This window comes from Mesocricetus auratus, unplaced genomic scaffold (genome assembly GCF_017639785.1).
Source record: "Mesocricetus auratus isolate SY011 unplaced genomic scaffold, BCM_Maur_2.0 Super-Scaffold_100018, whole genome shotgun sequence".
Taxonomy (NCBI): domain Eukaryota; kingdom Metazoa; phylum Chordata; class Mammalia; order Rodentia; family Cricetidae; genus Mesocricetus; species Mesocricetus auratus.
The window spans coordinates 17,197,088-17,485,445 of record NW_024429199.1 but is presented as its reverse complement, the minus strand read 5'-3'; the positions used below and the strand labels follow the sequence as shown (position 1 = coordinate 17,485,445).

The 288,358-nt window shown below is 40.9% G+C and overlaps 4 protein-coding genes, 1 long non-coding RNA gene and 1 other non-coding gene across 11 annotated transcripts; 2 read left to right on the top strand and 4 right to left on the bottom strand.

The window, feature by feature from the left end:
• Positions 1-35,243: 35,243 nt before the first annotated feature.
• On the bottom strand, positions 35,244-76,887 carry Trmt11 (tRNA methyltransferase 11 homolog). Of its 3 annotated transcripts, none has more exons than XM_005065774.4 (13): positions 76,773-76,887; positions 73,358-73,423; positions 72,344-72,417; positions 71,010-71,091; positions 70,828-70,920; positions 70,212-70,346; positions 69,266-69,422; positions 61,558-61,638; positions 59,470-59,634; positions 57,292-57,364; positions 57,044-57,175; positions 49,206-49,326; positions 35,244-35,784 (listed from the first exon to the last, which is right to left on the bottom strand). In XM_005065774.4, the coding sequence occupies exons 1-13, from the start codon at positions 76,842-76,844 to the stop codon at positions 35,653-35,655; spliced, it is 1,383 nt and encodes a 460-aa protein (XP_005065831.1). In that variant the 5' UTR covers positions 76,845-76,887; the 3' UTR covers positions 35,244-35,652. The 3 variants fall into 3 exon arrangements, with proteins under 3 accessions (XP_005065831.1, XP_021079641.1, XP_040584104.1); XM_021223982.2 differs by lacking the exon at positions 76,773-76,887 and adding an exon at positions 72,135-72,249 and having other exon boundaries at positions 73,358-73,424; XM_040728170.1 differs by lacking the exons at positions 71,010-71,091; positions 76,773-76,887 and having other exon boundaries at positions 73,358-73,377.
• Positions 76,888-83,473: 6,586 nt separating this feature from the next.
• Hint3 (histidine triad nucleotide binding protein 3) lies at positions 83,474-96,232 on the bottom strand. Its single transcript, XM_005065773.4, has 5 exons — positions 95,885-96,232; positions 92,888-93,005; positions 90,129-90,198; positions 88,500-88,626; positions 83,474-86,579 (listed from the first exon to the last, which is right to left on the bottom strand). Exons 1-5 carry the CDS (start codon positions 96,062-96,064, stop codon positions 86,547-86,549), a joined length of 528 nt encoding a protein of 175 aa, XP_005065830.1. The 5' UTR covers positions 96,065-96,232; the 3' UTR covers positions 83,474-86,546.
• Positions 96,233-96,292: 60 nt separating this feature from the next.
• On the top strand, positions 96,293-100,895 carry LOC121132931. Its single transcript, XR_005869654.1, has 3 exons — positions 96,293-96,383; positions 100,101-100,172; positions 100,653-100,895. It is a non-coding gene; the product is annotated as an uncharacterized LOC121132931 (long non-coding RNA).
• Positions 100,896-115,346: 14,451 nt separating this feature from the next.
• On the bottom strand, positions 115,347-252,501 carry Ncoa7 (nuclear receptor coactivator 7). 4 transcript variants are annotated; one of them, XM_005065771.4, is made up of 16 exons: positions 252,373-252,501; positions 230,065-230,190; positions 187,215-187,435; positions 167,935-168,014; positions 166,078-166,185; positions 161,862-161,975; positions 161,039-161,164; positions 159,276-159,460; positions 155,572-156,611; positions 153,982-154,150; positions 133,477-133,624; positions 126,850-126,981; positions 125,293-125,445; positions 118,155-118,250; positions 117,682-117,755; positions 115,347-117,378 (listed from the first exon to the last, which is right to left on the bottom strand). In XM_005065771.4, the coding sequence occupies exons 2-16, from the start codon at positions 230,121-230,123 to the stop codon at positions 117,243-117,245; spliced, it is 2,841 nt and encodes a 946-aa protein (XP_005065828.1). In that variant the 5' UTR covers positions 230,124-230,190; positions 252,373-252,501; the 3' UTR covers positions 115,347-117,242. The 4 variants fall into 4 exon arrangements, with proteins under 4 accessions (XP_005065828.1, XP_012965662.1, XP_005065829.1 ...); XM_013110208.3 differs by having other exon boundaries at positions 155,572-156,578; XM_040728440.1 differs by having other exon boundaries at positions 117,237-117,378; positions 118,096-118,250.
• An 8,640-nt stretch (positions 252,502-261,141) lies between these two features.
• Positions 261,142-261,213, top strand: Trnae-cuc. Its single transcript has one exon. It is a non-coding gene; the product is annotated as a tRNA-Glu (tRNA).
• A 16,522-nt stretch (positions 261,214-277,735) lies between these two features.
• Positions 277,736-288,112, bottom strand: Hey2 (hes related family bHLH transcription factor with YRPW motif 2). The gene is made up of 5 exons (XM_005065770.4): positions 287,847-288,112; positions 285,795-285,873; positions 285,595-285,678; positions 283,075-283,156; positions 277,736-279,849 (listed from the first exon to the last, which is right to left on the bottom strand). Exons 1-5 carry the CDS (start codon positions 287,927-287,929, stop codon positions 279,164-279,166), a joined length of 1,014 nt encoding a protein of 337 aa, XP_005065827.1. The 5' UTR covers positions 287,930-288,112; the 3' UTR covers positions 277,736-279,163.
• Between the last annotated feature and the right edge of the window lie 246 nt (positions 288,113-288,358).

Sequence of the window (288,358 nt, the reverse complement as noted above, 5' to 3'; positions counted from 1 at the left end):
TGAAATTTTGTCAGTGTGCTGTATACAACAATCCTGTGACTAACACTCTACTAAATGGAAAAAACAAAAATAGAAAAAAAAATGAGCACATTTCTTTCCTATGAAATCTAAAATAAAACAAGGGTGCCCTCTCTCTCCACTTTTTCATTCAATGTAATACAAACACCTTCAGTAAAGTAGTTAAATACAAAATCAGCATGCAAAAAAGCAGCTTTTCTATATAAAGGTAGCAAATTCACCAAGATAGAATTTAGGGGTTAATCCTGTTTATGATGCCGTAACAATAGAAACAGGAATAAAACTGACCCAATGAGGTAAAACACACCAACAGTGAAAACCTTAAGACACTGAAGAAAAAAAAAAAAGAAGATATAAGACTTCCCATGCTCACATATTGGCAACTAATATTGTGAAAATGGCTATATTATTAAAGCAGTTCACAGATTCTTTGAATTCCCCAGCAAAACCTCAATGAATAAGCATCACAGATGCCTTAAAAAATCATATGGAAACACAAAAGGCCTTGAGTACATAAAGTAATTCCATGTGGAAAGAGAAATGCTAGATATCACAATATTTGACTTCACATTGTACTGCAGAGCTGTAGTAACAAAAGAAAGTCGGTGCTGATGCAAGTCCTTGCAGAGAGACAGAAGAATAGACGAGAGAATCCAGAGGTGAACTTACATAGAAAGAACCATCTGTTTTTGGCAATGCTGACCAAAATCCACATGGGAGGAAAGCTAGCTTGAACAAACAGTGCTTGGAAAACTGGATATTTCCGGGTAGACGAAGGCAACTAGATCTCTCACTTGCCCCTAAAAAACTAATTCAAAGTGGATAAAAGACAACTAATGTCTGAACTGCTAAAGGAAAACGGATAAAATGTTTCAGGATCTAAGAATAACCAAGGAGTTTCTATGAAAAACTCCAGTAGCAAAGGAAATGATCTAAGAATTGACAAACAGGATTGTGTGAAATTAAGAAAATTATATACAACAAAGGAAACAATCATCAGAGAAACGTCAAAGAAGCAATCATCTCTATGAAGGGACAATCTACAGGGTGTCAGGAATTCTTCACTAACTACAAATCAGTCAGGGCACTGATACCCAGTACTATAAATAGCTAAATAAATTAAAACAACAAACCCAAACCATTCAATCAATAAATTAAATAATGTTACCTGGAGTCATCCAAATAATAAATATTTGTTTAACACCTTTAATCACCTGAGAACTACAGAGTAAAAATGCTTTGAGATTCCATCTTACCTTGAATGGCCATAACCAAGAAAACAAATGACAATACAGTGTAAAAATATTCCAAAAACCTTAGTCACTGCTGGTGAGAATACAAAACTTCATGCTATCTATGGACATCAAAACATAGATGTCCACAGAGAGTTGGGGGAGGGGAAAGAGAGAAAGACAGAGAGGAAACCCAGAAACCTGCTTTTGAACCCAGAACCTAAGGGAAAGGAAAGAACTGACTCCAAAATGTTGACCTTTGACTTCCACATGCTTATACTACCCCCAACCAGAGTGTTACATATTTCACACACCATACACATGCATCACACATATAATAATAAGCTAAAAATAATTCTCAATGAAAGTAAACACGTGACCTACATACTCTTTGATATATACCCAAAGGACTCTAAGTAAGCATGCCATAGAAATACTTGTACATGTTTATAGCTGTGCTGCTCTCAACAACCAAGAAATGGAGCCAGACTAGAGGTTCATCAACAAATTAACTGATTCATAAAACATGGCACATACACAATGGAATTATATTTAGTCATGAATAAAATGAAATTTTCACCAAAATAAATACAACTGAAAATCTTTGATGGTAAATGAAATAATACTAAGAAAGACCAATACCACATATTTACTTTCTTATATGGAACCTCAGTTAAAAATTATACATACATGTGTTTCTCCATATATATGTGCGTGTAAGTCATCAGGCTGGAAGGGGTATTTTGAGAGAGGAGAAAGACATCTTTCTTTTTTTTTTTTTTTTGGTTTTACGAGACAGGGTTTCTCTGTATTGTTTTGGAGGCTGTCGGTCCAGGCCGGCCTCGAACTCACAGAGATCCGCCTGCCTCTGCCTTCCGAGTGCTGGGATTAAAGGCAGGCGCCACCATCGCCCGGCGAGAAAGACATCTTAAGAAAAATGATAAATAGAAAGGGCGATGGAATACATATCCTAGGAAAGTAGAAAAGGAGAATGGCTGGGAGAAGAAAGGAAGCATGATGGTGGTGGAGAGAGAATATAAGTATAGGCTGTAGGGAAAGAGAAAAATGTACAATCACAGAGAGGGGGCATGATGAGACCCATCAGTTTGCATGCTAGCCTGAAACTAATAAAATAAATAAGGATTAAGAAACTCATCTTTGATACATCATCTCTATAATGTGCATAGATATTCACCCGAAAGACCAAAAGAAGAATAAAAATCCTTAGGTCTGGATACCATTTGGTGGTAGGAGGTTTTACTAACATGTACAAGGATTTCTATTCAATCCTAGCAACAGCAAAACAATGACAATGCTTAAGAAAAGAATCAAAGAGAACAATTTATAGTAAAATTGTAGAAAACTGGACATCACCCCAGGACTTAACTAACGAAATAATGATGACAACAATAATAAAGCTACAACTCAGAAGCCCTAGTGTTCTTTCTCTCCATCTTAATCTTCTGACCATCTTTCTTTCATTTAGAGTTTCTCACCCATACCCCCAAGGAGGCCTTAATGATGAGAAAAATCTAGACCTGTCTGCTTATGCACAGGTAAAGTCAGTGATTGGGAGTTAAAGCAGTTGGAGTATGGTAGAGTGTGTGACACCTTCAGGTACAGTCACTAAGTATGAAATGCTAGGGAAGCCATAAGCACACAGTGTGTGCGAAGAAGTCAAAGATGCTCCTGTGGGAAAATGATGTCACTTGTAGCTTAGCTTCCAAGGAGACCCAGCCTTCTACAAATGTGACCAAACGCCATTCCAGCCACAGTCCTCCAGCACAGACGGGAGGAGGCCAGGACTCAACTGGGTGGTATACTTTCCCACATAGTCCAGATATTTAAGAATCTACTTGGATTAGCAGGTAGCTTATAAAAATTATTTTAAGAAGACATGATTTATATCCAAGAAAGTTATGCCCTCTCTCTCAGAAAGACAACTCCTGGGTATCAAAGGAATCTTTGGCTTGAGACTTCTAGTGGGCCACAAGTTCATCCCAGCAAGTGAGACACATGTTGTCCACATTATTACCCCTGCAAGAATGGTCAGAAATTCCAAGCAAGCTTGACTCAGTTCTCTAACATGAGACTGAACTGCGTCAAGACCCAGGTGTAGCTAAGGAGGGGCACACCTGCCATCTTTATTAAAAGAACACAGTTGCTTAAGAGTTGGTCCATAGCACATTTTATATGAAGATCAGCATATCCTCTTCAAGGGGCACATACTTAATTTAACTATTTAAGAACAACCCTTAAGAAAATAATAGGAAAATCCGTTGTATTCTTCACCTTTTATTTGGTCTTTCTCATTACATAACAATCCACTTCAAGTCACCAGATGCAGGCTTCCAATTTTTTGTTTGTTTGTTTTGTTTTTAATTATGCGTACGTGTTTTCCTGTGTGTGTTTGAGGTGGATGATTTATGCATGTGAGTACAGGTACCCTCTGGTACCAGAAGAGGGCATTGGATATCCTGGGGCTGAGGATTCAGACAGAGGCAGCTAGAAACTTGGGTCGTCAGACCAAGACAAGTCTAACCACTGATCCACCTGTCCGGGCCGTGACACAGGTTCAAAAAAAATATACTTGGGCTGGAGAGATGGCTCAGAGGTTAAGAGCACTGACTGCTCTTCCAGAGATCCTGAGTTCAATTCCCAGCAACCACATGGTGGCTCACAACCATCTACAATTCAATCTGGTGCCCTCTTCTGGCTTGTAGGCAGAACACTGTATATGTAATAAATCTTTTTTAAAAACTTGATTATTCATACCATGTATTATTCCTTGTTTTAATGGGTTTCTGGGAAGCTAGTAGAGACACATGACAAAGAAAGGGATAGCAGCTAAAAAGGGACACATTGTTTTTAAAGGAAAATCATTACATGATTACATTATGGATACAAACTTGCTTATGTATTCAAATAAAAGTGTATAAAGATGTATATATGCATGGTAAAAAATAATTATCCAGTGTTAGTTGGTTTTGTGTTCACCTCTCCATATTTTCCATACATTCTAAGACAAATGCAAGCTATTTTACAATTACGAACTCTGTTTTGCAAAACAGATGAGAAAAAATAGAAATACACATATGCAATGGCACAAAGTTCAAAATCATATTATTACTGTGTACACTTTTTTGTTGTGCTTTGGTTTTTTTTTTTGCTTGTTTCTTAAAACAGCATTTAGCTACATATTCCCAAGCTGTTCTCAAACTCATTATTCTCCAATTCTCCATCCTCCTGTTCACAGTGGTTGTTGTCTGGATCATATTTACAGATTTTTGGCATCTTGGTCAAAGAACTGAAGAAGCACACAAATGGCAAAGCCACAAAGGATTTATTCAAAGGCAAAGTAAGAGAGGAGATAAACTACAAGGGAGCCAAGGCCCCCCTTGCAAGATTGCTCAAGGGCCCAGGTTACCTCTCCCAACTTCTGTTTGTGGGTCCAGAGAGAGGAAGAGCTGGTTTCCAGGGATGAGGCATGGGTGGTTTAATGTTTCGATTGACATGCTTGAGTTTTATAAGCCTTTTATGCATATTTTCCCATGCTGCATCTGATTTTAAATGTACATAGCAGTAAGATAGCAAGTAGGGGACTTTCTCTGAAAGCTTGTCAAAGGACAATTGTCCTTACTAAGGGCTGCTAAGGTAGTTCTAAATGTTATTTAGGGCAGACTGGTTAGTTGCTTTGTTGGGGGAGGCATAGCTAAACATAGATGGGAGCCCTGGATTGCTAAACGTGTGTGTGTGTGTGTGTGTGTGTGTGTGTGTGTGTGTGTGTGTGTGTGTGTGTGTGTAGCTCAAGCCATGAGGAGTCCCAAGTTGCTAAATCTCTCTGTTTATCTCCCTCCCTCCTGCCTCAACCTCCCAAGTGCTAGGATTACTAACATCAAGCGTACAACACCACAGCAAACGACTTTATTTACTTGGGTTTGTTTGTTTGTTTGTTTACTTGATATGAATGTAAGTCATGGGCTCTTCCACTCACCTGTACCTCAGCCCTAGTTAACCATACTTCAGATAAATGAATCACAAATATTGCCCAGCCTATCTTACAGCTACATAAAAGAGAAACTTCACTGATTACAAATTAATATTAAGATTAAAAGAAAATATCTGGGGCTGGAGTTGTGGCTCATCTGGGAAAGTGCTTGCCTAGTGTGCACAAAACAACTTCAGGTTCACTCCTAGCACCCCAAAAAACAAAATTCCGTGATCCACATACTCTGGAGAAGGAGGTGGGAGGATCTGAAGTTCAATGTTGTCATTGGCTACATTGCAAGTTTGAAGTCAACCTGGGCTATATGAGACACTCTAATACCAAAAGAAAGAAAAGTTTAGGAAAAATTCTCATTTTCTTGATGCTAATAATTTCTTGAAATTCCTTTCAAAATCCTCCTTGAGACACAACAAAATAATGTTGTAACATACTCAGAGGCATTTGAAAGTTGCCTTGACACATTCATCAATCATCCTTTTGATGCACGGTGGCTTTAAATCGAAGAATAAAATAGGAGCTACATGTGGCCCTTTGTGTCCTTGAATTCCACATCTATGGACTTCAACAGATCAAAACTATTATGTAAAGGACAGATTGAGACACCAACCCAGTCACATAATCTTTGACCTATAATTTGTCCTACCTACAAAATATGCTGTGGCAAAGATGGTGTAGAAATTGTGGGAGTGGTCAACCAATGACTGATCCAGCTTGAGACCCATACCATTAGGGTGAGCTCACCCTGACCTGCCTGGAAGGTCAGGACCCAGAGGTGGGATAGCCCAGAGACCTAGGCTAGAACCTAAAAGCACTTGCAAAAAAAAGGTCAATGAAATTATTCCAAATGATATTTTAATGTACTCACAGACTGATGCCTAGTCCAATTGTCATCAGACAGGCTTCACCTAGCAACTGATGGAAACAGATGCAGAGACCCACAGCCAAACATTAGGCAGAGCTTAATGAATCCTGTGGAAGAGGGGGGAAGGATTGTAGGAGCCAGAAGGGTCAAGGGTACCACGAGAAAACCCACAGAATCAACTAACCTGGACTCATGGGTGCTCACAGAGACTGACCTGAAATCCACAGAGTCTGCAAGGAACTGACCTAGACCCTCTGAATACATGTGACAATTGTGTATCTTGGTCCTCTTATGGGACCTAACAGTGGGAGCAGGGGCTGTCTCGGACTCTTTTCCTGACTTTTGGGACCCTATTCCTCAACTGGGTCACCTTGCCCAGCCTTAATACTAGGGAAGGTGCTTAGTCTTACTGCAACTTGATATGCCATGTTTTGTTGATATCCATGGGAGACCTGCCCTTTTCTGAACAGAAACTGATAAGGAATGGATTGGGGTAGAGGGCAAAGGGAAGGTGTGGGAAGGACTTAGAGAAGAGAAGGGAGGAGAAACTATGATCAGAATGTGAAATAAATAAATAAATATTAAAAATATTCTATAAAACAAGTAGCTATGATTTTGCAGAATATATATTGCTTCTCTGTACGTGGTGTTGTCCCTAAATAACACAGTACAGCAACTGTTCACAGCACTATATTATATTAGGTATCTTAGGTAACCTAAGAATTATTTAATGTATCCACAAAGATGTGTGCAGATACTGTGAAAACGCTATGCCACTTTATATGAGACTTGAGCATACATAGGATATGGGTGCTGGAACCAGTCCTCTCCACCCCCCAAGCACCAAGGGGGAACTCCATTTTCTAGTCATGTCACATGAAATGTTCAGTTACTGGGAAAGTAGGTGAGTAATTATTTCCAAAATCATCTTATGTTGTGACTTTGTGATTCATGTTCCCATTTGAGAATGAGTAAACAAGGGCAAGTCACAATTTCCCACTAAAAGGATTTCATTTGTTAACTAGAATCTCAGAAAGCAATTTCTCTAGCAGTTAAAAATTGTATTATTGTTAAGGATAGTGGTGGGTGTATATAATCCCAGTACTAGAGAAATGGAATAATTGAGTACCAGACCTGCTTGAGCTACATAGCAAGACCCTATATCAAAATCAAAGAACAAAGGAGAGAAATATCAAGATAAAGTTAGTCTGCAGAGTTCAGCAACTCGAACTGTAAATAATAAAGAATGCATGCCCAATGATCTTTCTTCATGAGGCAAGAGAGAGGGGAAGAACCATATTGTCCTGGTCTCAGAGCAGTTAAAGTCCCTTTAGAGGACCCGGGTCTCACAGCATGCCTCTACTTAGTGATCTCTGGGACAAAGCCATACAGGATTGCCAGGAAAACGCCTCCCTCAGACACAGAGCTAGAAAGTGGCTCCCAGAAATCGTATGTGGGCTATTCCCCAAGATTTGTGCCCAAATGACTCTATCATTATACCCAATTTCCATGAAGATGGAAGGAGACAGTATTGTTTGTTTTCCAACTATGTTGAAATTCTTAGTCCCATTTCTGTGGACTGAATGTCTGTGTTCTCTTTAAACTGATCCTCATAAAAAGAGATGCAAACTGGAAGTTGAGGTAGTGTGGGCCATAACCCCAAGGCTCAGGAGACAAAGGCAAGGAGATTGTGAGTTCAAGGTGAGCCTGGCCTACATATCCAGAACTTGAGAGAGGTAGAGGAGAGGAAGAAGAAAGAGCTGCATCGTGCAGGTCTGCTTTCTGTGATGAGAGGGCACATTGAGAAGACAGTCTTCTGAAAACCAGGGAGCTGGTCTTTCCCAGATACCAGGTCTGCCAGCGCCTTGATCTTGAACTTCTCAGATTCTAGAACTGTGAGGAATAAATTTATGTTGGTTTAGTCTCTCCAGCTATGAAATTTTGCTCTAGGAACCTGGGCAGAATTAAGATGCATATGTGAAGGGTAATTGTTATTATTTTAATCTTCTTGAAAGATACTAGTTTACGTGTAAACTTTTGGCAACATATTATAATTTAAAATTTAGTGTTTCAACTCAGTAAGAACTTACCTTTTGAATAATTTGAATTTGAAGATTATTGAAATCTATTTTTACAATCCACAGAACTATCTGTTATGTGCCATGGGGTAGAAGAAGACAAGAAAACACATATAAAGAGGCTGAGGACACAGCTCTAGAGTGCTGTACACCTTGTATACACAAGACCCGTTTCTCAACTCCACAAAACACGTGTGTGTATATGAACAGACATATATTACACAGAGGTAAGGAACAGGGCTTTTTTCTTAAACTCCAAAAGCAACAGAGGAAACTATCAGGCCACAGTTCACCATAAGAACTTCTAAATGTATGTAAGTGTCATGCTCAGAACAGTGTTAGCTCATGTCCTGAGGACTTCAGGACAAAACTCCACACCACCGTTTCAACTAAGCAGATCTGACTCAAAATGTAAAGGAAATGAATTAAGTATTTCTATCAGCTAGCTCTCAGTCCATGCTTTTATCAAGTGGTTGTCAAAGCACAAGCGAGTGGGCAGGAGGAAGATCTGCTCAGATCATGTGGGTAGTTAGTACTGAGCTTGAACAGAAGACAAGACTCTCACATTTGGGTGGCACCAGTACCAGCATCATGTAAGAAGTTGTCTAACATGAAAATTCCAGGCTCTGTTCAAGACTGTCCAAGTCAGAGGTTGAAGGAGGGGGGGTCCCAGAAATCTGTGCTGACTAAGGGTTCTGGAAATTCTGAGGTGTGTTGAAAGTAGAGACACCAGACAACACAACTTGGATAACACTGTAGTTGAGATATGACTTCCTGATCCTGTGCCAATCCTCCATCTGCAAACTAAATCCAGTAACTTCTCTTTACTGCGATTGCCACACATTTTACATTTTTCATCTATTTTATTTTAATATTTATATTAATTTCTTTGAGAATCTCATGCAGGTATACAGTATATTTTGTTCATGCTCACCTCCAATTCCTCCCAGATCTATCCCCACATCTCACAACTTTGTGTTCTCTTTTTTGTTTTTTTTTTTAATAGCCCACTGGTTCCAATTTGTGATGCCCATATATTCATTGGTGTGGGGCCATCCAGGGGAATGTGGTGAACCAACCAGGGGCCATTCCCTTAAAGCAAACCAAGGCTCCCTCCCACAAAAGCCATTAACTGTCAACAGCGCCTCAACTAGGAGTAAGGACACATGAGCTCTTTCTCCCTCGGTATTGGGTGTTGACTAGCTTGGTCTGTGCGGGTCATGTGCAGGCAAACACGGTTGCTGTGAGTTCATCAGCAGAGTTCTTGTCATATGCAGAAGGCAGTTTTCTCTTTTCCTCCCTGGCCTCTAGCTCTTACCGTTTTGCTTCTCTCTTTCTGTGTGGGTCCTGAGCCTTAGAGGGATGATGGGGGGAGGTGATACAGGTGTGCCACTTGTGGCAGAGGCCTCCACTATCACTTATTCTCTATACTAGAACTCGCTGTGTCTCCATCAATTGCCGTTCTGCAGTGGGACTTCTCATCCTGATTGTTCTCTGCAAACTTTTGTGAGAGTTCACTGGAACTCCAGAGAACAAAACAGAAAGTAAGCCCATTTTCTCCCTCATTGTTCAGGATGCTGGCTTTTATTCTTAGAACTGGGCCTGCATTGAATTATCTGAGAAGATCTCAGAGATCTTTTACTATTCCACCAACACATGGAAAAATCAACCACTCACAATGTGTCTATGCACCCCCCCTTCTTTCTGCATTTCTGTGATTTCATTACTGAAAAGAATCCATAGCCTTTGTAATCCCAAGCTCTGTGGGCTTACAAGAAAAGGACTAAAAATGTTATAAACTCACCAATTTGGTAAACAAAAATAAGAACTCAAGTAGGACACAAAAATGCCAATGGCAGAAGTATCTTATGATTAAAAAACGACATCTCGTTTTCATGAGTTTTACAGCTAATTAGAAAGATTTATCAGCTTCCAAAAGGAGCCCCCTGGAGGAACCAGGGCTGCACGCAGAGATTAATGATAACCAGTTTCCACACAGTGTGGAAAACTACCACTCTCTAACTGTTCATATACGAAGAAGGACCAGTGTCTTGAAAGAGGATTATCAGGCTGAGGACACAATAAGACCACACATGATATTCATCTCCCTATGTCTTCCACACAGCCTTCAAACACAAGTTCAGTTCTGATCAGTTTCCTAAGCCTTCCTGGCTATGGGTTAAAGCAGTCACTGTGGCCTGCAAAGATATGCATTGTGAATGGGGGGTCACCATGCTTGTGGCCAAACACATCTGAACCTTTTGTGGGGTGCTGGACAGATTCATCTCTCTGAGTCTTGGTTTTCTCGTTTGTAAGAATGTGAAGAATACTCTAAATATATAATCTTTGTTTTAAGAATTATATGAAATAGCATATATATAAATACTTAATTCCATTTTAAAATAAATGCCTAGAAAATGATGCTGTTATATAATTGTATCACTAGTGTTCAAATTCGGTTTCTGTGTGATCATGTCATAATGCAATTTCCTATAGAATAAGGAATGCTTTATTTAATATACTGGAAAGAGAATAAAAAGGTAAGATAAGAGAGAAGAAAACATTCAAAACTTACCCTTAACTGATTTCTGTGAAACTTCATTCTTTATTTCAGGTTTCTGTTCTTATGAGACAATTTGATTTTTCAAAACGTCTACCTTGGGAATAGTGTAAGATCCCAAAGTCATTTTTACTCAGATTTGGAGAAAGACAATGTGTGAGTGTTTTAGGCACATGAGAGTGGGCAGAGAGAAATGAGGCAGAGGGAAGCGAGTCTGTGCAGCAGACAGTGTGGCAGCCCTCCAGCATCCTGTGAGCCCTGGCCACTCACAGCAAGCTGGAAACCAATTTGAACTTTGATCCTGCTGTGGAAATCCTGGAGTGAAAGCAGAAAAGGGGTGGACCCCTGGCTCTCTAAGGGGTAGCACATCTGGATCACTGTCCCCAGACATTAATCTCTCTTTTCCTGCATTTATTCTTCATCCAGAGAAGTCAGAAAAGTCAAAGTAGCCCATGGCCATTGTGTCATGTGTATTATGTGTGTTTAGTTTGGCTTTTATTCATGTGATTCTGTTTTGGTGGTTCCATTTAACTGGCCCAACTCCTTGCCAAAGGATCAACTGAAAATAGCCATACATTGCCTCCTCTATTTGAGTCTTCAAATACAGAGGTCACATTAGCTTGACATCTAGTGTTCATTGAATTAATTTAATTGATACCTAGTGTTAATGCCCTCAGTGAGCTGAGGACCCAGTTAAGGGTCTCCTTCTGCTAGTTAGAACAAACCAAGAGAAAGGAAGGAGGGAAGGAGGGAAGGAGGGAGGGAGGGAGGGGATGAAACCCTTATTTAACAAGTTCTTTGACCCCAATTACGTTTCACTGACATACTACTGCAATCATTCCTCACTTCCAGGGTAGCAGACTCATTTATTGGGGTCACCTTCTCATGTGTGAAATCCCAAGTACTGAGTCATTTGCCAAGCTAGTCCTTGCCCTCTCACAGGTCATGAAATCAAATGGGCCTTGGTCCTATTACTTCACAACTGCTGCCCCAGAGATGGTTCTTTTTTATTTTTATTTTTATTTTTAAACTAGAAACAAGATTGCTTTACACGTCAATCCCAGGTCCCTCTCCCTTTCCCTCCCCCTCCTCCTGCGCCCTCCCATCAACCCCCCCCAAAACCCCCTCATTTCCCCAGGGAGGGTGAGGCCCTCAATGGGGGTGCCCATAGTCTGTCATTTCATTCAGGGCAGGGCCTCCAGGGTTAAAGTGTATCCCCAGAGATGGTTCTTATGGAAAAAAATGGCACACCTTGTCATGTCTTCCTTCCTACCCTCCTCTCAATAATCCTGCTGTCAGAAGGTTCACTCTTGATTTTTATAATGGCTAGAGAAGCCAGAATTCTGAATGTTTCCATAGATGGCTCTCAGTCAAGCTTATTCTTGCCTTGCCCACTGCCTGCCTTCAAATTGGGTCAATTCCCCTATAATTACCAGAATATCTAGGCAAACGTCTACAATACCCTGACTGTATTCATAACTCAGCTCATATTACCAACTCGGTGTTTGTGTTCCCAATACCTCCTCCCAAATGTGATGCAGGAACCCTACCTCCCATTGAAACCGTACACGGAGCAGTGATTGGTAGGAGGGGACCTGCTGTGGAGTTTCTCACCCTGTGTGACAACAGGCTGGAAACTCAAACCCCAATGGCAAGAGAACCACAAAGGAGCCAAAATCCCAGTTGCAGGAGGGGCCTGACAGTAATCAAGGAAGGCAAGCGGTGGGCTGCAGCTGGCATTGAGCACCACAGCTACCAAGTCAGGCCAGTTCATTTCTGGCCTTATTTGCATGACCACACCCAGCCAGTCGAGGACCAGCTGACATGCTATAAATTTGGACATTCTGGTGATGCAAGAACAGATGATGCTGTGGAAAAGGAATAGAAAGAACACTGACAAAGACAAACTCCCCAGTTCCCATACTGGTACTTCTGTCCCACAGAGATCCCTTGAGCCAGCCTCCGGGACTCAGACAGCTGCTGCAGGGAAAGGGACTTGCTCCCACCTCAGCCACCAGAGACCTGCAACTGCACTTCAGGACCTGTTGAGACAGATCTGCTCCTGCTGCATTGTCACCTACCAGCATACTTGTCCTGTGACAGGCTGATCTCAGCTGAAGCCAGAAAACTTTCTGGGAGTTCTTCAGCTGTAGCACAATTTTCAGTCAGCACCCCAAACTTTGAGGAGAGCGTGAGGCTGAAATACCTGCAACACCTCAGCTAGGCTTCATCTTGCTGCCAGCACGGGGCTCAGAGTTCTTACCTTCCCATTCAAGGTGGTATTCCTCTCCAACAAATAAAGTCACCCTTGTTTTCTCCTTGCTTCCTTTCTTCCTCCGTTCTTGGAGGGAGGGTGGACAAGAACCTGGCTAGAGGAAGGAGGTGGTCTCTAGTGGTCACTTCAGCTGGACTTTCGAGAAGTAGTTATTTTAAAATGAGCTCAGAAAGGTGAGAGTAGAGCCCCATAATAAGTATCCTTTCTCTCCCTCTCCTCCCACCCCTCCACTTGCCCTGCCCTCTGCTTGCCCGCCCCTCCCTGCCCTTGTTTTCCTCTTGTCTTCCCCTTGCATTTCCTATCTATGTACCCAAAGAAGTCCATGTGTGGACACAAAGCAGAAGACTCAACCATGCTAAACGCCCCAAACCTAACACCCTGACCTCTAGAGCTACAAGAATTAGGATTTGTTACTTAAGCCCATTTGACCCCTGGTATTTTGATACCATCTCCCAAATTGACAGAGTTCATGATCTCAGCCGTGATTCCCTCACAGTTAAGTATGGTCTGGAACTCAAATCCAGAATGTCCCATGACATCTGGCCCGAAGGCAGAGATGAGCCACAGTCCTAGCCCGCAGCAGGACGTTCTTTGCTTTCACAGCGTAGCCTGAACCACTGACCACTCCAGATGCCAATCAAGAGAATAGTTCTGGATTCTAGTTCACGTGTCTAAGAAGCCCGTTTCTGGTTAAATCCTTCCAGCCACCAATTAAAATAAAAGTTTTAATTTGCCTTCTACTGCCATGATAAAATCATGACCAATGGCATCTTGGGGAAGAAAGGGCTTATTTCAGTTTATTCCCATCAATAAAGGGAAGTCAGGACTAGAAGCCCAGACAGAAACCTGGAGGCAGAAGCTGAAGCAGAGGTCGTGAAGGAAGACTGCTTACTGGCTTGCTCCCCGTGGTTTGAGACACTTTCTCAACTGAGATTCCTCATTCCAGAGTATTCCAGTTTGCATCTGCGAGGCACAGAATCCTAGCCTGGCGCACTAAGAAGTCTGTTTCCAGGTAAACAGATGTCAGGGAGCCAGGGTCTTCCCAGCTTTGTCAGCATCCAAGCTCTGTATGGTCTGATCATCTTTAGCATCTGTCCTCTTACATGACAAAGCAGGTGCTATTATCCCAGTTTCCCAAATAACGAGAACTGCAGAGAACCACAGCAACTTTTCCAAAACTGAACGGCTGAGGGATAATAGCAATGTAATTCCCATTACATATAATCTACTGAGTACTTACCATGTACTAAGGGCTGCTCCAAACACTTTATGCAAGTGCATGCATTTTCTAAAGTTTCCAATAACCTAGGTTGTGGACCTATGTATCAGTCTCATTTCAACGTTGAGAAATCCAAATCGCTAAGAAGCCAGTACCTTGCTCAAGGTGGCCTAGTGAACTGAGAAGTCAGGATCAGAAGAAAGCTTTCTGAAACACAAACTTTGGTCAAGAATAAACGGGTGAGGGCTATTTGGGGTGTAAATTTAGAATCTCCAGATGTCTTAGGAGCATGTCACTCTCCGCAGATAAAACATAAAGTAGTGTCTTGCCTGAGAGCTGCGTTCCACATGGGGCCTCTCAGGCTGAGGACCTGGCTCCTGTTCCCGCCCTCCTCTATTACCACAGGAGCTTTGCAGGTTCTTCAGGTACCCAAGTCCAGCATGAGTGAGGATAAAACTTCGGGCAGCCAGCATGCTAGACAAATGCTCTAGTACTGTGCTTCTCCCAAGCCCTGAGTAATGAATCTCAATGCTCCTTGACTCACACCAGGGCAGGGGAATCACATAGGCAGATTTTACTTCTAAAGTAAAAGCAGCTTGTAGTATCGGGTAAATACAGGTAATTATCTTCTTAAAACTAACCCTGCTCTACACCATTAGGTAAATGAGTTGTTTTGTGTTTTTTTTAAAGCCCATCTAAATGAAAGATTAAGAGTTGAAATTGAAGGTTAAACTTACAGGAGAAACGCCTGGCCATTGCAGATTCTTTTAAAGAAATATCGACTTTCAGGCAGACATTCAACCATTTATCGGAAGGGGGTCACAGTGCACAAGTCCAGCATCCCTTCCAGCATGGATGGGGTATATCTTACTGTCTTTGTTTTTTCCTTACAAAAGCCATGTTTGGGGTCTGACATTTGCTCTCAAAGTATAATCTGCAATATAGGGTTTATTGAAAGCTGTTATCTTGTCAGCAACTGCCACAATTTACTGTATATACACTGTCAAAAGACAGTTTCTAATCTTTCATTGTGACTTTTATTGTATCATGTGGGCATATTAATGACTTTCCTGTGGGCCTGCCTCTCCACCTTCAGAATGCAAATCAATGAGGAAGTGTGATGTACTAGCCCCTGCCTTATTCTCTATGCAATCAAACTCCATTCCTCTACGGCTCTGGGCTGTCTTGAGAGTTTTGAAGCAAGATCCTAATTAGTCTTATCAATAAAAACCTGGAATCAGATATTGGGGTAAAAGCTGAAAGACGAGAGAAGCAGAGCACCAGTCACTGGAAACTTCTCACCTCTCTTAATTCTCCTACCAAAAGGGGTCAATATTCTCTCTGCCCCCACCTTATCACGACCTGTCTACAGTCCCCCAGACTTCTGTGGTTAACTGGTGGCTATCTCCGCCCTCTGACTCTAAGCAGTCTTTATTTGTCAGAACACAAGCACATTACCACACAATGCAATTCTGCAGTAAACTTTATGTTGCAGATAGAGGGCCAGGGAGGTGGCTCGGTGGGGAATGCTGCATGCAGTGCCAGCCTGCAGACCTGAGTTCAGTCTCTGAACCTCATGTGCAGGTGAAAAGAGAGGGCTGGCTCCATAAAAGCTGCCCTCTGACCTCCAAGCATGTGTACCATGGCATGCATCCCCCCCCACTACAATAACAGTTAAATTTTAAAACACTGAAGAATAGAAAGTGTACTAATTCTTTCAAGAACTCTTTTACAAGTTCTCAAAAGGGGTCCATGAGACTCTGGTGTTGTTGGCGGTTTCTTTATAGCCTGTTCCCACTGCCGCTTTCAGCCCCACATAAGCACACAGATGCTATAGTAATTATTAAACTGTTGGCCAATGGTTAGGGCTTCTTATTGATTAGCTCTGTCTTAATTAATAACCCATTTCTATTAATATATGTATTTCCACTTGGTCTTGGCTTTACTGGAGAATGCCCAGACCTGTTACTCCTTTGGCATCTACATGGCGTCTCTTCGTGGTCTCTCTCTGCCTCTCTCCAGCATCCTCCCCATCTCCTAGCCCCGCATATCTTCCTGCCTCTATTGGCCAGACAGTGTTTTATTCATCAACCAATATGAGATACATATATACAGAAATACATCCCCCATCACTCTGGTTTAGTTGAGGTAGCAACAGAGAACTTCTCAGAGCCCTCTAGGCTACTGTCAGAGGCACCATGAGTCCAGAGTCTCAGGATGATAATGCTCATGTCCTTTCTCCCTCCTACCCGTGTCCACCTTTGCTCTGAATCAGGTGCCACACCTCTTTTTTCATTGCTTTCCACAGGCTCGCTCCCAACTTCCCCTCTGTAATGGCTGCCTGTTTCTAGCTCTTCCTAATCCCCTGAGTGATAGAGACCTACAATTGTACCTTTAGGAACATAACATCAAACTTTGTCAATAGATATAACCATGGCAGTGTCTTGGTCTTCCTATCCAGAGGTCCCTCACTGACTAACCTCCACAGCTTAATCCAACATTCCATCCCTCATTACTACTCCTAGATCTCTGACATCAGTTCCACTGTGATGAAACATTTAAGTCTCATGTCCAGGAGGCTCTCATCGCCCCAGATTTCTGCCCAGAGCTATAAAAGGTTTTGCTCAAAAATTGTTTATTTTTTAGTTCAGAGTGATTGCCAACATCATTAAGGCTGTCATGGCCTATCCACAGACTATTGCCACTCAGAGGCACAGCATCTGGCTCCATCTCATAGACAGAGGACCTCAGCCTCTGCACAGATCCATCTGTACATTCAGAAGAGTCCCTGGGGCATTCCTCTGCACATTAAAATTTTAGAAGAGAGAATCTAGTCTACAAATGTCTGCTATAACACAACATCAAATTTCTTCTTTTCAAATTCCAACTGTAAGTTATCTTCACAAAATCATAAAGAACTGTCACAGAAATATTTCTTAATATGTTCTCCTGAATTCGGTTAATTGAAAATAAAAACAAAGACTTCTCCCATGCACTCAGGGAAGCTTAGAGTTTTTACCTTCTCTGTTTGGTAAGGGTTTAGTCTGGGTATCTTGTCTTTAGCATGCCTTATCTATTAATTAATATATAGATCTGAATAACCTTTCAACTAATACTTCTCTATTTTATGTCATAAAGTTTGGGGGTTTTTTTGTTTGTTTGTTTTGTTTTGTTTTTGCTAGGTTGTTACTCTGTAACACAATCTAGCCTGGAACTCACTGGCTAGTCCAAAGCATGTGTGGGGAACTTGTATGCAGATAAATGAATGAAGTAGTACTTGTCAGTTAAGTAATCTTTGGTCATTATTAAGTGGATTGGCCTATGCAAATATCACCTCTTTTGTGTGATATTTGCTAATATGCTGTAGTTGTTCTTTCTGGTCCTGGAGCTCACCTTTAACTCTCTTAGAATGTACAATAACAAGTTCAAAACTTAAATTTAAACACAAACTTGATAAGGTTAAGTGTAAATTGTCTCAGGACTATGGATTGGAAGCTGAAGCAATTTTCACATTGATAATAACCAAATGTGGAGAATAGTCCAAGGTGAGGCAGCATGTAAACCTGTTCTCCCTCTCTGATAACATGATGGGAGTCTTCCAAACAGGAACCATGTTTTCTTACATATCATAATCCTTTGCTCAGCTGAGGTTCTTTGCTGGTTTGGGTTTGTTTGTTTGAGACAGTGTCTTCACTATGATTGACCTGATTGATCTTGAACTCGAGATTCTCCTGCCTCAGCTTCACAAGGCCTGGGGTTACATTACAAATATGTGTCTCCAGAGATCTGACCTCTGAGGTTCTGGCTTCGGTAGGCCAATAGAAATAAACTAAAGAGTATGAATATAGGACAGGATAGGAGAGGATAATAGAAGCCCCTGGCAAGTAGTGGCTATAAATGAGGGTTTGTTCATATGCACTGCCTTTCGGAGTTTGGGACCTAACAGTGACAAACCAGAAGGTCTGGATCTATGTAGTCCCTGGTCGTTTCAGCTATTTTGCTAGAGCAAGTGAATTTCATCTCAGTGGGAAAACAACACACTTCACTGATATGGCCACTCCATCCCCTGGAAGGAGACAGACCCTGGCTGACAGCCCTATGGCCTCCAGGCTTCTGAAGAAGACACTGTTATTTCCAAATGGAAGACAAATCCAACAGCTGAAAAGATAGACAGACCACTGCTTCATTTGTTCTGAGAACTGTCAAGAAAGTGAGAAATAGGGATTGCATGAATTAAAAGCAAGGATTTACTGGGAAGCACAGTAAATGACTCTAGAGGAAATAGGGCCATGTTAGCTAAGATAAACAAATGATTAACCTTGATATCAGGCTTTAAGCACTTTGCCGATGACCTCAGTCATCTATTCCCTCTGCTAGCAGATAAGTAACACATGGTTAACTTGAGTTTAGAGCCTCCATTCTCGGATTTTAATGTCCACATAAATCTGATCTGGGAATCTAGTTGAAGCGCAGGTTCTGATTTGGCAGGCCTGGCATGGGGCCCAAGATTCCCCACTACTACACATTACGGGTGACACTTATGATGCTTGTTTACAGAGGACCCTTTGAACAGGAAAGTGCCAGGAGACTGGACCCTCCCCCCACCACACACACACTCACACACACACTGTGCAGACGAAGAAATCTGTGACTCTTCACTTATATTAAGCCATCCTTCATTACAACTACACTACTCATCAGTGGTTCTGGTAACAAGAGGTCACAAGCCTCCTTGGCCAGTTTTAGAAACACTTGATGGGCTAGGAAGTTGAAACCACCCACTCCAACATAGTGTGCATTTCATTTCCCTGAGTGATCTTGTTGCTCTGAGTACAGATACTTCATAGACAATGTTTTTGTCTTATGATCCTAAAGCAAGCAGGAGGTCAATGTTTCCTGCTCAAACTGCCACTAGACTGAGGATTCAAATAAACCAACTATCCCCCTGGCCTCCAGAGGGGGGCACTGTTTATCATGGGAGCTGAGGGAGGACAGTCATTTCTCCTCCCCCCTTTTTTTGTTTAAATTAGAAACAAGCTTGTTTTACATGTCAATCCCAGTTCCCTCTCCCTCCCCTCTTCCCCTGCCTCCCACCAACCCCCTATCCCATCCCCTTTCTGCTCCCTAGGGAGGGTGAGGCCTTCCATGGGGTATCATCAAAGTCTGTCATATCATTTGGAACAGGGCCTAGATCCTTCCCCATGTGTCTAGGCTGAAAGAGTATCCCTCTATGTGGAGTGGGCTCCCAAAGTCCATTCGTGTACTAGGGATAAATACTGATCCACTACCAGAGGTCCCATAGATTAATCAGACCTCCAAACTGACATCCTCGTTCAGGGGGTCTTAGTCAGTCCTATGCTGGTTTCCCAGCTATCAGTCTGGGGTCCATGAGCAACCCCTTGTTCAGGTCAGCTGTTTCTGTGGCTTCTCCAGCCTGGGCTTGACCCCTTTGTTCATCACTCCTCTGTCTCAGCAACTGGATTTCTCTGCAACTGAATTCCAGGAGTTCAGCTCAGTGTTTAGCTGTGAGTGTCTGCTTCTGTTTCCATCAGCTACTGGATGAAGGCTCTATGATGGCATATAAGGTAGTCATCAATCTCATTATCAGAGAAGGGCATTTAAGGTAGCCTCTCGACTATTGCTTGGATTGTTAGTTGAGGTCATCTTTGTAGATTTCTAGATGTTTCCTAGTGTCAGATTTCTCTTTAAGCCTATAATGGCTCCCTCTATAATGGTATCTCTTTTCTTGCTCTCCTCTATTCTTCCCCTGACTCAATCTTCCTGCTCCCTCATGTCCTCCTCTGCCCTCCTCCTCTTCTCTTTCTCCTAACTCCCTCTCCCCTTCCGCCATGCTCCCAATTAGCTCAGGAGATCTTGTCCCTTTCCCCTTCTCCTGGGGACCATGCACATTTCTCTTAGGGTCCTCCTTGTTTCTTAGCTTCTCTGGTGGTGTGGATTGTAGGTTGGTAATCCTTTGCTATGTATCTAAAATCCACATATGAGTGAGTACATACCATGTTTGTCTTTTTGTGACTGGGTTACCGCACTCAGGATGGTTTCTTCTAGTTCCCCTGACTCTATCTTCCTGCTCTCTCATCGAGGACAGTCTTTTCTCAATTAAAAGAAAAAGACAAAGCTCTAAGATTCATTGATTGCATGCCTTCCAGGTAGAGCCCTGAGATGACTCTCACCTGTAGTGATGACTAGCCACATTCAGTGAGCAGGGCTACCCAACTCTGTGAATCATGACATTGTTTGGTCTGTCCTCTATTGGGTGCAGTGAACCCTGGGGAAACATTGTGAATGACTTTTTCTTTTAGGAGAGAATTTGTCTAGGGAGCTAAACTTAAGTCCCATGCTCATGCAGCTGGCATTTGACTGGCTGAGCCATCTTTCCAGCCCCCTGGGGGCTAGTCTTCTGGAGCATGAATTGGAGGGTGAAGGGCTCCTTGCATCCTTGCTCTCTGTCAGCAGCACATCTTGTCTCCCTGTTGAGGACTCAAAGATGAGACAGACAGCAGTGCTCCTACCAGTGAAGCACCCAACAAGATTGCTTGATTCTTTTGGTCAGTGTGGTTACTTTCAGAATTACAGTGTTCAAAAGAATTCTGACTTAAGTCCACACTTGCCAACAAACCTGGATCTCTTTCAATCAATGGTGCACTCTGAACATCTCCTGAGATTTCTAGACAGTGCAGCTAACAGAATCGGTGCCCCATGCAGATCTGTAGCTCACCTCCATGCATCCTCCACGCCGTCTGATTCTTTCTCTAACACTGAAGACAAGTGAGTTCAAGGATGATTGTCCAGAGACTCAGTTCCCATCATTAGAAAGTCAAGGCAACCATAGAAACCACTGGACAGTTACCTGTGAAGTGCTGTCTTCTGGCCTTGTGACTCAGGAAAAGAGGAGAGAAAAGAGCTACTAAGGCTGGTGAACTTGGGGACCATTCCTGAGCTGTGCTTAGACTGATTTGTAAAGGGAAAACCATGCACAAAGTAAGTCTGTTTATTAATTCTCAGCAGTAATAGTAAGAACAACAACAAAAACTGTCACTTTGAAAAGGATTAACGCTGTAAATGCCATAAGCTCAAGGTTCCATTGATAGAATTGCATGAGAACTCATTGATTAAAAGAGCATCGGTCCATCCCATAATTACTATATCATGCAAGATAAATGTGACAATGCATGATATAGTAATTACTTATATTTACATATTACTTTTATGTTAACAACCAGATAGACCCCAAGCTTCTATCTCTCTGGCAGATTCTCTGAGACCAGGTACAGGCCTGCAGACGTGAGAGCGTGTTATCTACATCCCTTGTGTCCTATCTCATGTGGATAAAGAGGGCTCCAGCCCCTGACTATCAGGCCAGTGCCCTTCACACGTGCACATTTAACAGAGTCTGCATTCCTTCCCCAAGTGCAACATCCTCTGAAGTAAATGACCAGCTCTGCCCAAGGACACTGGGACGTCAAGCCTGGAGCCCCTGATGGTCTGTATTTTCTCCCAACTCACACGCCTTGACCCTATCTTTTGTAGATGGGAAACCACTCTACAAGCCACAAGGGCACCAAGCAGCCAGGGAGGAAACCTCTGCTGACCCCAAAGGTGACAGATCAGGCAGACACGGAAGATGTCCCAGTCTTTGCTTAGATGTGCGCCTTCCTCCACTTCAAGGTAGGTGGTGGAAGAACAAAAAAAGATCTGAAAACGAACAGAAAACAAACCAGCCTTTTCTCCTTCCCTATTCAAACCAGAAGCCTCTTCCAGAACTGGAAATATCGAAATCAAATGCTTCCCAGGCAACGTCTTGAGCAGTTCACCTTCTCAGTACAATTCTTTGCCTGGTAGGTTAATGTCAGGGTTTGGGTGTTCTCCTCCCTCGTATTTATAACCCTATTGCAATGACTTTCTGAAACACATTTGTCCATATCGCCTCTGCAGATTCCTATTCCAAAGAAGGTAACAAAGGAGTCTTCTGTTAACAACCAGAAATAAGACCTTAGACGAATGAGCATGTCCTGCTGGCATTGGGATGTGTTAGTTCATTCTCTGTCACATTGGGATGTGTCGGTTCAGTCTCTGTCACATTGGGATGTGTTGGGTCAGTCTCTGTCACATTGGGATGTGTTGGTTCAGTCTCTGTCACATTGGGATGTGTTGGGTCAGTCTCTGTCACATTGGGATGTGTTGGGTCAGTCTCTGTCACATTGGGATGTGTTGGTTCAGTCTCTGTCACATTGGGATGTGTTGGGTCAGTCTCTGTCACATTGGGATGTGTTGGGTCAGTCTCTGTCACATTGGGATGTGTTGGTTCAGTCTCTGTCACATTGGGATGTGTTGGGTCAGTCTCTGTCACATTGGGATGTGTTGGGTCAGTCTCTGTCACATTGGGATGTGTTGGTTCAGTCTCTGTCACATTGGGATGTGTTGGTTCAGTCTCTGTCACATTGGGATGTGTTGGTTCAGTCTCTGTCACATTGGGATGTGTCAGATCAGTCCATCTTACTCTCGCCATTGCTCTATGTAAGAGTTGCAATTTAGCTTCACACTTGTGCTGGATATTATATGGCAATGAGCTAAGCCATGTAGGACAGTTTAAGTCTCCAGACAGAGAAACTGGGTGGCCAATTCCTAGGTCTGGAAGAAGTGGAAAAAGGTGTTTTTTTTCTTTTCTATTCAAGGCCCACTTTTAAACTGTTTTTGAGTTTTAAACCATGTAAATTTTTTGCCTATTCCAAATTTTTAAGCTAAAATTTCCAAAGAAACCGTAGGGCTTTATGGAGCAGCAAGGGAATGTGAAAAGACAGTGGCGGAATTTTACAGGCAGTAAATGAACATTAAAGGAAAATAATTTATGCATGAGGAGACGTAACATGCACAAAAGCAGAAAATTTTTATACTAAACTTCCTTTACCATCCCACACTCACCCAGAGCACCCTTCAGAGAACAATATGTGGGAAGTCTTTTTTAAATTGTGCATTATTATGTACTTTCTATGTGTGCCTTACTGAGGTTGTGTGCCCCACATGCTGCAGGTTCCTTCATAGAGCAGAGTGTGGGATCATCTCCATGTTACCGAAAGTTGTGCTTATCTGATGCAGATGCTGAGACACGAACCCAGGTCCTCTGCATGAACAGAACGTGCTTGGAACCACTGATCCATCTCTCCAAGCCCCTTGTTTGTTTCTAAAAGTTCCACTAATGGGATGCAGAATAATTATATTTTTTTAAAACAGAAAATAGTTTAGACAGGGATTATGTGCCCCTTTTCAGTCTAAGAAACACATGTTTCATTCACTGTCAGGTCCAAGGACTTGACATGTGGTGGCAATTCAGTAGTGGTGAGGACAGCCAGGCAGGGAAAACAGAGAGGATGCTGAAGGAGCCTTACCAGGATAAACTCTCCTTCAGTAAAGGTGTTCAGACTGTTACCAAATATGGTGACTGGAAGCAGACTAATGGTCCTCTAAAGGCTCCTTGAAGGACAGGGGGAAAGGAAGACAGGGAATGATGGTGACTTTTTTTCTATCAGGAAATACTCCCATGCCTCCGAAACCAGCACAATGGGCCCCACAGCCAAGTTCTAAACCGGGCAACACAAACTATTTTTCACTTATGACAGATCACTTGAGGTTGACCAGTAAAATACCCTTTATGCAGATCATCAGGGTTTCAGAACCATCACACTTCAACAGCTCGTTTGTCTCGGAGGGGAAGAGCAGCTCCCCGAGACAGTGCTTGTGTTCCTCCTTGACGATAAAGACGAGTGTGAGCTGGCAAGCCACCGTCTTTGTTTTCATCAGCTTGCTCTTCTGTAGGCCTACACCGTCGGTTCTGTGTGAAGAGCGAAATCAATAAAAAGCCATCTTCTTGCTCACAGGAGGCCAACTCCAGACTGTTTCTTGGCTCTGGAGCAAGTATCTGTCAGTCAGGGTCAGGGAGGTTTCTGTTGCAATTCCTAGAGAAATCTCTTACACATTCTGACTGGGAATTGAGAACTTTCCAGATGGGGACACAGAAGCATCAAGGTACCAATGCTTTTCTTCAAGAAGCATTGTGCGATGTAGAGGAGGCCACCCAAAATGGAAGGTGAAATGGACTTCAGTGTAGTGGCTAAGCTACCAATGGCTTGGCAGTAGGCCTTTAGTATGGAAGTCAAGCACTTCAGGCAAGAATACCATTTTTAAAGATGTTAAAGTTTCCTTAAGAGCTGTGGCATCACCACAGGGCAGGAATGCCACAGCAAGTGAACCTTCCTGATTATGAAGAGAATTTTGTAGCATGACCTCTCAGTTATTTTTCTGTTGCCATGATAAAAAATATCCTGACAGAAACAACTTAGGAGAGAAAGCTCTTATTTTAGCTTACAGTTCAAGGATACACTCTGTCCTGGTTGGGAAGTCAAGGCGGCAGCATCTTGAAGTAGCTGGTGATATTGCACTCACAGCCAAGAGGCAGACTTAAATAAATGCTGCTATTCAACTCTGTTCTTCCCTTACACAGCCTGAGATCCAGGAACAGCCAAAGAATGTCATCACCCATAGTAGATGGGTGGTGTCACCTCAACCTCTCCCGGATGATTCTACCACTACACATTATACAACACATTTTAAAATCCTTTAGGATCCAACCAGCAGGTTTCTCCTGCTTCATTTCTTCTCATCATCAACATTTAATTTCAAACATACAACTACTTAACCATAATAAAATGTGCTTTTCTAGACACTGTCTGTCCCTTCTGCCTAGAACCCCTTCCTTCCTGGCCTCACTGTTTCATGTCATCCGGCAATGTCACTTTCTCTTCAGTTTAGATGGTCCCTTTGATTAAGTCAGGGAAGTAGTGGCCCAGAATGTTAGAGGAGGTGGAATGTCATAGAGTACCTATGAACAATATAACAAGCAAGAAATGTAAATCTTCTAATCTCTGGGGATGGGCTAGTCTCAGGGGGAGTCATACCTCTAAGGTTAGCAAAGGTCTTCATGTCAAAAATGTCAGAATAGCATGACTTCTGCATTCTAGCACAGTTGACAACGTAGTTAGCTTTGGCTTCAGATCACCAGGGATTTGGCCTAGGAGAGGAATCAGCACACTTTCGTTTTCTTTCCCACTTCTAACTTTCAGGCCACAACCTCACTAAGGACAGGGACTGCCTTATTCATTGCTGAGAGGTCAACTTGATAGGCTTCCAGGTCTACCATTAGCATCCACCCAGTTAGGTGACATTCCTTGCTGTATGATGGAGCCTCCTAGGCCACATGAGCCCAGTGGAAAGGGATCATGTCTTCTCCCTAACATTACACAGCACTAATCTCTCTCCCTCCTTCTTCCCCTAGGGACCTGTTTATCGCCGTGAAGGGTCTTTTGTCTTAGTTCTAAAAGCCAGATTTCAGGCAAACACAAGCTTGAGCTGTTTTCAAGTTCTTGATCTGTTTCTCAAAAGCTAGGCAAGAAAACAAACTAACATATTCGAGATCAAAAAGATTTTTATTCATTTATCTTTCTCCCACAGATAAGACTGCAGAATTAAATGTCAAGGGACCTTGTGACATTTCTGGCAGTAGTTCTGTGTGCAGCTTTTAACTAGTCAGTTTTAATCCAACTTAGTAGGGAGTTCAGGAAAGGCTTTGGGTTAGTCCATGGCTGGAAAGACGTTGCCATGAACTCTGCCAAACGCACATGGATACATAAATAAGGGAAGAAGAATTAAGACTGGCTTTGGCCCAACATTTTTCATAAATTAAAAAGAAAAAACCTAAGATTTAGTTTAAAATGTCCCTATATTATGACTGACTCTATGTTTACGTTGCTGCCCAGAACCTATTATGCAGTGCTTTCAATAGAAGGAGAGGTTCTATAATTTTAAATGTAAGGAATAAGAGAGAAATTTTTTTCTTATATCCTGAGCTCAAACAGTTGTGGCCTGTGTATTTCAATAGCACAATTTTCTAAAACATGACAACTTTATAATTTTAGTCTGATTCCTTGATATAACACACTTACTTATATAATGAATGGAGTATTCCACTATCCAGCTAAGGCAAAAAAGCGTTGCCCCAAAGCTAATGTTGTCAGCAACTTCAAGTGCTACAGTGATGTTTCACCCCATTAGTAATTTGAGCATAAATTTCTTGTAATAAACTTGGAATCGTCTGATCTGGTCTCATGAGTATTGAGTCATGTCAAGTCCCTTTGCCAAGCACACATATCATGGAGGGAGAAAAATGCCACAGAATGAATCCTAAGAGTTACAGAGAAACATCCATACAAGATGTTTCCACTCCTCACATTAGGAATCATCTGACTCTGGTCTTTGCTTTGATATAGAATGTTCCTCAAAGGAAATGTGTGACAGATTTTACCAATGTGTGACACTCGGGGGAGGTGGCTGAATATTTAAGCTACAGGGCCTAACCAGAGGAAATTAGGTGACTAGGCATACCCTTGAAGGAGATAGTAGAACACTGCCCCTTTCTCTCTCTGATTCTGGACTGCCGTGAAGCGAACAGGTTCCCTTGGCCATGCACCTCCTGCCATGTTGCACCCACATGCCCTAGCCCTAGAGTAGCCTGATCCATTCTAAACATTTCTTCAACCAAGTCCTTCTAATGATTTCTTGCTCAGGTGGCCCCATAACCCAGAGGACCTCATCAACCTTCAGACTAGCACTCTTTCCTTCCTGTCCCTACCTCTTCCTCCTCTACCTCATCCTTGTCCTGCTCTCTTCTTCATGTGTAGTGATGGGGATGGAATCCCCAGGATCTACGACAATAGAGCTATACTCCTAACCTCGGGCATCTCACCTCTATTCTTATCTCCTGTCTCCCTACACCACTACATGTAGAGTAGTCATCAGTAGAGCCTTCACTGGCACTTTATTTTGTTTTTTATAAATTTTGTTTCGCCAAGGAGACTGCATATTTCATCTGGGACGATTTAAACCCACATGGGGAACTCAGTAGGCACTGACCAATCACCAACAGGCCAGCTGTAGACGTGGTATAAAAGAAAAGCTGAGCCAGGCACATTTTTAATCACAGCACTCAGGATGCAGAGGCAGGCAGATTTCTGAGTTTGAAGCCAGGCTGGTCTCCAGGTCCAGTTCCAGAACAGCCAGGGCTGCACAGAGAAACCCTGTCCCAAAAGAAGAGGAGGAGGAGGAGGAAGACAACAACGAAGAAGAAGAAGAAGAAGAAGAAGAAGAAGAAGAAGAAGAAGAAGAAGAAGAAGAAGAAGAAGAAGAAGAAGAAGAAGAAGAAGAAGAAGAAGAGAAAAGCTGAGGCCAGCTATGGTGGCACACAGTGGTAGGTCTGTCACTTGGGAAGGTGGGGCAGAAGATTCCTAAGTCCAAGGGCAACCTGGGCTACACAGTTGAATCAAGGTCACACTGAGGTACAAAGTGAGACCCTGTCTCTAAAAGAAGAAAAGAAAGACAGCAAACAAGACCACTAGAGTAATGGATACAGCTGATTACAGGGAAAGACTAACCCCACTGAAGATAGAGTAACTGAATACTGATTTTCTTGCTTCAACAGGAATGAGAACAGAGAAAGAAACAGACATACTTGTTACTAATTCCTTTTTGGAAGCTTCCGAGATTGAGACTCGAGCTATAAACCACACATCAGTTGAAGGACAAGTGTCTGACACTAGACAAAACATGACATTATTCAGAACTAACTTTGAAGCAACAGGCTGAGTCTTGATGGGAAGGTGTGGGAAAGGGCTGTGCCAGGGAAAACAGAACAGACAGAGCAAACTCACAAAGCTCAGAAATTCCAGATGCCTGTGGACGGCAGGGAACATGAGATGTCAATCAAATGCCTTGACTATCTGCCCATGGTTGAGTGGCTTTTGCAATAAAACATATAGCACTGTCATACCAAATGGTCCAGAAGGCCAAACACATGAAATTAATTAATTTCAAGAGCCAAGGTGGGTATGGCTGATCTGACTGGAACAACACCACTGTAATCAGAGAAGGCGTCAGTAGCAATGACACAGACCAATAGCTCTAAGGAGGAAACACAGTGTAAAAACAATCAATCTACCAGGAACAGGAGGGAAACACTCCCCTTGAAGCATGGTGTCGCTCGCCACAAGGTAACCAGGACTCCCAAGCCTGGTACCAAATGTTAAGTGCTGCATCAGAAGCCCAAAATCTACTTTGTGTCCTGTCTGTAACTGTGGGTGTGTTGCCATGTCTTGTCCAGGGATGAGTCCTAGTAATAGGGATGACACATCTGGGTAGTGATGGTCAAATCTACAGATTGATTCTGGTAAGTCTGTTCAGGGAACCGATCTTTATAGAATGACCCAGACAAATGTTTGCACCCACATTTGTTCCTCCTGTCGGAAGGCGTGTGTCATCTGCCAGGGTAGCTTTCTGAACAGCAGATCAAGTCATACTGCACAGCAACATCTAAAGACTAAGTCAGAGCACAGCTAAGATTATTGAGGAGGGCACTGATCAGGGCTGTGAGGACAATCTTGAGATCCACCTACTGAAGACACTTCTCTTTCCTCTCCAGGGTTCCCCTGTTGTGTGCATGTGGTCTTTGATACACATAATACACACACACACACACACACACACACACACACTTTTTCCCACAAGGAAATGTTAGTCCCACCCCGAATACCTTCCTTAAACAAACTCAGGTCAGGTTAAAGTATGAGAAATGAGGAGACACAGAGTATAGGCTTCCATGCCAGTATGTAAGGCTTTATCCCTGCTCTCTTTTAAATAATGATAGCTGTTTCCAGCTCAAAAAGGAAAAAAGAAAAGGAGGGAGGGAGAAGAAAGGTGGAAAGGAAAGAGAGGAAATTTCAATCAATTTGCTCTGCCAAAGGCAAACGCATATATGATATCCATTCCATCACTGTGAACCGTTTTGTTTGTAGGGGTTTGTTTTAATCAGAAGTTTTTACTCCTTTACAAAGGGGAAAGTCGACTAAACTCTCCCCTGGTTATAACAGAAAGAGCAGAGTTTTTTTGTGGGGGAGTTGGGAGAACTTAGTCTTCATGCTAGTTTCCCATTCTGTACTTGTTTTTACCTTCATTGGCACTGTAAACTCAGTGAAGAACAGTAGTGGACTGTTAGGTCTCAAACCCGGGACAAACAGCTCACTGAGCTGCCTAGTAATAGGATGAATGCCTCACCTATTTCTTCTCCCAGGAGTTTGTTTCAAGGGTATCTCCCTGAGAGCCCAAAGCTCCATGGTGGCAAGAATCCATTGGGAAGAAAAACAACTTTTATTTACATCTCTGGCCTATTTGGGGGGGGGGATGGGGTAGCAGGAAAGACAGCCAGAAGAAGTTGAGCCATACAGAGTCCAGTTGTTGCCATGTTCCCTTAAAAAGCTATGTGCGCCCTGCTGCCTTAGTTCCTAAGAAAGATGGCTAGAGTCCTAACAATTCACCTCGTTTCTGCCTGCTAGATCATAACCTTTTCCTTTTCCGGGTTCATTATGCGTAAGTGTGACTGATTTACAGGGGGACCTTCAGTCCACTCACACTGTATCTTAGTCTTTACTCAGTGGAATGGACCTGGAGCTAGCCAGACCACTGAGGAAACTGCAAAGTCCACATTCCACCAGCCCTAATCACTGAAAATAAGCTTTAAAAAAAATGGGGACCACTTGGGTTTTGTGGCTTTGAGTCTACTTCTGGCTATCTGACATGCAATTACTACCTCACTCATCTTAGGGTTTCTGTTGCTATGAAGAGACATGATGGCCCTGGTAACTCTTATAAAGGGGCTGGCCTACAGGTTTAGTGCATTATCATCATGGTGGTAAACATGGAGGTACTCAGGCAGACATGATGCTGGAGGAGTGAGAATTGTACATCTGGATTGGCAGGCAGCCAGAAGAAAGACACTGGGCCTGGCTTGAGCATTAAAAACCCCAAAGCCCACTCCTAGTGGCACACTTCCTCCAAAAAGGCCACATTTCCTACTAGTGGCACTCCTCGGTGACCAAGTCTTCAAACCTATGAGCCTATGGGAGCCATTGCTATTAAAACCACAACACTCATTAACAGGCAATAAAGAAGACTGCTCTGTGACCTGGTTGGGCCTGGGGAGCTTGTTAGTAATTCCTGAGAACTTCTTTCAAATCCTGTTATTTGGCCAAAAAGCTCATTCTTTCTTAGCAAGCAATATCTGTCGGCATCCTACCCGCATCACCCAACTGTCAGAACTGTACGGGGTCCAAGACTTGGCCTTTTATAATCCAGTAAGTTAACAGCCAGTTGCATAGATGCTGGCAGAAGATATGGACTTCCTGAATCATGTACAAAGAACTTTATAATGCATGTCCAGCAAGCAGCATGATAGTCAGTATAAGATTAAGGTGGTGGGGTCAGCAGGTCCAAAGAGGTACTTTTACACACAGTGGGTTTTATCATAAAGGAAAATACATGAACTTAGAATGGTCATTTTTTTTTTAAATCAAGGGTAGCAACCATGCTTTTATTGTGGGGAGAAGACACTATTTTCTAAGACTGTGTGCATGCTTGAGCTCTGTTCTGTGACTTGTAGGAGGAGCTTGAAGAAAACCTTTTCCAGGTTCCCAGCTCATTATGGATAAGGTACATGCCTCACTTAGATAGGCATAGAGAATGCAGGAATTCTAGGGACAATTGCTCCTCAATAAGTATATGTTACAGAAAAGTGCAAATAACAAAACCAACACTGGCCCACCTAACCAACTTGCTGTTTGTGCTGAATGCACTCCAATTTGTGGTGAAATAGTCATTCCATGATTGACTGAATAACTTTCATGTGTGACACCAGATTTCACTATGAGCCCAAGCTGGACTCAAACCCATGATGCTCATGTCTCAGTCTCAAGAATACTAGTACTACAGGTATGTGTGGTTATGTGAGTTCCAGTTCATGAGTTATACACAAACATTTAGAGGTTCACAGACTTTAGCTTTCACTCAGTCCAACTCTGACCATCTGGACCCATTTCAACAATTTACAGCTTGAATGGCCATCAAAGCACAACTTCAATATCATTAGTATCACTGACATTTCCAGTTTTCTTTTCTACTCTGAATTTGCTTAACTTCACATATAAACCCAGCTAACAGTTCTCTTGATAAACCCATAGGAAGGTTGAGGCGATTGATTAAAGTGGAGATTCTAAATTTAGAGGTTAAAAGGTCAAAGTAGATCCCTTTCAAGCTATTCAGTTCAGCGTGACTACAACATGATTAACTTGGTAAGAATGTACAAAGTCCACAACAAAAATATACTAAGCACATCCCAATATGCCAAGAAACTGGGGAATGAGTGAGTTACTTAAAGGAGGCTGGCGTACAACATTCAAACATTAAGCTCCACTTTGTTCCACGACTCAGGCTTCTTAAGAGACTGCCATAACAACTAAACTCCATCCTCCTAAGAGCCTGTCTACAATAGCTTATGAAGGAAGGGATAAGAGCCAAATTCCAGGTTGGCCTCAATTATGTGTAAATGTCAATGTGCTTTTCCCACACAAGGAAACATATGCAGGTCCTGAGGCAGGCCTCTTTTAAGGGAACAGTCAGGTTCTTTCTAAGTTTTTTCACCCCAAAGGACAGACAGGAATGTGCTGTTGCTCTGATTCTTTGGCTAGATAGAATCACAGATATGTTTATCATTCCGTTATAATTCTTTACACTCTAGACTTTACATGTGCAAACCGCTCCATTTTAGAGATCTCGGTGTTTTAGCAAAGTCCAAACAGCATCAGTCTAGTGTTATCATGCCATGTGTATGTTCTGGATTAAGGCCCTTTTTGTTGGTTTGGATTATAAACCACATTGCTTGATAAGTATCTGAGAAAAATGGGAGTGGGTGAGCTGGAAACGAATGTGAACTTCACTTATTCTATGAATACAATCCTAAGGGGGAAAATACTTCTTGCAAATGTTTAGTTTTCTAAGTATCTTTGTAATGGAGCAAAACCATATTCTTGTAAAAAAAAAAAAAAAGTGCCGAGGTTTTCATTTTGGTGTAATTTATTCTCTTTTGGTCAGAGAGGTCAACAACGAGGTCAACAGTTTCCTTGGTAACATCCACCTCCAGTCCACCCTTACACTGCACTGAACTTTATTATGCTCGGCTTTAACGACAAAGGTTTTTGGTTTGGCTTGGTTTGGTTTTTAACTGTGAGAACTGCCAGAAGTTTGGAGAGATGGCTCAATGGGTAAGGAGTGCCAATACAGAACACACAAAAAGCTTGCTTAGCAGTACTTTGTAATCCCAGGTCTCTGGGATGGGAGCAAACAGGTCACTCCTGGCGAGCTCCAAGGCAAGCCAGCTTGACATGTATGTGCAGGGACAATTGAGGAGATTCTGTCTCAAGCAAAGTGGAAGATAAAGACCAATACCCAAGGCTGTCTTCTGAACTGTATACATACCCACACACAACACCCATGTGCACACATCACATACACACACACATCATACACACATTCATAAGAATGACTAATGTTGGGTTTATGTGCTTTTTCAAGAGAAATATAATAAAATGGCATAGAAAGGTAATTTCTCAGTTATCTCTAATTTTAAATAAATAAACATTATGATTTATTCCATATCTCTTTGGTTAAGTACTTGGTATTTCCAGCATAACATATTAGAAATTCACCTAGCATCAAAGACATGTTATTTAAAAGATAGAGTTGCTTATATTGGCATCTGGGTAACATAGTGTTAACATTTAATTTCCTGATGCTTAAAGCAAGCCTACCCTTTGCTTTTAATGTATATTGAGTATAGAATGCAGTACCATAAAAGATATTTCTGTCTCAAAACTCAAATATTCAATCCAATCAAATAACACACCCCGTACAACAGTCAGTGCATTAACACAATCTATTTTTCTCCATCAAATTCCACACAGCTTTTTGTTGTAATGCTCATTTTGTTTCACGAGTAGGGAATCAAGATTTGAGGCAGTTTTCTCAAAAGAGCAGTAGTGACAACCTTGAGTTACCTCCCAGAGCTTAGCGTCCCATACTGCCTTATTGCTCACTCCATGTATTTAAAGTTAGTCATAAGGAGACTGGTTGGAAATTGGCTCAAAACAGGCTCATGCTGGGCAGGAAGAGGTTGAGAAAATTTTACCAGATTTTAAACTAAAAAAAAAAAAATCTTCTAGCCACTTTGGCTAAACAAACCCAAGACCACCTACTCCACTATTTCCCTGCAGCTATCACAAGGGAGAAAAATTACTCAACAAAATGGACAGGAAGGAGGTGCTTCTGATGAGGCACCACTGAGGTAACCATCTGGATTTTATGGCTATTTAATATATGCCAGAAACAAAATTACATACTTTGTCATATTATAAACATTAAGTAGGCCAGTCCACAGACCACCTACAGTTCCCTTCCAGAATATACTGCAAATTCAAACTATAGATCTTTGTGAACATGGGCATCTTGTTAGGAGATATTCCTACTGGTAAATGCATGAGGGAAAGGTCGCCTATCAAACAAAACAATCTGTAACTTATACAGAAAATGAAGGCTTTACTTTTAGAGTAAGAAAGCTTGAGGGCCAACAAGATGGCTCAGAGGGTAAGAGTATGTTGTGCCCAAATCTGACAACCTAAGTTCAATCCCCAGAATCCAGTTCCTACAGCATCCTCTTTCCTCTACACACACACACACACACACACACACACACACACACACACAATAAGTTAATAAAATAAAATTTGACAGGAGAGGACATTAAGACCTGCATCCTAAAGTCAAAATTGATTAGAACTTGTCAATCTTCTAATCACCTTATGAGTTTCTCCATCACTTACAAGTTTCAACTTTGAAGCAACTAATATATGTTTAAACTTTGAGTGACACTTCAGGAATAAGAAACCGAACTTACTAATAATTGTGAAAATAAACCTCAAAGTTGGAAGAATTGATATCCAGAAAACTTCAATGAACAGTAATGAAAACGTTTTGATTTATTTACTATGAATTAACTTTTACGGACAAAGAAACTAAAATTAATGTTGTGAATATAGAGACCCTATTGGATTAAGTTTTGAGACAATCCACAAAAAAGGGTTTTAACTAAAAATCATTTAACTAAAGACACTCATATTCCAATTGAGTCAGCTACGAAGTTTCGTACACATCCCAACACAACCTCAAAAACTTAAAAATAAGACGGTGTTTAACAGAAGTACTACAAAGAACTCATCCCTGAGTACTGTTAGATTTTCCCCAGAGTACCACAAATAACATCCAGAAAGCCAAACAAGACAACCTGGAAATGTTTCAGACGTGCCAAATCCAAGACAAGTAGAAGGTGTGGAAGGCCTGACCTCCACTCAGTAGCATTGGTCTTTTGCAACTCCTAAGCCATGTAAGTTAATATTGTGAGTTCATAAAACTCGGCAGTCACAGTAAAAGAATAATAATAATAATAATAACACAAATAAAAATAGGCTCTGGTTAGAGAGAAAGTATCCATTTACTGCCACCCCACTGAGGTCCATTTGACCACCAAAAGCAGAAAGCTATCAGCATCTAGAATTAATGGGTACAGTGGTTTTCAAAGAAGATATTTCCAGGATGGACACAATGTAGACTCAGCAAAGTTTCCCCTTCAAGAAAAATACAGCTTCTGTTTCAAAAAGTACTGATTAGGCTTAATACCATTAAAGGGGCCATCAGGGATGTGAGCTGTTGTCCCTGCTTGTAACTATCAGTTGCTTTCTAAACCAAAAATTGGTGGTAGTTAGTTAACTTGACCAATAGTCAAGTTTTAGGAATGCAAGAGCAAATCCAAGGTGCAGACGCAGTGCCCATGCACAGGCCCTTGGAGGTGATGGGGTTGGAATCTCTGCGGTTCTCAGACCTTAGCGTCCTCCCAGCATAGACACTATAGTTATGACCTGCATGGACTGCTGGTTAAACATTCATTTTCCTCAAAGCTCTCCATGAGATAAGAAATACCGAGTACCACACAATTTTTAGAAATTCTCAGGAAAGTTTATTGGTGGCAATGAAAAGCAGATACAACTAAAAACCAAACCAAGCAAATTTACAAAATGAAAATATTCTAAAGCACTATTAATTAATTGCCTACTATATATCTGGAAGATGTGGCTAAAAAGTTTACAATACTTTCTTTGTAAAAAATATAAACACCGAAGTTCATCTATATGTATCAGTCCCTGAAATTTAACAAGGTTCAAAAGACACATCAAAATAGTCTCTAAAACAAAGACCGTTTTGAAATTATTCAATTCTGATTTATAGCGATTATTTATATAAAAATTTTAAAATAGCACAGGTTTCCTAGATCAAACAGACAAATTCACATCCAAAAGTCCTTTTCATAAAATGCTTATTCTTTCTTGATTGTCAACATAATTTTCATTCTTGGCTGGATTTTTCTTCTTTGGCAATTCTTTTTGTTACACCACTAAAATATTTCTCACGGAAGGAATTATGACCTTGGTATGGCAGAAAATGATCACTCAGCAGGTGTGAATACTGGTCCCGGTTCTGGTAGGTAGATAGAAAATATAAAATAACATGTCAGTTAGCCTGCAACCACGGCAGTCATGTTCTCTAAGTGAAGTCACACTCCAAGGGATGTTTGCTTGGCTTCACTGTGTGAACACACATTCTACCACACTTAGGAATTCAAAGCAGCTTCACTTCACCTCACTAGATACTCAGAACTCTTCATGAAGGAGACACTTGCATTACTCAGGGCAAAGAAAATTCTGGAGAACGTGGTCAGACTACAACTACTTTGTCATTCCTGGTTTAACACACACTGAAATCACAGGGCAATGGATAATACCAAAGGAAAAAAGGTATGTACCAAGGAACTATGGCAGTTCTGTGAAGTCATAAAAACACACAAAGCTGTACACTATATCCACATCCATTAGAGTAACAAAGGATCCCAACACAGGAAATGCAGACGGGGTAAAGAAGGAGCTCCGTATGTGTAGACTTTACAATCAACAAGGATTGGTACTCAGACTGATAAGTTAATCTGGGTCAGAATGACTGGCATTCCAGTTTAGATGAGAGAAGACTGCTGGAAACCATGAAACAGTAGCTGCTCACTCAACTTCACAAACGATTTCAAGTTGTGAAGCAAACCTAAGTAAAAACAAAGTCCCTTGTCCTATGTATTTCATAGGCACTGACACATGGAGTTTGGAGATTAAATTTACATACCACTTTGCTGAATGACACCTTGCTGTGTTCTCTGGCACAAAGGAAACATAACACCGGCAGCAAGTCCCTCCCAGCTCTGCCTCTCTGTCCAGTACTCTGCCTATGGCTCCTATAGTAATATAACCTCTGAAAGCATACTATGTAACTTCATGGAATACCCTTCCCCAGTGAGGAGGACTGGGGAACAGAAATGCAGAATGCCCCAGCGCTGGGCAGCATGCCTCTCTGACCCAGGCTTCGGGTATGACTTTGTCAAGGAGGGAGAGCAAAAGCCAAGTACTGTGGAAAACAGGCTTCCTTTACAGACCAAAGAGAGAGTTTGGCAAGTAAATTATCATTGAACTAAAGGAGACGAATAAGACAAACTGGTGATACAGAATGGAGAAAGCGACCAAGGTGCAGTGTAGACACTGATGAAAATGTCACACCAGTATTTTGAACAATCAATGTAGACTCATAAGGAAAAAAAATGGAACTCTAAGCAGTAAGGGCAAACTAAGCCTTAAAAGACTGTATTTTCCTCAGTGCCCTAGAGACAAGGCAGCAAAGACAGAAAGTTGGTCCAGGACTGTTAACCATCGAAATGCAACTGCTCAGGGAACAGCCTTATCCTCTTCATATCCCAGGAAGCAGAGAGGGGTCTGTGTCAGGTATTGTATGAGTCCTGCGCTCAAATATTCACTTTTAAGATCACCTATCTCCCAACTATGAAACAGAGCATTACAGAAACTCCTGGAGCCCCAAAGCTCCACAAGTCCTGCATAGCCAAGGATCTGGCAGAAGTTAAGTCTTGCTCTGAGATAAGCCAGACAGCTCAGGGACTGTAGCTAAAGTTTCCACCTATGTGGAAACACCCTAACTGAAAAATGTTCCTCTTGGAACATCCATCATCACATACATAGAAATGCCCACATAAGATGACATCACCACAGTTGGGAACAAATCACAAATTCAATTTCCTCTTTTCTCTCCTCGTCCATCTATCTTTGGATCCCTTTACCAGCCTCACACTTGAGACAATGATAATCAACTCTGCACACTTTCCATCACCTTCACTGCTCTTCTCTATTCACATTCGCTGCCTAGAAATATCTGAGGTTTTGTTTCATTGTCCTGTTTTGTTTTGTTTTAAACTCACTATCTTGAAGGCGAACGTGTCTCTTTGAAAGGGGACGAGTATCTGCAAGCAACCGTCTTTGATCTTCCTCATTCCCCCAAGTATGCCTGGTGTTTGACTTTTGCTTTTTCTAACAGTTCCAACCCTGTCTACAGCTATCAATCATGGTGTCATTTATATATCACAGAACCTCAATTCTGTTTTAATAAACATGAAATACTGCATGCATACGAAATAATAATAATTTAAAAAAACCTGCACAGGAAACACCCAAAGTGAAAACTGTGGTGATGAAAATTAAAGGACAGCTTTGCCCAATTCAGGAACAGTAGCGCCATTAGCAGAGTAGCAATCAGATAAAAATGAACAAAATATTACATCTCATTACACTATTGCCTGCTGTCATTTTCTAACCAGTAACTAAGTGTCAGCAAGAAAACACAGAAGCCAACAGCTCTAAGACCTGTCTCCAGGTCTCAAAGTGAGCACTGTAAATGTTACAAGAAATAGACAAGTTCATTCAAAAAAGAAGTCCTACGGATTTGTTATGAACTGGGTCTTGTCTAAGGTAATTACTTAATTTTCTGCATTCTTCTAGTCTACATTTTGGAGATGGAGAAACAGAGATCGAGGGAGCTTTACCAATCTGCCACAAGCCATGCAGCTGGAACACAGACCTGCCAGACTGTGGCCAGAGTCAGACATCAAAAGCTCATGCTTTCTTCACTATACTTCTGTCCGTCTTAAAAGCTACAAGTTATGTGAACACATAGAAGACTGAGTCAATCTCCCACATGGTACATTAGTGGATCCTTTAAAATGGAGTCTGGCGTTTAGAGGGCACTCCTCCTGAAACAGCACACACTTCAGATCTCAGCTTTAGACGGAACCCTTTAACCACTGTCCTATCAGCACCGCTAATTCTAAACAGAAGCGCCTGGGAATTCTACCACACCGGCCAAAGGAGCCTCACAAGCCAGTGGTTCACTTCTATGTGCATACTGCCCTCTGCTGGCTGACGCAGACAGTCCTTCTTCATGGGATTTCCTGATGTGGACTGAAACTGTTTCCATATGAGAAGACTGTACACCTGACAATCAGGAACACTCCGTTTCATTTGCTGTTTGTAAGACTTGACTGTTCAGAAGGCCAAAAATCATACAAGCCAGTATGACCTTGTTACAGACAGCATTGTCATCTGTGCACATCATTTCATTCATAAAGAATGATGCAGAAATATGCGCTTCATAGACTCTAAAGTGGCACCATCTATCCGTGTACAAACTAGAACTGTAAGTCACTCTGCAGAAGAAGAAAGGAAACACTCAAAGTCACCTATATTCAAGTGGCTCGTGTGTGTTATGTATTGTTTTCAGTTTTGAGGCAGTGTCACTATTTTACAGCCCACATTGTCCTTGAAATCTCCATCTTCCTGTCTTTGACCCCAGAATAACCTCCAGATTATAGTCATGCATCATCACACCTAGATAATTCTGTTTAAAAGTTTGTACAACTTAACTCTACATAAAAAAGGCAGCATGAATGGAATCTAAAGGACATTAAAAGCAAAGTCCTGTAGAAGCACTTGGAATTGCCATTTTAAGTAGAACTAATGACTCTGGATTACAATAAGAATATTTTTTAATAGCGCACCTCAAAAACTAGAGGACACTGCTTAGACTGAACAGGAAGTAAAGGTTCCTCTCTGAGAAGCCCTTTCAGGTAAAATTATTTTCCTAACCGTTGCCTTCCCTCAGGAGTTTGCCATTCTCTTGTATCATCTCCTCCTCAAATAAGGAGAGGGGTTAAGTTTTCCAGTTCGGCTGCTTTTTAGTTTGTTTTGCATGGGAAGTAAGCCTACAAGACACTACAGGATTAAAATGGTGTGTCCTGGTGACTTTTAAAGAGTTCAGTAATGTAAAGTTTGTTTTATTATTATTTAAACAGGGAACTTCTAGCTAGCTCTCTAATTGCCTGTTCCTAGCCCCCCTTAAAATGGTTTAAACATTATTCAGTATGATTGTTTCACTTTAGATGAGGGGGCCCAAATAATCACTAAACAGTCACTATTTGTTCCTACACGCTCACGCATGGTGAGGTGAAGAATGGCATTCTGTGAGTTCACAGATCCTGGTGGGAGACAGACATAGAATGTCACACTGGTATTCAATGGTGGGATGAAACAGCAACCATGGGAATATAAAGAGGTCAAAGGGAAGGACGGGGTTGGCTTCTCTAAGGAAAGCACCCTTATCTGAGAGCTGCAGAATGAAGGTAAATCTTATCACACAGAGTGGAGGAGACACTCAACAGATGGGAGTCAACGTGAAAACACTGAAAACAGAAAGGTGAGTCCATTTTGGACCCTGAAAGGAGACTAAGGGTTAAGGTTTACTGTACAAAAGATGACATAATACCAATTGCACCTAGAAACATTCCCAGGAACAAATTAGAGTGATCTAGATGTTATATAAGAATCTGTAATTTTATTCTAAACTTCTCAGAGTCATCAATATAGTTTAAAAACTAGACTTTCACTATCTATTCCCTTTCTGAAAACTATTGTGGCCACTGTCCAGGAAATAGTGGAGGGAGAATGGGCAGAAGCAGAGAAGGCAGCTGGGAGACTTAAAATAAATGAGGGGAGTGGCACCTACCATGTATGGTTCTTAGGAGAAGGAAGACGGGATATAAATATACACAGGAATATCAGCTACTCAATCATCCCAATCCAGATTTCTCAGAAGTCTTCCTTAACTCCATCACCTCCACACCAATTATCCAATCACCAATCACACCATGTCTGCCTACTCTTAATTCACTTACATCCTCTACAGTTTCACATCCTATCGCTTCTGGATCACAGCTCATCTTTGCAAAGTTATTTCTGAAGCCTCCTCAGAGCATCCCACAACTCAAACCTACTACGTACTGAAGCCAGGGTACCCTTCATGAAACATACACTTCCGCCACTCTACCAATGAATATCCTTCACAGGCTGGCCACCACTGATAAGGTAACCTGAACCTGGTGTATAAGGCCTTTCACGTGGGTAGCTCTGGTTCTTCAGGTGTTTCTCTCCCAGATGCCCAGCATTCTACTGAAGCTGAAGTATCAGGATTCCCTGATTATCCCACAGCTCTTCTCATCCCTCTCTACCTTACTAACATGACAGCTGCCTACTAAGCGGCCCCACCGTTTGCCTCAAGCAGCATCTCCTCAGATGAATGTTTTGTATTTATGCAGCACTTCTCACACATCTCTACAAACTCCAACAGCTTTAAGTTGGAACTATTTTTATGACTGTCTCCTAACGAACAGGCTCTCAATGGATAAGGACTAAGTCTGGTCTGCTTAAGCACAATACTTGACAAATAAGGTCCGAAGAATGCAGGTTGATTGATGTGAAATGCAATAACGTCCTCTGTGAGAGCATATATTCAAGGCAAGGAAAGAAAATATACAAAAATAGGAAAGGTTAATGAATGTACAATATTCTGAGTGATGCAACTTCCTGTTCTCACAGCACCTCCTCCAGAATTTGACCTGTGCTCAAATATTATTATGTTAGTCTCTCAGCAAAAACTCAGTTCCCAGGTACAAATGTCTTCAACTTCCTCCCCATACTGGACACCTATCTTCCATGGCTCCTGCTGACTTAACTCTGAAGCCTCTTCTCTCTCACCACTGAGTAAAGACAATATTCTACTTCACAGTGCTTCTCACTGCTGAGCTGATATAACAGGATCTCCATCAGTAACTGATAACCACCAGTTAGATACCTAAGGACAACAATTAACTTACACACTGCCTGTTCTATAGGCTCAGGGAGCTACCCACCCAGGAGATAAGCGTATGGGATTCTATAGCCATTGAACGGAAAACCAAAGGACTTTATTGTAATTGTAGGTCAGGTTTAGTTGTTCTTCAGTAAGTGACAGCTTCTGATAGTGAGGCCATGATTTCTTCTACCTCCCTAGTATTAAGTCACTGGCAGAACCAAAGTGACAGGAGTTTACACAAAACAGCAGCTTCATGGCAAATACTTGAATACAAACGACTTACAAAACCTATTCCATGATAAACGAAAACCAGTGGTGCCATCACCATAATAAACACCACGAAACTAGGAGAGTTCATCTCATATTGTCAGCAAAGACTACAGGGCTGGTGAAACAGTTAAGCGTTGAACAGATTCTTAATCAAGTGTGAGGAAGAAGGTAAGGAGATGGGAGAGAAAAGCAGCAGGTTGCCTTTCTTTCTCGTAATCAACAAAGAGTGGAATGAAATGTGAACGATAGTACTGAATATAATGGACCTCAGTTCAGCTTCAGGGTAATTACCCATGTCCGGCTTTTGTTTAAAAATCCTGCTCTCCTTATCAAAGCTTTCCACTGTTCTACATCTGGTACTGGACAGTAGCCATAGAAACCACTTGTGCTAAAGTTATACAACTATAAACAGCACTAGGCCATTTCCAAACCAAGGACAAGAAGGTCAAAAGTCTGGTATCTAATACCATTAAATCTGTAGTGTTGTTCTTAATGGGAACATAGCAAAGATGAAATCTTTATCCCTAAGTTATACATTCACATTTATTCAGTTCCTTATAAAATTAATTTCAAGATATTAAGTTGTCTAAAGTCTATGATATTACATTAAAATTTTATCTAGAGTCTCAACATGACTGATCATTAATAAATGAACTTTGGGCATTTAACACTCAGCACAGAATTTCTTCCTAAATGTAAAATGAACTATGTGGACACATTCATGCTTAGCATGACAATACAGAAGTATGACTGCTTTCCACACGTATATATTAAAGTTTACATCTTTATAAATGCAAAACTCAATGTCAAATATTAAAATAGCCAACCGACATGATAAAGTTTAACATCAATTAACAAAGTACTGCATTTTACATTTAATTAGAACTAACAAGAACCTTTATCTTCTTAAAGAGCAAAGGATGAATAACATACAAAAGCATGTGCCTGTATACAAATTAACACTTCCAACTTTAGTTCTTGAGTGATGTTTTAATAGTTCCACAATCAATTAAAAGAAAAACTAGTACAGATATATGTGTGTGTAAAGGAAAAATTGTTTTGCTTAGGGGCAAATTCAAAAGCAAGAGAGACTGGCTCATGCATAGGTCAGAACAGGGCTTTACCTGCAGGAAGGACATGTTTGCAACAACACACTTTTCTAAATGGCCACAAACAGGGGTGCCTTTGGATGCACTCCACGGCACTGTGATCTTGACCTCACAGTGATGATAGGAACATGCACTCCCTAAGTATTTATTCACTGACCTGTACATTTATTTACTGAGGAAAATGCACATAAAATCTCAATACTAGATTCTAAGAGTCAAAGAGGAAAGAGGATGCAAATTCACATTTGAATTGGAAAACATCTAGAAAGGCAATTTTAAGTTGAATATCCATAAGCATAAAGAAAAACAGCTACAAAGTAGAAATTCTGTCACTCATACACGAGTTACAAAGGAAGCTCCTGAGACTGTACACCAAGTCCCTTTTCCTTCAACAACACATGTACTGGAATACCTGAATCATGCTCACATTGTTTGTAAGCAAGTCACGCCTATGACTCTATTACACTATTTTTTAAATCAATATTACTATTGCTGTTCTACAACTTGAAGAATCCATATCCACTCTGACTTTAGTAAGCTGCCTGCCTTTACACAGTAAGACTTATATCTACTAACATGTGTGGCAAGATTCATACATCTGAACTGATCCCCCTTGCTGGGACTGATGAAGAACCGACTGACTCATGGCTTGTCAGTTTGCTTAGAAAAATCATTTAACTAAAGAGGAAGAAAAGAAAAAAAAATAGTGACCCTCTAAGATTTAAGCCTGAGAAAAAATAAGATTAATAACTACAAAACATTGTCTTGGAACTGAATTCAAACAGCATGACACATAGCATCACCACATCCCTGTCACGTTCTTAAAACTTCTTCAAATATGTCATGCCAAAACAAAATGTATAGAATATTCTGACTTCCCATACAAAACACTGAAAAGGTTATTTTCCTCCCATATGTCATATTATGACAGTAATGAATGTCGGACAATTAAGCCTAGGCTGAGTTTATGTTCAATTATTATGCTCTTATATAATGTGATTCTACTCAAATTTTATTATTAAACAATGGATGAATTATCATCTACAAGTAAGTCACAAAACAAATAAGGTGCATATGGTCTACTATATGATGATGATGTATTTCTATTTAATCAAGTATCTATTGTAGAGGAGACTAGAAAGGTTGCATGGGGGGGTGTTTTGTTTCATTTTTTTTTTTTAATCTCAAGGCTCTGGAAAGATGTGGCTCCATGATTAAAAGAGCATATTATTCTTGCTGAGGACAAGAGTTCGGTTCCCAGCACCCACAATGGGTGGCTGACAACTGCCTACAACTCCAGCTCCAAAGAATTTGATGTCCTCTTCTGGTTCTAGTAGGTTCTATCATCTGGTTTTAGTAGGTTCTGGCAAAAGCCATTGAGAACATACTACTTTTAGGTAGCTTGCACTGAATGCATAACCATCATATACAATCTATTCTAATCTAGAGATGTAAGGAGATTAGAATTCTTTTATTTTTGGAGATCAATATTTTTATTCATGAATTTTATATAAGAAAAATGTTTCACAGAGTTATCACAACTATACATAGCACCATTAACTGTGTGTCAATAAGAGGAAAATTAACCCTAGCAAAATGTATTACATCCTCTTGTGGCATCCTGAGCACACTGGCTAAAAGCAACAGGAAAATTAAGAGTGTGTTTAAAAGAGCTAGGAAGTCAGTGCTTAAGAACACTTGCTGCTTATTTATTTTTGTGGTAGTAGGAGTTAACCCTCAGGTCTTATACCTGATAGGCAAGCATCCTGTTACTAAACAGCATATCCAGACCTTTTATCTCAACATACTTAAAGGTAGAAATACACTCAGGTAGAAGACAATGTGATGCAGGAAAGAAGTCAGACTTCAAGAGTAAAGGTAAGTTTTGTTTTCAACTCTGCTGTTCACCTCTAAGTCATCAGTAGACTAGAGGAAGGCTCTTCATCTGTGAAATGGTGGCATTAACTCAAATGGATAAGTTTTATAAACAAGCACCAAGAAAACATGGTACTTAATTCATTTAGTTTCTAGAATATATCAATGAAGGATAATAACAAGAGAAAAACAAGTCTTATCAGGCATCTTCATAATATTGACATGGTTATCAAGAGCTTCTTCACTGCTCACACAAAATAAAGAAATCTAAACTACAGCCAATGATGTAAAGATACAAATATTCATATTCATTAGACAATTTTTATGACTTATTTATATATTTTAAACAGTGGGAGAATACTTTAACAATGTATGAAGTAAGCCTAACTTTAAACTGAAGTTAGACCTGACAACTGACAAGTCAAAAGCAAAGGTCTTAGTACATGAAGTGCAAGCAAAAATCTAAAATTAATATTTGCCTGATGGAGGAAGTCCTGTGTATGTGCTTATCTTATTGGTTGTTGAATAAAGCACTGTTAGCCAATAGGGAAGCAAGATAGGTGGGACTAGGAGTTGAGAAGGAAAGATAGGCACAGGCAGACAATGTAGGGCGCCAGAGAAGTAAGAGGTCTGGAACCTTTCTCTGGTAAGAGACATGGAAATACTCAGATTAGCAATTATGGGTCAAATATTAAGTCAGAGCTGGCCAAGAAGAAATCATAGCAAACAGCCAGCAGCTTATAATTGATATAGTGTCCTACGTGTTATTTGGGGGTTCAAACAGCTCAGCAGGGCCCAGGCAGCTGGCAGGAAGACTACACATTACATTTGTCCACTGCCAAAATCAACAGCACTCAACAAGTCTGAGAACAATTTGTCAGACGTGTGAGAACTGTTTGAAAATTCTGTCTCCTCCTGTGTTATAAAAGGGCTGTGATCCTGATGTAACTGCAGACATTCCTTAGCAGGAAACAGAAGGCAGAAGTGAAGCAATGAATTAAAAACAAACAGGACAGAGGATCACATTAACATGACACCAACTGTTAATCCCACACTGCTTAAAGACTTACTAATGAGAGCCTATACTAATGTGACCATTAGGAGGAGCCTTTTCCTTATAAAAGGCACCAGTTTCAACCAAATGTGGTGGGACAGTAATGGGTCACAGGCAGGCACACCTCTGATTTGGAGGTCGGACTCATCTACATATGAGTTCCAGTACAGTCAGGACTATACAGTGAGTCACTGTCTCCACTCACGCACATACGCGCCTGTTTCAAACAAGAACAAAAGCAAAATGAAAACAGGAAGCCATGTCAGGCAGCCCTGTTTTTATAGATTGAAATACCAAAGGACAGTGAGCTTAGGTATCATTTTAATACACAGTAAGAACTCTCAAAAGCCCATTTTCCTTTGACTTTGAAATAAATTTGCTTACAGAAGTATAAATTTGTGAGAAAAATAGTAGACTTTCTTAAACTAAGCCCAAGAGAAAGAATATATGAAATCAGTTCACACACAATCCTAGTTTGTTTGTTTCAATTTCCATAAAAATAGAAATGGATAAGAATCTCTATATCTGGGTAATTCTTTGGAACACAATTTATGTAGAACTGCTATTTATGTAGAAAACATCATGAGGGAAGCTAATGTCATATAATCTGCTTTTTGTTAACAAGAATTAAAACTATAACATCTACATACAATTAATATTTCTGTTTTGTTAACTATCTCTTTTGTTCTGGCACATAACACATTAGCTACTAATATCATTACTAACCCAAATGATTATGTTAAAAGTTACAATTTATAGAAGTTGTAAAACTACTATTAAATGATCCACTGCCTCACTTCCCTTGACACACCAGAAGAAAAACATACATATATACGAGATGGCTGACTGGAAAAGGAGAGCAGCTCTAACAAAAACCAACCTAGGGTATCCTATAAGTTGATAATGGTTAGCACTAAAAACTAGCCCTACTTCAACCTAACTATATTTAAAGACAGGGCCTTTGAGGTAGTAATTAAGGGTAAAAGACTGAAATCTTTGGGAAAAGAGGAAGAGACAACACAGGCAGGCTGAATAACAAAGGCTGTATGAGACACAGCTTAAAGGGAGACACCAAAACCCCAGGAGGGCAGTCAGTCTCACCTTCTAGAAACCAACCTTTACACTTTCCAGTTCCACAAATGTGAGAAATTCCTGTAATTTAAAATACTCCTATTTGCTTATAAACACTAATTAATATAGTGATTTACCAGCCTTTTTGGAATGAAACCTATAGAGACCCAGTTCTGTCTTGCACCAAGTAAACCAAGAACTTAGTGTTTTACAAAGCAAACTGAATCCAGGAACACATGTGTGTGTGGTGTGTAGATATATATATTTCACATTTATTTACTTATTTCATTTGGAAGTGGGTGCATGCATCACAAACCAGAGGAAATCTTATGAAAGTTGGTTCTCTCCTTCCATATGGGTTCTAGAAATCCAACTCAGGTCAATTAGACTGGGCAGTGCCCTAGTGCCCTTACTCACTGAGCTAGCTTGTAAGCTCTCAAATCTTTCTTAGCAGCAGACTCTATCTTGTCTTCTAAAGCATGTGTGTTATTCGTTACAGAAATATTAACTCTATTCTTACACTCACATTTCACTTATCTAACAAGTATTTAGTAGACTACATAATCACCATAAGATCATAAGATTTCTACCTGGAATAAACAACCCTAAGAACAGTACAAGTAACTCTAGGTTAACAGAAAGTTTAGCTGGTACACGGGGGCAAGTCTACAACTGAAAGAATTCAACACGTTACCATCATCAGACAGTGGGTTTGGAGTCAGAGTGGACAGCACTGATTAATCAACTCCAATGGACAATAACATAATAGGACTTCTATCGAATTCGAAATTGACATTTTTAAAGATTGTCACTTTGCCAATAAGTATGGAAGCTACTCTCATAAATTTCTGAATCTGCAAGGTTCTAAACAACTAGTGGTAAATCATTATATTTGGAACAGGATTTGATTTCCACAAAGAATTCTAATTAGGCAAATTATCTAATATAAAATGTGTAGTAGCATTTGAAGAAAGACAAGCTGTTACTATAAAAAATGGTTTAGTATTGATAACCCTTTTTTAAATATAAGTAAAGGATAAACTTCAGGAGCACACTGGAAAACTGTGTCCATCCCATAGATATCTATTGTCTGAATATGAACTGTGGAGATGAGACAGGAATATGAACAGGTGATTGTTGGTTTTTTAACTACTACCATGCATCCTCATCACACCAATATAATCTATACACACAAGCATAGAAATACCCACACTTCTAGTAGATAACCATCAACTACTTATCTAGATGAATAGTTTTGGTTCCTGAAAAGTCTTGATGTTGGAGTCTAATTATTAAGGATAATATACATCATGCTGAAAACTTTATAAACATTATCTAGTAACAAAAATAATTAGCTAAAACATTTTGCATAAAGTAACATAAATATAACATTTTAGGAAAATCTATTTAATATATATGAACAACATAGGAGAAAGATTTGGATATGTCAGCGTAAACCAATTATGTGGTACTAAGGATCTGAATTAAAGATAGGTAACGAATGGGAAAGGGATGAAAGATACAAAAGGCAGTGTACAAGTTACTACTGTGAAGACCTATAAGGTATAACTTAGATGAAAAGCAATCAAATGGAGAGTAGAAATCGGCATTGGAAAACATTCAGCTACACCTACCCTGTTCTGCTTGCCCTATCAAACCATGGCTTGTCCAAACAGTCAGTGCATTTTGGAGAGCCTGTCAGTCCAGAGAAGGACAGCACAAAGGGCATTCTGTTACGGTACTAAAATTTCATTCAATAAGGTATTATTTAAATTACTTCTAATCTAGATAGAAAACTAACAAATGTTATTAACACTTTTTTCTCAAACTTTAAATACAGTGTGTGTGTGTGTGTGTGTGTGTGTGTGTTTTCACACACATGCATGAGAATGAGAGAATATAAGAATGAATGAGGATGATTGCTGACACTGTCCTCTAACAAAAGAGGAAATTGTACTTGCTTCCTTACATAAAGAATCATTGTCTCAATTAAAATTTGCAGTTTGTTTAGTGAGGTGGTTCATCTAGTAAAGGTGCTTGCGACCACACCTGATGACCTGAGTTCAATCCCTAGACCTGGCAGAAGGAGAGAATCAACTCCCTTAGGTGTCCTGTGACTTCTACACACATGCCATGGCACATGTGTGCATGCACACACATGCTTAATAGATAAATACAAACATTCAAGTGTGCAGTCATGAAGTCTTGCTTTTGCAACAGGACACCTAATAAAAGCCACAGCCTCAGTGAGTCTCTTTCACTCTTCTAGTGAAGCCTTCTACCCCATCACAACCAAATACTACAAATATCTCTGACTTCTAATTCTTCCCAAACTCATCTATACTATGAAAATCAAGACTAACATTCCTAAATCCTACTCCAGGAAAGCTATCTAGAAAGATCAAGTTTTGATTCTTCCAGAATTTACACCAAAAAAAAATGTAGGAACATACCTCAAATTCTTTCACCTTTTCCATGGTGATCAGGCGCCTTGCTGTGTGACTGGAAAGCTTCTGCTCACAATTGCTAATAAGCTTCAGGCAAGGGTGCCAGGGCACCATCTCCTCAGTGTACCTGAAGACAGAAAGCTGACTTTAGGAACAGTCTCACAGGCACCGTAGAAGTCAAGTGTGGTGCCCAAACAATCCAAAAATAATCTACTTGTACTTTACAAATGTTTTATAAGTGCCAGTACCAAAAAAAAAAAAAAAACAGTTCAAACTTTAACCCCTTGCAGAGAAGGACAGAAGGAGAGACAGAGGAAGGGAAACAGATGGAGGGAGAAGAATACCAAACAAACCAAAGAACTCCAAGATGATATTTACACCCTAAACGGTCCACAAAAGCATATTGGACAGATGTATACTCCACAACAACCTCTTGACAGTCACCTAAAGATTTTTATCAAGTTTACAATAGCATGCATATACTTTACATTGCAAATGAAGCATCCCTAATGAATGTGAATGACATCTTGAGACCTCTGTTAAATATGAAGTCTGAAGTTACTTATAAAGTAATTCAAACTAACTAATGACTGTGTTAGCACCCGACCCAGGTCACACTCATTAGGAAGTAACACTGAGGCCATGACACCACGTAGTGCAGAGGGTTACAGTGGAGCAATGTGCTACATGAACAGAGATGACCGACACCTAGAAAGCAGGCCAGTGAACACACTGGTCAAGAGTCTGGCAGAAGAAACTAGTGATGGAGGGAACATTGCTGGACAGAGTGAGGAAGAGTAGCAGGAAGGGGCCCTCCCCCCGCTATGTGTGGGTACCTGCAGAACACTGGCTGTAGGCTTTATTTCTCCTTTGAAACCTTGATGTTTTCTGTAGTCTCTGCACACATTTGTTACATGGATAACCTTAAACCTCCAATGCAAAATGGGAGAAGTACTAAGAACCTTGAGCTCGGCTAGCTGTCCTCATGTGTCAACATCACCCTGACCACAGACAGCTCTCGGGAACTCTTCTGTGTCTCTGACCTTCAACTATCTCCCACTCACTGCCTCAATCACATACTCAAACCCTTCACCACTCATGCACCAAGCAACATTCACGCTGCACTTGAGACTGAATTTTAAAAAGGAAACAGAAATATAACTTTGAAATTAAGCTTATATACTGCAAAATCCATGCATGTCTAAAATGGTGTCTGTCATATTTGAGAACGTACACTTTCTGTTTAGTAAGGGAGGATCCTACTTCTCACTATGTAGCTCAAGTTGGTCTCACATTCCAGCCCTTCTGTGTAAGAATGTTAATTTTTAAAAGAAATTTAAAAAACTTCTATTGATAGTGATTCATGTTTTTAAAATGTCAATTAGATACACATAGATACATATTCCTTATACCTATGCCCCTTATGTAATTATAAAACCAAAAAAATTGTAAATCAAATCCAAATATAAAAAGTCATTTTAAGTAACATTTATGACATGAATAATGCTAATATTGATCAAATAAAGTTGCCAGTAGCTAGCTTTCTTTTTTGAGTGGGACCTGGCAGGCACAAAGCACAGTATTTGTTTTAAAGCATATAAACATATAGTTTCTTTTTAACCATAAAGAAACATTCGTTGGACTACCAACATTACTGATCACTAGCCTCTTACAGGCTCCCTCATTACCTTAGACTGGTAGTAGAACACCTCCTCCTCATACTATAATTCAAGGGTTCATTCAAACTAGGAGATATATGTAGTAACTATAATAATCTCCTATATTCTTTAAATCATTTCTAGGTTACTCAGAATACCCAATACAATAGAAATGCAACTTGCTATACTGCACTGCTTTGGGAATGGCAAGAATAAAGTCTATTTAGTACATGTAAAACTATTATAACCCAAACTCCATTTTGCATCTAAGATTGGCTGAATCCAGATGTAGAAACCACAGATATGGAAAACCAAATGTATATTAATGACCAAATTAATGGAACAACATACTTTCAAACTAACATATTGAAAAAAGTTAAAATAGCAGCTTAAAAACATCTTTGGTGCATATAGTGTATTTCATATCAATAGACTGTTTGAAAACTGTTAAATCTGTATTCTGCCTACACAACTATAACAATACCTGATTCTGTTTTTATTACAGTTATCCTATAATTTATTATCTATTTAAAAGTGAAAACAGCCCAAATAGGCAAACCCACACAGAGTTAGATCAGTGGTTGCCAAAGGCAGGAGGGTTGGTTCCTTCCACAATGGGTTTCTTCAGGAACAATGAGAACGCTTACAGTGGGGGCAGTTGTTATAGTGGAAACGGTTGCACAACTTTGTGGAAATACTATAAACCACAGGAGAGAAAAGTTTAGAGTGGGAACTGCATGCATACAAATGACATTCCAATTTTTAAAAGCAAAAATAGCTATATGCATAAGCCCCTAGCTTATTCATGAGTCAATTTTCGTAGACACTCATTTCCTTGTAAAATTTCATGTTTTAATTTCTTTCTAAATGCTATCAATCTCACCTGCCACTTGAAAAACAAACTGAATTTACTGAATATTCTGAACTGTTTAAGGAATCATTCTTTCCTGTTTCCTAGATAAAAAGATGAAAAATATGTTCTGTTCATTGATATCAAGAGAATTACAGACCACCATAAACTTCCTGATATTAGTTTTATTGGCCATCATTCATTTCTTATGTGTCTGCGAGAGTACACATATGTGTCTGTGCGTGTGTGTAAGCCACCTACATGTGGCTTTCCTAAGATGCCGCAAAGCCCAGAGCTGGAGTTACAAGCCAGTAATGAGCACAGCCCAATGAGGCTGTGGGAACTGACCTTGGATCCTCTGGAAGAACAGCAAGCACTTTTAACTGCTAAGCCCATGTCCCCAGCTCCCATACTTTATTTTAATTGACAATTATGACACATAGCTATGGACATAATATAAGGTTTTGATATATGTATGTCATATTACTTTATTTATTTAGTGAGTGTGTGCATGCAAGTACCACAACAAAGCTGTGGAGCAGAGAGAACTTCCAGGAGTTTTCTCCTACCTCATGGGTTTGAGGCATCAAACTTCGAGTCACCGGGACTGTACAATGAGCACCCTAATCCACCGAATCATCATCTTGCTGGCCCTGCCATCACTCTCATCACTAACAGTAGCAGACAGATTTTTGTCCTTCACAATGGAAGTGTCTAGCCAGCTTAAGAGTTAGCTGTCAAAATGAAAGTAGCTAGCAAGGCTCTATGATGTGTTGAACCTGAGCAAACAAACACACTCTCTCAGGAGCTGTGCAGCTCTGAGGACACCAAACACACGTGAGCCACATCTGTGCTCCACTGCGGATGACAGAGCGAACATGTTCGGCGTCACTGCAGGCAGTGGAAGGGATAAGTACATATCTGAATGTAGTGAAGAGACAACAGAGATTGAATAGCGAGCGTCAGAGGCTCTGAGGATAACTCAGGTACAAATCAATAGGGAGAGTAAAGGCAAGAGTACTCTTCCCACTTGTGCTAGCCACACGGCTGGAAGACATCCACCCCTCAGTGAAATGTCTAAAAGCAAACAACTAGATGGATCCCAGTCCTGCCACATGAGGTTTCACTTGGTGACAAAAGGCATCTAGTTGGGATATAGTCTCCCTGTTATTTGGTGACTCTATTTAGATTTCTTTTATGTATGTAAACAATGAGCTACTTCAGTAGCAGTTTTCCATATGTCCCCTCAGATGGCCCTCAGTGTTAGCTATCCCCCCACACCCCCTCCCTTACCTCCTTTCTTCTGTACCCCTCCCCTTTACTCCGCCTGCTCCAATCCCAGCCCCTGTCTCTCTATAACTGTATATTCTATTTCCCCCTCCTTAAGAGATACCCTGCAACACATGCCTCCCTCTAGTTCAACGGTTCTCAACCTTCTAGTGCTGCAAACCTTTAATACAGTTCTTCATGTTGTGGTGACCCTAACCATAAACTCATTTTCAATGCTATTTCATAACTATAATTTTGTTATTGTTATGAATAATTAAATATTTGTATTTTCCAATGTTCTAAGGTGAACCCTGTGAAAGCATCATTTGATTCCCCTAGGGTCATGACCCATAGGTTGAGAACCACTGTCCTGGTCTCCTACTCTATACTTAATTTCTGTGGTTATACAGTTTGTAGCGTTCCTATTGAATACTTAAAAGCTAACATAGACATGTAAGAGAAAGCATACATTATGTTTGTCTTTTGGGGTCTGGGTCACGTTTTCTAGCTCCATCAATTTACTTTCAAGTTTCATAATTTTGCTTAACAACGGAATAATATTCTATTGTATAAATATACCACTTTTTCAGCTTTGTTTGGTCACTTTTTTCTTACTGGCCTTTTATATATATACTATGGTTTCTAATTTTGTGTTTTATGGATTTTGCATTTACGGTCGTCCTTCCTTCCTTCTTTCTCTGAAAGGAGTTGGGAAAGGGAAAACAGTAATCAGAATATACTGATTTTTTTTTCAATTAAAAAACCAGAATGAAAGAAAAGAGAAGAAATTGATACAGTTTTGACCCAGGTAGCCCAGACTGACCTTGACCTTGAGATCCTCCTGTACTGAGACCACAACCATGGGTCTTCATACCCAGCTCTTTGCCTACATCCTGCAGTTGTAAGGATTTGGACATTTTTCCTTGGATAAACTATTAGAATAGAAAAGTCACTGAAGAAATATGCAGTGGCTGCTACCTTTTAAGGTCTTCAGAAATAGTGTTTGCTTAAATCCTCCAATTTCACTTTAGGTGAGGTGCTGTAAAAGCTGTCCTAGGCATGAAACATGTTTATTGTCCTATAGAAATCACAGAAGCTGTGACTCTCATGTATCAAAACAGTGTCCTGTGGGCACAATGTGCCAATGCCTCTTCAACTGTCAGCAGCTGTGCACAAGACTGGGCCAATTAACCTCACAGGCAATGGTTACTAGAGGAGAGGGCTCAGGAGGTCCCACCCCCAAAGATAGACACACAATTAACAGCTGCTGTGAGGGACTTCTTACTTCAGTGGTGTAGCGGTACGTAAGTTGCCTAAGTCTCTGTGAATAAGCCTAATCAAAATCATTGTTTTTAACCAAGCTACACTGTGATGGAACATTTCTATGCTCTGTTGTTGGGACCATATTTAGGACATTTGCTCATGTCCTCAGGAAGAAAAGCTCACACAACAATCCGCCAGAGACCCCAGATCAGGTCTGTTAACACTCCGTCACAAAGATCACTTCTCTGTCCTGAGGGTGTCATATCACGACTTTAGGAAAGGAAACGTAATACTTGGCACCTAAGAGGAGCATAAAAGACCCAAGGCTCGGTATGGGAGAAGTGGCCTTGTCCCTGCTGCAGCTATAAGATATCTAACCACGGCTCGGCTGTCTTCCAGGAAAGGGGGAATTACAAAGAGAAATGGGCAGGTGGCTGGCATCTTTCATGTTTGCCCCCCATTTAGTTGGTAAACTGAATAAAGAAGATGAAATGGAGGTAGGCACTGCTTCACTATTTCTTACCGCCGAGTGGGAAGGGTCAGACTGTAAGGAGTACATGTCATACAAATACTAAAAACTGTCCCCTGGTGTGCAAACACTTGGAACCTGTGGGAAGAATCAGACAGTGACAGAGGTAAGAGAGTGAGAGTAGGAAAAGTACTGCAGGCTCAGGTCACCAAACAAGACAGGACTGTATGCTGGAAATTAAGAAGTTGGTGAACCCAGCACAGAGAGTGAGACTTTGTTTAGCTTTGCTCAGAGCCACAGTGTATCTGATCTCGATGATGAAGGGGACTCTGAGGGGCCTAGTGACTTAGGCTGTCACAAGTGCTCGATCAAGACAGATTAGGAAAAACAGAGCAAATGATGGGTTCTGTCCAGGTCTCAAAAGCAAATGCGGTAGTATTTGTGTCAAGCTGGAGTTCCCAGGGGAAAAACTAACAGAAAGCCAAAGAATCCCAGGACCAGCAATAGGAAGCTTCCCTGTGACTGTTGGCCCTAAGACCCCCACACGACAGGCTTTTGCCACTGATGCTGATTGCATACGAGAAATGGATTGTAAGAGTCTAGTATGATGCCTAGATGTAAGAGTATGTAAGAGTAAAGATATAAGGATGTAAGAGTGTAGTAAGATGAACATACTAATCCATGTTTCCATACCACTAAATATAAGTGAGTGAATGAAGGGAAGACTCTTGTAGAATGCAAACCTGCAAATGCATAAAGACTTTTTTTCACCACAACAGTACAGTAGTGGTATTGGTGTTGTGGTTTGAAAAAATAATGACTCAGAGCAGAGATACTTGACAAAATGAAATGGCCAGATGATCAAAATTAAGATGACTTGTAAAGGTTAAAGATACTAAGATCAGTTTTATGATGCTCCCACAAAGAAAACATTTTTGCCTCAGAGGAAACGTCACATGAGCCCTGGTGAGGGCTGGGATGGTCTGAATGAGAATGGCCCCATAGGTTCATACATTGGAATGCTTGGTTCACAGTTGATAGAACTATTGGGAAAGGGTTTATAGTGTGGCCTGGATCTCTCCGCAGACGTTAAGCTCTCAGCTACTGCTCTAACACCATGCTGGCCTGCTTTTTGCCTTGCTCCCCACCTTAATAACCATGGACTCTAACCCTCAGCAACTGTGAGCCCCCAAATCAAACGCTTTCTTTTATAAATTGCTTTGGTCATAGTGTTTCTTCACAGCAATAGAAAAACAACAAAAGCAAGGGTCTAAACCTAGAAAATCTGAAAGGCTCCCATGAACAGATAGCACTGCCATTACCAATGTTGACTTCCAGTTACTGCAGAGCTGGTGGCAGACAGGAAGGCAAAATGGTACCTACAGGAAGAGAGCATTTGCTCGTAACTTTTCACATGGGTTCAGAAGAGATTAATGTAGCCATATGCAGGGGTGCACACCTATAATCCCAGCACTCAGGTGGCAGAGATAAGCGGCTAGGAGTTCAAGGCCATTCTGGGCTACAGGAGACCCCATCTCAACAACAGAGCAAAACAAACACACAAAGAGAAGTTAATAATAATGTTGTGTATACAGAACAGAGGAAAGACCACCTATGTTAATATCTGGCGCATGTACATAGAGCAGAGATCAGTACATTCTGTACTATATTGCAACCTTTTCTATAAGTTTGAAATGTTCTTCAGATTTTTTAAAATTATAGGTTGACAACTTGAATTAAAGTGAAAAGTAGTTCCTTTCTGTCACAGGTAGACAATAAAGAGTTAAGAGACAGCAAGTCAATACAAGATTTTTCAGGTAGCATTTAGCAAGAGAAAGGAAAAGGAAAAGGTGGCTGGAAGGCCCCAACAGACTGCTATGAAAGACCTTGCTTTCAAAAAGGAGAAAGGTAAGATTTTTCTGGGTACATGTATTTCTTTCAACAATTTTTTTTAAAACATTGTATAGCCCAGATTAACTTCAAACTCAGGATGTAACTGAGGTTAACCCTGAATGCCCAGATTTTCTGTTACATAGTCTTTTGTGAGTTTTCTAACAATTATTTTTAAAAAATACAAGAGATTGCTTAGCTCAACCCCCTTATAAAAGCATATGAAAGGCAGACCTGGTCCAAAGGCTGTGGTTTGCCAATATATTATTTTAAAAGATCAAAATAAAAATCCAAATAATAAGAGGAAGGGATTATTTTTTACTAGTACATCAGTTACTCATAAATAGTAAATATAAAAATATGAGCAATGTTAGACATGAGGAAACAAGTATGCTTAAAGCATGCAAGTACTGTAGAAAATGACATTAAAACAAAGACTACATACTCTGGTGTGTACACTGGTAACCAATAGACTAGTCTTCCACCCGGTACAAGAGTCTCAGCTGCAAAGTTTAATAGGTCAAAAAACATATCACTCAGATGATAACTCAAGGAGACAGGAACGTGGCTTTCTGGACTAACAAAGAACAAATATTACAAAAATCAGTAAATTTTAGGATTGCACACAATAATTATTAAAAAAATCAACAAGCTTTTCAAAGTAATAACTTGTTACATTTAAATTTCACTTACCATTTTTCTATCCCCTTTGGTATTTCCTTCTGTGAACCTGATCTTCTTGTAGATTCTCTGATACCATATGGAGCTAGGCAGGAAGAAAAGAAAACAGCAGGACAATGAAGTCAACCAGTTGCCAATGAGGGACAGATACACATTGTATGCAATCAAATGTGATGTCCATGAAGAGAAAAAAATATCACCCATGCATTATTCCACCTGAAAATATTTAACACAAAATGCTCAGGGAATGGTAACTATGTCTTCAAAATGTCCATGGTCTAAAGTTCCAGTAAAACTGTGGGCATACTGTAAGTAATGGAGGACCAAAATTACTAAATGCAATGCCTGACTCTGAAGTGAACCTGTATTCAAGGAAAAAAAAAAGTTCATAATATTAGTGATTCAACTGACAAAACTGGCTAATAAACTGTAGAATCAATTATTATATGCATATATTAAAATTGATTGCTACACTGTGGCTAAGATACTATCTATTCTCAGAAAATCCACACTAAAGTATAGGAGGAAAAATGCCATACTGGGAGAACAAATAGTAAATAATAAAGGTCCCAAACTGTCACGATGCACATTCACAAAGATATCTTAATGCGTAAGAACTTTCTTGTTGAGCTGGAGAAATGGTTCATTGGTTAAGAGCACTGCCTGCTCTTCCAGATGGCCCAGGTTCAATTCCCAGCACCCACATGACAGTTCATAACTGTCTGTAACTCCAGCAGGGTATCTGACACCTTTACACTAATACACATAAAATAAATAAGCTAAATAAAAAATTTTCTTTGAAAAAAGAGAACTTTCTTGTTAGATTTGAAATCCTCTAAGTCAAAGAAAAACAACAACAACAAAAATGGCTGAGATGACCTGAACATGGAGTTTATGGAACACAAACTGATAGCTAGGAAACCAGCATAGAACTATTCCAGACCTCCTGAATGTGGTTATCAGTTTGGAGGTCTGGTTAATCTATGGGGCCTCTGGTAGTGGATCATTATTTATCCCTAGTACATGAATGGACTTTGGTAGCCCACTCCACATTGAGGGATATTCTCGCAGCCTAGACACACGGGGGAGGGTTTAGGCCCTGCTCCAAATAATATGACAGACTTTGAAGATCCCCCATGGAAGGCCTCACCTTCCCTGGGGAGCAGAAAGGGGATGGGATAGGGGTTGGTAGGGGATAGGGGAGGAGGGTCAGAAGAGGGGAACTGGGATTGACATGTAAAACAAGCTTTTCTCTAATTTAAATTTTTTATGGAAATAAATAAATAAATAAAAATAAAAGCTATACTGAAAGCCGGGTGTTAGTGGTACATGGCCTTTAATCGCAGCCCTCGGGAGGCAGAGGCAGGCCAATCTCTTGTGAGTTCGAGGCCAGCCTAGTCTACAGAGCGAGTTCCAGACAGCCTCCAAGCAATACAGAGAAACCCTGTCTTGAAAAACAAAACAACAACAAAAACCTACACTGAATTTGAATTAGGAAAAAAATAAAAACTATACTGAATTAGGAAAAAAAAATGGCTGAGATAAAAGGTCTTAACTTCGCACTATTTACCAATTATTGCCAAGATTTTTAATTACAAGAATTACTACAAAGATCATTAGCAACCTTAAGGAAAAGGCACACCTGTTTTGACAGGTCCTTTCAAATGCTCAAGGGTCAATAAGTTCTCGTGTAGTGTTGGGGAGCCAGTCAGTGCACGAGCCCAGTGGTCCATACGACCCCAAGTCTCTCTACATTCAGAAAGAAGATGCCAGTGAAAACAAGGGTTAGAGAGACCCAACTATGGAGCAATGCGACATCGCTGAAACACCCCAAAATTGACACAGAAACCATAAATATCACTAGCCCTAGTTGCTATATTAATGACCAGTCACAGTCAATATAAAAAAAAATGCCTCAAAAAATAAATGGAAGGGGAAAATGGATGGCAAATTACACCCACCTATAAATGCAGACAGGAAAATATTTCCTAAAGTGAAACCACAAACCCTTAAATACTTAAATTAACAACCTGTCTTCTAGTCATAATTTTTGTAATGTTTCTATCTGAAGAGTGAGAGGAACCCCAAAACAAGTGGGTATTTCTTCTGTGTGTTGATATATTTTGTACTTAAAATGTTCCAGTTTCAGAAAACGAATCCCCTTACTACTTTATATAAAAATAAACTCACGATCTGTGATGATTGCATCAAAATATGTTCCCTTCCTCCAGGAAGGCTTAGAGGCATCAGAAACCAAGACATCGAGGTAAAACTTCTCTAGGCCATACTGACGAAGATTTGCCCTGATGTTTTCATCTGGTCCTCGCCACTTCTGGTTTTTCCTACTAGCCTTTCCTAAAGAGAAAGAAAAGGAAGGTAGAAAGTTACCCCATTAACAGAGCATTATTCTTTTCTTTAGTTCATTTGCCATTTTAATTGTATGCATACAATTAAGCAAGTATTATTTCACATTATTACTTTGAACAGTAAAATGCACCTTAGCAAAATGGTCAATACTTTCCAAGTATGAAATATTCATAAGTAAGGTACATAATGAGTAGAACATGGACCTTTCCCACAGCAGTTAAGAGCTCTGTGCTGAATGAGTAATCAGATAAATGAACAAGAAATGAAGAATGTTAACTTGTAAAACACAGCAGCTTTTAACCATGAAGAAGGCAGACAAATGGAAACTTTGCTGATGAGAAGTCAGCAGTGCATAGAGAGAGAAAGGGAAGAAGTTCAAAAGCTTAGCACTCAGGAGATCTCAGTGCATGATGACGTCAATTGTAAGAACAGAGAAACCTGAAGAAATAGACAGTTTAATATGTACATTTTGAGATATTTAACCACCTGACACACACACTACAAATACACACAATACACATAATATACATACACACACATACATATGCATACACACACATACATATGTATACACACACACTATGTGCATGCACACACAAACACACACAATACACACAGCCAGAAAATGGAACTAGCTCAAAGAGATAATGTGGACCTCTGGAACAAACACGCTTAGAGGCATCAGCATTTAAACAAGTGGAACTGGTGAGAATGAATAAAATTTTAACCTAGGTGCCAACTACCCAAGAGCTTGCTCTAGTGTTGTTCTTATTCTTGAGGCAGGGACTGGAACTCATAGAAACTTTCCCGCCTCTGCCTCCCTTTGCCATGCACCACCCTGCCCAGCAATTATTCTAATTACACACTTTTGTATTGCAATCAATTTTACTGTGATAGGTTATTAATCATATACACAGCAACTTTAGCAACAGAAATTATAAAAAAACCTCACCTTTAATAACCTATACTGAGTGAAGTAAATTGTTTTAAAAACTCATTCAAGTTACAATAGAGGAATACCAGCAGAGGCAATTTCAAAAACATGAATGTACCTTGGTATTTTTAATACCATTTCATTATGAGAAATATACTTTTTGACGCTGATTTAATTCCATCCAATCACATACCATTAGTGAAGCTTTTGAATTTTTAGGCATTTTCCATAACTGCCACAAAATCAAAGTTACTCTCATTTAAAGGCAGAATCTTGAAATTTGTAGATGCCTCAAGTGTTTCAAGTATGTTCTGGTCACAAAAATCTAGATTTTTAAATGTTACTCAAAGACCAAATATTAATCCAACCTATACTCACAGCATAATTGCTGAGTAAGTCGATGACGGTAATCTTTAATAGAGACTATATACATTTTCTTTCATTGTTTTAAAATGTATCTTCATGCTATCTTTGCATGCATGCATGCATGTCTATGTGAGGGAGTCAGAAGTAACAGACGGGTGTGAGCTGCCATGTGCGTGCCAGGAATTGAACCTGGATGCTCTGGAAGTACAGTCAGTGCTCTTAACAGATGAGCCATCTTTCTAGTCCCGTGTATATATTTCCTTCACATGTACTTGTTGACTAAAAATGGCCACTCCCCTCTTTCACCTTCTCCTTCCCAGCACTGAGGCTCACAGCCTCAGCTTGCCTTTTTAAAAATCCTCTTATTAAGATGATAAGTGCCTAGCTGGGGATGGAGATTTTTTTTTCTATTCATCTCAATATTCTTCTAGTTCACATTGCATACCCTCAGTGACAACATCATAAAATATAGATTCTCAAAGAAATTCTGGGGTAAAATTACACTGAAATGTTGTGCTTTAAACACTAAAATGTCACATAAAACGACTTTATTATTTTAAAGGCCCATCTGGCTTAACAACAAAGACTTTAACACTGTAAGTTCTACTCACCCACGCCATGAACCGTGTTGTAGTCTATGTCTGTCCCACACACATATGCACCAAAGTGAGCAGATGCTATCAGGAGGCCACCTGGAAAACCACACAATTGTGACTATTAACCAGAGTCCCAGACTAGTGTTCCTTTCCTGATTTAATTTGATCCCGAGTCTTATGAACTAGCTGCAGGCAGAGTACCCTGGAACGACACCAAGCTAGTTAAATTTAGAAAGGCTCAGAACTGAACAAATAAACCCAAAACTGAACTCACTAAACTGGCCACAAAGCAGGGAATCAACACATATCATGGCACTGTTATTTCACACCACCTAAGCAACACTATTTCTTTGTTCAAAATAATGTAATATGTAGACATTTTCAGGTTATCTTAAGATTACAAAAAACATTTGAAAGTGAACACACAAGTCTGAAAAGACAAAGATCTAAAATAAACTAATAAGTGGGCTTGAGTTTCAAAGAACTAAAGTGAGCATATTTCACATGTATAATACTAACTTTAGCGAGTTAAAACACGCCTGTTATAAAATACTGTCATGTATTTATCTCTTGGTATAAACTCTAAATATGAATCTCTAGTAACTTATCTAGCTAATAGTATCATTTTCCTCTTAAAGAGTGCTACGGCTAATGTAAGAATAATGTCCCAATACAAACTGCCCAGACTAAGGAATATGACAGATGTGACTGGTTCAAAAATGAAGGAAAGTTCTAACTTAAAAGTGAAATACCTTAAACGAAACACAAGTATTTTTAAATTTTTAAGAAAAATCACAAAGTTAAATAAAATATTAATAACTATTTTTCATTAAACACCATTTTTATGCAATTTGCGCTTAATCAATCCCCAATTACAATATAGAAAGATGACAAACAAGCAGAAATGAGAAATTCATTCTTAGACTACAAAGTAAGCACAGATTTGGACAAAGGGAAAAATTTAGGGTTTTTCTTTCCACCCTTTTAAAATGCAACCCCTAAAATTAATACGTGCAATGTCTTCACGAGGTCAAGATCTTCGAATCACAGATCTACAGTCATTTAAAAAATAGTCAGGGAAGATTACTTTCAAAAGGACTAACTAGTTTCCTGCTGTATCCCTTGAAGAAGAACGCTGGCCTCAAAGCACAAGGGAATCCAAACCCTGGGTCTTCTCATGCTAACCTTTGAAGCATTTGTATGAGATGCGGCGTAAAAGAGACCTCAGAACTCTTGGTCTAGAGATGGGAGTGTCTGCAGGAGGAAAGGTACTGTATGTGATGACTTAGGAGTCTCAGAAGGTCACTTCACCCACATCACAAGGAATTACTACAATTCTGCCAATCAAGGCAGATACTCACCTAGAAGAACTAGTTGTCAAGGGTACAGAAAAGCTTTCCTGTGCTTCCTTAACCATTGCTTAGTGACTTTTGAGAAGACTCAATTTACAGAACACTGCTGAAAGGAGACGAATAAGCTGTTAGACTCACCTGTTACCTTCTGTCTTTCGATCGTTTAAGCTTTTTAAATAAAATCATAATAAATTGCTCTGAATTGATCACTGGATAATCACTGCTCATCATCTATTTCTCTTACAATTCTCTTCAATTACAGCAATTTTTATTTTCTGTTATACCTTATATGGAATTTGGAATTCCATATACATTATATGGAATTTTCTTGGGCGAATGGGTAAAAACAGAGTGAACTGTTGAGAAGGCAGGAAAGGAACTCGCCCATTTTTGTTATACAAAGTAAACTGTTAATACCACATCTGTGAGTTAGACTAGCACCTGGTGCTTCAATTTCTTGTTACTTAAACAGTAACCTCTTTAGGGTTAGTATAATACCTTATGGGCAAAAGAATACAATGAGTGGAATTTATTCCACACTTACAAAACTTAGTTTATGAGTTTGATCTATGGAGAGCTAAAGGGAAAGCTTGAGACTGCGAGGAACTGTGAGAATAGGCTCTGGTTTTGCTAAAGGAAAAGAAGCTGGTAATCCTGTTGCCACTATTTTTCACTCTATCTGTTTCATCCCTCTGAAAAAGGAACTCTAACTGAGCCAGCAGCCTGAGCACAAGAATACTGCCAAAGGTAGCAATACAATACACAAACTGAGGCTGTAGGGAAAGGAAACCACAAAGAACTATGAAAACGGTAAAGCAGAAAACACTGTAATGGTCTACTGAGAGCTACTTCCCCGTCCTCTTTTCCATCCTGCAGTTTCCTCTCAGGACCAAGGCAATGTCCTCACCTGGACCTTAGGTCAATCATTCTGAGATGACAAAATTCAAAAGGAGTTGTAGTGTTTTCCTTGCACCTATATGTCTCCTTGGTGGACTCTTACTCCCAGAACTCACTCACTTGAGAGAATGTTTGAGAAGGAATCAAAGCTATGGCTTCAGAACTCTATGCTACATAAAACACTGGACAAACACTCATCTCAGTCATTTTAATTAAACACAAAAAAATAGACATTTACAAATTTAACCTTCAATTCTTTTGCTGCTGTAATAGCAACAGTTTATGAATATTTTGGAAATTAGCCCAAGAGGGGACTAGAAAATAAGTTCATAGTCAAACTTTTCATCATTGTTTTGTATTAGCTGTATCTAACACATTCACTAGAAATTATCTAAGTTCAAAAGAAAGTAACAACTAAGTAATAATAGTACTATAACAGTCTATAGAAGGTCTCCCAGTTTCAGGGAACTGGAGGGGCACATAAAAGCTTGGGCTACATTTGGGAAACTGTCCATATTTCAATCTGGACCATTAAAAGGGACACACGTGAATCAAATCAAAACAAAACAAAACACTAATATATGGAAGCCAAAGGTAAAACCATCAAACAGGATGGAAAAACACACAGCAAGGAAGAAGGCACAGAACTACTTCTCTAGTCCTTTCCAAGGTACAAGCTCTCTGTGAAGCAGTAGTCCCATGAGGAAACCAATGACCCATAAGGACTTTAAAATTAGGGGTTATAACCAGTTTCAAAATAGAAGTGTCAAAAACAGACTTACATTCTAAAGCCAAATATCAATCATAAACACAGGTTATATTTAGTGGCAGATCTTGCAAAGATTCACCGATCAATTGACCTTACTCTTCTATGTGAATAGTGAGATGATCAAAATAGGCCATCTACTGTAGGCAGCCATCCACAGCAAACAGTCAAGTATGCTAACCCCTCACCATACATAAGGCAGCCAGGACCTTGACTACTGTGAAGGTGGAATTTCACTATACTCCTATACTCAACTGCATCAAGAGACGCATACTCCCCTTCTTCCCCTATTATGACAATACTATTTTTAAACTCTAAGGTCTAACCTAAGTGTATACACATGTCATTTTATAGACAAATTTTACATAATTCCGGAGAGTTGTTTTTCTTCATAAAAAGGGCTGGTTTGTTGGTGTGTTTGTTTTAAAACTTAAGAATGAACCAACAAGGTGGCTTAGTGGGAAAAGCGTCAGTGGCAGAACCTGATTACCTCGAGGGAATTCCTAGAACCCACAGAAAGGTGGAAGGAGAACCAACTCCACAAAATTGTCCTCAGACTTTCACATACCTACAGTGGCATGCCTGTACCCAGAAACATACATCGCATGCACAGGCATGCACCCTTACATGTGCACATGCGTGTGTACACACAGAGAAAACCACAATAAGAAACACAATTTTTAAAGCCAGTATAGGGGAAGCTGTTATATGGCAAGAAAGTAAATACTGGCAATCTGAAAGGAAATATTTATGATTTATTACAGAAATACTGGAGTAAGATGTGTTAATATCTCTATGAAAGAGGCCGAGGCAGAAGACATGGAAGTCTATTCAAAAATACCTGTATAACATCCCTTTAAAAATCCAAGATGACTTATATTCAGATGTAAAATAACATTGTATTTCAATGCCATTTTCACCCAACAAATGAGGAAAACTTCAAAAGCTTGACCATATAATCTTAGTAGTAAAACTGCAGGAAAACAAGAACTCTCTTATATGTCTGCAGAAACCCAAAGCTGAATAACAGAAGATAATTTATTTAGTAGCAACTAGCAAAACCACATATTCCCTTTAACCTAGCAATCCTACTTCCAGAAATTTACTCCAGTGCTCTAGCCTCAAAATTACAAAGGTATATTTTCATATGATTACTCATTGTAAACATTATTTTCAAGTATAAAATACTGGAAACTACCAGTAGCCAGGTATGTATTGGAGATTATTTGAACAAATTATAGAATATATTTATGGATTAAAAGTCGAGAAGAAAACGAAAATGGGCTAGAATGTAGCTCTATCATAGACTGCTTGTGTTATCTCCAGTACCACAACAAAAGAATGACGACAATCTCTGAACAGGAAGAGGTTTTCCATTTAACTGGGAAACAACAACGACAAACAAACTAAAAGCCAAGAAATACATAGAGCATCAAATGCTTTATATTAAAGAGTATGAGTAAGAAATTGTATCTATATACGTATTGTCACTAGGAAGAGAAAATAGTAGAATCCACTAGAAAACAAGGTCAGTCACTAATGGAAGGAACGAAAAGGAGAGCACACTATTGTATAGATGCAAGTTACATAATAAAGATAACTAATCGCAGGAGCAGAGGACAGAGATCTAAGACTGAGAGCAGGCTATAGCGACTGAAACCAAGTGACTTTCAAAAGGAGAAAAAGCAAGCACAGTATTTGACTTTATTGCTCCTTAAGCAAAATATGAATTGAAACTACCTCTTAAATCGCTTGTGGCAGGAGTGGTGGTTTGGATGAATATCCCCCACAAGCTCAGATATTTGAATACTTCCTCCCCTGTTGGTGCTGCTGTTTGGGGATGTTTAGGAGGTGCAGTTTGCTTGAGGGTTTGCGTCACTGGGCATGAGCTTTGGAAGTAAAAGGTCTTGTCTACTTCCAGTGTGTTCCTTCTGCTTGCTGCTTACGGTCAAAGATGAGAACTCTCAGTATTCTTGTTCCTGCCTCTGGATGCCATGCTTTTCCATCCTGATGGATTCCTATCCCTCTGGAACCATTAAGTCCAAACGAACTCTTCCATCAAGACTTGCCTTGGTCATGGTGTTTTATCACAGCAACAGAAAGCAAATACAATAGGATTCTTCCCCTGCAGTGACATGGTCAAAGCAATCTTGACTGTTTAGATAATTATAGAAATGAGCAAGAGCAAACAGGCTGAACATAAGGACCAGGGTCCTCAGTGAAGAGAAAGGTACACATCGACAAGCACTGGAATAGGGAGGAAATAAATCTGTGATAATCAACAGAAATAACCAGTACATGTATAAACCCATGATTTCTAATAAGTCTATGTGTAGATTTATATGTGTGTACACACAGGAATATATGTGTGTATATTTCCATGCTCACTCACATGTATATTAAATATATACACATGTGTATTTCTTTGCTTACCCTCTGAGAAGCTTTAGAACACAATCTTGGTTTCTGATACCATCTCCTCACTAAGAGAAATAAGGGTTACTGGGAGAAATGACTGATACCAGGGCTTTGGCATGAAAAAGATAAGCCAGAAATCTTAAAAGTTCTCTAAGGAAAAAGAAAGAGTGATAGATCACCAAGACAGACTCAGTGTGAAAGGGCGAGGCAGAACTAGGCTAATTTAAAAATGGAAATAATGAAGGGATATCAGGACTATAAATAACCTGAGAAAAGGAGAGAGACTTAGTAGTTCATGTTAATAAGTGAAGTTAGCAACAGGAAGTGAAGAAAGATTTCTTGCTTATAAAATAATGAATGTAGATCACTAACACAGAAATGCTAGATTGCAAAAATCATCAAAGGATAGACTAGTTCAAATAAGAATCTTATCACTGGATGCTAAATCTGACTTGTCAAGATGAGGAGATATCTGGATAAGGATGTACTTCACCACAAATGTACTAACTACAAGAAGATAAAGTAAAACAGTAACCATCACACATGGAGAATCAAATACAATCAGTACCATGCTGATAAAAACCAGTACTACCACTGAGAGGCACAGAAGGGTATGTTAGCTTTAAGAAGGACATAACATCTCTAGTGGGAATGTATAACCCATTCCAATGAGAGATATTCAAGCAACTCAAATGAAAACTATTTTAAACTTAAAAGTGTTAGTAATGTTTCAAACCAAAATAACATTTACAGTAAAATACAATACCCAACTACAGAATATAAACATATAAATTCAAATATATATAAAACTGTTACTCTTAACAATGTATACCGATGCACTGAGAGGAATGTAATAAATGCAACCTTCAGGAGCTGGAGAGATAGCTCAGTGGTTAAGAGCACTAGCTAATCCTCCAGAGGGCCCAGGTTCAGCTGCCAACACTCACACGACATGTAAGGCCAAACATAAGTAAACAAATACATTTTTAAGAGAAAAAATAAAATACATATAACCTTTAAATGATTCAGGCAAAAGTAAAAATAAAATAAAATGATAAGGTAAAGGAAGCCAAATGTAAACAAAAGCTTAAGCTGGGATTGGATATATGTATATTCTTTGTTCTTGTAACTTGTAAATGCACTTGATAATTAGTTTCACTAACAAGCCCAAAACGTGAGAGAATGTGTTTAGGTAAATGAACACAGAGAAGAACAAACAGCATGCTGAGAGTGGGGGTCCATGGAGACACACCAGAGTACAACAGAAGTGCACTGGTGAATTAGTCCAAAACAAATTACAAAAGATCTCCTCCATCCTCTAGGAATTCTAGACCACATACTATTTCTTCCTAATCACATTTGGTCACAGTCCTGAAGTTAATGCAAGTGGTGGCCAGAGAGAGACAGACAGCTCTGCAGAAGCAATGAATACATGAACTGCTGCAGTCTGAATCTGCAAATACGACACATTGCATAATCCTGATCAAATCACGTAACCAATCCTCAGGAAGACTTTCAAAGTGTCTCCATGCTAGCTGTCATCAGAATTAGAGTACAGCATAGTATCTGACACATTTACTCAGCAGGGACTAGCCTTGCACCCCCATTGCTCCTGAGACAGACAGCTGCAGTGACACTAACTGAACAAGAATAAAGGGTTAGTCAGACAAAGGTTAAATAAGAGTGCTGCTTGAGTAAGGGCTACATCAAGCAAGAAAGCAATCTGAGAAAAAGAAAATTCCAGAATCAGATGAAGTCAACTTGGAATTTCAGGCTTTCCACTGGCCTAATTAGGACAGCATCCCAGGGAAGTTAGAAAGGACGTGGGTTATGGTGTCAGCAGGCAGGCTCAAGACTGTGGCTACTTAGTCACCTTTAGTTTCACACTTACTTAAAAACTCCCACAAACAGAATCAAAGACATATTTTCCCTCTAGCCAAATACATGGCTGTTTATTTAAAAGCATGACTATTTTTTCTTTTTGGTTTTTTCATTCTTCCCATAAGAGCTTTCCTAATTAAATAATGATTCTCACACATTTCTATAATGTACGGTATACTGCAAGACATCTGTGAAAAAATAAGCCTGATGCTCCCCCCAGTGGCTTACTTGGAATAAAACCCATAATACTCTAGTCATATCCATCAAGTGGTAAAGTGTTAAATATTAGCTATTATATAGGAAAAGATAAGTTTGTCAATTCAATCTCTCACCCAAAACATACTATAACCTTCACTGCTATAAATAAGCAAAATCTATGCATTAAGTGTAACAAGTAGATTTACAATACCTGTTCCAACAAATGGATCAAAGACAACATCATTTTCTTTCACTTTTGCATGATTGGCCATGATGAATGATAAACCAGCATCCATACTCGTATTTCCAATAAAATGTCTCTTTTTGACACTGTATGACTCAATTAGCTCTCTCTGCCCATCTGCAATCTAGATCAGAGATATTTTTTAAGTTAGTCTAGCTATACAGACCAGACTCAAGAAAATTATTGACAATAAAATATTACAGCACCATTCTAATGAGAACTTTTTTCCACTTATTACTGTTCTAAACTTAATCTTTTAAAATTCACAGGATTGAGAATGTTAGAGTCAATCCTTTTACTTCTCTAACGTCTTTCCACCTACTTTGTGCTTTCAAACCAAGGGATCAAATTCAAATATAATTATTCTAAGGAGTGGTCTTGAGTTTTCTCATCTCCCTTTGCTCTGTCTCTGAAACGACAAGAGTCCATAGCATGGCTCTCAGCTTTCATCCTCCTATTCCAGCCTCAAGGACGTGAGCTGAACACTTCTATCATTTCCTTTTCCCCCAGAATGGAAGACTCAGATTTGAGATTTTCACAAGATCGCTGAACCAGCTCAGCATTCTGCCCTCTCTGCTTCACTAAAGCAGCAGTCCTGACAGTCTGGGAAACCTTGTTTTCCATTATAGATATAAATCCTTTTCCTAGATCTAACAGCTCTATGTACATTTCACAGGGATCTCTGAAAAACAGAAATTAAAATCACATATTTTGGCAATTTAAATACATACAGAGTTCCGACTCTTCAGTTGCTTCAAATTTTTCCATATTAAAAATCACATACAAAGGCATGGCATCTTCTTTTGCTCTGGACCTCATGAGTGCTTGGCTGTGCTCTACCATTGACCTACAACCCCACCCTGCATTTAGTTTTTAAAGAAAGAGGTGAGCTAGGTAGAAAGAACTCACTTACCCATCTACCAAAATAAATATGATGTGGACTCTCAGGGATGTGGTTTGGATCTAAACCATAGTCTTCCAAAACAGAGAATACATGCTGTGGTTTCTTTAAGTTCACTTTTCCTTCAAATGGCAGAAATTCAAGGGCCTAAAAACAAAAGTAATTCTAATGTACTACAAAAATTTATGAAAGTATCATAGAAAACAGTGCTTATCTAGTATTATGCACTGTGTGGGTCTGGAGTCAGAACAACATGGAAAGCACTTAACAGACATTATATGCCATGGATTATGCTTACTGTTAATAAGACACTGACTGACTGATAGCAAGGTGAGAAGAAACTGGGAAAGACAGTCTGACGCAGAGAGGGATCCTGGGAGGAAGACGGATGGAGTCAGAGGAGTTGCCAGCAAATGGAGAGGGAGCAGGAGATGAACATGCCATGCTAATAAAGGCACCGCCATGTGGCAGAGCCTAAATAAGGAATATGGGTTAACTTTTAAAAAAATGTAAGAGCTAGTTAGTAATAAGCCTGAGCTATTGACTGAGCATTTGTAAGTATTAAGTCTCAGTGTGTTTATTTGAGAGCAGTTGCAGGACAGGCTTTGGTTTAGTTAATTTCACTTACATCTATTCGTTTGACTTTTTCTTCTTGAGTCAATGTTTTATTAAATGTGTGAATCTTTATTTTATATGTAGACTCTGAATGTAGAAATGGAACCTAAAATAGAAGCAGATAAGTTTTGTAAGCTTATGAATTCTACAGAATATGCACATGTGCCTATGTAAAAATCACATTTCACTACGCACCATCTTCTCCACAGGGTAATTTTTAAGAGAAGTATACAGCTCCTCAGGAGATTTTCCATGACCCCATAGTTCAAATATAGACCTAGGAAATAAATGGTTGGTACTAACCTCAGTAATGAACTTAGTTCAGACAGCAATACGTAATAGTTATTTTCCTAGTTCTTTATGCTTGCTACAATAAAGCAATCATTGGCCATGCTTTCTAATATGTCCTTGAAAGTCTATTTTAATCATCTGTAGGTTGCAAAATACTGTCCTTGAAAGTGAATTCCTCTTCTATTGAGTTTAGAGCCAGTAAGTAATGCTACTCTTATTTAGCAGTATCTTAAGGCATATCTCAGCCACAGAAATGAAGAACAACCAAAAGTAAAGTGTTATATATTTTACAATATTATATAATTATTCATTTCACTACTCATATGCATCAAAAGAAGCAAGCTTTCAACATATATGTTCTGAGTTTGCAAGTGAATATTTTAAACCTAATATCTCTTACTTCTAGAATCCAAATACTTAAAACAGTCATATATTTTAACATGAAAAGTAAATTAGTATTTATACAAATAGTGGTTTTCATTTTTTTATTGCTTCTATATTCTAATCATGTATATTTAGTAACAAGATTATTAAGAAGCTACAGTTTAAGAAACTATATTTAGAATTAAGCATACATCTTAATAGGATAAAGTTAGATGAATATGGAGCTAACAGTCATACCATATTAAAAAAACATTGCTAATCATGGTGTGTGTGTTAGAATTCATTTCTCAGCTGGGCAGTGGTGGTGCATACCTTTAATCCCAGCACTCGGGAGGCAGAGGCAAATGGATCTCTGTGAATTCGAGGCCAGCCTGGTTTACAAAGTGAGTTCTAAGATAGCCAAGGTTACACAGAGAAACCCTGTCCTGAAAAAAACAAGGAAAAAAATAATCCATTTCTTTAACATTTCTCATGACAGTTCCCACATTTTGCTATCTTAAATTTACTAATCTCATCATTCAACTAAAAATCAAGAATAAGAAAAGCAGTTTTATATTTTGTAAAACTTGGTTACACTTAATGTAGTATTCATTCTCTAAGAATATGTCATCCCACACTATCCTCCTACATGGAAGCATTTGTTACCTCAGCTCCAGAAGGTAATTCTCTGTTCCCTCATCGCCACCCAATGGTAAATCTATGTAACTTCAAGCTAAGATGATGCTTCCTTAACTATCCTTTTAGCCTCTACCGTAACCTTCTGCAGGAGAAAAAACAAAAAACAAAAAAAAACAGAACATAGGGTTGTGAGACCATGTATATGAACACCACCCAACATGAGGAGTTTCTCTTACTTGGCACACACTGTCCGTTTCATTAAGTTCCTTGCAATATCTTCAGAGGGAATGCTAAGAATCCAAAATGGAGACTAAAAGAAAAAAAGGCATGCAAATTACTACTACAAGGTTACAAGGTCTAATACACTTTGATTTAAAAAGTCAACAGGAAAAGTTCATAGTTGCCATGTAAAAATGCCTGACCTGACCCTAACCAAAATAAAAATTATTCTGATAATAAAAAGTTAAATTATTTTAGTAGCTAATTTGCTAAGATAACATATTGCAATATAAGAACACTTTTGTAAATGACTCCATAAATGAAAATATCAGTACACTTTTAAAATTACTTTAAAAAAAAGAGTAAAAGAAAAGAAAATACTTCAGATTCAGATCATGATGATTAATAGTCCAGGAGTGTCTTTCTTAATGGTCTTTACCAGCTATTCCTCTCCCCTGAAGACTGCTGTCCTCATCTGCAACAGATACTAGGAATGAGCCTTTCTAACTACAGATGACCTTATGAATAACAGACAGCCCCACAAGAGCAGAGTGGGAGGCTTGGGCAACAGGGGCAACTGTGAGGAGCTCCTGGAAGGCAGCTGTGCCTGCAGAAACCGACTTCTAATGGAACTACAGCACCTTATTTTAGGCTAGCTCTAGCTGCCTTGTTCACCTCTGTGTCAAAACTAACATCTTGTGACTAACAAATAAAAACCCTTTGAAATTATTAATTTAGCAGACTACTAGCTTCCACCAATCCAAAAGCTAAGAGTGTCATCAGATAGCATTTTCGACCTATAGAGAAGCTTTCTCCATCTTGCTGTAACCACCTCTCTGATGTACCAACCAACTTTTTAACCTTAACCTTCATTTGTGGCTTCCTTTGTTCGGTAAAACCATGAAGTCTCCACACCAGAACATGGAATTTGGGGTAACCTAAATCTGTGTTCCCAGACCTGGGTCACTCAAAATGGCTCCAAAATAAACTATCTATTCCCTTAAATTAAAAAAAAAAAAAAGTCACCTTACCTTTCCGTAGGTTTCATGATTGTTAGTGAACTGGCCTCCAAACAGTGATAGTAAAGACTTTATTTCCTGTATTGAAAATACAGAGAAAAAAATATGTATTGTTATTGTCTGATTAAGAAAAGTCCCCCAAGGGCTGATGTCTTAGCCGGCACCGTTAGCTTGTGGAGCCACTTTGAATGCTGTGACACACGGGATGGCTAAGTCCATCTCTAAGAGGCAGGATCTGAGGATGACTCCCACGTGACTCCAACCTGCTCTGCTTCTTGGTATGTATCAAGGGAACAAGCTGCTCCCTCGTAACCCTGCCACAGACTAGGCCACTCTACTATGCCTCTAACTATACTCTCCAAAGCCAAGAGGCAAAATAAAGCTCTGTTCCATTTGGTTACTTCCGTTGGCTATTTTGTTACACCATCAAGAAGAGTGACAATGTGCATCTTAAACACTTTAAACTCAGTCTGCTAAGAAAAAAGAGGTCTAATTTTAGAAATCAGAGAGTGGGCTGATATCTACTTGAGGGATTTAGGTTTCAACATCAGACAATTGCTATGTGGAGTTCTGAGGAGATTTGTGTGGTCCTCCCCATGATTGGGCGATTTCATCAGGAACTGTCCTGTCCGGGCTGTGGAGGTAACAAAGCTTACAGATGCTGCAGATTAGTAAACAAGACAATCAACTAATTAAAATAAAATTAACTATTAAACATGATTTGAAGATGCTGGGAAAAGAAACAATTAGCTAGGGAGCATAACTGTGAATTCAGTATGTATAAGTACATGGTTAACCTCCTTTTCCAACAGTAATAAAACTAGAAAGGACTATACAGTGAGTATAGTATTTTTGTTTATCTTTTTGCAACAGACTCTCCTCTAGCCAAGGCTGCTATGACCTGATTCACCTGCCTCCATTTCCCAAGTGCTGAGATTACAGGAGTGTGCCACTATACCTGTCCACAGTAGATATTTTAGATGTAACATTCGTGCAAAGAGGAAATCTGGTCAAACAGTACATACATTCTTCAAAGGATTACACAAATAGTCTGCCTTGTAACACTGACAAATGAATTCTATTCCTCCACACTGGTCCTATGGCGGAAGTAACTAAGGCGAAGTAAATGTCCCCAATGCTGGTTGTCAACACTCTCCGTTCCTTCCTGCCAGAAGGTCATACCACCCAGCCCATAGCCATCAGGAGAGAAAGAGAGCCGCATCATCACGTTTCCCATTACAAACCAAAAAGAGTGGGAGATTTGAGTAACAAATGCTACTTCTTGATTTCATTTGACTTTGCATCAAATTGTTTCCTGTATTAGAAAGTTATGAGTTTTAGGAGGAACTGAAGGTGAATACAATCAAAACAAATTGAATGAAAATTTCAAAGAATAAAAATATTCCTAAGAGGGAGGGGGAGGGAGGTCTGTGTGTGTGTGTGTGTGTGTGTGTGTGTGTGTGTGTGTGTGTGTGTGTGTGTGTGTATGTGTGTGTGTGTGTTCAATCCAGTACAGGTGATCTGTAAATCAGTGAAGACAGCCCAAATGGCTCCTTTACCACATGAATAACACAACTCTGAATAGGAGACATGAGGAAACACCGAGTAAGACTACAATGGATGCTCTGGTCTCCTAGATACTAGCACATCCTTTGACTCTCCATGCTTTACATATCAGTTATCATGGCTACCTGGTGGGGTAGCATAGCCACATGTAGAGATCAACCCCGAAACGGGGGCATTATGGCAATCAAGATGGTAGTGACTGAAGCTCTGTCTCTCCTTAGGTCTACTCCCCAGGCCCCTTAAACTGTAACTAACCTTGTACTTTCCCTTCTTATATTCTGATATACCAGTAGTAGTAGTGTGCCTTTTTTCCCTTTTTTTTTTTTTTTTTTTTTTGGTTTTGTTGGTTTTTTTTTTTTCCAGACAGGACTTCTCTGTATTGTCTTGGAGTGAAAGCCTGTCCTGGCACTCACTCTATAGAGCAGGCTGGTCTCCCGTGTGCTGTGATTAAAGGCGTGTGCCACCAATACCAGGGTCCCTTTCCTCATTTTTAGCTTCTCAGAGTAACCTTTCTTTCTAACCATAAAGCACATGCATTCAATACTCTCTCTCTGCTCTCTAAGCCGTGGCTCTCTCCTTATGTTTGAAATGCTGCATGGTCTCTTCCAGTTTTCCTTTAATGCCAATGCTTCCAAGCATTTGTGCTTGGCCTACCACTTTTTTTTAAACCTGTGTGTACACTTACAAAAGTAAGGCAGGCCTGATGGTCTATGGAGTCTAGAAGTGTGGGGTCCCCCCAGAGCTGGGGGTTACAGATGGTTGTAAGCCAGTTTCCTGATGGGGTGCTGGGAACCACATCCAGGTCCTCTGGAAGAGCAGTGAGTGCTCTAACCAGTGAGCCATCTCTGAATCCTACTGGTTCACCACTTAAATTTAGAACTTACACTTGAAGAAGCCTCATCCTTTCCTAGTTTTCTTATGCAACACAATCAGAAATATGTATCACAAGTCTAGATTTGTTCTCATCTCCTACACTGTCATTCTGTCCTATCCTTATTGCTCGCACCAGGTTAATTTCTTAATCATTTAACATTCCAACAGATCCTTAAATAGTCTCAACTTCAGTCCTGCTCTTCTCAAGTCCATTCTTCATTTAGCTTTCTATTAAAAACAATCTAATTCTACCCCTTTACTTTTAACTCTTTAATACCTCTTCAAGTTAAAGTAGTCAAGTCTGCTTTTCCTGGCCCATCAACCTATTGTCCTCTCTCCTTACCATTCCCTGCCACATAACTGGAGAGTCATGGACAACAGTCTCTACTTCCAATGTACTTGTTTCATCCCCTCACAGAAGCCACCATGAAAGCCCCAAGCCTCAGTGGATAAGACTCCTTTTTTAAAAGCGCCATCCGTACTGGGCACCCAATTACTGCACTTCATTGCGCTACAATTATGCTTAGGTGTCCGCTGGCCCTTAACCTAAAACAGTACGCTCTGTAGAGAGCAGAGCTGTCAGTCAGCCCAGCGCACGCAATTACAGGCACTCTGGAAAATGTTTCTTGAAGAAAAAAGCTGTTTCCCAAGTTCATCAAGTACCGCCCTCGAGCCTTCCACTATGGCTGAACCTCGTATTCTGACACTTCTCACACTCCGCTGGTGCCCTCATGGGATGTCTTCCGTCCGGGGTTGGACGAAGAGTCCGGGAGGGTCTGGTGAGAGTCTCGTGCTTCACTGCAGCGCCAGGCGCACGTGCAGAAGAATGAATGACACCGATTGGTCCTGGAGAAAGGCTGCCTGAGATACCTCAGTCGCACCAGCGGCCTCACCCCCGCCCGATCCAGACGCTGCCCGGAGACCCCCCACCCAACCCGGCGCGCGAGGGAGTGCGGGCCTCTGGGTCAGGTACCCCAGGACGGCTCACCGGCAGGCGGAACTCCAGGTGCTCCTGTGCCAAGAGCAGCAGATACCTATTCAAGGAGCCCGGCAGCGCCATTGCAGCTGCTACCGTGCGCCTGCGCGGCCTCCGCAGGCCCGCCCCCTTCTCGTCCCAGAAGCCGAGTTTCCGCTGAGGCAGAGTCCGGGGCAGGAAACGGAAGCTGGGCAAGGAGTGCACCGACCTGGCACGCTTCCTGGGTTAGGGATGGGGGTAGGGGTAGGGACGGAGGACAGAGCTAGACCTTGCTGTTTTCGGAGGCCGAGCTACCTTGAGACGCTCCCTTTGTGAGTAGTGCTTTGTTTTAGGGGACAACTGAGGTAATCCCGCGCAGTTCCCAGAGCTGCTTCACTTGGACTATTCTTCCGACTCCCTCCTCACCTCAATTCAAAACGGGACCCGAATGTTCACTCTTCTGTGCAGACTCCTCTAACTACCCAAGAGTCCATGCCTCACCCATCCCAGGCCTTAACATTGAGTGTACTTTTTGTGATTTTGCAAAACACTTTCCAAGAGCTGTCAAGGACCTGTGACCTTGGTTTGCTCTGCACAGAAACCAACACAATCCTTCCTCTAGGGTTCATTAATTATGTTATATACAGGCACACAGGCAATGGTAGATCAGAAACATTGGCAGGAGTTGCAATTCTTCAGATGGGTCTAATATTAACAGTTTGTACGACAGTTAGCTACCCATTCTACAACAAATGTCATTACTTTTAAATTCTGAACCCTTTGTCCTGAGGAGACCTAACTTTTGGAGTTTCTGCATTCTACCTTGAAAATACACAATGTATAAAAGTATCCTAATTCTTCCTAGCACCATGTGCCAGAAACACAGTCGATGGTTAATGGTAGTACTCAAGACAGTCACTACATAGAGTAACTCATAACTCAAACCTCAGTTCCACCATTTATCATCCCTATGCTCTTAGCAAAATTGTCAGATCTCTGAGCCTCTGTTTCCTTATAAAAACTGGAATATTGCCACCTATAGATGACTATTACAAGGATTAGGTGTAATAATATTCACATTTCAAAATATAGCCTATTGCATGAGGCCAATAAATGCCATAAAGAAAGTTTTGTTTTAACGAGAATCCCTGCTTTGAGAGAGAAAGAGAGAGAGAGAGAGAGAGAGAGAGAGAGAGAGAGAGAGAGAGAGAGATTTGTATTTGTCAGAGTTGCAAAAATTGCTTCACAGGGTGCATGTAAGCAACATCTACCCAGTGGAGGTCCTAAGAATAAACCAAGGTTTGGTTTTCTTCCAGGGCATCAGCTGTAGGTGCTTCTACACCAATAGGCTAGCTACACCTGAAAAGCCTTTGCTGAGCAAGAATGAAGGCTTACCTGCAGCCAAGCAGATGGATGTACTTCGCCTTCCCAGAATTCCTATACCCTGGTGCAGTCCCTACAAAGCAGCTGCCAGGACATTCTGCTGGGTCTGCCTATCTTTCTGGGTCCTGACTCAGAAGGATATAACTATTCTTTTTTCCTTCTTTCCTTCTGTTTTTCTTCTTTTAGGTGGTGGCCAGAGCCTAAGTATGTTTTTAAACTCTCTTAACGTTTTGGACTGCTGTGCTTTTTTCCTAAAGCTCCTCTCCCAACAGCATGACTGCTTGCCCCCATGTGGCAGACCTCCTTTTTCCTCTGTGTGGCTTCAAGACTTACAGCTTGCCTGCCCTGGAGTTTTCTTTTGAAATTTCAATCGTCAAGCTTCTGTTTGAGCTCCTTTTTTTGTCCTCCAGCTCCCATTGTTGTCTGTTCTTAAATTCTTTTTGCTGTTGTTGTTTTTGTTTTTGGAAACAGGACTTCCCAGCAACTATGGAACTAGTCCTTGAACTTGCTCTTTAGACCAGGCTGACCTCGAACTTGCAGAGATCTGCCTGCCTCTGCCTCCCAAGTACTAGGATTAAATGTGTATACACCAGCACCAGGCCAGTTCTTTTATTAATGAGACCAAGAACCTAAAGAGGTTACCCAGTTTTCCCTAATATAACATCTTCCCAGACTTGCCACAATTTCCAGTGTGAAAAGGCCATCCTGGCCCACTATCACTATGAGATGCTTAGACCTCATCAGCTACAGATGAGCAGGAGGGACTAGGTTCCTCTACCTGAGCTTCTCTCAGAACTTTGAGAGTTGTACAGTTACAGGTAATCTGCTATGTGACTCTGGTAGTTTGAATGTAACTGACTCCCATAAACTCATAGGGAGTGGCACTATTAGGCGTGGCTTTGTTGGGGTAGGTATGGCCTTGTTAGAGGAAGTATGTCACTGTGGAGGTGGCTTTGAGGTTTCATATATGCTCAAGGGACACAAAGTATCTCAGACCACTTTCTGTTGCTTATGAATCAAGATGCAGAACTCAGCTCCTACTCCAGCACTATGTCTCTCTGCATGACACCATGATGCACTAAACCTCTGAAAATGGAAGGCAGCAGCCCCAATTAAATGTTTTTCCTTTATAAGAGTTGTTATGGTCATAGCGTCTCTTTGCAGCAATAGAAAGCCTAAGACAGTGGCTGAGCCCAGGATTAGAAAAAGGTGGCAGTATCAACCCCAATTTATTTATTAGATAAGAGTTTTGTGTCCTAAACCAGTAAGATGGGGAATTTTGGAAGGAGGCACAGCTGTCCTCTTAGAAATTTGATTCCTTCTTTAAGACTGATATCCTACAAGTAGTGAAGACCCTGCACAGCTGCCCATTAGAACTCAGAGACCACTCCTGGGAAGCAAGCATCAGAAATTGGAGAGCGGAGTTTTCTGTTGTGATTCTAATATGCCACTCAGCTATGAGACTAGTACGACACAAAATCAAAGAAATAATTTTTTTTGGTTTTTTCGAGACAGGGTTTCTCTATATTGTTTTGGAGGCTGTCCTGGAACTCGCTCTGTAGATCAGGCTGGCCAAGAACTTACAGAGATCCGACTACCTCTGCCTCCTGAGTGCTGGTATTAAAGGCATGCACCACCAACACCGAGCGAAAGAAATAAAAATTTAACAAGTCCCAACAAAAGAGCTCATATGAAACACCAAACCATGCATCCATGTATTTCAGGCAAAGCACCCAACATCTGAAATGGGATTGGACATCACAGAGTACCAATGAGAAAAAAAGTTCTCTTCTAACTTTTACACAGGCATGAGGGCACATGCCAAAAAATCCCATCCCTTGGTCTCAAGATACCCCAGAACTAACTGCAAACCCTTATAATTCCCTACTGGTAATGAAAAGTTCTGTGTGTTAAAAAAAAAAAAGACCAAAAAAGATGGGTTGAAAAGCCAGCTTTCTCTCTCAATCATTCTTAAACTCTAACTCTGCTATGATTCAAATATAATAATAAATTGAGGACTACACATTTACAAATAAGTATGTCTGCCTGGTTGAGCTAAGCTAGAAGAACCTTCTCCAGTGGCATGACTTCATGTGGGCCAGGAATGTTGGCTCTAACTAAGCTTTGAAGAACATTAAAAACAAGTCTAATGAAAATAGGCATTTGTTCTAAAGGAATGTTCAGAAGAAGAAAAGCCAGCAAGGTGAAGGGACTATATGACACTTGACTAATATGACACTTGACTATGACCTTGTCAATTCAGTTATTAAAGTCTTTAAGTATCTACTGTGCCTGGATTTAGAAACTCAAGAGTTTCACACTTAGTGTATCATGGATATGGGCACCACCAAGTAAACAAGGCTAGGAAGATCAGCCTACATGCAGGCTATCACATTAATTTTTGGATTGAAAGTTACCTGATTGTGATGGCTTCACGAGATCATTTGAATGCTTAGTTACCATGTGGTGGGACTGTTTGGGGAAGGCTTAAGAGGTGTGGCCTTGCTAAAAGAAAGTGTGTCATTGGGAACCAATTTTGAGAACTTAAAAATGTACACCACTTCAAGTATGCCCACTCTACTTTCTGCGTGAAATTTAAAATGTGAAGTCTCAGCTTGCTCCAGCCACCATGCTTGTCTGCTGTCATGCTTCTCCACTGTGATGGTGATGAACCCTTAACCCTCTGAAACCCAAATAAACACCTCCTTAAGTTGCTTTGTCCATGTTGTTGTATCACAGGAACAGAAAAGTACCTAATACACTGATATTAGGGTCCATAGTAAAACCTGAGTGTGTTACAGTAACATTATCAGAGGGATACAGTGAATTTGCTGCCAGACATACACATGAAACACTGAAGTATATACAAAGATAAAGTAAAAAGGTAACTCCCTCAACTGCAAAAAGACATCAAAATCCAATGACAAGAAGTACCCCATCATATCTTGGCTACCCTATGTAGAAGCGTAGGGTAGGAAAACAAAAATACTGTGTATGAGAGCTGCAAAAAGTGTAATGTTCAGTAAAAATGACTGGTACATGGCATCAAAAAAAAATAAAGCTAAAAAGCCTAATGAATAGTCTTGAGGATGAAAAAGTGAAGTTCTGAAGAGCAAAGAAAGTACATGAAAATGTGGGTGAACGTTCACCAGAAGACCTCAGATAAGACTAAGGTAGCACTCTACCACTGAATTTATACGATTAAACCCAACTTAGTAATATAGTCACTTGACTTAGTGAAAATTCTTATGAAAACTCTCAAAAAGAGAAAGTGGAGGCATAGAGGCCAGTGATGAGAGTCTAAGGATATTCAAGAGAAGAAAGGATGAGTCTCTGTAAAAACACACACTGGAACTGAGAGCAATGGGCCAATTTTAGTTCAAGTCCCATAATGACAATACATGGTACCAAAACCTGCACAAATCTAAGGGCAAAGACTTTAGGAGCCAGAAGGCATAAAAGAACACTCAAGCAAAAAAAAAAAAAAAACACTCAAGCAAGCAATTATTCTGTTGCTGTAACAGACTGTATAGACTGCAGAGTGAAGAAGGAAAGGGACTGGGAGACCAAAAGGAAGCTACCGTCATAATCTAGGTAAGAAATAACTGGTCATGATCACAGTAGTACAGTACTGGTAAGAAGTGGCCAGATTATGAATATATTGCCAACAGATCTGTTAGGTTAGATATGAAGTGTAAAAGAGTCTACAATGAGTCCAACACTTCTAATTCGAGTACTGAAAGACTGGGGTTGTCAATGACAAAGATAAGGAAAACAGAAGAATGGGTTGAGGATAGGAAACATCCTAAATACAATACTGCTTGAGCAGTATCTAGCTTATGGAGTGGTTTAATTAATGCACGATTAGTGAACAAAGCTCCATTTTTCTTTGTGAAGTTTTAATTAGCTAATCAGTGAGGAGCTGATTCTTTTTTTTATCATTTTTTCTTTTAATTTTAAATAGCTTGTTTTACATGTCAATCCCAGTTCCCTCTCCCTCCCCTCCTCCCGCACTCCCCTTCCCCCCCCCCAGCCTCCCATCCTATTGCCAATTCCTTCCACATAGGGGATATCTAGAGTCTGTCATTTTACTCTGGGTAGGGTCTAGGCATTCCCCTAAGAGTCCAGGCTGAGAGAACATCCCTCTTTGTGCTATGGGTACACAATGACTGTTTGTATTCCAGGGATAGACACTGATCCACTGCTCAGGGCCCCATTGGTTGCCCAGGCCTTCTCGCTGACACTCACATTTGGGGGGTCCAGATCAGTCCCATGCTGGCCTCCCCGCTGTTGGTCTGGGGCCCAAGAGCTCTCCCCTGTTCAGATCAGCTGTCTCTGCTGGTTTTGCCAGCCCATTCTTTGCCAATTTGCTCATCACTCCTCTCTCTTTGTCACTGGGTTCCTTGGGTTCAGTTCAGTGCTTAATTGTGTGTTTGCCTCTGCTTCAATTAATCACTGGATGAAGGCTCCCGGATGGTTATAGACATCAAGTTCATTATCAGGAATGGGCATTCGAGGTGGTCTCTCCACTATTGCTTAGCTTGCCAATTGGTGTTATCCCTTTAGATCACTAGAGGTCACTCTGGTGCCTGATCTGTCTTCCAACCTATGATTCCCTCTTCCCCCTATTCTACCCCCACCCACTCAACTTCCTGTTCCCCCATGACCTACTCTCACAGGAGCTGATTCTTAATCAGAGGTGAACTAAGCGGTTTTCATTAGATTAAGTTGAAATGCGGATCTGTTTTTGTATTTATATTTCTAGTATAAATATGAAAAAGCAAGTATCTGCTTCATTTCACTACTTTGGTATACTTGTATCTAGTACATACTGATATATTTAAAAAGTATCTGCAAAATAAAATAAAATAATACAATAAAATAAAGACTTATTGTGGTGGTTTGAATGAGAATGCCGTCCATAGGCTCACGTTTGAATGTTTCTTCTCTAGTTAGTATTACTGTTTAGGAAAAATTAGGAGATGTGGCCTTGTTGTAGGAGGTATGTCACTGGAGGTGGGCTAGCCCAGACTAGCCTCAGTGTCACTCTCTCTGCCTACTGCTTGAAGATGAGGATATAAAACTCTCAGTTACTGCTCCAGCACCACACCAGTCTGCTTCCTACAACGTTGATCATGAACTGACCCTCTAAAACTGTAAGCAAGCTCCCAAGTAAATGCTTTCCTTTACAAGAGTCCCTTTAGTCATTGTGTCTCTTCTTTGATTCTTTATATGGGAGAAAAGGTATGTCTCCATTGCTAATGGTGAAATTTTTATACTGTTCAGACAATTAAATACCGTTGAGTTGAATTCTGAACTTTAGTAATACTAAGAGAATGTAGAAACATCAATTTGACAAATTACTTCCTCATTTTTATTTTCATTTCTTCTAGTTAATTCACCATAATTTTATAATTACACATTAGTATCACATGCATAAGTAATGTTGTCAATATTATTTTAAACATTTTTAAGACAAGTTATGTGTTGTTTTGAATAAGAATGGACACCATAGGCTATTTGCATGCTTAGTTACCAAAGAATGGAACTATTTGAGAAGGATTAAGTGTGGCCTTGAAGGAGTAGGTGTGGCTTTGTTGGAGGAAATGTGTCACAGGTAATGGACTTTGAAATTTCAAAGGCCCATGGCAGGCCCAGTGTCTCTCTTTCTGCATACATATCAGGAAGCAGCTCCCAGCTACTACAATAGAGCTGCCTGCATGCTGATAACAGACTAACCCTGTATGTAGGCCCCCAACTAAATGCTTTCTCTTATAAAAGTTGCCTTGGCCATGGCGTCTCGTCATAGCAACAGAACAGCGACTAAGACACATTATTAATCTGCTGTGCTTTGAATTGATGTTGTTGATAGGTAACCAGTAGCCAAACGCTACCAAAAAGGTCAAGTGGATTTTTTAACTGTAATTTGATTATTTACCTTTACAAGTAAAGAAAGTATACATTAAAATTGCTCTTTCAAGGACTTTACTTTTTAATTTTGTTATCTCAGTGTGTGTGTGCATTTAAAATGGGTGTGCAGATCCACACAGGTCATGTGTGCAGGTCAGAGGTCAGCTCTGTAGGCTCCTTTCTTTTCTTTTCTACCTTTACAAAAATTCTGAGATCAAACACAAGTCCTCCAGGTTTTACTGTCAGCTCACTTACAGGTAAAGTAAGCACCTTTACCCGCTCTGCCCCATGAGAGGATACAAACCTATACAGACACAATCAACCTGCTACTTAAAGGTCCCTAAAGGCATTTGAAAAGTCCCTTGACCGCCTTTCATGTGCTATCACCATGAGGTCAAATACATCACTTCAAGTTCAGAGTAAAACAGTCAAAGGTTGTACCTTTCCTGAAGTTTGCCCTATTTTCACTGGTATAGAAAAAATTGTAATTGTTAGCGATGTAAATGATCAGAAAGCTATTACACAAGGCAAGGCTGTAAAACCTATAAATCTAATTTTGAGAGCCTATAGTCTCTACATGCAAATCCCTTTCTCCACCTCTAGTGAATAAGTTGAAATTGTAAAAATTCAAATTGTAAAAATGAGTAGTGGAAACAGAAGTCAAGCTTCTTAACTTTCCACCATTGTTTGACAGCCTAACCCTGAGTCTTGAATTAGGTGCTGTCTGCCCACTACCTGTTCTCAGTAGCAGTCTCCCTTTCATGGCCTCTTCTATGGACATCATCACACTTAACACACTAAAATCTAGTAAATTAGTTTTGCCTCATCCCATAGCATTGGGTGACCTTTATCATTTCTTTAGTTCTGGATCCCGATAGTGTTTGGCACTTATTAAATATTAAAAACATTTGCTGAATTAATTTTAATTAAGTAGAGAATGCTTGACTTTAGATATTGTAACAAGCACTGTAATAAATAGTGTGTTACCTAAAATTACTTAATATCATGCCAAAACAATGAACTAGAAATCTTAGCTGATTCTATAATTCATTAGTCTTCATGATCCTTTCTTGCTGCATATATAACACTATTAGACACTGGCACAATGTAGAAACATCTTTCAACACCTCATCTCCCTTCAGTCACTACTGTGTCTGTAGATACTGCTAAAGGGCAACTCCCAATAAACACATTTCACTAAATGATATACCAATATTAGCACTATGTTATCAAGATAAACTCCTTATCTACATCTCTTTTCTCCTTTTAAATCAAGTTTTTTTCCACAAGACTGGGTCTAACCACTAGCTACTTTCATTTCCCTTTGATACAAAAGCACACCATATGACAACAGTTTCTGTCAGTTTTCAGACATTACTAATTTGTGTTCTAATCTCCTGACAGGCAAAATTACACATAAATTTTGTTAAGACAACCATGTTGTTGGTTACTATAGTCATTTAAAATGACATTAAAGTGGTTGCCTCTTGTCTAAAGCATCACCTTCTGTGACTTGACTTTTATAGTGTCAGCTACCTGTGGCTAACACAAAATATTCAATGACAAAGCGTAAGAATCACATGCAATTCTGCACAGGAAAATGACATTTCACACCGTCACACTCTATCCTACCTGGGATATGAATCATCCGTACTGTTTTATGTATTACCCACTTATAGTAACCACCTATTATCAGATTAACTGTCACAGCATCCATAGCAGTTGTATTCAACTCGATATGGCAACAAAGCACAGCCATGAACACTTGAAGTATTTTAATTTTATATGGTTATAACTGCACTATTTTATTAGTACTGTTGTTAATCTCTCACTACGCCTAAGGTATGCATATGAGGGAAAAGCACAGGATACATTACGGAGTTCGCTATTATCCTGGGCTTCAGGTACTCACTAAGAGACTCACAGGATAAGTGAAATCTAATATAATGTGTGTGTGTGTGTGTGTGTGTGTGTGTGTGTGTGTGTGTGTGAAACCATAAAAAAGTAACACATAAATAAATGTTTCTATCATTAAAATCAGAGACTATTGGTAGCATGGTATTCTTTATTTTGAAAATTTATGTGTAAGACTATAAAACTATCATAAAATTGCTAATTTCTTTTTCTCCTTCACTGTAAAAAGGTTTCAATTTTCTATGCCAGTTTATTCATCATAAATTATTATTAAGACTACTAATAAATGAAACCTGAACTTTAAAAAAAATATAGGATGCATCCTGGTTAGCAGAATTTTTATCAAGTGAACTTTTAGTTATAGTATCTTAGGCATAAAACCTTACATAACTAAGCATCAAAACAAAGAAGTCAGTGACAAAGTACTCACATAACTATATTACAGATCTCAGAAAATAGACATTCAGAAAAAATGTAAGGCTACTCAGTGGTAGTGTTGTGTATACCCAGCAAACCTTCAGACTGCAATTAGACTTCAAAGAGAGCAAAATAATAGCTCATCATGAGTCAGGTTAAGGAGCTTTTCCATGGTTCACATTTTTATTTTCTTAACTTTTCAAGCCAATAATCAACCTGTAATAATAACAAGAAAAAAGAGCAAATATAAACATATGGTTCTTTATAGTTATCACTGCCTCTATTAGATAACTATTTCCTTGTGAAAACAAAGAGCAAGGAATTACACATTTTGTTCCTTAAAAATATCTTACAAAAAGAAAATACAATAGTTTTATAATACATAGAAAAGACACTCTATAAAAACAGGCAGATTCCAAGGTACATTAAATATTAAGACGTTTGTACAGAAAGAATAAATGCAATATTAAAGATTTCTTAAGTGAGAAATATAAGAAACAAGTATATATTACTAAATGAAATAAGTCAATTTGAAAAGGTTATACCCTGTGAAATTCCAAATATAAAAATTCCAAAAGCCCAGTGTAGTGACACACACTGTAATCCCAACACTTGGGAGTCAAAAGTATGCAGATCTCTATGAGTTCAAGGCTAGCATGGTCTAAATTCCAGGGCAGCCAGAACTACATAGTGAGACCCTGTCTCAGAAAAAAAAATAAAACAAAGAAGAAAAAAAAGAAATTTTGAAGAGGAGAAAATTTGGAGACATAAAAATTATCAGTGGTAACTAAGGAACAGAAGGAAGGATAAAACAGAGAAGCAAAATGTGGTAGTCTGAATGAAAATGGGGTCCCCTAGACTCCTAGGGAGTGACATTGTTAGAGGTAAGGCCTTGTTGGAGGAAGTGTGTCCATGAGTGGGGGCAGGTAGGCTTTGAGATTTCAAAAGCTCAAGTCAAGCCTAGTAGCTCACTGTCTCTTCCAGCTGCCTGAAGATCCAGATGAGTACTCTCATCTACCTCTCCTACAGCATGTCAGCCTGCACACCTCTGTACTTCCCAGCATGATGACAACAGACTACACCTCTGAATTGTAAACCACCCAATTAGATGCCTTCTTTTATAAGAGCTTCCATGGTATGGGGATTCTTTTTTTGCTTTTGTTTTTCGAGACAGGGTTTCTCTGTGTAGTTTTGGAGGCTGTCCTGGAACTCGCAGAGATCCACCTGCCTCTGCCTCCCGAGTGCTAGGATTAAAGGTGTGAGCCATCAATGCCTGGCTGGTATGGTGATTCTTCACAGCAGTAAAACTCTAACTAAGACACAAAACGTAGAGGATTTTTAGGGAAGTGAAACTATTCTGTGTGAACCTATAATGATGGATGCATGTCATACATTTGTCAAAACCTACAGAAAGAACAGCAGTAAGAGTAGAACCTAAAAAGGACTTTGGATAGTGACGATGTATCAGTGTTGGTTCTTTGATGACAATAAGCAGACCACTATGGTAGAGATGTGATAGGAGGAAGACTGTGTGTATATTCCAGCAGAGGAAATATGAAAATACTGAACTGCATTCAGTCCCCAAGTACTACAGAGCAAAAAGAACATGAGCTTTTTAAAAATATCTGTATATGATCTTTCAAGTAAGAAAAGCCTGAATTTACATCCATATCTGAATTCAAAGCTCTGCTTTTCTATGTATGTCCATCTTCTCATCTTACAGAATTAGTCTGCCCAGAAAATTCCCTCAAATTAAAAATACTATTTGGAACTGGGAATTATAGCATGACCCTGCAATCCTAGATCCTTAGAAGACTATGGTAGGGGGATCCCAATTTCAAGGCCCATCTGGATGACACACACAGAAGATCCTGTCTCAAAATTGAGGTGGGGAAAAGGGGAGATACATCAACAGAAGAAAATGTTGCCTACTAATATAAGACAACCCTGGTTCAACATTCATCAATTCAAAATAAATTAAAAGTGGATACATTTTTTGGATATGTCAGCTTGTTAAACTAATTGTTCAAGCCAAATAGAACTCCGTGTCTAGTGTTATGAAGACAAAACAAGACAAAAATAAAAAGGAACACTTTAAATATGTTGGTATGCTACTGGTATAATGGTATTACTTACTGTGACAAACCAGTAAGAATCTGGTCTATAAATCAACTTTGATAAGAAGCCAAACTGTTTGACTGGAGCTATGACATGAAGGTGCAGATGAGAAATGGAACAGAATGGTGGCATATGGAAACCCATTCTGAAACAGAAGAGATTACTGACAGTCACTTCTCAAGTAGTTTTAAAACACTTGTAAATCATGTAAGATTAAAAAATATCCATAGGTAAGCAAATTACCATTCATAGATCTTTTTTTGTTTTCTTTATGCTCTTGCATATTCTCAAAGTTCCCCATGTTGAAGTTTATAGACAATACACATCATTTATCAAAGAAATCATCATACGACCTCCATAGAATGTGAGTTGCATTATTATTAGTCACTTCAGTACTTATCAAAATAAGCTTACTTCAGTAAAGATATGCATATGTACTAGACATTCAGATAGTGGGCCTTTATTTTAAGACAGCCAGTAGATGGCAGGCTTTCACCTCTAATAAAATACTGACAGTAACCAACATTGCTGTACTAAGATCAATTCCATCATCATTACAAAAAAAAAAAAAGCTTCTGCCATCAGAAAAGGTTGTTAAATATTAAAATAATTTAGATTATTTGTTACTAACTTTATAAAACTACTCTTTTAAATAGAAAATTACTTAAACTCTTAAATCAAATGTTATGGGTTTTTGCTCAAACTTTGTTAAATGATAAAAATTCAGTTCAGTAAGCAATGAATGCAAGTTAATTTTATGCTAGCAGCCTAATAATGATGTGCATGTGTGTATAATGTGGCTGGTATGCACACTCATGCACATCCAGAAAATGACACTGGTGTCCTGGTCTGCCATCTATCATGAGGCAGGACCTTGTCTGAGAAAATGACACTGGTGTCCTGGTCTGCCATCTATCATGAGGCAGGACCTTTTCTGAGCCTGGAGCTAGACTGGCAGCAAGCAAGCCCCAGAAATCCTCCTGTCTCTGCTCCCAACCCTGCTGGGGCTACAGGTAAGCTACAGTCATGCCTGGGTTTTTACCTGAATTCTAGGGACTCAAGACAAGTTCCTTAGGGATGTATTGCAAGCACTATTATTCACACAGCCACCTACTCATTCCCAGTGTTTTTGTTTTGTTTTGTTTTGGTTTTTTTCCTTTGTTTTTGGGTTTTGTTTTTTTTGTTGTTGTTGTTGGTTTTTTTTTTTTTTTTTTGAGACAGTTTCTCTATGTTGCCGTGTCTGTCCTAGAACAAGGCTGGACTTGAACTCAGAAATTTGCCTGTTTATGCCTCCTGAATTAAAGATTAAAGACATGTAGCACTACTGCCCGGCCCACCAATGTATTTTTAAGCCATGTTAGTTTACATAAGGAAATTCACTTTCCCCAATTTTACAGGAATTAAAATATAGAACAATATAACAGTAGGACTTCTAACTATTTTACCTACTTGTCTGTCCAAAGTACAAGTGACAGTTTTTGGAAGACGTTGAGACATAAGCAACAGGTTTATTAAGTTCACACTATCAATGAACTACATTCTCACTGCAAGGAATACTGCATCTGAAGTCACTGCTACTTCCCTTCTCATGAAAAGCCAATTTCATAAAATTCAATTAATGTTGGTTTCTACACAAAGCATACATACCTCACATCTGTAAAGTCAGTGAAATTATTCCTCTCAAGAATGGCTTTTCCAACAGCTACCATGTTCTCAACTGTAAGAGAGCAAAGAAATGATATTACACTATGGGATACAGGAGCACACGCTAAGACTTTACGTCCTTCAGGGCATTTATTTTGTCTTTGCTTGTCTTTTTCTAGTATCTTTTATAAAAATGAATTGTTTTATTTTCCAAGTATGTTTGTGTCTAAGTGTACGTTGTGCATTATGTTAATTGGTGTCAGAATAGGTGTCGGACCCCCTGGAACTGGGGTTACAGACAGTTGTGAAGTGCCATGTAGATGCTAGGGACAAAACCCAGGTCCTCTGGAAGAGCAGCAAGTGTTCTTAACCTCTGAGCCATCTCTTCAGCACCTTTTCTTTGGTAGACACTTAAGTTACTGGTTTTGAAACGCATTTTCTTCTCTTTAAAAAAAAAGATTTATTTTTATTTATGTGTGCATAGTCTGTGTGTATGTGCTTTATGTGTGAAAGTGTCCACAGAGGCCAGAAGAGAGTGTCAGACCTCCTGGAGCTGGAGTTACAGGCAATTGTGAGCAACCCAACATGGGTGCTAGGAGCAAAATGACCCTTCTGGAAGAACAAAAAACACTCTTAACTACTGAGCTACCTCTTCAGCTCCTTAAAACTTATTTTCTAATATTAGCATTCAAAGCTACAAACTTTCATCTAAGTACTTTAGCTATATTCCACAAATTTTAATATGTTGTTTTTATTTATTTATGAACCCAACATTTTTTTTATTTTGAATTATTTAGAAAAGTGTTATTTTACTTAGAAGTTCTTCTTTGAGGGCAGAAGAAAGGGCTCAAAGGTTAAGAGGTCTTCCAGAGGACCCAGGTTCAATTCCCACATGGCAGTTCACCTCTGTCTATAACTTCGGCTCCAGGGGATCTGACACCCTTGTACAGACGTACACGAAACCAACACCAGTGTACATGCAATAAAGGTAAATTTAAAAATATTCATCTTTGACATATTTAATAACTATTTAGAAGTTGGTTTAACTTAAAAATATTTACTGCTGTGCTAAATACCTAATTTAATTGATCATAATATATTTTATAATTTCAAACACATTAAGAGTTATGAATTCTGATGCTTAGAATAAGATCTACCTCGGTGAACATGTGCTCTGAAAACCAGGCAGTCTGCAAATAAACACAATTCTACAAGTGTCAATAGCAATAGCTGGACTTGACATTGTTATCACATCCTTCACCTATATATTATTTCTCTCATTTTATAGATTACATAAAAGTTAAGTTCAACAACTTTTCAGATTTTGATTTGAAAATGTCCAAATAAAAACAGAGTGAACAATATAATGAAATTCCAAATCCTTTCAGCCTCAATATTTATGACATTTGATATGTACCAGCTATAATAACTAACAATTACTAATTATCACTAATAATTGCAGCAGCCTCTATTCTCCATAATTTACCACTACCTTGAAGATAAGACTTCCTAAGAGGTTATATGATGACTAAGAAATAGTCAAGGAGTGAAGCAGAAATTTTAGTAACAAATACACAATCAGGGAAATATAGATTAAATGTTGTGTCTATCAGCATAAATGCGACTTGTGGTTATAAAATCATGGAAGTTCTAAAGCACATGGAAAGAACTTCAGATAACTGAAGAATTTTGAACTATTTAGAAACAAGTTTCAAACTGGTAATCCAGTCACCTACATGCTCATGAACAACAATCCTACACCAAGATCATCTATCTAAAAGTTTTCTTATTCACCTCTAGGAAGTCTGGCCTAATTTAGCTATGTTGTTGGCTACCATACAGTACTGCCAAAACTAATCCCAGGCTGTCGTTAGTTAGAAAGGCTACTAAAAAGACTTGAAATAAACTGGAAAAGTTTTAGGAAAAGATATCAAAACAAGTCAAAGAAGGCACTGAGTAGGACGTACAAAATAATTCTGGAAGAAATAAAATTCAAATCTCCTTTCCAGAAGCTAAAAGTTCAAAACCAAAACCTCATAACTAAACTCTGGCACTAAGTGATCTGTATCTGGGACGGTCAGGCAATGTAAGCTTATATATGATACATCCGAACTTGTTTAGAATTTTTCATAGTATTTTCCAGTTTCAAAGTCAAGAAAACTATCATTTAAAAAAGCATAAAGCAAAGTCAGGCATGGTGACACAGGAACACATTTAACCCTAGAACTCTCAAGGCAGAGGCAAGCAGATCTCTGTGGGTTCTATGCCAGGTAGGGCCACATACTGAGAGGCTGTTTCAAAAATAAAATAAAATACTATCAAGCATCATTCCATTATATCTTAAAGATTTTAAAAATTAAGTATTACCATATCTGAAATTTGCTTCAAAACTTCTGTGGCAGGTTAATATATAAAAAATGCATGGCCACAAGTTAATAATTAGTATGACAAACATTTGGAGATTACACTGTTTTTTTTAATTTCCATTTTTTAATAGAATGTATCACAGGATGGTGGTGGTGGTGCACGCCTTTAATCTCAGTACTTGGGAGGCAGAAGCAGCCAGCCTGGTCTATAGAGTGAGTTCCAGGGAAAGCCAGAGCTACACAGAAAAACCCTATCTTGAAAACCAAAAAGAGGAATGTTTCAAAAGCTCTTAATTTCTTCTTGATAATTTCACTAGACCTTTTTCTTATTGTCACTGCCATATTTAAAGACAATTCGATGTGATATATCCAGAAAGAATGCCGCTATCATCTTACCCATTTCTATTTGGTCTCTGTTTAGCTCCTTGCAACTTCTAATATGCTTCTTTGGCACCACAAGATAATGATGAAGTGCTGCTGGTTTGATATCTCTGAAGCAAATTAGGTCTTCATTCTAAAAAGGAAGGCATAGTTGTTACAAAGTTTTAAAAATCCCAACATTATTCTGCTCTGCTGTGACTTAAGCACTACAAATCTACAAAAGGAAAATGGTATTTATTTATGTTACAATTCATGCCTATGAACAGTTTTATGACTGTGCCTTACTTAAATTCACAAAATAAGCTTTAGCTTCTGTCATGAGGTATTTATCATAGTAAGTCGACTACAGGGGACAACTATAAGTAAAATTCATTAAAACTTCCTTACCAGAAATCTCAGTTTTAGCCAGTGGTGGTACACCTCTTAAATCCCAGCACTTGGGAGGCAGAGGCAAGAGGATTTCTTTGAGTTCCAGACCAGCCTGATGTACACAGAGAGTTCTAGGTCAACCAGAGTCACACAGAGAAACCCGTCTTGAGAAATCAAAAAGGAAAAAGAAATCTCGGTTCTAAATTTTATTATACATTTTCCCATCCCTACTGTAAGCCTCTTTTATTAAATTTAAAATAAAAGTTAAACCAACAGTTTTCCTCAGGAAAATTCCCTGGGTACAGTTACCCATCAATTCTCCATGCCAGGAAATAGGATTCAATGTCATGAGACCCTCATACCCATACTATTAATCCTAGTTATCTAAGACAACAAGCACAACAGCTACATTTTGATTCATTTTATTTCAGTCTAAGTAGCAGATAAGCACTGATCTCAATGGAATATCTTAGAAGATATTAAGATAAAAACACACTGTGGGTTGGGGAGATGGTTCATTTGGTTCATTTCCCAAGCTTGGAACCCAAGTTCAGATCCCAGCACCACATAAAATCAGGTATAACCCTGCTAGGTGGTGGAGATGGGAGGGTCTACCAAATCTACAAGCTACAGGTTCACTGAGACTCTGTGTATACACATATGTACTTTTTATTCTTTTTATCTGTTGTAGTACTGTCGATGAAACCAGGGGCCTCACATGCTTGGCAAGTTCTGCCACTGAGCTACACCTCCATCCACAGATGATCTTTACAGTATGACTTCAGCAAGGAACTGAAAAGGAATCATTGTCTATAACTGAAAGACAATGTTGGTAAAACTATGCAATAAACTATACTGGACAGCTATTTAAAAAGAATGTAAAGGATCTCTACATAGCTATGAAATTATTTCTATGATAATCTATTGTGTTTTTTAAAGCAAGGGGCAGAAAAAGCCATCCTGTGTAAGGTTCTATAAGGTTCTATCATGCTGTTCTGGTTGAAATACTTTTTTTTTCTTTTTTTCTTTTTTTTGGTTTTTGTTTTTTTGAGACAGGGTTTCTCTGTGTAGCTTTGTTTGTAGATCAGGCTGGCCTAGAACTCACAGAGATCAGCCTGTCTCTGCCTACCCTCCCGAGTGCTGGGATTAAAGACATGTGCCACCACCTCCTGTTCTGGCTGTAGTTCTTATAGACTATTCTTGAACCTGCTTCTCCTAATCTTCCAATAATTTTTCTAACAAATACTTCTCAAAAATATATTTTGCTTAAAATAGCTACAATAATTTCTTCCCAGTAACTGTACCTTGATATCTAAAACAAAAGTTCATGTGAAAAAACTTTGGTACCATGCAATCTGAGGTGTCAAGACAATTTTGATTAACAAACAGGAGTTAAATTAGCACTGAGGTATTTGCTTAGCATGGGCTCAAACATGGAAAAATTTAATCTGGGTTTCTTGTTTTTTTTCTGTTTTCTTTTGCTAAGAACCATCCTCCCTTCTGTCTAGCCTTGACCATCCTCAGACTCACTCTGTAGACTCTGTAGATATAAAAGTTTGTACCACAATTGCCCGACTATTTCTAAGAGCCCTTAAAGATAATTCCTATCAATACCATGAAATACAAACGCCAACCATACTATTTATGTATATTATACGTATACCTGTGCCTCGTGCACAAAGAGTAAGACACTGCCTTTGGAAGGGGTATGCGCTCTGCTAAGACTATGTGGTACTCCCTTTGCTCGAATGAATTCTGTAAAATACAATAAGAAAACTATACAGCGATCTGTGAAGTGAGGAATTTTCTCTGACCTTTGTTGGAAAAGTTTCCCAAACACTTTCTTCATAATGTTAGTAACTGATTATTCCAAATCAAATAATTTCCTCTGTACTTAAATATAAAACTATACCAGACCTTGTATAAGTCAAATCGGCTCGGGTGTTTTCAACAAATATATGTGTGATAAGAATCTTAAATGCAAGATGATTAATCCCTCTAAAAAGATTAACTGTTTATTCAGGATGACGGGGTGTAAAAAAAAAAGTTACAGCCAGAGAAAAGGGGGACTTTTATGGAATAATGATTTCCAGGCATGACAAGGCTGTTGCAATCTAGAACTCGCACCAGCTGCGATTACCTGCATTTCATCTGCACAGGACTGAACCTGGCAATATCTTGTAATGAAAGGGGGAGGAGCTCATGGTTGATGGGAGAGGACGAGACTTTCTCTTAGGTGGTGTGGCCACTGAAGTGTCAGTTCGACTTCCAATCCAGACCGGAAACCCCATCCCAACCTGTTTTCAACCAAACTCAGACTTCTTCACCACGCCCATGATCTATTTTCTGCTAGCTGTCTCCTCTCTACCGATAGTAGAAATATGCCGAATTTAAAATGACTATCGAGAGGAGAGGAAGGCTCCCTATTAACAACAGCAAGGGCACAGCGTGCAGTTGCGTGGCAAATGCGTGCAGAGGGAGGCGAAGGTGCCTGACTCCTATCGCAACCGTGTCTCCCGAAAGAGCAGCAAAGGGGTCGCTGCAGACCTCCGGGTCGCAGAGAGAGGTCACGGAGCCAAGGGTGGGCGAGCGGGCAGGGACGGGCGGTCTGGCTCCCACCCACCCGGGCCTATCGCCGCCCACCTCGCAGTGCAAGAGCTCAGTGTCGGGTTCCTTCCCCGCCGCTATGCGGCAGAACACGCAGGTGCTGTCGTAGTCCCCGGACTCGGAGGCCCCAGGCGAGGACACCTCGGGTCCTGCTTTGGGGGCTACCACACTGTCAGGAGCCGGGTCTCCGGCTGAGTCGGCTTGCTTCTCAGCCATGGCGGCCGAGAGGCGACGTCAAGAGCAGCTGAGCTGGAGTCGCCGCCCCTGCAGGGCCTTCCTAGCGACAGGAAGTTGGTGCACGGGCAGCGCCAGACTCCGGGAGAGGGAACCGAGCAAGCGACGGCGCGCGGCCTCCAAAACCGGCCTCCATTAGAGGGCGAGCGAGGACGCCTCTAGGCCCGGTCCCGCCCCCCCGCGCGACGCGCCGGTGATGACGTGGCTGCGCAGCCGCAGGAGCCCGCCACTCAAAACTGCGGTGCTCCCCGCCCCCTCGACCTGAGGGGCGTGGCAGTCGCCAATAACCTTGGTCTAAAGTGTAAGGACGTTGTTTTCCGCTTCTCCGTGGTGTGTTACGCTGCCGTTGTAAAAAGAAACAGTAAAAGGAAAATTTTGGTCTTTTTTTAAGGCTTTAAAAGGATAAGTAAGCCCGGCGGTGGTGGCGCACGCCTTTAATCTCAGCACTCGGGAGGCAGAAGCAGGCAGATCTCTGTGAGTTCGAGGCCAGGCGGGACAGATAGCCTCCAAAACAATATAGAGAAACCCTGTCTCGTAAAACAAAACAAAACAAAACAAAACAAAACAAAAACCAAAAGGATAAGTAAAACGTAGAGAGCCTTGTTTGGCAAAGTCCGTGTGTTTTCCGTTCCTTGTTCAGCCAAAGTGATTTCAGGATCTGAAACTGAAAAGAGGCCAAACTGAGCTTCACACCTGTCTACTTTTTGTTGTTAACGGTACAAGTGTAAATCAAAACAAGGATCTTTCCTATCGCATATATGTCACATACAAAGAAAAGACAGTACTTAAGTTCTCTGACAGCTCTTTAGTATGTCTGATTTGGTTGGTTCATTGCAAGAATTTTTTCTTCTTTTCCCTACGAATGGGGGGGGGAGAGTTGGTAACAATCATGCCCTCAGAGAAATTACCAGTTCTTAGGTATGATCTGACCTCAGCTTTTTACAAAGCATGGCTGAACATCGAATATGCACTATGTTTCTCTAATTGTGAAGAAACAGATTCGGAGTTTTTCCTTGTCGCGCACATAAATAATGACACCGTTCAAATGACTAATTCTAGAATCCATAGAAAAAAAATTTTTAGTTGTTACCCACTTTTGTTTTGAGATGAGGTCTGGATGAGTAGCCGAGGCTGGCCTCACCTGGGAATCTTCCTGCCGTGAGCCTCATGGTACTGTGCTGACCACGCGTCTCTTTTGAGGCTGAAATTTTACATGGCATCATTTATTGTAATAGTTGTAATACTGGTGCTTGTTGATTTAATAATAATAACTACTTAGTGTGACTTTGCATTCCGTAATGATTTTAAATGAATTAGGCAGTCATCTAAAACAGGTTAAAAAAAAGGACATATGCATTCAAGACACGTTTCATTCACTTTGTAGGTAGGTAGCCACTTGGGTGGAGAATCACTATAGTAGCTTCACAGATCCTCATAAGTGGAGGTAGGATTCAGAATCAGGAAATTAGACCTTGCCAAATTTAAGTATTATTGTTTTCTGAGTGTTATTACACTTTAATGTGGCTCTGCTTTTGGGGTTGTGTGTGTGTATGTATTATACATAATATGCTTATATATTTTATGGGTAAGTACACATATATGTGCTTATCCATGTATATACTTGGGTACTTGTGCTGCCTCTTGGACCATGGGAAGGGGGGTAATGTACAGATCCTTTAGTGGCTATAAATGCCTTTTCAGCACGTCTTTCTTGACATTTAAAGCCATTGAGTTGACTTTGACTTTGGGAAGGGCAGGAGCTTCATTCTTCACTCTTCATACTGTCACAGTATAACAGTATAAGTAGACATTTTACAACTGCCTGATGAACAAAAGCAAGACTTTCAGATCCTAGAGGGAAAAATGCTTTTGAGTTATGAGAGATGCACATTCATAGATAGAAGTCCTTTTTAGTAAATGCTGAAAGGAATAGAGATCAAGAGTCTGATATGAGGGCTTGGTTGCAACAACCACCAGAGTCTAAGATTTGGAATTAGGCATTTAGAGACCTGTCTGCAATCTTGGGGATTTTCTTGGGGTAGAGGTTTGTGCACAGTGGTTATAGGGCAAAAGATTTTTGAGTTTTCAGTTCCTTGCCAAAGTGTTTCTTCCTCAGTAAGGTCAATGATAACTAACCCTGCAACCTCCAGCTAATCCCTTCCTCTTTATCTTGCTCTAGTTTTTTTATTGCATGTCATTTTCCACATATTTAAAACTAATTAGTAATGTGTTACATATATTCAACTTTTAGGTATTTGGTTTATTATGTATGTTCATTCTTGCTGCTCCATCTCTGTACTGACTGGTTTGTGTCAATGTGACACAAGCTTGAGTCATCAGAGGAAGGAACTTGAATTGCGGAAATGCAGCTGTAAGACATTTTCTTATTTAGTGGTCAATGGAGGAGGGCACAGCCCACAGTGTATAGTGCCATCCATGGCCTGATGATGGTCCTAGGTTCTCTAAGAGAGTGTGTTGAGCAACCCACAGAAAGCAAGCCAGTAAGCAGTACCCGTCCATGGATTCTGCATCTGCTCCTGCCTCCAGAATCCAGCCCTGTTGGAATTCCTATGTTGACTTCCTTCAGTGATGAAGAGCATTGCTGAAGTGTAGTCTAGTAATCCCTTCCCTCCCCAGCTTGCTTTTTTGTCATGGTGTTTCATCACAGCAATAGAAACCCTAAGAGAATCTCCATTGCATGTCATCTCTACAGCAATTATCTTCTGTGTAGTAGCTCCACTACACTACATTAGTCAAGGACTACTATAAGGATTTTTTGATCTCATAACTGCAAGGCTGAAGCTGCCATTCACCAAGATGGGGGACTCTGTGGAACTAACATGTTGGGCAGGCAGGGAAGATCCAGCATTCTGTTCTGGGCATGTTACACTGAGATGCTCTATCAACTGAACTTCTAGAGTAAGGAGTTTTAAAATTCTTAGTGTGTTAAACACAAAATGCTTATGCCACCAGTCTTAGTGGTAAACACTTTTAATACCAGTGCTTAGGAAGCAAGGACAGGTGGATCTATGTTCGTTCAAGGCCGGCCTGGTCTATACAGTGAGTTCCGGAGCAGCCAGAGCTACATAATGAGACCCTGTCTTGGAATCAAACAAACAAAATGTTTTGACACATTTATATTCATAGCAGGTCAGTTGTTTCTGGTATTGATATAAAGCAATGACATTTGTTTTGGCTTCTTTTATGTTATCTTGACACAAGCAAAAGTTACTGGAGAGGAGGGAACCTCAATTAAGAAAATGCCTCCATAAGATCTGTCTGTGAGCAGGTCTGAAGGGCATTTTCTTACTTAGATGTTGATTAAGAATACACCAGCCGGGCGTTGGTGGTGCACGCCTTTAATCCCAGCACTCAGGAGGCAGAGGCAGGCGGATCTCTGTGAGTTCGAGGCCAGCCCGGTCTACAAAGTGAGTTCCAGGACAGCCTCCAAAGCTACAGAGAAACCCTGTCTCGAAAAACCAAAAAAAAAAAAAAAAAAAAAAAAAAAAGAATACACCAGTCGCCAGGCGGTGGTGGCGCACGCCTTTAATCCCAGCACTTGGGAGGCAGAGGTAGGTGGATCGCTGTGAGTTCAAGGCTGGGCTGGACCGACAGCCTCCAAAACAATACAGAGAAACCCTGTCTTGAAACACCAAAAAAAAAAAAAAGAATACACCAGTCCACTTGGGATGGTGGTGTTGGGTTCTATAAGAAAACAGGTTTGAGAAAGCCATGTGGAGCAAGCCAGTAAGCAGCACTTCTCTGTGGCCTCTGAATAAGCTCCTGCCTCTAGGTTCCTGCCCTATTTGAGTTCTTGACCTGACTTTCCTCAATAATGAACAGTGCTGTGGAAGTGTACGCCAAGTAAACCAGTAAACCCTTTCTTCCTCGAGTTACTTTGCTCATGGTATTTCATCACCGAAACAGTAACCCTACCTAGAATAGTATTTATATAAAAGAAAGAATGAGTACAGTGAATACCTACTAAGGCATTGCTATTGTTTATGTATGATTTCAGTATCCCACAATCCTGGGATAAAAGCTTGATCTTCAGAAAGGAAGTGTTGAGAAGTATTGGGACCTTTAAGAGGTGGGTCTGCTTGGGTCACTGGGGAGGTATCACCCTTAGAAGATGCTGATTTAGTTCTTCAGGGATCTGGTTTGTACTCAAGAGAATGGTTTGAGAATATATATATATATATATATATATGTATGTATATATATATATACTCAACTGTATTTGCTGTAGTTTTCAGTCCTTGTTTCAATGCCATCGTTCATCTGATCATACACTGCTAAATTATTCCATGATTATATGCAGTTTGTACCCCTTGTCTGACAGATGCTTTCTGGATGCTTCCTGGGCTTCCTGCCATTAGAATGCAAATTCCCTGCATGTGGCATGTGGCCTTCTATACTGTAATCCAGCCTAGCATCTGCTACACAGTAGGAAATAGCAAAACACTAATTGCTTGAATGAATCAATGGGTAGATTTGCAGCTAGAAAATAGACATTGTCTTGATATCATACCTGGTTGTATAATTTTCAACTAAACTTTTCTTTTTGTAGGTTCAACTCTCACAGGACCTCAAAGGAGTAATTCTTTTCTTCCTCTAATTATAACTTCAGATATCAACTAATAGCAGTCTTCTAAGGAGAGCTGTTACCTGGCAAACTGCCAAGGATTTAAGCAGCTGCCAAAGATGAAGGGGCCCAGACCAACTGACACCCAAATCCTTTCTCAAGAGGGTCCTAGGGTATCTCATCTCAAAGAGAAGCTACGTGTTTTCTAAGTGCACAAAATAGGTTTCATAATAAATTACCTACTGATTTAAAGTAACACTTTTTAAAAGTATTTTTAGTTGCCAGAAAACATCATTGAAAGGTAAATGGCTATTTGGGAAAATATATTTGCTACATTCATGAAAAAATAAGACTAATAATCATAGCATAGAAAGGTGTTTTAGAAAACAATTAGATCAAATTGAAAACCTGCAGTACAAATTTTATTAAAGGAGCCAGGTGTGGTGTGAATGTGGAAGAATTCTTCTCTTTCTAGAGGCTGAACAAGGGGGATTTTGAGTTGGAGATTAGCCTAAGCTAGGATGAAAGGAAGGGGAGAGAGAGGTAGAGGAGGCAGGCTAAGGCAAGAGGATCATTGTGAATTTTAGACTGGGCTGCGCTACATAATGACTTCAAGGCTAGCCTGTGTTAAATTGAATGAATTTGTCTCGAAATACCAAAAATGAATAAAATTTAAAATACACACACACAAACCTAAGCAACTGACATGAAAGTAATTAATAAAAAGTATAGTCAGATAATCAATGAGAAATATACGCAACTTATTAAAATCAAATAATTCCTTTTTATAACTGTAGTCAGAATTGAGAGGTTATGGGTAAGGAAGTGTCATATACCGAGATGCAGCATACATTACACTACCGATGATATCATGGGAGAATTTAGGAGTGAGGATGGGAGGGCAAAGGATATGGGGAGTATAGGACTTTAAGCAGAGAAAGCCTAAGACTCTATACATCCTGTGTAACTGACAGGAATTAAGACATGGAGAACTGAAGCCATCAGGAGGGAATAAACTCCCTCCAAAACTATGACGCATACACTTGGCTCCTGACTGATTCCAAACACGGTCTGTGTTCACATCAAAGCTCCTTTCCCATTTACACGCTAGATCATGTTCTCTCCTGCCCACTCAAGAACACCACTTCAGAAATTCCCCATTGTCTTCTGCATCTTCGGTTTTTTTTTTCCCTCAGTTGGATTGCTACCACTTGCAAGACACTATAACTTCTTTCACATTCAAAAAACAAAAACAAATAATTCTTTTTTCTGTGCTTACTTTCCCTACCAACTCTTATCCCAAGCACTTTCTGTATTTGCAGGAAATTTCTCTTCTTTTGTTTTTAAATGTGTATGTGGTGGTGAGATAACATAGCCATCTAGTATAGGCAGATATGGAGGTCCAAGTTCTATATCCTCTATCATTGTCTACCTTTGGGGTTTTTTGTTTTGTGTTTGTTTGTTTTGACAAGGCCTCTCACTGAGTCTGAACCTCACTGTTTAGCTCGTCTGTGTCCAATGAAGCCCTGGTGCTCTCTTGTCAGCACCTCTACCACTGGGTTACAGGCAGCTACCACTTTGCCTAGATTTCATGTAAGTTCTGGGAATCCAAACTCAATCCCTTGTCTTTTTGCAGCAAGGACTTTACCAATGAGTCTGCCTCCATAGTCCACAGCAGGAAATCTTGAAAAACACCTCACACCTGCCACCACCCTAATATCTCACTCCCCCTCCCATTCTCAACCTATTCTTTGTCCAAACTATTACTCCATCCATACTCCTTGCAGTTAATTTCAATCATTAATTTTTGGTTCTTTTCTCGGAGAAATGAGGAGCGCCTGAGAACTGTTGGCAGCATTTGAATATTTTCGTGTATTGTTTTGTTTTTTAATTGTTTCCTCTGTCCTTAAAGTGCCTACTATTGCTTTCTTCTTGTTCTTAAGCCCTTTCTATATTCTTTTTTTCCTTCCAAGTGTTGGAGGTACTGTTATAGTGAGCAAATGTATAGAGTTGTTTGAGAGACAGACAGACAGACAGAATGGTCTGTGACCTGCAGACAGGCATATCCGAAGAGTTGAAGGCAGGAGTGGGCTGAGGTGGACGGCTTGATTGATATGGTAATGTTTGGCCCATGTCGAGGTTCATGACCCTGTTGTAGCCGGGTCTGTGTGGATGTTGGTGGCTCCTGTTATCACCAAAGGCAGAGAGGATAGGGCTGTACAAAGCCCCACCCCTCACTGGCTGCAGCAATCAGGAGAGCAGGCCCTGCACCTCGGCAGCATAGTAGAGCCCACCCTGTTGGGGGGTTGAGGGGGGTACCACAGATGATCCAATCCGCCCCTCGTGAGCGTGGGAGAGCTGGCCCCGTGTTCATCTGTGAGGAAGAAATGTCCCCCACATACCCCTCATCCCTCTCTCTATGACAGACAAGGGAGCCGACCCTCCCCGTTACCAGCTGTAGCACTCGGGAAAGCAGGTCCCTCTCTTCATTTGGGCAGTACAGCAGAGCTGACCCTGATGGCAGGGGCAGGGATGAGCAGGCCCCGAGGCCATGAGAGTGGAAAGCTGAAACCACCCCTCATCTACCCTATACCTTAAAGTAGGGGAGGGAGAAACAGGCTCCTCCCCTCACTACTGAGGCAGGTAGGGGGGTGGGCCTTGAGTCATAAAAGTTGGGGAGCTGTTTCTGCCCCTCACCAGCTGCAGCACTCAGAAGAGCAGACCCTGCACCTCCCCTTGGCAACACTGTAGAGCTGGTCTTGATGGTGTAGGTGTGGGTGAGCCAACCCTAATGAGCTGGGGCTCATTGCTGTGTAGGGTGAACTAGCTTGGGCAATCCTGTGAGCTAGCCTGAGCAATACTGTGAACTACTAGCCTGGTGAACCAACCTGGGCAATGCCCTGTCCTCACCTCCTTGGTGGTGAGGACGGGGTAGAGTTGACAAGCTGACCAACCCTGCAAATACCCAGGTCCAGAACCAGGGTTATAAATTGGCCCACCACAACATGCCCCTCATCTATGATCTCTATGCAGATCTTTACGACACAGGGCAACAGGATATCCAAGACGAGTCCCAGAGAGGGCCCTGTATGGATGATGTAGCAGAAACCAGAGCCTCAAACTGGACCCATGACTCTTTGCAATGAACACTTGCAAATAAAGATATGTGAACACAAAAGGATATATTGTGTGACACTACAGTTTCCACAATGACATTTTTCTCCTTTTCTTTTCCCTCTCTTTTTTTCTCTGAAATTATATATATGTATCTTTTTTATTTTTGCAGAGGGAGTTTATAAGAGCAGAAGGTGGATTTGAAGGAATGGGGAGATAAATGGTGTTGTTATTTTGCTTAAGATTAGATATTAGAAAAAAGGAAAAAGAAAGTGTTGCAGGAGACAGGAACAGGGGACAGGATGGGCGCAATACAGCATGAGCCATGGAGAATGTATTAATCATAGTTTATTATAGTGAGACCTAAATGGGGAGACAGACATATGAGAGAGAGAGAGAGAGAGAGAGAGAGAGAGAGAGAGAGAGAGAGAGAAGGTAAGGGAGAAGAGAAGATGAGAGTAAGTGGGCTGGGGTCTGTCTTTTAAAGGGGTCCTGTAAAGGGATCCTTTGCACCTGCCAGCAGACTGGTTCTCATGGAACTCTGGGCTGGCCAGAGTGCTGCCTGAGTGAATCCTGACAGGTAATGGGGCAGGCCAGTGAAATGCCTGAACCTTTCAAATGGGATCGAGATGGCATGATGTGAAAGACACAAAGAAAAGGTAGAAAGTTTAAAAAAGTGTCACATACAGTATATAATTTAAATAAAAAACCTCATTCCAGAAGTGTTGGTGATGGTCTACCCTGGTGTCAGAAGGCTCAAGGTATTTTCTGGAAAAATCTCTTGGCATTTCTGGTGGAAGTGAATGGTTGAGCTGCTAAGACTGTCTGATGGAGTTCTGTGTCTCCAGTTTCCAGTCTATGCAAAAAGTTGTAAAAAGTTGGTGGGTTTGTTGTAAAGGGAAGCCTTTTCCTTGAGAGAAGCCTTCCCACCAGCCTGGTTCTAGAGCCGCATCAGTCCCAAATAAACACACATGAGACTATATTAATTATGAAGCTGTTGGTCTTGCTAGTTTCTTACTGACTAGCTCTGACTTAAGTATTTATCCCATAATTGCAAATCTAAGTATTTCTCTTACCGGAGAGGTTTCCAGGCTTCTTACCCCATGGCGTTACATCTCAACTCTCTGTGTTTCTCTTTCCCAGAGTCCTTCTGGACTCCTAGTCCCACCTATCTTAGTTTGCTATTGGCCAACAGTGCTTTATTGACAAATACACAGGACTTCCCCCAACAGTTTGTCTTAAGCCTGAAGCCTTTGCACTTGTATCTAGACATGGCAAGGAAGCTATTTAGAAATTATCCAGCTTGGAAATCATTTAAGATAGATGCCTCTTCATAATCAGGACGCTTTCTATGTCCCCAAAACAAAATCTTAAGGAAGAGGGCATATCAGAATTGTATCCTTGGTTATTGGAGAGTGGTGGGCACTTTCTGCTCTAGGGGATTTCCAAATTCTTATGTCTTCAATCAAAACCTAGGCAGAGACATTCAGGTAGCAGCAACAGCAGAAACAATTTGTTAAGAAAGAACATACTTCCAAGAGAGGAAGCAGGCCAGACCCAAGAGGAAGGCTAGAAGATCAATGGCTTCCTGTCCAAAAGGTTGTAACCTGTTTTGACATTTGCATATTTGCCAGCATTTTTCATGCATGCTCTCTCTGTGACAGGTCAGGTTTGTTCGGGGAAGTTCTTAGTTTTCTCTTAGTCACTGGTTCCTTTCATATGTTAATTTCACAACCTGAGCTTCAGTGTAAGGTTTTTTCCCTGCCTCACCTTCTCAGAATTCGAACTATGTCAAAATGGGGGAAAAAGCAACCCAATTTCCTGTCCTTCAAAGATGGCTGCCCACAAAGAGGAGGAAGGTGGAAGCCGTGTGAGGGTTAAAGATAACCAGTGAGCCTCACCTGACTGAGGACAGAAAACTTCCTAAATGCTAGGGTCTACAGTTCCTATAGATAACAAGTCACGTGTTTTCACTTCAATAAACAAGGTTGGTTGCTCCAACCTCACAGGAGGTGCTTGATCACGTGTAGGGTGGAGATACATAGGGAGGAAGTACATCAGGATGCATGCTTACCCCTGATTGGATGAAGGTGAAAAGTACATCATAGCCTTTTGGGTTTGGCCTCACAGGCTCCTGACTGACCTAATTCAGCACAATTCTCTGGAATCCTGGGTATGGATCTTATCAGTGTCCCTTCCTGGGTAGTCTAATAAAGCTTGCTTCAACTAGACAATTGTGAGTGGGTCTGGTCTTTCTCCTTGAAATTTTCAGGTTTAAAGTAGCCTGATCCTCCTTTTGTTGAAGCTTATCATGAGGGGGCAATTTGCTCTTGATGAAACATAGTTACTTTTACAGTTCTTACTTTTTCTTGGCTTAATTCTTTACATGTATTCCTATGCAAGATTTAGGGTTAAGATAGTGGCATCTGAACTGTATCCCTGGCCCTTGGGGGAGACATAACTTTTTGTGCAATCAGGAAGACTACTGTCCAACAGGAGGCTTTCTGGTTATGAACAAAGACAAGTTGTCTTTTCCCCAAGAGTTAATCCAAATGGATCAACAACTATGCAGATCAGAGAATGTCCCTCAGAAGACCTGCCTGCTCCAGAAACTTGATAATAGGATAAGGACTGCTAGATCACAATAATGGTCTCTCTGGACATTGTCAGCTCACCTCTCATGAAAACCTCTTATTCTTAATAAACTTTCTCTTCTCTATCTCATTCTGTATGTCTAATCTAAATTCCTATGCTGGAGAAAGCAAGAATCAGGGGGTTGAGGGAAGGCCAGAGTGAGATCCTAATTAACAAAATCTAGATAGAAATGACCTGAACATACAAAGACCTTCTCTAGATAATAAATATAAGGATTAAGGCAAAGGAAAAATAAACATAAGCACACCTCTCTCGGCATAAGAAATACAGCAAAAGGGGAAATAGTAAAGTTGCATGTGTGTGTGTGATGCATATGTATATATACATTCTTATGTGTTGGAATGAGTGAGCAACAGAAGGGAAGTGCAGAGTGCTTATATGTAGGAAAAGGGAGAAATTTCCAGCTTCTGATTATTAGGCCACTTGTAATGCCTTAGAGAAGAAATACTGGTAGGTGACCCAAAGACCCAAGGTGTAGTTGTTTGAGCTTTGCTGAAAGAGTCAGGTGAGTCTTGGTCTGTTGTTCTTATGAAGAAGCTCTGTAAATCATTTATGACAGAACAAGGAAAACCTTCCTTCTAACAGTTTCCCCATTCTGGCCACTTCCTGATGAGCAGCTTTTGTTTATTTCACTTTTGGAATACAATGGAGCTACTTCTGGTTTTTTCCCCCTTTATACAATAAAAAGAGAGAGAAAAGAGAAAAGGCGGCGGCGGGGGGGGGGTGCAAATCCTCAAAGGACACAACAAAAAACATTGAAAGCAATTCCTTCTTTACAAACCAGGAACAAGGTTATACTTGGCCTCTGCTTTCTGAGTAAAAAGCACACATTACCCAAGTGTGATGCAAGCTACCTAACAGCTCTAACATGACTTTCTATGTCAATTTATGATTTTGCAGGTGTGTTTGTATCAGAAGCTAATTTGATTTTGATAACCATTTAGAGAAGAAAAGAAGAGGGAGGAGGGAAGAAGAGGAAGTGGAGGAGGAGAAGGAAAAGAAGAAAGAAGGAAGAAGAGGAGGGGAAGGAGAAGACATTGTTAGCTTTATTTAGAAACAGAGCAAACAGAACCCAGGAAGATGAACCAGTCTGGCCAGGATCATTTACCTGATAGAAGATAGAGGGATCTGTCTGTAAGTCCTTTCCATTGCCCCAGAGGCACTACCCTTATCCCCCAAAGTAAACAGATACTTCCAACATGCTTGTTATTGTCAGTCTTCTTGGCAATTTCAAATTTGCAGATATTTCCTCAATCTCAAGGCCAAAGCAACTCCTCTAAATCAGTCATCACGGTTCTGTCTGTTTATTGTCAAAATAAACACATAGTTGAATGCCTTGGATTCGTGTCCTTTTTTTTTTTTTTTTTTTGAGAGAGGGTCTCTCTGTATAGGCCTGTTACCCAGGCTGTGCTAGAGCTCACTATGTAGACCAGCCTGGCCTTGGACTCGTAGAGATCTACCTGCCATTACCTCCTCAGTGCTGGGATTAAAGCCATGTACCACTGTGCCCCTGGAGTTTATATCTTAATAAATACAAATCCAAAATCAAGTATGGGCAAGAAATAAAAGAATGGAGATAAGTTTATTACCAGCAAGAAGGAAAGCATGAAAGGCATTTTCTTTTGTTATTCCTACTTATCTACTTATTTGGTTTTGTGTGTGTGTGTGAGTGAGTGTGTATAAGAGTGTTTTGCCTGCATGTATACATGTGTTCCACATGCACACTTGTGTCCACAGAGTCTAAGTATGAAGAAGGTATTTGATCTGGAACCAGCATAGAGAAGGTTGTGAATTGCCATTGTGGATGATGGGAAATGACTTCTGCAGGAGCAGCAACTGCTCTGAACTGCTGAGCCAGCTCTCCACCTCCGAGAGGCATTTGCAGAGCAGTGCCCTTCAATAAGGGAAACTCCGTCTATGGAGCATAAAGGAAAGCCCTTTAGACAGGAGCACCTCTCTGGAGCATGCTCAGTTTAAGATCATAATTTAAGACGAAACTATGGTAGACACACAGAACATGTTCAAGAGGTTACAACAGTGGATGGAAATATCCCTGCATGTGCTTAACTATCTTCACAAAATTCTGGCTGAGAACAAAAGAGGACAGGTTAAGGTGGATTGATAGAGAAGTTAGTATGCCTACCTTGCTTAGTGACTGAATAGATCTCACTGGTGACCAAACTTTCCTTTACATCTCATCCCCAAACCTTTTCTATCTAGGCTTCATTGCAAGTGTTCTCACCAGCATCCCAACTGCCCCATAGAGGCAAACTATCTTCTTGCCTTGCCTGATATCTACCCTTCATCCAAGGCTTCCGTAACTCTTGATAACCAAAACCTGCTTGTTCCTGATACCTCCCAGTGTGCAGAGAGAGGTTTAGAAGCAAGATTAGCATTCTCGTATCTTCCATCAATTCCTACCTACCTACCTACCTACCTACCTACCTACCTACCTACCTACCTACCTACATAACCGCCTAACAATCTGCCTGCTTTTGAATCTTGTGCTACAGTCTGAAGCACAGCCACCATGTTTATTGACTTCTAGGTTATCCTCCCACATGAATGAAATTAGCTCCTGATTCACACATGCTACCGAGTTCAGGCCATTTTCTAGGACAGCTTCCAGTCCCGTGAGTCACAGCTTCTCCTGAGATTGTGTCTACTCAGACTCTATGAAATGTAAACTTTGGACCTTTGCAAGGGCCTTTCCAATTCTTTTGACTTCCTAGTGACTTTTGATCTTAAGTTTTCTCTCAATTCTTTCAGCTGCTCTCCAGATTTCTTCCTCTATAGTGTATCCTAAAGGTCCATCACTTCCCCCAGTTGCTCCTGGGAACCTACCTCCTGCCCTCCCTCTATTTGCTACTTCCTGTGATTATGGTGTGGTGTGGCATTGACTGTGTGTGGCAGGGGAGTTAGGCCCCCTCAATTTGACACCCATTTTTGCCATTTTGTGTGATTCCAACTTGAACAAGTTATTTCATTTTTTTTAAAGGGCTCTCATTTCTTCATTTAGAAAATACAATAATGTACTGACCTCTCCCATTTGTACCAACTTTAAGACTGTGATAATATTTCAAAATGCTTAGAATGATTCTCAGAACATCAGGGCTCAGTAGATGTTTCTCTTATTATTTAAAGCAAACTGCTTAATGCTTCCTTTAAAAAACCATCAAACAAAAAACCCTAAGTCTCCAAACCAAACCACTGCAAATACACGTGAACTATGCAAAGCAAAGCCACAAACTGACAAAAACACGCCTTTTAAATTCCTCTTCATGGTAATTGCTAGTTCAAGGAAGATTTAAGGAAATACCTTTGTAGGGCCCAAGACATTCTGATACTATGCTAACTATTGTTCTCATCAGGCACAATCATGAGTCACAGACTGACTAATGTCTTTTATTATTGTGTCAGGAATAACAAGGATGTCATGTGACTTTTTCAAGATTTTGTTTTAAATGTCCAGAAGAAGTGTCACAGAAAAATGAACATAAGAATGACTAAGAAATAAAATTTTAAATGCTTGCTTTAATTGCAATTAGAGAAATGCAAATTACAAGAGATAACATTCTACCCTTGAGAGTGAAGTCTGCCAGTGTCAGGGGAAGAATGAGAGACTCTGACGGGCTTGAAAATGGTGCAGTCACTTTGCACACTGTGCTTCTATTTACAGAGTCAAATATTCATTAATTCCAAAATGCACAAAACCAAAGCAACTTGGTCCACAGAGAGGAGAGAGAAGAGTATGTCCACACAGAGGAATGCTAAATCTATATATGGATATAAAGATGAAATATATCTACAGTAACATGAATGAATCTAAGAAACAGGATTGAAGGGGCACGGAAAGGATATGACTCTAGCAAATAAAATACATGGCACAGTTATGGGTCCTTTAACCAAAGTACCCACGTGTTCAAAAAAATGTGTTGTCATTGTGGGACACCAGCACCACAACATATATTTGTCCAAACTAAGATGGCCACAGTGTTACTAGACAATACAATCTTCTGGAGCCACAGTTATACATGTAGTCTATTTTCATCTTCAAAATATGTGGTATATAATAGAATAGTGACATTTTTATACTAAGACATTTCATTTTCATTTTAAGTTTTGCAGCAGGATTTTGCTATGCTGCATTGGCTGATTTCAATCTCCCGAACTTGTGAGATCTTCCAGCTTTATTCCCCAGAGCAGTGGGATCACAGATGCACAGACACTCAACTGCATTGTGTTTTAGCCCACTCACTTTCACAACATTTACTTGTGATTGGCACTATTATTCTCATTTTATAGATGATGAAACTGAAGCAGAAAGGGCTGACACAACTTTAACGCGTATTTGGAAATCTTAAGATCCAGCTAACATTTATCACACATTTACCAGACACGGCACAACTTTGCCTACATCATCCGTGTCATGATAAAAAGATCCCTTGTAAAACTAAAAAAAAAAAAAACTGTCTAAAACTTTTCCTTCCTAGGTCACAGTGAGACAGAACAGATAATCTAATGAATCATATACATTTCATTTTCTCCTAATCAAAGCTCATAAGTGTATAAATCGGACAGTCTCATTATCATTCAAATGGCCTTCTGAGGCATTCCCAGGTAGCACTTTTGGAAATCTGGAATCACTGCCAATATCCTGAATTCCTGAGGACTAAGAACTGCCTTTTATGTATGTTTCTTAACATACATGCAAAACCATGTTGTATATGTACACATATATATCATATTCAACTTTCCTAAATTTAGTTTTTCTTGATTTTTGAGAATTTCATACAATGCCTTTTGATCACATTCACTGCTCCCAACTCTTCCCAAACCCAGTCTGCATCCACATCCATCAAACTTTGTGTGTATTTTTTTAAGCTCCTAAGAGTAATTTTTGCTGCCCAAATATTCTTGGATGTTTGGTCTTCCACTGGAGTATGGTCAAGTTACCAGAAGCTACATCCCTAGAGAAAACTGACTTCATTTCCCCAAAGCTACCAATTGCCAATAGCTTCACATATATGCCTGGGTCCTGTGCCCAGGTCGCCTGGGATTTGGTCCAGCTTGGGCTTGCACAGGTCTTGTGCCTACTGTCAAAACTACTCAGTTCATATTTAAAGTTACCCTGCTGTGTTCAGAAGATACCACGTCCTTGTTGTCATCCATTACCCCTGGCTCTTAGGCTTTTTCTGCCCTTGCTCCCACAATGATCCTGAGCCTGGGCAGGTGTGAAGTATCTGTGTTCATTTAGTGCTGAACATTTGGCACTCTCCTTTTTGTCTGTATCATGGCCAGCTGTGGGTTTCGGAGTTAAAAACCATCTACTTCAAACAGAAGCTTCTCCGATGAGGGTTGAGAAATGCAGTAATCTATGAGCATAATAATAAGTTATTAGGAATTGATTTAATACTATGCCCATTTAGAACAGTAATAGTAGTAGGTTATATACCTCATGGTCTCTGCTATAGCTTAATCACCCTTCATTCCAATTTATGTAACAGTTGACACTGAAAACTATATGTGTGGCTGGGGGGCATGAAGGATAGTTAATTTTTAAGGATGACTGGCTATTAGATAGCAGTGCTTTGTTATTCTTTTCTTTCTTTTTTCTTTCTCTCTCTCCTTCTATCCATCTCCCTCTCTCTCTTTCTCTCTTTCTTCTTTTTTGGTTGTTTTTGAGACAGGGTTTCTCTGTGAAGCTTTGGAGGCTGTCCTTGAACTCACTCTGTAGACCAGGCTGGCTCTAACTCACAGAGATCCTCCTGCCTCTGCCTTCTGGGTGCTGGGATTAAAGGCATGCACCACCACCACCCAGCAGCACCACTACTGCCTGGCTCGTTATTCTTGATAGTTCTGAAAGTAAGTATTTAATTTTGTGTAATAACTGAGTTTTTTTGTTGTTTTCCCCCATGCCCTCTCAGGAATTGTGGATCCATGCCTTGTCAAGAGTATGGCGTCCCTAAGGAGCTGCCTTGCACTGGTGTGTCTAGAATAGACACAAAACATGTGTGATGGTTACACAAGGAAAACTGAGACCAGGGGCACTGGGTGAGGGGATTAATTGCCTCTGGTTTGAAAGAGGAGTCAATAGTTCTCTAAAGACACATTATTTTTTTTTCAGTATGTGAAGTCTCCCAGGAACTGGGCTCTCTAGTTTTTTAATGAAGTGACTAGCTAGGAAATGGAAGAGAGGGAGATACACTAAAGCCTTGGGTGGCACCAAACTACAAGGACCCATAATGACGGAAACACATCAAAGTGTGAAGAACTAAAGTTTCTTCTCATGGAGAATTCAAACCGTGAAGTCTTAACATTAACATCCTAACATCCTAGTCTAGAGATGTGTGATTAACTATGGTAACTACTGGTCTCATGTGGCTATTTGACTTTAAGTAAATGAAAATTATGTAAATTATGAAAATTAGTGCCTTTGAAGGCGCATTTCATGTGTTTCATGAAAGTACGTATTTGTTTCTTCTCATAGAGAACAAAGATCTGGTACAATTTGCATCTGACAGAAATTATAAAAAATTATTTATAAAAATGACGTCATGGGCTTTATTTGCTGGGAGACTTGGTACTGCTTCAGTGACATTGCCCATTGTAGGTTTGCTTGTTTCTCTTGTCTTCATTCGTTTTTGGTAAGTCCTATGTTTCAGGAAACTTACCCACTTCATTTTCTAGATCCCCTATTTCTTGGAATATGAGTTCTCAAAAATATTCCCTAATGAGCCTCTGGATTTCCTTAGGTGACATACCTTTTTTTAAAATATTTGTTAACTTGGTTCTTCTGTCTCTTTTGCTGAAGTTAGGCAAAAGACTTGTCAGACTTGTTGATATTTCAAAAGAACCAACTCTTTGTTATACTGATTCTTTATATTGTTCTTTCAGTCGTCATTTCATTACCCTTTCTCCTCCGATGAGTGGATAAAGAAAACATGATCCACATACACCATGGTATTCAGTCACAAAGAGGAATTGTGTTCTTGCAGGAAAAGATGAAAGCAGATAGCATTATGTTAAGAAAAATAATCAAGAAAAACATTGCATTTTTTCCCTCATATGTTCTATCCAAATAACTGCAACTGTGTACGAGAACATCCACCCACATACCCAAACACATTCTCTCTCTCCCTCTCTCTCTCTCTCTCTCTCTCTCTCTCTCTCTCTCTCTCTCTCTCTCTCTCTCTCTCTCTCTCTCACACACACACACACACACACTCACACACACTCACACAGCATGAAAGCAGAGAGGAACCGTATAGGAAACAAAGGGAGACCAGTGGAGGGAGACAGACTGAGAGGTAATAGAAGATGCATATGAGCAAAATACATGATGTATTTATAAAGAGTCATAAGGAAGCTCATCATTTCATACAAACATACTTGAATGAATAAATAAATAAATGGTAATGAAATTTGTGGTACATCCCCATCATTGTAGAAAGATCCATGGACCAGTGCTGATATAAATGATGAAAGAGTTCATCAACAAACACGTCTTGGATCCTCACTGGCCAAAGTGGGGAGGACCTGCCTGCTTTATTCTCAATCACCAGACACCTTAGAATGGAAGGTAAAAGAATATGGCCTTAGAGTCTGTTATGAATTGTGAAGGTTGCTTTTCTCAGGACAGAAACCATCTGCTAGGAAGTCATCATTGATCACATCCACGGGTTTGGGGGTAAGAGACTCTCTGATGGTAAGAGCTGCCCATTGAAAGAGTTCTGAGTGGCAGGAGATGGTTGGAGGCACTTTTGACAGTTATGCAAAAGGTGAGTGTATTGTCTCATTTTGAACTTTATGTAAGTACCCTTGGCTTTCTCTCTCCTAGTCTTTGGTTGCACTATGTAGCCCTGGCTGGTGTGGAACTCGTTATGTAGATCAGGCTGGCCTGCTTCTGCCTCCTGTGTACTGGGACTAAAGGCGTGTACTACCACATCCAGCCCTCACCTAAGATTTGGCAAATGCACCTGGGAACTAAGAAATTATGTCGGGAATAAAGAAGGCTTGGAGCCTTCATCTATGGGGCTATGTGGCAGAAGGTAATAAAGTATCCTTAATGGAAATTAGTAAGTCGGATGGAATAGATATGAAAATAAGGAGGTGCTACACATGGGATAGTAGATTATGAAAATTATTAAATGTATTATTATGAAGCCAAGAGAGCTTCCCTGAACTGATGAGAGACCTGGGGAGAGCTAAAGGAAATGAAGAGGTAGTTTCCAATGAAACCCGTATTGACTGCAGTTACTATTGGCTATTTCCTCCCCCTCTTCCCACTAGTACAAACCCTCAAACAGGTATGACTCACCATACTTCAATGCTCTGTGCCTTGGACACATTGCAGATCTTTACAAAGGGAAGGATTGTGGCAAACAGGTCTATAGACACCATTATCCCAACTGCCCAGATGATAATCACTGAAAATTTTAATAATGATGCAGTTTTAAAAACATTACCATTCTTACTATTTTTAAGTGCATGTTTGTGAGGGTGAGACCGTGAGTGTGGCTGTGTACATGCACACACATGAGTGCAGTTGCCTGTGGAGGAGCACAATTTCCCTGGAACCCGAATGACAGGCAGTAGTGAGCTGCCTGACACAGAGGCTGGGAAATGACTCGGGTCCCCAGCAAGGGCAAGAAGCTCTGTTACCTACAGAGCCATCTCTCTAGCTGCAAAATGGAGTGTTTGTAATCAAGGCTTGTGCAGTTTTAATCCTTATGTCACTGCATGCTCAATAGACTATATGATAGTCTAAACAGAATTCTTACACTATAAAAAAATAGTGTGACATGTTTTGTTGTGGTGCCCTAGAATGGATCCTTTCATGTTTCTGAGGTAGGGCTGTAGGCAATAAATGGCCGATGAATGAATTTTCTTTAGGAAGGAAATTCACACTGAATGCATAAATTCCTTTATTGAAAATATTGGAATAGCACTGCATTACATGTAGCTGATATCCATAATGAAGGATCACACATTCCTGCTCAGACAATACTGTTTTAAATAGAGAATACAGCATCTGGATATGCTCTCACGAGTATAGCGTCATGAACTAAACTAAGTAAGAGTGATCTATAGGCAAAATGGCCATCTTGTTCATTAACAGCATATGGTTACAAATGGCATAAATGGTGAACATAATCACCGCAAGATATTCCTTGGATCTCACCAACTCATGTGTATGAGCAGACCAAGTTCACATTATGTGTGTTTTAACCAAGAGTCCTCAATTGGAGAACCTGGGTGAAAAGTGTGTTTGGTCTACAGATTTAAAATTTTAGAGCATTCATTTAAACTAGCATGGAATGGCAGTGAGTATAACAATTGTTGACCTGACAGAGGTCACTGGACATTTTGTTTTCTTACAAGGAGTCTAAAATGGAAGAAAAATTTAAAGAAAATATTCTGAATGTAAACAGATATGTAAACACAGTGTGCTAATTTTCCTTTTAATGATCACTGGGGAAATAATTTGTGATAGACTACTTTTCAGCTTTGGCTATTATTTAAATTTTTTCCCATTAGTAGTCTTTGGCTTTTATAACAGGGTGGCAATCAACGAGGTTAATAATTACATTTCTTACTGTTTAAAATAAAAGATGTCTTATGGTGTGAAAATGAGTTTCTATTTTAAAAAATAGATTTTCTTTTTTCTTTCAATTGTGATATAAATGCAATGCTTTACATTGTTCTTCTCCAATAGAATTCCAGAAACCAAGAAAATTGGTCCAACTTGACATTTTCATCTGACATTAAAAATGGAGAAAATAAACACTCCCCTTTAAAACAGAGGGCTACTCATTAATGTAAACACCTGGAAGGAAACTGTTTAAAAAAAACAAAGAGAAAACTAAGAAACTAAGTTGTTAATACACAATTTCATAAGAAGCAAAACAATCTCTTTTCAGAAGTGGGATTTGTTGTATTTCCACATTCATAAAGGTTCCTGTTTTGATAAACACCAACTTGATAAAATGTGCGAGATGCCATATTCTGCTTCACACAAATGGTTAGTGTGTCAAAGTGTACTTTAAAACCTAAACAAAAAACTGGTCTATAATAGTCAGATCAATGAACATTGGTAATGAGCTTTGAAAATTCATATATATAGAGATACATAGTCTTAAGACATTAAGACTATCCTATCTCACCCTAAATAATCAGGGCAAAAAAAATGACTCTCGACCTATACAACTCAAAAGAGACTTGTTCCCCAAACATAAACACAAAAGGTACACATTTCTTTATTTCAGAATTTGACACATTAAAAGAAAAAATGCCAACATACTTTCTGACAAGATACTAGAAATAATAAATAAAAGAGTCAAAAATCAGGTATTCCCTTTAAGTGCTCTGTCCTTTCAATTCTTCTAAATCAGATTCAGTTTTCCATCCACGGCAAACAATAGCTATACATTTGGTAAATTATATTGATAAATACACAAGGCAGGTATGTATATATTTCCACAGTATCTTTTTTTTCACAGTTACCAAAAATAAAAGTTGCATTCAACTCATACATCTATGAACATTCTGTTTTCTCATGGTGTGGATTTGAAAGCAGTGGAGGTCCACAGTCTCTTAACGATCTGGACTTCAGATTTCTGTCTTCAGCATCTGCCCTTGGCGGGTACCTTTCAGAATCTTTCTGCATTGTTATCACACTCTGAGATGATGGCAGAAAGAAAGCGTTGCTGTGGGATGAGGCAGCCAGGGCTGGGGCTCGTCTTCCAGTAAGAAGGCTTGTCTAACTCAGTCCTTTTAATATTATGTGTTAAGGCAGCCTAAATGTCACTCAAATGTCCACACCTCTAGGTCCTGAACTATGAAGTCTTCTTTTTTGGAGAGGATATCATTATTAAAAGTGCTGCAAGAGTTACTGCGTCCATGGTATAAGTCAGCATCTAGCCACAGACCAAACCGTCCCCTGTAACAAAGTTAAAGAAAAAAGTCACTACACAGACATCCCTCACATGGCATGCTCTCTCTTCCTTTGCCAGGTTTTTTTTCCTTCAGGCAATGACAGACAGAACTCTAAACTGCTCACCAAATAACAGCAGCTACAAAGATAGGTCTCCCAGAAAGGACACATAGTCTAAGTTTCTCCGGCACATTAATCAATCATTATCTTTGATCCTCAGTGTCCTGTGTTAAGGCACTGCCCTAATTAATCTAAGCAAATAGACTAGCTGGGTCAAAACAGAACCTCCCATGACAACAGGAATCTTACCCTCCACCACCAAGTTCTAAAGAACTGATGTCTCCATTGATAAAATACGAGTTTTCACCACTCCACTTAAAGACCTAGGACAGAAACACAAAATAGCAACAGACATTTCAATGTGGGGAATTAGCAGAGAGGACATCTTGAATAGTCTTGCTGTGTATAAAGTAAACACACCTGTGACTTCGGGAAGTGTTTGACAGAATGGCCACAATGAGGTCACCAATGATTATGAAATAGTAAAGACCATTCCACAATGTGTTGGCTCTGACCTTCAGTCTCTTCCTGTATCTCAGACTGAGAAACTCCTAAGGTTGGGTCTCTGAATAGTCTGTGTGCTACAGTGATGGAGAACTAGACTCAGAGTAAAGGTGCAGGTGAGATCCAAGGCAGCTGCTATCCCAGTGTCTGGGCACCCACCTGCCCTGACTGCCACCAACACAACACTGGCCATTCAGGGATTTCACAGATCCAGGTACCTTGAAATTAGGACTGAAGGTGTAGAGAAAGGTCTCGCCTGTGCCGTAATAGTGGTCACTGAACTTGAAGGGATGAGTTGCATATGCCCCAAATATCTATTCAAAGAAAACAGAAGTTATTTTCAAAACTTAACTCCCATAGACAGACTTTCTGAAATATTTTTGACACACTATTGTTCTGAGATCTTATAACTAAATTAGAACTCTTAAGTGGGAGAAAAAAGAAAAACATCAAACAAAGCAATTACCACAATATCCCCAGCTCTAACTGGAACCCATGTGGCCAGGCTTCCTGGTACATGGAAAATCCATCAAAGAAGCTCAGAGAATGTATTTGTTAAAGGCCAACAATTCAGCCGTTTAAAGACCGCTGAGTTAAATATGGACAGCAACAAAAAGATTCGTGCTATACGTGGAAATGAGTGCTTGACAGAACACAATCACATCTCTAGAATGATTTAGTTTTGTATTTACGCTTCTTTCTTGAGGCAGGGCCTTATAATACAGGATAGGCAAGCTTGAAACTCACTATATAGCTAGGTTAACCAGTAGCAGTCCACACATTTTTCCTTGGTTTACAGTCTTGAGCTTATAGGTGTGAGCCATCATGTCTGGCTTTTTTATGTGCTTTATATGTAAGATCAAGGCTGGACATTTCCTCAAAGAAAACAAACTTTCCTCCCTTCAGTTTTTAATAATGAGTCATGGAAGTGCTTAAATATGACAGATCAGTGTACTTAGTTTGAGTGACTTTTAATAATAATAATAAAAAAACAACCAAAACTCTTGGCTTTAAATGTGATATGTTGTGTTTACTATTATTATTTAGGCATTTGAACTGGCCTGCCTTTGGAGTTCTGAAAAGATACACCCTCAACTGCTGCCACTAAGAACACCACCTGTGCCTGTTCACTGTGTTCCCTTTTAAAAGGGCCTGCCCACCTCCCATCCCTTCCTCCCTCCCTTCTCTCTCTTCTCCTTTCTTTCCTTCCTTCTCTTTCTTTCTTAATTCCTTCTTTCCTTCTTTCTCTCTCGTTCTCTGTCTGTTCCTCTCTCTCTTTCCTCTCTCCCATGGCTCCTATCCCCAGAGACCAGTCTCCCCACTTCCCTTTCCCTTTTTACAATCCTTTCCCTCTAATAATAATAATAATACAAAAACCCTCCTCTTGAACTCTGTCGCATGGCATCTTTGTTTTAAATCCAACATTTATATCAAATGATTCTTCTATTTCTTACTGGGAGGTAGGCATTAATGTTACAGAATATGATCAGGTACAGCCTCAGATTTCTGTCCATCTGTTCCCATCCTAATCAGTACACATGGGTAAGAGTTAGGAGAGGTGGGTACACACACACACACACACACACACACACACACACACACACACACACACGAGTCACTCAGTAATTCATGTATCTTCTATTCCAGACCATACTTGAGAAACATTGCTTTAATAGAGTTTATTTGAAAATGTCTCACATTTTTTCAAAAACCATACTTTAACTGTGTCAAAATCACTGTGTGCTCCCTTCTTCATTAGTTCTATTTAAAGCAGTAGCCTGGCGTTGGTGGTACACGCCTGTAACCCCAGCACTCGGGAGGCAGAGGCAGGCAGATCTCTGTGAGTTTGAGGCCAGCCTGATCTACAGAGAGAGTTCCAGGACAGCCTCCAAAACAATAAGAGAAACCCTGTCTTGAAAAACAAACAAACAAACAAAACAAAAACAAAAAAACCATACTAAACATTAGAGATTTCTAATTCTAAATAAAGATTTTCATACTTTCTATCCCCAGATTTTCTCTACAACTGCTAAAAACAAAGACAAACAAAACACTTTTGTAATAAAATATAAAAAATTATTTTATCTTCTCTTAATAAAAGCATTGGGGCCAGTTGGTGGTGGCTCACACCTTTAATCCCAGTATTCAAGAGGCAGAGGCAGGTGGATCTCTATGGTTTTGAGGCCAGCCTGGTTTATAGAGTGAGTTCCAGGACAGACAGAGCTGCAACACAGAGAAAACCTGTCTCAGAAAACCAAAATAGCAATAACAACAACAACAACAATAATAAAGAAATTGGGATACAATAGAGGGACATCTTTTTTTTAAGTATGATCTTAAAATATGACAAGAGGGTAACAGGTGGGAAATGGTCTCCTTTCAGACGACTCAATAGGAAATGCTGTTCACACTCTCTTGCCCTCTACAAAATTCTAAATAATATTTCTCACCTAAATGTTTTTCAGTGATCATAGAAATCTACTGAAGGACTTGAGTAATACCAGGGCTATATATTGGGTTTGTTGCTCAGGAACTATGTAAACACATGTCTATACTCTTTGTTCTATTAATTTATTTAGTGCAAAAGTACATAAAGCAATTTGTACATAATATTTGCACATAATGAAAATCCAATACATTAAGCAATAACAGAAAAAAGGATCCATACAACTAAAGAAAACTGAAAATTATATAATGAAGGTTAATATGATAAAACCTATGAATGTCTTATTCTTTTCTCTCAGATTTTTTTTGTGGTACTAAGGATTAAATTTAAGGTCTCACACATGCTAGAACAGGACTCTGGCTACAGCCCTGGCCCTACCACCCAAACCTTTTTTTCCTTTTTATTTTGAGATAGTTTCATGTGCCCCAAGAATAGCTGTAATTACAAACCTGAAAGACAGGCCTGCTTCTCAATTCAACTCCATTAGCAGATATAAAAATAGGAAGCAGTAATCTTAACAGTTTCTTTTGGGTTTGTAATATATATGGGTAACAACAGTATTATAAATAGTGGGATGGTGACATACTGCAATATAGGTGTAATGTTTTTCTGCCTCACCAATGCTGTTAGCATAAACTACGCGCTCTATTAATTGCTGAAGATCTGCTGCTCTAACAATTCTGTGTGTTATAAATTACTGGATAGTTTAGTTTGACTGCAAAGGGGCACGGATACTATCCTCAGTGAGTTTGTGAAATTGTTCCCAATTCTAAGATTCTATTTAGCTCTTTTTCAGATTCCTTCTGGTAAGCTAGAGACTCAAAACAGTGTAGCTCATTGTCTTCATGGAGAACTTAACTTCTTTCAACTGTTTAGAGCCAAAATGTAATCACTGCTGGGAATACCCTTGGTCTTGAACTTCTGTATACTCATCTAAAGACACGCCCAGCTCTGTGGGGAAGGTGTCAGGGCTCCATGTCCTACGGCCAGCCTGTCCTCCTGGAATAAGCTCAACATCTCCACTGAACCGGAGCTTTGGCTACACTTCTCAGAAAAACAACTTTGCTCTATTAGCCAAGTGCAGGTCTGGCCTTGGCTTGTCTCAGACAGTGTGCATCCAACGCTGGACCAAGAACAATGGAGCATCCGGTATTCACAACCTGTCATCTCTTGGATGAAGCATCTATCCCTCGTAAGGGCTGGGTGCAGGAAAAGGGCCTTCTACCTCTAGGCCATCCCTATCTGCATTTTCATCTCTTGAATGCTGAGCTGGGGAGGGGTCTAAGGAGTGCGGGGCACCTGCCCCTGGAAGAGACAGACGACTGGCAGCGAGAGGAGAGGGAACCCCCAACTCCTGGGCTACACAGGCCCAGAGTAAAACTCCAGGCTTGAGCTGGAGTTGACGGAGGGATGGGAAGTGGGTTGTGTCTCAATGCCAAAGAATTTCATTGTTATTCCTGGGATTTATTAGATTTTCTTGAATAAATATTTCTTCATTTGCTGCATGCCTTTAGGACAATTTCCAGGGACTCTAAAGGATGATTGTTTTTATGATTCCCAGCAACCATGTTTGTTCACTGACTCTGTACAGCTCCTCACTCTCATTCCGCATGTGTAATATTGGCTTCTAATAACTCTGTCAGATTCCCACAAACAGCAAAGTCTGCTTATTTCCCAGGGTGGGGGTGCTTTGATGTACAGAACTAATGTCCAAGTGTCCTCAATTGCTGAAGCATCTCTAAGCCCCAAGAAATGCAAGATGTCACTCTAGTGGTTCTGAACCTGTGGGCCGTGACCCCCAAGAGGATCCCATATCACATATAATGATTATATCAGTTATGATTCTTAACAGCAGCAAAATTACAGAAATGAAGCAGCACCACAATAATTTTATGACTGGGGGGGATCACCACAACATGAGGAACTGTGTTAAAGGGTAACAGCATTAGGAATGTTGAGAGTCATGGCTCTACTCTCTGACAAAAGCCAAGCTTCAGCCTCAGGCCTCTGTTATACCACTACTGGCGGGAAAGCTTGCTGAAACTGTGCCTCACCGATACCTTCTCAATATTGTCCTTTTGTTCTTCAAGTTTGATATCACCGCTAAACAAATGGGAAACTAATGTGTATTTCTGTAACCAATTTATGGGTCTAGTCATTCTTTACCCACGACATAGCACCTAAGTTTTCAAACATTTCATAACTTCCTATGTGACTTCACTTCAAACCCTCTTATTATTTCAATTTTCATCTTAACTGTACACATTTTCAGCTTAGATCATTATTAAATAAGATGTTATCAATTATTATCTATTTAATAACAACAAAAATGATGACAGTACCTCTCCTTTCCATAATTCATATTATTGCAATAAAGCCAACTTCGTCTTTAGTAACCTCACCAGGACCATAATCTTTTTTATTTATTTTTTTCACAGGGTTTCACTGTGTTGCCCTGGTTGTCCTGGAACTCACTTTGTAAACCAGAATGGCCCTGAACTCACAGAGATTGATTTATCTCTGCCTTCCAAGTACTGGGATTAGATGTAGGTCACATGGTTATATACATTTCTCTTAAAAGTATCCCAGTTAGCTAGGCGGTGGTGGTGCACACCTTTAATCCTAGTACTCAGGAGGCAAAGGCAGGTGAATCTCTGTGAGTTCAAGATCAGTGTGGTCTACAAAAGCTGTTCCAGGACACCCTCTAAAGCCACAGAGAAACCCTGCCTCTAAACACCCTCCCTAAAAAAAAGAGTATCCCAGTTATATCCCTCATTCAGGCAGGTAAACTGACAGGACAGAGAGCTATGCTTCACAGTTAAGATGCTCCATGAGCAATACAGGTTGAGCAACACGAATCTGAAAACTTCCCAAACCCCCAGCATGATACCATAAATAGAAAAATCTGCACTGAGAACCTGTTTCATGAGCAAAATTATGAAAACTGTGTGTGTATGTATATGTGTGTATGAGTGTTATTCCATCCCAAAGATATCTCCTTATACATGTACAAATATTCCATGACTCCTCCAAATCCAAATTCCAAAACATTTTTATCCCAAGAAGCTTGGATGAAGAATGTCCACCCTGAGATGTCCTGTACCGTTAGTGCCCATAAAGATGGCTCCACTCCATCTTGGCTCAAGGGCAGAGTTCAAAAACTGTCCTTAGTAAGTCATAAGACCTAAAGGTCAAAGGCATGGTTACAGTAGGATGTTCGATCTTGGCCTTGGTCTAAATAACATCAGGCTTAGTCTGAGGTGTATGTTTGTTCTGTATACATGATACCACGTTCCCCTTTATGGTTAAGGTACATAAGAGTGGTGAAAACTAAACTCAGGGCACATTCAGTATTAACTGAATCTGCCCTCCTGACATCTATTTTGTGTCTCCCTCTTTTCCTTTAACTCCTTTAGCTAGTTTTTCTCTAGTCCACACTCCCCCTTTCAGGTACAAATCTCAGGCTGCCCGGCTGTCTCCCAATGCAGTCCTGAAAAGACAGCTTCCTACACTGTACATAACAGGTGCTTAACTTCGCTAGATGAATTAATTAGTTAATGATCTTGCAATGTAACAGCTTGATTGAGCAGTAAATGGCAGCAGTCTGCACATATCCCAGGCACAATGTAAGCTGATTTGAAGGAGGAGGCAATGGTGTAGAAACAGATGGGGCATTTACCCTGCTCGAACATCTCATAGAAAGGGCACCCACCACACAGGTAAGAGTAGTATCAGGAAAGGGTTTCCCTTGGCTGCTGAACCACAACCACTGGACTCCAGAGCCAGCACACAGATGCCTGACTATCCCTCACCCAGGAGGCAAAAATTAATGGACACTAGGTTTGGGAAAAGACCCTTGGAAAAAGTTCTGGCATGTCACGGGGATTGTTTTTGCAAGGATATACTTGCCTGCCCCTAACTTTCACCTTTAAATAGCTGTAGGTTATTGCTCTCTACTCCATGGTTAGCACATGGAGGAGATTTCTTAGAATGTAATCACTCCATTTTCTTTAGATCAGGTTTTCAAAGGAAAATAAGAAGAGATGGACATAAAGCAGGAATGGCAAAACCCATTTAGCCTGAGCACGGGAGTTGCTATATTCGTTTCTCTACTTTTGGGTATTCTTTTTTCCTGACATACGGTCTCTCTGTATAGCTCTGCCTATCCTGGAACTCTCTGTGTAGGCCAAGCTAGTCTTGAACTCACAAGAGATCCTCCTACCTCTACCTCCAGAGTGTCAGGGTTAAAAGCATGCACTACCGCTATCTGGCCTGTTGGATAGTCTTACAATTTGTCACTGAGACACCTTTTCAGGTGGGGATATAGTTTATAGTTAGCAGAGTTTGTCTGGCATGCACGTGGTCCTGAGATTGATTCCTAAAACCATATAAGCAGCTATGGTAACAAACACTAATAATCTTAGCACTCAGGAAGTGAGGTAGGCGATGGGGGATATCCTTCTGTATGCTGTGAATATATGTTTCTCTTACTGGTTGATGAATAAATGCTGATTGGCCAATAGTCAGGCAGGAAATATAGGTGGGGCTACCAGATTAGGAGAATTCTGGGAAGAGGAAAGGCAGGGAACAGTCGGCAGAGAGATACACCATGTATCTCCTGGGAAGGTAGGATGTCTGTGGAAATACACAGATTAATAGTTATGTGCTAATAATTAAGAGACAGCTAGACAATAAGAAGCCTGAGTCACTGGCCAAACAGTTTATAATTAATATAAGCCTCTGTGTGTTTATTTGGGAACTAAACAGCTTTAGGACTGGGCGGGACAAACTTCCACCAACAGGTAGGAGGATCAGAAGTTCAAAAGCACCCTAGGTTACATAGCCTGAGCTACATGTGACCCTATTTCCAGAACAACACCTACGTTCTATGTGAGAGAAACAGGCCTCACCTGGTTATCCATGTCTTTGATGACCAGCAGAACAGGACTATCTAGAGATGCTGATTTCCTGTAGAGAGTTTTCAAGCTTGTTCCATGCTCTAACGTGCTGTAGGCCAGTCTCCATGGATAGCCTTGTACCCTGGCTGGAAGGCATCGGGCCAGCTGCCAATACAAGGAAGGAAATACAAACAGGCATCTTAATCACTCATCAGTCATGAACCAGTGCATTAAATAAGTGCCTGTGGCACAAACTAAAAAATCACGTATTTACATCTTGACCTATTTTGCCCTGGCAAACATTTGCTACCACTGGCCAAGAAAGAGAAGGGAAATCTGGACAGTGTTTCCCTTGGCCAGGATGCTGCCCAGAAGATGAGTCACTCACTCAGAGCCTGATTGTGGGCTTCCAAAGTCATCATGCAGTCCTGTGTTTCTCGCTGATAAGACACATACTCTGAGAAACATCTTCTGAGGCCATTTGGGGGGTAATTTGAATGTCTCAGAAAACTCTTACACAAACCAACCGAGATACAACACCACTAGATGATTATGAGGTGGATCACAAAGAGTCCCTATTAGTGCACGGCTGTACATTTGAAGACTCCCACAGTCAAGCGGGCCAAAGGGGTATTAACTAGACTTAGTCTTTCCTTTGTAATTCAACCTGGCTTTTTATCATTTTCCATTTTTCCAGTTGTTCTAGTTTGCATAGGTTTAAAGCTGCTACTGACTACAGTGTTCTACAGATCAAGGAAAAGCAGGTGTTTTCCATGAGAGTTCAGAGGCACTCTGTCCACCTGGCTCTGACACCTCTCACCTATATTCAGCTTAAGCTTAGCTGCGATAAATACTAATAAAGAGTATCTCTCCAAGAAACGTCATCAAAGCAGTTATGAAACAGCGATGTATTCCAGCATTGGAAGTCAGCTCCAGTGGCAACATGAAGCCCACCTCTATCGCTGTCCAGCCAAATCTCTGGGCTCTCCTGGTTTGAGTCTTTAAGGTTTCGAACATTCACGTCCCTAAGCTGACTGGTGAGAAAAGTAAGAGATGCCATATGCAGCTTACTGAGTGCATAATAGTTCACATGATTCAAGTGGCAGACTTTTCAGAAAGCACAAAGCATACGCACATGATTCTAGAGAAAGGGAAATCTTTCCTGGAGGCAGGTGATGTGTTCATCACAAAGTAAGAACGTTCATGTGCTTTATTACTTTGTTTTTATTAAGTCTAACTTATTAATTAATTAATTAATTAAAGCCACTTATAGTAGCTAGGATAAAGTTGGGTCCTTTTTAGGTGCATTAAGACTATGGGAGATCTCACCCATTCTTTATGTTAAGAAACGCCTTCTCTCCAGGTTTGGAAGGAGGATGTGGAGATCGTGTCAAGCTCTCCACATTCCCAGGAAGACTATGGGGAAGGCTGCTGCGACTTTTCCTGAGAGGGAAAGGATTGCTGCCTGTGGTTAGGCTCTGTACCTCCCCTTGCTCCCCTGGCTGTTTCACTGCTGGCCATGGGCCAGGGACATTTTTGAGACCTGGAAGACCCCTGTGGGAAATCCACCTGCTCAACGTGCATGTTCTCCAGGAGCGCGCTGTGGGGCTGCAGGATGGGCAGCCCCTCCTCTTCCTCCTCCTCCTCCTCATAGTAGCTGCAAGTGCTCTTCCTGCGTTTCGCCTCTTCAACAGTGATGATCTGAGGTGAGGACAAAAGCAACCCAATGTAGAGGACAAGATGTGCTTTTCCCCAAACTACCCCGCACTCAGCTGCCTGGAAAGGTGGAGTGCCGGGTAGCAGGAGACAAACAGAAAGGGGCTTTGGGGAAATGACTAATTTTCAAATGCAGAACAAATGCAGAATTTCAACCGCGACAGCTGAGCATTTAGTATGCATGATTTAAAGTCACAAGCTTTTCAGTTTTCCTCTTGCTGCTGCTTGCTCAGAACCGTGTGTAACCCCACACACAATTTACAGCCTTGAATACACTTAAGTCAGGCTCTTTTAGCCTGTGTGGACAAATTTAAATTGTGAAGGAAATAATCAGAGATCGTCCACAAAGTCTATAAATAGGGAGTTTGGAGCGATAAACAGAGTTTTAATCAACCTTCCTGGTTGTGTACATAGCAACCAAGTCTAATAGAAATAATGAATGATAGCAGCCACCAGAAGCAAATGGGAGACACAGGGAGATTTACTCTAAATTACAACTAGGTTATGATTTATTCTAGACAATTCACAATGACCACACATTTCCCTTCTTGAAGGGAAATTATGTTACAATTGAAGGACATTATATTACATACATCTATTATTTAAATACACTTAGGTTTATGAACTACCAAAGTCCTCACCTCAAAAACAACACTTTGTCCCTCTTCTCAGTAAATCACCACATGGTTTTGAAACATTTAAGACGTAACTAACTAGTTCTGTAAAATGCTCAGGTATGGTAGTAGTAGCGACAGCTGTTATTGCAGAGAAAAGGCATCTAATTTACATCTAGTTAAAGTTGTCAGGTAAGGCATTGTTTGGTTTCCAAAATGCACAATGACACGCACAAATTATTCATCTTCTGAGCCAGATTTGAATTTTCCTATGCTCTGATGGAGAAGTTACAGAAACACTTTCAAGGAATCACAAATCGAACATTCTAAGCATATTAAACAAAGCACTTTGTTTTTGTTTCTATTTTCAAACTCCACAAATTATTAGCAGTACACAATGAGGCTGTGGAATGGTGACAGTCAAGGAAGGGTGTTAGACTTCAGAACGAGGGGGCAAAGCCCTCCACGGCATAGAAAAGAACGTGCTCTGGGTGGGATGCCAGCGCAACACTTTCTAACTACCAGGATTTCAAAGCACATGGCTGTGACAGAACACCTACCTACCCGGCACAGGGCACATTCCCACCTACCTTCACAAAAGGCTCTTGGTCAGGCCTGGCACAGTAGAAAATCTGAATGTCCAGGGGCAGTCTTCTGCCTCGCATTGTGCTGGGAGGGAAGAGTGCGGCTACTCGAGAAAGAGAGAGGAACAGGTCTTTCTCTGGCTGCCTGCACACCAGCCACTGGCTGCCAGGCTGAGCTACACTGTTTTTCAGTATCTAGCTTCCTGCACGACTGAGTTTCTGTTTCCCTCAGGAGGGGGCTCAACGTTTCTACAGGAACACACCCAAATTAGGATTTAGAGCAGGCACACTTCCTGTCAGGCAGAGCGGGAGTATGTAAAATGACACTTTCACCTTTGAAACCCACGTCCCAACAGTACAATAAAACCTCATTGTTCCAGGGTTTTTTTTTTTTTCTTTCTCTCTTCTAGAACCAACTCTTCATCTTTATGCCCTCTGGGTATGTAACTAAGCTCTGCTTACCCAGGTTTTCTTTCAGCTCCTTCTTTAAGGCTAAACCTCCATTTTAAATGTAGCATCAGTTCCTAGCATCAGTTTGAATCTTAGAAACAGAGCCTCTAACAGAGGTAGGTAAGCTCACTACAGTGATGTTGGTTTCTACGTGAATTAGAGTTTGTTGGTATAGGCAACTTGAAAGATCGGGAGCACATCTGATTTACAGGAGGCTGAGAATGATGCCGTCTTACGTTCGGTTTGACAAAACAGGTGGCCATGTACAATTTATCTTTTTACACTGCAGACGGCGTCTTAGTGACTGAACCCACCAGGTCCTCCTTTGCCCCTCAGATCAGATGGCAAGTTTGGAGAGAAATGCAGATCTGCAACGGATCAGTTTCCACCTGTCTTTCTGTTACTCCTCTACACGGCTGGGGACTTTCAGTCCCAGGGGCTGCTGAGGGCTCAGGGTCCTGGGGCAGGTTATAAATAGCACTCTGGCAGACGAATGGACACTACACGTCAGCCAGGACTGATCCTCCATGTACACACCTAACAGATTAGGGCAGAACCACTTGGATTCCATGCCTGGGAGAAGCAACTTTTCAGTGCCTGGCATTTCATGATAGAGCACATTAATTAAGTGCTTCCTGGATGCTGGAGAGTGCCAACATTTACTAGGCGCTTCCTTGTTCTGGGGAGTGCCAGGTGCTTTGCCAGGCACAGGGACACAAAGGAGGCCACAGTTTCTATGGACGAGTGACAGAAGACGAAATTATAAACAAACAAATGCCATCGCATTCGATGAAGACACTGACAGCTCCTAAGGCTCAAGGGAGGCTGGGGACACCTGGTGTGTCCTGAGAAGGCTTATTCACAAGGGAGAGGGTGGTTCCTTCTGTAAGCAGGGTGGGGTGTGGAGAGATATGCCAGGTGCAGGGTGCAGCAAGAGCACAGACACGGGCTCTAGGTTCATCATGGTGGAAGAGCAAACAGTCAGAGAAGAGGTGAGAGAGGTGGGTAGGGTCTGGAAATGTGAAGAACTTTAATGTCTTGAAGGGGGCTTGTCACATAGGAGAGTACTTCTAAAATCCTAGCTGTTTTTCCCATTCAATTTGGAGCTCTGAAGAATATAGATTCTAACATTCTTCCTATAGACTTACTAAGGCAACATATCGAGAGGTAAGGGTCTAGGATTCAACCTTATAAAATCTGAGCAGCTAGGGCTGTGGCTCCGTGTATAAGACTACTTCTTGTAAAAGCACTGGCGTCTGGATCCAGATCCCAGCACTGTAAAAGGCCATCCAGGATGGCCACTTGAAGGCCTGTAGCCCCAGCACTTTGGAGTGTGGAAACAGGAGGATTTCCATGTTCAGTAAGCTTAACATTCAGTGAGAGACCCCCATCCCAAAGGAATGAGGTAAAGAGTGATGGAGCCGGGACATATAGCATCCTCCTGTGACCTTCTCAAGCATGCACAGGGACATGCACACAAGTTAGCATGTATCATATTATCATACATCACCTACCTCCTCACACACACACACACACACACACACACACACAGAGAGAGAGAGAGAGAGAGAGAGAGAGAGAGAGAGAGAGAGAATATCCCTTGAAATCTCCAAGTAGTTATTTCAATGATGGGCAAGGCCGTTAACAATTCCTACAGGCCATGGGGGTAGAAGGATAGGGATATGGTACTGAGAACTTTAAACCTAAGAGTATATGAATACACTTGTGTATTAAAATGGTAAGTAAAATAGACAATACATACAATATACATTTAAGACCTTTTAATATGATGAAGGAAACCTCAGAAATCACTCAAAAGTGATGTGAAAAATTATTATAAAAATACTACCTATTGCCGGGTGTTGGTGGCGCGCGCCTTTAATCCCAGCACTCGGGAGGCAGAGGCAGGTGGATCTCTGTGAGTTCGAGGCCAGGCTGGACTGACAGCCTCCAAAACAGAGAAACCCTGTCTCGTAAAACCAAAAAAAAATACTACCTATCATATATATTTTAAAAAATCAACTACAGGACTAGTTAAAAAGAGACATAGAAAAACATAAACAAAAGCCACCAATAAAACAGTACATGAAAGAATATCTGTCAAATAGAGGGAAAAAATATCTTTCATCACAAGAACTCAATGGCACAGAGAACTGTTAAGGTCTAACTAGAACAGTGGTTCTCAACCTGTGGGTTGTGACCCCTTTGGGGATTGCATATGAAATATCCTGCATATTAGATATTACATTACAGTTCATAATAGTAGCAAAATTATAGTTATAAGGTATCAACAAAATAATTTTATGGCTGGGAGTCATTACAACATGAGAAACTGTATTGAAGGGTTGTAGCATTAGGAAGGTTGAGAACCACTGCTCTAGGGAAACAGGCTGTAAAAATGGGAAGTGGCAAGAAAATCACAAGTGGCCAACTTGTGTATAAGTATGTTCATTTTTGGCATAGTAATAGTCAAGTAAATGAAAATTAAACTGTAGGATAACAGTACTCACTTTCGAATTTAGCAAGTATGTTTAGGAAAAAGACAAAGGAATACTATTGACAATCCTTCCTGCTGGCAGAGGCACAGTGGGAAATTCCTCACACTGCTGGCAAGTTAAATTGGTGACAGATAAAACTCAGGAGCATAAGAAATCTACTCTCCTTACACTTCATAATTTCACATCCAGGAAATTCTCTAAATAACCGAGGTGGATCTTCTCATTCTTGTGAAATGATTGAAACAGCATATTGATTCAAGTGGGAGACAATAAGTTATAACATATATAAAAATACCAGGAACTAGTTGGAGGATGGTGATACATGGATTGTATCTATAATTACAGCACTTGAGAGCCTGAAGCAGAAGATCTTGAGTTTGTGGCTAGGCTGAATTTGAGTGAGCTGCAGGCCTGCCTAGACTTATCTAAAACAATCAAAGGCAGTCATTAAAACTGAGGGTCTCAAAAACTTAAAACAATTCTTACATCATGTCAGGTGAGACAAGCCACATACAAACTACATAGAAAATAATCTTTTTTTTAAAGATTTATTTATTATGTATACAGTGTTCTGCCTCCAGGTCAGAACAGGGCACCAGATCTCATTACAGATGGTTGTGAGCCACCATGTGGTTGCTGGGAATTGAACTCAGGACCCCTGGAAGAGCAGTCAGTGATCTTAACCTCTGAGCCATCTCTCCAGCCCGAAAATAATCTTTTTGTTGAATGAAAAGGAGGATGCATTCCCCTTAACAGCTACAATATAGAAAATAAAGCACAAACAGATGTATGAAAGTGACAAGTATTGTTAGATTTATTTTTAACTTTCTGTGAACTACTTTTTAAGGTTTTTTTGTTGTTGTTTACAATATAAGGTGTGTTTTTATAAGGTGTGTTTGAAGCTCTTGAGTATGGGTGAGGATAGACAGGCGGGTGCATTGGGATTGGAGTCCAAGTGAGGTGCAGAAATCCTGACTGGATAAGGAGGGACTGGCTAGGAAGAGTGGTGGAAGGCTCTACAGCATTTAAAACCAGAGTGGATGGGATTCTGACTGGAGAAGAGCTGCCTAGTCAAGATGATGAAGGAGAAGATAGACGGCTGTGGCTAATAAAACAGAAGTCAGCCTTAGAGAAGAAAAGAGCTCCCCCCAAGCCATAAATTAAGAATGTAACAGTTGATAATTTAAAATTCATGGGAGGGGGTATCAGAAAGTAAATTTGTCCAATTGCTTCTTCTTCATAAGTCAAAGGCAGGCCAAACTCTGGACTACATGGATGCTGACAGGGATACATGGATGCGGAAGTGAGCAAGAAAGCTTATGAAGAATGGTGAGAGTTTAGAAAAGGGAAGATTTCTACTTATGAGTGAGGGAGGACTCAGATGCCATCCATCCATCTTGGTATCATTCTCCCTGGTTTGTGGCTTTTGTTTTGTTTTATCCTTTAAGATGAGCCCTAGCTATGCTGCCTCGGTTGATCTCAAACTCATAGACTCAAGTGACCCTTCGGTCTTTGCCTGCAGAGTAGTAGGACATCAGGTATGTGCCACCATGCCTGGTTTGGATCAGAGCAAGTGTGAAGGTACACCCTCCAGGAATACAACAGTCCAGATGGGTATGACGGATGGAAGAATCATTGAGCAACTCATGTGCTCTGATAACTGATAGTGGGGATGTCCCTGAATTCATTCATCATTTCCCTCTTAAAGAAGGATAGACATGCTTTGAGGGGTCCAAGATAGGTCCAGAACAAATGGAGTAATAGGGCCAGACTTCAGAGAGATCCATAAGACAAAAGAAAAAAAAGGCTTAAAGGAGGAGGGAGTGACACATTCTTCTTTGTTCTCTCATTCACATTCTCAGTTCTGTAAGCTTATTACACACAGAGACCTATCTTATCCATCTTTATGCTACCATCCCCCACCCCACCCTGCCCCACAAGAGGTACTTGATGGAACTCAGGGTTGGCAAAGCTGTAACTGACAGTCAAATCAAGCTTATATCATCAATTTGCTTTTGTTTTTTTGAGACAGGGTTTCTTTGTGTAGCCCTGGCTGTCCTGGAATTAGCTCTGTAGACCAGGTTGGTCTCAAACTCACAGAGATTCGCCGGCCTCTGCCTCCCAAGTGGTGGCATTAAAGGTATAGCTTATCATCCATATAAAATATGTCACAGTGTCACATGAGACAAAGTCTCAAACTGTATTTTAAAAGGTTAGGAAAAAAAAAGAATAGTATCAGCTGTTCATAGTTTTTGGAATCTGAACACAAGACTGTTTTGTCTGTGGCTGGCATCTTAGGGGTTATGAGAGCCTACTTCCAATTCGGGTGTTTACCTCCCAGCTCTTGGTGGTCGGCTCACTGAAGAAATTGTCAATCATGTTCAGTTCTTCTTTCTCTACCACCACAAAGCCTTGCTCCTTGGCGTCTTTCCCATAGACATCAGGAGACCATTGAACAAAGAAGGTGTACAAGTGATCCACCCTGGAAAACATGTTCGTGATACATGTTAACACCAAGTCCACGTTCCTGGCAGGCATCAAGAGCGCCTTGAGTACCTGCAACAGCCCTTTTCCTGCTTGGCAAATTGTTTCACTAAGTAGGAAATTCCCCACTGTCAAGGTTATCGTTGTGAGTGGCTTCCAAAATCAGAAAACAAGAACCCACAAACAAAGCAAAAGCCCACAGGCATCAACCACTGTTGAAACTGCCTCAATCTGAAAGAAAGATCAAGAGATGGAACAGAAAATGGAAAACCCCAATGAAATGTTACACCAAATGTTTCTTCTTCGTTGACTTTCACTTATGGGATACACACTCACTGATTTAAAAACAGAAATTGTTGACCTGAGGCTTAAGCTGGGAACAAAGACAACTATAGTCCAAAGAGCCTTTCTACAGCACAAGATACATTATATACAATTTTTATAAAACACTCTGACAACTAGAACAGGTAGTTATCAGGAACACTATTTTACCACTGGAAAGAGACCTATCATCTGCGGCACAGGCATGTTCCTTGCTTCCGGTTTCTACTCAGGACACAAATTTCTGAAGCATATCTCTGGCTGTGATCAACAAAAAAATGACTAACTGCTCAGCAGAGGATGAGGGCTCTCAGTGCCAAAACCTGGAGTATCTACCCTGCACAGGCCAGTTACAAACACTAGGTTCTTTATGGATATTTATGATAGCAGGGGACAGAGCAATAGGGAGGAGGATTGCATGGTTCTTAGAAACTCCTACAATCACGAAGCAATTCCAAGTTGAAGTGACAATTTGGAAGAATGTCAGTTTATCTTTATTCTTTAAAAGCTTTGATTGTACCAAAAGACTTTCACAAGATGGATAAGAGTGAAACAAATACAATCCTCAGCTCAGTTTTGATCAAACTGCTTTAGGCTCCCACCTCCCTATCTGCTCTTAGCCATATGTTTACTCGGGTAATACAAAGTTTCCTTTGTAATGGGAGCCAAGATATAACTGCATTATATGTAACATTACATAATAATGCATTTACTGTATTACTAGCCTTTGTATACATCCACATTGATACAAATTAATGAGCCATCATACCTAACCTGCATTTTTACATTGTCAGGATGTTAGCTTATGGATTTCTTTCATTATACAACATTATACAAATAATGTTGTGAGGAAAACGGCACAGTCTATATCTTATACATCTTTTAAGTTATTTTCTCAAGAGTAGTTCCCAGGAAGGGATTACTAAGACCAGGGGCATGCTTTTACAGCTCCAGATTGATCCTGCCAAACTGACTATGAAAGGCTGACACAGACATTTTGGTTTTTAGACTTCCTACAACTTTATCCTTTTTTCAAAAATGACTTTATGTAGGTTACATGGACAGCTTGGTGGGTAAAAGAGCCTACCACCAAGCCTGATGAACTGGGTTCAATTCCCAGGACCCACATGGCAGAAGACAACCAACATTCCCCAGCTGGGCCCTTGTTCCCTCCACCTGTCCCTAAGACACATGTGCCCCCTCCCAACACACAACATTAGCAAGTAACTTTTTAAGTTTAAGTGAGATTGCAATGTTTAAGGTTTATACTACTCAGTGAGCATTTCCACCAAGCTGAAGTGTTTTCTTTCTGGTGGTAGACATTCTTTTGTTAAGTCGGTTATTTGTGATTTGTGGCATGAGTTTATTTTCCTTTCAACTTTTGGGAGCCTTTATGTCAGTGATTCTCAACCTCCCTAATGCTAAGGCCCTTAAATACAGTTTTCGTGTTGTGGTGACTCCTTGCCATAAAACTAGTTTTGATGCTACTTCATAACTGCAATTTTGCTACTGTTGTGAATTGCAATATAAACATCTATGCTTTCTAGCAGTCTTAGGCAAGCCCTGTGAAAGGGTTGTTCGACCCCCAGTTTGAGAACCACTGTTTTATGTAATATCCATGGAAGTCAGAAAAGAGTATTAGATCCTCTGATACTATTGTTATAGATACTTGTTAGCAGTCATGTGGGAGCTGGGAACTGAACCTGGGTGCTCTTCAAGAGCATCTTAATGCTCTTAACTGCTGAGCCATCTCTCCGGCCCCAGTGTTTTATATAGCTTTAAATGTATTCCTTTCAGATTTCTCATTCAAAAAAGTCACTCAAGACAAGGTTGTGAAGTATGTCTGTGCTTGGGTATTCTGAAATGCTAATATTGCCATAAAATAAACATGGATATTGATATATTCTCTTATTCAAGGGCACAATGGTTATTCTACTGTTTGACTTGGTCACAACACACAGGTTTGGGTCAAACACTATCTTTCATTTGCTATGAAGGTAATTTTTTAAAGATGCGGTTAGTGTTTAAATCATCAACTTTAGTAAAGACGATTACACCAGAATGTTGATGCGCCTTGCCCAATCAGTTAAGGCAGCTTGCTTCTTGGATGCATTTGCTTGGAATATCTTTTTAAATCCTATGTGGAGGTGATGTCTATCCTTGATGTTAATGTGTGTTTCTTCAATTCAGTAGAAGGATGAATTTTGTTTTCACATCTATCCTGTTAGTTTGTCTTTCTTTTTTAAAATTATTTTAACTTTTATTGATTCTTTGGATTTCACATCATGTAGCCCAATGCCAATTATCTCCCTCTGCCCTTGCAACTTCCCCCAAAGCAAAACAAAATTGAAAAGAAAACCCAAAAAACCAAACCAAACAAATAAACAAAAGAAATAAAAAGAAGAAGACTCTTGCTTTGGTGGCTGTAGTATGTATCTTTGAGTCACAGTTCACCCTTTTGTCCATTCACCTTTGCTTTTAAGTGTTCATGACTATGAGTCATTGGTCTGGCTCGAGGCCTCAGACCACTATCAATAGTAGGCTCTCACTGGGGCTCCTCTTGGCTATCCTGTTGTCCTGTGTTATGGAGATCTTACAGTTTTAGATCTGTAGATTTGTCTTCTTTTCATGCCCTAACAGTTTAGAGATGCAGTGGATGTTGGGGTGGGCTAACTCACAGTCCTGGCCCTGGGTGTCAGCTGGGTTGGTCAGTTTCCCAGCTTTCAGTCACTGTCACTATCTCGGGAACTCTCCAGCAATGCCTCAGCTTGCTCACCCAATGCAGTCGTACAGAAGGAAACAGGGCCAGTTCACCACGTTCACACCACCGGGGCCAGTTCTACTGTTTTACCCAGGTGAAGTGCAGGCCCCTCTCTCCCAGCTGCTACAGGGAACACATGGGGGTGTCAACACTCCTGCTTTCATGTACTCAGGGCTCGCTGACCTGACCCCCACTAACAGTGTCATCTCTACAGTGGTGCCCAGGTGGGGTGTAGGGTCAGCTCTCCTGTGTGCTGTAGCTGGTAAGGGCAGGGCTAATTCTCTCACTCTCTTAATGGGGGTGTGCACTCTCACCTGCCACAGGTAGCAAGGGGTAGGGTGGGGGCATCTTTCCCTCACCCATGAATCTCTCTCTCTCTCTCTCTCTCTCTCTCTCTCTCTCTCTCTCTCTCTCTCTCTCTCTCTCTCTCTCTCTCTCTCTCTCTCTTCTGGACAGGGTTCTCTGTGTAGCTTTGGAGGTTGTCCTGGCACTCACTCTGTGGACCAGGCTGGCCTCAAACTCACAGAGATCTGATTAAAGGCATGTACCACCAACACTCGGCGAATCTGTGTCTTTTTATTGGAGACTTGAAACCATTGACGTTGGGAGGCATCAGAGAGTAGAGTTTGCTGATTCTTGTTATTTTGTTGCTGTAGTGTGTGTGTGTGTGTGTGTGTGTGTGTGTGTGTGTGTGAGAGAGAGAGAGAGAGAGACAGAGACAGAGACAGAGACAAAAACAGAGGCAGAGAGAGACAGAGAGAGTTTTCTTGACCTGCTGGTCTGGGATTATTTACTCTTTGTGTTTTCTTGAGTGTGTTTAACCTCTTTAGGCTGGAGTTTTCCTTCTAGTGCTTTCTGTTGGGCTGTATATATAAGTAGATATTGCTTAAATTTGGTTTGATTATGGAATATCTTATTTTCTCCATCCATTGTAATGGAAAGTTTTGCTGAGTATAGCAGCATGGACTGGATTCTGTGGTATCGTATAGAGAACATCTGTACAGTCCCTTCATGCTTTCATTGAGAAGTCAGGTGTTATTCTAACAGGTCAGCCTTTGCATGTCATTTGCTCCGTTCCCTTGTTTATTCTGTACATTTAATAGGTTTTGATTATTATATGCCACGGGGAAATTTTTTTTGTTCAGTCTGTTTGGTATTCTGTATGCTTCTTGTATCTCAAGAGGTATCTTTTTCTTTTGGTTAGGAACATTTTTCTTCTATGACTCTTTTGAAAGTATTTTCTGTGCCTTTGCTCTAGGTTTCTTCTTCTATTCCCAGTATTTAGATTTAGTCTTTTCATAGTGTTCTAGGCTTCCTGGATGTTTTGTGCCAGGAGTATTTTTAGATTTAGCATTTTCCTTGTCTGAGGTATCGATTTCTTATGTCCTGTCTTCAATGCCTCCGACTCTCTTTTCCAACTCTTGTATTCTGTTGGTGAGGTTTGCCTCTGAGGTTCCTGCTTGAGCCCTAATTTTTTTCATTTCTAGATTAGCCAGAGTTTTGGTTTATTTATTGATTTCATTTCCACCTTTATGTCTTGAACTATTGCATTCACTTCCTTCAACTGTCTGTGGTTTGTTTCCAGACATCCCTTTATGGGGTTTATTCATTTCCTCCTAGAGAACCTCCATTGTATACAGGCTATTTTAAGGTCTTTATCTTGTGTTACAATTCTCAGAGCCCACTGTGGTATGGTTGCTGGGCTCTAGTGGAGATATATTGTCCTGGCCATTATTGATTTTGTTTTTATGCAGGCATCTAGGCATCTGGGTTTGGGAAGATTGTAATTCTAGAAGCTGATATCTGGTCTTGTCTTTGTTAGGTGGATGTCCATTCCTTTATTTATATTGCCCTGTCTGGTTTTTAGGAGGGTGTGGCGGCTGTGTGCTGCCTGGTAGAAAATTCTTCTGGGAGGCTGCCAAGTGTGTCCATTGGTGGTTCTCAGTAAACTGTGTTTCTAGGTTATTGGTGGCTGACACTTCAGAATGTGGACGGGCTCAGAAGGGTGGTGAAGAGGTCCATAGGAGGGAGGACAGGGGAAACCCCTAGAAATGGGGGCAGAGAGTGAGAACGGATCACAACAGGCAGTCTGCTACTGGGCTGGGGATGAGACTGAGGAATTGGATCTGAACAGAAGGAGACACAGTGGAGATCTAAAGCTTGCCTACCTGCTTTGCAGGCCTGCTTGCTTCTCTGGAAGGCTTGGCTGGTGGGTTCCCAGGGAATGTGTGCTGGAGTTGGAGGCTGGGATGAAGCCCATGAGCTGGGGGAAGGAAGTTTGGAGGGGAAGCTCTGTGTGCTCTATTAGAGATAGAGTAGGGGAAGAGGCGAGGCTGCATCAGGTGATCTGCTACAGGTCTGGGGATGAGACCAGGGGAATGGATTTGGAGGAAAGGAGGAAGAGGGAAAGATTGGTTAGCCTAGCTGCTTTCCTGGCTGGAGTGTCCTGCTGGTTCCCAGGGAATGTGTGCTTAGCCATCCACAGAGACAATTTCTCCTGAAGCAGACGAGAACAAATACAGAGACCCACAGACACACATCATCCAGAGAATAGGAGGTCTTGGAACACACAGATTGTCTCCATCAAACCTCTCCCCCCAGGGCTTAGGAAATCCTGCAGGAGTGGGGTCAGAAAGATCCACACATACATACAAAAATACATGCATTCTCTTTCTCCTCTACAGGTAAAAAGATGACATTTTTTTTTAATCACAAAGTACTTCACTCTCATAGGGAAGTCATAGTCTACTGTATATATATTATTGTTTCAGTTTTGTGTTTTTATGAAATCCTTGAGTGTGCATGAGTGGCTCTCTGAGTCTATGTCTCTTGTGCCTTTCCTTCTGTTTGTCTAGTCCTATTCCAATATATTAGTATGGTTTTTATCTTTTACATTATATTAACTACATTATATTATAATAATCCTTTAGAAGCCTATTTGATTTCTAATAAGAGACAGAAAGGGAGGTAGGTCTAAATGGAAGGGGAGGTGGGGAGGATCTTTGAGGAACAGAGGAAGAAACTGCAATCAGGATATATTATGTGAGGGGGAAAAGAAATTTCCCTACTACTCTCACAAGAAGGTAATTATTATGTGCACATATTTTTATTTTCCCTTTTCTTTTATTATTCTTTATTTTATCTTCCCTTATCCCTACACCAACAGCTTCCTCATTCTTTCTTTTATAGCTATCCAATACTTTACCAGGTAGGCCTACGTAGTTTATATAGCCATTCTATATAGTTGGACATGTGAGCTGTTTCACAGATATGCTGTCACAAATAATGCCATGAGCAATCCACTCTGTTTGAGTGCCATTTCCCATAGGTACAGATAAAGCTGCTGTTTATCTTCCTAGAAGTAGGGTTGAATTGTCTGCCATGCAAGTACTTAGCAAGCTCAACCCTGCTTTGCTCAGATGTGTTCAAAGGTAGTGTGGCTGCAGAGTTGGAATGTACTACCAAAGAAACAATCTGATGCAATGATAATCATACAAACATAATTTTAGAAAACTAGATTTCCCTATGTAGGGATTATATTACTTTTGTCCTGTACATCTCCCTCCTGGCTGTTAATTGAGAAAACATGAAATGAATCACTACTCCAGAGAGGTTTGATAAGTATATAATTCTCCAGGCTTTCTTTAAAAATGTAGCTCATTGTAAATTTGCTTGGAGCAGGGACATAGTGGAGAACCAAATATATTCCTCTCTAACTTTTATAAAAGAGTCATATGTTACATGGTGTATGCTCATATTAGGGGAAAAATCAAATTTGGGCAGCATAAGTGGCTTCCCGATTGCGTGTGGCTGGCTTTCATGTAAATAGAGGAAAATGGCTTCAATACGTAGGATATAGTCAGCCAGGCCTCAGCGTCACTGGCAGCTGGACCGTCACTCACAGCTGGCTTGTCACTCACAGACAAGCCCCAGTGTTTTCTGTTGGCCATAAAATACTTACAGAGAACATCAGTCAGATGAGGACACTCTGGACAAAGACCACCAGACTACTGCTGTGTGAACTCTGATAAAAGCCCGAGTTGTCCAGCCACCAAGTGGCCATGCATGCAGCTATACCTCCCTGAATACATATCGCTTCCACTAATAACATCACTGTGTCTGTCTACAGTGCTTTCTAGGTGAGCTTTCCTCAGATGTCTAATCCCAGAAGTGATTTGTTTCCTGACAATGGTTCATTTACATCATCACCAGTACCTTACTCAAAGCTAAACCAGTAACTCCTTCCTAACACGTCTCCTCCCTTCCACAGGCTTCTAGTGCTTGGGACCAAACGCTGGGATTGGTAGAATTTCAATATCTAAATACATTCAAAAGGGCAAATCACGAGAAATGCCCCTATGCGCTCACAAATAAAGGTGATGGCTTCACCGATTTCTTATGCGTTTGTAGTGTTTTGTAAGTAGGCGTGAACATACAGGCTCTTTTGGCAAGTGCACTGCCACCAAGCCACACTCACAGCCCTTAACACATCTTACTGGGTTACCAGTTCCCTAGAGTGTACTCTTCCATTGCAAAGAGTTGTTAAGTTTCAGTGAACTCTAGTGGGAACAAGCTGGAGAGCATTGCACCTGTGACAGAGCTTCCTGAGTGCCCAGTGACTGTGTCAGTGACCCTAATTTTCTGGAGCATTAGCTCTGGTTGGGATTGGATATTAAATTCAACCCATTATCCTTATATCTAAGGGATGAGGACTCTGAATTCAGCCATCAGTATCCTCCCAGAACTATGTCTCCTGAGGTGGTCAACAGGGTTCTCTATCACCCACACTGCAAACTCTCTGCTTATTCCACATTGTTTCTCAACTATTTTCAAGTCTTTTTCCTGGCTGATGACATTTTGATGTTTTTTTAATCACAAAGTACTTCACTCTCATAGGGAAGTCATTGTCTAGGATGACACCGATGAAGGAAGCATCCAATCTGACAGAAGCTGAGCTTGCGCTGGACTTTATTTCTTTGTGAAACTGCAAGGAAACCAAGATGAGGGACAGCTTCAGACTTAGTTCTGCATCCCTTCTGAGACATTTAAGACACACAAATCGTGGAAGTGCAAGTCTATACAGATTTTAGGGAAAGAACCAATCTCAGAAACTTCTAGCCACTTCCCTCTTTGGTAACAGAAACATCAACATGGCCAAGGGTTACCATCTCCATCATTCTGTTTAACTCTAGAGGTAAGTAAGATGAGGCTGACTCAGTATTTCTCAGTGAGAACATAAATGGAACACTATCTGCTCAATGGAGACAACTGATTCCCACAATTCACTGGGAAGGTGAATTTGGGTAGAAGGCTAAAGAAAGACAAGACTGAAAAAGGGTCAGAGCGCTCCTTAAGGGAACCCACTTCATCTGAAGTTCGGTGTGGCTGAAGCCTCTCTGATATGCTCTGATGGTCATAACAGAGGCGAACTCAAGGGACAGCATCCCCTTCTGTACCTCACTATCCTTGAGGGACAGCATCCCCGCTGGCCTGGAGGAGTGCTCCAGTCTAGCCTGGTTATCTAAGGGAACAAATTTGAGTGTGTGATGATGCTGATGCTCAATTTTGACCGTGCCTCCTGCCTCTGGCCACGCTGGGGAAGGAAAAAGATGCATAAGTGTATGTATCTTTCTTTCTTGGGAGCTGTAACAAATGGAGGCAGGGGAATGAAAATGAGGACGTGACACCTCCAAGGTATTGTGGAGGAGAAGGATTTTATTGTAGACGCGAAGGAGAGCGCAGCCAGGGGCATCTGGAGGAGTCCAGGTTGAGCCAGGTCACGAGAGGAGAGAGATACGAGGTGGGGGTGGGAGTGGGGGTGGGGTGGGCGGAGGGCGGGGCTAGAGGGCAAAGAGGCCAAGAGTGAGCCAAGAGAGGAGCCGCATAGGTGAAATGTTAGGTTTACACCAGAATGAAAAGCTGGAGGAAGGGGAGCGGAGCTCCTGGGATGGATGGGTTTAGAGTAGGCGGCAAGGTGAGACATGCTAGGAGGAGACATGTGTCCTGAGTGAGCCTAGAGGCCACACATGCGCAGTGGCATGCTAATCCACACCACAGTGTTAGCCTTTTGCCTTAGGTTTCTTTGGCAGAGGACTTGTGAGTTTTGATGTAAAGTGTTCCAGTGCCATTCTTTCTAGAAGTATTCGCAGTCAGGGCAGCAGTCTGGGATGCTCAGGTAAAGAGGCTTCCTTAAAAACCAATGTCAAGCCTCTTCTAGGATTGCCAAATTTTCAGTGAACGATCAGTTTTAGTTCTGGGTTTACCGATGTTCAGAGTGGCAGAGTGTGAAGTAGCCAGTTGTGGGTCAAGAGAAGTCAGGCCCAGCCTCATACTCTGAATGAGCTCTGGGCATAACCGATGCTTAGGAAAGACAAGGCTTCCCATAAAGGAAAAGCTACACAGTGACCCTACCAGTCAAAGATTGCCCAATGTAAAGATAAGGAGCTGAAGACACCAGCAATGGAATAACATGCCCAAACACTCCTTCCCTAGGCATGTTCCAGCCAGCTCAGGCTGACTGCCTTTAGAAGAATTCTGTAGATAGGTCTATTTTCTGTTTCCATAGACAGAGGTCATACATCACAATTACTTCCTTGGTTTGGGGCTTTGAACAAAGTTTATGTAAATATCAGCAGTGCCCCTGCTGGCTCTCAGGGCCCCTATTCCCAGTTCCTACTTCTGTTTGTAAACTTCCCCATTGTAGGCACAAAGTGCAATAATTCAGGACCAGGCCTCACCAACTGGTGTGCACACTGAACTTAGGGAAGTGGCTGTAGGCCCTGTCTCAGTAGCTACAAAAGTTGTCTCTTGCCTGGGAGGTCACAGCGAAAATAAGATGGCAGACTGCAAGGTATATTCTGATAGAAAATGTGCAGGTCTTTTTTTGTTTTTCCAGACATCTAGACTACTATCCCACCCTTACTTCTTTTAACATTAGCTTCCCACATAATATTAATATGCCCTCACTTTCTCATGTAGTCAGGGACATCATCTGAGGCAACTGAGGGAAAAGTAAAAGGAATTTAAACACTCTGTTCCACAAGAGAAAAAGTTTAAATTGATTTAAAACTAGTTTCCTAAAGTTCAAAGGTCCTTGGAGACCAAATAGAAGGGATAAGTGTCCTGTCCCATCCCCTTTCCCAACTCTTTGTGTTTAATTCCCTTCCCTTTGTTTATATTATAGGATCTGTTTGTGGGCCAGGGAGAGGATATGACTGAATTACTGTTGCCTTCAGTTTACTTAGCTGAAGTCTTGGGCTGGTTCTTTTTACCTAATGGGGATTTCCTAGCTGTTAGTTTCCAGAACTCAGTAGACCTCAAGAACTAAACCTCAGGCCCCCAGCTTCCCCACTTGTTCCTCTGGATCCCACCTTGTCCATCGCTTCCTTCCGACTAGACTCACATCTTCTGCGTTCATGACCCCTCTCTGCTCAGTTTCCCCCAGCTATGGGGTCTCTCCTGGAGTCACACAATTCTATGTCAATCCAGCTACCCTCCCTTGTGTTTTGACCCTGTGTGCTCGTCCCTTTGGCCTTCTTGTTCCCTTGTGCGTCCCACGATCACACATGGCTCCTCCTCTACTCCTCACAGTGCCATTAGACCTCTCCCCACCATCGCAAGCACTCAGCCTCTCTTGCCCATACCCTCTTTAGAGTCCCCCTGCAACTTACCATAGTGATCTAGCTCACCACAATTCCTCTTTGACTGCTGTCACCTTCCTCTCTGCACCTTACCAGTCCATTGCTGACCAGGTGTCCCCATCCTGTCCCCTTACTCTCCCACCTCTGGTCTATCGTTCTGTGTCCTTCATGTGGATCCTTAAACCTACATGCATTTCTCCATCCTTAAAAGAAGAAGAAGAAGAAGAAGAAGAAGAAGAAGAAGAAGAAGAAGAAGAAGAAGAAGAAGAAGAAGAAGAAGAAGAAGAAAAGGTTCTAGATATGTCTCCCTCCCCCCGGAAGTTCCTTCCCATTCTTTTTCCAGAGTGTATCTATCATTTGGACTAACACACCCCTCTTCATCCCTGACATCAGCTGTTCTGATCTGTCTATTCTTTAGTATATGCTGCTGGTAAATCAAGTCTGCCTCACACACATTCTGAAAGGAGGCAAAGGGTTAAAAACGCTGCTCCTCTTCTTACCATTTTAGCCAAACTGGTTTTCTCAAGTCACCAACTGCAAAATGACAGCAGGATCTCAATCCTTATGGCATTGACCTTAGGAAGCCTGTTGAGGCTTGAGACTTCACAGTGATTCACCTTGTGGTCTGGTCCCTGATGAATCATCAGCCTTGGGACATTATCCAGGGCTGTGCTCCTAGCCAGCACCATTACCAGTAATTATAGCCAATGTAGCTGCCAACTGTTCTTGAAGTGGTGTACTGTATTACATGTAACAAATGAGCAGAAAAACTTGGTCATGTATTGGGTCCTGGGAAAGGGGGAAGTAGATCTGGTGCTGGAGTCAGGCTAAGAAGAAAGTCACTTCACCTGGCCCTATAAAACTCTTCCAGCATCTCCCTTTGTTGTCATAGCTACATTTGAGATCCAGGCGAAAGATTTCCAAGGCCAGACCCTAGGCATGTCAATGCGCATGTGGAAATGCCCACTATACACTCCTGTGAGCCCATTTAACAGTGGTCCCTACTCTGACTCCTTGTGTCTATTTGCAAAGGTTATTTGAATGTTTATCAGAAGAAAACTCTATTTACAATGCATTTACTAAACACATTTTCTTTGGACTTGTGAATAGGAATGTGGCCACAGTTAACAATATAAGGAAATCAGTCACTAAGAGATGTATCACACTTTTGGAAGAAAATCTCTCCTAACACAGCACCAAGCTGCACCTAAGCCACAGGCTTGAGGTGGGACCTTTGAACAGGAACTCAACCGATAAGGGAGGAATCCTTACAGAAGCAATGATAAGTCCATCTGCTTACTGGATGGAGTTCTGGCCATCGGCTTCAAGGATTACATAATACCTTAAGGCCACTATTTTCTAAAGTGTCACAGGGTGTCCTCAATCACTTCAGAGTATATATAGAACACATTTTGCCAGTTACATGCTTCAGAAGGTATTATTTATAGATAAAACTAGCATTTGTGCTTCTCATTTCACAGATATTATCACATCCTAAATAATAATAATAAAAAAGGATCCCGCAGTGATTTAAGTCTCTTTAAGACAGCCAGGAAAGAGAGCAGTGCAGATGGTGTGCAGATAAGGGGCACATGTGGAGGGAAGGACGTGTGTGAACAGCTACAACTTGAGATTTTGCAATCCAGGGAACACCTATATTATTAGTGAGGAAGAGGCGAGGACAGATCTAGAGTTTAGAAAGACTTTTTTTGTCAAGTAGCAAAAAGCGGAGGAGAGATGGGACCAGGTAGAAACAAGGCTTTGTTGCCATAGCTACATCTGAGATCTAGGCAAAGACTTCCAAGGACAGACCCTAAGCGTGGCAATGCACATGTGGGAGTGCCCACACGTAATCCTGTCAGCCATCTAGAAGGGGTCTTTTCTCTCCCATGGGGTCTGCTTTAAGACAACCAGGGTATAACTGAAATTAGATAATGCCATATCCTATATGCATAACATTTTTATTATGATAGTTATGTCCAGTAAGAGATTAATAAAAGATCACAGAGTCATAATAATGTGCTGTAGTAAAATTTCTGAGTGTGGTATCCCCATCTCAAAATGTCTTATTGTACATCCTTGCCTGCCTTCTTGTGATGATGTGGGGTGATTCAATGTTTACATCATAAGATGTAAACTTAGGTATATGACAGGCACAGGCAATGGGTTGTAGCATCAGACTACAATGAACACAAACACCGGGATAATCCAACAGTCCATTTTATAATCCATATTTGTTATAGAATATTATTTTAAGATGTGTTAAATTTGTTTATGCTGTGGAACATTTGTTTAATGATGCAAAGGTGTGTTGCATTCTTTTATGTTGCATTCATTTAACTCTGTGAAGCTGTGTCACTTTGCCTGTCTAAAACACCTGATTGGTCTAGTAAAGAGCTGAATGGCCGATGGCAAGGTAGGAAAAAAAAGGAGAGGTGGGGCTGGAAGACAGAAAGAATAAATAGAGAGAGAGAAAAGGAGATGGAAGGAACAAGAGAACAAGGAGAGGAGGAGGCTAGGGGCCAGCCACCCGGCCACACAGCCAGCCATGGAGTAAAAGTGAAAATAAGATACTCCCGAAGTAAGAAAAGAAAAAAGCCCAGAGGCAAAAGATAGATGGGATAATTTAAGCTAAGAAAATCTAGCTAGAAATAAGCCAAGTTAAGGCTGGACATTTATAAGTAAGAAAAAGTCTCCATGTGGATTTATTTGGGAGCTCGGTGGCAGTCCTCCCCAAGGGGTAAAGAGTAAAAACAGTCAACAACATTGATCACGAGAAACAACCGGAAGTGCTGGCAGGAAATACAGTATCCACAGAGAAGTCAAAGAGATGATTCAATTCTAGGTGGGATGGATTACCAGATTCCATCACTGCTCTAAGTTCCACTCAATGTAAAGTTCCAGAATGCTTGCTTCTAGAGACTTCCATTTAGTATTTCAGGACTGTAGTTGATTACAGGTAACAAACATTAGGAAATAAGACCACGACAAAGGAGACTACTGCACTTGAAATCTGCTAATAAGTGTTCTTGTCATACACAAAATGAAGGCAGAAACGAAGAGAGGATGGAGGGAGTGAAGGGGGGAGGGAGAAAATGGTTACTATGAAAGATGATGGAGATGTTTACTGGCTTGGTTGTGGTGCATATTTCACAATGCTTGCAAACATGAAATGCTTTATGCCCTGAAGACGTACAATTTGTAATTGTGAACACTGGTTAAATCTAGTTGAAAAAGTACATTTCACTGTTGAGGCTCACCAAACATATCAAGAAACCTCTCTCTTGAGAATCACCATGCAAAGCAATAGCTGTAGATATCAAATGGGTAACTTAAAACTCAATAAAAACCAAAGTTTATACCAACATCCATCTTATAGGCCTTGGGCTGTCATGCTGTAGGCTGGGCTCAGTAGCAGATGCGTTCTTTTTGGTCTGCTTACTTTTTACATTAAACAGTAGTTCATATTTAAAAACTGGGAGATCTGGCACCCATAATCTGTGCTTCAGTTTGTTTGGACAAAATGAGAAGATGGAGCAACAGCAGGTCCACTCGTCCATACAACTAAGGGCTGCAGAAACTGCTCTGGGAGGCTCAGCCCCTGCCCGTGCCCTGAGCCCTACAGCCCAGTTCCTCAGGCATTTAAATAGAAAACACCCTCGTCTGTAAGACCCTGGAGGCTGTCTGAATGCTGAAATAATATTAAAACATATATATGTTTTTATTGTTGTATACACAAACCTATAGTAAAGTAGATGCAGCAAAAGACAGCAGTAATAAAACATAAAAGCTGTATGAATGCTGTGTGTGTGTGTGTGTTTGTGTGCTGTGTGCATATGTGTATCTCCATACTATATTGTACCATAGAGTATTTCCAGACCACAGTTGACCACAAGTGACTAAAATTCCAAGAGCTGTGGCTAACATCCAGGAGCCTCTGTGACTCTTTTGTACCTCCGAACCCTGTGTGCAGCACTCACTGGTGGAGATTAATTGATGTGCTTGGAGTAAGACCTCAAGCTTGTCTTGGAAGTTCTGGCACTTGGTCCTTTACAGGAAAGCACAGCCACCACTCTGCAGCATTGGCTTAGGAAGAGGGTCATTTCTCAAGAGCACCGGGTGGTTATAAAGTCAATGGTTAGCTCAAGACATTGACTCATACAAAGCACAGCTCAAACAAAGCTGTTTACTGAAGTTACTGGAAGGCAGTTCTGGAAGGTGACACATTTCAGTGAATTCAGCAAAGGGTAAAAACGCCAGGAAAAGAAGGAAGAGCAATCACCATCACAGCGAGGCTTGGTACAGTAACTATTTAGGAACAGTGAAAATACTTACGTGAATGACTAATAACCGTGAATCTATCTAGCGCTTCCCCTAAGTTGGTATTAAATAGGAAGACGCTGGCCTTATCTAGGAATTCTTTTGATTTTCTTTCCTTGCCTTTCGTTCCTAGCAACACTTTAAAGCATATTGACAGGATCACAGCACAGGCTTGGGTGTGCTAGCGGTAGAGGGCAGGGACTGCTTCAACCTTTGGCACAGAAATAAATAATAAAGAAAAATAAAAGGAAAAGATGAATGATATTCAGTACTTTTAAAATCAGATGATTTTTAAAAAATTATTTCTTATTCTAAAATATACCTGGCTAGGTTTGAACCAAAGTTGTTCCAGAGAGTACACTGTAACGAATGTTGGAAACAAGGGTTTTGTTGGCACTCACTACAGATTCCAACTTAACCCTGATCCCATTAACAGCAAGGTGGTTTCTGGTCTGAAAACTTTTTCTTAACTGTGGTTAAAGATTGCATGCTAGAAAACTAGGTCGGCATGCATAGCTTTAATTCGTCCTTTGCTTTTCTGAGAAATGCGCTATGAGGAACATTTTGCTTAGTTTCTATAAGGGTCTTTAGGACTTGGGCATCTCAATACTGTAAAAAGAGTTGAATAGGAGAACTGATTTTCTTTATTATTATAAAACTAACACAAAGCACATTAAAGAAATGCAGCCAGAATTTTAGTGGGGGAAAGACATCCTATTAAACAAAGATAGCAATATACATGCGTGGCCTATATAGTGTTAAAATAGAATACACAGAAAAAACTAAAGCTATACTGGTAAATATACATTAAAGTTAGTTCCGTGAAATAGCTATGAAAAACGACTTTCTGTTTTTGTACCAGCTACATATTATAAGTCTAAGTATTTTAGGTACAAGGACAACTAAATATGACCAAGGTTCATCTATTAGGTCATAGGCTCAGCTTATTCATGCACTGATGTAATTAATACTGTGGAATATGGATCGTGACATACTAAGTGCTATGCTATTTCTTAGATGCAAACTTATAAGAAAGCAAAAGAATCCAAGAAACATGGGTAGCAGGTAGTGGTGTTAAACGTTATGGATAACTGTCATGGTTTGAATGGGAATGCCCCCCATAACACAAATGCCACACATTCTTTCTCATCTGTGGGTACACTTTTGCATGTTTAACTTGGTAGTATATGAGGAAATTAGAAACAGGTGGGTGGGTACATTTAGAGAGTGGGATAATAGAATACAGGTTAAATTACAGAAGGGAAATACTGGTGGCAGAAATGATGCAGACAGGGAAACAAGGGGCCAGGGGAAGGCTTGACCAAAATGAAATATGTATGAAAAAGCTTCTTGAGAACCTACAAACTCATAATCCAAATAAACAGTATAAGAGGGGATAGTAAAACACATGATATATGAGAGACATAGGTGGGGCAGACATGGGGAGATAATGATTTATGCAGGGATGAGGATGGGGGTAGGTGGGTAGGAGCTAGGGCAGGGGGTATGTTAACCAAAACCAAGAGTCTTTATGAAGCCCTGGTAGTTTGTTGTTATCTCATCTGTCTGTCTATCTTCTATCAATTTATCAAATAAATATATATATATATATATATATATATATATATATATATGAGTGCCCCACATGCTCTCCTTCACCCTCTTAATCCAGATCTGGGTAAATGGGTAGTTGAGTTGAGCTGGTGGTCTAAAAGCAGGCATCCTATTTTGGGTGTTCACAGGAACATTTTATAAAAGATATGTGTCAGTCATAATTATATGCTTCAATTCAGATATTAGAATTATATTAAGACACAGACATCTGAGATAAGGAATTCCCAATTTAAACTAGATTAGATTATTGACAAAGTGGAGTTATTGTCTTCACAGTTAAATTAAGACCAAGAGTCAAAGTTGGAAAAGTTGGGATATTGTAGGTGTATAAATTGAAATCTGGAAATTTCATAAATATTCCTAGCACACCATTGCCGTCCTTAGTTGACTCAAGGGAAGTACCTGACTTTGCAAAATGCGGTGGGGACAGAGACAGGTTATGGTTGCCATACACTTAATTCACAGGAGACCATGAGTGTGCTTCAGGTAGTGTTATCTGGTTGAATTTGAAGGAACTACCAGCTGTCCTGGAGTCATACAGGTCTTAAATCTATGACAACTTCCACCAAGGAATAAAACCATTATGTTTTAGACAGTTTTAAAGACCAATGCCTCTCCAATTTCTAGTGCTTACGATTTAATAAGAATTGTTATAGGAAACCAAACAAAACCCTACCAGCCATACAAAAGAGATACCAGAGACTATAGCGGGGGTGCTTTGTGTTTGCTTTCTTTCTTATAAACCATTCATTGCTGGAGTTAAGGGACTCACAACACACTGCATAGGAACAAGAAGTGGACTTGGTAGCATTCATTTCTTAGTAATAATACAGAAAAAGGAAAACTCAAACATCTACTTAAAGAGTACTAGGAACAATAGGGAGGAACAGTGATGCATAGATTTGATAAGTTCTGTCAACCTCAAGATCCCTTTGGCTAAAAACATTGAGGTATTGGATGAGTCAAAGAGACATTTCTTGGAAGAATATGATGCCACATCTCTGTGTGAAAGGACAATGTAATCCAGAAAGGAAGCAACTGATTGGTGTGACTCAGCAATACCATGGACACCATGCATGCATTCATTTAACAGAAGGTATGTGGAAATGTTCTTTCTGAGGTAGTGAAGGAATCCAGAAACTATCATCAGAATGAGAAGGCACAGCATGGCACACCTTAGCTTCTCATTAAGATCTTCTGATGACCTTAAGCTGAATAATTCCCCAAATTATCACTAATATAAACTTCCTTTTCATAGTGTGCACTTGGAAGTCTTGGTGAGACTGAACAATAGGACCACTCCATCATCTGTCGTTTCTTAATCTAAAATGTGAATTTATGAAGGGCCAGTGACTCATGGACATACAAAATGGAATAATTTTGAGTAAATTCCCTAATATTTATCACAAAAGCTACCACAATTAAAGAATGCAACATGTCTCCAAGAAAATATTTAGTTAATTAACAATAAGTTCAAGACAGGAGATTATTTGCTACTCAAAGACAAGTAAGCCATGGTACTATAAAATACAGTGTGATGGAATTCAACAAATGACCTTCATTAAGAAGCTTGCAAAATCACTTCTATAAAAGGTCCAAGAAAAGTATTGTTTCGGCATTAAAACTGTCTTCTGTGTTAAGGAATGACAGGAAAAATAATTACATATGTGAGTTTGCTAAGTTATTCTACAAGACTTCTTGGTTCACACTGTGCCTTTCTAAAAGAAACTCAATTTACAATTATTACAAATAATATATTTTCTCAGAGAAAACAATAGATATAAATTTAATCAATCTTGCTCTTTCTGTTTCTTTGTCTCTCTCCAAATGAAGTCTAGATAACTCATAATATGGCTGAAAATTTCAGTGCTATTTCTCCTCTACCTATAAAATCATGAAGTAGACAAGTCTTAACAGAGATGGATCCATTGACAAGATTCTACTCCTAGGGGTTCAATTTGCTACACATTCAGATACTTGCATTTCTCTTAATAAATAAAATAACTGTATGAGACATATATGCCCCTTACCCATAGTCCTACTTCAAAACTTCATGAAATCCTGGGGTTACATAAGGGTATATTAAATACAAAACAAACTATGTTTATTGCCCATGTTAATGTGGGTTTGTACCTAGGAGAAAAGGGAGTTATTAGCAAATCCATTCATTAAAATCCTATTATCTTCACATTAAGCTATAATTTATTAAAATGCAGCACTTCTCCTGATGAGGATTACCGCCCTGGGCAACAATCATCTTGAAAGTGTGGCCTTGCTTAGGATTTCATTTGGCTTTATGAGAATTCATGTTACAGAAGGTGAATGAGGGAGTTCTCTCTATTTACTCATCAAACACCTATCTAGATGATGCCTGGTGACCAGTTTAGAAAAGGAAGGTGTGTGGGTTTCAGAGTCAAAATTAGTACAGTTTGTTGCATTTATTTTCTGTAAATCTTTTTATTCTACCACACATACAAAAGGAAATCAATCTTTAAAAAGAGTATTTTCTAATTTTCTTTTAAAACTCCCATTTTATATTCCACAAACATATCATTAGTAGTACACTGCTGAAGAATTTCTATGCCACTATTGTCTGTCCCCAAACCAATAAAGTCTCCTCTTTGGTGATAACTCAGATACAAAGCTCTGCCTGCACTCTCATGCTCACTGTAGAACTGATTTGTTAACAGGCAAGATGTGACGGCGACCTAAGTGTCCAGCCAGAGATGAATGGCCGAACGTAAGGTGGCATAGGCACAGAAGAATGTATTACTCAGCCATAAAGTCAGCACGGGCCTGTGATCTGCAGCAACACACAGGAGCCTAGAGAGTTAAGTGAAGGAAGCCAGGTTAGGAAAGACAGCATGCCCATTTACCTGTCTGGGCAGGTGTGGGCAACAGGGAGAACCTAGGTCATGAGTACAAAACGAGTTAGATAAAAGGAGTAAGGTCCAGAGACCTATAGTACAGTGGAGAGAGGTTAGAATAATATATTCTGCATCTAAAAACTGCTACAAGTGAGGAGTTGTAAATATTCTCTCCAAAAAGAAATGATAGGTGTTTAACATGACAGATATGGCAATTACACTGGTTTGATCATCATAGACTGTACACTCATGTATAAATTAAAACTCATATATAATTACCACCATTTTAAAAACAGGCCACCACTCCCCAACGAATGAAAACACAAATTCTTTAAAGGCATTACCCCCACTATCTACCCGGGGATCTCATGCCATGTTTCTCATGCCACTGAGTCACGGGCACACCCTTCAGAAGGTCCTAGCCTCTGCTGTTCCCTCACACTTAGGCACTGTAGAGACGACCATCAATCCTCTCTCTTCCCTGCACGTCAAGAGATTGCATCAGCTCCACCCCACCCCTTTATTCCCATCAGAAGAACATTTCCAATTTCAGATATCTAAGAGTTATCATCCTTCTTTGTTTGAAAATCAACTTGGCAGGAAGTCATGAGAATGGATTAGCATACTGTCCCTACAGCAACCTCATATATGTTGTGTCAAAAAGACCATTTAGAAGAAAACCAGCATGTACCCTTCGAGAAGAAAGTAACAAAACAAAACAAAACTATAATTAAGAAAACTCTCTTATTGAAGAATGAAATTGATATTTGGAGATAAACGATCCACAGACAACTGGAACCTTGACAGTGGACACTGTCTCAGTTCTGCTCACCTCTCACGGGGAACAGCAAACCAGTATTCCGGCTGTTTTCTTCTCTTGCCGTACTGCTGGACCATGGCGGCGGTGTGACTGACGAAGGATTTTCTCATCGGTTTTCCAACCTTGATGCACAGAAACATGGGCGGGGTCTTGCTCTTTTCTTCTTTTGAGGGAAGCATATCTGAATCACATATGAAGAAGCTTTCCTCAGTCCTGACAGTATTGGTGACAGAAAAACCTCTCAACTTACAAAGAGGGGTTGGCAACAGATGGAAACATGATTCAGCAACATCACATCAACCTAATGAAACATCAGACTTTCTTTGGCACAGACGGATAACATGTTTGCATGTTTCAAGTTGGTGCATGTCGTATGGCATGCTACATACTAAAAGCGAGGGTAAACACAAGAACAGGGAAAACATCATGTGGAACCTTAACACAACACTTCACAAGCATGCCTGTTAGTGAACAGTAGAAAGACCCCATCGTACTACAATGCTATTTGGTTTAGAATGAAAATTTCTCAAAAGCATTTTCAGCCTCGCATGGTGGCACACACCTTTAACCCCAGCACTCAGGAGGCTAAGGAAGGTAGTGAGTTCCAGGTTAGTTAAGGAAGGTGGATCTCTGTGAGGTACAGGTTACCTCTGGTCCACATAGCAAGTTCTACCAGGGGTACAGAGTTAGACTTTCTCTCTCTCTCTCTCTCTCTCTCTCTCTCTCTCTCTCTCTCTCTCTCTCTCTCTCTCTCTCTCTCCTTCCCTCCCTTCTTTTCCCCTCTCTCTCCCTCCCCTCTCTCTGCCCCCTCCCTCTATCTCCCCCCTCACTCCCTCTCTTTCTTGCCCCCCCTCTCGTCAAAAGCAATTTCAACTTCTTAAGATTTAGGAATTCAAGGTCTAAAAATTATTTGAAAAGTGAAATACTTCTGAAATAGAATCTGTATTTAGTTCAAGTTCTAAGTACATATGTGTTTTACAAATTTTTACCTCAATCATTAATGCTATCAGCAAGGGTATATTCTATTGAGAGTACACCGCTCTCAAATAATTTTTCTACTGTTGTAACAGGTGCATATTTTACAAAGGCAATCATATAGTACAATATGAAGGTATTAAACAACCACAAGAACAATAACCAAAATAGCCCCCGAACTCAACAGGAGGCTGGGAATGGCTCAGTGTATAAAGTACCCATAGTGCAAGACAAGGACTCAAGGTCAGATTCCTAGCACCAGCATAAAAGCCAGGGCACCATGTGGTCTACTTATGACCCCAGCACTAGGAAGGCATGGACAGGAGATCCTTGGGCAAGATGATTCACTAGACTAGCTCTGGGCTCAGAGAGTCACTCAACCTCAGTAAATAAAGTGAACCATGATCAAAAACAACACAGGGCTTCCATGTGCATATGTATATACCATAAACATACCTGTATCCACAAATATTTGAAATATGTATACACATACATTCATGGATAACACACACACACACACACACACACACACACACACACACACACCACCACCACCACCACCACCACCACCACCACCACCAAAACAAAACAACCCAAACCCAACCAATCAACCAAACAACAGCTTACCTTCAATGGGTACCTGAATTCTCTTTAACAGCCATAACTGAATCTCAGATTTGTTATCCATTTGTGCACCTTGATAGCTCTTGTCCAGAGATGATCCCAAAGAATCTAGAGCCTCTTTGTTGTTGATTACATTTTCTTCTGCACTAGGGTCCAGTTTCAGGGGAAGGGTCTCTTTCTCTTTTTCCCAGACTGTACCTGGCTCTTTGTTGCCCTCAGGCGGGGAGTCACCTGTTTGGGGAAGAGAGCTACTAAGTGTGATGTCTATTCCTCCTGGCTCCATCCGTGTGCTGCCACTGTGTTCTGACTTCTGTATATTTTCAGACAGCTGTGAGCCGCCTTTGTTTTTATTTAGATAAAATTCAATGAGTTTAACTTTATTGAGATCTTCGTGGATCTTCAGGGTGCTTTCCACCTGGTATTCCGGGGATTCAGACTGCTTGTCAACTTCTGGCACTTTATCTTGCTTCTCACAGGTTTCCAAATCTAGGGCCCCCTTCAGTTCAGCGTCACTCTCTAACCCTGCAAGGTCCAGGGATGACTGCATCTGCATTTTCTTTGCAGACATGATTGTTTGGAGCTCACTCTTCTTTTGGCCACGGGAAGGGCGTTCCTTCGTGGCATCTCCTTTGTCCATCCCACTCCCAGGTTGAGAAGAAAGTTCCTCCAAGTCAACAAAGTCATCATCTTCTCCCAAAAGGCAGTTTTCTTTGGCTGTGGGTTCCAAGGCAGCATGCATGTCAGAAGGTCCCTTGCTGAGCTGGGTTACGGAGGGAGACACACTGGCTGGCCCCCTGGAAGGTTCCAGTTTCTTTAATTTCCATGACTCAGAGCTGTCTGAGGGCTTTACCCGTGTGCACTCTGCTGACTCCTCAGGAGAGCCCGTTGATTTGGGATCTAAATCGAGGGTTCTCTCCCCATTCTGCTGTCGTTTTTCCTTGTTGATAGACTTGAACTTACTGAATGGATTGATATCTTTTTCTGAAGCCAGGTCCTCCCATTCTCCAGGCCTGTACAGAGGACAAAGATCCTGAGGTAGGTCACTGTTGGGCAAAAATGGTGGATGCACATGGAATGTTAAAAATAAAACCAAAACAAAGCGGAGGAAAAAAAAGACACAAAACAAAACTCAAACCAAAAATTACACTACAACTTAAATTTATGCTAAAATGATTTAAAAATAAAAGAAGGAAACTAAGAGATTGATCACAAAATAAAATAGAAGTCAAAACCAAAAGGAATGGCAAATGGATGAACCACGTGAGTTGTACCTCCTGTTGAAACACACAATGCATTCAAAGCATGGAGATGTTACCCGCAAGGCTTTTCAATATGAAACAATGTTTTTGATGCTTATGAAGGAAAGGACAAAGGAAAGGGAAGACTTTAGTATTAATGACTAAAAGTCCGTAAGAAGTCAAACATTTCCCTTTTTTTTATAAAATAGTAGAAGTCAACTGAATTCTGAAATGCCCCCTTGACATACCAGCTCCTTTAATTGTTCTTATAAACTGACTGACTTTGAACTATAATGTTTGGTTTCTTGCCTTAAGACCAGTTGTTTCTAATTAAACTTACTCATTTTCTAATTAAAAAGTCCTATTACTTGTAAAAGAGATACAAAAGTTAACTTCCATTATTACTGGAAGTAACAGCGCCTTACAGTTTAAAGATTTACAGAAAAAGAAATTTTACAGAGAAGCTCCTAAAATATTGCATAAGTTTCTAAAGCATTTTAAATTTTGTACCAATAACAATATATCAACTGGTTTATCACCAGAAACATATTGTCCTGAGATATAGTTAGGCACTGCCACTTAATAGGAGATGCTTTCAACCCAGAATAGAATTATATAAAAGATTTGCTAAGGGTGTTCTTTCAAGTTTAAAATAAATGGCCAAGACACTAGCCATTTTAGTTAGATTGGTAGTCGTTGTCCCCTCCCCTGGACACAGGGTTTCTCTGTGTAGCTCTGTAGACCAGGTTGGCCTCAAACTCAGAGAGATCCGCCTGCCTCTGTCTCCCCAGTGCTGGGATTAAAGGCATGAGCCACCACCACCTGACTAGGTTGGTAGTTTGTTACAGCTTTTATTGCTGTGATTTTGTTTATTTTCTTTGTAACCCTGACTGGTTTTGAATTTACAGCCCTCCTTCTTAGACTTCCCACTTGCTAGGATTACAACATGCACCACTACACTTGGCTAAGAAAAATACACATTTTTAGTATGGCTGGCTCTACATCGAGAGCCCCTGAATGTTTACCTACAACAGTAATAGCACCTCTGCTGGGTTCACAGAGATGTAAACTCCTTTCTAAAATGAAAACTTTCAATTTCAGCGTTTCAGGATGCTTTCTAGAAGTGCTAGCAGTGCTTTAACCTCTCCAGCTTTAAAATAAATGATCATGTCACTAAAGTAACTAAGTGCCAAGTAGATCTGCTCGCTGGAGTTAGGTTATGGAAGCCATTTACACGGAAACTACAGACTATTCCCAACAGGAAATGAACGCCTATATAAAGTGTTAGGCTTTCCTAAACGACTTTAAAGGCTTTGACTCGTTTTTTGTTTTGTTTTGTTTTGTTTTTGTTTTTGTTTTTGTTTTTCCAAGACAGGGTTTCTCTGTATTGTTTTGGAGGCTGACCCTGGAATTCATTCTGTAGACCAGGCTGCCCTGGAACTCACAGAGATTAGCCTGTCTCTGCCTCTCCAGTGCTGGAATTAAAGGCATGTGCCGCCAACGGCCCGCACTTTAACTCATTCTTCAACTTAATAAGCATTCATTGAGCCTCTAGGAGCCTAAGCTAAACTATGGTTGTTACTGGGTGTTTATTCTATAGGAATGAGAATACACTTAGTGTGATAGAGAATCCTGTCATACTGGAACTCAAAATTTCATCTAACAGATTAAAGACTGAGATGTCCTGTAGATTAAAGGACTTAGTTTTTCACATCCTTGATCAACAAGCAAAAGTTTCTTCTATAAACACCCAAGATCCTTTATCTCTCCCCTCTCCTTAAAAATGACCCGCAAATACATTCAACTGCATCCCAATTAGCCTCCTTGCTAGCCTTGACCACCTCTTCATTTTCGTTCCTCTCCCCAATCCAAGCTGCCAGTTCCCCAAGTGAGACTAATTTAACCGTCTGCTTTCGGTGCTTGCAGCTGCCAAGCACTACAGGGGCGAAGTATACAATGGTGTCAACGGGTTCAGCTGTTAATTAATGTTTTTCTAGACTTAGCCAGACAACTAATGAGGCTCAATAATCCTCACAGTTGTCCCCTTCCTATTTTCTGTGCCAGCTGGACCCACTAAATACCCCCCCCAAACACAAAACTTGAATGTGAGGATGGTTTTAGTTGGTCACTCTCCACCCCCTTCCCTCCCTCACCCCTCTCTTTATTCTCTGTTTTTCTCACTCTCCATCTCTCTCTCTCCTCCCCCGGTCTGTCTCTGTCTCTGTCTCTGTCTCTTTCTCCAGGTCAATTTCAGGTAAGCAATTTTCTTCTTCACTATTTGAATGTGCAGGTTTCCTTAATCATCCCCACCTCCCATTTTTCTATTTTTTTTCAACTTCACAACACAAAATCTCTCCTCTACACAGTTCCTTGCTTTTACAATGCCCTAGGCTCTGGCTATACCCTCACTTTGAAATTCCATTCAAAGCTCTCAACAGCTCAGGTGTAAGAAGAAGAAATGGCTCTTACGAAGGCAGAGCATCTTTGATCTTCATGTGGGAAATGTCGTTGTACAGGGCAATGGAGACCACCTCTTCCATGGGGCAGATGAGGCCATACTCTTCACACCCATTTTCAATAACCAAGGGGTCAGACTTATGAGGGTCAAACATGATGTTGTTGGGAGTGACAATCATGACACCGCCAACCACACCCTGCAGAAGGAAGGAACAGGAGGTATTACTTGGGATAGAAAAGCATTCCCTGCCCAACGTAGAACCTTTAGTTACTTTCCCCTTCCACAGACTTTGTGAGCCACCATCTCCTGGGTGACAATCACATCTACACTAGCAAAGCTAGAGAACATGCTGGAGAGTCACAATGCTGGTGGCTGGGGAGGCAGCAGAGAGTGACAGCTCCCTGTTGCTCAGACAGCTGCAATCAGATGCCTGTGATGTCACCCTGCCTCATACACTCATGTGTCATGGGTCCCCATTTCTCTGTCAGAAAAATAACAGACTGTCCCAAGCCCATTCATGATCAAGAACATACTGCTGTATAACCCTCTCAACAACAAGACGTCACCATGTCTCTAGCATGTGGCTCTCATGGGTGGCGCTGAAGGGACATCAGAATCATGGTGCCAGAGACTAGTCCTAATATTTTTGTCTAACACAATCACAGGTCTCATCCCCAGCAGAATTCAATATAAACAGCAAAAGGGAATATTTGTAGCTCTAGTTTGTACAGCTCCATTATAGACATTAGGCAGTAGCCTGCAGATCTTCAAATCTGAAACTTTATCAGATTAGAATAGAGACCCTGCTGATCAGCAAGATAGTATCTATCAGGGAAGCCAGGAGAGATTTCTGGCAGCTAAGTCAGCTGATAGCTTTGATGAGTCTTGTAATTATCTTTGTGAATTTTTTTGCAGTTCAGGAGTCATTAATTTTTGTTTTCAGAAGTCTCTATGTTGTAACTTTACTGATGTAAATTCTCTGCTCTACGCACAGAATATTAACATAGACCTTTCTTTCGAAGTTTACTAAGAGCTGGATTTCTGTTGTAAACATGAACAATCCAAAAACTAAAACCATGATGCAACTGAAATACTCTTTAATGTTAACATTACCAGCATCAACACAAGTTAAAAGCTTCTACTTCTTGATTAGAGGTTAAGATCATTACTCGAATCATCTCTTCTTAGTGCCACACCCAATAGTTAAATGATAGTATCATTCTTATTTTATAGATGGGGAAAGTAGACAATAAGGATATTCAAATACTTTCCTTGTGTCTTATATCTAGCAAGTAGTAGAGTTAGGATTTAAATCCAACGAGTAATTGCTGTTCAACTCAAACTTGTCTGCCTAACAATTTACAGGTCAAGAGTTAAAAGAAAAATGTCATATAAATCCAAGATCACAAGGGATCATATTCCTTTTTTTCTTAAATTCTTTTTAACTTTTATTGATTCTTTGTGGACTTCACATTTTCCGTCTCTATCCTACTTGTCTCCCCATCCCCTCACATCCACCTTCTGCCCCTACAACAGCCCTCCCTAAAACCCCAAAATTTAAAAGAAAAACCAAGAAAACAAAATATATTTCTATTTAGTGAATATATTTCCTTCAATGGGGAAAAAGTCAAGTAACAAACAAGAAAATCAATGAATGTCAAATTCTTCACATCCACTGTGGGTAAAATATTTTAATGGAGTCTTCCTTACAGAAATGTGCAATCCCATTTAGTTTCTGTAGATGCTCTGACTGGTAACCTATAACAGAACATACCTTTCCATCTGTGAAGTATCGACAGTTCATTTTGAGAAATTTGACGACACCTGGCTCATCTTCCTCAGAGGTGGATGACAAGACCCTCTCAATGGGTCTTAAGGCCTTTCTTGCTAAGTCAGCATCCTTATGAAATCAAAAAATTAAAGAAAAAAATCACCTTTCAAAACAGCTTACACCATAGTATGTTATGCCCTCTTTTCCTTGGACATTAAAAAAAATTGACAAATGTCCTTCAAAAGTAGCACACGTGCTTTCCAAAAGTTTCTCCATTTGTAACCTGGTATGAGTTCTTGACTCTAAGCACAGAATATTCATACCTTTCTTCAGAAATTCTTTAAATGTTGCATTATTTTTGTAAACACCAACAATCAGAAAACTTAAGTCATTTTTAATGCTAACATTTTAATGCTAGTATCGAAATGAGTTGAAAACTCCTACTTCCCAGATTAGAGGTAAGTCTGATAAGTATTAAAGTCAAAATGAGATTGAAAAATACATGTGAGCCCATAAAACTCTTTCATTAAATGTCTTAGAAAATATTCAAGATGAGCAAATGCATACTAAGTCACAGATTCCAATTCCCTGGTAAAACACAATCTGCTCACTTAATTGGGAATTTAGCATCGTACCTTTGCAAAAGGCATACGCCTTTATCGTTGAGACTTTTTGTAAACAGGTGTGCTAGGAGAGGATGCATTCTCTCTGCTGATGGCAATATCCCTACCCTCACGTGTTTAGGGAAATTTCCAGATGTAATGTTTTAAGAATACAGTGTATTAATAGAAATGAACCCGAGCGTGTAAGGTGCTAGCATACATACAGGCAGCTTATCATATTCTGCATCCGATGATGACGGAGAGACAGTAGCACCAGGAGTGGATGACGACAGCCGTAAGGTACCAGCCGGCAAGTTGGCATCTGGCACAAACAGGACCTGGGCATAAGAAAGCATGGCTGAGTGAGGGTCCAAGCCAGGCAACTCCCTAGTTCACACTTAGCAAACTCAAACCTCTGCCCGTCATACTCAGTGTCTTGGTAGACCCAATAGTTTCCATTTCACTTAGAAGCATCATGGGGTCTTCTAATCGACACATGAACTGTACTAAGCAATACAAATGTGCACAGTGCAATGGGGATGGAGCACTAACGCTGCAGGACAGGTGAGCATCTCGTCAGGGCCAGGTGAGGCCTGAACAATAGGAACTAGGAAGGAAGGAGGAAGTTAGTCTCGCTGCCCAGGAGAGAGACCAACACAGCTTGGGGCCAGTACTTCAGCTTCAGCATATATATAATTATGCATATACATGCATAGTTACATAAATATATAACACTTATGTATATACATATATTTTATATTATTCATTATAGTTATCTATTAATGTATTAAACATTTATTACATCAATGCATAATTTATATAAATATGTGTCTATATACCTGCAAAGACTTTACCAGCTTTGATAACTGAAAATTTCAAATCTAAAATGTTAGGTTTCTGCATTATGAATGCTGAATCTATGTGAGGAGAGAGAAAAGGAGCATAGCAGACTACAAAGTATAATGTTCCTGTTAGGCAGAAAAGGGACAAGTCCAGGCCAGTGACTTTGAATAAGGCCCTGAATGTCAAAGTAGCATAGAGTTTGTATGATGAACTGTATAAAACAGTCCCAATATAATAATCCCTGCATTTTCTCTCTCCTTTGTTTTCGTCTACGTAAAAATAAAGACTACCCAAACAAGTGTATAATAACTTCTGCTGTAAAACAATCTGCCTCCTGAGTTGGTATTACGATACCATCACTCAATAGTCTTTCAATGAAACAGCTACATTTTGGCACAGATTCAAATATAATTTTAAATAATGTTCTTCAACTGCTTATAGACATAATTTGAAGCCAATCATTTAACAACTGATTTCACACCAATAGTGTCAGCATTCCTTTTAAACCTCACTTCCGAGGGCTGGCAAGCTGGCTCAGTCTTTGCTGTGCAAGCCTGATGACCTGAGTTCGATCTTTGAAACCCATGGAAAAGAGCCAGATGCAGTGTCACATCTACAATCCCAGCACTCCTAACAAGATGGGAGGCAGCGGCAGGACCACAAGGAAGCCTGAAGTCAGGTAGTCTTGAGTACACCACAGCAGAGCAAGAGTACCAGAGACAAGAGCAATTGCCTCAGTCAACAAAGCAGGAGAGAGCTGCCTCCCCCAAATTTTCTCTCCTACTGACACGTGTGTGCACCTGTACTTATATGCCTCCATGCACAGAAAGGGAAAAAAATAAACTCATTTGAATCCAGAAAAAAAAATCAGGCAAAACCAGAAAATACATTAAGACAAAGGTGAGAAAAATCGAAGTCAATGGGATGTAAGATGACAACTGACAATTGGATACTACTGGGAACGTGCTACACAATGATTAAACACCTATTAAAGGTTGACCAAAACCAGCTCTGAGTTTCCATAAACCAACACTAGCAGAAACTAATTTCTACAAGATAAAAGCAAATCAGTTTCTCAGCAGTGTAAGCGTTCTCCCACAGCATCTCATGCAAGTCTCCATGATGGACTAACAGTGAATACAGGAGCTAGCTAGAGAGGGCAGCCCTTTACATCTTCAGTGTGGGTTAATGGCAGCCGCCAAGGCTCTGGGTTCTCGGGTAGTCATTTACAGAGGTTCTAGTTGTTTCATCTTAGTACATAGTGCTGTTATTTATTTTATGTAGTTAAACTACAAGACTGAAAGCACCTGAACTCTGGAAAAGTTATCAGTTGGAGGTAGCATGGGAAAGCATGGGGAATTGGGCCTAGATCCTGGATTGGGGGTAGGGGGAGGGGTTTCCTCCTGTGTTTGTTCCAATACAAGGTAAGTGGAGATTTGAGGTCTTAAAATTCTTTATCATAAAGCAAATTGGTTCTTTAACATAGAGAAAAGAGTTGTGTACAACCAAGGTGTCTTTTAAGCAGGAAAAACATCTTGAGTGTATATCCACAGGACACTTAAGAGATTGCAAAAGTACATTCTTTGTATATGTCATCAAACCGGAACAAGTAAAACTGTCCAACTCAGAGCTCCCAAAAAGCACCGTATGCCTCAGCTACTTTTTAAAAAGCTAATTCGAACCTGCATTTTGTCTTTTGAAGCAAAAAATCTAGGGTAATATTTTAGTTCATTCAGCTCGTAGGTAATGTAAAATCCCTCCTCACACCTGCCATAGAAACCAGACTAGTTCTTCCCTACCTTGAGGGGATCTTCAAATTAACCCCAGAAGGGTAACTCAAATTTCCTGGAAACAGAGCAAGCCACACTGATTTTGATTTATCAAATCTCCTATGATGAGAGATGTTCTCTACTCAGTAAGACAGATCCTTGAAGCATAAGGCCATGGAAGTTTTTAAGCTCCCCAACTGATTTCAACAATGAGTAAACAGAGATTCCCACGTGAAGTGATTTGCCCAGGTCAAATGGCTAATGACAAGCTAAATATAAACAGAACATGCTATGATATTTCTTAGCGATACAGAAAGTGTATAAAACAGTTGTTAGATTCCTACCGCATACCACCTTAAATTAGAATCAATGATTTTGTTTATACACATAGTATTTGAAAACATCCTAAATTAATTTTATTGTTATTTATTTGTTTTTAGATTTTAAACAGTGTGGTGTCTCAAACTCTGTATGAACCTAAGGATGACTATGAACTTCTTCCCTTTCTTTCTTTTTTTTTTTTTTTTTGGTTTTCTGAGACAGTGTTCTACTATATGACAGCCTAGGCTGTCCTGAAACTAGCTCTGTAAACCAGGCTAGCCTGGAACTCACAGAGATCGGCCTGTGTACACCACTATCACTCAACCTTGAACTTCTGATTCTCTTTTTTCTATCTCCAAGATGCTGGGATTACATTCCACCCTAAATTATTTTAGTAAGTTTGAATATAATCTTTAGTCTTGACTTAGCAAGTACTGTCTAGGGTGTCCATTACATGTAAGCTATACATTATTTAGAAATACCCCATATTATAAAACAAGTCCAAAATGAAGTGATTAACATACCTAATTTTCTAGAAAAGAGTATATTAATTTCTGATAATTTTAAAGTTGATTTGTCATTTAATTACCTGATACTATAGGTGTCCTAATTTCCCATTTTCAGAAGAGCAAAAATACCAAATACTATGTGGCTAATTTGTGACTCTATTGTCTTCATACATTACAATTAAAATAAATGCAAAGTATTGTAACAACATTACTTAAAGTATTTGAAATAACATTGTCTACTCAGGAAGAACTGGACATGCTGGTAATGTAGAGATGCATGAAGACGTGCTATCAAGCTAATAATGGAACCTACATGTGCTTACACAGCCCAGTGGTTCTATGGATAAGGCTGTATTTGGCCTCAGCGATGTGCTTTCAATAACTGTGTCATTTAAATACATTGGTTGAATGTACTTCTGGGGTGAAAAAACAAACAGAATATAGTATCATAGAGAGTAATGTATCAAGCTAAAGAAGTGGGATTATACATTTGTCAGTTTATTTATGGTGACAAATAAGATATTAAAATCCTGAAAGACAATGTGGATTGGTTTTCTTGTCACTATCTTTCTCAATGTCCTTTTCTTTGGTGGATAGGCAATTATGGTATAAATTAAGATTGAAAAAAAAAAACCTCTTTCTAAATTAAATAAAATGGTGGTCATGCTTTACCTAAGAGTAGACTAAATTGAACTTGTAAATAAGAATTAAACATTCTAAAAAATTTGACAGGGAACAAATGGCAATTTAAAACTCCTCTTGATACCTCAAGAAATACTTCCTACCTAAGTTAATGATTGTGATAAATGTGCTAATCTTTTCCTAATTTCAAATCTCTGAACTATTTCTAAGAATTCTTAGATCAAAGGAGATGAAATTGTCTTAGTTCTTACAAATAGTTCAGACAATTCTGTGGCACCAATACTAAGTCATTTGATATCGTGGGGAAAAAATGAATGCAAAATTTCTAAAGTAATAGTCAACATAAAAATAATTACCTGGCCTGGAACAATAGTGTGTGTGAAGAGTTTATTCAGTTCCACTAATTTATTGGGAGTGATGTTAAACTTCAGCGCGATGGAGTTGAGGGTGTCCTGGCTGCCGGCCTACAAGAGTCAAATGAACAAGTGTCAGTATGTAAGGCAAAAACGAAACATCAAACACAGGAAAGCAAAAATACTTTCAATAAAGAACACCAACGGATTCATGACAGCAGTCAATGCTGAAGTAATAGTTCTATCCAGATGTACCATGGGAAAGAGGGGTGATTAATTTTTCTTTGTCCTTTCTTGTGGTGTGGTTGCTTTACCTTGCTGTTGTTTTTTTGTTTTGTATTAAGACAAAGCTACACTCCACCCTGAAAATCACTGGGTAGCCCAAGTTTACCTCAAATGCTCAACCACCTTCATGCCTCAGCTCACCAAGCGCTAAGATTTTAGGTATGGCCCCCATGCCTATCTCATGTACAATACTCAATGAAACTGTACACAAAGCTGTCTTAATTTCAGTCATTTCTGGGCTCCCTCATCTTCAATGTTTACTGTGCACTAATAGAGTTCTAACTTCCCTTTGGAAATATCATAAAACACATCTGACCCCAGAGATTTTCCGGATTTATGATCAATACAACACACAGATTGAGAAACCAGACCAAGAACCAAAGGATTGGCTTTGAGTTCCAGGACTGCTGCTCACTGGCTGCATGGCTTTTACACAGCAAATCTAAAACAAGGATGTATCAGAAACATAGTCAGGCAAGGGCAACAGCATTTAATTTTTCTAAGAAGCCAAAGAACCTCTCAGTTCTGTTTTCACAGTGAATTTAAATAGAACTACAATTGTGTGCTCGCACAGTATGACGTCTATGATAAACGGAGCCCAGATTCTGCGTTTCAGGAGCTCAGAGTGCAGTGAGAGAGGTGAGCACATGTACACAGAGTTAAGGTACAGCAAAGGACACTTGCACAGCATGGTTCATCTGTAGACTCCAAGAATATGGAAGCATATACCCTGGCATGTGCCAAAATTACAAAAGGTTTCTCCTCATGCATCAAAGAATCAAGGCAAGAGACAGACAGTCAAAAGCGCATATCAGTAAACAATGTTAAAATGGCTTATTGAAAAATGAAAGAAGGAAACCTGATCTAGAATTTCTGGATGGTGAGAAGAGGCAGGAATAGGCATGGAGAACAGGGAAGGTGAGTCTAAGAGTGAGGGACTGGTTGGTATAAATACTTGATAGTGGAGCTACTGCTTCTTGGAGAAGGAGTGAACATAGAGATCTAAAAGGATATGTTAATCAAGCAATAGGCTGATGTCTTTGGATTTTAAAGAAGAGATCTGGAAGACATCTTCTACAATTGGTAGTCATGGCCATCCTGGAGGATATGTTAAGCAAGCAATAGGTTGATGTTTCTGGATCTTAAAGAAGATGCCTGGGATAGAGATCTACATTTGGTAGTTATGGAAATCCTGGAATCAATTCAAATCATTTTTTTTTTTGGTTTGGAGCAACAAACCTACTATTACATCCTCAACACTGAAAATGTTCCTCCTCTATTAAGAAAGGTCATCTCATTAAACCAGGTTCTAGTAGGATGTGCATGGAGTAGTAAGTCCTGCATATCCTTCCAGATGATCCTAAGGAAGGCTGATAATCAATGGAATGACAGACGCTGTAGCCAGGGAGAAAACATGGAGGGAAAAGAAATGACTTAAAATGGGTCTTGAGAAGCCACATGATTTGATGGGTATACAAGCAGAATACAGTTAAGGGGCGAGGTAAGTCAAGGACAAACAATATGTTTGCATAACACAGTGATAACAGTCATCCAAGCTCCCCCAATCATACTTACAGTGTATTCCATGGTACCATGGGGCTTCTGAACCACCATCTTCTTCTCTTTTTTGTCATGAGTTTTGCTTTGATTGTCATCTGAAGAATAAATCATACATTGATGAATAATTTCACTTTGAGAAATTAAAGACAGACTACATCTACATTATATGAAAATCCCATATCACATTGATATAAAAGTGATACCAGTAGGAAAATAGGTTGTGGGCAGAAATGGACCACACACATAAAGTACAGTACTCTTCGATCTCCAGAATAAATGATTAATACTTGTCATCTAATAATATGAGCAAAAACATGGTAAGGTTTCCAGCTATTACAATATTAGTTTAAATGGGACTACTTAATGCTAATGAGGTTGCAGCCGAATCAGTATAATCTCTATATAAACATTTAAATGGTACATAATGCAAATGACTTCAGCCTTTTAGATAATGGTTTGATTTGTGTAGTAGTAGCTGTAAGATGCTCATCCTCTAATTTTGTTATCTTTCTTTTACGAATTTATTCAAACTAAAATAAAGAAGTAGTAAAGACACATTCCTTAAAATAGTATTTACATTTTTAAAAAAGCCAGAAGAGCCATAAGTCTAACAATGGACTGTAGATTTTGTTATGCTTTTTAGTTTGGTTTGTTTTATTACTTTGAGACAGTTTCTCAAGCATTGTAGGCTAGAAGTGAACTCTCTGTGTAGCCACGGATGGCTTTGAACTCTTGATCTTCCTCCCTCCATCTGCCTGCCACACACTGGAGTTACAGGTGTATACCACTGCGCTTGGTTTAGGCAGTGCCGAGGAGCCAGCCACGTCTTTATGCATGCTAGGTGGGCACACTAACCACTAAGATACCTTCACAGATTATTTTTCTGTCATTATAGATCAAAATGGTCTGCCACTGCTGGTATCATATGATCCAACTTAATAGCTATAGGTAAATACATTGTAATATATTAATCTAAATAGCAAAAACCATGGAGACATACTCCAATGGATTAAAAAAAAATCAGAGTAACAAGAGAATGTAAAATAGAATTAACCAAGAAGAAATACTCCAAGTTTTATCTGGGCAGAAAGAAAATGCACGCCAAAACTAAATATCACTTGTGTAATCACCTGACAAGTCAGAGGAGCTAGATGGATATTCTGAGATCAGATGGTCTCGGAAGAAACATGAACCGCTACCAGAAATGTAAGCTGATTCAGTCACTGCAGCTCCAAGCACCTCCAGCTGTGGAGCTAAATTGCATTATAGCTGACAGATGCACAGGGTCTCCCAGGAAGGAGGGAAGCACTTCATACAAACCACAATAACCTGATTGAGGACACTAAACACTCCCACCCTGAATACATTAGAAGGATGTGGCACAGAGATAGACATGGCAGAGGAGAAACAGGGTATAAACAAACAACAAACAAACAAATAGATAAGGAGCCTGTCTCTGATCCTTCATAATTGGCTGGGAGATAAGAAATGGGAATAACTCGGACACCTACATTTGAAGTTCTGGAGACACACACACTCCACAGAAATGAACAACATGTGGATCATCTATGTAAAGATAAAGGGATGCAGGCGAGAACAGGAAGGTAGCAGAACATGGAAATAGTTAAATCATATAGGAGTTTCCTAGCTTTTCAATACTTCCTACAAACACTATCTAAAATAAAACATCAAGAGGAGTGAATGAAGAAGGTGCCATGAAAGTTCATTCCAATCACCTTCAGGTGGCCATAACTAGGTAACTTCAGAGAACGGGACTAGTGACCTCAGACCAGAACATTCTACACAGCTCATTTCCAAACAATGCAACCACAGGGTTTTTGAGAGTCTCGTAACACAGGTAAAAATGAGGTCACCTAGATCTGGGAAGGTAAGCAATAAAATGTTAACAGCGTTCTTCCTTTTTCTTAATGCCATCTTTAAGAGTCAGAGGAACTGAAATTTGTGGCCTTTGCTTGTTTACATGGGAGATGGGCCCCAGACTACCATTCCCAGAAACCTTCCAAGGCTGTATGTTGTTAGTTCTCTCTTAAAAAGAAAAAAAAAGTATGTGGGGGTGGAGGTGGGGGTGTGTGTACCACACTGCCCATGTAGTCATAGGACAGCTTCCAGAGAGTCGGTTCTCATGGAAAAAGCTACTTGTTAATTTATTCACTCACTCTTTTGAGATAGGAGCTCCTCTAGCCCAGGCTGGCTCAAACTCACTATGCACCTGAGGATGATCTCAAACTCCTGATTGGCTGGTCTATGTCTCCAGAGTGCTAGCTCATGACACCCAGCTTTACACTGTGCTGGCGGTCAAACACAGAGCTCCTGCATGCTGGGCAAGCATTCTCCTAACTGAGTCACATCTGCAGCCTTGTGCAGGCCTTTCAATGTCTTTCATCTACTTCCTTTATGTCTTTCTCACTCTCTTCATAAATCACTGTTGCCTCCTGTTCTCTGCTAGATCCCAAGCAATGAGGGGCACTATTGCAGGGCCACTGACTTGTGGGGAGTTATAGATTACAAGATATATATATATGTGTGTGTGTGTGTGTGTGTGTGTGTGTGTGTGTGTGTGTGTGTGTGTGTGTGTGTGTGTGTTCTGGTTAAGCCTTTCAGAGTAAGTTTAACATGTAGACTTGAATTGTCAAATACATAATACTACCAAAACAACGACAGTGTCAGAACATGGTCCAAGAATGGAGTGTATGAGGGCAGTCCAGGCTGTTTGTGAGAAAACTCCAAGAAAACCAAGACAAAAGTCACGTGACCTCAGTTTCCTCAAAACACAGAATTGTTCTCAGAATGTGTTTTGTGCTCCTCCCAGGTGTATGGGATAGGAGTGAGTTCACTTCAGCTGCTGTTTTTCATATGCCTCTATGGAAAACATGCTTTTGCTACATCCAGCTTGTCCCTGTGATTGTACACTTCACTCAGGTGACTCTTATTAATCCTAACAGTATAAACTGTCTGATGTCTGAATAGAGTTGGCTGTTGCATGAGGTTTTAGTCCATCTCATTTTCAGACTCCATTCTCCCAGCTCCATTCTCAAGAGTGGTAAACAAGAGGGAATTTGATCCAGGCAGTAAAGTACTAAGTACCTTTCTGTAAGCTGAATGACTAGAATCACATCTGCAATGCCAACACTGAAGGGGCAGAAGAAACGGGTAGATCTCTGGAGCTTGCTGACCAATTAGTCTAGCTGAAAGGGTAATCTCCATGTTCAGTGGGACCATGTCTCAAGAAATAAGATAGTGTCCATGTGATGTGTTCACACCATCAGGCTCTGCTGAAGAGTTAGTTGGAGGCAGGAGAATTATGAGTCCCAAGCCAGCCCAGGTTACCAATTTTCAATAAGTAAGCAAACACTTGCCATGGAACTCTGGCCTCCACACATAAATGTCCTTCCTGCCAGAGTCTAAGAATGGGAAATCCATGAGGTGGAGCTCAAAGTGACCCAACTGGTGAAATGTCTTGAGCTGTCACAGTGACATCTGGCACGTAAGGTAGAATGAACTTTCTGATAAAGATCAACTTCCTGGGCATGTCTGATCGTGAGTAAAACCTTTCACTGCACATTGTCACACTGGGAAAATTGCATGCATTCATCAAAGCCACAAACCAAATAAAATGCTCTACATCTAGACAAAAAAAGAAAGCAGAAAGTAACTGGCCAGTTTTAAGAATCGTAATCATTTTCTGCCATAGTTGCAGAATATTTGGTGTTACTTTATTTCTTACAGTTAGCTAGGAAGATGGCCAACTCTGTGTTCCAGTGAATGGAATCAAAACAGGCTCTGCAACACACAGCCTACAGCAGCCGAGATTTCTGGCCCTGGGCAGAGGTAGGAAGGTACAGTCACAGGAAAGGACAGAGATCCAACTCCAGCACTGAAGGTGAGGGGCTATGACTATCCTCAAGGATGCAGGAGTCTCCCAATGACCACAAAATCTCCACGTCTAGCCTCAGGCCTCCTCACAGTCCCTCTATAGCTACCAAATTCCAGCTCTCCCCTTATTCCAAGGACTGGAAGCAAATAAATAAATAAATGTATCTATGGACAAAAGAGGAAGGTAGCCCTGTATTCCTCAGGAAATATTCTGAACAAAGTGATGGTATATTTTACTAGCCATATCTACAAGATAAAATGAAAATGGGCTGTATGAGACCCTGGAATGGGAATGTAGTTCAGTTGGTAGAGTGCTTGCCTATCTTGCAAGAATCCCTGGATTTAATCTCTAACAACATATAAACTAGGTGTGTTGATGGGATTACATCATTAATCCCAGAAAGTGGGAAGTTGTGGCAAGAGGATCAAACAGTCAAGGCCACCGCTGGCTACACAGAGTCTGAGGACCACCCATGGCTAAGTGAGGCCTCAAGTGTTCTCAAGAATTTAAATAAAGATAATATTATCTGGATACAATTCCAGGCAGTAAAATAGTGCCCTCAGAACCCACTCCACAGAGGAAAGATGTCTCAATGGCATTCAAATGAGAGGAAATCAGAGAGACAAAGGAAACACTGTCTGTATCTCTGGGTCTTTGAAGGAGCCGCTGCTTTATGTCCCGATACTGGAAACTGATGCATTCAGCTATAACAGTTTGATGTCATTAATGAGAAAATCAGATCATGTGCCATTTCATTTATGTCACCAAACATCTGACTACAATTTCACTTTGAAAAAAAAGTGGGTTTCACTGGTTTTGTGATATAAAGCAAGTTACCTGAAAGTGTTCTACATCAAGTTTGTCATCTACAACATAAAGAACTATTTGATAATGTCACTGAGGAAACAGCAAGATGCATATTATGCAGTATGAATCTTGGAGATGGGCATAGAGTAAGTGCAGATGCCATTATCATTAACCATGTGCAAATGACATACGTGTGCAGTCATTTAAATAGTTGAGTCATAAAAATTCTAAGGCATCATCAAAAAGGGTTCATTCCAGAAATGCAGTCATGTCTATTGAGAGGACAGATTATTAAAAATCACTTAAAAAAAAACCCTGTTGATCACTTGTATATATGCCCCTCTCTCCTCCAAAAGCATCTGATATTTTTTAATGCATTTAAAAAATAACACAATAATAACAACAAACATTACAACTGTTAGAAAACTAAAGATAGAAAGAACTGCCTCAACCTTCCCCAAGGTTATAGAGCAGCAATGACCACCAAGAAAGAGAGACTCTCTAACCTGCTGAGCATAGAGCTTTCTTGAGGTGTCAGGCTGAGGTGGTCTTTAGATTATGGATGTGTCTCTGAGCCATCCCTGATCCTTTAAGTAACCTCGCATAATTCCAGTCAACACACTAGTTCATCAAGATGGACTCAGTGGTCACTTGATTCCTAACTAGGATGAGCATCTGATGTCTGTTCATGTTTCCCCAAGAATAGTGTCACCCAGGACACTTAAAGGTCTAGAGTGGCTGGATAATTACCTAAAGTCAACGGGACTTTAATTCACAGGTGTGGTTTTGGCCTGTAGCTTTTTCAAAGTTCTTAGGTTTTTGAAGGAGAATCAAGAGATCCCACAAGTATTGCACAAGTTCCTTTACATTTTTCATCTCCCAGTGTGCTGTGAGGACAAGTCTCTAACAGGAACTCCAGCAAAGCCTGGACATAGACTCTCCCAGTATACTAAATAACAACTCAGTGCCCTATGATGCCAGATCTAGTTACTCATAAAGGAAAAAAAATCCCTTGGAATGGAGATAAACTCAGAAACAGTAGGGGTCATGGAGACAGTTTAGAAACCCCACAGATAAAGAGGGAATCACACAGGACTTCACTTTCAAACACTGTAATGCAGAAACACTGGAATGTGTTCCAGGCTATCTTGGGAAATTAAACTCTCCTAAAGTAGACTCCTGTAAACTGAGACCAGACTTCATATCATAAACCAAAAGCAATTATGAAAAACAAATCAGTAGACCAGAAGTGCAATTCAGTGCTAATGCACTTGCACAGCATGTATAAGGCTGTAGGTTTAACGAGACAAAACAAAAGAAAACAAGACAAAACTCTAGCCAATATCAATATAAGAATCTTTTCATCAGTGCTTATATGCTGGTATCTTGGATCCCTAACCTAAGTGAAGGATAAGGGTTTTAAGCACAAAACAAGAAAGAAAGAAAAAAACAAGCAAACTACCTATTATCTAGTTAATTTTTTTCCCTAAAGAACTAACATCATGTTGTACAAGAGCTAGTTCCAGGACAGCCTCCAAAGCCACAGAGAACCCCTGACTCAATAAACAACAATGACACAAAAAGAAAAAAAAAAGAAAAAGAAAAACCAACATCAACATTATCACAAGAATGTCAATTGCTTAGAAATGTGTTCGGGGAATCTTTTGTTTTGTTTTGTTTTTCTGAGACAGGGTTTCTCTGCATAATCTGGCTGCCTGGAACTTACTCTGTAGACCAGGCTGGTCTCAAACTCAATAGTTATAATAGAAATGGAATTAGGGAAGTCCCAAACATGATGTTGTCTGCCAGTAAGATGCCTAGCAATAAATAAAATACCAGGATACATATTAAGAAAAAATCTAAAACTTCAGTGAGGAATATAAATTGGAGTTTAGATAAAGGAAGAGGCATAAAAATGCTCTCAAAAAGGGAATCTCATCTTTATAACCATGCCATTTTCTTTTCTAATTAAAGTTTAGATTAAATGTTGCTTAAGTGAAAAATACTTATTTTAGAGAAATGCTGGATTTTTAATCAGCTTTACCTAAAAGCATAAATGTATAAATGATCAATTATATTTAAATGAATGTATTTATATTTTAAATATATATTTCAGAGAAATAATCACAGAATCCTTCAGCCTGTTGTTTTGTAAAGCTGTAGCAATGAAAACACTGCAGCATATAACTAAAAGATGGGCATTTAGTGTAGAGTAGCATCACCATTAAAAACCCATGAACTTCCTCTTGGTGGGCAGGGTTAGTTTGGCCATTAAATAGACAGCCAATGATTCCAGTTCTAGTTTTAATCCCTATGCAAACCTGAGAAATATGTAAAATATGGATGTCAGTAAAGATTAGACAAGGTTGGGTAAGCAGAAAAAGTTAGATCACTGAAATTCATTCAGAGAGATTCAAGATTTCATAATAAAGCCACCTGTGGTGACACATGCCTTCAGTCTCAGCTACTCAGAAGGCTACTCAGAGGATCGAACGAGTTTGAGGTCAGTCTGAGAAACACAAGAAGACTCTCTTTAAAAGGAAAAAAATAATTAAAAAGTAAAGTCACAAGTGATTTTGAATAAAATATAGGACTCTGATTTCTTCATACAGAGGTAAAATATTCTCCCCTGGTGAGACACTTACATCTCTTCACTTAATATGTCAATGTTACTAATTAGAGTTACTGAGAGATGAGTAACTCTGAAAAAAACTAAATTATGAACCGTTACAACTTTAAAAAGAAATGAAAAATGTGTCAAGAATGGCTCCACTATATTTTACCCTCTGACACAAAGGAGATCGTGGAGTATACGCTACCTTCCTCTCTCTCAAGTGTGGCACACCCAGTATATTTCTATGACTGGTCAGTAGTGATATTACTTAATGCTGCTAGTGTTTAACTGAAGTGGGATCAGACTGAGTGGAAATCTAGAGGTGTTCCAAGGTCTGAGAAGCAGTCTGTCTTGAGGACTGTTCTATCACATGTAGTCCTGCATGACAGTCCTCCTGGATGAGTAATGAATGCAATAACTCCTGTGACAGTCCCCAAACGCTGTGAATATGTAAGGAAAGTTGTCTGGTCGGCAGTTGATTTATATTAGCCATAAACCCAGTGGGCGTTTTGGGCATGCCTACACTTATGATTAGTAATCCTAGCGTCCCAGGACTAGTGAGTTCACATAAGTAGGTAAGAGTCAACTTTACCATCATTGACATCATAGCCTAGGGGAAGAAAGTTCACCTGCAATCTCATTTTTTTTCTCTACTAAGAAACAAGAACATTCTGAGGGAAATGTCAAAGACATTAAAGCTCTGTTTTGTGTTGGCTTGGTTTTGCTCCAGAGTTGACTTCCAAGGATGAGGGCTATGGCTGAGTCATCACTCCGGCTTTGGTGTCAGAGGGCAGGACATCAGTTTCTGTCACGTGCTAGCCCACATGTGCTTTGGGGGATTCCTTAGCATCTCATGTTTTAACTTTTTAAAACGGGCTGCTGCTTCCTGTTGTACATCGTGAGGAGTCGTGGAGTCAAGAGGGAAAGAAAAGTACCCAGCCCACAGCATCCACTCATTCAAAAGACAACCTTTCCAGCCTCCTTCCTAAAACTTGCTTCCCCTCCCCTTCCTTCCACCTTTCAATTTTTCTTTAAAAAGAAAAATCCGTGTTTTTCCCACTCTACATAAGTGGATCATGGGTATAACAGGACAAGTGAAGAGTTAAAAGAAAATATTAAAAAGCCAGTCACACATGAATCAAAATTGTACAGAATTTGTGGTGTAGTCCATTTGTAAATTACCACAAACTGGTAGCAAATAAACAACAGCGAGCTAGTTTCCACCATTCTAAAGGCAGGGAGTTCAAGATCAAAGACCCAGCAAACGTCCTCTCCCACGGGACACAATGTGCTCTGTGGTAGAAGGGGGCAATATGGCCTCCTTTATTAGGGACTTTAATTTCAATTACAAGAGTGATGCCATCCATACAAATGGACTTTGGGTGCCCATCCCACAATGAGAGATACACCAAACCCTGGACTCTTGGGGGAGGGTCTAGGCCCTGCCCTGGATGAAATGACAGACTATGGACACCCCCATGGAGAGCTTCACCCTCCCTGGGGAAAGGAGGGGATTTTGGGGGAGAGCTGGTGGGAGGGCATGGGAGGAGGGGTGGGAAAGGGAGAGGGACCTGGGATTGACCTGTGAAGCAACCTTACTTCTAATTTAAATTTAAAAATAAAAATAAAGAGGGCTGTCACCAAACTCTATAGACTTCCCGAAAGACCATAACTGCAGATATGAGTGCCCTGGGGATGCGCACTTACATTTTCATACTTTAAAAAAAATTACATGTGCCAGGCAGTGGTGGCACATGCCTTTAATCCCAGCACTCAGAAGGCAGAGTTTGAGACTAGCCTGGTCTACAGAGGGAGTTCCAGGACAGCTTCCAAAGCAACAGAGAAACCCTGCTTTGAAAAACAAAAAATTACATGTGTTTACTCTGTCTCTGTATGAGTATATGTAAATACTTGGAGGTCAGAAGACAATCTGGGAGAGTAGGCTCCTCCCACCATGTGGGTCTAAGGGGTTTGACTCAAGTCATCAGTCTTGGCAGCAAACCTCTTTACCCACCTAGCCATCTTCCTGGCCCAAGGCAATGCACATTTTAACCTATGAATTTGGGGGGGATACAAATTACAACCATAGTACTCATTGAACAAAATAATAGAAATACAGCACACTCATCTGCCCCCCTTTAGAGACAGACAATGTTCATCTTCTGGTGAGTCTACTTCCAGCTTTTCTTCCTCTGATTTTTATAGGTGATTGTCTTTTTAATGAAAATAGAACCATATTTTAGAACTATTTCCCACTACATGGTTTTGTGAAGTCTCCATTTAATTAATTCTATGCCCCACATGTTTTAAAAGATGGTACCTAGCAATATATTTTATGTCACTTACATTAATTATTGTACTTTTTAAAAGTACAATGACAGTTACTACAGTGAAATATCTTAATATGACCATCACTGTTTCCTTACAGTGAACTTTAGCAGGAAGAGCTGTTGGGTCAAAGGATGTACCAAAAAGCAAGGCTCTTGGTAAAATTGTCCTCCACAAAGATTTAACCACATTACACTTCACCATCAATGTTTGTGTGATTCTGATCTTTATGCCCCTTTAAATTCCTATGTTGAAATTCTCACTCCCAAGGTCATGGTATTTGGAGATGGAAACTAGCATGTGACCAAGTCACCCAGACACAGCATCATGAATGAGTCCAAGAAAGACCCCTGCCCCAGCTTCCCCCATGTACCTGGTGGAGGAAATAGACCCCACTAGCCTCAGAATTTATCTGTGCTTTGATCTTGAAGGACTTTCCAGCCTAGAGACCATGTCAGCTTTGCTGTTTACAAGGCACCAGTCTCTGAGACTGAGTGTTTTCCCATGGTCTTTTCTGCCTTACTTGGTGATGGCTTGATTCTTCAAGCTGATACTACCACTAACCTGCTGTTGTCCAACATGTAGGTATTTCTCAGGCTGTGAGATTTTCCACTGTACACAACACACATTTGGGGAATGAGACTTGTGGCGCACGGATGGGTACGGTTATGACAGGTCTAACCTCTGGACTCAAGGTTAGATATAGGAGAACTAGATTTTTAACACACAGATTCTCAGTCAGCAGTAGCATTTTTGTTTGTTTATTTCAACAATGACAAGAACAGGTTACAAGAGGCGGTGCTGCTGAAGGCATGGAGGGTTTTTAAAGAATAGGGATGTTCTCCTGGAGGCAAAGCCGGCACGGTCACAGGCAGTTTTGCAAGAGGCATTTGCTTCACTGCTACTAACTTACAAGTAGACACTCATATTCGAATTTCTAGCTCTGCCCCAAACTTTGGAAGGATTTTGCTTTAGAACAGGACTTACCAGGGCTGATATTTTGGATTTTTTAAGTGAGGTAAGCTCTACAAACAGTCTGGATAGAAATCTCATAGCAGTATTGATGATGAAAGTAGAGCATGGGAGAAAACAAAAGAACACTGTCACACTGAAGCCCAAGCTGGAGGCTGGAGAAGCATCAAAGTCATGACCAATGCAGCCTTCTCTCTACAGGTCTCTGCAAACTTCTTGGAATGTAGAAACAAGCGGCCCTTCAGACTGTGAAAGTCATGACCAATACAGCCTTCTCTCTACAGGTCTCTGCAAACTTCTTGGAATGTAGAAACAAGCAGCCCTTCAGACTGTGAAAGTCATGACCAATGCAGCCTTCTCTCTACAGGTCTCTGCAAACTTCTTGGAATGTAGAAACAAGCAGGCCCTTCAGACTGTGAAAGTCATGACCAATGCAGCCTTCTCTCTACAGGTCTCTGCAAGCTTCTTGGAATGTAGAAACAAGCGGGCCCTTCAGACTGTGAAGTACTTCTAAAAGCCATGAGGCCAGAGAGCAAAAAACACATGAGATGGGCATTCCTCCCATCGGAGATCTCTCTCTCTCTCTCTCTCTCTCTCTCTCTCTCTCTCTCTCTCTCTCTCTCTCTCTCTCCCTGTTTTCTTTCTGTTCTTGCTTCTCAATATTGTTAATCTGAGAATTATACAGCTGGTTTTATAACTTACAAGCTTCATAATTTAAAATTATACAGTTGGTTAACTGGTATCAGCATGAGGGACTAGATCAGGGTTTCAGGGAAGCTAGGATATATTTTATGGTCATGCTCATAACTATGCTTCTTAGGTTTAATTCTTATGATGTTCACCACCAATCAACTTCTTAATCTTAAAGCCAAAATTTTGATGTATGTAAGATTAAGAACATCTCTTCCTCTCAGTGATTTATTTCAGGAATTATATTTTAAAACATTCAAGCAACACATTTCTGGACATTTCTTTTGTCTGAGACTGTCTTTGAACTTGAAAAATAACTTTCACCCCCTAACGGAAGACTTTCATTGTTCCAGCACAGACTACTAAATCTGTGCCTTGCTCTCATCTTTTTATTTTTTAGACAAAACCTCTCTGTATAGTTTTGACTGTCCTGACATTCGCTATGTAGACCAAACTGGCTTTAAATTCAGAGACTTGCCTGCCTCTGTCTTCCAAGTGCTTGTATTAAAGGCATGCACCATTATGTCCAGCCTTGCAACAAAATTTTATACTTCTATTTGAAAATATTTTTCAAGCTATTTACCCATGGCCCATAAATCCCTTCTACAGTTAACCCACATTTTCTCCTCCATCCTGCCCTACATATGGTGAGCTCTTTTGATTTCTATGCTCATATAAGTGTTTTCAGCCCTGAGTACACACTTCCTGTCTCTCTGGGCCTTGACCACTGTTTCTTTTCCCACGGTTTTGTCTTTTCACCAAGAGTGTGTTTCATCCGCAGACCCTTCCTCCATGTCCCCTGACATCCAACATATTCCTTCTTTTTACTTTCTTCCTTAGCTACATTCCTGTTTACTCTAGCAAAATACTAACTAGGTCATTTCTTTGTACTGGAAATTGAACTAAGTCTTGGTCATTCAAGCAAGTTCTTCACCACGGAGAGCTGCCCCAGCCCCGTAAGCACTTGACATTCTCTTCATATGAGAAGTCTATTTTAATACTGTATCCTTCCAGCCTTTCAAATCTAAAGCATAAGGAAGCTCTCCACTCTTGAGTAAAAGGTTATATATTATTATACATTAATAGCCTGGCTTATTTATATTTGAAAAAGGGACTTGATAAGATAACATTATAACCTTGGCATTCTAAACCTGTGAGCTGAAACTAAAATCAAATGACAGATATGAAACTCACCCATGTGGTTTTAAGGAGAAAAAACAAAACCCTTAGAAAAAGTGATCAGTGTGTGGAAAGTTGTTGAGGTTGTCACTGTGGGAGAGAACCCAGTCGTGCCTTACTTTCATGTTTTCATGAGAAACAAAATCCACAGCAAGCGAAAAGCAGAGAACTTCTGTTTTTCTTTTATAACTTTTTCCTATTCACCTTCTGAACGCAGGATGGGAAACCGTGATTTACAGTGATGAATACAGACACCATAGACTTGTTATTGAGAAACTAAATGGAGCTGAGTCAAGATACACATGTGCAACCCTGCACCAGGAGGCTCAGCAGAAGGGTCATGAACTGGGGGCCAGCCTGGGCTACATCATCATCTGGGGGAGGGGAAGGGAGAGGGAAGGAGAGCAGAAAGAGGTAAAGGTAAAAAGATGTGTGCGACACCTCCAGAGAAGCTAGCAGACAAGGAGGACCATAAGAGAGACAGAGACATTCATGGTTCCCCAGTGAAGGGGAAAGGACAAGAGCCCCTGAACAAATGTGAGGGGAGGAGGGAGGGAGGGAGGTGAAAGAGGGGAGGAGGAGAACTTGAGGGATCAGGAAGATTGAGTAGAGAGAGGAACAGAGGAGAGCAAGAAAAGAGACACATCAATAGAGGGAGCCACTATAGGTTTAAAGAGAAATCTGGCACTAGGGAATTACACAGAGATCCAAAAGGATGACCCCAACCAGGATTCTAAGCAATAGTGGAGAGGCTGCCTTAAATGCCTGTCCCCTCTAATGAGAATGATGATTACATTAAATGCCGTCCTAGAGCCTGCATCCAGTAGCTGATGGAAGCAGAAGCAGAGATCCACAGTCAAGCACTGAGCCAAACTCCTGGAATCCAGTTTCAGAGAGGGAGGAGTAATGAACAAAAGGATAAAGACCATGCTGGGAAAACCCGCAGAAACAGCTGACCTGAGCAAGTGAGAACTCATGGACCCCAGTCTGACAGCTGGGGAACCAACCTAGGACCAAATCAGGCCCCCTGAATGTGGATGTCAGTTAGGTGCACTGGGCAGTCTATGTGGCCTCTGGCAGTGGAACCAGGATGTATCCCTAGTGCAGGCTTCGGGAGCCCATTCCCCATGGAGGGATACTCTCTTAGCCTAGATACACAGGAGAGGGCCTAGGCCCTGCCCCAAATGACTTGACAGATTTTCTGATCCCTCATGGAAGGCCTCACCCTCCCTGGGGAGTGGATGGGGCATGGGATGGGGAGGCCGGTGGGGAGCATGGGAGGATGGGAGGGAGAGAGAACTGGGATTGAAATGTCAAATAAGATTGCTTCTAATTTAAATAAAATTTATATTTAAAAAAGGTTGTATAGGAAGGAAGAGAGCCATATTCACAGCAGAGAACCTCAAGTAAATCTTTGCCTTTGGTAAAATGCAACGCTCTCACGTAAGTTCTTTATGTTCATTATAATGGCCTCCCAAATAAAATTCTTCTAACGTTTCTACATTGCTATACAGGATCCTTGACATTAACACTTGATAATAAGATATTGCGATATTTTAATAATATGCTTTATTCCAAGTTGCCTTATTTCCTGACTTATAAAATCTCTCCATCTCTTCTCACCCTTACACCTACATAGATACATTTCAATTGCAGAATAGTCCTCCATAGATATCTCTGCATTTCTTTCTCTTTTTTTTTGTTTTTTTGAGACAGGGTTTCTCTGTATTGTTTTGGAGACTGTCCTGGAACTTGCTTCTGTAGACCAGGCTGGCCTCAAACTCACAGAGATCCACCTGCCTCTGCCTCCCGAGTGCTGGGATTAAAGGTGTGTGTCACCAACGCCCAGTGAAACCTCTGCATTTCTAATATTCTCATTCCACCTGCATGATGTGCACTATTATAACAATAAAGATTAATGAATAATGTTTCTTTTAACACAATAAATTTTATGGCTAATTTAATAGAGTTTGGTGCTTCAATAAATTAATCATCTTTTGGGAGATTCTGAAATGCTCCCATGAATTGTATAAAACTTGGCTTGGCATGGTTGCACAGACTTTTAATTCCTGAATGAAAAACAAAGTCAGAGGGGCCAAGGGACAGAGGGTCAGGGGGGCAGAGAGACAGGGAGGCAGGGAGTTAGGGGGCAGAGGGACAGAGGGTCCAGGAAATGCCAGGAGAATCTCTGAGAGTTTAAGGTCAGACTGGACTACACAGTGAGACTCTGCCTTTAAACAATTTTCTCAAAACTCTGTAATAGGTAATTATTAAAGTATAGCAAGATGTAAAATTACCAATTTCATTAAACACACACACACATACACACACATACACACACACACACACACACACACACACACACACACACACACACACACGGGTGTGTTTTGCCTGAATGCAAGTCTGTGAACCGCATGCAGTGACTGAGGAGGCCCAAAGAGCACAGGATCCTCTGTAACTGGAGTGATAGTTTGTGAGCTGCCACAAAGACACTGGGAACTGAACCTGGGTCCCCTATAAGAGCAGCAAATATTCTTAACCTCTGAGACATCTCCCCATGCCCCTTACACAACTTCTTAAGCAATATAAATAGACATTAAAAGAAGCTCTGTATACTAGCAAATGTAAGTGCAAGCACATTTGCTCTAGAAGCATGCTGATGTTGACTGACTCTAGGTGCTGTGCTAGATACTGGACCTCGAGTTCTCTGATGCAATCTGTCTTCTTGTGATTACTTCCTTTCCTACTCTTTCTCAAAAGCCAACTAGAACATTTGCAGGATCAGGGCCATGTTGTTACAATGAGGCAATTCTAGTGACTCCATCTCTCCAAAACATTGTTTGTTGGCATCTTATGGAACTGTGAGGAGATAGTAATGACTTATTGCCCAAGGCTTCAGTGAGTCACAGATAAATCTATCTGAAAAGGCAAAACTATCATTTTGTCAAAATATCCTTCTGCAATGCATACCACTCAATAACCAAAGGGAAAAAACTTGTGCATAGTGGCACAGGGAGGCAGAGGCAGGTGAATCTGTGAGTTTGAGGCTGGCCTGGTCTACACAGTGTATTCCCGGGTGGCCGGAACTACATAGTGAGGTACTGTCTCGAGATTAAAAGAAACAAACCCCCTTATAACTTCTGTACCCAGATAAAACAATTCTCACTTAACACCTTTTCCGTCAGCATTTCTGAGCCCATGCTGCCACTCAGCACCACTAACTTCTTCTCTGGCATCTCTGTTTGTTCGCTGGATCACGTCTTTTGCACAGACTCACTCACATGTGTAAGGAACAATTAACTAGGCCCCTTGAGAGAAACGACTTAGTCTTTCCAAAACACCTCCAAACAAAGACTCCATCACTTTCCTTCCTCATCCTTGGGTTTCCAAACGTGTCACCTGACTTTGTTCTTTTTCTTCCTCAGAAACTATGATAATTAGCATATACTATTCTGTCTTTGAGCAAAATTTCTCCTCAGAACTCTATTTCCCTACGGTCCTGTCTCAGAGCAGCACAACCTGCCTTCATCAACTCAGATTCGTCCATGAAATAATGGGGCTCCCCCAACTCTGAGTGTTACAGACCTAAATCCTTAGCAGACAAGATCCTCTCCTTCTCAAATCTCCTCACTGTCCTGCCACAGCCAGAGTAGCAGGGCCCTGGAACAGGAATAAATCTAGACTCAAGGTCTGATGCTCCCTCTAGTGGTATAGAATCACATCCTAGGATGGGACTCTAGAAGGTAAGATTCTGTGAGGTCAATCAAAACTGAGCTGGGGTTTGTCAGAGATGGTCAAACGTGGTAAGAGTCAATGAGACCTGTAATTTAGTGGTCCACCCAGAGGCTTGATCCCTGCACTGGATTTTCCTGATGAAAGGCCCCAAATCTCCAAGTCAGTGGCCATCACTGCCATTCTCAAGAGATGACTTAATGAGATCTCTTTACTCTTGTTCCCAAGGAAAACCACATGGCAATTTCAACCCAGTGGCTATATACTGTTACCAATATCCTAGAGATTTCTCAACAAACAAAACCAGAGAATTCATTCATCTGTACAATCCTTCTTCCATCAGGACAGGGAGGTAACTGAGTCAATGAAGTGCTTGCCTTGTGTGTATGAAGACCTAAGCTTGATCTCCAGTACCTACATTTAAAAAAGTCTGGTGGGATGGTCCAGACAATCTCAGCACACAGAGACAGAACGTTGGGACGTCCTTGACAGCCAGGCTAACCTACTAGAAGAGATACAGGCCATTGAGGGACCCTGTACAAAATACAAAGTACATGGTGACTGTGGAATGACACTTGAGGTTGGCCTCCACACATGGACACTGGAGTGCCTAACACACACACACACACACACACACACACACACACAGCACCTGTCCTGTCATTGTGGAGACACTACAGGGTCTCAATCATCTCAGCCTGCTAACAGAGAATGGATAAAATCACAAAAATGCAGGTGCAGATCCAGCCTGGCCTGGCCTGAGCCAGGAAGGCATTCCCAGAAGACAAGGTAACTGAATTGATTTTGTGAGGTCAGGAAAAGTTAGTGAGGTAAAGACAAAGAGTGTGATCTTAAACTCAACAATATACTTTCAACAGATCCTATTACAGGAGAAAGTCATTTTAACAAAGCAAGAAGTCACACAAAACAAGACAAAATGCAGCTTTCCTTAATTCTCTTCCTTTTGGAAGGGAGTCCACTGGTATGTCAAATTGTGAGTGCAAGCATATTAATTACTCAGGCACCTCATTCACCGGGGGGAATGTACAGGGCCATGGGGCACATTGGTGGGTTGAGAGTAATGGCACCAGTTTAGCTGTGGGTCACAATGTTTAACTATCTTTGCCCTCTGTAGTGCTAAAAGTTCCTTGTTCACGGCTGAGGGCAGACTCCTCATCGGTCACTGTCGGAGCAATGCATGTGAGGCAGGGCACCATCATCTTAGTGCAGGGCAGCATACCCTTGATAGGCAGTGTCACTTTCTCAGTGCTGTGATAATATACCGGGGAAAGTAACTGAGGATGGAAGGGCGTACTGGGCCTCACAGTTGAATGAACAGGCCGTTCTGAAGGGAAGTCATGGCAGCAGGGGCTTGAAGCAGCTGACCACGCTGCATCCTCAGCCAGCAAAAACAAACAAACAAACAAACAAACAAAAAAACGAGCAATGTATATTTGTGCTCAGGGAATGGCACTGCCCACTTTCAAGATGGATTCTCCCACCTCAACTAACCTAGTCAAAAGAGTCCCTTGAAGACATGATCATAGGCTAATTAATGTCTGCCAGATGTGCCTGGAGGCTTGTATAAGCTGACATTAACCATCACACACAACAGTAGGCCCATTAGGAAGTTATGTTTAACATAGAAAGAAGTTGTGCCTCTCTGTAACTCGGTCACAATCTGGACTAAGTTCAGGGACTCCAGAGCAAGTCTTCAAGACCTCATCTCACTGCTTTAACTGAAGGATGCTTTCTGGACACTACTTCATCTTTTCTCTCTTTGCCTAGCAACATTATGTATGTTATAACCCACATACCAGATTTCTGCCTCTTGGCACCCACCGAATAGACTGCAGACATGAATGTGACAGAACAGTAGGTAAGAGACGATAACCTGAGTACAGCTAGATACGCCATCATTCCCATTGTATTTTCAGCAATAAGTATTGTAAGAAACTCCATAAAATACTGTGGATTTATTCTAAATGAATGGGTTTTGTGGTTGGTGGCTAATTTTAGCTGACATATGCTAGGCTTTGTGCCCTGCAAAAAAAAATTGCAGTCATTACTATCAATACTTTTATGGACCTATTATTCCACTTAATAGTCTATTTATAGTCCATATATGTTCTATTCATAACTATCAAGGAAACAAGATGGGCCTGGGAACAGCTCAGTGGGTAAAAAGCACTGTTGCACAAGCTTAGGATCTGAACTTTGATTTCCAGCACTCATGTCAAAGGCTGGATGTGGTGATGGTCTCCTATAACCCCAGTCTACGAGGCAGAGAAGAAGAATTCTTGGAGCTAGTTGCCCAGCTAGGCCAATTAAAACTGAGCTCCAGGCTCAGTGAGGCCCTGTCTCAAGAAACAAGGTGAGAGCAATAGAGGAAGGTTCAGAAGTCAACCTCTGACTCCCTACATGCATGCACAAACAAGCATATCTACACACACACACACACACACACACACACACACACACAGACACACGCACACACACGCACACGCACACACACACCACCAAAGCATATTTCTCCTACAGAGAAAATGTTTATCAGCATACAATAAGATAGTCACACTGCTAGACGACCAAAGTGCAAAACTGAGTGGAGAACATTACCCACAGCTATCCTTTTATATTATATAATATAGAGAATAAGAGCCAGGGACACGGAGTAGTAGTTGTTCTATAAGTTGGTGCTGTTATTATGATGATGACTCATAGTTAATAGAAAATTATTACAGATTTTGATTACTGAGGGTGGAAGGCTTTTTTAAAAATGTTTTTTTTTTTTAATTTTGAAATAGGGTTTGGCTTATCTACCCAGGCTGGTCTGAGCACCTCTTGTAGGCCAGGTTGGTCTCAAATTTGTGATGACCTCACCTAAATGTAAAATTATTACTCTTTGTTGTTGCTACCATCTTGAGACAGGGTCTCATGTAACCAAGGCTAGCATTAAATTCCCATTCCTCTAGCGTCTACCTCCTGAGTGCTGGGATTTTAGTTATACTCCACTAGGCTCAGCCCATGACAGATTTTTCAACACTATATCCCAACAGTGTCATGAATACTCACCAATACTGTAGTATCTCTTCAGCTCTGTGCGCCTGATTTCCTTTAGCTGATTGTTTTTTCTCTTCTTTTTCTCATCGGTGCTGTATTCCCCCTCTACTGCAATGTTGGACTTGTCTTGTTCCAAAATGACTGAATTAGCATCTTCTTTCCTGGAATGACTCCTTGTGGATGTAGCTGAGACGATCTCTGCATTTTGTTTGGCTTGTTTCTTCTTTTTTAGTCTATGAATGAAAAAAGGAAAACACTGAAGAAGAGATTTGCTGCGAGCAATCCTAATTTTAAGCTGTAGGGCTCGAACATGGAATTACCTGATCTATAAAACACCATGTATCCCTCCCCCAACTCTTGCTATACTGCACACAGATTGGCTGTGTAGCTTACAATCACCCTGCCCCAGACTTCCAAGTGCTGCGCTTACAGACATGTGCCACCAAGCCTGGGTCTTTCTCCAGCCCTCTTTTGGAAGAACTGGGGACTGAAGCCAGGGGTTGTACTTGATAGGCAAGCACTCTACCACTGAGTTTTATCTTCGGTTCTGTTTTCACTTAAAAGAAGGAGGAGGTGGAGAAGGAGGAAGAAGAAGAGGAAAAAGAAGGAGAAGCAGGAGGAGGAGGAGGAAGCGGATGAGGAAGAGGAGGAGGAGGAGGAGGAGGAAGAGGTGGAAGAGGAGGAGGAGGAAGAGGTGGAAGAGGAGGAGGAGGAGGAGAAGTTGTTTGAAGATAGCATCTTGGAGGCTTGCTCTTTTCTGAAGGGAAATAGAGGTGGAGTAGATCTGGGGGAAAGGGAAGGTTGGAGCATGTGGTAGTTTGAATGTAATTGGCCCCCATAACTTCATAGGGAGTGGCACTATTAGTAGGTATGGCCTTGTTGAAGTAGGTGTGGCCCCGTTGGAGGAAGTGTGTCACTGTGGGGGTGGGATTTGAAGTCTCACATACTCAAGAGACCACCCAGTGTCTTGATCTACTCCCTGCTGCTTGCATATCGACATGTAGCAGCTACCTCTCCAGCACCATGTCTGCCTGCATGCCACCATGCCCCACCGTGGTGATAATGGACTGAACCTCTGAACTGTAAGTGAGCCACATCAATCAAATGTTTTCTTCTGTAAGAGTTGCCACAGTCATGATGTCTCTTCACAGCAATAGAAACCCTAACTAAGATGGGGCGGTGGGGACCCTGGGAGTAGTAAAGGAGGGGAAACTGTGGCTGGAATGAATTATATGAGAGGAACCTATTTTTAATTTAAAAAACCATAAAATTAGAATTTAAAATTTTTAATTTTCCAGTTAGATAAAAAAGAAAGGTGTCTCCTTGGTTTTGATGCTTATGGAGCCTGGAGTTCAGGGAATTAACATATGTTTTCAAACATTAAATGTGATAAACAAACTTCCTTAGCTACCAACAGGCTCTTTTATTAGGATTAGCTGCAATAATATATAACAATACCTAACACAAAGAAGCAGAAACAGAATAGCTAAACTATCCTGTAATAATATCTAATGACATCAGAACTCAGCACTGGAAGATCTATGACACATGTCACTTTCAAGCATGCCATTCGCTAGTTCCCGGAGCACCAAGGAGTCTGCTTCTAAGGTTTTCATTTACTCTTGTAAATGGTCTGAGAGACAAGAGAGCTGGGGGGAAGCACAGGTGAGTTCACACCTCATCTCTGTGTGCTTGGCTAAGCACACACACAAACAATGAACACACACATTTACAAATCAAAGTTAGACACAAAAAGGGGTTATTTTCATCAAGAACATGATTATTTTCAATCAGATTTTAAACCATTTTATTGGTGGAATAGGTGGTTCTTTGTGAAGTTAGGTCTGATAATGCCTCTAAGAAAATTAAAAAAAACTGATCAAATTACTGTATGAGGCTTAATGTGCAGTGCCCTGGCTCTGTGGGGAGCAAACATTTCTTTGTAGGGAGTGATTTCTGCAAAGGCCTGAATTCTTTCTCAAAAACATTGGCTATGGATGGGCTGGCTGGTCCTGTTCTGTGTATTAGTTCATCAAAACTTGCTTGAAATGTCCCTTTGCCATCATTCAAAAGAGATTTTTTTTTCCTAGAAGAAAGCAGGTGTATAAAATTAGCTGTTTCTTATCTCCTGAGATACGCTGTTTCTTCATGCTCTGGATTTTTCCACTTGATGTCCCCATTTCTCCCCCTCCCTGTGATAATTCATCCACTCTGATCTGGGGCGTGGGTTTTGATGAGCGGCTGCAGCGGTGTTTGGGGGCATCCCATTAGACACTAATTTTCACTCGTGAAAATTACAAAATGGGATACGCTGTTTTACTCATTTTCTTCCTTCCTTTACAGATTATTGTTGTCACTGGTACAGACAAACAGTTGTTACTTCAGAAGGAAAAAAATGGGTAGAAAAGAGCAACACCAAACTAGTGTATAATAAAATAGGGTAAAATTTAGCGCTTTCGAATTTCTAACATCAGGTTTTGTTTTGACAAGAGTAATCTGGGTTTTTTGGGGGGGGGGTTGTCATTATAACTAGAACATCCTAGTGTTGCATCTGGAAATCAGAACAATTTCTGGAGCCCTGCTGGGAAGCCCTTCCTTGCAGTCCAGAAACAGACACTTAACACCTTTTCCAAGGTTGAGTAACTGGCAGCCTCACGCCCATGGCAGAGTTAACAGTCCCCAGACTGCCTTTTGGGGCTTTTAAAGTTTTCTCCTTTGTTCTTCCAGTACTTTCTTTATCTCACCTAAGGTGTGTATGTGTGTCATATGTACGAGGCTGTGTGTTTGCATATGTGTGCACTTATGTATGCATGTGTACAGAGGCCAGAGATCAACATGAGGTATATTTCTTGGTAACTGGCCACCTTATTTTCTGAGATGGGGATTCTCCCTGAGACTGGAGCTCATCTAAAAAGTACTGAAGGACATTTAGCATTTGATAGGTATGGGTACAAACAGAGCAAACAAATCTTCATTTGGTTAGATTGTACTTACTTACTTTCAAATAAATCCCGAGTCCAAGAACAACCATTTTGAGCACTGGCCCAGACCCCACTGCTGTATTTAAACCCTGTGCCTTCTAGCTCCAAAATGTCCCCAGCAAATCTATCTCTCTCCTTGTTCTGGTCCCACTGAGCACATCAGACTCTGCCTGTCCAGTACTGCATCCAGTACTGTCATTGTTTTATCATGAGAGTGGTCAGTACTGTACCATAACATTCACACTGTGGGAAAGTCAGGACACCACTGGAGTGCAGTCACCGAGGAAGATCACAGGAAGCCCATGAAGAAGGGGAGATGACAGCAATAGACCTTCCCCAAGAGCAAAGGAGGTCATGCTCTGACCTTCCAGTCTTCCCACAGTAGCATTGTGAAAAGCGTGTTCATTTGGAATCTGCAGCCTTTTTACTTCAAGGTAAAAGACACTCACAGGTATAAACACACCTCATTCTCTCCCTATTACTGTCTCTGCCACAGCTAGCAGAACAATGAGGTGATAATGCTAAATAGTTTGCATAGCAGAATGAAAGCAGCTTCCTTTTCTATAGGGAATGAGTTTGGGACCCTGGCATTCATCAGTCAAGACTCTGAAAAAGTCCTTTTCTGACCTGCAGTCCCTTCTCTGTAGGCGGAGTTGCTCTGTCTGGGCAGCAGCTCCCAAATTTAACCACTCAGAGACTTATTAGTAATTGGAAATGCTTGGCTGATAGTCCAGGCTTGTTCCTAGCTAACGGGTATGTAGAGCAACACAGAGAACCGGCAAACTAAAGCTTGAGCTGGAACCTGCAGTGAGAGCTTCAGGAGGGAAAGGACTTCTTGTGTTAATGGACACATGGAGCTGAGGAGAGGCTCACCACTAACACTTCATTACTGCTTTGTGAATGAGTGAATTCACAAAGAAGCTTCAAATCACACCCTGAAGGAATGCCCCCCTCACACCTTTCCCTTATTAGCAGTATGCTCTCAAGAATAGATGCCCATCTCTTGCTGCAGATATTTAAAGAGAAGACACGCTGGCTACATCCGATTTAAAATGTTATTAAATAGATGTGTTGGGGATGCAGCTCTGCGGTCCAGTGCTTACTTAGCATTAATGAAGCCTTGGGTTCAATTCTCAGCACTGCAAAAATAATAAGTAAAGCCATAGCCTTCTTTAATTAATTTTAACACTTGACTTTCCTAAATTTTAAATTTCAAGTTCATATGCTTCTGAAAATTGTACCACAGAAATAACTATCCAGTGCTGTATTGTCCTGTAAGCCAGCTACCCACAGCTACTGGGATTAATACTTATTTTGCATGTTAGTTCTGTGTGTGGGGAGAGGTTGTGCAGTATGTACGCATGTGTGTTCTGTGCCACTGATGTGGAGGTCAGAACCAACTCTGTGGAGCAGGTGCTCTTCTTCTGCCTCGACGTGGGTTCTGGGAACCAGGCTCATGTGTTGGGTTTTTGCACCAAGCAGTTTTACCAAAAAGCTACTTCACTAGCTCTGGTTATTAAAATTAAGACCTTTCAAGATTGTTTAAATATTTAAAATTAGGTTGTAAGATAACTATTTCAGGGGCTTAATGGACTTCTGTACTGCTAGGCAACACATAGTCAGAGCATTCCTACCATTGCTGGCAGCTCTGATCATAGCTATTGCAGAGGTTAGAGGAAAGGTGAAGATGGGAATTGGATTCAAAGCCTATTGAATATGCCCAAATCCCAATGAGTAGGGATTTGTCTACAGGTTACATGTACGTATTATGTGAGAGCCAAGTTACATTTTAATTTTTGGTTTCTGTGCCTAAGAAATTCATGAAACAGAAATGCCTCTGATCTGCAAGGCCTTTGCCCAAGGACAGATAGTTCCCAGAATGCTGGAGACTATTGTATATGGGATATAACAAGCCACAAGATTTCATTCCCCTAACCAAATTTGTTAAACCCATCTGTACTGGATACTGGATATGTTAGATCACATATGGGCAGGAGGTACGTGGACAGGGAAAATGTGAGGATGTACCTGTGCCCCTAATTGGATGTAGGCAGAAGGTACACAGGCAGGAAGTATGTCAGGATGTATTCTTGTCCCTGATTGGACCTCATAGAAAATGCTGTGAATTATGGGTTGTGCCTTCTTAAGCTTCTGCAAAATGTGACTCAGGGCCATTTTCTGGAAACCAAGAGACAGACATGGCTAGAGCCATCCACTTGGCCAATATTTAATTAAAGCTTGCTTCAAATTTGGCTTTAAATTGCAGTAGTGGTCTTACTCTCAAGCTGTTATGTTAACACATATTCATGGTGAAGTGAGTTTATGAAAAAAAGGGAAGTTATTAAGGACAGAAAGAAGAAAATAAGAAAAAATTCGTTGTATTCTTTTTTCTAGTTTAAAAATTTTGTACCATGTACAATAAGCATCTAAACTTTTAAATATTCAGCGAAGCCTTTGAAGATTTATTCCTTCCATAAGAATAATTTAGCATGTAAAGTTTATCTCAAAGTTGAGTTTTACATTTTCAAAAAAGATTATCAAGAAAACCTTGGGGCCTGGGCTTAGTGGCATACACCTTTAATCCTAGTACTCAGGAGGCAGAGATAGGTGGATCTCCGTGAGTTTGAGACCAGCCTAGTCTACATGGAGAGTTCCAGGATCCAGCACCCTTTCTGGCCTCCTTAGGTACCGCATACATGTGGTACAGAGACATACATGTAGGCAAAATGTTCATACCCATAAATAAAAGGAAATAAACCTTCAAAAAAGAAAAGAAAACCTTGCAAGATCTTTCTTTTAACAGAAACTTTGGGGCTGAGTTCCAGAGCGGGCTTCCTATGTGTATTTTACAAATGCAGGAGGCAGGCAATTTTATCTGTGTCTCATAGATAAGGAAAGAAAGACTGAGAAAAGCGAGGGCTGTTCCCCAAGGTCACGGGGACAGAGTTCAGCTGTGGAGCCAGGAGATCATGAGTCAAGGCTAGCTCCCACTGCCACAGGGTTGGCAGGCTGCTCTTGCTAAGGGTGTTTACACAGCATTGTGTGTCGTTTGACTTTACAGTACAATGGACCATGCTGGGGAACTCTATGAACTCCAGAGAACTCTATGAACTCTGGAGAAGGGATGGCCTCATAGTCTTGGCAAGGTTGATGATGAGTTTGCTCAGAATTTGATTTCAATCCACATTTGGGTTCTGGCCTTGGTTTCCTGGGTAATCAACTCTGTGACTTCCTTTGGAATTGTGGTAAACAGAGACAAGGGACTAAGAAGGTTTTTACGGTCTTGCCTGGCCTTAACTGTTAATACTGGACTGAAAAAAAGGAAATGTGCTAAAGCTATTTTGTTTTATAAAAATCATTTCTATGTCTACACTCAACCTACCTAAAAGTCTTATATGTCTCTGTGTCTTCCTAAGACTCACATCTGCTTTAGTCTCTTTCCACTATAGACTTTCAAGAGTTAGAAACGCCCAGAGTTCAATTTGCTATACCATCTATTTATAAAGTCTCTCAAAAATAATAACAAAATGAACCAAAAAAAAAAAAAACGCCCATTGCTCTACAGTCAGACACTAATGGCTCTAGAAAGAAAATCATAAAATGCCAAAGTTGAACAACCATGTGACTATGTCCTTTTAACACTAAACTTCTCCCTCTAGCTGCCCTTCTAGGGAAATAAATTCTAACAGAAAAGATAAAATGTGGACAGCAAACTAGTTCATGAAAACAGTGCTACATAATAGTATTCTATTTTGTAGAATACTGTTGTCACTTTATTTTGTGAAAATAAAGGAAAAAATACAACAAAATCCTCCCAGACCAATTACACGCAGGTAAACACACGCGGGTTTGGTGGATTCAGGATTATGGTTGGCCATGGAGGACAGTAGAACTTCCATAATTATATAATTTGGTGCTGAATTCTTTCAGATTCGAAGGGAGAGTATTTTGTAATCACAAAAGCAAAAGCCAACAGCAACACAGTAAATAGCAGCTGCTCTGGCAACATTGTACCAAGTCTTGCTTATTATTCTTTCTGCCTTTAACTATTGCGGTGAGTTCGTGGACAGCAGCCCCCACCCAGCCGGGACTCCTTTCTGCATATCAGAGGCAGCTGATCTACCTCCCTCAAGAGACTTTGCTCTGTTCATTTGCTCCTCTGGCTGCACCCCCATTACTAGACCTCCTGACCCACAGAATGTAGGCTGGTTTTTTTTCTGGTTGTCCAAGCGTGACTCTTGCCACGTGTAAGCTAGGGAAAGCACTGGAATTAGTCCATCCACTATATAAAATCATCTGAGTTTGAATAGTCTTTTGCTCGTCGGGTGTACATCTTTTGCAAGTTACTAACTCTATACTTTGGGTTCCTTGTCTTTGACATGAAAATTGGTTTTTGTGATGGGTAAATGGTAGAGGAAGGGCTTGGTATTAACCTGTGCTTGGTTCTCAGGAGCTATAAAACATGAGCTATGTCTATGCTGCTGCTGTTAATCTGACTGGGAGGTTTCTAAGGACACAAGTAAATGAAAGAATGTAAACAAACAAACAAACAAAAACAGCCCAGCTAACACAAAGAAGGTACTCAGCATACTGCAGACATTAATCCATGTTCATGTTCTCTATCTCACTATGTATAAATTCTTACCTCTGTTGTGAATATTGTCACAGACACAGAATATTTGTTATCTCTAACATACATTTTATATAACTATTTTTTACATTCTAGTTCATTTTATGGCTTCATAGAGGTTTAGTGTCCTTCAAAATCCATAATTGTGATACTTACCAATAAAAATCAAACAAAGGCAAGGAGCAGGCAAAGAGTAGATTTTAAAAATCAGTTGAGAGGCTGGGAAGCACAGCAGTTAACAGCACATACTGCTTGTACAGAAGATCCAAGTTTGGCAACTGTGTCGGGCAGTCAGTCCATGACTACCTGTAACTCCAGCTCCAAGGGATCCTATGCCCTATTCTGTTGGGTCCCAGCCCCCACGGATTTCTGTGCATTGCTTGTCAGCTGATAACTACCAAGTGCATCCTGTTTTCTAGTCCTGGCTTACAGCCCGGCCTTGCCCACCTGATATCAAAATCTAGCACGAGGAAAATACGAGCTTACACCTGGGGTTTCTTCACTGTGCTGTAAGTCTGTACATAAGGCTGCTCACTCCTCACACAGGCAGATGCACACAGGCAGACAGACATACAGACACAGCACATACACACAGGCATTCTTCTGGCAATAAAGGTGGCACACACATTCTCTTAGCACAAACGTTTGGACATCTTGCCTTTCATTTCCAGATACCTTGGGCTTGTTCGTGGTGCGGATGCCACACTACTCTGTCCTCTTAGGGCAATACACACACACACACACACACACACACACACACACACACACACACACACACACTTAAAAATTAAGATAAATCTTCGAAAATTCTGTTTTGGGATGGATTATGGGCAAATAAAAATAAAAATGATGAAACCACTGAGAAAATCTATAGACACATCCAACTCCAATATCACAAACTTTAGACATGCTTTCTTTTCCTTCATTGTATCTAATCATAAAAATGAGATGGTTCAATTCAGATAAATCCATTGTAAGTTAAAGATACATTTAAATATCAATAAACTCATCACAAAGATGGCAAAAAAGTAATTAAGTTGAATCATTTCAAATGCCATATCTCTCAGCTATAAACTGAAGTTGGGAACCACACAAGGGGGCTTGCTTTGGTAGAGAGAGAGGTGAAGAGGAAGGACAGAGAGAATGAATATAAATTGAGGCACTATGCTAAGGATGATCAGCCAACATGTAAATATAGTGATTACATATTGATTTTATTGCTTATCAATCAAGAATATGCTGATAAAGGCGGCAAAACAGAGGTTAGTAATAGTCCAAAAAAGAAATGTTAAGAATTAGAAGTTGCTTACTATTTGCTTTGCAATACTGTTATCCATGGGGCTTACTTATTTATGGCTTACTGACTAGCTGTACTAATTCCCTAAGGCCACTGTAACAAACTAAAAAAAAACAAAAAAAAACCCAACCTGATGACTGAAAACAAAAGCTGGCAAGATGACTCAGCAGCACGGCCACCAAATCTGATGGCTGGAGTTCAATCCTTAGGACCCACAAGAAAGGAGAGAACGGACTCCTGCAAGTTGTCCTCTGACCTCTGATCCTCCCTCCCTCCCTCGCTCCCTCCCTCCCCCCTTCCCCCTCTCTCTTACACACACACACACACACACACACACACACACACACACACACACACACCATAAATGTAGTAACAAAAGAAAGTAAGAACAAACAAAAACATGACACATACTCTCTTACAGTTGTGGAAACCATGAGTCTTAAATCAGTGGTACCAGGCTGAAATCGGGAAGCAGGCAGGGTCACCCCACCCCTTCCTCCAATCACTATGCTTGCCTTTTTTCAGCTGGTAGACTTTTTTCACCTTCAGAGACAGCAACTTAACACTCTGACTTGCTTGTCCCGTTGCCTTCCTTGGGCAGTCTAGTTTCCCCCTGCCTCCTTATTTGTGTGCTTTTGACTGCCTATAGGACCCGCCCAGATATCTTCCCTATCTCCAGATCCTTAACCTAGTCCTATCTTCAAGGTCTCCTTTGCCATGTGAAGGGATCATTGTTGGCCTGAGAGATTAGGCTCTGCATATTTTTGAGGGTTAAGATAGGTAAAAAATAGATTTGTTTTATTTTGTTGTTGTTCTTTTTAAGACAATCTTACTCTATAGCCCGGACGGTTTCGAACTCACGATTATCTTCTTGCCTCCAAACTCAGTAAACCACTCATATCTTAGGATGTGAGATTTTGTGACAGCATGGTGTGTTCTTTGTGTTGGCTTGTCTTTTTCAGAGCTGGGCACACTAGGCAAATGCACCACCAGTAGGTACCATCTCTAGTCCTAATTTATCTTTGAATCCTAACAGTGCATCCCGTCACTGCCTTAGCTTCCATGCTTGAGTCATGACTATGCCTACAGGGTATGCTGTCTAGGCCACGTAAAAAGTTCACTGTCAGCAATGACTGGTGGAGAGCAAATTTTGTAGGAAGCACAGTGTTTGTGAATGACTACTGCTCTGACACCTCAGCTCACAGTGAGAACATTACAGATGGGAACTTCTGTTTGTGGTACCTCTAAAACTGCCTTTGGAAGTGGGGATACCCAAAGAAAATTTTTAAATGAAGAATTTCTAGGGGTTACATTTCACCTTCATACAAATCACTTCAATCTGATCACCTCTAGCAAAGTCAAGGAAGTCTTTCTCTTAACAAACAAACAAACAAAACCCCTCAACTTTATTAAATCTGTTCTTTGACAATTTTGTATATGAACATGATGAATTCTGATTACTCTCTCCTCTCATTCATCACCTGTGGAGAGAATCACTGCTTTAACTTTTCTTCTTGCTAACTGCTTAGATTGCATAAACATGGATGGAAATAGAAGCCAAATAGTTAGTTCTGAAAACAACCAGTTGGATACAAACCCTCCTTTCCAAGCCTAGGAAGTGAAACACAAACTCACCGTCAGCAGAAACAACCTGCTTATAGACAACAATCACGTGTAGCACAAAGTTAGAATTTTCTACTGCTAAAAGTTCCACGCACCCCTTACTTTAAAAAGTGAGCCCTATCGATTTTACGTGACTTTTGAGGAATTTGAGACATACATACACTTATTTTTTTCATGATGAGGTACTTTAAAACGTGTAAGAGTGTGTGTGTGTGTGTGTGTGTGTGTGCGTGTTGGGGGGGTCTTGGTGTCATACTTAGGGTAGGTGCATGTGTGTGTGCTACAGTATGAATGTGGGGGTCAGAGGACACCTCCGGTGCTAGTCCTTGCCTCCCTCGCTGTTTGCACTACTGTATGCCTAGGTCACCTGGTCCACTAGCTTCAGCCAATCTCCTTCCCCAGTCTTCTGCCTCTCGGTAGAGTCTCACTGGGATTATAGAAGAGAGTCCTAACAAGAAAAATGTTTACATAAGTTCTGGGAATCCCGACTCACATACTCTATCAAGTCATTTCCCCCTCCCATTATGTGCTTTCAATGCTGTACACTTCATGTGGCTTCATAATTCACCATTCTATGTACTCCAGAAAGAACCATCTCATATCAATGATAGGGCTTGTCCTTCTGTATATATATTTCTCTTATTAGTTGATGAATAAAATATTGTCTGGCCAATGAGGCAGGGATATATGTAGAACTAGGTCGAGGAGAATTTTGAGAAAGGTAGGCAGGGAGAGCCTGCCAAAGCCAGTTGCCATGTAGACCACAAAGGAGTAGCAGGTCTGGACCCTTCTCCGATAAGATAAGAACACGTGGAAATACATAGATTAATAGAAATGGCTTAATGATTAAGACAGAGCTAGCCAGTAAGAAGCCCTAGTCATCGACCAACAGTTTAACAATTAAATAGTGTCTCTGTGTGTTTATTTGGGGCTGAAGGGTGACAAGAAACCTTCAGCAACAAGCTAAGTTTAAATTTTTTAGAAATTAGTTTTGGCAGATGGACTCAATTTATATCCCAGATGCCCATTCAATGTCTTAGATAATTTTTTTCCCAATTGTTAAGTCTATCAGTCATTTCCTTGGGAAGTACTATTGATCACAAATGGGATTGGCATAAAAAGAATCTTGTACAACCTATTCTTTCCTTTTTCATAAAATTCATATAGAACTCTTGGATAAGGATAATTCATTTGTAAATAAGGGTGAACACAAAACTGTTGTGGAATTTCGATCCATTTGGCTGATGACTTTTGAGGCAGGAAGCCCTAGGGCATGGTCTTTGTCTGCCTATGTGAAAATTTGTAAGCTAAGGGAAAGGTTCATTTGCTCTCTTGCTCCCGAGCTTGGGTGTTCGCAGGGGAGCCCGCGGCTTGCTGTTGGTGCTCTTGACCACTGGACAGTATACCTGGACGAGAGCAGCTGGATCAGCAGCAGTGTCTAACCTGTTCTGTATTTCTGAGTGTTACCCCTTTTTCACACCTAAGTAAACTCTTGATAACCTTTATCAGACACTAGTGGATTCACACTACACAAAACAAACTTTAAAAGGAAAATGTGGTTCTTGCTTTTTTCATATTTCTGTGGGCCTGTCTCCAGGATCAATACCATCCAATCAGATTTTGGTCTTGTTCAGGCCATCTGTGGTCATCCCCCAAGTACATACACTGCTCTTATCTTCACCAACCACAAAGAACACATGTGGAATAACAGGAATAAATACATGATCTTTGCCCAGTTCCTGGTCCCAAGAACCTAAAACATTTGGAATGCTCTGGGTAAGAAGTATCTTTTTTGTTGTAGAGATGACTCAAGCCTTGGGAGGGACAGATACCCAGAGAGATTCAAGATGAGGAGTGGATATCACAAGACCAAAGTAATCAGAGTGTTGGCATTTCCAGCCCTCTGCTTTCAAGGGTGATCTGAGGAGAGACTGAAGAAACTAGAATAGGAATTCAGTCACTGGTGACCAACGATTTATTCAATCAGATCGACATTAAAAAAAATCTCCATTAAATATTCCTACAGTTCCAGAGAGCTTCTGGGATGCTGAGCTCATTAAGGCTGGAACAGTAGTGGGTACCATTCTCCAGGTATGGAGAAGCATGGCAGCTGAGTGCCCCTAAAATTCAAAGTCTTGCCCTACTCATCTCTTTTCTTGTGCTGTTCTGGAGTTGTATCCTTTGTAACAAATAGAGTGTTAAGTGAGGTCTTTTCTTGAGTTAACCTAAGTTCCTCCAAGGAAACAGCCTGAGCCTGAGGATCACAGAAGGTTCCAAAATTCTAGCCAAGTCAGACATAAGTCTGCTGACCCAGAGACCTGGAACTTCTGATTGGCACGTGAAATGACATCCTTATAGTACTGAACCCTAAAATCTGTGAAACCTGTGGACTAATCAGGGACTAACATCAGAACTGAAGTGAATTAGTGACACCCAAAAAAATAACAGAGAATCGAAAACTATGCAAATCCTTGATTTTTTTCCAGACAACCAAACTCAAACACAGCATAGAAGAATTCCGTCAGACTGGAAAAGACTTGCTTTAAAAAAAAAAAACAGAACTCCACGGTCTACAATGAGTGACGAATCAATTAATGTGCTCTACTTTGTCCAAGATTTCTGCTTAAGATCCAAAGGAACGAATGATGAGCACTCAAGATATGGCTTTCCACATGAGGACCTGGATTTCAGGCTACCTTTGAAGACCCAGGAGGTATGACTAACCAACAGCAGCACACAGCAAAACAGGGTGGAGCCAGGCCACAGCAGCCATGCTATCAACTGGCTTTTATTTCCTTCATTCCAAGTTGCCCAGCACCCAAAGTTGGAATCTACCAAGAGTCCTACACTCATCCGTCACTGTGGACTCTACAGTATCGTTTGTTACTCTCCTCTGGTATTGGGTCATTTCAGACCATCAGAAGGCTGAAGCCTCAGACCATATGGTGCTGCCCACTGCAGAATGACTTCCACCGAGTGGGGCAGACTATTTTAAGGTGTGTGACTTTTGTTTATGTTCCACTTCTTTAACTCAGTGAAGCTCTGATTCTTTGCTTGTCTAAAACAACTGATGGTCTAATAAAGAGGTGAACTGCCAATATCGAGGCAGGAGCCAGGATAGGTGTGGATGGCAGGCAGAGAGAATAAAGAGAAAGAAGCAAGGAAGAGAAAGAAGAGGAGCAAGAGAACAAGGAGAGGAGGATATTAGGGGACAGTCACCCCGTCACCCCGTTACCCAGTCACCCAGCCACCCAGCTATCCAGCTATCCAGCTACACAGCAATCAGAGGAGTAAGAGTAAGATTTACAGAAGTAAGAGAACAGGAAACACCCATAGGCAAAAGGTAGATGGGATAATTTATGCTAAGAAAAGCTGACTATAAACAAGCCAAGCTAAGGCCAGGCACTCATAATTAAGAATAAGCCCCCATGTGTGATTTACTTGGGAACTGGGTGGTGGGCCCCTCAAAATACTCGAAGAGTTAAAGAACAACCAAGTTGCAACCTTGCCTCCTGTTTCAACTAAGGCTTTTGCAATAAACTGCTTCTGTGTGTGGTGTTAAAGACACCACATTTTTTCCCCAGTGTCCCCAGGTGGAATCCTTTGCAACCTCACAGAAGCAGGCCCAGAAAGTACCTTGCCACTCAAAGAATGGATGGTGTATGTTCCACTCGTTAAGACAAAGAAACATGGAAAGGATCCCTTTTCACACTGACCACAACACACTTTCAGGCCAACCACATGATGCTTAGGGTGCAATTTAGTGTTCCAGTTTTCACACTAATTTACATGTCCTTTGATCTGAACCTTCGGTCCAATTATAGAATATATAATTTAAACATGAACAACAAGAGAAACATGTCACGTCAGTCTTTTCGCTTAGTCTCATAACATGACGATAGATTTGCTTCCTTGCCTTTCCTTGTTCTGAGTTTGTTACCATGCATGCAAGCAAGGGAACAGAAGTGGAAAATGAATAACTAAAAGGGGATCTGAAGGGAAAGAGACTAGACAAAGACAGCAGTAGATATACTCTGAGAATTCGGAGGGAGCTTTGACGTAGGTTTCAAGGTGAAGTGGAAGGTTAAGTAAGGTTGGGGAGGCAACCAAGAGTCATGCAAGAAATAAAGACAAGAGTGGGCCTGTGAACATTTTATTAAATGCAGCCATGGTGTTACACACCTGTCATCCCAGCAGTATGGAAATGAGAACAGGACAACAGGAATTCAAGGCCAATGGAGCTACATAGTGAGTTTAAAGTGAGTACGGACTGAGATCCTGTGTCAAAAATTAAAATTTAAAATATACCTACTGCATTTCTTCTCACCTTGGGTATTATCTGAGAAGTGAAGAATATATTTGAACTTGAATTACTTTCCCTATCATCCTTATTTCTTTGAATGAATTACTGTTGAGAGACTGGACTGAAGCAAGGTCACTTACATGACATATGAGTTACACACATGAAGTTTCTCTCAGGTGATTTAACAGTGGGACATGGAGGCTGGAGAGATACTCTGCAATACTGCTCATCCAGAGGACCCAAGTTCAGCTCCCAGCAGCCACGTCAGGAACATCATAGCCACCTCTCATTCCAGCTCCCAGAGGGTTCCAAAGCATTTGACCTCACACATGAACACAAAAACACACGCACTTACACACACACACACACACACACACACTTAAAAATAAAAACAGACATCCTTAAAAAGTGGAACATAAACAAGTAAATAAAATTAATTATAAGAATAAAATGGGCCAGGAGGTAATGGTGCATACCCTTAATCCCAGTACTTGAGAGGCAGAGGCAAGTGGGCCTCTGTGAATTCAAGGTCAGCATGGTCTACACAAAGAAACTTTTTCTCAAAAAACCAAAAGCCAAAACCAAAACCCTAAACTTCACCCTCAGAAAAATAAAATTAGCCCATTATGAATTATCAGACAGGACTAGTTCTCCCCTCTTTAAGCAACCTGGTGGTCCTCTGCTCCCAATAGGCCACCACACTGATGCCAAACTCATACATATATCTGACTAGAGTAGCATACTACAGTGTTCATATGATCTTCCTGCCTCAGGCTTCCAAGTTTCTGAGACTACTAATTAAAGTCGTCTATGTCAGATTCCATGCATTGGTATGACCTGGAATCTGACCTGACACATGTATTAAAAAGTACCAATAGTTAAAGTGAAGTTACCCTACAGAATGTAATAAGAGAAATTAAACTCTACGCAATTACAATAGAAAGAAAGATACAAGGATGTTTTGGGTTTTGTTTTGTTTTGACGGGGGCACACAATGTCTGCCCTGAGACTGAACAGTTTCCTACCCCCTGGACACCCACATTTCCCCAGGATGAGGAGAACAATGATTTTGTATTACGAACTTTGTAATTAACTTGCCACACTGCACACAAAGATGATACCAGCCTTATCACCCAAGTGATTAAACAGAGTAATCAAACACCTCTAAGAATGTCTTTACCAAGAGACCTCTATTTTTATTTTGTTATTTGGTTTTGGAAATTGAACCTGGACCTCATGTGTGTTAGGCAATTGCTATGCCACTGAGCTATACTTCCAGCTCTTCCAGATGTTTTTGGGTTTTTTTGGTTTTTTTTTTCATAGCTGTTGATAAATAGCAAGGCAATTTCTAACAGATTTACTAATAGGAATTCTCTTTAACCCATGTTATTCAACTCAAACATTTATAAGACCTGGATCATAGTCTTCCAGGTTTCCTGCGGATGTTTTGATCCTGGATAAAGAACGGTGAAACTCAGCTGCTATTACTTGGGTTGAAATTTTAAATCTGTGGTAACAATACCTCAACAGTTAGGAGAAAGTTAATACACCTTCAACTATTTCTGAGACTCTTCCAAGAATATATCAACTATAATTCAAATGAAAGCGAAAATGAGACAAATTTCTTTGCTATTTGCCAAAGAATCTCCAGTCATCCTCCCACAGAGTCTCTTGAAAAGAGGATCTCAATATTTAACTTACATATATGTAGTTAGTTTTTTTATTACTCTCTGGAGGCCCACCATCCAGCTCCCGAATGCCTGGCCTTAGCTTGGCTTGTTTCTAGCCAGCTTTTCTAACTTAAATTAACCTGTTTCTCTTCTTCTATGTTTTACCTCTGGGCTTTTTGTTTTTGTTTTTCGAGACAGGGTTTCTCTGTATTGCTCTGGAGGTTGTCCTGGAACTCACTCTGTAGACCAGGCTGGCCTTGAACTCAAAGATCCACCTGCCTCTGTCTCCCAAGTGCTGGGATTAAAGGCGTGCGCCACCAACACCTGGCACCTGTGGGACTTTTAACCTTTCTTTTTTCTATTAGTCTTTCCTCCTTACTCTGGCTAGGTGGCTGGACCCTGGCATTCTCCTCTCCTCTTTTTCTCACTCCTAACTCCTCTCTCAAGTCCAGATTTATTCTCCTGCCTGACAGTCCCACCTATCCCTCTCCTGTTTAGCTATTGTCCGTTTAACTCTTTATTAGACCAACCAGGTTTTTTAGGCAAGGTAACACAGCTTCACCGAGTTAAACAAATGCAACATAAAAGAATGCAAAACATCTTTGCATCATTAAACAAATATTCCATAGCATAAACAAATGTAACACATCTTAAACTAATATTCTACAATACATATACATTATAATTTCATGAAGGAATGGAAAAAAGTTAAATTCAGCATGACTCATGATTTTATCACTAGTATTACTATGCAACCAAAAAACATTCTCTATCAATGCATTAATGTATCAATGCATTAATCTATCTACATTAATGCTAATTCTACATTCAGATATTCTTTTAGGGGCAATTTATCATTAAACAGTGAATTGAGTTTTCCAAATTCTATGTAAAATTGTCATAATATCTAAAATTGTAAATAAGTTTAATAATTTACAATGATACAATAATTACTAAACTATCTCTTCCATTTCATTTCCCAAGAAATGTTTTTAAATCATAGAATCTCAACCAGGAAAGTCAATAGGAGTTATATCAAGAAATTATGTATTCAATAATGGAATACACAAGTATATTTTCAGCCTTCAGAACACCTCAGTGGGACTGCAGATAGGGCTGGGTAAGACATGCATGCTCAGCATTTGCAAAGCTCTGGGTCTTATTTATAGCACCATCAAAAATATTCTTAAAACCTCACCATGTCTAGAAACTCATTAAAACTCAGTCTATATCATTCTTCTTCTAAACCAAGTTTTTAATACAGTTCCTAGTTCAATGCCTCGAACACCGCAGAAAACTGTGTTAGACTTTTGTTTGCCCTTCCCCCCATTCTATTTCTCTTTGTCTTTTGGGGATCACAGCTCAAATACCAATAAACATGCCCTTCACTTAGTGGTATATTTGGGTGGGGCTCTTCACCAAGTCCAGAAATGAAAGAAACATAATGGAGCCCAATCAAAGCACCTAGCCTAGCTTCCCTGGCTGTGGGGGTTGCCAGGCTAGTTCCAAGAAGGTCCCTGGTTTAAGCTCACCCAATCACAGGACACCTTGGACCTAAGTAACCTGCAGGTAAAGATAGTAGCAAGGCCTGCTGTTGCACAATGGGGATTCTCAGTCAGCAGCATTTAACCGAGTAAAGAGTAGAAAAGCAGTCAGACAGTGGCAGCACACACCTTTAATCACAGCACTCTGAAAGCAGAGGCAGGGGGAATCTCTGTGAGTTCGAGGACAGCCTCCAAAGCTACACAGAGAAACCCTTCTTTTTTTGGGGGGGGAGTAGAAAAACCCAAAGAATGAGAAGACTTACATATGGACATACTGGATCATATGACACGGAACCTCAGATCCAAGAATATATAGAGGCAAATCCAGTCCTGGACTTTAACTTTCTATGAACCAGTAAATCTTTAAAGGCACTTTGATTTGTTTTCTGTTATTTGCTACTGAAATTTGAATACCGAGGTAAGGTTTTTTTGTTTTGTTTTGTTTTGTTTCCACACGAATGATTCCAAAATGTTGTGCTTGACTGGCAGGGGGGAAGCTGGTGGTTTCTATCATATGACAGTAAAATGGACGCCTGAGTGTCTTGGGGCAAGATCATGAGCAACGAATGCCAGTGACTGGGTAAGAGATTGGCTTCCCCAGTGAGTCACCTACTTCATCTCAGTCTTCGGTGAGGTCTTGCAGGGAGAGAAAAGTTTGTGCTGAAATGAGTCTGTTGAGATGAAAGCAGAACCCTGCCAGAAGCAAATCTTTGTGGCTGTAACAGCTGAGAGTCCAGTGACCCTGGTTAAACAGCAACCGCCAAGACTCAGTAACTCACCTCCACCAAGAAGTTAGCTTGGTAAATGATAACATATTTACAGCCCTAAAGATCTACAGAAGTGCACAACTACGTGAGTTTAAACCACATACACAGATCCATTCTTTAAAGAACGAAAATCTTTAGCTGTTTTTTATGAAGCCTCTTAGATTTTTTTTCCAATGCTGCGGGTCAAACACAGAACCTCACACGTGCTGGTGAAGTGCTCTGCCACTAAGCTACAGTCTTAACCCTTCATCCCTCCTTATAGCATGAAGAGAATAAACTGTATTGTGACCATACATATTTAATAACTATTATTCACATTTCAGTGGCTTTGGACACACAGGTAAGTGATTCTTAGAGTGCTCTGGTAAAAACCAAGTATCTCTGCTTATTTTTCTAAGAAAGTCACCCACGTTTCTTTTAATGCTCTTCCCCTGTGAATCATATTTCAACTTAATTTTAAAGGTCCTTTCGCAATATTGTTCTTATGCATGGTGATTTTTTAGGTTTAAAACTTTACAGGTTAACATGGCAGTTCTTTGAAAAGTCCTTTATTTCTCCCAGAGGAAACCTACAAACAGAAGGGGGGAAGGGGGAACACAATCAGGGTGGCTTAAACTAGGAGGCACAGCCTTTTGTCCACACGGTAGATATCAGCACTGAGACCACAAGGGATTGCTCAACACGTGTGCTAAAAGAAGCATGGGCTGAAAGAAGCAGGCTCCTTTTATTAGGGATGTATGTTTTCTTGGGCTGTTATGTGAAAAATGTTGATAGTCGGTGCTGGGGTGGGCCCAAGTCCTAAGTCCCCAGAGAACCTTATGTGTCCATCCAACTCTACTGAAATACTGAAAGACCAGTCCTAATACTTTGCTTCTGAGAGTCTAGTCATCTGCTCACTTAACTAAATAATGTTGTGTATTCATTATCATTTTTGTAACTTTTCATTTTACCTTTAATGAAGTTAATAAATAAACTATGCACACCACTTGCCTTTGTGACTGCAAATCAACAAATCTTGACATTTCCAGAACCAAAAACTTCAACCTATTTGAGCCAACATTTTATGTTGAGAAATATAACCTCTCCTCTCACCACAGTTTCTCAAGGCTGGGAAGTAATGTATGTAGGATGGAAAAACAGAAACAAAACCACTCTGGAGTTCTAGAGAAAAATGTGAAACCAGTAAGAAAATTTTAGTAGGTAGAACTCATGGCAGAAGAGAAAGGTGCCTGCCATTTGGAACATTAGGCAATTTAAAGCAGGAGCACTGGGATTTCTGATACCTTTTAGGAGTCCTGGTAAGGAACCTTCTGCATGGAGCAGTAATTCTCCAAAGGTTAAGCTTGGTACACTACTCTTCACAATTAGTTGTGAATTCTCTATGGCCCATCAGTGAAAGCTCATAGGAAACTGATCTTTTAGCATCCATAAATGCTAGACTCTCCCAAGCAGCTAACTGAAGACTGTACCAACCAATAGCAAACAGATTAGCTAAAACTAATTGTTGTGGCCCCTTAAACTTATTCCCCCACCCAGTGGGGAAATTTCACATGTAGGAGAATAACCATGAAACTTCTGCATGGGGGGCTTTTACCTGAATAGCTACAAATGGATCCTGGGATTGGTTCATGAATCTTTGATGGGTTTGGTTGTTTTTTTTTTTTAATGAGTACTATATTTAGAGAGATTGAAAGCAACCAAAATTTGATCAAGGAAGGACACTTAAGTATAAAAAGTGACAAAGTGGAGGCTTTTTGAAAGATTATCAAAACAATTACTACAGAGGAACTTGTCAAGCACACGGTGAAGAGACTGATGGAAAAGACTAGAAGGGATTACCCAGTGCCTTTGAAATTCTCAGGATGAATCTTGAAGATTTGGGTCTTCAATGATGTTTCATCTTACCTTCCTAGTATATTTTGGCTACAAGTAAAATGGAATACATAGGATTATTGGGTAGACAATGTGAAAGGACTGACCCAAAAGACACGCTTGTCTCAGAGAAAACAAAGCATCTCTCAGAGTCAGTACCACAAGCAAAACCTACGCACCTATGCAAGTGTGCGCCTCCACACGTGTGCACTTCCTCAGCTGCCACACATTGCTAGCCAACACTTTTCTGAAGTCCCTTCTTCTGCCGTACACCTTTGACATTTGTCTATCACTTTGTTTCCAATATTTATTCCATGGCATCAACTTTATAAGCAACATATTACTACACTAGGCCATACATTGTTTTCTAGGAAGTCCTTTATATATCTACTATGTTAAAAGACAGAAGAATACACTTCCTTATTTAGAGACTGCAAGGGAAATGGCTCAATAAGGATGACACCTTCTTCAAAAACAAATTCTGTCAACTCTACCACAAAGGAAGGCATGTCAAGGAGCAAAAGTGGCCTGACGAAGCCAGGTTTCACTGGGCGAAAAGATACACAGTTGAGCACAAAGGAAAGTAAAAAGCAGGCAACAGAAACAACGAGAAGCTCCAGCACTGAACCAGTAGACGCTTGTGAACAATGCAAAAGAGAGTAACCCAAAACTGTCAGGGATGCTGAAAGGATGGAGACCAGGAACAGCAGCATCACAGCCTGGGGCACATTGGATATGCTAGCACACAAGAGAGGTTAAGTGGATGTAGTTTTGTAACTGCAGCAAATAAATATGTCCGCAACTGAAAAGACAAGCTTCCAGGGCTCAGAGGAAAACAAAACACAAGATGAGAGACCTAATCCCACAGGAAGCCACCCTCTGAGGGGCAGTCAGCTCTGGAGCATAACAGAGAACTCGGAGCTGCCGAGCCATAGTCATCTCTGGAGAGGCTCATAAAATGTTTAGATGAAAAAAAAATACAAAACTCACCGGTTGTGAAAACACACACACACAAAAAATATCAGCTTCTAGTAACGGTACACTGAGCAGGCTGATAACTCCTACAAAAATAAACCAACAGGGATTAGACAAGTGGTTTGTTATCATTTGAGGACGAATGGCTGAGTACTAAAATTCAGATGGGTACTAGAATAAGTAGACACAACCGCAGTTAGGATTTTGACAGTGTTGCTGGGTTGGGTATATTGAGACAAAACAGCATGTCAAGGTCTCAACAAGACCATGAAAATGCCTGCCTCTCACTTTTAAGAAAAAGATGTTAACAGGTGGGCCATAGAATTTAGTTAAGGGGAGTCACAGAAATTGATTTTTAAGATATTGAAACCTGTAGTTATTTATGGGGTTTGTGCCACAATGTGCAAGCTTTTCTATCCTTAAAGATACAGAAGCATAGTGTCAGGGAGTATATTTCAGTCAAGATGGGAAGAACAAAATATATTTTGAAGTCAACTTCAAAATCTTTGGAGGAATAGAATAATGGAAGAAAAAAAGTTAAAATGAATTTTCCCTCCCCATATTCCCAGTGTATGACTGTTGCCATTGGAACGTGTGTGTGTGTGTGTGTGTGGTGTGTGTGTGTGTGTGTGTGTGTGTGTGTGTGTGTATCAACAACAACAACAAAAAAACAAAGTGCTGTTCCTGTAAGTGCATCAACCAGGCCACACCAAGATGGTGAAAACTCTGCCTTGGGTAGTAAGTAGCATATGGAGCCTGCAAAAGAGAAAGCTCAAGGAAAACACGGCACTGTCTTCAAACACATGTGGCAATGGGTGCAGATAAGAGAGAGTTAACTAAGTAAGTGTGGAATCCAAGTAAAAAAGAAAAAGGGAACTATGTCGAAGGAAGAACATTTTAACTGAAATCCAAGAAATCTTTCAAATAAGGAACTAGGGACCTGGGGAGTTCCTGGGAATATTCTCAAAGCCAGGAAATGTCAAGTCCAGGCTAGAAAAGGCCTATCATGATGTTAGGGAAACTTCAGTCCTCACAAGGTAGACCGGAAGAACAGTTTTTCAACTGAAGATTTTGTGATTTGGAAGTTGGGCATGGTACTTGTATTAGAAAAGCAGGGAAACATCAATAAAAAAACGACAGGAGCCTGATGCTTTTAGAAACTGTCATCTCTTCTCACCCCTCAGTGTCCACAGAGCATCATCTAACTAATGTATCACCTGATGCTCACAGGATCCACTTACAAAGTAAATGCACTGTGAAACACCATGCTCATGAAAAGCTCTAGAGATACACAGAATTCTGAATGTAAGAAAGGAAATAGGCTACTGTTAGCAGAGCTTTGTAGACACAGTCACCTCACTGTGTGTTGCTTATGTGAACATGTAGAAACAGGTCAGCTACTGGCAGCTTGCTTTCAGTTCAAAGGAGAGAATGCTGCAACAGGGCCATGATGTTCTAAAGAAGCATCCATTCCTATGCCAGCATAAACACAGGTACCATCAAGATCGTATGCCTTCACTTGAAGTAGACATGAGCAACTGGTACTCATCTATAACCAATTACACTAACACACTGAAATATTAAAATCAGTTTATTAAATTGTCTATTTATTTTAAAATTACATGTCAACAAGGAAAAATGTCAATACCTCCAGTGGTCTCTAATTCCTAGCATTAGCTATACATCCATTTCTCTAAATGACATTTAAAAGTCCCAGTCAGTAAAATGAAACACAGACATTTTTCAACTATCTTTAGACCGACCATATAAGGCATATAATAGTAGTATTTTGTTAATAGCTACGAAAATTTCTGGAGACTAACAATTTAATTTTAGAATTTAGAATTGTAAATTTAACTACTAAAAAATTTAAAGGAATTTCGCAGAAGATACTACAATTGAAGTTTCTTAACTATGGAAGAGAATTACTTTAATTATTTTGACACTGTATTTGGAAGACACTATGAAAGTAGTAGCTAGGAATAAAAGCTTTGTTATTGGATGAAGCAGGAAGAAGCCTTGGCCATATCTCTTGCTAGCTAGCTGTGTGACTGTGGTAGTCACTGTACATTCAAATCTGGTCCATTGCCTGTGTAAACGAGACAGGTAATATCAACTTCCTTGTGGAGTGGTCTCCAGATTTATAATGGACAAATCTGTAATGCCCTGGCACAGTGAACAGGTAGCTAAAGAGAACCCAAAATATCACTAATCTATACAAGTAGAACTACCTAACACGTTACAGGACCAACATGGACAGGCTATCAATGACCTAGTGTGTGTGCCAAAGGTCTTGCTTGACCAACCTTGCTATCCTCTGACATGACACAGAGGTCAGTATGAGCTTCCTGGGAAATGTCTGTCAGGTTGCTCCTATTAGCCAACAAACATAATCTCACACAGCCTCCTCAATCTTTAAAACCATCTTTCCTTGGTTCCATCATCTCTGTCATGGCATGGAAGAAATTTCTGGCTTTCCTTTCAGCCAGGGAGGTCTCTAAAAGATTGCCTAGAATCTTGGACTTCATTCATAGAAAACAGGCTCTTCCACCTTCATTCATCAGTAGCCTCCAAGTGGTCGTGTGTGTGTGTGTGTGTGTGTGTGTGTGTGTGTGTGTGTGTGTGTGTGTGCATGTGCATGTATACATTCCAGCACTGGGATTACAAATGCTTGCCACTGTGCTTGGCTTTTCTTCTATGGGTTCTAGGTATTGAACTCAGGTCCTAACACTTTTAGGTAAACACTCTGTTAGTGGAGCTATCTCCATAGTTTCCAAGTGGTCAGTCTTGCTTTTCAGCCTTCATCATGCACATCAAGTCAGCTCGGGCTCAGTCTTCAGTCCTGTCTCTATGATGCTTTCCAATCCACTGCTCATTCCTTTGAAATGTCCTGCTCACTTGGTTGTTATGATTCCTCCTCCTCTGGGCTCTGCCTACTTCCCTTTCAGTACTAAACCACTAAGTGCTAAAGTTTCAACTTGGTTCCTTGCTTCTGAGTTCTATTCTCTTTTGGTTTTATGCTCTCTGCTATATGATCACATTTCTTCCCATGGCTGGGACCAAGAACTCTTAAATTTCCATGTCAGCCCAAACCCTCTCTGTTTTCTCTCTAGACTCACACTCCCAACTGTGAATTTAGTGGTTCCATTGGACTGTGTAACAAGCATCCCAAACCTAATCCATGCCTACTTAAGTCATCGAATTCTGTCTCAAAACTGCTTTTTATAGTTTTCCCCTTTCCATACATCTAGTTATTCAGTCTCAGCTCCTCAATATACCATGCAGCCTTGCACCAGTGTCCTAATGAATGTCTTCACTTTTGAATGTTTTTCTTTTAAAACATTCTGTTCAAGATGCCCTGACAGCCTTACAAATACACAGGAAGGCTTTGGGTTTTTTTTATTTGTTTGTTTTTTGTTTGTTTGTTACCTTATAGCCTTTTCTGCTAAGCATTTCCCCTAGCTAGAAGAAGTCTCCTCCATTCCTACCTACAGACCACCTTCTAAATGCAAAGATTACCTAGCACATTCCAGCTCATACCCAAATTATTAAATAACACTAAAGATGTGTACTGCCCACAATAGAATACCATATGACATTTAAGTGCCATTTCTGTCCAGAGATCATTCTTGAACATCCCTCCTATCTAAAGTTCCCACTGTCTAAGTCCCTTTTATAATCTCTTGCTATTTTCCCCATAGTAAATGCAATTTGAATGGTTAATGCATTTGTGTTTTGCTTAGCCGAATGTCTCTATGAAAAGTACACTTCAGCAAGGATCACGTTTGCTTTGGACAAATGGACAAATCTGTAATGTCCTGGCACAGTGAACAGGTAGCTAAAGAGAACCCACAATATCACTAATCTATACAAGTAGAACTACCTAACACGATACAGGCCCCAAATGGGCAGGCTACAAATGACCTAGTGTGTGTGCACTCAGGAGGCATAGGCAGGTAAATATTTATGAGTTCAAAGCCAGTCTGCTCTACACAGTGGGTTTCAGGACATCCAGGGCTATGTGGAGAGACCCTGTCTCAAAATAAAAAGAAACTAAATTCTCTGGTTATCTATGCACTTAACATTGTTGAGTTAACAAAAGCCAAAGGAAATGCTCTGCCCTTAAGAAAACAGAAATGGAGCCACTGAAATGGAGATTGCTTCCATCAGGGACAGAGTAGCCTGTTTAATTACCTTCTGGGAACACAGTAACTACATCGGCAGTCTGCTTGCTTTTGCTGATGAAATTACCCTCAAACATCACAGTGCATCTGCCTCGTATCACGTTATGTAACACCTCAAACAAAACCCCTGTAGCTAGACATTGTAAAGTATATGTACTGCGGTTGTCACGAAAAGCCCAAATAGTCTCACACACACAGAAAACGAGTGGAATGACAACTGACTTAAATCATCCACGGCTGCTACTACATGCAAATGGCTTTATCTATTCTAAAGAGGATCTATGCTAGTTCCATTCTGCTTCATAATGCAGACATATTCTGTATGATTACATGCATTTAAATATGTGGACAAATTGTACTTGCAAAAGTGATACTAGTGATTCACTGATATATTTCTTTAGAAAAGGATATTTTAAAACACAAATATATGGCCTTTAGGTTCTTCATAAATTCAAACGGTAACAATTTGGCCATGTACCCTACCGAGTACTCTAATAAATAAAACTAATTTAAACGTTTGAAAATTTTAATCCATATAATCCATGTTCATCTGAGGGTCTTCCATATCTAAATGACAGGGTCACCATTCTCCATACCTACACTTCCTATCTCCTCTTACATTAGGCCACATTTCTCATCTCCCTAACACCAAGTCATCTATGACTTCTTCAAATAATAAAATCAGTTGCATGTACAAATAACAGAATGAATTGAGTAAAACCCTTTCCTTCCCCTCTACCCGCCCCTGTCTCAGCAGCCACTAGCTGCTGCCTTGTTTCAGAGGAAACTTAGAAGTTCCTCCTCCCAGATCACCCCCCTTTGCCTTTCCCCTAGACCACTGAGATGGACGCGCTCTGTTGCTCACATCTACACGACTTGGCTTGATGCTGATTCGATTTTGCACATCATGGACCAACCTGTACCACATCAGGTCTCCTTAGCCTGGCCTGCTACCCGTTCCAGTGCTACAATGATTTGTGTGTGAGGGGAGGGGAAAACAAGGAGACAAAGATATAAGCCCACTGGGGACATACCACCAGAGCAAGTGCAGAGACAGGAGAATGGAAAGAATCCCATCAGTCTCAGAAAGAGAAGTATTTCTCATCTGCGCCTCTTAGTCTTTATATATCCATGAGATCATGCATGCACAAATGACACAAAAGAAGAAGCGAAACTGTCCAGAGAGGAGAAGCCACTAATGAGAGGGGGGAGGGCAAAGAAAAGGGCGGGTGGGAGGGTGTGTGGGAGGAACGGAATCAGAGTGTACCATAAACTCACATGCAAATGAGAATGGCTGACATAACATTGCATAATAAAAAAATAGAATAAAGGTAAGTGCAAAAAAGAAGAGGAAGCCCTAACCATCCATGTAATCTCTATATTGAGCTGTAAACAAAGGAAAGAAGAAGTGTATAAAATGCCCAAGTCCTGTCATCGCTTTTATGACAGATATGGCTAAGCTTAAAGATCCTACAGAGACAAAGTAAGGAACAAGGGAATTCCCACCATACCACAAAAAGACAGGGTCAGGAGACTTTGTTGTTGCTGTTGTCAGGCAGTCACTTTCAAGTCTCCTTGGCAGACCTTAGGTTCTCTTGCTTATTTCAAATTCTTAAGAAAACCTTTATATGAAAAATCAGAATATACAAATCTAGTATTTGAATACATTTAATCATTTTATTGTTCAGTGGGTGAGTCCCGCTTACCCCTGTACTGAGAAACCAGAAGGTTCTATAAAATGCAGATCAACATGGTTTCATGAAGAATTCAACAGTGTGGCTGAGACATCAGATGAGATTTGACTGACATTTGCATCTGCCACCACTTAGTTATGTGACCCTGCCCTAGTGGCATAACACCTTTGTCAAAAGGGGTGATAACAGCACGGGGTATTATGAGGTTACACAAGAATGCAAACCAATGTCTGTCAAATGGTTAATAATCTACAACCTATTATTCACAGCAAACAACACATGACTAATGAGTATGGCACATGGGACTAGACTTTTGTAAGGAACCAAGAAACCAGGAAATAACTAACATAAAATAATATAAAGCAGAGAAAAGGACAGTGTTACTGGGTATACTGCGAGACTGACTGTGTCAAGGGCCCCAAGGGAAGGTTTAGAATGATCTTCAAAGTTCTTAATGCCTCTCTGTGCCCAGTGTGGGGGAGAAGGAGAGCTGAAATAAAGCTGGAAAGGCCTCAAGATGTCAGAGCCACAACTTAAGATGGGTTTTCCAAAGTGATATGCACATTACAGGATATGAGGAGAGCATGTTGAAATATACAGAAAGTAAGGGCTTGAGGGATCAGAGTATAAGAAACAGACATCAAAGGAAGAGATAACGACAGAATGGGTGGAATTGAGCCAAATGATGCTAAACCACAAATGTCAGAAAAAGGTTGGGACGCAGATGTGACTTCTCTGAACCATGGCCAGGAACACTCACCTGCCAAGACACTTGGAGGGCCCACGATTAGGACTGGGTACCAAAGGATGTTGGGAGAAATAGGTACCTGAGGGTTGTGGTAGCACTTCGTACCTGAGGATGCTGGGAGGAATTGGTACCTGAGGATGCTGGGGCATTTGGTATATAAGGATGTTGGGAGGACAGCTGTTTATTGGAATTTGCAGATGCAAGGTTTTGGCAAAGAGGGATAGAATTTTCTAGGGTTGGGTTTAGTATTGTATACTCACAATTTCAGCACTCAGAAAGCTGAAGCAGGAGAATGGCAAGTTGGAAACCTGTATGGACTGCATGAAGGGACTTTGAAGAAAAAAGCAGGGGTATGAGATTTTTGCTAAAATCACCAACAGCTGAGTTGCAAGTGGGAGCTATAATGTTCCACAACTGGAGTACAAAGCATTCTCCAGTCCACAGCTTAGTTTCATCTTATATGATATATAAATTATGTTTATATATTAAATATATATTACATACATAGTATGTAACTTCTATGGGGAGTAGCACAAATACTCAGCTCATAGCCATGAGACAAAGTGATCTCAGAACCACAGACAAAATATTTGCACATGTAAAATAAAAATAAATCTTAAAAAAACAATGAAACACAAAAGCATACACAAAGGATATACATATGGGTAAGTACACACACACACACACACACACACACACACACACACACACACACGGTATGTGAATAGCCACCACACATATCTTCCCTGATTGTCATTTCATCTTGGTCTTCACTGAAGACTATGACTAAAACATGTTTCTGAACAAATCTCAGGAATTATACAAACTCCATGAACTTACATGTGTTTTTCATATAAAAGACACGCCTTGCTATGTTGTCCAGACTGGCCCTGAATTCACAATCCTCCTACCTCTCCGACTCAAGGATGGGATTACAGGCGAATGCCATCACATAAGGTTTATTAGCACTTATTTTTACAGTGTTTTTCTAAAGAGTATGTATTTTTAAAATCTTTTAAAATAAAAAATATGCATATGAATGCTTTTCTTGCATGTATGTATTGTACCATGTGTATGCCTAGTTCAGAAGGTGCTGGACCCCTGGACCTGGAGTGATTGACGGTTGTGAGCCACGATGTGGATGCTGCAAACTGAACCTAGTCCTCTGCCTGAGCTGTCTCACCAGCCCAAATTCACATATTTTAATTCACTCAGTCCTTTTAATACCCTTATCTTAAAGAAAAGAAAACTATACCTGTTATCCATGGCTAGGAAGTAGCTCTATGGAGCAGGAACTGTAGGAGGCCCCACAGCAAAAGCAGTCTGAGGCTCCTGACAACAGTTTGGTGCAGGGTTGTTAAGTTAAGTTACTGGTCTTCTAGGATGTGGGGCATCCAGACTCACCTGGGATTTCAGGTTAAACACACCTATTGTTAACCCTTAGCTAACTTTAATATTGATCCATGATGGCTGCAACGTAGGAAAACACTTTCAGAAGGTACATTTTTGCATGGCTACCTTTGAACAAGAGTTAAAGTCTATTCGAAAAATAATTTCAAAGATAATCAGTGGTAAAAGGCAACCTCATTCCCAGGATACTAAAGAGCCTTATAGAACAATGAAGGTATTTTTTTAAAAAAAGCATTGTACACAATAAAAATTATATGTGTATATATGTATATACTTAGAAATATGTAAAAGAAAATTTTCACAAGTTGTTGTTCATTTTGACAATATATAATTAACTCTACTATTTTCTACTTCACCCAGGTTGCCCACTATAAGTCATTCTGTCGAAGCCTAGTAACCTGGCTAAAAAAATGGAGAAATGATCTGGACAGACATTTCCCTACAGCTGATATGTAGATGGTCAACAAATATATGAAAATGGGGTTTTTCAGACGACTCACCATGTAAAGGCACCTGATGACCCGCCTGATGAAAAGAATCCCTGGGACCCACGCTGTAGACGGTGTCCTGGGACCTCCACATACAACCTCCATTGCTCACAAACCCAGATGCACGCACACAGATAAAAGCCAAACAAACAACACATAAAGACAAATGCTCAGCATCATTAAGCATCAGGAAAATGAAGCCGGGCGGTGGTGGCGCACGCCTTTAATCCCAGCACTCGGGAGGCAGAGACAGGCGGATCTCTGTGAGTTCGAGGCCAGGCTGGACCGACAGCCTCCAAAACAATACAGAGAAACCCTGTTTCGTAAAACCAAAAAAAAAAAAAAAAAAAAAAAAAAAGCATCAGGAAAATGAAACTAAAAAAAAAACCAAAAACCAATGAGATGTCATATGATCACATTTTGAGTAGTGAGGACGTGGAAGACGGAAAACTCACACACACCATTGACAGGATCAATGATTTGCACCGTCACTATGGAAACCAGTACAGCAGTCTCTCAGAAGCCTAGTACAGTTAAGCAAGGTGGTGCACTCCTGAAATCCTAAAGTGTGGGAAGTTGAGACAGAACGATTGGAAGTTGAAGACTATCCTTGGCTATTCAGGAATTTCAAGACAGCACGGGCTGCAAGAGAACCTGTCAAATAGCTAATAGAGAAGATTTTGGGCACAAAGAACTAGATACAACGCTTGTGATTATAGATAAGTCGGTTACTCTGATCTGACTATTCCATATTATATATACATATGGAAATGTCACCCTGTAGTTCATAAATATTTATGATTATGTCCCAATTAAATATTTTAAATGCTGCTTCCATCTACTGAATTGATTTCATGACTGACCTCCCCAGTGGGTTGTACCGTACAGTTTAAAAAGTAAAATGGCACTTGGGATTCAATCAAAATGCCCAGCCTGTCCTTAAAGGAAGGCAAAACACATGATTCTGACTGCTAATGGCTGAGTGTTCACAAGCTTGTTGTTAATCACTAGAAAAAAGTTAATGATTTCCTGGAAACATTAGCAGGTCAAACTCGACCGTAGATGTTTTTCCCAGTAATGAACAGTAGTACTCTGTAAATATTCCCTTAAGAGCTGCCTGATCTGAACTCTATCAAGAAACTAGGAAAGAAAAGATTTAAACAACAGTGCAGTGCATGCAAAACTTTAATTAGAAATTAGTAAAACGGTCAAAGAAAGCAATGCTTTTGAAATATTCTTAATATTTTTAAGATTATTTAAAACCACCAAGTACTAAAAACCTTATGGTGATAAAAATTAAGACTCACTAACCATTATATACTGTATTAAAGATAATGATTCACATAGTCTGTCTTTCACGTGGTCACTAAATATTTTTAACACTGGCTATATGCCAATCACTGTGTTGGCTCGTGGAAGGAGCACTGAACCATTACAGAGTCTTCTCTTCCCAGGTGGCATGTTGAGAGGAGGCAGACTACAAACCAAAAACAAATCAGAACTATGCAGAATGTGTTCCCGACCCCTTAGGCGGAGCTGTGGGTGACTCCAGGCATGCTACCTACCCAGAGGCAATCGGGACAGATCTTTGAATTGACCAAATAAGGTTCCAGTAAAGACAAAGCATTTTACCTCCAAAACCAGGTACAGCTTTTACTACTTAGCATATTACAACACAGACAAGGTGTTCTAACCCACCTGTCAGACAAGGCAAAAAAAGACATACTAAGTGAGAGACAGACCACACGGAAGGGAATAAAACAGCTGGAGATGAAGACAGCTGGGGGAGGGTTTGGAATTCAGATTCTCCATTTGGAAGCTAAGTGATTTCAAGGAGGGGTATATTTAATTTCCTGAACAACGGATTCTTTGCTGCATTTAACCTACACATAAGATCAATGTGTACGTAAAGCAAATGTTTGCCAAGGCACTTTGCGAAGGGCTGGGAAATGTTCACACTCACTGTTATCTTGTGCGAGCAACAAGCACGGTGAAACCAACAGAGTAAAATGAACAAGTATCAAGTATCAAGAAGGTTTTCTTTTCATGTATCAATACAGTCAAAACCTGTGACCTGATGGGCTGTCTGAGTCCAGCTGGTAATTAGCTTCTCCTTAAATTTCAGGCACATTGTGGATATTCAAACCTCTAACGGCCCACAGCCAGCAGAGTAAAGCAATCTACAGACTGAAGTTTAAAGGGGCAACAGTTCACATGGAATCACTCTGCCCCGAAGGGGGGGGCTCTTTGTAGGATCAAGTACTGCTCTGTGGGGCTGGAGAGGGAGAGGATGCCCCTCTGTCCTCACCCAGTGTGGCAGCACAGCTAGTCAGAAGCATCCAGGTGAGGTCTTCCACACACGCTAAGGGTCTGCATTCAACCTTGAGAGTAAGTGAGGCCTTATGTCAGGTCTGTTTCTATATTCCTATCTATTATGAGAAACCACTCATTTGAGAAAGGATGCAATCTCTCTAAATTTAATTTAAAAAATGAAATCACTTAAATTCAAAACTCTGTCACAGCGGCGAAAGTATACACTGTGTCCTATCACCATGGTTGGTTAATATTTTAGTATTAATATTTTAATATTAATTATAGATGAATAAACCTGATCAAACACAGCACAAGATATCATCATAATACAAACCAGATACTTTGAAAAGAACTTTTATAAACAACTTAAAATTCTAGAGGCTAGGATGAATTTTTCTAATTTAATTTACAACCGGTTAACTTAGTTTCAAGCTGCCAGGATTGCCCATAGATGTCTGTTCCTTCCACACTGTTAGGATTAGCATATCATACAACCTGAGTTAACCTATAGCAGAATTCTTCAAACTTTTTTCCCACACAAAAGTCTTTTTTATCTGAGGGACTTGTATGCAACCCCAGATGTGCAGGTATTATAAAACACAAATACACATTAAATATTTACTGATAATACATCATAAAATCAGTTTAAAATATTTTTCGGATATTTTTCATATTAACAAGACAGATGTGTTTGTTTCTACACAAACCATTAACCCTTAGATGATTATTGGGCATTCAGCGTTTTCAATATTCTTCAGAAAAAATCCAATGTTTACCTTATAACTGTGGAGGCTGAAAATGCCATTCCACAAATACAGAGTGTATAGGTATGCGTAAGGTGCCTCAGAAACTATTCTATTACACTTTGTGTCCTATTCCCAAGCTCAAATGCATTTAATTTTTTTTTCCTAAAGTTAAACTCAGGTCAACAATTCAAACACCAGTTTTTTGTTTGTTTTTTGTTTTGTTGTTGTTGTTGCTTTGTTTTGTTTCAAATCAAGAGCTATGGCATTGGAATGATGGCTCAGAGGTTAAGGGCAAATACCATTCTTGCAGAGGACCTGAGTTCAATTCCCAGCACCCACATCTGGTAGCTCAACAGCTGCCTGTTAACTCCAGCTCTAGGGTGTCTGACATCCCTCTGTCCTCCTCACTCATATGGAGACATATACATGTAAATAATAATAAAAATGAATTTTAAAAACCAGCCACCATAGCATAGTTTAATCTAAAGACACACTAACTTGATACTTAACATGCTAGGGATTAGGAGTAGGAAAATATAAGTCTTTGCTTTCTATAATTAAACTGTGTTTCTACAAAAGCAGAGAACTTATATATGTAGTAAATACACCACAGTTGACAGCACACAACAGTCTCAAACCAGAGTGGAGGTGTTTCCAGCAACATTCCGCATGGGGTGGCATGGTGGTGCACAGGTACATGCTGTGTGTTCAGATCCAAGGCTGCTGGGAAGCCCTGTGATGCCAATCTGCCCAGAAGACCCTGGGATTCATTAGACGTTTAATTTTGAGTTACACTTGGGTCATTCTAAGTCAAGAACCCTTTTATTGATGCTAGCCTTTTCAAGATGCCCACATTCAGTTGTACCCCATCACGGAAGTGGCCCAGTTTAAGAACATGCACTCTACAAGCTGCTTGTAGCCACAGGGTGCCACAGGGCTCTGAGCAGGAAGACAGAGCACCAGCTCTGGACATGAAGACAAAGCAGGGTTTTAGATGCTGCTTTGCTGTCGACCTGATATCAAAATCTTTAGGTCTAAACTAATGTCAGAGTTAATTCCTATTTGGGGATGAAGATTTTTACATATCAGGCATTTGGTATGAAGATTCCAAGGATCTGTTTTCCAAGCTTTCTTCCCATCAAGGCATGGAGGAAGGGGGTAATAATTACACTGAGTCCTGGAAAAAGATGCTGATGGTAGATAGAGTCCAGACCTCTGGCTACCTCAACGGCTTCCTGGTAGTACGGGGAGTCTGCAGCTATGGCATGCCTCCCTGAGATATGACAGTGACTTTGATTACCAGTCACTGAATCTAAAGTACTACGCCAGTAAGTACATCATCGATACTTTTGTCTCATGGTCTTAGGACCCAACTGTTAAATACATTGGAAGTAATGTAATTTCCTTCATAGTTTTTGAGTACCTAACTGTACTACCTAACAGTGTCTCTGGGAAGCATATGATTCCAATTTGGCTTATTATATAACAGTTCCTTCTCCCTGATCTCAACAACAGGAGCGGATCACAGGATGAGAGCAGCCTGTGCGGATGAGAACTGAGTGAGGATCAAAGTGCAGGTGGCCACGGAGGAAGGCCTGGGATGAACTGTCTGAACACTCACTGCCCCAGCCAGTCTGTCCGTATACGCAGCCATCGTGGTTTCCCTCTGTCAGAACGGGAAAGTCTACTGAGCATCCTTAAGAAAAAAGTGAGGGGCAGTATCAGCTCTCAGCCACCCCACGCCCCCAAAGAAGGGACTTAAGGATCATCTGTCTAGCTCTGATTCTCCTTGTCATGGACCCTGTCCCAGCTGGGATGCTTGCTTTTTCCACATCTTAATAGTAGTCTCCTCTGGGCTGGCAAGATGGCTCAGAGGCTAAAAGCACCTGCCATGAAGCCTGGCAGCCTGAATTCAGTACCAGGACCACCATGGTGGAAGGACTGACTCCTGCAAGTTACCTTCTGATCTCCACGGGCTCACATGCACACACACACACACACACACACACACACACACACACACACACACACACACACACACACACACACACACCACACAACATACACACACACCACACACACACACCACACACACACACCACACACACACACCACACACACACACCACACACACACACCACACACAACATACACACACACCACACACACACAGCACACACACAGCACACACACCACACACACACACCACACACACACCACACACACACCACACACACACACCACACACACACCACACACACACCACACACACACCACACACACACACCACACACCACACACACACCACACACATACACCACACACACACACCACACACAACATACACACACACATCACACACAAACCACACACATACACCACACACACACACACCACACACACCACATACACACTACACACCACACACACACCACACACATACACCACACACACACACACACACCACACCACACACACACACAACTCCCTCACATCCCCCACACACACCCACACACACCACACACACACACCCACACACACACACACACACAGAATCCATAAATGGTATAATAAAAACCTTAAAATACATTATTTGCATTTAGCAACTGAAGAAATGGAAAGGACGTTTCAAGGACTTGTCCCGGGCTATTTAGTGAGGTGACTTTCACACATTGGTGCTGTGCCCGTACCTGGGAAGCTCGGGACTGCTCCAGTCAGGTCAGAGGCCAGCTGTGGGAGTGCCATTATCTGAGGAGTGGGGGTGGGTGCTCGAGCCTGCTGTGTGCTCCGCATCCCTTATCACTGCAGCTGCTGACAGAGGTGGTTGGGCCGATGCTGCTGGCCCTGACAGGGGTGGAAGAGAAGATAGTGGGTGGGAAAGGCAGTTCTGCTTTTGGTGATAAACAAGGGAGGAGGAGGGAACCAGCAAGTCTGGGGAAGGCAAACCTCTGTGCACATCACTGGAGTCACTCGGGGTCTACTTGCCTGCCCTGCCAGAGCCTGCAGAGATAAAAAGTAACCTCCTGTAAAGCCCTCCCATAATCCTCCCACAAGCCTCCTGCAGTCCTTCAGGAACCTACTGGAACCTACCCCTTGGTTTAATGTCAGCAAGTTAACCCTTGACCCGGCGCTATTATACTTTTAAAGAACTTTAAAAATAGGTATATACTTATTTATTTTCCTGAGTATGTGTGTGGGCAGGTACATGGTTCAGCACTTGTCACGGAGGTAAGAGAACACGGTGTGGGAGTTGTGGTTCTCTCCTGAGTTCACGTCATCAGTCCTGGGGGTAGGCACCATTATGCCAGGGCTCAAAACACTTAAAGTTTTGAGGTTTAGTCTAGTAGTGATGTGTTTGTTTAAAATACTGAGGCTTGAGAGCAATCCTTAATCAAAAAACACACATACACATACATACACACACACACACACCACACTGTAGGGAAAAGGGGCCAGTCAAAGAAACACACCCTGAGCAGACCCAAAGAAACACACTTTGGCCCTGCAACCAGAACTAAAGAAATGCACCCTGACCCTGAAACCAGTGCCAAAGGAACACACTTTGTCCCTGGAATCAGAGTCAGTGAAAGAAATTCACTCTGGCCCTAAAATTGGAGCCAAAAGGCTAAAAAGGACCAGAGAAAGAAACACACTTTGGATCTGAAACCAGAGCCAAATCTGACCCTAATCCTGTGCAGAAAACTAACCAATCCTCGAGCAGAGTTCTAGCCAATCTGAGCTCAGCACTAAAATCTGACCAATACCCACCCTGGAAGCCTTATATAAACCCTGTGTCTGTTCAGCTTGTGTCTGTTCACGCTACCTTTGCCGCTTTGGCAGAGGTTAGCCACTCTCCTGGATTCTTCCCTCCCAATAAACCCCTTCAATTAGCTTTGGGTGAAGATCTTCTTTTGCAATGGCGACGGAGCAGAGGTGACCCTGAGCAGAGCCAGCAGGGCTGTAACTCTTGTCCAGGAAACCTTCCCTTGGCAAAGGAGAGTTACTCCGCTTTCCTGGAGCAGAGCTGAACTGTAGCAACTTCACTGAGAAACCTCCTGCTGAGCAAAACTGCTACACTGGGCTAACATCCCCAGCTGGAAGACCCTGTCCTGCAAGAGAGGAGCGGATACACCAGGGAAGCCTTTCCCTGAGGCCGGGCTGTAAGCAGCTAAGCTTACTGCAACCTGTGGTGGTCCTTGGCTCCCGAGCTCCAGGATACCTTTCCATCTGAGCTGTGTAACACTCAGTATTCTGTGACTCCCGAGTGCCAGAATACCTGACCCACTCCTGTTCCATCCCCATCCAGCCCGAAATGCCAACACACAAACACACAAACACACAAACACACACACACACACACACACACACACAATATAGAAACACCCACATGAAAATCACAGACTAAACCAATGTCAAATGAGTGTGAAAGAATGGGAGCACTATTGGGCACTAATTAAGAAATTATTGCACTTTTAACAACAATGGAAAGACAAACAAGCATGGCCACATTACCTCACCATCACCCCAGAGCACAGAAGCACAAAGAATAAACTTATTTAATAATTTAGTTCTTCATTTGGTGAGGAGTTTGCTTATTTTTGTTGTTGATGTTTTCAGGTGTTTTTTTATTTTCCTCTTTCCTTTCTCCCTCCCTCCCTCCCTCCCTCCCTCCCTCCCTCCCTCCCTTCCTCCCTCCCTCCCTTCCTTTCTCCCTCCCTCCCTTTCTTTATTTTGAGGCTGGGTCTCACTGTATTAGCCCTGTCTGGTCTGGAAATTGCTATGTAGACAAATAGCCCTTAAATTTGTGGGTATCCCACTGCCCTTGCCTCCTGAGTGCTGGGATGACAGTTATGCACGGCCATGCCTAGACTTGCATTTGGGTTTTCAAGACTTGTTAAGAATCAAGGGATTAATAAATACATAGATGATATACTTTGAGCTACAAATTCTTTGCAAAGACCTGAGGAGAGGTCCCAAGAATCACTCAATCCACCTAAACAACTGTTTCAAAACTATAACTCTATGGAAACTCCAAAGCCAGGACATCCTAAAAATTTACCAGGATTTAAGCAGAGTAAATCCCACTTAGTGGGAACCCACACTCCCCCTCAGAGAGTTACACGGCTATATTCCACATCACTAATTCAAACCATAGTTATTAAAATATGAGCTTTTTAAAAATTTACTTCTTGGAGGCTTGGCCTTACTATGTAGACAAAGCTAGTCTGGGAATCACGACTGGGCCCAACTGCAGGTTAAACTTGAGACCCTCCTGCCTCAGTGTACTTCCTGGTGCTAGGAATATGAGTGTGTGGCATTATGCCCATCTAAAGCTGACTCTCAGATTTAACCTTGCTGTAGCTGAAAGGCATACCAATGGAGGAAGTTTGCTGAGAGAGAATTTACCAAACACAGTCATACAATGTTTATGAAACCACATGATGAAATAGCACACACAAAAATTGTTGACTATTTACTAACAAGGAAAAAGGAGCAGGGGGCAGAGGGAAACAGTTTCAAAGCAGCTTGGGCCATCAGATACACACAATGCTAGCTAGCAAGCAGAGCAGGGCAAATCTTGCATTTGCTTTTCTCTAGACACAAGAGGCGATTTGGGTAAAGTACGTAATTTGGTTTAGAGGAAAACTGTGATTGCATCAATCTGGCCTTGCCCTTGGCCTGACTTTGTGTTCCTCCAGAGATTGCTTGGACTGCCCTTAAGTACACTGCCCTAGAAAAACCTGCCCTGTGTTGTCAGAAACTGGCTCTCAAGTAAGTTCCATTGGGCAATTCCTCCTCATGACAACCCAAGTTTCATCAGGAAGTATTTGGAAAGATTTATAATCTACTCTGGGTGGCTCTTTCTTCTATTCTCCTTCCTTCCTTTCTTTAAAATCTTTTGGTTGTTTAAATTTTCTCTAGGGTCATTTTGTTATTTTGCTTTTTAATAATTTCATCATTTCTGGCTTTCATTGTATAGCTGAACTATAGCATTCTCTCTCTCTCTCTCTCTCACTCTCTCTCTCTCTCTCTCTCTCTCTCTGTCTCTCTCTCTCCTGTTCTTCTCTTTCCCTCCTTCTTCCCTTCCTTGCATTCTCTTCCTCCCTCCCCCTCTTCTTTCTCCCTCCCTCTCTTTTCTCTCTCTCTCTCTTCTTTCCTCCCCTTCTCCCTCCCCACTCCTTCCCTCTCTCCCTTTCCTTCCCCTTCCCCTGCTCTCTGCATTTAAAAACTGTTACCTGTTTTTAAAGTCCTACTGATATTTATCCTGTCTACCTCAGAAACTGCCAAGGTTGCACGGATGCATTCTTAGCTATTCCTTTTCTTTTGACTGTTTTTCAGAAGAAGAGAAGGTACAACATCACAAATGAGTGTGTGTTTATGGGCTGAAAAGCAATGTCTTTTTTCTATTGTGGGTCTGCACGCTGGTCTAAGGGACCTCCTTACATCTTAAATTGGGGAGGAGCTATTGCATATTCCTAGTTGGACTTTGGGACACTCATAACTTTGCTCTGTCGCTTGTTCCCTTTCTGGGTTAAGTAGATGAGTGTGTGTTGCATTCTCCCAGGAAAGTTTCTCACAACGAACTTGGTAGCCCAACAGAGACTTGACAGAACCAAGGATAAATTGGGGAGGAGCTATTGCATATTCCTATCTATAGATAGCAAGGCATGCAATGAAGGTTGAGCAAGCTGGAAGAGATAAGGCGTTAGCATGAAGCAGGTGATGCATTATCAACCAGGCTAGTACTGGGATCTGGAAATCACTTTATAGCCAGACTAAAAAGCACTCTCACTTCTAGAGCGATCTCCTTAAGGCACCTGTAGAAAAAAAGGAAAAAAGAGGGGGAGGAGAGGCCAAGAACCCGAACTGAATTCTACATCACATCCAAAATTTAGCTCAAAATGGAACAAGACCTTAATACAAAATAAAATATTTTTTAAAAAACTTCAGAAAATAAAGCAGGAAAGAATAGCTTTAGAATCTAGGACAGGGACATAAATGTCACACTTGACACCTAAAGCACAATTCACAATTCACAAAAGCAGAAACTGATAAAATGGACCAGAACAAAATTTAAAACTATTGTTCTACTAAAAGAAAAAAAACAAAACAAATAAACATATAAAAATAAGCCACTGGCTGCACCAGAATATTTGCAAACCACACATCTCATACAGGACTATACATAACACATATAACCAGTCCACCAAATTCAACAGTAAAAGCCAGGAGATTCAATTTGAAAATGGGTAAAAAAAACATGAAAATAAATTTTACTGATGATGTAGAGATGGTGGTATACATAGGAACAGACACTAGCTTAATTAGGTATTAAATAAAACTGTGATGAACTATTATTGCACACTCTTGGAACGGCTGAAATAAATACTGACACCATCAAATGCTGGTGACAATGCAAACAGGGTCACTCATACATGGCTAATAGGAATGCCATGAGGCACAGCCATTCATTCTGGAAGGACCACAATCTCTTATAAAATAAAACATTAATCTAGTATTTGACTCAGGAATTGGGCATTAAACCTAGAGAAATGAAAACTTAAAAATTCACACATAAATGTATAGATTAATGTAATAAGCAGCTTTGCTTGTAACAGCCCAAACCAGAAACAATGTTCTTCAATAGAAGAATGACTAAGAAGCTAATATCCTCCATCTATGGACTAAAACCATTTAACATACAGGAATAAATCATCAATAACTAATACCCACAACAGCTTGGATGGATCACAAGTAAATTACAGAGATAAAGAAACAGAATTCCCATAAGTTACATGGTATATAAATTCATTTATATAATAGTCTTGAACTAGACTCTAGGAACTCACTGATAGTTAGGAGTGTCAAGTGAAAATAAGAATGTCAAGCAGAGTGAAGGGCATGAGAATGGTTACAAAATGGCAGGACACAGCATCCTCTTGCAAGTTGACTGTGATACTGGCCAGACAAGTCTACTCACAAGATAGAGCTGCACATAATTAAATATGCGCGTGCGCGCGCGCGCGCACACACACACACACACACACACACACACACACTGACTTACTTACTTGTAAATCTGGGAAACTAAACAGAGGTGGCAGCCCATAAGAATGTCAGTTTCCTAGTACAACATGTTACTACTAAGGGGGGAAGTGAATGAAGAATACAGGATTTCTCTAACATTACATATATCTACAAGGAAATAGATAATTATGGTAAAACAATTATATAGTTCTTAACCTAAAGATACTATTTTTCTAATGGCTAATCCATTACAAGGCTTATTTCTTTCTTCCCCTATGTTGTTATTCTCTCTAGTCCTAAGAGCAGGAAACATTCTACTACAATAAATACTTCAGCTCTTGTTTTCCCAATTGCCCAATTTGGGATTTGTTATTCTGATTGGGGCATATCCTTTGGAGATAGCCCTGTGCTTGAATATCAACTCTCATGCTGCATGAAATGAACACAGCATTTTCTGATTCTTACTTACCTTGTTTGCTAAACAGAACTAAAATAACCCACATCCAGGACTTACTTTGACAATACATACTAAAGCACTCACACACAGTAAGTCATCAGCCTATTGCCCCTTTCCCATTAAAAGTTTAAAACATGGCTTAATTTCTGGATAAAGTCATTGACCAAAAAAATCTTTTGGTTTTAGTTCTAAGTTTTCTATTTAGAAAATGGGAAGTGCAGGGGGAGGCTCTAGGCCCTGCTCCAAATGAAATGATAGACTTTGATGATCCCCCATGGAAGGCCTCATCCTCCCTGGGGAGCAGAAAGGGGATGGGATATGAGGTCTGTGGGGGCACAGGGGTGGAGGGGGGGAGAGGGAATTTGGATTGATATGTAAAACAAATTTGTTTCTAATTTAAATTTAAAAAACAGGAAAAAAACAAAAAGAAAACGGGAAATGCATTTTTGCAAGCACAGATTGCGGGTTGGGGATACAGTGGGGCTAAATTCAGTTCTTAAGCAAACCAGCTTAGGAGCCCATATGATTACTTGAAAACTAGGCTCTCTCTGAGGTCAGCAGCATCACTGATCATTTACTCATGGTTAGTGAGTGACAGCCAAACAGTGGCTTGAACCTGTAGCTAGCAGATACCAGATACTCTATCATAAAGCACACATACATTAGAGGAGCTGAGGCCGTAAGACTCGAACTCTAATGACATCATCTCACCCATTCCACCTACAAAATGCAAGCTTCTTAACCACAGTTCTCCATAAAGCTTTAAACTTGTCAGATTTTCAAATTAGGGCCCAGCCACTTAAGTTTCTGACCAGCAGGAGCTAAGAACCTAGAATTAAAACTCCACGGAAGCTGCTAAGCAAGAATTTCAAGCAACTCACAGGCTGGCACCGGGCTGCTAAACCCTACAAGGAGCTGGAGCCCCAGAGAACCATCAACAGAAAGGCAGGTCATTCCTCGGATACTAAGTTTACAAAGGACAAAATGGAGGATATTCAACTTTTTGATCACCCACTCTCCTGTTTAACAATCTCACAGAACACAAAGTGCCAAGTTAATTTTCCAGTCAAAGTCCTCTCAGAGTGCTATTGCCTTAAAGCACTGATATAATTTTTGCAAAATGAATGCTTACCGAGCAAAATAACTCTGTTTCCGTTCCTTCTGTTCCTTCTTCTCCTCCTTAGTATCCATAATACACAACCAAAAGTGCAAAGTAGTTGGAAACGTTCTTTTTAATCAGTGAGTCATATTCCTGCAACTGAAAAATAAATAAATAAATCAAGCAACTCTAAGGCGAGACGTTTATAATCACTAATAATAGAATAAAGCAGAGTAGAGGTACATGGTCCAAAACAAATGAAGGATAAACTTTAACCAGGAAATAGTCACGAGTCAGGCACGAAATGCAAATGGGTTGGAAGTGAGGCAAACTACAACACCATCATGAGAATGGTCAGCCACAAAGCAGACTAGCGATGGGAAACCAAACCGAATGCTTTCTCCATAATTAACCATGATTCCAAAATGAAAACTTCCACGGGCCAGAAGACTGGGGGGGAAATGCTGCACTATGCCACTTACTCATCTTTTAAATACTGGTCACACAGTCTCTCTTTCCTAGTACTTCATGATAAATCGTCCTCACGGGCAAGTATGCAGATGGCTCACTTGGGTGTATTGCAGAAATGTGCTTTGCTCAAAAGCAAAAATAATGTTAGCCAAGCGAATGTGGCGCACACCTTTAATCCCAGCACTCAGGAGGCAGAGGCAGGCGGATCTCTGTGAGTTCGAGGCCAGCCTGGGCTACAGAGCTAGTTCCAAGGACAGCCTCCAAAGCAATACAGAGATACTCTGTCTTGAGAAACCAAAATAATAGTAATAATAAGAATGATGATGATGATGATGATGATGACGTCAGCATTCTATCTTATCTCCCGGAACATGCCATCGAAGGGCATCCCACTTGAGCAGATGTGGAAATGAAAGCACAGAGGCTCAGGAAACAACTTGGAAAGCTGTGCCTCTCTGCGCTGGCTCAGCCCCTCTCCAGCCCAACCCCCTCCACTATGCTTGCTGCAGTGGTGCGAACCAATAACAAAAGCTTCCCTAAATACCACTTTCATCGCGCTATTCCTCTGCTCAGAATTCTCCACGCCCACTCCAGCTTCGGCCAGTGAATTTCCTACAGAGCTTTCGGACACGCCCTATCTCACTATGTTCATCAATCAAATTTAAATTCAAAGAAGCCAAAGCACCCTTGCAAGACAAAATTGTTTATGTTATGTATCTATTTCAATTCAATTCAGTCTCATAGGCAATATACATTACAGGGAAGGCACCATGATACGTATTGAAGTTCAAGCTAAATGAGGCGTTAGATTTGCTCTAATGGAATACACTGTGTTTTGTGAGGCAGACGCAGAATCGCAATATTATGAGACATCTACTGTTTCAGAGGGGATAAGGTGTCAAAGGAGACTATAGAAAAAAAACACCAAAAATCAGGGTCCCAAAACATATGTATCTCAAAATGTCATGTTGGGCATCATAAACAAGCTTTTTTTTTTGTCAATTAGAAGCCTTAATGTTTTAAAATTATTTTAATTACGTGTATGGGTATATGCACATAAGGGCAGGTACTTGCAGAGGCCAGAGACTTCAGATCCCCTTGGAATTGGAATTACTGGCAGTTGTGAGCTGCCTTATGTGGGTGCTGGGAATCAAACGCAAGCATTCTACAAGAATAGTATATGCTCTTAACTGCTGACTCATCTCTTTAAATCCTAAAACCCTCATAAAACATTAAAAAAAAAAAACCCACTCAGCCTTAAATAAATCCGTTGATACCCTCATCTCACATAGTAAGGATGCCGGCATGGGTGTGGGTTTCCCAGCCCAGATACAGAAAAGTGGTTCAGCTTGAACCAAAACAATAGAACAGAAGAGTTCCCCGCTGTTCCAGCGCCAAGCGTGCAGCACAGCAGTGTGAGAGGGAAGAGAAAGGCAAGGGAAGGATGAGAGTCATGGAGGAAGGGCTTGTTTATCGCTCTAAGGAGCCATGCACCCTTCCAGCTAGGCAGCCCATGCTCCCCGCTCCTTGAGGCATTTTCTAGCCATCTCTACATGAGCACACCAAAGCCATGGACTGCATCTGTGGTAGGTATGCCATGGGCAAATAGTTCAGTGACTGTTCAAGAGAGCACCAATTGTTCTCATCCATGAAAGGACGTCACCAAGGGATTCTTTGGTGAGGCAGTGTGGCAGACTCATGATCAGACCGTGACTTGGAAGAATGAAGACAGTGGATTTGTGAGAAAGACCTTCGGGTTAAAAATTAAGCTTAAGAGGAGAAGGCTCACAACTAAGCCACAGTAATTGGTACAGAAAGGAGAATGAATTTGAGGGATGCCGAGGAGGCAGAGAAATTGAGGTTTGGCAGGCTATTAAACACAGGCAGCACAGGAGAAGGAATGAACGAGGTTTATGTTTCTGCTCCAGACACCAGGTGGACTGTGATAGGAGAGCTACCATCCAATATACAGGAAGAGGGCACACTGTGTGGGGGTGGTGTATAAGGACACTGAGATCAATCTTGGTTATCCATGGCTTCCAAGGGCCTGTGGGTGGTCAGCTGGAGACATTCTCTAGTCTCTGGTTAATTTGGTCACAATGAAAGCACAGGAGCACAATAAAAGCTAGAGAAAAAAAGAATAGGAAATTTATAGCATATGGTTATCATTAGGAGAAAAAGAAATGAAAAGAAAAAAAAGGGGAAAATAGCACAATGAGATCACTCTGGAAGTTTGGCGTAGGCTGTGCCCTCAAAAATATAAAAATAAATTAAAAATAAAAAAATTCGTCCAGTGGAGAAAACAAACGTGAGCAATAAACAATGTGTGTTAGTAACTTGGAGCTGCCAGAGAGTAACCCTCAGGACTTAGAACATAAAAGGTTCTATTTTGATGAAGGTAACATGATAAAGCATTCCGGGTACTTTATTATAACATACAGCACTGCAATAGGTAAAGAGAGATGAGGGACCCCAGGAGGAGGTAATACCTAAGCAGAAGGGTAGGAGTGGGAAAAGGGAATCAATCTTCATGTCACCAATGTCATGTCATTTATTTTGGCCCATCACCTACTTTATTACTCCTTAGAACTGCTTCACTCGGAAATTACCGCTGTCTAAAGGTGCGTGGGGCAGGGAGAGATGTCAATCATTTCCACTCACTCAACAGCACTGAACAAGGATTTAGTATACTTGGTATACTTGGGTGTCTTGTAATAAACTTTGGAGTCATAAGCAGTCAGAGATGAACCAGATAATGTAGTGTGGGATCTACAACGGCCAGTGTTGTAGCAAAAACCATGCCGGTTAAGATGAATGTAGCTGGTCTTATCAAACGGAACCGAGTTCAAAGAGCACAGGAAGCCAAACCACAGTGAGCTGTGGTAATTTATGGTCATCCAAGAATCTGGGTGATAAGGACGGGAGCTGAATTTACAGCTCTAGTCAGCTCTATGCCACACTAGGATTGGAACTCTTTCTCAACTCTACCCTTTTCTTCACTCCTTTCCCAAGCCTGAGGTTGCTTCCTTCCCTGAGCAGATCTAGCACACGCCTTTGTTAGAGAGAGCTTACCTCTCCTCTTCAGGAATGTGGTTCACCTGCTGTTATCTCAGGACATTGTATTTTAGGCTGTGTGAAGCTGCCTCCAGGCCCAACAACACCTTGGGTGACACTTCCTTTGACTTTCCCCAAGTATATGGCTCTACAATTGGTAGAAAATGTTATTTAAGAGGTCAAATTAATCCAGAGTTGGTGATAAAAACCAACATAAGGTAAGCTTTAAATGTGTTTGATATACAAACACACACACACACACACACACACACACGCGCGCGCGCGCGCGTGTGTGTGTGTGTGTGTGTGTGTGTGTGTGTGTGTATCAAATAAAGAACTTTGATGCGTGATGTAGAATCCTTCCAGCTTCCTTCAGAGTCTTAAACGGACTCAAATCCTAGACTCTCCATCCTCTCTGGTCCACATGACTAATTTTACAGTTCTCTTCCACACTGCACAAATAAGTAATGGTCTCTGTTTATTAGGTTTCTCCTCATGAATAAAAATGAAGTCATAACAGCCTAATTGGAAAATGTTTTATATTGAAGCCTTGGCCAGAAGCTAATATTTGATTCTAGAGGGAAAATATCGATAAAAATAGGCAAAAGAGGGAAACAATAAACAACGGGAGAACCGATATCTGGCACTACTGTTCTGTTTAAAAGTAATCAAGGCCAAGCCCCCTCCCCAATAATTAAATATGTTAATTTTTGTTTGTTTTCACATCTGTGAGGATTCTTTAAAGGAGACAGATATCTCACTTCAGCTCGAAGCACAGCAGCAGATTAGTCAGGAAGAGGTGGGCAGTGGACGCTAGGAAAATGATTTGCAGGAGAGCGTCCCACAGCAGCCTTCACGCTTCATTGAGGAACCAAAGCTCCTAACTCAGTCTCTAATGGGAACTCCATTTTCCCGGGTAAGTGGTTATAATGGGTTTCTTAAAAGCTCTTCATTCATTTAATGTTGACATTTTCTCACATCAATACTCTCCAGACCCGAGTCTCCTGTATTTATGGGGCATTGTGGACCTGAAAGTGTTTTTTGAGGGAATGCAAGATAAATCTTTCATCTACATGATTCCTTTTTTTTTGCGATTTTAAACCAGAATGGCCAGCGTCAGCCTAAATTCAGTTCAGTTTCACCAACACAGAACACCCTCCTCTCATTAAAGTTATGATTACAGACAAGATACTGTTTTTTATATTACTAGCACAGTGTCCTCTGTGTGAGACTGTAGTGCTGCTGACAGAATTAGAGAGGAAAAATGGAGACTCCCCATGACAGGAAGACTTCTGGACTCACATCTGACACACTGTACAGCCTTGGGCCAGCAGGTATAACCAGTCAGGACCAATCCCCAAAGCCCATCAGCTGTTTCCTAGTATGCAAATGAAATGATGCCAGCAACGTGTGCTGGGGTCTTGTTTTTTATAAATGTTTCCTTCCAGAAAATTACACATAGCAAAACATGACAGGTGGTCATTCTCGCTCAGAGCCACATTTAAACAAAAGAAGGATATTCAAAATTCACTATTAACCTGGGTCAGAAATTTGAATACTTTCCTTAACAAAAAATTCCAAGAAGACATAGAACAAGTCAGGAGGCAATTCCCCAATAAACAAATATGTAATCACACACACACACACAAACATACACACAAACACACACACGCACGCACGCACGCACGCACACAAAGCCAGCCGCAACAAAATGGAGGCAGTGTCCATAGAGACCCAAGGGCTACTCCTAAAGCAGATTAATAAACAAGGAATGTTTAGGAATCTGTTGAGGGCGTTGTCCCTAGGGAAATGCACCTGAATGTTTGAATAGTAGAATAAGTGGTGGACTCAACTCTAGTTCAGTTTCTCTTCCCTGGAAAACCTGAATTAAACAAATGAGTTTCAGTGTGCTTTTAATGAATAGTGAGGAAAAATCCCACCAAAAGTACTACATACTATAAATAGAGATCCTGGTTATTTTACAAGTTCTAAGAAGAGGAAATTCATATGAAGTTTCCCCAAGACAAAAACCAGGAATCTGGCAGGACCAAATGTGTAAGAAATGCTAGAAAGCTGAAAATGGGTTTAGATTCCACAAAAGTTAGAAAGAGGATTGTGTAAACCATGCACTGGAGGACACTGCAAAGATCTCCAGGACAACATATGAGATGATTCAGAAAAGGAACCAGCGACCCTGAGATTCAGCACATACTCAGGAAGCCACTCACTCAGCAGAAACACAGAGTGGATTCCAGTTGGGACATCTCCTGCAGACCAGATATCCTGCAGCAGATACACAGAGGGAGGGCAGCTGTTAGCAGCCTGGAGGCTCAGGAGGGGCAGGAGGCAGTGGCTCGTCACCCATTAAGGATGAAAATGCAAGCTTTGGTGCTGACAGATGCAAAGATGTGCAGAACACAGAGGGAGCGGCTGACTGCCTGGGAGACGAAAGGTGGCAGAGGCAGTCCTAGGTGATGTCAGGGCTGGGTGATGGAGGAGGAGCTGGAGTCAGGACGTGAATGCAGAAGAGGTTGGATAGAATGCGGATGTGCAAGTGGACGTCAGGGAACAAGCGGTGCTTGGAGAATCCTGAGCAGTCTGCTGGGACTGGAGCGCCATGTTACGAGGTGGTGATGTGTAGTGGACACGGGCATAGCCAGTCGCACTGACCTGATTTCCCCCTTTTGTTTATGAAAACCCTATCATAGAAAGGTGAAGGAAGCACCAAAAAGACATTTGGTCAGCTTCTCTCCATCTGCCGATGTGTGGATTGCTATTTTCATGATTAGATGTATAAGGGAATCACCGAGTTCACCACTGCTCCAGGAATGGGCTAGCTGAGTGACCAGCCTACCTTGGAGTGAGAAGCTGGTCTCAGTCCACTACCTGCAGAGATGTCACTAGGGAAAGTGATCATTCTTGCTTAAGCCCCATCTTTTCCATGAAATTTACCACAGACTTAAATGAAAATACAGACTTTTTTAGAAAATCAACCCTTTAGAAGGGTGATGAACCTCTTTGGTTGCAATTTTAGAAGGAAAAAGCTCAGCTGTATGTAAAAGGGGCTCAACTATTATAAAGTGGAGTATACAAATCCCCAATGCTGGAGAAGCACCAAGGCAAGAAAGAGATGAACTTATTTTTTTGAGTATGATTCAAAATTTGGGACAACAGTAAGATCCATATACTGAGTGCTATGACTCAATTGTGCACCCTTCCCCCACAAAACAATCAGACTACCCCCCCTCCCGAGAAGATTATGATAGCCTGTCTGTCTTTTTAGGAGAATATGTCATGATTAGCATTTAGATCCAGATCTCATGTTACAGAAGAAATACAGAGTGATAGGAGCAAATAGAATGTTTATGTGCCATGAAACTACAATTTAAGATTATCAGTCAGAGGAGCTGGTCAGTTTTGGACTGAGACAGTAGTTGGAATTAAATGTCTTGAGAACTTTATCTGGAAGCTCTTTCTCCAGTAGAAGATTTAGACTTGATGGGTTTTCAAAGCAAGGCCATGTGAGGAAATCGATTATGGCTCAAGATGGCCACAGACAAAGCAACTTCCTAATCTCTAATCTTGATCTAGCAAGATGGGCAGTGACGCTGCAGAGGCAGATTTTCAGCCTAATCAAAACCAACACCACTATCTAAGGGAATGCCTTATATATCAGATAGAAACAAAACCCATAGATAATACAACCAACCAATACAATTTTACAGTCAATACAACAGTGAAATGGATAGCAATCAATAACAGATATTTCAATAGTAAGAACTTGGGCTTGTACTTCTATAGGGCAGGTTTAGCTATAAGAGCAAGGATATAAGAAACCATTTCATTACTCTGAAAAGTAGAAACCCAAAGGGACACCTAACAAGAGACACTGAGGAAATCCAAAAGACCATAACAACATACCTTAAAAGCCTGCATGCCACCATATTGGAAAAAATCTAGAAGAAATGAATAGTTTTCCCAATATTTATATGTATATATCACCTACCAAAGTTACATTAAGATGAGATAAGTAATTTAAACAGACCTATAGCCCCAAGTGAAGTAGAAGTGATGATTAAAAATCTACTATCCCCCCAAAATGCCAGGGCCAGATGGTTTTCATGAAAAATTCTACCAGACTTTCCAAGAAGAGTTAATGACAATACTCCCCAATAGTCCATAAAATTGAAGAAACATTGCCTAATTTTTTTTATAAGGCCACAGTTATTCTGATAACTAAACCACTAAACGAAGGAGAATTACAGACCAATTTCCCTAATGAACATAGATGCGACAATTTTAAATAAAATACTCGGAAAATAAATCCAAGCACACCATTACCCAGAAATGCAGGGATGGTTTAACATACATAAATCAATAAAAGTAATCTACCATGTAAATAGACTGAAATGCAAAACTATATGATCATCTCATCAGATGAAGAAAGGGCCTTTGACAAAATTCAACACCAATCTATGATAAAAAGCCCTAGAGAGATTAGGGATACAAGGATACATCTCAACATAATAAAGGCAGTTTTCAGCAAGTCCATAATCAACATCAAGTTAAACACAGAGAAACTCAAAGAAATTCCACTAAAATCAGGAACTGACAAGGTTGTCTCCTCTCTCCATACCTATTCAACACAGTACTTGAAGTCTGAGCTAGAACAATAAGACAACTAAAGGAGATCAAGGGGATAGAAATAGGAAGTGGAAATGATATGATAGTATACATAAGTGGCTCTAAAAATTCCACTAGGAAACTTCTATAGCTAGTAAATACTTACAAAAAAGTAGCAAGATTAACACACAAAATCCAGTATGCTTTCTATATGCAAAAGACAGACTGAGAAAGAAGTCAGGGAAACACCCCTTTCACAATAGCCCCAAATAATATAAACTATCTTGGGTTAACTCTAACCAAGAAAGACTTGTATGATAAAAATTTCAAGTCATTGAAGACAGAAGTTGAAGAAGATACCAGAAGATAGAAAGATCTCCCATTCTTATGGATAAGTTGAATTAATATAGCAAAAATGACCATTATACCATAAGCAAGCTGTAGAGTCAATGCAATTCCCATCAAAATTTCAACACAATTCTTCACAGAACTTGAAGACAATTTTCAGCTTCATGTGAAGACACACACACACACACACACACACACACACACACACACAACCCTCAGAATAACTAAAATACTCCTAAATGACAAAAGAGTAATCACCATCCCTGACCTCAAATTGTGCTACTTAGCTACAGTAATAAAATAGCATGATATTGTCACTAAAAGTCATATAAATCAATGGAATTAAGCTGAATACCTAGACATCAGTCCACACAACTATGGATACCTGATTTTTATAGACACTGGAAAAAAAGACAACATCTTCAACAAATGGTGCTGATCATTTGATTTGACTTATGGCCAACTCCATGAGATGGAATCCATACCCAGCACTACTTGGATAACCAAGAATCTGAGACTCTATAGACCATGGTCCTTGGGGGAAACCAAATACTATTGTTCTGCTAAGGGAATGCAGCAATGTAATGACTCCTAAAGACTGATGTTATATTCACAGATTGGTGTCTTGATCAATCATCAGAGAAGCTTCCTCATATAGCAGATGGGAATAAGGAGGCCCAGTCAGACAACAAGCAGAGCGAGAGACCCTGGAACACTCAGCCCTTGCCTTCATCAAATCTCTCGTCCTCTCAGGGCTCAGGAAACCCTGTGTAAGAGGAGGCAGAAAGAACAGAGGAGCCAGAGGGAATGAAGGACAGCAAAAGGAATCAAGTCTTAGACACAACAGGGCTGGACCACACTTGAACTCACGGTGACTGGCAGCATGCACGGGGTCTGCAGGAGTCTGTGCCCGATGGAGTCCTAGAACTGAAAGGAAGCATAGCAGTGTTCCAATCCCCAACCCTGAAGCTGTTTCCAACTGAAAACCACCTGACAATGAGAAAGCATTTTTCTCCAAGGGACTCTTACTGGAGAAACACACCATCTTAAGGGTAGGCCTCCTGCCCAGCAGTAGATAGCCAATGAACAAAGTGAACTTAAAGGTGGTTTTTGGAGGTTCTTTGTTTCATAATGTTAAAGTCAGGGTGGGTTTTGTTTGTTTGCTTTGGGTTTTTTTTTCATAGCTTACAGGTCCTTTGCATATATAATATGGTTACAAGTTGGGGGTCTTATTGTATGTGAATGTGTGTGTGTCTTTGCATCTGTGGGCATTTCTGGTGCTTTTCCTTTGCTTCTTTTTCTTGCTCAGTTTTGGCATGTTACAATTTGTTCGGTTTTGAATTATCTTTTATTTTAATATTCTTTGGATGCCAGTTGTTTTCTAAAGAGCGATAGAAAGAGTGTGGATCAGAATAGGAGGGAAGGTGGGGAAAACTGGGAAGAGTAGAGGAAGGGGAAACCATTCACCATAATATATGAAAAAAACTTTTCAGTAAAAGAAAAACAAGAGGAGGAGGAGGCCGGGGAGGGTCGGGCCACCTGGGTCTCCATAGTTCCAGTAGAGGTAGGGTGCTTCCTTAAACAGTGTCTTGTGTGAGCTTGTCTGGCGTGTTCTAACAGTGTTATACACACTGCAGACAGCGTCTTCCTATATGAAAACATCCTATCATCACTGCACCCCCAGGGAGCAGCAGCGCTCACCCAGCCACAGGTAATGAGGAGATGTGCACTTTGCTTTGGAAGACAGAGTGTCGGTTAGGGAGCTCAGCACCTGGGTACCATGGAGGAAAGCATAACAAAGGACATCATCTGTAGGGCACATGCCTGTAATCACAGCACTCTGGCAGCTGAGGCAGGAAGACGGCCTCTTAATGAAGCCCATGTCAGGATGCAGAATGTGTTCTGTCAGCCTGGGCTGAAAGAAGCACCATCCTGTCACAAGGCAGCACAAAACAGCCCAGCAGGCAATTATCCACAGGAGGAGAAATGAGCACTGTCCGAAACTGAACGAGCATTGTGAAGTGCTCTGCCCTTCTGGGGGAAAAAACATTTTTTTAAAAAAGCTATAATTTCCCAAGAATCTGGGTCAAGAAACAAGCCTTTGGGGAATACCTTTTCTTTTTAAAGGTTTATTAAGCTGCTCCATATAAAAGGCCTCTGTAAAATCCTATGTAAAATTATGATGGACTGGATTGTTCTGTTATGAGTCGCCCCCCGCCCCATCACATGCTTGCTATGCAGTGCCTGCTGTTCATATTAGTACAGGGTTATTTATTTTCCTGTTGCTGTGATAAACTATTCTGACATAAAACTCAAGGAGGAAGGAGTTTGCCTTGGCTTACAGTTGTAGGTGGCAGTCCGTTTCCAGGAAGTGACATGAGGCAGATGGCCATATTGCCTCCACAGTCCAGGAGCACAGGATGAGTGTGTTCCTCCTTTTCATTCAGTCCAGGGCCCAACCCTTAAAACGGTGCTGCCCACATACAGCACGATTCAATTAAATGGGGCACAGGCCAATCCCCCATCAAGACTTCCTTCCCAGACAATTGCAGATTTTGCTAAATCGACAAGCATCCTTAACCAGCAAGGAAGGGATACTTTCCTATCCTCCACCTGATCTGTCACGTGATGTTTGACCCGCAGACTAGACTGTGAGCACTAAAAAAAGTCCCTTATTCTGACAGAGCACTAAGGCGTCTGGCGAGTCACTGCTCTCTACCTGATGAACCAGCTTGGGGTGGCTGCTGTTCCTTCTTCGGCTTGAGTACAAAAATAAAGGACATAGGGAACAGACCTGGACCTCAGCCCTGCCAGACTCAGCAGAGAGCAGCCAAACCGCAGTCCACCTGCAGGCTGGTCATCGTGACATAAATACTTGTGAGTCTGAAACCACTGAGGTTTTAAAGCTCTTGTGAAGCTTTTTTAGAGCCCTAAGCCCAATATGCCTTCAGGAACAGCCTGACCCACATATGGAGTTTCATCAGAAAGACCAAAACTCGCACAGAATATTAACTGTGTTTAGAGGGAGCTCTAGCCACCCCTGGGGATCAGAACCCACGAAGTAGCCAAATGACACAAGCAGCCAAGAACCATTCTTTTCTTGCAGTTGTCTTTTATCCTATATCCAATTTGTGTGGATATAGAATATTTACTAAGAAGACATCTGCTGACACCTTGCTCAGTTTGGGATATTCATCTGAAGACTTTCATATTCCTTGATGTTATAGGTTGAATAGAATCACTCCAAAAACATAGGTTGAACTCAAAATCTCCTGTCTCTCATATGGGGGTCTTTATTTGGAAAGTGGATCACTGAAGATGCAATTAGTTAAGATTAGGTCATACAGCTGGGCGGTGGTGGCACACGCCTTTAATCCCAGCATTCGGGAGGCAGAGGCAGGCGGATCTCTGTGAGTTCGAGGCCAGGCTGGACCGACAGCCTCCACTACAGAGAAACCCTGTCTTGTAAAACCAATAATAATAATAATAAAATAATAATAATAATAATAATAATAATAATAAGATTAGGTCATACTTCAGTGTGTGAAGCCCTAATCAATGCAATGCCTTGCTCATAAATGGCCATGCATTAATACACAGGGAGAGAATGCTAGGTAAAGACAGAGGCAGAGCTTAGATAAGCCACAAAATGGCAAGGGCTGCCAGCAAGTGACCAGGCGTAGAAGAGTAAGGAGGGACCCCTCTACAGAGGGAATGTATCTTCGATGATAAGCAGATTGGGGGGCATCTGCCTTCAGAACTGTGGGAAAACATGCTTCTGTGTTTCTAAAAATGTTTTACTTTATGTGGACTAAATGTTTTGCCTGCATGTATTCATGTGCAGCACATGTGTGCCAGGTGTCCTCAGAGGCCAGAAGAGAGTGTTGGCTCTCCTAGAGCTTCCACATGGGTGTTGGGACTTGAACCTGGGTTCTCTGCAAGAGCTACGAGTGCTCTTAACACTGAGCCCCTACTGCTGTTGTTTTAAACCACCCTATTTATGGTACATTGTCATGACAATCCTAACATGAAAACATACTGATATTAAATTACTTTTCTATATTACCACTGTTCCCAAAAGCATGCTATTGGAAAAAACAATAAACTTTACTTTCCCATCAGTATTATTATGTCACTGTCTCTCATCATTTAAAGGAAATATGACAGTGCCACTCAAGTACTATGTTGAATAACAGACATTAATCCAGTCAACACTAGTAACCAGGAGACGACTGCATAAGAACTGACCCAATAATCAAAATATTTTAATTAAAAGTGAGTTGAATGTATTCTTAGGATATATGACTGTGTATTATGCCACACACATCATACTTTAGTAATTTTCATAAAAGAAAACCGCACTGCTAGCTCTCCCAGTTCACTTTTGAATGACCTGCGTCATTTTCTATTTCATCCTTCAATATGCTTTCCAACCAGACTCTGAATCCTGAAAAGGTATGAAATGTGCTCATGCTGTGCATATTAAGACAGGGCTACAGTGTGGGATAGTTTTAATGACAATGGTCCCCATAGGTTCAAATATTTGAATGCTTGTTCCCTCATGCTTGATCCCACTTGAGGGAACTGTTTGGGAAGGATTAGGGGTTGGGGCCTCATTGGAGTAGATCTGTCATTGATGGTCACTGGAGGAGCAACTGCAATTCCCAGTTAGCTCTCTGTGCCTCCTGCCTGTGGATCAGGTTGTAAACTCTCAGCTACTGCTACCATACCTGCTGCCATGCTCTGCACCGTCATGACAATGAACTCTGGAACAATACGCCTCAAGAAACTTTTTTATTGCCTGGGCCATGGTGTCTCTTCAAAACAATAGGAAAGTAAGACACAGGAACACAGCACCTAGGTGAAGCTGGACACAGGATTTAAAAAATATTTTTAGTTACTGAAATGTGAGTGTGATCGGGTATGTGTGTTTGAGTCAGGTACCTGAGGAGGCCATAAGAGGCTGTTGGATTACCTGGAACTGGAGTTACAGCCAGTGGTGAGCAGCCTGGCATGGCTGCTGGGAACCCAACCTAGGTCCCTGAGCCATCTCTCCAGGCCCAAATTGATTCTTATTGCTAAATAACAGAAACTAACCTTAGGTAATACAACAATAGTTCTTGTCATTATTTAGATCTCTACTTAAAAATCATATCCTACATCAACGGAGGTATCTGATCTTAGAATCCTATTTTAACAACAACAACAAAAGTCCATGTCTTGTGCTCTAAGATATACTTTATATGCTATATGAAATAGAAATCACAAAGATATATACTTTAAGAGAAGTTACATAAAACTTCTCCTGTGGTTTTTGTCCTTTCCAGAAAATATAAGATTCATAAACTTCTAATAAATTTACAAACCTTAAATACATTCTGATAGGTTCATGAAATTATCTACACCAAACAAGCAATATTTTATAGATGATAATAACTAGGATTAATTAGAACATTGTTGACCCCTTTTGTAAGTGCACTAACAACTGTGGAATTTGCTGAAATGGAACACTTATGGTTTTAGATTTTCAAGCTAATAACCTATGCCTAAGAGAACCAAAAGATGTAAAGGGGAATGAATGAACTCAAAACTTATCAATCATTCCTAAGGACATCAGCCACACAGTAACATCCTATGTTATTGCACGCCATGTAAAGCTGTTCTGAAAAAAAACAGAAGGTCCTAGAGCAATAAAAGATGCAGTTCCTGTAAGTTTACTGTAGGGACAACTAGGCAAAAAAGCATGCCAGCATTTATCCCCCTTAGAATGGATGGCTTAAGCAATGTTTGTGAAATATTAGCCAAATGTGGATGACTGAAAAAGTGTGACAGTAAGTTTCAGCTAGTTCCGGAAGGGAACAGAAAGATTGCAGGCAGGAACTCCTCCCCTGTATGATGGAGTTGCTGATGAATGTGGCTGAGTGAGGGCAGTAACCCTGAAGCTGTGAAACCCAGGGCAAGGGTGGTGGCCTTAACACACATTCAGTATCCTCTGAGCTCAGTTCTGAAGAAGTGACCCTCACTAAAGTCACATAAATCTTTTCACTTCCCCTGTTTTTCAAGAGAGGTCAGGGACTGAACTCACTAGTATAACACTTGAGACTTGGGGTTTCATCTCTCCAGGACATCACACAGACACACACACACACACACACACACACACACACACAAACACAAACACACACACCTACCTCACAAACTTGAGACAGAGATATATACAAACCAAGAAAGCTGAATGCAAGAAAATACCAGCAGATGATGTGTGGGTGGAGATACTAGGAAGTAAAATTACAGTAGTTTGGAAAGGAAGGGAAAGTAAAATATGTGAAACCGAATATACAATCTGTAAAGACAAGGCAAGAATACAGAAATTCTAAGGTATATGATTTATAAAAGTTGATAATCGTTATAAAACATGAACAAGTAAAACGTGGAGCAAAGAAAATGGAAATCACCTACGCCCTTATCAAATGGAAAAAAGCTATAATATTTTATCATGTTTTTGGCCTTTCTTCTATGTAAACATACCTTAAAATCAAATTAGGATCTACCATCCCTATGAATGCCTCCCAGAGAAAATGGGCTCACCCCCGAACACACAATCTGATTATGAATATTATTATGAATATCTCCCAAGTGGTGAAATATTGTCCAAAACCATTATTTTAATGACTAAGTATACATGCACTATCACTTTTAAATGGTTTCACTGTTGGAATTTACTCAAATTTTCATAATAATACGACGAAAAATAACAGAATTGCTTACTTTGCCCTAGGCAAGTTTCCAAGTACTTTATATAAAGTATCTAATGTTCAGAGTGATGTGGGAGGTTAGATACTATTATTATCGTCGTTTGACAGGTGATAATTAGGTAATTAAACTGCCTAAGTTCACATGGGCAGTAATAGTAGGATGATCCTATAAGTCACTAGCTGTAGCATCTTGTTCTTACCCCGTCTGCCACGCCACTTGCCTCTTTATTTCCTTAGTGTATCCTCAGAATCACTGGGCCCGAGAAATTCTAGAACTAGACTGTCTTGCACCTAATGGATTCCAACATGCCATCTGACTCTGTGTGAAATGAAACGATGTCTCCTTTGTCAACATAGTCCCTGACCTCTATAATCTGGCTACAATAAACTCCATTTCTTTGATGCAAGCAAGCCAATGTTTGTTCACATCTCAGCTATTTTAAGTTCCTATTTCATGAATTTTCCATTTCTCTTCCTAACTAGAATCTTTTTAAGTTAAGGAATATTAAATTGAAAATACTTTGGAATGTAACTCAAAACATCAAAGAATATTGCTACCTAGCTATTTCAATGGGACTTAATAGATGGGCAGTCCTTGGGGAAATCATCATAGCTCAGTTGTAAATATCTAAGAACACAGAACCAAGCAGACCCCTCCCAACAGATAGAGTAATACTCTGAATCGTCATTTCCACCATGCAGTACAGGCTACATAATAGTCTAGAATACTTGTCTCTGGTGCTTGGAGCCCTCTCAGTTCCCTCTATCAAACATGTTTGAAAAAAGAAATCTGTAATTCTGATGTTTGCAAGGTAAGGTCAGAATTATAAAGGGAAACAAAGAGATCTGGAAAGAGCATCACCTGAAGAATTCACCCACATTCTTCCTGAACTACAAGGCATAAGAATTGGTTTGTGATCATAATCTACCAGCTAGAAATTTCACACAGCTTGTTAAACTCTGTTATCAGATCATAAGAGATGTCATTCCATACAAGGCACTCTGTAATAATTCGATTGCCTGGTATACCCTCTGGGTTGAAATTTAAAAGGTCTCACTCACATAAGTAATTTTTAAGGATGGGCTTTTCCTGGACAGCTCACGTCATCTATTGAGGGCAAAGTTGAATGCTTTCAACTTCGAAGAGGTGCTATATTTTTTGTTGGAGCCTCAAATTTCATGACACCCTCTTTGGAATGTTGGTTCCTTTAAGTACCAATCATAGAGAACAGCCTAGCATTGGAGGTACACAAGAGACTCTCCCAAACAAGGGCCATAATACAAAAGCTATCTTCAAAGAGCAGCGACAATATTTGGTGAAGAGTTATTAAATTAACGCAGGATTACTAGAAATGATAAGGGAATGTATAATGTGGAGTACGGGCAAAGGATGGCTGATTAATACTTCAACTTTGTTGACTTTGAAAAGAAGGACAGTTTGACACTTAAGAGAAATGTTAGCCTAGTCTGCTAATTCTCGGGGCAGAAGCCATGTGAGGGCCATTACAGCTCTATGTGTTACAGAGTCTCAAGCAAGAAAGGCCTCAGGAGGCGAAACCTGAACTGTGTGGCTTGCTAACAGAAATGGAGACTAGTGGGTTTCTATTGATGGTGACCATTTGTTTTGTTTTGTCAGGGTCTCACTCGGTAACCCCAGTTGTTCTGGAGCTCGCTGTGTAGACCAGGCTGGCCTTCAACTCACGGGGGTTCATCTACCTGCCTCTGCCTCCCGAATGTTGGGGTTAGAGGTGTGTGCCACCAGAACCAGCTAAGAGACCGGTGTTTCCTAAGGAGAGGGGACAGCAAGAAGTACGCATGTCCATGACACGACAACCAGTTTTGCTAAAATAAACTTGGGGCCAATGAGCAAGTCAAACACAGTTTGAGGTACAGGATGACACACTGAGTTTCCATCTTATTTTTTAAAGGGCCCAAGAATGGCTGTGACTCAAACAGCATTGAGGAGTAAGAGACAGGAAACGAAGTCCTCAGAACCCAGAGAGCAAGCTAAGATGCATGTGTTGCAGGGACTGTGTACAAAATCTGAAGAGGGACTTTAGCAATACAGCCAGCGGAGACACAGACAAGAGTGTAGACTCTAGGTCCTAAGCACCTGAGGCGCCACACCAGGTGGTGGGAACAAGATGAGTTAGACAAACAGTAGAGACAAAATGAATAGGCTTTCTGTTCACACTTGCATATGCACAAAACAAAACAAAAACCTCCCTGGAGTGCTTTTAACTACAGTCTCTGGCTACCCAAATGTCTGGCTACCCATGGATAGGGAAGAGGAGTCTGGGTATGAGAGGAAACTTTTAGTGTACACCCTGCAAGCCATAAGAAGCTAATTTAATCAAAAGAAAAGAAAACTAAAAATGAACTGGAGGTAATTAAATGAGATGCCTCTATTTGAAAACCCTCCTCAGCCAGGTGGTGGTGGCGCACGCCTTTAATCCCAGCACTCGGGAGGCAAAGGCAGGCGGATCTCTGTGAGTTCGAGTCCGGGCTGGACTGACAGCCTCCAAAACAATACAGAGAAGCCCTGTCTTGTAAAACCAAAAAAAAAAAAAAAAAAAAAAAACCCTCTTCTAACTTCCTGATACATGTCAAGTTGCACTTGAATTACGGTTATTTTTAAGCCAGACTCCAGGTTTCCAGTGCTAACAACTCACTGAGGGACAATTCCTAAGTGAGCCTGAAAGCCCAACATATCAAACAGTATCCCACAGTGGTAAATAACTGCTGACCTGGCCAAGTTCAACCACTTTAAATGAGGTGCCATAACCACACAATGGGAACAATCTGGCCAATTAACTTGGGAAACTCAAGCATTTAAATATCATGGTAAATGAAAGACACGTGGAGAATTACTATTATTAGAACAATGTTAAGTCGCCAGCCAGTGGACACAGAGGTGAGGTCGGCCAGCACAATGACTGTTGAGCTAGTTTGGATTCACCCTTTGGCTAAAAACTACAGAGACTCTCTTCTCTGACTTAATACATGCTTTGAGGCAGATACTCCAGACATTAAGTGAACTAAGTTGAACAGTCTTACCAACTCCAAATAGCCACAGATATGCATTCATTCAACAGTTCAAAAATAAGTAATGTTTAACTTTACAAAAGTGAAATTCAGTTTTATAAAACTGCATGACACTATTTCCCACTTGGCTATATACACAAGTACCAATATATCAAAAATTTAAAACTTGCTCAAAACTCATTAAATGTAACCCATTTGAAATGTGCTCATCAGAAACAGTATGTGCCCAGAGGTCAACTCTGCAATTCCTTCATTCATTTGGTTTCATATTTTACATTTTTCTTGTTCCATTAAGGATGAGTCATCTAAAATAATGTAATTCAATGAAATACAAGAATTATAATTAGACAATAATCACAATCATCAAGACAGAAAGGGAAACATCTGGTTCTCTCTTTGCATAATGGGAAAAAATCACATGTGTTAATTGTTCAAGGGGGGGATGGCTGACTTTGGCACCTAGGGCTCAATGGAATTTCTTGCATAGACTTTAAACAAGAGCTGTAGCAGGGACCCTTCCCCAAATCCCATCTATGAAGTGATCCAACTAACAACAGTTTCTTTTCCATGGTCTGCTCAGTGAATCCTTCACAGTGCACACAATGGAGGTGATATCAAGAATGCTGAACAAAGAAACCAAGACTTTTCCGTTTGGAAAGCTCTAGCTAGACTCCTGGTCTGGATAAAAGGAAGACTATATAGATAGCAAGGCCTCTGTTCATTTGAACCTCTAGCAACAGTTTCTATCAATTAATCTTATCTTTTTTTTTTTTTTTCACAGAGACAGGGTTTTTCTGTGCAGACCTGCCTGGCCTAGAACTTGCTCTGTAGAACAGGCAGGCCTCCAACCTCTGTCTCCTGAGAGCTGGGATAAAAGGCATGCGCCACCACCCACTGGCCGATCTGTATCAAATTTAAAGACAATTCATATTCTCTTGTGTGTGCAGAAACAAACTCAGTTCATGCACCTAGTGGGAGGGACAAATACAATATTCTTCTTCAACCTACATCCCCCATATCTGAAATTAAAGATTACACAAATTTACTTCTGTTAGTCTCCCCACAATTCTATTTTTATTCTAATATATGTGAATTGAGAGGATTCTGTTTAATTTAAAAAGAAAACTGGGGATGAGATTTAAGAAATACACATTTCACAAACAACAGACAGCAGGAACATGGAATGGTGGTACACACCTTTAATCCCAGCCCTTGGGAGGCAGAGGCAGGTGGTTCTTTGTTGAGTTCCAGGTCTGCCTGGTCTACAAAGAGAGCTCCAGGACAGTCAAGGTGGTTTTACAGAGAAACCCTGTCTTGAAAAAACAAAACCAAACAAAAAAACCAAACCAAATAAAAATGACAGCAGGAGAAAGGGGGGGAACAGGCTAAGAATTGCATTGTTGGGTGCACATGGAGGCAGGGAGGTAGGGTTGTAGCTGGCTCTTGACCCAAAATGTGAGTCATCACATTGTAGAGATACAACATTTGCATGCAGGACATAAGAGAAAAAAATTCCTTCTGCAATGAGGAAAAAGCTCTTGCTTGATTGACTAATTCCAGAGCATAAAGTTATAGCACATTGTAAAAACATTCAAAATCTACTTGTTAATGGAACAAAATAACTGTCCAGAAGTTAAAATGTGAGATGTTTGGTCGGCTGGATAGCAAGAGAACTGGCCTAGGACCTGCAGTTGGATTCCCAACACCTACATGATGACTCACCAACTTAACTCCAATCCCAGGAGACCTGATGCCCTCTTCTGCCCTCTGGAGGTACTGCATGCATGCACATGGTGCACAGACACATGTAAAAGGTGTATTCTAACCACAGGTTCTTTTAAAGAGTAGAAAGTGAGCAAGGAGGAACAGTGTACATGAACTGCTCAATACCCTTGATTATAAATAAGACTCTAAAAAATGGCTTTATCTCTACTGGGTATGGGAACCTGCTTTGTTTCCATCAGTTATAACAACGTATAGCCACAAGTTCTCGTCCCATGATTTCCTCAGAGTCCTCCTACCTTTTATCTAAAAGTTTTCCTTCACCTATTTGAAACAATCCGACTAGATTAGAGAAGAAACAGTAATCTATTACGCTTTAGCATATTGTGTGAAGATCAGGGTTCTGGGAAATACTCTGTGTAGTGAAGAAGACGATGCATGAAAATGAGGAGGTGTTCCTGTCAGATAAATGAGCTAAGGAGAATGACTCACTAGATTTCTGTGACAGGAAAACAAAGACAAATCAATACTTTCATGGTGTAAATGTAAATGAAATAGAAGGTGATGGACTTGTCCTTGTGTCCAGTTTGGTCCTTCCTGTTACTTTTTTTCCCTTTATCTTTTTCTCCTAAAACAATATTTTGAAGCAGAAAAGACACTGGATCTTCCAAATGTCTCATCTTCTAGAGGAAAATAGCTAAAATGCTCTTTTAGGGCTGAGGATGCAGCTCAAACTGGACCAGCCTAGCACACTGGAAGCCAAGGGCCTGATCTTGGATCTGGTCCCTGGCATCACAAGAAGAAAAAAAAATCGAATCTCTATGTATAAAATATAAGTGAGGTCACTTTGCAAACACAGACTCTTAAATGTTTTGTTTTCACTTTAGTTTTAATAAAAACATAATAAAAATGAACCACAGGGCAACCTTAAACACGTTGTTACTTATTAACTAGATCACTTCTCCTTCTGGAATTAGCTTACGAATTTTCTTTAAACATGAATTCTGCTTTCTAAATTGTTTTTGAAAGTATAATTGAAAGGGAATTGATTGCTGTAATACTGGAAAATGGACACAAAGTGAATCTAAAAGGAGAACAAATGCCTTCCTTGTTGCTGAAGCCAGAAATGTCAATGAAAAAAACAGAGTTTGCTGTTTATGGAAAGAAGCGATTAAAAAATACAGTTAATTGCACTAACAACAAAACAAAACATACTATCATTTTAAATGGTTGGGACACCGTGTGTGTGTGTGTGTGTGTGTGTGTGTATGTGTGTGTGAATATGTGTGTGTGTGTGTGTGTGTGTGTGTGTATAACCAACAGCTATCGGGCATCCAAAGAAGAGGAATTACAGAATGGAGGAAAAAAGAAGATTCTGTCTCCTTAGTATTTATATTAATTCAGTTCAACAAAATCTCGAATCCGAAATCGTGCCTATACGATGAACCATTTTCCCAAAATTCTAAACCTTTTATTTAGTGTAAAATGAAAATCGGCAGCCTAAGAGGAAACAATTATACTAAGAGCTCTAATGTATGAATTTTACTTCTAGAACAGAAGGGGTGGGGTGGGGGGTCTCAACCAGTTTCTCAGGAAGGCAAAGGTCAGCTCTGAGTTGGAAGTAAGGTTGGAGGCAACACTGCCTCTGCTGGTTGACAAGCGCATCTTCCAGAGTCTCAGCTCCCGACACCTGTATCAAACTTGCAGCTCTCAAACCCATCGGTTCCCAGTCTGGTTTATCCTAAGAGAACGCACTGGCCTCATCCATCACATGAGTGATCTGACTTCTAGGACGTTCCTTAAACTGGCATCCAAAATAAAGTATTTGCACCACTGATTTTTATATACCACTTGGCCGTAAAATACACAAATATTAACAACCACTCCTAAATACCTCTAAAACAACACCGTTGCTCGTCTACATTTTGGCAAAAGAGATAGGAGGAATAAATTCGCTGATCCTTTTTAAAAATGCAATGACATAGTCTACTCGAGCTAGTGAAAAAGGCAACGAACGGTCTCCTCCCCAAAGAAGCCGCGCGCCAACCTGTCCTTCCAAGCGCCCCCACCCCCTACCCTGAGGGTCCCCAGAATGTTGGCGGGAAGGGTCCAGCGCCCCTGCGCCCCAGCTCGGCCTCGACCGTTCCAGGAGAGCGTTTCAGGTCCCCCGGGGTCTGCGCTCAACGCCATTAGCACACCTCGGGGCGCTGGCAGCCCAGTAGGGAGGCAAGTTTGGGGCTGCCGGTGGCGCTTCCCGGTTCTCCCTGGCCGCAGCATCAGCAGCGGATGGCCTCCAAGGCCGGGCCCCGCCTCGGCCACCTACCTACTGGGCGGGGGCGCGGGCTCCGCGGATCGGGGCGAAGTGACTCGGGCGCACGCATTTCTGGGAGCGGTGGCCTCTGGCGCTGGGCGCGGGGGAGCGCATCCTCCGGGGTGGGAGGAGGGAGGGGACTGGGGGAGGGTGGATCGTGTGCCGAGGAGGAGCCAAGGGAGGCGGCAGGAGCGGCGGGGTGCGCTCCTGCGGGGTCCCCAGGTCCCGGATCTACCCCGAGCTGCCACCGCCGGGATGCTCGAGGCCTCGCCCAGGTGCCTGCAGCGGCGCCCCACCGTCAGGGCACCGGCCGCGCTCCGGGCGGAAGGCGGGGAACTGCGGTGGCGCGACGCCCGCCCGGCGCCCGCCTCTAGCTCCGCCCGACTCGGGGCGCGCGCTGTGCTCGTCTGCTGAGGCGGGGGCCCGAGAGCTCGGCGGCCCGGCTAAGCGGTTCGCGCTGCAGCCACGGCATCTTGCCTGCCCGGTGTGACCTCGGGGCGGCAGGCCGAACAGCCTGAAGTGGCGCGGGTTCCCCAACACCCGACCCAGCGGCTCCGCCCCGGAGAGCTGCGCGCGCGGCCTCCGCAGGCCTGGGCCCTTTGTGACGCTGCCCCGGGCGACCGTCAGGCCATCTGTGTACCGGGAACCGTCTGCTTTCCTGGCCCCTAATCGCATCCCCTCTAGCTGGCTACGGTCTGGATCTTGGAGGGAAACAAAGCTTAGGGGTACAGCTGGAGTTAGAGCGCCTGCTGAAGTCATAAAGTCCCTTTACTTTCCCTTCCAGCTCTAGGTCCACGGGCCACCATAAATTCATCCTTCTGTCTTTTCCGGCATTGCCTTTGGCAACCGAGCCCGCCATCTCCTCCCTCTCCCGTCCCCGGCTCAACATCCTGTAAGCTGCCAAACTGCAATCATTATAGCCAAAGCGATGTAACAATTGGGCGGTCCAGCCAGCTCTTGGCTGAGACTGGAGAGAAGCAGCTCGGTGGGAAGGTCTTTGCATCAGCCCAGGGGCCTGTGCCTGTGAGCTAACTCCCTGGTATTGGATGCCGCTCCCGTTACAGTCCCGTGACTAGCACTGCAAGATGACTCGGAAGATCGGACCGTGAAGATCACTCTTAAATACAGGAAGAAAAACAAAAATAAGAAAGAAAGAAAAAAAAAAAACAGCCTGCAGCTGGTGTGATAAGATTGGTGTGTCCGAAGCCACCCACACAGTCCATAGCGGCCTCCCCAGAGTGCCACTGCTACTTGGTGCTACTAGTCTGGAGCAAAGCACTGAACAGTAGTGCCTTTAGGATTTCAGCTGCAGGTGATGTTATACGGTCTTGCAAACATGGAATCCTGTCTTGGTTTGCACTGACCATCAATAGATTATAACGTCGGGTTTACATCCTTAGGTCTGAGTAGGAGAGATGTCTCCTTTTTCTTTAGTCACCTTTTTGGTTAAATGACTTAGCCTTTAGCAGGGAAATAAAATGAATTCCAAAAATATAGAGATGCTTCTGTTTGGGTCAAAAGAAAAGCATGGCTTGAGGTCTCCAGAAGTTTGGTAGTGGTCTCACAATTCTTTGATATGTGCTTTTATGGTTTTGAAATCTAAGCTTAATTTTAAAAAAGTGATAAAACACACACACACTAACACACGGCAGGGTGGCATAGTCCTGTAATCTCAGCTCTTGGTGGGCTGTGTTAGGAAGACAAAGAATTCAAGGCCAACCTCAGCTAGTAACCTAGACTCTGTGTTTCAAAAAGTAAAATAGAAATTTAAGAAGAAGGGAAAAACATATCAAGTCCAAGTTGTTATAAGATAGCTGAAATTTCAGGAGGGGGGAGTTGGCATCTTGGAGGTCAGGGTGAAAGGTGGAAAAGTGCGGTGTGAGCTGTGTTGTCCTGGGTGGCACAAGACGACCCTATTCTGAAAATGGCTGATGACACTAAAGCCCCACATAAGTGATACGTATAATAGTCCTGCTGTTTTGCCCCAATTCAGAATGACCCCATTGCCCGGATGAAGACGTGGGTAGAGATGTTAGGAGAAATGGCGTGAAGTCACTCCGGGCAAGTACTTTGTAGTTTGCTTAACAAAGTGTCTAAACCTTGAGTGCAGTTTCCGCAGAAAATCTTCACTGAGCTCGTTGCTGTCCCTCCCTGATTTAACCCCAGCAGCACCCCCTTTGTGTCCATGAACCCTTGGTTTTGTCAAGGAATAAAATAAGCCTTTATTTCTTTTCTCTTAGGCAAAGGTATAACTAATTGTGTGTTTAAAGTGGTGACCATTGCTGAAGCCTTTCGAAAGCATGTCAAACAATGTCACTATCTTCACTAGCTCCCCTGGGATTACATGAAGTATCACATGCTAATTATAGCTTGTCACCACAGTGGATGTCTGAATAGGGTAAGGTTGCGGGGGTGGGTGCTCCGAATTTAAAGATTCTTCACTGTTCTTTTTCATTACTAGGTATTGACTGATTCATCTGAGTCTTGTCTTCACAGAGAAATTAAGATTCTCTTCATCTGTGTTGTCCGGTGTGGTACCCAGTAGCCCCGTGTGGTCATTTAAATGTAATCAAATACAGTTAAGTTATGATTGTCCCATCTATACGCCATACTTCAAGTTCTAAGCATCCAACTAAAGCTTGTGGTTGCCATTTGGACAGCACAGGCCACAGCATTTAGAAAACTCCTTATTATAGGAAATTCTTCTGGAATTCTTGTCAAATTTCAATGGGTAGATAACAGTTGCAAAAAAGAATTGGGGTAATCTGAGTACACATAGATCAAATACTATTAGAATATATAGTTAAGATCATGAGAATCCTAAAGAATGCATGGTTTGCCTTTGAACTACATCTCCAACATGTGCTGGCCTCGGTTAAATGACTATCTGGTGCTTTTGTCTTCAAAGAGGGGATGGTCACAGCACCACCATCATAGGGTAAATATAAGGGATGAGATAACTCATGAAGGGTACATAGAGTGTAGGATATGTAATCAATGGAAGTCGGGCATTACTGGAGCAGCATGTGTTACTGTAACAAAGGTTTTCTTTTCAAAAACTGTATCTCCAAACTGGACACTGTGGCCTGTTTCTGTAATTCCACAATTTAGGGAGGTAGAGACAGGGGGATTGTCAGCTCCAGGCCAGCCTGCATGCATTATAAAAATCCTATCTCTAAATAATAAGGTTAATTAATTAGTAAAAATTTAATTTACTAATTAAAATACAATGGTCTCCATAGCACCTCTCATTGTATTTGACTGGTGGAAAGTGCTTGGTAGGGGATGAATTGTTTGGGGGGTGGGGGAACGAGGGCCTGGAATAAATATAAAGACTGCCTCTTCTTTCTCTGATAAAGGGGAGAAGTGACAGTGCAGCAATGTAAGTGCACCTGTCATGTCCCTTTTTCTGTGACCAATAATCTTTTTTTCTCTTTTTTTTCTTTTTTAGGTTTTACGAGACAGGGTTTCTCTGTATTGTTTTGGAGGCTGTCGGTCCAGCCAGGCCTCGAACTCACAGAGATCCGCCTGCCTCTACCTCCCGAGTGCTGGGATTAAAGGCGTGCGCCACCACTGCCTGGCTTCCAATAATCTTTATATATTGAGACTTTTAAATAAATAGAGAATCAGGGAGCTCTTAGAGCCTAAAAGGGAAGAGGGAGGAAGGAGTCACGTCACTTGTTTTGCCCTACAGACAGACAGGCAGACAGACATACCACAAATGAAAGATAAATTAATTAGGCTCAGATAGGCTCACTGAAATGTTGACACGGATGTATATTTCCGTAAGAAGGTGTTTGAGGCGAAATTCATGCGCTGGATGAAAAGCTGAGGTTACTGCCAAAGGGAAAATTCTCTCTTGGAGTGATAGTATTTAGAACTATCTTCCTATGTCTAACACAGAGAGAAATACATGCTCACATGCTCTCTCACCCTGGACTTGGGCTGGTTGACACAGGCTGTAAGTGACACCAATGACAATTGTAAACATCTGTTTGTGGCCCTCTACTTCTAAAGAGGTCAAAGAGAGCATAATTAGCAGGGTTGAATGCAGCGGCTCATTTTCACAAGCTGGGGTCATTGGTGTACCCCATAGACTCTATTGGTTCATGAAGATGCCATGTTGATTTTGAGAAAACTTTAAAGAAGTCAGATGTGGCACCATATTCCTGTAATCCCAGCACTGAGGAACCTGAGGCAGTAAGATGGCAAGGGTCCATATACTTGGTGATATGGTTAGTGAATGCTCAATTTTATAAGAAACTACCAAACTATTTTCCATGGATCTGTATCATTTTATAGTCTTATCAGTATGTATACATTATGAAAGAGAGATGTGAATCTATTGAATAAATGTATTAAAATAGGTGACATTTTTTGTTATACTATAATTTCTTGATTACTTAACTGCCATCTCAAGGTAAGCTGTAATGTTGGCAATCCAGGACTGGAGACATGGCTCAGCAGTTAAGAACATTTCTTGCTTTTCCAAAGGACCTGAGTTTTGTTCCCAGCATCCAAATTCCTAGTTCACAACTGCCTGAAGCCCCAGCTCAAGGGAACCCAAAGTCTTCTTTTGGCCTCTGTGGGCCCCACATACATACATAGACTCACATAGGCAACACACACACACACATACACACATGTATAAATTCTTAAAATTGGAGTCCTGTTTTGCTCACCTTGGTGTCCTTGGTGCCTTGACACAGTACTAAGTCAGACTGAAGTCAAGCTGCTAAGTAAAACTGTCAATAAATTATACCTTACTTTGACTTAATGCTTTGATTTTTTTTCTTCTGGTACAATAGTTTTATCCACTCAGAAATTGGCTTGCTTGTGGAAAAATTAATTTTGAAAACTAAGCACTTGATTATTTAATGTTGGTTTAAGGTTATTTGCTCTTCTGTTTTGAAAACAGTAAGATCTTATAAGCAGAACACAATGCCATAACAGTTATTAGAACGATGATAGGATGATACTCATATGGTGAATATCTTTAGAATATATTGATAAAAAAACAGAAAATTGGTACAGCAAGCTATTACTTGGTAAAAGCACAAAAGAGATCATTTAGAGAACAGAAGATATTTTAACCCTCCCTAAGTTACTTTATAAAGTATAAAATATATCTGAATTGTCTTTGGCCAAAAAGTATCAAAGTACTCTATGCATAGCCATATGCCAGAGGCCATAGGAACCATACTAGAGTAAAGTACCTGGAATAAACTCACAAAACAGAGTAAGAAGATATGAGCCCCAAGTGAGCATGTAAACAAAATGGATAAGCAGAGGAAGGGGGGATTCTTTACCAAAGGATCGTGAAACTAAGTGGTCACAGTTCTATAAACACAATAACAAATGATTCAGAACAGTATCATCAACAAGCTGAAAACACAGACATCCCAGTCTCAAGGGGTCAATTCCACTAGCTGTAGTTGCTGTTCCCAATATTTACTAGTGACATGTGTAATTACAATACACAGTTATGTCAGACACCTCACCAAGTGATCAAGCTTACCATTTACTCTCCTCTTACTGCTTTCAAAAGTACCATAGGAGTAGTATTGTAAAGCATCACATTTGTTATAGTGCTGTAGTCGAGGAGCCCAATGCAGATCTCACTGGATAGACCAAGGTGTTAGCAAGCCTGATTTCTTTCTGAACAAAGGCTTGGGGAACAATCAGTCTCCCTGTCTGTTCCCACTTCCCGGGACACCTGCCTTCCTTGGCTCCATGGTACCCGAGCACAGGCTTACTGCAGCCAGCAAGCCTAGCTGAGTCTTTTGCCTTTCACTCTGGCTCTCCCCAGCCTTTTTCACTCATAGAGACACTTGATGATTGGGACTCTCCCAGGTGATCCAGCATAATTTTCTCCATCGCAAGTTGTAAAGTTATTTTGCTTTGAAAGGTGGTGTCCTGGTTAGGGTCACTATTGCTGTGATGAAACACCATAACCAAAAGCAAGTTGGGGAGGAAAGGGTGTTTTTGACTACGCCATAGTCCATCACTGAAGGAGGTCAAGGCAGGAACTCAAACAGGTCCGGAGCCTGGAGGCAGAAGCTGATACAGAATATATCCCGGACAGGCTGCTGTTTATTGGCTTGCTCCTCACTGATTGGTCAACTTGCTTTATAGAAGTCAGGACCAGCAGCTCAGAGGTACCTACCCACAATGTGCTGGACCTTCTTGTGTCAACCCGTAAGAAAATACCCTGCAGGCCTGCCTATAGCCTGATCTTATGGAAGCATTTTCTCAGCTAAAGTTTCCTCCACTCCAACTACTATAGCCTGTGTCAAGTGGACATAAAACTCGTGGTATAGGCGGCATGCTCTGGGGACGTGTATGCACAACATCACCAGTAATGAGAGGCACTGGCTGGCACTGTACACACTCTGATAGAAAGCACTAAAGCAAATGTACCATTTATGATAGTTTTCCTGTCAAAAGAGATATCTAGCTGTCCTCCATTATTTAAATAAAATAAATGTTAAAAGAAAATTAAAACTTGCACTCTAAAGAAATGAGACTTAGTTGGGTCCTGAATTTAAAACATATATAAAAAATATTAGGACAATTGAAACTTCTGATTATCATATAATAAAAGTGTTGTATTGAGTTCAATGTTATTGCTAGTGCTTATGAGATTATGAATGATAAAATATTTATTATGACATTGCAATACCCTCATGTGGCTCAGGAGAAAGGGAAACATGACAAAATATTAGTAGCCAGTGAATCTAGGTCATTACTGTACGATAACATTATGCAAGTTACATACAGAACTTAAAATATTTACATAGCTGCACAACAATAGTAAAAAATAAGAATGTTGGGTATTTAATAGAACCGATATTATCATTTTAAAAGGATCGACATTTAAAAATATTGAGATTTTATTTCTTTAAGGATAGAAAAGCCAAGGTGAATTCAGCACACCAAGCGCATCTAGATTAGTACTAGTTGCATTTCAAGGCACCAGAGCCATTTATGAAAGTCAAAGAGCACACAGCACAGGTTTATATGAAGGGGCTGCTGCTTTCGTTATCCACTATCTGCTCCTGTAGGTTTTATATTTTTCAAAATAAAATCTCTGAAAAAAGACTGATAAAAACTACATGTGGTGACCCAAGCTATGAACTCCTGCGCCTGAGAGGCAAAGACAGGTGGATCTCTCTGAGTGCAAGGCCATTTTGCTCTAAATAGACAGTTTCTAGGGCTGCTTGGGCTACATAGTGAGATATTGTCAAAAAAAAAAAAACAGAAACAAAAACAAAAATGTAACAACAAAACAAGAAGACAAAACCCAAACCTATTTGTTTGTTCATTGGACAGGTGGTTTCTGGGGCTGTACAGGAGACCTTGCTAGGACCTTCCAACTGCCAAGAAGGAATGAGGACGATCTGACGGATAGAACCCGGGGATGGGGTTCACTGGGGCTTTTTAAACTAAAATCCTAAAATTGGCATTGGCGCTATCTTTTTGCTCAAAACCAGGTACTCAGTTGCTTTGGATAGATTACTCCCTCACCCCCTCCAACAGAGAGAAACGGCGTCAGCAGATCTTGGTCTTCTGAAATTTCTTGGCCAAGAAGGCGGGGGGGACGGGGACGACGACGATGTGTATTTTCTATATAAAATACGATAAAGGGTTAGCACAGGCCTTTAATCTCAGCTCTCGGTAGTAGAGGCCAGTGGATCTCAGAAAATTTTGAGCCCAGCCAGGGCTGCAACAGTGAGACCCTGCCTATTAAAAAATGTTTGGAAATGTCTTCAAGTAATACTTTTTAAAATTCATCTTTGCAATTTCCTCGAATCTTCCAGTTGGTGTGTTTAGATAGTTTTAGGTTATATCAATGACTTCATCATCATCTGAAACATTGGCGAGAAAGACGAGTTGTGCGATGACAGCCGAATCTCAACAGTGTTTGAGGATGTTGTGGAGAGCAAGTTCTTCCTGGATTCAAGCCGACCTTGCCTCTTTCCACCATGCAGCACAGTGGGGCTCTGGTTTACATTACTCTGGACTCACATTTCTTGAGGGGTTGTGGGTGGGGAGGCTGGCTGGTTAGAAGGCTCTTGAACTCTTGGCAATTATAATTTCCTGACTGTGCTTAGTGTATATCGAAGCGACTGTCGAGCTATGAATCTTTTGAGTATTGTGAGGGTAGCTCACAGCAACCTCAGTTCTTGCAGCTGAGAATCAGGTTTTGAATAAGTCACGATCATGCGACGCATACATATGTATTAATTTACATGCGCGATACGCTCTTTGGTACCTACCTTTACATACTACGGGCTTTTCGTGGGTAAAGCCCGCTCTGCCAGGGACAAGCTATCATTAGATTTTCTTGGGTGTCTAATGGCACTTAAAATTCACATGACGGGGAAAAAAGAAAAGACAGATACAAATGGAGATAGATTTGATTTAAATAAAATGTCCAAAGCGGTTAAGAAAAGAATGAAGGAAATGACAAGATCTGGACAAAAGTTTGACAGTACCCTAAGCACTGAAATAGTTCCATGGAATGCAGGTAGACCAAGAGTTTGGCACCGCAGGCGGAAAGGGATCAGATTTCGAGGGTCCTTAGCAGCTGTTTCCCTCTTTGCAGCTGTTGCAACCTCCGCCTGAAAGTTGAAAAACGTCTCTAGTTTCCGGTGCTGGTGCTCATTGTTACAACTATTAAACACATACAGTTAAGAACGAGTGTGCCCTCTACAGTTTGGAAGTGCATCCAACACTTTATATGGATCAAATAAAGTAGCAGAAGCAAGCATTTCAAGTTCCCTGGTGGTCTAGTGGTTAGGATTCGGCGCTCTCACCGCCGCGGCCCGGGTTCGATTCCCGGTCAGGGAAAACTTCGTTTTTCTGATGTAAGTCAAGAAGCATTACTGTGATTTGTTTCTTATAGCCGCTTTATTGTCGGAGACAAAATTCGATTCGTTTAACGAATGTTTTAAAATTTATATTTCAAAAATCACGTGTCTTGTTATTATTGAAAATTAAAAAGTATTAACGGTCCCTAATTATAAAGGACTTGAAATATACTTGTTTATAAATTTCATCATCTGTCTCTAAGACTGCAATTTCCAGCCTTTGAGAATTATACAAGCAGGGTTTTTCTTTTATTTTATTATTTTTTTCATTTATTTTACATACCAACCACAGTTTCGGTTGCTTTCTCCTTTTCCACGCCCTCTGCTGTCCACTCCTCTGTTGAGAAAGGGGCAGACCTCCCATGGGAGACAAGAGAACACAGCAAAGCAAGCAGGGGCAGGACCAGCTCCTCCCAATCAAGCAAGGAATTTTTTATTTTATTTTATTTGGAAGCCTTTATTTACTCTTGAGTGTGTATGACTGATAAAATAAGAGTGCCATTTTAGGGAAATTTATACTTATTTTGTATCATGTTTCGAATCAATTTCTATTTCTTATACATTAAGAGCATATATTATTTATTTAAAGTAGAGCTGTTCCTATCTTGTTCTTTATACATTCAAAAAGACCTTTTTGATAAAATTAAATGATGAATTGGCTGCTTCTTTAGTTTGAATTTTTATTTTTTATATTTATTTCTCATTTGTTATTCGTTTGTTTTTGGTCTCACTCAGTAGTTCGGGCTGTTCTGGAACTTAGTATGTAGACCAGACTGGCCTTGAATGCACATAGACCCTCCTGCCTCTGCCTCCTAAGTACTGGGATTAAAGTCATGTACCATTGCCTGACTTTTACTTGTATTATTTATTTTATATATTATGTTATCCATTCAATTATTTTACATAAGTTTTTTTCTAAGAAAATCGTACAAGTATGATAATGATAATTTTTTACATTCAAAATGCCAGTCCCCAGTCCACCAAACGCATATGTTACTCTGCAAGTTGTATATCAGGATTTGAACGAGAATTCTTATGACTCAGAGCAAATTGGAGCTTTGGCTCTTCTCAAAAAGAAATTATGAAAATACTGGACTCAAAGAGAATATACACGGTCATACATATAGACCTTCACTTTTTTAAATTCTAAAATTTTATTCTGTTTCATCCTTTCTTGTTGTTTTTGGGGTGTCAGGATTTAGGGTTTTTTTGTTTGTTTTAGGTTTGTTGTTTTTCCACTTTGTGTTTAGTCTGAATTTTCACAATGACATAAAAACTTGGAAAACAAGACTTGGAAGCTTGATTTCAACTGCAATGACCCATTTGACCTTCCTTTTAGCTGTGCTGTGACTGGTTTGTAAGAGGAAATATTGGCTGTTTGCTAACAGAAGCACATTGGCGTTCTTTGAACCCAGAGAATATGGCCTCGGAGGTTTTGTTTTTAGAAAATTTCACTTCACCATGCAATTAAGGTAGAAGTGTATTTGTTATCATTATCATCACCAAAAAAATAATAGGCACCATGCACTGATTATTTGTGATGTATTAAGCTCTTCAAAGACCCATGATCATCTGTTAAAGAAAATAAATGGGCACCAGTTGAAAATGGAACTTGAATGCTGGTTCCCAAGGTGAACAGAAAGGCTGGTAGTATATAGGTTGTCTGAGAATGGCCATTTTATTTAAGGGGATCCTGCATGATTGTGTTTGTGAGGGTTCTCCAGAGAGACAGAACCCCTAGAAGATGATAGATGAACAGGTAGATGGTAGATACATAGATATAGATAAACGGTAGTGTGTTAGTCAGCTTTCTCATTACTATAAGCAAAACACCCAAGAGAACTTAAAAGGGGGGGTATTTATTTTGACTCATGTTTCCAGAGTTGTCAGCCAATCACGACAAGGAGGGGACAGTGGAGCAAGAAAGTTCACACCATGGCATCCAGGAAGCAGAGGAGCAGCTCATGGGGAGGTACAGCCCTTTAGGAACATGGACTGATTCCCACAGGTCACCATCTCCCGGTAAGGTCATCATTTTAGGAAACCATGAAGGCATTAATCCACTGATTAGTTCAAAGTTCCATGATCTAATCATCTCTGGAAATACTTCAAGGGACGCACCCAGATGTCTGTTTTGCTCACCAAGGTATTTCTTACTCCAATTACATTGACAATCTAAGTGATCCCAGATAGGTAGCTGGTCAGGTAGACACACAGAAGAGACATATTGTGGGAATTGATTATGGATGCTGAAAAGTACCACAACAGGCCACCTAGAAAGCTACAGAGCCTGGCACAGCTGTGGCAGGGGTTATTTCAACTCTGAAAGCTTGTAACCCAGGAAGCTGGTAGTGTAATTCTTAGTCCATGGCTGAAGACTTGAGAGCCTGGTGTAAATGTTGGAACCCCAGACCCAGGTGTCTTAGTTCAGCTGTTCAGTGGCAGGAAAAGGAGAATCTCAACTCTTAGACAGAGGAGATTGTCTTTTCGTTCCATCCAGGACCTCAATGATTGGATGACACCACAATGTTCATTAATCAACCCATCTACTCAGTAGCTTACCTCCTGGAAGCCCACCTCATGACCCTCCAATAGAGCAGGGCAATGGTGCTTCACCATAACCACTTATTGAATCGTTAATCCTATACAGCTGATACTTAAAATTAACTATTAGAGCGACCTCAGCTGGCATCTGCCATGAAGACAGCAACATCAGCTGGGCTGTGACAAGGGATGCATGCTGGGACACAGTGAGGTCAGATAGGGACATGAAGCAAAGTTACAGGAGACTTAAAGCCCTGCTTAAAAGTTACAAATGGAATGCAAAGGAACTCAGTGTTTGACAGGCTCTGTAGCTTCAGGTTCCAGGAGGTAGAAGGATCATCGCCAACCCCATAATGTGTGCGCTGTCTGATGAGTAAATTCAAAGGGGCACTCTAAGAGAAAAGGAGGCTGGAGTTCAGAGAAGGGCAGTGGGCAGAGATGGGAAGGTCAGCCTCAGCCATCAGAGCCAACATGACCAAACATTGACAGGAAATGTTAAGTTAGAGTTGGAGGTCTGGAGGGAGGAGACCCGTGCTCAGAAGTTTGAGTGGATTTGGAATCTCTCAGAAGGAGAATTCACAAAAGGGACAGATGATCAAGGGATAAACACGGGACACTGTGCTAAGAAAGTTACAAACAGCATAACTAGTAAAGGAAGCAGCAACAGCGATGTCAGAGATAAAGGGACTTAAGAAAGAGTGGCTGGTGCTGGAGAGATGATGACTCATTAGTCAAGCGCTCAGGTTGCTCTTCCTAGAACCCATATGGTGGCTCACAATCATCTGTATCTCCAATCGAAGGAAATCCAATACTCTCTTTTGGCCAGGCACCAGGCATGCATGAGATAATTAGATATACAAGAGGGCAAAATACCCATACACACAAAAAAGTAAAGGTTAAAATGAAAAGCAAAAAGAAGTAGTAGGTGGTGGAGGAAGCAGTCTTGTGAAGAGGCTGAGGAGAAGATGGAGGTGATTAAGCAAAGCAGGAAGTGAGATGCTGGCCCAGGAGTACAGAGTAGACTGCTGGGAGTTACAACAGTAAGTCTGCCTCGAGGTCATTGTTTCCTGTCCCACTCTAAGAGCTAAGGTCTAATGTGAGGAAGAGGTAGGAGCTTTATCCCTGAGCTCGTTATAGAGGATGAACAAATACAGAAAAGCAAAAGAGGTCTGAAAAAATGCAAAAAACAAACAAAGAAATCCTTGTTGAGATGCCAGAGAATGAAAACATCTTTACCAGGCTAATATTAGCAGAGTCATCTGAGGAAAGTGCTCAACTCTTCAGAGCTTCTAGGTCCTCTCTGTACAGTGAAGATGCTTATGGTCTCCACAATCACTTCACTGTTTATATTAGTTCACTCATTCATTCATTATTCGTAAAACAGGGAAACCTAGTCCATGACAGTCACTGTTATGGCATTGTTCTATATAAAAATCAAGAAGGTTGTCTCAATTGTAGTTGAATGGGAATCAGAGGAGAAAATGGTTATGGTTAAGGTTTTAATGGTGGCTTATAACTCTGGAAAGAAGGCAAAGAAGGAAGCCATATTGTATTCACAAGGATGGTGATCCAAGTGACAGTGTTTGCTGCATAGGTTGACATTTTTGACAAACGATGACAGATTCAGAGGTGATTGGAACTGAGGTGAGAGCCTGAAGAGAGAAAACACTTGCTGAGAGATGAATGCAGCCACAAGAGGTGGGCTTGCAGGCTTGGTTTGGGCTGGAGAGACGGGGTTTCTCTGTGTATCACTGGCTGCCCTGAAACTGACTCTGTAGACCAGGTTGACCTTGAATTCAGAGATCCTCTGTTTCCTGAGTGCTGGGATTAAAAGTGTCCACGGCTGCCACCACCACCACTAGCGATGTTCAGATACTTCCTAAAGGAGGGTTTTGTTTTGGTTAGTATAATCTTTATTTTCTTTTTTTCTATTTACTATTTTTAGTCAAAGAATTACATTTTATCCTAAGTGATAGCGTCACTTTGCCACAGCACTGTGTCTCGATACCTACTCTCAGCTTCAAGTGTCCCCGATTTCCTGGATGTTTTGTGTTAGGAGTCTTTAGATCTAACATTTTCTTTGACTGAAGAATCTATTTCTCCTACCGCATCTTCAATACCTGAGATTCTCTCTTCTGTCTCTGCATCGTCTTGGTGATGCTTCCATCTGTAGTCCCTGTTTGCTTACCCAGATTTTCCATTTCCCGAATTCCCTCAGTTTGTATTCTTGATTGCTTCTGCTACGGTTTTTGTTATGCCAAGTTCTCGAGACCCCAAAAAGACCACCAAGGAGTCGAGTCGCCGATGCAAACGCACAAGGTTTATTGCTAAGTTTGAGCCTCGGCAAGGACTCTGTCCAGGAAACTGGCACAGCAGCTGCAGGAAAAGGGTGCCTGGCCTCGGTTGCAAGGGGTTTATAAAGAAAAAAACCGCAAGCAGGGTGGTACATGCCTGGGTACCCATGATTGGGTAAGAGTAGGTGACCTTTGGATTCATTGACGTGGGGGATAGGGGAATTTCAAAATTTTACTAACGGTGCCCACAAGGACAGTTGTGGCAAGATTTTTTTTTTTTTTACCAAAATTAGTCATTGCCTGACTGCCCGGATGGGATCACTTTGACCGGGGTGGGCACAGTTTGGGTGCTCCTTGGAACTGTTTATGGTTCCTTGCCTGGAGCTGAATCAGCCTTGTGCCACACGGGGAATTTCTCAAGGTGGCTTTTTCTGAGGATGGAGTTAACCTCATCCTCTCCATCTTACCTTCCTCTTACAGTTTTCTTGTCTTGAATAGTTTCCGTAGCCTGTTTGTTTTTCTTGGCATTCTTTGTGGGATTTATTGATTTCCTCCAAGTGTCTGTCTTTTCCTCAATTTCTTTAAGGGATTTTTTTCATATTCTCTTTAAGTACGTTTATCATCTTCATAAAGTTGTTTTTAAGGTTGTTTTCTTGCCATGTTGGTGATTGTACTTTTGCTCTGGTGTTTAGGCATCTGGGTTTGGGATGATAATAGGTCTAGGTATTGATTTCTAAGTTTGTCTTTGTTGGATGAATATTTTGTTCCTTGGATTTTTTTCTCTTTTCATCTTCTGGTCTTTGTGGCCTGAATTTCTGATCATTTTTAGGAAAATGGGAAGCAAATGGAACCAAATGCCATCACATTAAGTGGAACAAGCCAAAATCAGAAAACATGAATACTGTGTGTTTTCTCTCATATTCATATTCTGAGTGTATTAATAGGAAAAATGCTATATGGGGTCTAGTGGGTCAGGGGAGAGGGACAGAGTGGTGAATAGGAAGACAGATGTCATCAAAGAGCACTATACATCTATGAAAATGTCACAGTAGAACCTGTTATTGTGGTGATGTATTTATGATTTATTAAAGCTTGCCTGAGGATTCAGAAAAGCGATGTCAGCTTTAAGCTATAGAGGTCAGGCAGTGGTGATATACACCTTTAATCCCAGCATCCAGAAGCTCGGGAGCGGTGGTACACACTTTTAGTCCTAGAACTCAGGATTAAGAGGTAGATGGACATCTGTGAGTCCAAGGCCACCCGGATCTACACAAGAATGATCCATTCCTAAAGAGAAACAGCTCACACAAAGATGATCTCAGCACCTAGGTTCACATGCCTTTAATCCCAGCACTAGAGGGGTATAAAAGATAGGAGCAGGGTCTTCAGTAGTCAGTATGAGGCATTCATTCTTCAGCCATATTGAGGATAGGAAGACACTGAAGTCTCAGGATTCTCCAATCATGCTGCGGAGAGGTTACAGTCTGAGGTTTGGTGAAGCCAGAATTGCCTTTCATTCTGAGGTAGAGTAAGAACTAGTGGCCGGCTAGATTTTCTGATCTTCAGCTTGAAGCTTGAGCCCAAATATCTGTCTCTGGTGTCCTTTATTTGTGGTGCTACTGCGCACAGAAGGGAAAGGAACTGCATTGTGTGTAGTCATACCGTGAGATACAGAGTAAGAAAAATGGGGATGGAAGCGTCTCCTGACTCACAGCAATACATTTGATATTAAATATTTAGAATAAAAATTTAAATTTCTATTAAAACTAATATTAGAAATGTTTTAAAAATATGTCAGATAGAACTTGATTACATTTTAGAGTGACTCTTCAAATGATAAATGCCATTTATTGATGTATCAATGGATGTCTCACTATTATTAAAAAAGGGCATCCAGTAAATGTTAATTTATAGGAATAAGGAAGATGGAAAATGGCTTGGGAAGAGCAGATGGCTTTACATGTGCGCACGTTCATGGTCATCTGATGATCTGAGCCTACTTGTGTGTTATTCTGAATCAGCTTGATATTTAAAAAGATGAAAACAATTGATATTTAAGTAAGATGATAATGTTTCAGCTAATTCTTGGAGATAATTGCATGGGATATTTAGCTGAGAGGATTTCTGCTTTCCCTTATAGTAATAGTTTATAATCCTTTTTGGAAAAAAAAAAGTGCAGGCCCGTTGAAAGTGGTCAATGTGAGTATTAACCACAAGGGGGCATCATAGCCTCATGTGATTCAAATTCATTATCCAAGAAAAGTCGAGTGTGGTTAAAAGCTAGGATTTATTTGCCGCCATGAGAAATAAAACTTATCTGTCTGTCTGCCTGCCTTTCTTTTCCCTCTATTTCTAGCTTCTTTTCATCTCATCAGTTGTGCTTGATTTCCTGTTGTATCAGAAAGTTTGGGAAGTCTTAAAAACAAACCATTCATGCATTCATTCCTCGTTCAGTCAAGCATTCAGGAACCCATTCACTTAGCCAATCTACACAAATACATGTTGAGTTGCTCTCCTGTACCTGACGAATGAACACAGAGGCCCTAGGGACACAAACACCTCGCTTTCCGTATGGGAACCCTAAGAGCGCACGCAATCACAGACAACTTGCAAACACCAAGTTCTGTGGAGAAGAATGTGGCCACGTGATGCTACAAGGAGGTTCTGCGCGGGTTAGTGACACCAGAGGAATGATGCATTTGATCTGGGGCATGAAGATGAGTTACCTAAGGCGAGGGTGGGGGAGGGGAGAGGACCATTCTGATTACAAGGATCTGGGCGAGGCCTTGGGGGCAAGCTAAGAAGAGAACCGGGAGCTGAAAGAACCGGAAAGGCTGGCTGCCATGAGAGAGAGGGGCAGCTGACAGCAATAACAACAGACCTGGGATGGATCGCTCATAGCTCTGTCAACTGAGCTTAAACATGCTGTCTTTACAAGAGCCCCGGAGGACGCTGCCGCTGCCCTGGGTAGAAGCCATGCGCACAGGCACACTTGGTGAAGAAATACGCCTCAGGGGCTGCATGGTGGAGCACAACTCCACTCACCTGCATATTATCAACTTGGTGGCGGCGTAGGACATCATTTAAACGCAATAACGTAATTTCAAGCTCAGTGATATTAATCAGATTTAAGACTTTCTTTTAAGGATCCAGGGCCTCACCAGTGTGTTTATTTTGAATCAGGCTAAAACCATTGTTCTTGAAAACAGGACACATACGATACGTTATCTTAACAAACAAAATGGAACTAGTTATCTCATCCGCAGCAAAACAAAATCGAATAAAATATAAAAGATATGAGAGAAAATGTTTACTTTATGGTCACATTGTCAACCAAAGCAGCACATTTCAGAAACGGGGCCTGTGTATGCAACTGTGCAAATATTTATCTTATACAGGACCTCAGTTGTTTTCGCGTGTAAGTTGAAGCTCTGGCCTAGTTTATGCTCTTCTAGGTCGGTGAATCTATGAATTTACACATAGAAAGAAATATGTGTATGTTAGTAATTTAATACAAGCGGAATAGATGCTGCAGACTGCCTTGGGATGCATTAAATGCAGATGGGTGAGGGGGAAGTAGAGGCTTTGCATATGGACGCATTTTAGATCTTAATGAACTACATTTGAGTTTGCTGCACTACAGTTTATTGATAGTCCACTACCCATAAGGTTTTCATACTATCATTCAATCTTCAGAAGTTCCGTGTGAGGTGGATGTTAACACAGCTTACACAGATCCAAATGTATGTTAAAGGTTCTACAGTTAGGCCATTCTCCACCTTTTTTTTTTTTTTTTTTTTTTTTTTGAGACGGGGGTCTCTCACTGAACTTGTAACTCACTGATTGCCTATACTAACTGCCAGTGAACTACCAGGATCCACCTGTCCCAAATCCCCAGGACTGGGCTTAGAGAAGAACACATTATACCTTTTTGTTTTATTTATGGGTGTTTTGCTTGCATGTATGTCTATGTACCAGTGTCGGTAAGGGTCAGTAGAAGGCATCAGATCCTGGGACAGGAATTGCAACTATTTGTAAGCTACCATGTGGGTGCTGGGAAGAACAACCAATACTTTTAACAGCTGAGTCATCTGTGCAGCCCCACCATTTTTTTTATATGTGTGCTAAGGATCTGAACTCAAGTCTTCATGCTTGCTTAGCGAGCACTTTATTGACTGAGTCATCTCCCCAGCTTCTAAAAAGTTGAGATTTAAGACATGATATTAAGTATTGAAGGAAGTAGAGATAGGTTCACTAGGATTATACATATGGAATTCAAGTGATCTGTTGAATAAGTATCAAGAATTTGATTACACCCTAACATCTTAAAAATGATTAATGGCCTTGATTAAAGTAATTAAACCTGAAGTTTCCTAGATGTGGCTGCGAAAGGTGTGATTTCCTTGAGCACACAGCCTGTGTGTTATGTCCGTCCTGTAGCAGCACCCAATATGCCTATAGACTTTTGCTCTGGAGCTGTATAGTTGAAAAGAACAATTAGCACATTTCTACTCTTTCACGACATTTTATCTTGAGGACAATTTGTATCTCTTCTTGTCTTACATTCTACATAAGTGGACAGTGGCTGTCTTCTGGACCTTGGTGTTCTGGTAAGGGGCTACATATCTTTATGTTGAGCCACAGCATTCGTGTTTTGTTTGTGGCTCTCCATCTTGGGAAGCCTCGCCGTTTGAGATTCACATCAATGGTGAAGCTGTGAGGGGAGAAATGATCTCTGCGAACCCCATAAATCATGGTTTTCGTGTCTGGATCTGTTCCCATGAGAGTCTCATGCTCAGGAGACACTTGGTGTTTCAAGTCTGTTTTTTGGTTCACTACACAGGACTTAAGCATACATTCATTCAGCAGTAGTCACCTCATAGTGACTTCTCTTTCGATGGACACAGTGGCTTTCAAGCCCTTCTTGGTAACAGCAAAAGATGAGTGTACCCCATCGGTAATACTTGCCTATGAACCTGGTTATTTTCTCATCTAATAGTTAATAAACTGATATATCACCACAGTTAGGTGTTTGTAATTTTCTACTCTTGTAATTCTGCCAGAAGACAAATGTGAAAATAATAAAATAAAGTAATGGTTGTTTGTGAGACAAACAGTAACTAGCTTTATTCACATTAGAAGTGGCTCATAGCCTGACAAAGTGTTACGATGAGAGCAAAATACAGTCTGTCTTACCATTTAGACTGAAAACATATTTCCATTATCTTGCCAGCTTATTCTCCCACCCCACAAAAGCTTGTTTATACCACCTGGGTGGGAAAGACTGGCCAGGATGAGGGTTGATGCCAGCATCCTGGCTCGACACAAACTCTACACAATAGCTGCGAGAAGTCCCCATTCATCATGCTGCTTTGGTTTTTTAAGAAAGTGTTAAGGTGTTTTCTAACAGGAGATACAGGTTTACAGAGGCACTGAAGGATCTAGGAAGCAGAGTTTTGCAATATGGTAAATTCTACTCAGTTCAATAGTCTATCATCGGGAAAGAAGGGGCTGACTGAAGATATCGCCTTTGCTAAAGGAGTCTATGAGTAATTTAATATTGATCGCCACTCTTACACAAGTGACACATTGTGAATGAGAGATGAGAGTCATTACTAGTGAACTTTTCCCCCCATCTGACAAAATGTCTTTTCATTTTCGCTGTAATGCAAACACAAAATGGTTACAACTGCAAGCCTATGTAAGGACATGGAGAGTCCCTCCAGTAAAGTTATTCAACCTTTTCTCCCCTTAAAAATGTTTGTGATGCATTCAGTTGAAGTCATATATCATTTTTGTCATTGTCACAGACTGAAAGAACGACAACAGTGCTTAAGCAAGCCAAACACTTTATGGAAGGCTGAGAACCTAGAAACATAAAAAAATGTCTCTGGGCACAAGGATGTAAGGATGTTTTTGAAACATCATGTACACATATGAAGTATAACTACTACAGAAATCATCCACTACTCTAGGCTAACGAAGTCAGGCCAGTTGAAAACCTTCCTGCAATGGGTGAGTTACTGGGCAGGTCATCACAGGACAAATGAAGGCTTTCTTTATGAGACGATGGACCTGCAATGTATAAACATTTTGCCTAGTTCAGCATTCTCCTCACCCACCCCCCCCCACCTTTCAAAGATTTCTGAAAAGTTTGGCATTCCCCCCAACACACACACACTCACACTTCTTACCTTTTATAAAATTATTAACAGTCCAGCATTCCCCTCAACACACACACACACACACACACACACACACACACACACACACACACACAGAGTCTTTTATATTAATTAGTTTAGCAATCTTTCTTAACTCTTCATCATTCTACTTGATCTTTGTCAGTTGCCTTACAAAGATGGCCAAATACTCTTTGGTACCCTGTGCAGAAGGTAAATTCATTTGTCTGAAAGGGCAAACTAGACATCTGCAAAAGACCATCTATTTTTCCCCTCTTTTAAAATTTAAATTATAAACAAGCTTGTTTTACATGTCAATCCCAGTTCCCTCTCCCTCCCCTCCTCCTTTGCCCACCCACCAGCCCCTTATTCCATTCCCTTTCTGCTCCCTAGGGAGGGTGAGGCCTTCCATGGGGGAATCTACAAAGTCTGTCATATCCTTTGGATCAGGGCCTAGACCCTCCCCCATGTGTCTAGGCTGAGAGAGAGTATCCCTCTATGTGGAGTGGGCTCCAAAGTCCATTCATGTACTAGGGATAAATAGTGATCCACTACCAGAGGTCCCATAGATTAACCAGAACTCCAAAATGACACCCATATTCAGGGTGTCTGGAACAGTCTTATGCTGGCTTCCCAGCTATCAGTTTGGGGTCCATGAGCTCCCCCTTGTTCAGGTCAGCTGTTTCTGTGGGTTTCTCCAGCCTGGTCTTGACCAATTTGTTCATCCCTCCTCCCTCTCTGCAACTGGATCCCACAATTCAGTTCAGTGTTTAGCTGTGGGTGTCTGCTTCTGCTTTCATCAGCTACTGAATGAAGGCTCTATGATGGCATATAAGGTAGTCATCAATCTCATTATTGGGGAAGGGCATTTAAGGTAGCCTCTCGAATATTGCTTAGATTGTTAGTTGGGGTCATCCTTGTAAATCTCTGGACATTTCCCTAGTGCCAGATTTCTCTTTAAACCTATAATGACTTCCTCTACTATGGTATCTCTTTTCTTGCTCTCCTTTATTCTTCCCCTGACTCGATCTTCCTGCTCTCTCTGGTCCTCCTCTCCCCTTCTCTTTCTTCTAACTCCCTCTCCCCTTCACCCAAACTCTCAGTTAGCTCAGGAGATCTTGTCCCTTTCCCCTTCTCCAGGGGACCATGTATGTCTCTCTTAGGGTCCTTCTTGTTTCCTAGCTTCTCTGGTGGTGTGGATTGTAGGCTGGTAATCCTTTGCTGTATGTAAAAAATCCATATATGAGTGAGTACATACCATGTTTGTCTTTTATGACTGGGTTAACTCACTCAGGATGGTTTCTTCTAGTTCCATCTATTTGCCTGTGAATTTCAGATTTCATTTTTTCCCTCTGAGTAATACTCCATTGTGTAAATGTACCACATTTTCTCCATCCATTCCTCAGTTGAGGGGCATTTAGGTTGCTTCCAGGTTCTGGCTATTACAAATAATGCTGCTGTGAACATAATTGAACAGATGTCCTTGTTGTATGAATGTGCATCTTTTGGGCATATGCCTAAGAGTGGGATTGCTGGATCTTGTGGTAGACTGATTCCCATTTTCCTGAGGAACTCCCATACTGATTTCCAAAGTGGCTGTAGGAGTTTGTACTCCCACCAGCAGTGAAGGAGTGCTCCCGTTTCTCCACATCCTCTCCAGCATAAACTGTCATTGGTGTCTTTGATTTTAGCCATTCTGATAGGAGTAAGATGGTATCTCAGAGTTGTTTTGATTTGCATTTCCCTAATGGCTAAGGATGTTAAGCACTTTCTTATGTGTCTTTTGGCTATTTTAGATTCCTCTATTGAGAATTCTCTGTTTAGTTCTGTACCCCACTTTTTAATTGGATTATCTGGTGTTTTGATGGCTAGCTTCTTGAGTTCTTTGTATATTTTGGAAATTAGCCCTCTGTCAAATGTGGGGTTGGTGAATATCTTTTCCCATTCTGTGGACTGCTGTTTTGTCTTGTTGACTGCATCCTTTGCCTTACAGAAGCTTCTCACTTTCAAGAGGTCCCATTTGTTAATTGCCAATCTCAGTGTCTCTGCTACTGGTCTTATATTCAGGAAGCGGTCTCCTGTACCAATTTGTTGGAGGTACCACCTACCTTCTCTTCTAAGAGGTTCAGTGTGGCTGGATTTATGTTGAGGTCTTTGATTCATTTCGACTTAAGTTTTGTGCATGGCAATAGATAAGGATCTGTCTGCAGTCTTCTTCATGTTAGCATCCAGTTATGTCAGTGCCATTTTTTGAAGATGCTTTCTTTTTTCCATTGTATAATTTTAGCTTCTTTGTAAAAAATCAGGTGTTTGTAGTTGTGTGGGTTAACAACAGGGTTTTCAATTCAATTCCATTGGTCTACTTGTCTATTTTTGTGCCAATACCAAGCTGTTTTCAGGGCTATAGCTCTGTAAAAGAGCTTGAAGTCAGAGATGGTGATTCCTCCATAAGTTCCTTTACTGTACAGGGTCTTTTGTTTTTCCACATAAAGTTCAGAATTGTTCTTTCAATATCTATAAAGAATTGTGCTGGAATTTTGATGGGAATTGCACTGAATCTGTAGATTGTTTTTGGCAATATTGTTATTTTTACTATGTTGATCCTACCTATCCAAGAGTATAGGAGATCTTTCCATTTTCTGGTATCTTCTTTAATTTCTTTCTTTACAGAGTCAAAGTTCTTGAAATGCAGGTAAAAATCATATTTTTATGTGGTATTATGGAGTAAGTGTGCTTTCACCTGCTAAAAAAGAGAGATAGTAGTTTCATGCTAAATGTATATGCAGTTACTTTTATGTTAATTCAGTCAGTCCTGGTAGGTTGATATCATGGAGAATTTTAGATGAGTATGAGTTCAAAGAAAAATATAATGCCCAAGCCATATCTTTTTTTTTTTTTTTTTTTTTACGAGACAGGGTTTCTCTGTATTGTTTTGGAGGCTATCGGTCCAGCCCGGCCTCGAACTCACAGAGATCTGCCTGCCTCTGCCTCCCGAGTGCTGGGACTAAAGGCGTGCGCCACCACCGCCTGGCTGCCCAAGCCATATCTTAAGAGACCCAAAGTATAGGCTGGAAAAGTAAACAGGATCACATGAAGTCATTGTCAACCTGGTAGGTATGATACTGGACAATTACAATCATTTTCCAATTCCCGGGATACCAACATAATATTGTGACTTCTATAGTAAAGGCAAGAGTGGGGCTCGAATTAGGAAACAGGTTTCAAACATTTCTTGGGCTTAGAACAGAACATGACTGTATTTGTTATTAAGACTACATTTGAATTTGTTTCCAGTCCTGTACCTTAAAGTGGTTCTAGTTCCAATAGTTACATAGCAAATATCCTGATTTCCTAACTGACTCCATCTTGTACTTTCCTTTGAAGTCAGAATGAGGACATGAGAGAAAGCACTACCTTATGCTTAGAGACCCACTTCCCTCGTGATCTCCCTTATGCGAGATGGTCTGTGTTAGCCCAGGGCACTTTTCTTCTTTGTGGTATCTTCCAGTGACATTCGAAGATGTATCCTTTCCAGGATTATGAACTATAGTGCTATAGTGCCAGATTAGACGTCATGTTTGCTGTGATGCGTTGCTGCAGCTGTGGAAATATTCCCAGTCCCAGGCAATGGCTTAGACCTCAGAAGGATTGCAAGATCAAGCCTATCACCATTATTCAGGAAGTGAAGTTGAAGCAGTGCCACTGGGCAACTAAAACATGGTAACAAGCCAACCAACTCCTGTATCCTTAGGTCATTAAGATTACAGAGTCATTTAAAGGAAAGCATGTACCCTGTTAGCTTTGACTTCTAAAATTGCATTCATCATTAGAAAAAATGTTAGTGTGTCGGGTCAAACCCAAGATACATTTTTCCATGTTATAGTTAGTTAAGCTATTTTGTAATCAATCTGTGAAGTGTATATTGTAGAAGTTCTTATTTCTTAAAACTGATCTTAAATCAACAGCCACCAATGGAGACTTAGACCCCTGGGAACACAGAATTATGAAATCATAATTCTCTCTGATGATGCCTCGCAGATAATTACTCTTGCCTTGAGATAATTCATGATTGGCAAAATGAATCAGTCACATATATTGAAAAGATAGCCCAAAGGCTTCCTTCAGTTTATAATCTCTTAATATATGTGAACATAGTGGGCACTGTTCTAGTTAATACTTGGACTTTCATTGTTTCAGTATTACTTTAGAATTCTCTATATTTCTTCAAATAAAATAGGAAAGATCATATTTGTCAATGACCTCAAGAAGAGCAATACCCCCATTCAATATTACCAGAAAAATTTTCTTTAGTCTCAACATCTCAGCATGCCTCTCCCTTTGGAAGTCCCTATGACTAGCTAGGGCATCAGTTCCCACATACCACCCCAAACCTGAGGAGCACAGCTCAGAGCTGTGCTCACACTTGCTGATGTGAAACACAAAGGTATGTTTTAGCTGTGCACTCGTATAGTTTTTGAGTTTGGGAAAAACTCAAATTGCCCCTTTCCCCCTTTTATTTGACTAAAATGCATTTGAGTTAATTTTGGAACTAACTTTTACATAAAAGCCAACAACAAATCAATACCTAGAACTTTGAAAGGCCCAAGTCCTTTTTGTTTTTGTAATTAACATGAAAATTACCACACTAAAAAGCAGCACACAAGACACACAAGACAGAGCACCCCCCCCCCCGCAAACAATACCGTAGACTTCATTGTTCAAAACCAAAATACTGCGAAAGTCCCTCCATGCCAACTTTTTCATTGGAGTATTTTGATATGATTGATGCAAAGATTTATTTTTATGTATTTATTCATTTTGGTGTTTTTGGCCCATGGCTTTAGTAGCTCTACTTGATTTTAGCTTTCTCTGCAGAGGGGGTCACAACCACATCTCCACCTTATCAATGAAATTTTCAGTCATAGAGGACTACCACCAGGATACATGTACATGCCTATTGTATATTCACTGATGTTCCACAAATATGCCTTGCTTTTGAACCACATGGTATGACACATTCTAGTATCTTCTCTATGTTTGATATTCTCTTATTTGAAAATCTTACATTTATACCTTTCCAAGAGCCATATTTATGATCAAAAGCTGTTACTTGTTATGAGTCTGGGGTGGCAGGATCTTGATTTTTGAGGCCAAGCTAAGCTATACAGCAAATTCCAGGCCAGGGTGGGCTACACAGCAAGACCTTGTCTATAAATAAATAAATAAATAAATAAATAAATAAATAAATAAGGAAGAAGCCACAAAAGGCAGAGGAAAATGACCACTCTGCCTTTAGAATTCTTACCTATGTTTTAATCTATAAGCTCCATAAAGTTTATTTTCAAGTAAGATATGAATTCCATTTGTTAAATGATTTTGAAACACATGGCACGAAACTATGGCTTAAAGAGTTAGTAAAAGGGAGCCTCGCATGAAAAACATGTCAACTTGACATTCTGAAAAGCAACTCATCCACATGAAATAGTCAAAAAAGGACTTCATTTAATTAGTGAAATGTAGAGTTTTGCATAGAAAAAGGTTACAAAGTAATGCAGAAAAGACTAGGTACAGTAATTTTAAAACAGATATTTATGAGTATAACTTTGCATAACGTTCAACATTCTCATTTATTGCTTTCTCCACACAGCAGAGAAATGAAGTGCATAAGAGTACATGCTGTGTCTTTGTCTTTCGAATATAAAATCTCACGTGCTCAATTTCAATGTATTAGGAGATTATTTTGTCATTTAAACAAGATAAAAAAATCAAAACCAAAACACCATTATGTAGCTCTAATCTAGGCATGGTCAAAAATAATTTATGTACACTTCATTGCATACATTCATTGTGGTTTGGGATCAAATGCAATCGCTAAGTTGACCAAGGGCATTTAAAGCATGTAGCGTTTCTCTCCTGAATCCTCTGTCCTTATCTCATTACCTCCAGAAATACAACATTCCCCTCCCCACCACAAAAAGGGGCAAAACCAGACATTACATGTTGTCAGGAGAAAACTGAAGAAGTTAAGTGTATAAGCATAGCCCAAATGTAACGGAATAAATTAATCTGAACTTGCCAACTGAAGAGTTGTTGAGTTGGCACCAATGAGACTCTGGTGAGCACACAGCAGGTAACTGCTTCGAGGTGCACTGTACAGCTGTAAGTTTACAGAAAGAGCCATTGGGTCCTAAACCACGTCTCACTAGAGTGCATGGGAGCTTGACGGCAGAGCAGAAAGGCCTGTTGATGTGGGCACTAGTGGAATTGTTCTTTGCATCAATGCATTGCTAAATTGGGCACTAGTGGAATTGTTCTTTGCATCAATGCATTGCTAAATATCCCTGCTTGGCAAGTCTGTTTACAGAAGACAAAGACAAAACTATGTCTTGCAACTTAATTCCCATCAATCTTTATGGTCAATAAAACCTGTTGTTTTCAAAAGAGTACTATGTCTGCCGTTTAAAACATGTTGTCTGTTCCCTCCTTTTTCAACCTAACAGCCATGCCCTTCTGATCTTGTGCTACATTACATTCCTTAGCTCAGGCACTTAGATAACATTGTATATATATATTTTTTCTCCCTTTCTGTTTCAGGAGAATTCAGTTATGGCATTTTTTTTCTTTTCCAAGTCAGAAGTATTGGTGCACCGCTGGATGGTGACCTCCATATATTTTCCGGGAAAGGTTAAATGGAAACAGATGTGACGTTTTTAAGCTGCTGATGTCAGTTGCCAAGCTGCCTTAGACAAAGTGAAAAACAGATAATACATTTCCGTTTGTGAACTTTGCTTCTCAGATCGCTTTATTGTTGCTGCGTGGCTCTGTAGGTATCTGCGTGGCTACCTTCAGGGTGCAGAGGTTTAGAAGCTGACTCTGAAATGGACTTCCAGTTACTACTGCCAGAAATAACTTAAAAGGCTCCAACTTCTGTCCCCCAGGGTCGGTAAGGTTTACTGTTTGTTCCATTGCTTGTCTGCTGAGGACTGGAGGCTGCTGACACTGACAAGGGTGGGCTGATCGCTGTTGCAGCAGCAACTGCGGCTGCTGCGTTGGAGGGGAGCATGGGAAAGGCCCCTGCGAAGGACAGAGGGAAGCTGTGCGCAGCTGCGGTGGCCGCTGCGGCAGCGGCATGCACAGTGGCGGAAAGAGACAGGAGAGAGGTGGAGAGAGGCGGCACGCACGGTGCAACGGTGCCCGTTGATGGCATCCGAAGAGCTGAATCTGCATGGGCAAATGTCGCTGTGAGGAGGGCAGAGCCGTGGGCAGGAGGCACTTCTGAAGACGTGGATAGGCGACATGGGGTTGACTCCGATGTGTGGAGTCCGTTGGGTTGGAGCAGGGCTGTGGGGAGATGGTGGAAGGCTGCTGCCCAGTGGTGTGGGTGCAGGGGGTGGTGGTGGTGGGCCATGGAGGACGTCATCACTGCAGCCTCCCGCTGGGAGGCACAGGTGCTGAGATGAGAGACAAGGCGCACTCGCAGTGGATCTGATGAGTCAAGGCCTTCCACTGAGCTCAGGTACCTCGCCACTTCTGTCAAGCACTCTCGGAAACCAATGCTCATGAAGTCCATGGCAAGAGCATGGGCATCAAAGTAGCCTGAAGAAGAGATGAGGAGAGTCAGAGGCGAGAGAGCAAAAGAAGGAAAAATGGTTTTGGAGCGCAAGCACCCACTTAGATCTTCTGAAGAGATGGGGTGGCTCTTTCTGGAAACACAATGGCTGCCATGGCCGTGGATTTTTGCAGGAGAAAAGAAAGGTTACTCTGCAAGTAGCATGCACGACAACTTTAGCAATACTATAGTTCATCTACGATCTAAATGTCGCAAGAGGAAAAGTAAGTTAGGCACATTCATGTTTCAAATACCCCCTGCAGTGGGAGGGGACGTCTTATTTAGTCTTGTGGGGTAATGACTTTCCTCAACAATACTTTTCATGGAAATGGAAAAAGTTTCACAGAATTGGTGATTTACAGGACTTTTCCAGGACTGGACCCAGGACCTGTGCTCTCTATGCCAGCCCTCTGCCTTTGAGCTACCCCACAAATCCAAATTAGGTTCTTTACATCTTGACATCAAAAGCATTTACAACGTATCACTTCATGCTTTTACAGAGCAAACTTTGCCTGTTTCCTTTAGGTCACTTTATAATCGAAGCATTATGAAAAACTGTTGATATATTTATTGGGTAATCTGGAAGTGAGGGGGGAAAAGGTGTTTAGAGCAAACACAACCGTCAGGAAAACTGAAACAGCACCAAGCTGAACAAGAGACTATCAAGAAGGGTGGGGTGTCAGAAGTAAAAGTGGTTTGCATCCCCAGACCCTGGAGCAGTCATTAAGTAAAGTCTCTGGGATTGGGAGGAAAAGTTACTCCATGTGAGGCTATTGCACAGAGAGATTGCACATGCCCAGTCTGTAGGGTCCCCATCAGGCTGGAGCGCCGGAGTTTCACAAAAGAAGAAGGGAGGTAATGATCGGAGTTCAGAGATTCAGAAAATCCAAGAATTTGTTTCTCTCTAGAAAAGGCTATAATACTATGGCAGACTGAAAGGGACATACTAGCTTATTTGAATTTCCCTGACAGCTGTAAAGTGACATTTGAGGCTTTCTAGCTATGCTGCTGTGTATGGCTGGTCTTGCTGCACCTTAAGGAATATGAATTATGTAACTCCCATTCTGTTGTTGGAAGCAGAGGGAAACGGTGATGAGCAGCTGCCTCCTAAAAGTTGGTCTGGAGCCAACAATAACACATGCCCATAACCACTTCATCAGTATCAGTGCGGTTCTAAAGGCTTCAAGCCAACTAATTCATTTACAACCACCTGCGAGGAGCCCTTCATCATTGTCTCTGTTACAAATGATAAAACTGGTGCTCAGCTGTCACTTAGCTCAGCCCTGGTGACAGCCCTGGTGAACTGGAGAAGCAGAAGTCACAGTCAGGCAACTGCTCCAGAGTCCATGTCCTTTGCCATCACACTAGACACAGCCGGGAGTCTGGGCATGTGAGACAACACTGGCAATTCCTCTTGTTCAAGGCTTACACATTCTTCTGAGTGATGGCCTCTGCAGTGACTCCCGAAGTCAGACTTACATGGCATCTGGTTCGAAATGTCTGTTCACTAACTAATCTGGAATGAACTTTAGGACTGCTCAAGTAGTCACAAAGAACTGAGATAACACTTGTGGTAAGGTCAAAGGACAGACTTTCTCTCTAGAAACTCAGCTCATGTCAAGCATTCAAGATTCTGGTAGCCATTTCTCACCTCATGTATACCAATTGTAGGGAAAATAGAGTAATCGCATAGCTTTCCTGACACCACACCTAACTTCACTGCTCTCCTGAAATCCTGAGGTGGCAGGTGTAGAGGCTGTCACACGACTTAGGGCTCATGGAACATATTCTGCTACCTTAACCTCTGGAGACCAGCAGGTGACTTCCGACTCAGGTCAAAGGTTGTAGTTCAGTTAGATGGGACAACTGACTTCTAAGTTTTAACCATTAACATCTGTGTTACAAAATATTTGCATCCTATGCTATTCTTCATTCATTCAAGATAGTTTCTTGAGTCATTGTGACCTGAGGCAAATATACCATATGGACATCACGTATAATAATCTCCTCTACTGACATGAGTAGAAGATGGTTTGGGTCAAGGCTAATGTTATATCTGTTTTCAGATTAGTAAAAGTGACTGGCATCTAATTCCCTGCCCCACCCCACCATGCCCTGCTCTGTCCTGCTCTGCCTTGCCCTGTCCTGCCCTGCCCTGCCTTGCCCAGATCTAGGATCTGAGGACCGTTGAGGAAGCCTATGTATGATGTATCTAAGAGGCCTTCAGCATTCATTGAAGCACTGAACTTCTGGAAGCTTTCTCTTTATTCAGTTGTGAGATATACCTGGCTGAGATGGATCTCAAAGGCATCCATAAAAGAGTGAAAAAGCTGTAAAAGGGCAACAGGAAGTCTGAGAGAGGTGGCAGGAAGTGGGATAATGAAATGTGAGGGAATATTACAGCTGTCACAGTCTCATCCATCCTTAGTATGAGGGTCCTGATAATTCTTTTCTGATGGACTGTACAGTACAGGGGACATTCTACTGTGGATGGGGCCAGTCTGGATATCTACTCTGGTGAGTTCTCCCCAGGAACAGCCTGTTATATTGTTCTTTCCAGTAGAGATTTGGTACCTGTATTTCAAATGTTGTGGTTGTGTAAAGTCAAGACAGGTCAAAATGGTCTGGGAAACAACGATGAAAATAATTCTAGAGCCGCTTCCTTTAAATAGCTAAATTATTTCAGTTCTAGCCTTGATTTAATAAAAGTATGTGTGAGACAGACAGACAGACATAGACACAGAGAGAGAGAAAGGGGGGAGAGAAAGAGAGAGAGAGAGGGAGGGAGGGAGGGAGAGAGAGAGAGAGAGAGAGAGAGAGAGAGAGAGAGAGAGAGAGAGAGACAGAGAGACAGAGAGACCCAGCCTTGCTGATATTTGGCTGTTTGTGCGTTTGTTTTGGTTTTCTGTGCAGAGTCTAGAATGCACTTCTCAAATTTCAAACAAACCTCTGCCCAGGCTGCTGTGAAGGAAGCTGTAAGCTCCCACAGTATTAGGGAAGCAAGCACAAGTCCAGGGTCAAGTGCTTCTTTTGTTCTAGAAGTCCTTTCCCAGGAGTTCAATCCTGCCATTAGCATTGATTGCACCGCTTTAATCTGGGCTGCCTGTCTCAGCTTGTTAGGGGGCTGTTCAACTGTAACTTCCTTAGAATAGTAGAAGGACACGATGAAAAGAGAAAGGTAAAAGGGGGTGAACAATGGTGCCAACTCTTACCTTTCCCCCCTGTTGCCTGAAGCATCTTCAAATGATCCACAGTCATTTGCAATATTTCAGCCTTTTCCAACTTAGCAGATCCCTTCAGAATCAAATAACAAAGTCTCATGAGTCCTGCAGAAACTAACTTGGTACTTTATATAATGAACTTAGCACTCCAGTTCCAATTTTGCCTCTCATTATAAAATTCTATGTTTAATTTTATCACATAAAAATCCTGAATTTCTTTTACTTTAAATTCTGTGTGTGTGTGTGTGTGTGTGTGTGTGTGTGTGTGTGTGTGTGTGTGTGTGTTTTGCAGGTAACTATGCAAGTCAGGGCACCAGAACCTGGTGCAGCCTCTGTGAGCCACCTAGTATGGGTTCTGGGACCAAGTTTTGTTCCTTCTTTTAAAACTTTGGAGCCATCTCACCAGGCTCTGAAGTCTTTCTAAACTTTGTATAAAAGTACCAGTTACTGTGGCATAAACGATGATGTCAGCTTGCAGTGCTAAAGGCTAGGACAAGGCACAGAAGAAATGATTTGTTAAACAATAAGAACAATTATATTCCTAAGATCACCCCACAAACACTACGCCAACTGCAAAACTCTCAGACTTTGTACTGGATCTCTACTTAGATTAATGATATATTTCATCAAGGTACATTTATTTTTCATTACTATTGGAGACTAGAACAGTTAAATAGTTGAATGTTAATTTTGGAGAATAAGGACATAACATTTTAACAAAACATCGAAAGTAGAACATTTAAAAGTAGAAAATTCCAATGTCCTTATAGACACCAGAAGAAAACAAAATAGGAAAGAACTCTCAAGGTTACCAGCAGGTGTCACTGTGAATCCTAAGATCACAAATAGAAAGGACTAATTCACAGTTTACTTAAAGAGCATCATACATGCCTAAGGATTTTCCAATTATTCAAAACTGCTCTTAACAAAATAGTCTGGTGAATACGTTTTCATTGCTCCTCTTCTTAAAATAAAGTAACCTTTGAAAACCAGCTGAAACAAATGTGTCACTTAGAGTGTCTTGGGGGGCTGTGGTGGCTTCTAACTAACTTCCTCCAGGAGGGAATAATTAAACCAATATGTGGTTTGTTGTATTGTTGTTGTTTTGATGTGTGTGTGAAAAGAGTCCTGACATTTATTCTAAGTTCCTAGATTCCTATACTTGTTAGCTTTTACATTTATTTTTATTTGGTATTTTTTAAATTATCAGCATCCAGTAAATAGCAGAAGTTTCAGTTCTTTAGCTGTTGTAAAGAATATTCTTCTCCTCTAATTGTGACAGGGCCAGCTCACTAGGGTTGGCAGCCAGATTTTGTAAATGGGACCGCTTGTGTTTATGGTAACTAGTTGCCAACTACTGAGACTAGCTCTTAAGGTTTAAGTCAATATTTATGAAAAAAAGTCTAGCAAACCAAGACTAAGAAAAAAAACTCAATGTCGCAATGTAGATATTTCAGCTCTCAAAAAAGTAAAACATTCATAAGATATTGTCGTTTTCATTTGCAGCCTACTAATTAGCAATATAATTGTACTTATAGTACAGGCAAAGTTATCATATTGTGTATGAACTGCACAATGTATTTTTGTCTTAAATATACATAATCAATGGCATAACACGTCCTATGCTTTTCATTGTTCACCATGTCCATGAAGTCATATGAGCAGTTGCAGCGAAAGTGCCAAACTGCCACCCTGGATGGACTCCAAAGGCTCTGTGGGGCTTGCTTTACAATGTTTGCAGAATCATGAAGTAAACAAACCAACAAAAAAGGCACAAACAACCAACTGATGTTTTGCACCCAATTTGGAACTCAGTTGAAAACATTTTCTGTATAGAAACAGCTACATACAGAGTCAGTCTGAAAACCGAGACTTCCAAAGTCATGAAAGAAAGTGTAAGTACTTGGTTTTCTGCTTTCTCAAATGTGCAATAGCTTTTTCCTTTTTATGTAAAGGAATACTTGAAGTTTGAAAAGCAGCATTTATGACTAATTTGATTTTTACCAAACTCTCAAACTATGCCCCATATCAAACAATGTTATATTAATTCAAGAATTAAAAAACGAAAGTGGCTTGCTAAATAAATTGTATTAGTATAATTTAGGAAACCAAAGTAGAATCTTTACTTCCTTGACTTTGATTTCTTTTTAAAAGAGTACTTTCAAAGTTTTTGAGAAAAATGATATTTCACATGATACATTTTTTTCAAGAGTACTACATATAGCACACTTTTAAACAAAATCCCTGCTGGATTCAAAGAAAGAACAGAGAAAGCATGAGTCCTGGTACCCTTAAGGGGAAAATAAGCTAAAGAATGGAAATGTTTTCAACTTCATGACGGATTATGTTTTTAATAGTTTTGCCACAACAAAGCATTTGATTGAAACGGCTGGTCTCCGCTGGATCAGGGAGTCCACACAATTATTTTAGTGAGCTCCAACAAGAATCCACTTTCCCAGATGAGAAATCAGATTCTTTGAGCCTGGGGGGTGGTGGTGGTGGTTAACTTACTTGTTTTTCAAAAGCCGTTGGCACTAGCCGTCTCAACTCAGATAAACTGTTATTTATTCGATCCCGACGCCTTTTTTCTATTATCTATCCCAAAGAAAGCAAAACAGAAGTTACGTATGCAGTAACATTATTTAGGACAGGAAAACAGCAGGAGATGGGAACGCTGGATGGCATGGCATTAAAGAGGCGGGTTCACTTACCCCTCTCCTTTTCTTTCTTGCCATTATCTGAGAAGTGGTTGTTGGTGAGTTTGACCTCATCACTGAGCCTGCGCTTTGCCTGTGAAGGAGGCAGCTTATGTCAGGTGCTGCATCAGAGTAACAATTGTCCCCCATTCCCCACACCCATGCTTCATGGTACCCATTAATATTCAGATTCATTGCACAGATCATGTCTATGTTATTATTTTTTCCTTAGTTTTGGATTCCTTTTTAGTTCCCAGGTAGTAATTATGCCTTTCAGGAAAAAAAAAAAAAAGATGTTTGTGAGGCCTTGCGATGGCTTAGCAAGTTAAGGCAATGGCCACAAAGTCTGACCTGAGTTTCATCCCTTGGGCCCATGTGATGAAAGAGAAGCCACTTGGACTTCCACAAACAGAGGTGATGGTGACATGCACCTGGCCACACACAATAAATAAATGTAACTTAAAAAAAGAAGCCACTGGGTAATTTAGCTGTCAATTCAAATGACAAAAAGTGAACCTGAACTTTTGAATTCCCCAATGAACTAAGGTTGGCCAGCCAGTTAGTGTGAGGGGTCAGAGATTAATATGTTCTATTCCTCCTCATATATTTCTTAAAGGTCAACAAGCCATCTGATGACATGCCTCCTAGTATCTCCTGCCAGACATACTGAACATCACATGAGCCCCACAATAAAAGTCACCGTGCGTCAAACTTGTTTCTAAATGCCACTTTTAAAACAAGCCAAATACTTATACCATTCCCAAATTTCAACAACTACTCATATTTGGTAACATAAAAAGAACAGGCTTCAAGTTTTGCGTATTAACCTTTTAAAAGAATATCCTAACCATATCACTGGTAGGGAAGTTAAATTTTGGTCTAGTACTTTGCATGCTTTGCTTTGAAAATGAAAGTATGTTAGCAGCCTTCAAACTAAGCTGCAATCCTACTCGAGTTTACTAAGAGGTATTTTTATACTGAAAAGTTCTGTCAAACATTTATTTGCCCACAGAGTTGGTCACCTAATGTATACTCTCCTATGAGTACACATTAGTATATGTCGCTTTGAGATTCACAGACACTATAATTCTTTTCGGTCTTGAATTCTCCAGGCTCTGTCATTTGTTCTCTTTCGTTTTAGACGTTCTCCTATCACCCCATCTTCTCACTTCTGGATCTTAATTCGAAAGGAACCATCCTGTTCATTGTCACCCCTTCTCTACAGGTTTCACCTTTTCACGTGACAGCCTCCGTTTGCATTTTCTAAGACACTTCAACAATGAGAACTGGTAAACAGCGTCTAGAGCATCTTTTTTCTTCTTGCTGCCTTAGGGCTTTGATTTCTAAGTCTTAAAATACGTTCTGTGGAATAAAACCAATTTTCTACATGCAGGAAGGATTTTGTTCCTTGAGTGACAGCTGCAGATAAATAATTAAGGTGCTCCTGGGCATGCCAATTAGAAGCAATTATCATTTGACCCGCCTTGGCTCCAAAATGCCTGGGTAATCTCGCTGTCACAGGAAACTGGAGGTCTGTCTCTTGTGATCACAACGCTGATCCTTTAGAGACTAAAGGACAAGCGTCAAAGCAACGCTGCCTCGTTCGCTCCTTACATCTGTCACTCATGGGTGGGTCAGCCAGATCACCCTCTGTCAACCTGCGCAGTTCAACCCGTTTAGTCTTAACAACGCAGATGCTTTCATTTATCAGAAGCTCAAGTCGCGATCCCAGCTTCTTCCAAAACAGAAATCCAGTTTTTTGTTTTTTTCCTCCTGACCTATTTTGGATCTGTCCCTAAACACAGTTCCAGAGGCGGGGGCGTCGCCCGGACGTGCCTGTACGTGTGCTAGCGCTGACAGCCCAGGACCCTCCCTCGCCATCTCCCTCGCACGCTCCCTTCCAGTCGCGTCCCACGCCTAGTGCGAACCCTACCTCTCGCCCCACCCCGACTCCTCTAGCTCCGCGAGCACTTGCTTCTCGGGGACAACTTTCTCCTCTCCACCAGGAGCCCCGGGATTTCCTAGGAGCCCCAAGCTCCCGACGCTCTCCCGCTTCTGCGCGCTCACCCAGAGTAATTGTTCTCGCTTCCCACGTCGATGGTCTCATCCATATCGCTTTCGGAGGTCGTCTCCTCGCAAGGGCGTTTCATCGCGGCTAGAAGGAGCAGCCACCAACGCCAAGCCGGACGCAGCGCGCTCCCCGCGGGCCTCCTCCCTCCCTCCCAGCCCGGCTCCTGTAAGCGCGGCTCCCGGGGCGGCGCGGTCAGCTCCTCCAGACTCTTTCCCACGCCGCAGCCCAGCCTGGGCGCAAGAGCCGGCGCCAGCCACGCCCCCGTGAGGGCGGGGCCCCTTTGCTTCTCCAGGCCCCGCCTCCCCGGGACGGCGTGGCTTTCTATTGGCTAAGATGGAGAGGGCGGGCCCGATCTAGCCAATGCCCGCCGCGAGGCGCCCCCAAAGGCGTGGGAACGCGGCCGCGCACCTAGGAGCCCGCCGGTGACTTGGGGCGGCGGACCAGGGCGCGGGCGCGCTCGGGGCGGGCGGGCTCTGGGGTTTAGGCCCTTCTCTGCACGCCACGGTCT

Coding starts and splice junctions, on each gene's coding strand:
- Trmt11 (XM_005065774.4), bottom strand. CDS start 76,844: ATGGCGCTGCCGGGCTCCTTGAATAGGTATCTGCTGCTCTTGGCACAG. Junction 71,092..72,343: donor AAACGGACAGTGTGTGCCAA/GTAAGAGAAACT, acceptor TTTATTTCCTAG/GTCTATATTTGAACTATGGG. Junction 49,327..57,043: donor TTACCAGTGTACACACCAGA/GTATGTAGTCTT, acceptor TTCTGTCTTCAG/GTACACTGAGGAGATGGTGC.
- Hint3 (XM_005065773.4), bottom strand. CDS start 96,064: ATGGCTGAGAAGCAAGCCGACTCAGCCGGAGACCCGGCTCCTGACAGT. Junction 93,006..95,884: donor CTGAGCTCTTGCACTGCGAG/GTGGGCGGCGAT, acceptor CTTCCTTTTTAG/AATGAAGACCTAATTTGCTT. Junction 90,199..92,887: donor CAGAGACCAAATAGAAATGG/GTAAGATGATAG, acceptor GCTCTCTTACAG/TTGAGAACATGGTAGCTGTT.
- Ncoa7 (XM_005065771.4), bottom strand. CDS start 230,123: ATGGATACTAAGGAGGAGAAGAAGGAACAGAAGGAACGGAAACAGAGT. Junction 168,015..187,214: donor GAAGAGATACTACAGTATTG/GTGAGTATTCAT, acceptor TTTATTCTTCAG/ATGACAATCAAAGCAAAACT. Junction 125,446..126,849: donor AGAACATGCACGTTGAGCAG/GTGGATTTCCCA, acceptor TTGTATTGGCAG/CTGGCCCGATGCCTTCCAGC.
- Hey2 (XM_005065770.4), bottom strand. CDS start 287,929: ATGAAACGCCCTTGCGAGGAGACGACCTCCGAAAGCGATATGGATGAG. Junction 285,679..285,794: donor CAAGAAAGAAAAGGAGAGGG/GTAAGTGAACCC, acceptor TCTTTGGGATAG/ATAATAGAAAAAAGGCGTCG. Junction 279,850..283,074: donor TCAGGCAACAGGGGGGAAAG/GTAAGAGTTGGC, acceptor TCTCTTCTTCAG/GCTACTTTGATGCCCATGCT.